This window comes from Melospiza georgiana, chromosome 1 (genome assembly GCF_028018845.1).
Source record: "Melospiza georgiana isolate bMelGeo1 chromosome 1, bMelGeo1.pri, whole genome shotgun sequence".
NCBI classification, from domain to species: domain Eukaryota; kingdom Metazoa; phylum Chordata; class Aves; order Passeriformes; family Passerellidae; genus Melospiza; species Melospiza georgiana.
The window spans coordinates 72,546,374-72,778,781 of NC_080430.1; the positions used below are offsets into that span (position 1 = coordinate 72,546,374).

At 42.2% G+C, this 232,408-nt stretch overlaps 7 protein-coding genes across 10 annotated transcripts; 3 read left to right on the forward strand and 4 right to left on the reverse strand.

Annotated features, from left to right (window-relative positions):
- Window positions 1–4,658: 4,658 nt before the first annotated feature.
- LOC131087705 (ovalbumin-like) lies at window positions 4,659–10,215 on the reverse strand. Its single transcript, XM_058031826.1, has 7 exons — window positions 10,048–10,215; window positions 9,447–9,494; window positions 8,044–8,172; window positions 7,139–7,256; window positions 6,237–6,379; window positions 5,799–5,954; window positions 4,659–5,063 (listed from the first exon to the last, which is right to left on the reverse strand). Exons 1-7 carry the CDS (start codon window positions 10,213–10,215, stop codon window positions 4,659–4,661), a joined length of 1,167 nt encoding a protein of 388 aa, XP_057887809.1.
- A 5,830-nt stretch (window positions 10,216–16,045) lies between these two features.
- Window positions 16,046–19,747, reverse strand: LOC131086976 (leukocyte elastase inhibitor A-like). The gene is made up of 7 exons (XM_058030704.1): window positions 19,580–19,747; window positions 19,025–19,087; window positions 18,295–18,483; window positions 17,968–18,085; window positions 17,506–17,648; window positions 16,600–16,767; window positions 16,046–16,450 (listed from the first exon to the last, which is right to left on the reverse strand). Exons 1-7 carry the CDS (start codon window positions 19,745–19,747, stop codon window positions 16,046–16,048), a joined length of 1,254 nt encoding a protein of 417 aa, XP_057886687.1.
- A 12,365-nt stretch (window positions 19,748–32,112) lies between these two features.
- Window positions 32,113–41,191, reverse strand: LOC131085110 (serpin B12-like). Its single transcript, XM_058027362.1, has 8 exons — window positions 41,145–41,191; window positions 36,893–37,073; window positions 35,389–35,502; window positions 34,912–35,043; window positions 33,930–34,047; window positions 33,247–33,389; window positions 32,870–33,040; window positions 32,113–32,746 (listed from the first exon to the last, which is right to left on the reverse strand). The coding sequence occupies exons 1-8, from the start codon at window positions 41,189–41,191 to the stop codon at window positions 32,342–32,344; spliced, it is 1,311 nt and encodes a 436-aa protein (XP_057883345.1). The 3' UTR covers window positions 32,113–32,341.
- Window positions 41,192–46,060: 4,869 nt separating this feature from the next.
- SERPINB5 (serpin family B member 5) lies at window positions 46,061–72,069 on the reverse strand. Of its 2 annotated transcripts, none has more exons than XM_058029480.1 (7): window positions 72,051–72,069; window positions 55,487–55,661; window positions 52,813–52,950; window positions 51,703–51,820; window positions 50,293–50,435; window positions 48,772–48,939; window positions 46,061–47,557 (listed from the first exon to the last, which is right to left on the reverse strand). In XM_058029480.1, exons 2-7 carry the CDS (start codon window positions 55,658–55,660, stop codon window positions 47,165–47,167), a joined length of 1,134 nt encoding a protein of 377 aa, XP_057885463.1. In that variant the 5' UTR covers window position 55,661; window positions 72,051–72,069; the 3' UTR covers window positions 46,061–47,164. The 2 variants fall into 2 exon arrangements, with proteins under 2 accessions (XP_057885463.1, XP_057884614.1); XM_058028631.1 differs by lacking the exon at window positions 72,051–72,069 and adding an exon at window positions 60,918–61,014.
- A 289-nt stretch (window positions 72,070–72,358) lies between these two features.
- Window positions 72,359–90,233, forward strand: VPS4B (vacuolar protein sorting 4 homolog B). 3 transcript variants are annotated; one of them, XM_058028584.1, is made up of 11 exons: window positions 72,359–72,470; window positions 75,197–75,308; window positions 76,685–76,835; window positions 78,102–78,169; window positions 79,781–79,900; window positions 80,123–80,279; window positions 81,498–81,646; window positions 81,822–81,903; window positions 83,883–84,102; window positions 86,753–86,890; window positions 88,679–90,233. In XM_058028584.1, exons 1-11 carry the CDS (start codon window positions 72,444–72,446, stop codon window positions 88,778–88,780), a joined length of 1,326 nt encoding a protein of 441 aa, XP_057884567.1. In that variant the 5' UTR covers window positions 72,359–72,443; the 3' UTR covers window positions 88,781–90,233. The 3 variants fall into 3 exon arrangements, with proteins under 3 accessions (XP_057884567.1, XP_057884557.1, XP_057884572.1); XM_058028589.1 differs by lacking the exon at window positions 72,359–72,470 and adding an exon at window positions 75,538–75,634 and having other exon boundaries at window positions 75,225–75,308; XM_058028574.1 differs by lacking the exon at window positions 72,359–72,470 and having other exon boundaries at window positions 74,002–75,308.
- A 12,335-nt stretch (window positions 90,234–102,568) lies between these two features.
- On the forward strand, window positions 102,569–125,691 carry KDSR (3-ketodihydrosphingosine reductase). Its single transcript, XM_058029890.1, has 10 exons — window positions 102,569–102,704; window positions 109,650–109,739; window positions 110,830–110,886; window positions 115,712–115,777; window positions 115,924–116,019; window positions 116,988–117,179; window positions 118,883–118,966; window positions 121,300–121,383; window positions 123,179–123,280; window positions 123,642–125,691. Exons 1-10 carry the CDS (start codon window positions 102,597–102,599, stop codon window positions 123,759–123,761), a joined length of 999 nt encoding a protein of 332 aa, XP_057885873.1. The 5' UTR covers window positions 102,569–102,596; the 3' UTR covers window positions 123,762–125,691.
- Window positions 125,692–134,811: 9,120 nt separating this feature from the next.
- Window positions 134,812–231,679, forward strand: BCL2 (BCL2 apoptosis regulator). Its single transcript, XM_058038330.1, has 2 exons — window positions 134,812–136,592; window positions 226,965–231,679. Exons 1-2 carry the CDS (start codon window positions 136,008–136,010, stop codon window positions 227,097–227,099), a joined length of 720 nt encoding a protein of 239 aa, XP_057894313.1. The 5' UTR covers window positions 134,812–136,007; the 3' UTR covers window positions 227,100–231,679.
- Window positions 231,680–232,408: the final 729 nt, after the last annotated feature.

The window sequence follows — 232,408 nt, forward strand, 5'->3', positions numbered from 1 at the left end:
GCACACACACAGGGCAGGAAAGATGGCAGCTGGCATTGGCACGACATTTGGCATTGGCTGTGCCACGTGGGAGCTTAGTTACCAGCATCCCTCCCCACAGAGAAGCCTGTTTGTGGCAGCCTGTGGCTAACACTGCCCATGTCACCATGCCTGCTACGTTACCTCCCATCTCTCACAGTCTGCCCAGCATGTCCTTTATCTCGGCACATACTCCCAGGAAAAATAGCATTTTCCTTTTGCACAAAATATGATAAACTAATGTTTTGGTTTGTTTCAACACAGACATCCTTCCACAAACCTTCCTCTCCTCTGAGTAGCAGCCTACTGAGATTCTTGGCAATACAACTGACGTGCCTCCTGCAGGAAAAGACTCTGCAGAAAAGGAGAAATGTCATTACACAAGGGTCCATGCCATCATATTGGCTTTGCAAAAAAGAACTGGGAGGCCTGGCAGGCACTGAGCTGACACTGTGGGACAGCAATGTGTCTTTGTGGCAAGTAAAGTCAACAGCACAAGGGAATGCCTTAGAAAAAGCACTGCCAGCAGGTAAAGGGAGGCTTTCCTGCCCCTCTACTCAGCACTGGTGGGACCACAGATGGAATGCACTGTCTGGCTCTGGGCTTTCCATTCCAAAAGAGCTGGTTATGTCCTGGGGAACAGGACCAGAGAAGATGATTAATTGCTTAAAGTATCTGTCATGAGAGGAGAGGCTCGGAGACATGGGAGTTGTTTCCCTGGAGAGGAGAAAGTGCAGGGGGTTTTATCCATGTGCATAACCTTCTTGATGGGAGGGTAAAAAGAAGATGCAGCTAGACTTTCTCCTGTGAACAGACAAGAGAGAAAAGACACGACCTGAAATAGCAGAAATTACATTTAAACATAAGAAAATACATTTTCATTTGGATAGGGAGGTAAATCCAGGTTGCTCAAAGAGGCTGTGGAGTCTCCATCCTTGGAAATATTCAAAACCCAGAGGGACATGATCCCAAGTAACCTGCTGTAGCTGACCCTGATGGAAAGGTGGAGCTTGGAATAAAGAATCAGCAGAGCTCACTTCCAGTCTCAGCTGTTCTCTGCGTCCATATTATATCTAGAGGAAGATCTCAAGGGAGATGGAGAGAGCAGGATTATTGCACATTAATGTGCAAAGAAAGTGCAGCAGTGTGGATGAGGCGCTTGAAATGGGAGCATATCGCACATCCCACAGACAGGTATTGTTTACATGCTGCATGGAGAGAAATGTTGCCTCACAGTGGCAGATCCTTGGATGTCTCTTTGTGCTTTCTGGAGGAGTGCAATTTATACCACTAGATGCAGAAAGTTTCAGACTTTGTCTTGTTACCTGCTAAGCCTTATTTCTGGTACTGCACAGCAGTCTGTATGAGAAAAAGAGTCTCAGTTCTTCAGAAAACCTATTTGGAAGGCTGTGACAAAAATGCCAGTCCCAACAATGATGTTTTCAAGGTTTATTTATTTTTGCCTTTTTTCATTAGAAGTTTTGGAAGCATTTTAATATTGTTAAAAGCAAATATTAAAGCAAGTTACAGGTTTAGTACAGTATTTCTGAATTTGCACTTTTTACTGCCTCTTGTCTTTTCTTTTTGGAAAGGAGAAGCTTTGTATTTGTGTCTGAGTCAGGGCCTCTTTGCTTTTCTCCCATTCCTTCATCTTGACCATTATTGCTGTTCAGGAAACAACATTGGTCACTGAGGCATATCTTTGTACTTTGTGCACTTTCCAGTTTAATTACCATAGGAAGGAAAGTTTTCAAATGTAACCCACTTGAAGTCTTCCTATTGTTTAAGTGTACAGGCTTTTAAATTTAACAGACTGGATCAAGTGCTTCTGGCTACAAGAGATGCAGAAAGTGATTAAACTGCTTATGGCAAGCCTTGAGATGTTGAAATTTTGCATATCTTGGAACAGTTTAGACCACTGCTTTAATTTCTTAAGAAAAAGAATTAAATTTACTTGGTTAAATAGCTGTCTTTACCACTGGAGAAAACTTGATTCTAGATCACAAACATCCTGATGATATTCAAATAACATGGATGTCAGACAGGTATCACCACCTTCTTTCCTCTCCACATCTGCTTTTATCATGCCACACTGTATGTTAATGTGGAAATAGAACAGTAGAATCATAGAATGTCCTGAGTTGGAAGGATCAGCATCATGAAGTTCAACTTCTGGCCCTGCATACAGCAGCCCCAAGAATCACAGCATGTACCAAAAATCATTGTCCAAACACTTCTTGAATTTTATCAGGCTGGTGCTATGACCACTTTCCTGGGGAGCTTGTTCCAGTGCCCAAACACCCTCTGGGTGAAAAGTCTTTTCCTAGTATCTAAGCTAAGCCTACCCTGACACAGATTCCTGATATTCCCTCAGGACCTGTTATGAGTCACCAGAGAGGGGATAAGTTCCTGGTCCTCTTCTTCCCCACCTGAGGAAGCTGCAGACTGCAATGAGATCTCTCCCTCAATCTCTTCTTCTCCAGGCTGAACAAACCAAGATCCCAGCTGGTCCTTCTATTTCTTTCCCTCAAGGCCCTTTACAATCCTCATGGCCCTCCTTTGGATGCTCCCCAATAATTTATTCTCTTTTTCATACTGCGGTTCCCAGAACTGCCCCCAGCACTGGAGGTGAGGCTGCCCCAGCTCAGAGCAGAGCAGGACAATCCCCTCCCTTGCCTGCCTGGCCATGCTGTGCCTGATTCCCCCCAGGACAAGTTTGGCTCTCCTGGCTGCCAGGGCACTGCTGGCTCTTGTTCAGCTTGCCACTGACCAGGAGCCCCAGGAATCCCATAGACCAGGATCCCACAGGTCCCTTTCCTTGGGGCTTCTCTCCAGAAACCTTTTGCCCAGTCTATATGTACATTCAGGGTTTCCCTGTCCCTTGTTATTGGAATAGCTGATATTAACGACAGAATACCTCCTCTCAAAACTCTCAGGGGGAAAATGCCTAAGAGTTGTTCATCTACTTATTCTTTCTTTTGCTCTTTGAGTTATATGATTTTTCAGATGATTTCATCATCTCAAATGGCCAAGTTCCCAGAACAGTTTTTCCTTGAAATATTTATCCCACTAGTAGTGCATCTTTAACACCCATTGGAATTATATCAAAGAATACATAAGAACAAGTTAATACTTCACTGGGCTATTTCTTGATAATCAGTATTACAGAGAGGAATCAAACTATAGATGTGTGCATTCATTTATTTCACAAATGGGTAGGAAACTTCATATCTAAATAACTTTATTAATTCTATCAACTGGAGGATTTTGTACTACATCCCATTTTGCTCACAACAGTTACCAACGTAATAATATTTTAAGGGTTAGCCACCCAGAAAATTAAGAAAATTCAGATAATTTCATGACCAAGATTTGTGACTTTCTTTTATTGTGTTAAGAAAGAAAGCAATCATGTGCATCAAAATCAGTAATATATGATTAGAATGAAAACAGGTCATAATGTTGTGTCAATGGAACCATACTTGGAGATGCTAGTGGACACATCAGAAAAAAAGACAGAGAAAATTAGGATTCTCATGTATTTCTTGAAAACAAGAGATGTAGTCTTGAATTACCATAGGAACAAAGAAGCCCAGCTACATTCATGGAATAATAATGTTCATGAGTTTTGAACAACTGAGAACTCTCCAGGAGCAAATTGAAGTTTATTTGCTAAGCAAGACCAACAGAGACAGGAGTTACTTTAAAAGCTGTGTTTTTTCACAAAACTCCCATGGAGAAATCAGATTCTTTAACATCGCTTTCAGGATTCTTCACAAAAATCAAAATGTTCTCAAATTTGAAGTGACTTCCAATGTTTTAAACAAGAATTCAGATAACTCTTTTGCTTGGCAGTTGAGTCCTGGATCATGCAGATATCCATGCTTCAGGCTTTGAAGCTATACTCTGTGACAAGACATAACTGCATCTAGACAAAATTAGATCTCCTTGAACATTCTGAAGTGGAAGGGAAACTCTCCATAACTTTGGAAAGCCTCTGGAAGAAATTCAGTATTACATGAGGTACTCATGGTGAGAAGATAGTTCTGGTCATAGTGGATATGTGCACCATTTCCCAACAGATAAGTAAAAAAAAAAAAAAATAAAATTACATAGGCACAAATTAATACCCTGCATTGCAAAATCTTGTCCACAAACATTTTCTGCAGACTGGGGATTTCAAAGCCAGTGTTTTGGGAACTGCATGGGTTTGTTAGGAGGATAGAACCAGGGAATGGGATGAGCATTGTTAGGAGGATAGAACCAGGGAATGGGATGAGCATAGCCCACGGCTTTCTATGTAATGGAATACCAAAGACTTGGAGCCCTGTCTGCAATTCTTTCCTCAAGAGAAATCATATGGCCACTTCCTGGTCTTTGAGGGGCTCTATTCTCTGAGGACTTATCTTTGCTTAGCTCAATCCACACTGAAACCAGTCTGAGAAGGGAAAGGAGCTAACACACTGCTGTTTCCTCACCTGCAGGCGTGTCTTTCTATGGAAGCTTCAGGAAAGGGCACAACTTAGAGTAGCCTTTCCACTTGCAGAAAATATTGAAGAGATAAGATTATACTACAATACTAGAGTAAAGAGGGTCTGTTTCTTAGGGGTAGGCAAGCATTATTTCCAGCCCTTTTCTTTTTAGGGATAACAATATCTACCAAAGAAGAGGATCAGGTTGCTTGGATTGTGTTTGATCAAGAAAAGGAATGGGTGGTCAGCCCTAAACTCTTCAAACTCAGAGGAATATAGAATGTCTTCTGTGTCATCTGCTGAGCCAGTGCCCTCCTCAGTGCCCTCTTCATTGACTTCCATGTATGACTTGTGGACAGCCTCAGACACCCTCAGGCTCTCTGCTGCAGAGATGCCAGAGAGGTTGGCAGCCGGGCTGAACAGGTCAGTCATACCCAAGGATGTCAGGACAGATGTGAGGTTATATTTCTCCTCAATCTTCATGCGTGGGAGGTACACTTTTACCCTCTTCTTTTCCATCACCTCAGAACTGGTCCACTCGGTAAGTTTTTCAAAGCTGATTTTGTTCTCAAGCTGCAAAGAGAGGCAGGGAATGAAACATGTGAGATGCAAATCCAACTTCTTCCTACCATTCATTTCTGTCAAGGCTATCATAAAAGTAAAACCCCAACCAGAATGATTCCTGAAGCTCATCCTATTGGCATCCTTCTGCTATTTTATTAATTGCCTCTCCAGTACTGCCTGTGTCACTCTCCTTTTATTCAGATTTTTACCAGCTTAATGCATCCTCCTTTGTCCAAGTAATCTTGTGTCTCATGAGGCACAACCCAACAGTTTCACAGCCTTGCAAATTAGTCAGCTTGTGAAAGACTGCAAAAAACAGGACTGTGAAACTTTACCTACGGTTGGTAGCACCTAACAAATGCAAACTCTTCCACATCTGTAATAATTCTATTTCATAATTTAAAAATATTACTGAAATATTAATAATTGTTCATATATTTTAGACTGCATTGATTTTTCTCCTTTCTTGAATACAAATGGGTAACTTTATAGCACTGCCTATATATACATCCTCTTCTGGAGGGCTGCAGCAGCACTACACTGCTTTACCTTCATTTTATAAAACCGAGCCCAGGACTCTCCTAAGAGGCTCTGCCTCAGCACCTGGGCAGATTTTGTGCTCCCCTCCCAGCCCAGCACAGCCATGGGGTGGGTAGCTGGGATGTCAATGAGCAGCAGAAGGTCTGACAGCAGCCAAGCCCCACTGATGCCACAGCCCTTCTGCTCACCCTGCCAGGGCCATACCTGTGCCAGGCCAGAGATGTCATCAGGCAGCAGCACCAACAGGCTCAGCTCTCCACTGGTGTATGGAAGCTCCAGGACCTTGATTTTATCTTCAGCCACTCTTCCCACTCTGAAGGTGCTGTTCTGATACATCATTTGCACGGGTCTGCTCTCTTGCTGCAAAAACAAAAATGTGAGATGATGCAATGTGGGAGCAAACTTTTTCTTTGGTCAGACAAATGTACAAGGCCTTTGAAAAGACAAGACTCAATCTTCAACCATGCTGCCTTTGGAAAAGATTTGTGTCTCCATTTTTGTCTCATCTGCTGGTTTGTTCTGTCAGACACAGCTGTCATAAATCTGACAGTGAGGCCCCAGGTAAATCACCCAGCCAATGACAACAGAACTGTTAATACAACAAATACACATCTGGCCAGAAAGTGTGTCTGTGCCCCCCACCTCTGTCACATTGAAGGGCACTTCCTCAGTGTGTTCTTCTTGAAACGGGGTCTTCCATTTCCCTTTGAAGTAAATGGCATTCACAAGGACCAGCACAGTCTGAGGATTAACAGAGCGTGGTTCAAGGAAATCCCGGATCTGTCCTTTAAGAAAAAAGTAGGGCACAGACTAGTAAGTTTCATAGCAATAGTTTTAGAAGTCAATCAATATACTGCTCTTTCACTTGACTTCTCCAAAACTCTGCACATTGAATTAAGTTTCATGAGGATGATTTAATAATACACTGAAAGACTGGCAACTGGCCAGACATTTCTGCAAGAAGACGGGTAGGTTCAAGAGTGTTATAGATTCCCAGGAACATTTCTAACCAGTGCCTAGGAAAAATAAATATTTATATAGAAAAGCAGGAAAGGGAGAGGGAAGAACCAACACAGATTTTCTCAGTATGTTTTTCTCACAATTCACTCTAAGTTTTTCCTCCCACCTCAACACAATAAATGCACACAAGCTTCTGAATCATTTATTTCCCATCTTCAGTTTAGTATGCATTACTTTCTCCCCTGGAAGCCCACTTACCTATCCAGCATATCCTTGTAAATATATGCCAATAGTCTAGAGAAGCTGGCAGTAACCTTGCATGAGTTAATCTCTCCAGATACATAAAGAGTGCATATAAAATGTGCTTATTAAGTGTGCATATCATGGCATCTCTGCCTTTGCCAGATGTGTTTAAAACACACTGTCACTGCCACACAGGTGCAATGGAGTAATCCCTTTCTACAGAAAATATCCACTAATGGGGACAGGAAGAGGAAATATCTCCTCTAATGTTTAGTCCTTTCAGAAATTGCTAAAATGCAGTTGTCAGAGAGAAGTATATTTCATAGTCTTGTCAGACTTACCATTTGTCTGATTTTTCACCCAGGAATTAATGCGCTGTCTGGATTGATTTGATGCTGTTTTGAAGTTGACCGTTTCTAGACCAGATCTGTACAGCTTCTTCACACATTTTAAGTAAATCTGTAAAGACACCAATTAACTGTAGCCAGTGAACTAGTAATTTTTTAGAAACAATATAAGAGTGAAATTAAATTTGGGTAATAAGATTTTTAGAATTATGTCATGGTTAAGGTGTTCTCATTGCTTGCTTCCTGAAAGAATTTGCTAAAACTGGACCAGAAAAAATATTTTGTGACAATGACAATTTTACGACAACTTCAGATCTGACATCTTTACTATGTAACCAGTTAAGAGCATATATATTAAAAATATTTAAGAATTTCTGGAAGAAAGACTCATCCAAACCCCCAGTTTTGGGTTCATTATAGAGGGTTTTGTCATCTTTATGTTCACTTCCTTTTTTCAAAGCATTTTCCTTATTTTTAAAAATAAGAAGTCCCTTTTATTTAGAATATTTGTATCTTTTGCTTTGGAAATATGAAAGAAAGATTTTGACACTTTCAAAATTTGGTTTTGAGGTGAGTTTTCAAGTGAAGAAATATTCGAAAGTCAAATTATTTTCTGAGAAAAACTCCAATAACCAGTTAAAATAAAACACTTTGGGGGAGCAAGTGGGGAGTGAGGAGTTACATTATCAATCATTTTGTTTATTACTCCATTCATTTTTTTTAGTAGGGCCGTATTTTTGCCTCAAATTGCTTTCTATTTAGATTGTTGCCAGGGCCATGGCAAAGGGAAAAGCCATGTAAATCTACACCAGTAGGGACTGTTGGATTAGATGGTCACCTACTCTGGCCAGTCCTCCCGGATTACAGAATTTTACAGGGTTTAGCAAGAGATCACTTACCGGTAGGATCTGACTTGTCTTTTCAGCATAGAGTCTGTTGGCAATGTGCAGTGAATAATTGGCTTCTGGTGCAGTGATATCAGAGAGAATTTCTTTAAACAGTAGGTGGATATTCGCAGACTTGCCACACTAAGTTGTTGATAAGAAGACAGAGAAGTACAGCTGTTAGGTTATTTTATGAGAAAGAGGATTATTTATAAGGTACAAATAATGTGGGAAAACACACAGTGTTTGAACATTTGCAAATGAACATGTAGTAGAGTCTAAGAGTTCCATGGGAGGGATTCTTAGTATAAGCAGCTAATGATATATAATTAATTCACAGCCTATTATGCCACTCATTCTAGAGGTTAATTATTGAAGTTGGTGACTTTTTGTAGGTACAAAACCTCTAAATCCCAGGCACTCCTTGCATTTTCATGGCATATTTTGCAGAAGCTGCAGATGGAAGAAGAGAGCTAGATGGCAAGGGAGTGAGGAAGTGTTTTGTTATACAGTGAAAAAATGAATCACCTGTCTCTAGTTCCAGGAATGGTGACACAGGCTAAAAGCATGTAAGAAAACTGCACAATGATAAACAGTAGATGGGACTGTATTTTTTGAGAATACTTGTGTTGAACAGCTCCTTTCTAAATGCTTACTGAGTCCCTAAATGCCCTAGCTTTGGACACTGCCTTTGGTTAAAACAAAAAAAGGTCTTATCCTTTTAAGTCCCACCTTGTGTTTCGGATCCCAAGTAAATGGGGACACACCAGGCTCCATGGCTTTTGTTATCTTTATAGAGGCAGCGGATTAACATGGACAGAAGCATACAGGTAGCAAGGTACTGGGACCCCTCATGGTTCTCTTGGGGTAGCAGTGGGAATTGGAGGCTGGAAAAGTCCCTGTAGCTTTTAAGAGTGTGTTTACTTTCCATCCTTTGGGGATTCTGGGCTCATTTCTGCTGTCCCGCTTTGGAGTCTCAGTTGCAATCTGCCTACTGCACTCAGGCTTCAGGTACTGAGACCTTTCCTAGGGCTGTAACCCAGCAGCACTTGCAGGTGTGAAGCTCATTTACACCAAAGTGTATCCTGGTGCCCAAAGCACCCTATCCTGTCCTGTCACTTGCAGTATGTGCAGCCTGTCTTCTTTTTCTAGTGGTGTTTTGGAGGTTGTTTTTGTTCATTTTGGGTGGGTTTTGTTTGTTTGTTTTTGTTGGTGGTTGTTTGCTTGGCGTTTGTTTTGTTGCTGTTGTTCTTTGGGCTTTGGTGGTTTGTTGTATTTTTTTTTAACTTACATCTCTTAAATTAAGAGAATTAGCAAAGGTTTGGCAAGGTGTTGAAACTACTGAAATCACAATCAGAACAGTCTATTCTCAGGAAAAGGATGTGAAAGAGAAATCAATGTACCTTAGGCTTCTGTACCTTGGTCTGGATATTTCCAAGTCCTGCAATTTTGTCAAAGTGAAGAACCTGCAATTGCAAGTAGAAATTAGGTATGTGAAGTCCACTGTCAGTCACTGATATTTGTGCTAAGTAGGTTTTCACTAAGCAAGTCTGATTAGCACAAAGATGAACTGAGAAATTTCATGTGAGCTTTAAACCAGGCCCCACCGTGAAAATTTGTGATTGTGATCCTCATCTTAGATCCCTTATTTTCCAGTTAACAGCATTGTCCATAAATCAGCTACAGCGTTACAGCATTGTATTTATAACTATGACTCTTGTTTTCCAAATGTTTCATCTTTTGTATGTTTCAAGTTGTCCTTTCCACCTGGAAGGAATCAGGTCTCTGAGATAGTATAAGCTGAAGCAAGAGACCTGCCTTAACCATCCTCCAAAACTGCTCTTTCTTAATGAAAACCAAAAGTTGTTCTTGCCCTTCATTGGGGAAATGCAATAATTGAAAAGCTCCAGAGTTTGGAAAGCCATTTTTTTGCTAGGCAGGTTTGGAAGGTCTAAATGGATTCTCTGCTGCCTCTTTGAATGGGATCAAAGAGAGTTTGTACCCATTTATGTACCTTACCTTCTCCATCTGATACTCAGTGTTATTTCTTGCTCCCAGATAGACCATGGCCAAGGTTGCAATCATGCTCAAGGGGCAATAAAAGATGTTGTCGTTGGGGTGGTAAAGTTTCACCTCTTTGAATACATCAAAACAAAATTCTGCATTTGCTGCACTGATGGAGCCCATTGTGAAATCAGCGTTTCCTAAAGCAAACAGAAATATCACTTTATGGTCACAACATGTTGTGCTTGTTTTAAGGAGTATTGCCAATAGCCCAGATACTGCCACTTCATTGCTTGTTTTGTGATGCTAAACCAGTAAATGATGTGAAGCCTACAAATTCTGTGATCATTACAAATATTGTAACTCCTGATCCATTCACATATGAACACGTGTTTGCTTTCTTTCAACAAAATCCTATTAGCAGGATAGTACCTTGTACTTGCCTTTTAGGAAATAGAAAGTTTCATCCACCCTTATATATGATAAATATAACATTGAATGAGTTTCTCTTTGGCCATCCAGAGGGCTCTGAATGGTGTTTGAGGCAATACAAACATAATATTTCATTTCTTCTATGGCTGCTCTCCATCTTTAAATCAAGTGTAGTCACACATTACACTTTCTGTGTACTTCTCACCGTTGCTTACTACAACCACCCACAAATTTGGAGATTGCTTTTCTGCAGTTTATAGCAATAATACAAGCTGTAAGACAGCTGCTTGGATGCTGGCAAATAAATTTAGGGTTTTCCTGTGGTTCTGTTTCAGACATTTAATTGCTGCTGATGCTTTTTAGCACAATCATGCATATATATATGTATCTACACATATATAAATATATATATAAAATATATGGGTTTTGTCAGGGAGTGAGATTGAGAAAAGAGAAATACCTTCATTCCGAATTATGAGAATTATAAACGGGTAGTTTTAATGTGACAATATGTTTTAAATGAAAAAGAACTTTTTCTATTCAATGCTGTGGTGCACAGGCCACATATTTTACACACAGAAAAGTATTTGACAGTCAAACAGTATAAGATATAATGAGAAGGCAAGGGAAATTACTGTATATGCTGTCTTTTTACATACCTGTCTTGTACTTAACCTTAAGGTTCTTAAACATGTTATAATTTTTTTTCCATCTTAAGGAATACAAATTAGAAATTACATTTTCTTGGAGAAATACTTACCCCACGAACTTCAAAGAGGCATGTAATAATCCAGCTTGCCAGCTGCAGCTAAACAGCTCCCTGAGCTCTTGGTGATATATAGAGCAAGATTTTGAGACACTCCCACTGTTGCCTTCAAGGAGTCATCTTCAAACACTGCCTTTTGTCACGATTCATTGCACCTTGAAACATTGAGCAGGCCTAGGTTAAGCTGGTATTCTATCTGCAGCAAGTCAGCTTTATTTATTACCTAAAAGCTGATTTAAAACTGAATTATTTAAGCTTTTGGTGTAACCTTCTCTTCTCCTCAGGGGTGAGGCACTCTCAGTGTCAAAAGCACTCTAAAACAGCACTCCCACCAGTCATGAAGGGAAAGGTGGATGCTGGGCTAACTGCTGAAGGTCTGGTAGACATGCAATAGCTCACTACAACATCTGTGCAGTGGTGCAGAGGGAAGTTCCTCCAGAACAGTGGCCATCTGACCTTGCCAAAGTAATGTAACCCCAAGTAAAGCAGCTGCAGGATGGTCATTCTATTGAGAAGGGTTTGAAATAGGTTGGGTTTTTTTCCATGTTAGAACAAACTCAAAACTTTTTGTTTAGTTTTCAAGACTGAAAGGTTTTTGTTCTGAGAAAATGCAGAAATATATTCCTGGAGTGCAAAAATTGGTGTGGTGTATGACTTGTACTTGTTAAAAGCACAGCCACATCTATTTCTCTGCCTAGGTGAGCCTACAGTATTTTACCTGAGGCCACACTATGAGGGTCTACAGCATAGGCGTGCAGGAAGAGAGGAGAAAGGGTTTGAGAAGAAAACAAATTTTGCTAAAACTTCATTTTGATGAAAACATTTAGAGCAACAATGATGAGATGACTTAAGAGCCTGAAGATGGGCATGGAAGAGGAAAAGATTTGAGGAATGGTCAGAAATTACATATTTCCTGGGTTGTAAGCCTGACCCCAGAGTGTTCAGGTATTCAGAAATTTATTTAAACCAGCCAGTCATATTTAAAGAATGACTAAGAGTCAGCTTTTAATTTTCATTCTGTGCAGGTCATGGCAGCAAGGCCCATGGTGCTTGCACAGGCCATTCCCATAGATCTTCCATACCTTGTAACTATGGCAGGTGAATAAACTACAGAATCTGTCAGCAGGAACATTCATGGTCTGTTAGACAACCATAATGCACAATATAAAATATAATTCAATTGTAACAAGCTATTACTCTTTATTAAATAATAGACTTGATGAGCAGTAAAGAAACAAATTTGGCATCTGCAAGGGCCATAGGGTTGGATAATAGGAATCCAAATTTGTATGTTTTAAGTCACAGGGCATACAACAGTAAGTGCACCCTCTGTAAAAAGGAAAGGGAGCTGCTCTCCCCTTAACAGTGTTCTTTGCCTTGCTGCAATGCAGGGATGTATGTGCAGAGCCTGATAATTTGAGTGGTTTTCATTTTCCCCATTCAGTATGAGGATATTATAGCAGCAACGAGGATGGGAAAATCTGAATAGAAGAAGGAGCTTTCCTCTGATGCTGGCATAAACAAGGAGACAAAGGAGCTGGGAAAGCAGCTCTTTCCAACATTTCTACGTTCTTATTTTCACATGCAATTTCTTCTGGTTGCTCAGGAACTACTGAGCAGTGTTTGAGAGTAATGTTTGCTTGTGCTTTCAAATGGCCTGTCTGTCTGTATGACACATACTGGTGCACTGTGCCTGAGTGCCTTTCTGACTGAGACCATAAGGAACCAGTACTTCCTACTACAAAACCTCCTACCAGTTATATTTTGAGGAAAATAAACATTAGTCTTCTTCACGGTGGCAGGGAAGGAGTCGGGAAGGTGAGGGAGAAGGTGGAATGTGACTCAAAGCTGCCCTCTTTGGCTTTTTCAGTGACAATCCAAAAATCTTCCTTTGCCCTTCTTACCCATCTATTGCAAAGCTTTTGAAGGTACAATAAAAAATTATGTTATACATAGGTACTAAGAAACAGTTTAAAGGAAAGCACAGTTTCAGAGAAAACTGAGGAGAACTGCAACCATCAGAGAGAATAAAGTTCAGTGGAAATGTGAATATGTGAGGAGTTAGTAATCAGACTGTGGGAAGCCACAGATCTTTCTATTGTGGGACAAATGTGTGTTATGTTTCCATGGATCCTCATGGAAATACTATTTGACATCTTTTGCTTTGCTTTTTGCCAGTCTACACTTTTGCAGGCTGTCATGTGTGCTGGTGTGGTTCAACACTTGGCATGGAGCATGTCCTCCCTGGGGAGGAGGCAGTGGAATGCCCTTCAGGGCTATGTCTGCTCCAGGCACCATTTGGAGTTTCCTGCTTTTCTCTGCTCTGTGAGCTCTATTGCTTGGCATCAAACTTTTACAAACTACAGTTTCCCACAGGAGAAGCATTTGCTGCCAGAGTGGAGGGTTTACCTTCTATTTTAAGTAAACATCCATGATTTTGTGGGAGCACTGCCCACCACAGTAGGAGCTGCTGCCCCTACACTAGCAGCAGGAGACTACTTTCCAGCTTCTGGTGTTTTTCACCACATTTTTTTTCCATGACTTGTAGATTAAAATGGCAATAAGGAAAAAAAATTGCATAAGGAGAAGAGAAGGGATTTTTAAAGTATAATTTATACTGTATTTTGTTGCAGGCTCTGAATTATCTAGATATCCCTGAAGCAAGTTTTTGGGGTTTCTTTATTATTACAATATGAAGTTACTTCTGCCATAGTAAACTAAGTGACATCCTTGTTTCGAGCCGCACCTTCTCCTTTGGTCACACACAAAATTCCTGTTGTAAGACTTGTGCTCTTTGGGATAATATGTTAAAGCACTTGCCTTTATTGCTTTAATGCTTTTTCTTTTACATTTTATCTCAAAATATATAGACCTGATTGTGCAAGCTAATGCATTTTAATACTGTTCATTTCCCTTTTTTTTCTTTTAACCTAAGTAATTTTAATTTGAGACAAACCAGATATACACAGAATTCCAATGGCAGTTGTTGAAAAACACGTATAGCTGTTTTTTGAATACTTTGTTTATCAAAGAGCTAACAGCCTGTGTTTTGTGTTCTCTTACCAGCTAATTGGTATGAAAACTGCGTCTCTACAGGTAATTTTATTATGTCAGGCTGTATTTCACACTGCAATTGCAGCCATATGAGGTATCTCCACACTATAATGGGTCTGCTTTATTCAGCAGTTCAATTTGTGTTGAGTACTGTAATTTACTGTCATTTTTCCTGCATATCTCAGCATTTGGAAGAGCCCTTTGAATCATCAGTTCTACAATGGTACCAGTATGCTCCCAGTGTTTACCTTCTTCCCGTCAGTGAGTAACGGGGGAAGGAGAAGTGAGTCATCAAAGGCTGGAATATTTTTCCCATAAAAGCAAATATTCTTCATGTATCTGTGGATTTTGGACATTACTTTCTGCCAGACTGGGCAGGCTGCTCCCTTCTTGTGACCCTGTGCTATTCCTTCCCACCACCAACTCCACAACATCCAGGAGGTGGTTTAGGGAACTAGATCATAAGCAAGAAAATTAGCTTTACCAGAAATTTTCCTCTTGGTTTGCTTCCCAGAGAACTGCTCACCCACAAGTCAGGCGACTAATAGTGGTCATGTAAAAGAGGGAGAAGGTTCAGAGTTTATGTACCCTAATGTTGAATTGTCCAGTGCCTAAACTCAGCATGGGGAATATTTGAAAGTGGGAGGTAGACTTCAGTGTCATTTACATTATTTACATTTTTGGAAAGGATTACCATTATTTTTACTTACTATATTAGACTATTCCTCTGTTTACTTAATACTGCAGACTACAACATTTACTATTGCATTTGCAGTGGGTTTATAATGATAAATAGTAGTAATAATAATAAATAATAAACACAGACTACCCATTTAAAAACCATCACTACAGGTTTTAATTTTTTTTATGTTAATGATTAACAAAATAGCTGGAACAAGAAACTCATGCTACCTGAGGCCCAAACAGAGCTGGCTCTTAAAAGTGAGAATGGCTGATCACTACTCAAAGTTTAATGTGGGAATTAAGTGTCTCATTCCCAGCCATCACAGAGCAGGCCTTGTCAGAAAATTGTTCCATTATTCTGAAAGGCTGGTTTTGTTATGTGGGAGCTTATGAGGAAGTTGGAAAACTTGGTCACATATACAGGGTTTTTCACCAAAAAATTAGTCTGCCCTTCTTGAAAGCAAGCAAAATTACACCAGAAAATCCTCTGTCTTCTCTGCTCTCTGAAAATAAACCCTGAGAGCTCCAATTTGAAACACTGCCCCCAGTCAGTATTTAATAGGAGGCCTCAGGGGAACATCGTGACGCTCCCCTATAAAGTGGTGTTTTCCTTGAGACCTTAGGCAGGTAAGGCTAAAAGAGACCAAGTACCTGAGGTTATGCTTTTAATGCAGATCTCTATCCTCCTGTCTACTTCATCTGAGAGAAGGCATCACTTATCTTCAGGGCACTAAACTCATGGGTTTGTTGGATCCCTACTGCATTAGGAAAAGCTCAAAGTAAAATTTTCTTTGCAAATATCTCTAGAGGACTACAGATTTTTGGAAAATACCTCATAGTGTATTTTAAGGTAGATGTCATTTTCATGGGGCCTCCTAAAAGTAAAATATGCCTAAGATTCATGGGGTTTAGGGTTTTATCTTTAATTTGAATCTTCTCAGATAGTCTTTTTATTTACAGCAAACCAGACTTTAGGATAAAGTCTAGAAAAATGTCTTTGTTTTGTCTTTTATCCTTATTGCTTGCCAGTTGGGATATAAGTGGGAAGAATGATCTAATTTCCAATATAAACTCCACTTAAGGAGAGGAATATCTTCCAAAGAAGAGAATGGTGTTGGTTTGGTTGTGTCTGATGAAGAAGAGGAATGGACGGTCAGCTCTGAACTCACAAGTTTCTGGACAGCATAGAGGCATTGCAAGGAGCCCCATGGAACAACCTGCCTCAGTGCCCTCTTCATTGACTTCCACAATTGTCTTCTGGATGGCCTTGGACACAACCAAGCCACCTTTCATAGAGATTCCCGACAAATCAGCTTTTCCCCAGTCAAAAACATTCATTACTCCCATCTCCTGGAGAGTGTTGTTGAGAACATAACTTTCCTCCATCTTGAACTGGGGCAGGTACACCTTCACTCTCAGCGGTTGCATCGTAGACGAGCTGGTCCATTCTGCCAGTTTTTCGTAGGTGAGGGCACATTCAAGCTGTAAGGTGGTATTGGGAGTAATGAGTGGCACCATAATCAATGCAAGGAAAGGAAATTCAGTTTTTCCCACTTGTCTTCTGACCATACTGGAGCAATGCTAAAGCATTGCTCTCTATATATGCCACTAGAGAGAAAATGAAGTGTTACCTGTTCTAGGCCAGTAAAGTCCTCACAGTCATCTTCAGGAAGAAGAATGAACATGCTCAGTTCATTATTGAAGTACTGGAGCTCTAGGACTTTTGTTTTCAGTTCCTCTACAATGGCCATGTTAAAATATCCTTCTTGAAACATCATCTGCACTTTCCTTCTCTCGTTCTGGAACGCGTGAAACATATTAAACGGAAAATACAGAAATTATCACCCTGGGTTTAATTGGTTTCAGCCCTGAGCTTAGAGTTCAGCTCAAAAGCATTATTTAAACTGGTCATGGGTTTTATATACTTGTAGCATTGATATGTTCCTCTCAACTGTAGTCCCAATGAAGTTATCCATTTTAGAAGCATAAAAACTACATTTCCCTTTCTAATAGTGCCAAATTACTTTACTGACAACTTCCTCAATACATCTATCTTTTTTCTGCTGTGTCAGATGAGGAAACTGATACATCTTATGCAACCATAAATTAAATTCGTCATGAATAATGTATACATTCCCCTGAGATAATTTGTCTTTAATACTTTTTTCCCTGAAAGCACACACTGTTCTGTTCATAAATAGTAGCAGAGAAGCAGAATCGTCTCTTTCAATCTCAAGAGCAGACTATTTTTGAAATAGCACCCTTAGTTGCAAAATCCCCAAAAAGTTAGTGCATGAGCTCAGTGGAATTGGTCCAACAAGGATCTCAGCTGCACAAGAACTTCTGATGTGAATTGGTTCAAACATTTTCATATTTGGTTAGGAAAACAGAGAGAAATACAGTCTTCTGTTGTTCTCACTTAAGACCACTGTTTTGTCTTGGGATAAAAGAGAGGAGAAAAGCCCCCATCTGTTACTATAGGAGACAGACATCTGACCTCCATCCCCCAGCTGCTTCAGTTCCTGCCCACACTGTACCTTGTTCAGGTGGAAATATGCTTCCTTAGTGTCTTCTTTCTTAAATTCTACTGCCCACTTTCCTTTAAAATATATAGCATTGACCAGGACAAGTACAGTAGAGGGATCAATAAAACCAGTAGCAAATAGGTCTTTGATTTTACCTTTAAAAATAATGAATTAAGATTAATTATTACTTTGTTCCGGCAATCAGCTGACTTTGACTATTTATAGTTATTTCTTTTAAATTGACAAGTGGTATAATGCTGTCAGACAAATGACAAGTATTTATGTACAGCTTTGGAACCAAAGAAGTCAAGGCATTTTTGTTCTCCTTACTACATTTATTTTCTGTTGAAAAGAAAAAATTAAAGTGCAGGTGTTTAATATAGAAAAATCTTGTTATCTTTGGAAAAAAATTAGAGAGTAATATTCGTAAGTGGTTCAATTGCAAACCAAAAAACCTGTCAATTTTTTCTTTACCTTTTGTTTCATTTTCAACCCAGAAGTTAATTTTGTCTCTGACTTCTTCTTCAGTGTATTTAAAATTTACTGGTTCCAGTTCTGCTCGATAGAATTTCTTTGTGGAATCCAAGTATTGCTGGAAAGTATAAATTGCAGAAGTTTTTTGCGATGTGATCATTTTTATAAGATAGATAATTTCATGGCTTCAGGATAGTTCCATGTAGTAGATCAGCAAGATAGAAATTGGTAAAAAAGGCATTTGTCCCTTTGTGCTTCATGATGGAAAACATTCTGCTGAGCTCCTCACTCCTAGGAGCTGTTACAAGGGAGACCACAGTTCCTTACCTGAAAGAATGGATAAGTAATTTCTCCAAAGAGCCTGTTGGCAATGGTGAGACAGCAGCCTGGTCCAGGTTCACTGACTTCAGCCAACAGAGCCTGGAACTGGGAATGGACTCCTTCATCTTCTTCACACTTCAAACAGGAAAACAGATGTTTCGTGGTAGGCTTGAGCTTTCCTATGCAAAGTTGGACCTGAGGGTGAATTGCAGCCTCTCTCCATGAGAAACCCTACTCCACCCAGCTGACTCAGGCACTGGAATAAATGCACCAGGACACCACCTCCTACTCCCCCTGTGCCACACGTACAGAATGACAAAACAGGTCCCCTTCTGGCTCCTCACCTCCAAACCACACTGTATCCTACAGTGATGTCCCTGTGCACACTAAGTAAAAGGCTGCTGGCTTAGAGACTGGGAGAAGCAAGCTCCAAGATGCCTTTGGCGTGCTCTCTAGACAAACCTTTGCAGGTGGCAATTGAATCACTTATCCCATTTTAGATTGGCCCTGCTGTTTTGGTTAGAAACCCATAATGAGAAGGCTCAGCTGTTGAAATGTGTGATCTCACAAGGCCCCTTAAATAACTAATAAAGGAAGAGTAATAAGCAGATCAGCAAATCTAGATGGAGAGGCTGATCAGCCCTGCTGTGCTTTCTGATTAAGTGGTTGTCTTCAAGGAAAAGGGCTGACAAACTGGCTCCTGTTGGTTCAGCTCAGAGCTGCAATTGTGTCTTACCTGCTCAGAAGGGTATCTGTTTTCCTGTCTCGTACTGCTCAAAACTTCTCTGAAATGAAAGACCTGCAATGTAAATGTTGGGTGAATGCAGATGAGTGAAGATACTTCAAAGCTAAAGCAGTGTTGCAAGCCTATCCCAAAACACAGCCAGACTCAGGCCCTGTGGAAAGGCCTCTTTGCTCTTTACCATAAAACCCTTGCAAGTGAACAAATAGTTCTACGAGACGGTGAGTGCATGAAATCTTTGAAATCTTTCTATGTGAGCAAGGAGGCTTTGGGTGTCCAGAGAAGGCAAGAAACCACATTAAAGGTAGGGAACTCTTCTGAGCTCTGAGAGTGCAGGGATACCTCCAAAATGCTTTCTTTAGCACTGATGTATTCATTGAAGAGTCAATTCAGTAATAATGTGTAGTCTGAAGAAATTTGGTATTAGGAACTGCATAATGTATTTTTTAAAGGGCTTTCTGTGTGCATCAGCCCTTTGGATGTTTAGGAACTGTATCAGATGGTACAATCAGCCTCTGCCAGCATTCCCTTTTCAGAACAAAGCCCTACCTTCTCAATCTGCTCAAGTGTGCTGCCCCTGGCTCCGAGGACAACCATTCCAAAGGCAGCTGACAGACTTAGTGGGGAGAAAAAGATGTTTTCATTTCTTTTTCTTTTGTTCAGCTCTCTGAAAAAGTCAAGACAGAACTTGGCATTGGCTGCACTGAGAGAGCACATTGTGGCACTGTGATCACCTGAAACAAGGGTAAAAACAACTTAGGTTTCTCATCTTTACACCTGCTGTGTTTAGAAGCCCTGGTAAGGTTTTTGCAATAGCTTGGCTCAATTATTCAGTACTTTGTGGAAATTCCCTGTTCATTGCATTTGGGATTTCACAGTGAATCTGAAAACCAGCACCCTGAATAGCAGAAGAAACGCATTTACAGAAACAGTATTCTGAGCTGAGCTACTTCTCCAGCTCAAGAAATAGCTATGGCTTTGCCACTTAGCCCTAACTTTGTCCTAACCAAACTTCCAGCTCAGTTTATATCCTGATCTTTGTGCCTTCAGTCCTCTAGGCATACCACTTATAAATTACACCCTTGATCATATCTGACTCTTTGTTTCTCTCTAAAAACTTTATGTGTATTACTCAGCTGTGCCTCACATACATGTCCTTCTGGTTGCTTAACAAATGTTTGACAGAAAATGGAACTACAGACAGGCTCACTTAGTAAGATTTTGAGCAGAAACACATTGTGCATTAGTAGAAAATTCCAGACGTTTTTTTTATTCAAACCTTAAACTCTTTTCCTGTGGCTTGAACTCTTTTTCCCAGATACCCCTCAGTTACAATCACAGTCATTACAAGCAGATCATCTTGAACGTTCTGCAAAACTCTTCATATCTTAGAGCTAGAACAGAGTTTCTTTCTCATTAAAGACTAAAAGGTTGAAGATGTAGTGCCTGCATCCAGTGAAGTGTTGTAGAAACATCTGATCATAAGTTCAGTATTTTAGAAGTTCCACTGTTCTAAGTCACATTTGATATTGATATTGATATTTCCCCTATTACTCAAGAAGAATTAAATTATCCATATAAACATTTGAAAGATAGAGCACTATAGAAAGGCTATGCACCTATAAGGATCATGCAGAACAAGTGGCAAATTATTTTAATCTTCTTTAGAAGCACACTTGGAAAGCAGAAGTTTAGAAGTACCATTGTACAAGTTAAGCACAGATTCATTACACAGCTCATACATTTTAATGTAATCCAAAACATTGTCACTTCCTCAAAATATATCACATGCCATATATATGTGCTAAGGAGGCATGTATATTACTAATGCACATCTTGATCCTTAGATCCTAGTTTTGTCATTTAGAATTAAAGATCATGGAGATATTTACCTTCTCCTCCGTACTGATGGTGTCAACCGGACACTCGAGCTTCTTGACGGAGCTTCTGGAGCAATGGGATATAAAACCATTGCCACTCCCAGTGGCAGCATAAATTTCACTCGTGATGAATCACATTCCTGTCTGTTGCAACCAGTTCGTATAATTAGGGGATCTGTTGTGGAATCTCGAACTTTTCTATATCCCTAGGAGTTCAGAAAGAAGTCATAGTTTTAAGTGCATACTAAGATGTAAAAAAAAAAAAAATCTAAGTAGCAATAAAAAAAGAAAGCAAACTCCTAAAAACAAAGGCAATTTCAGAGTGGTTTTTCACCTGAAAAGAAAAAATTCTAAGAATTTTGTCATGTTTTGATGTCAGAAGTGGCACCAATGAATGCAACACAGGTTTTGTAGCAGAAACAATTATACTGCTATAACCAGCCCACTGATTTAGTCCTGGTCTAAACTGTATCTTAAGTTTAGCCCAGAACTTCCCAATAGTCCTCATTTTTGTCAGTGTCTCTGAGGAGACACTGACATTATATTGCTTCAGCAAGGCGTAGGCAGCAGAGACAGAGCAACCTGCTAATAAGAAGTAGTATATTTCTGGTGTTATTTTCCTGAGAAATTGTCTTTCTTCACATTCAGGTTGATTTGGTGTGTGGGTGGGCAAGTATTCGTATGAGTACTAACAACATTGTTTTGTAACAAGTACTTAGTTATCACTACTAAGATGTATTTACACATCAATCCAACCAGATACTGGGCTTCTCTGGTATTTAGGAAACTTTGAAGGCAGTTTCCTATCAATTATAAAGTACTCATGGGGTTTAATTCCTTTTCAGTTTGAATTTTCCCATAGCTATTTCTTGGGAGGAAATAGAAATTAAAAACACACTGTTCATTCAAGCCCTGAGAACAAGAGAGTCAGACCTGCACAGATTTTGCCTGAAGCAATGAAAGCCATGCAGTCTGGTTTAACTCGCTTAACACTGGGACAAGAAAATTTCCCAAAGAAGCATCTGGCTTGCTTTCCTGGTTTCTGGCTGCTCTCCACAGAGTCACCTAAAAACCCACCTGCTGAGCCTGTTCCCCAGTGCTGAGCCCTGTTTGACCATCCAGGAGCCCTCCAGCAGTTACATCTGCCCCAGCCAAGCAGGGATCAAGGCCACTTCACAGCTGCATCCCCCACACCCACAGTCACACCAGATTTCCTTACCACCACAGAGCCTCTGACATCTCAGTCCTTGAAATAATTTAATCATGGTGCAATAACAAAATATCAAGCTCGAGCTGGTTCCTCAAAGGAGGGACCCCAAAGAAAGGAGACCTTGGATAGAAGGACACCTTTTATACCCTCACAAGCTAAAGTGTGGGAAAGTCCAAGGTCCTTGGCTCCTGCTGCATCTCTGAGTGTCCAGTTCCCTGGCCAGGCCACAGTTCCCAGGGCCCTTTGTCTGCACTGGGTGGGCATTTCACAGCCCCTTGCCTGGGCTCCCACCCAGAGCCCAGCCTGCAGCTGCATCCTGAGCTACCTGCTCTGAATGGATTCCCCAACACTCACCACTGCCACCGACAGGGAACTGCAGAGCAGAACTGGGCAGATGGTGTTTCTCTGCTTGTGGTGATGGGCTGTTCTCTGCAGTCTTATTTTGGGCACTAGTCACAGTTGGAGGAAAAATGTTGTGGAATATGAGGGGATAAGCATACAGGTAGGAGCTACAAGCTGTAACCATTCTAAGTTTGTGTAGCATCCAGGTGTCTCCCAGAACAGAAAAGAGATGGTTTTTGAACAGCAAGACACAGCCAAGTATTTGTCTTTCAGGAACACTGGGACAAATTAATACAGTGAATGGAAAATTGCAATCCTGAAGCACAATAATTCATGGCCTTTAGGCACAGGGATATGTGCTAAAAGCTACAAATACCCTTAAAATACATTCTTCTGTGTAGGAATCTGTTAAATAAAAGCTCAAGTTATCTAATATGCTCACAGAGCGATACACTACTCTCTTAGCTCCTGCTTAGTTTTCTTATACTTTTAATTCTCTTAGGTGAACAGGTTTCTCCAGGTTTCTTCAACGTTGTTTGTTGTTTCTCTGGTTTTGTAGGTGGTTCTGTTCTTAATTCATTTTGAATTAAACTGAAGGTTAACTATGCCTCCGTTTTTCCATTTGGTGGATATTTATTTCACACAAATAATTTTTTTGTTAGTGGACAAATTTCAGACAATGGAGTTAGAGAGTCCTTCATTCCCAGAAAGGAACACTCTCTGCTGTTGTTCTAGTCTCCTGCTTTGCTATTTTGTTTTCTTCTAGGTTAGTTTAGTGAAGTTTAGAATGTGGCTTAGGCAGAGATATTTTTTAATGGGAATGTCTGAGAATTCCAGGAACTTTTGTTCAAGCAGTTTGAAGGATTTCCTGAATTGTAGGTTTTGAGGAGAATCACTATGCAAATGCTTTCTGGGAAAGGCAAAGCTGTAGCTCATCCTGCTGTTGAACAGAGGGCTGGACTAGGACTTGCACTGCATTTTCCAGATCTGTGGCTCCCTTCTTGCTCTTTGAATAATGCAGAGGTTCATTGCAGGCCAGAGAAAAGCTATGAGGATTGAAGATGGTCACAGTAGTCTCAGAATCACAAGACTCTCTTTATTCCTTTCCATTAAAAACCTTGCTAAAAGGAAAGGATAAATAGCAGGAGGACTTTTTCTAAAGGTTATGGAGAAGTAATTGCTGAGATGCATCATGTGGAAAGGAAGATGAAGATGTAAAAGCACTGCAAGTACAAAGGCACTGACAGAATTTGTTTCAGATAGTTAAACTACTCTGTCAAGAATGCAAATTTCTGCCCTTTTAGCTAGTGGTCCGATGTTTGTCATAGTAAAGTTGCTTTAAGGCACAGAGGAATGGATTGCAGACTGACCTGCTTTCTACACCTAAAATTCCATACATTTACATAAGACTGCAAATAGCACTGCATCCTTAGGGATAAGTTTTTCCCAGCACCATTTATCTGTTTGCAGTTATTTTGGCTGAGACATTTTACTTCACTTTCCAGCCAGATTTTTTTAATATTTGTGATGGCCCTGGAGCCAGAACCAAGGGAATGAAGACTTCTCTGCATGATTTTTAAACCACAAAGGTGATTACATGGATGAGATAAGCATAGGAAGGCCAAAGCAAGGAACAAAGAACCAGCTTGTGATGTCAATCAGCAGAACACAACATCACAGCAAGAAGCAATGACTCACTCTGTAAGCAGAACAGACCACCAGCATATTCCTTGTGATTATTCTTTGATTCAAGAGAATGCAAGAAGCTTGGATGTCTCCAGTTCTCCCTTGGCTTTTTCCTCACTGTTTGCAGCCATATGCTTCCCTTGCTGTCAGTGTCGTAGCAGGGATGCAGATTCTTGTCGAGGAACCAGAGGATGATCTCAAGTTTGACAGCAAAGGCTTTTCTTGCCCCTTTCATCTTACAAAATGCACCTTCTGCTACCACCCTGCTCAGGTGGTAATTACAGAGTTCCTGATTTGTCTGAGGTTGCCTGTGAGTACGTGGAGTTGCTGAATAGCAAGAACAAAACAAGGACTCCTTTGATTATCACTGGCCAAGAGGGCCCCCCTCCCTGTTTGTCAGACATCTGCTACAACAAATAACAAGTATTATACAATATATCAGAGCAATTAGAGTGATAAAGTATCTGTGGTGATCCACTGAAACTTTAGCATGGCTGAAAACATATCTCTTGAAGCTGAGGAAGTTGGAGATGCTTCAGATGTTGCTGATGGTCTCAGCTCATTTGGGAACCACCCCATGAGCAGATTCTGATATTCATTTCTGTGATTGTCAGGTTGTATGAGTCAAGAACTATTGAAAACCAAGTGTCAGCTTATAAATATCATTGCTGTCTGCTGACTCTCCATTACTGAATTTACTGGCAACAAGGTGCAAGAATTGATGAGTGTGAACTTTGCAGAGACCTGAGTCACCTCATGCTGGTCATTCAACTTGCCAGGGAAAAGCTGACGCCAGCACTGTCATTTTTCCAAGTGAACCTCTCTGTGCACCAAAAGCTTTTCCACAATTGCAATAAACCCCCTTTACTCCCCTGGGAAACTTAGACGTGACACAAAATAGTCTTCATCTTTGTTTCACTTATCAGCATCCAAATATAGCTCTAGCAATACAGCCAGTTCTGCCTCTTGCACCTTCTCTGCTCACGCCCTTTCTCACTTGTTCACAAGCTTTGACTAACAGGAAATTACATTTGTAGGCAGGGATGTGTGCATCTATCTCCTTAACAGACTTCCATAGTGGAAGGTGCTATGACTACACTGATAAATATTTCTGCATTATGTTTTATAATGCTGATTCAGGCTTTATGAGTGATCTCATTTATAGTATTTCTGGATATAATTTCTTTGTGGCAATTTAAGTCATTTTATCAGCCATGTTTATTTACTTGAATAGCAAGTGCAGCATTTTTTAAAGCTGTGTGATACAGAATGTCTATAAGTATTCCTCTCTTTCCTCTGCCTCAGTACATACTTTCTCTTGTCATTCATCATTGTGGGATGCAGTAGAAAGTAAGACATTTCCTTTGCATTTTCAAAAAGAGGTTGTTTTTCTATATTGCTTAGACAGTGAAAAAGACAACAGATATTTTCATGCAATGGAGCTGTTGTTGTTAACTTTGGTTAAAAATGACAGGACTATGACTGGAAGGATCTTTGAGATTCCTGGTGCATCTGCTGCCCTAAGGTGGGATGAAAGATCTAGATTACAGTTGATAGGTGTTTGTTGAACCTGTTTTTGAAGGTTCTGGACAAAGTGTTTTCAAATCTCTGTTGCATTTCTGTTCTTCCTTATTCCTGCAGTTTTAACTCAACTTTGTCCTAAGTTGTCCTGACTCTAAATTAAAGCAGTTGCATTCAGTTATATTTAAACTTGAATATGTGCTACTGGCTAAGTTGTTCAAATACTTATTAGTCAATTTATCCTTTGTACAAGATGTAGTATTTGGGAGTGTCTCCCTGGTCATAAAATGTAATTATTGCAGTTGTACTCATAACCAGGAACTTAACATTACACTAATCACACTACCCAAAACCTGTGGGTATTGTTAGCTACAGAACTACTTTACCAAATTATGGACTTGGAAACCTGAAACATCCTTCAGGGCTGCTCAGCCCTGTAGCACATTGCATAATTTTCACCATTCTGAGGAGAAAGGTATTGCTTTTGGCCATCAGTCAGGATGTTAAAAATAATTGTTCTTCCTCATTCCTGTGACAATCCTTGTGGTGTGATTTCCATAGCTAGTCAAATTATGCTGTGGCTAGGTAGTCCCATATATTATTTGCATAAATGTTAGTGCAGAAATTCTTGCCAGTCCTTACAGCTCATGAAGTCAGATGTATCATAGGTCTGGAAACTGAGCTTGCTTGCCAGCATTGTGCACATACTTTTTTTTAGTAACTGAGTTTTGAAAACAAAATGAGATCTGAAAATACCCTTCCTAAGCTGCCAAGCACTGTGAAGAACAGGCAGATGAATAATTTGAAAACACAGAGTCAAATTTTCAGTCAATGTGAAGTGACTCAGCTCCAATTGAGGTGTGAAAAGAGAATTTGTTTCCATGGAAAAATGTTCCTCTTCAGGCCACAGAATAATACAGATGTATAAATGCTATGTTTTCCACATGCTGCCATGGAATTCATACAATATATTATTTCTTCATTCTGCAATTCAAATTCCTACCTGCCCGGGGTAACCAAGGACTACTAAACTGTCCTGAAAATAAGTTCTCTATATCTCTTCACATTTCTGCTTTCCCTCAGTTCCACTGATTTTTACCATTGATAAAGTTTTTGCTCTTATATTATCCTGGATAAAATTTGACAGCCCTTTTCTCTTCTGGCCTGCCTGTAACCCAGACCCATCACCTTTTGATTCCCAGATACTTGTATCTGGCTGTTTGTAAACATTTGTGTATAATCTAATGGGGAACCTGTGACCAGCATCACTTACCAACATCTTTCCTAAGGCAAGGCGCTTTTACTGCACAGATATTTAAGAAAACTTGACTTAAATGCATTACGCTTCCAAGAACCACTACTTCATGCAGAACATGTAAAGTAGTCCCTGCTATTGTGTTCTTGAGTAACCACTGGATGCAAACAAGAATGTCTTGACAGAACACGATGTTCAATAGCTTTGGTGTTTGGCCTGGGACACCTGAGTGAAATTCACACACAGAAGAGCCTCACATTGTTCTAAATGAAGGCAGGTATCTAACTACAGCATGCTGATGAAGGGACATTAAGGGTGGGTGAGGAATCATGGCACAACACTTCCCTTGCAACTGTGTGTGCCAGAGGAACAGAGATCCCATGGTACAGAAGCACACACAGCCAGTGTTGCTGCTGGGGGAAAGTGCCATTTGGCCCTTTCCCTAAATCTCTTTTTTTTTTGTACAAAGTAAACATTACTAGTAAGCCATGGGAGGTAAACAGGATCTGGAACACCATCAAATGCCTGTGAGGTGACTTCAAAGCTCTGACCCTGCCAGCAAGCTTTCTCATTTGAGATTTGGGAAAGCTTCCCACATCTTCATGCACAGAGCTGAAGTTTACTGTATATTTAAGATGCGGTTAATTTTTTCCTCCTGTATTTGTAAACCAGAAACAGGATGTACCCATAAATATATTCTCCCTTTGTCTGCTTTTGTGCTATGTGGAGAAACAAAACTTTGTATTCATTTCTAAACTGAGACTTCAAGATGGCCCTTTTTTCTTCCTGCTCAGCTAGAGAACTGGAACTGAATTCTGTTCTCAGACATGAGTGTAAATCTATCCTAACTCCACCACTGATGTTTTAATAGCTTATAAACACATTTTGTATAATTGCAAAAAAAATGTGTAGGCAGAATTAGTCCAGAGTTAGACTAGAATTGCTTTTGCAGTACAGTTCAGCAGTGGCCAAAATACATCAACACTGTTTTAGCCAGAAATCCCAAAAGACCACCACATAGGCTGCTATGAGCACAGTCAGCTCCATCCCAGTCACAATTAGTGCACCCCAGAGCAGACATGAGACAATTGCATTAATATATTCTGAAATTATTATGGTACTTTAGTGGGGCTTTCATCCATTATGGACTTCTGGATGGAGAAATACTTTCCCTTCAGCATCTGTATTGTCTGTAAGATTGTTTCCCACTCATCAGGCAGAGGGTCATAGAACTGCCAGGGTGAGAAATTATAGACAGAACAATTTTCCTCCAAGGCCAAACACCTCATGGTCTCCAGGGACCACGGTTTTTCAGGCCCATGTCAAACATCAGAGCACTGGAGAAGAATTTTCTTAGAAAGTTTCATAGCGATACCAAATAAACCCTACCTTTTGCATTCATTGTTATTTTCAGAATGACAGGTCAGAGAAATGAAGGTGAAAGACATTCAAGTTTGTGGTGGTAAATTACACCTATTGTGCCTGTAGTTCAGGGATGAAATGCAACAGGCAAGAGACAAGACATGGCAGATGTTCAAAAGCATTGAGTGCCTAAGGTAACCTTCAAATCAAGGTTCAAAAAGCCATACCAATTAAATACTTTGAATATTTTTATTGCTGCCACACTTTACTGCTTCCAAAGGGAGGGCCTGGGAAAAGTATCTGAGGAAAAGAGTGTGGGACAAATCTTTATATATATCTCCATGCACAACATCTGTATGGAGACTCGCTCACGACATGAACATGACCTGTGGGTTTCACTGCCTTCATGGCAGCCAAGAGCCTCCCCTCATAGTGGTGTTTAGGCACTGGAGATGGGATTACTGGAGGCACGTGGCAGGAAAGCGGGGGATTCATCACTGAGCTGTCTCTAGCTAGGGACCTGGTGGTTGGGGACAGAGGCCTGTGACACCTCCTGGTATGTGGCTCCAGCATCAGCCTTGTCGTGTGGCTGAGGGGGGAAGGGATCATGCTGGACCTCTGATTTACACAGCACATCATCCAACTCTTTAGACAACCCCACTACAATGGGAGTTTTCATGGCTAAGAGTGAAATAAGAATTAAATAAGTTCCATTGAGTGTGTTCACTGGTTTGAGAAGAGCTCTAAACAGGAAAGGCCCATTATAATTTTTCCAGTTGTCTTGCTGAAGCAATGTGGTGTTTTTTCTTGGGTTCAAAAATATAGATACTAGGAAATATCAGTGGAACTTGATAGCAACATGATATTTATGCCTCACTCCTTTCTACCACAGTATTGTGCTCTCTTTGTGCAGAAAGAAGCAGAACCTGCTCTACCCTTAGGGGGAACAACATAGGCCAAAGTAGAGAACATTCTTGCTTGGATTGTGTAAGATCAACATGAGGAACAGATGAAATACAGCTGAACATATAAGGAATTATGGAGGCAAAGCATTCTTTTGGTCACCCCTGTAGCAGCAGCTGCCTCAGTTCCTTCTTCATTTACTTCCACAAAGAAAACTCTTCCCCTATTTGCTCCAGCTAGCTCCACAGGCACTTTAATCTCCACCATTCCATTTTTTTCTAAAGGCTGTACTTTGTGTAAACACAGTCATGCAGTCAATATCCTGGGTTTTTTGCAAGAACTGCTACATGGTTTAGAAGCACTGACCAAGCTTCAGACACTGTGGTTCACTAAAGTACATCATACTGGATGTGGATTTTTCTCACAACACCACAGGAAGTTAGACACTGGTATGGGAGCATAGCTGAGGTTCTCAGTTCTGGATGTTTGCTGCTGTACTCCAGCTATGGGTCTGATTTCCTGTACCCTAGGCCTAGCCCACATGTTTCAGCAGAGCAGTGTGGGGAGCTTGTGGCATCAATGGTTATGGCTTGAAATGTATGTTGGCCTTCTGAGGCTTTTTTTGAGCTCCACAGTCATTGTGAGTCTGCATCTCTGAAAGGTTTGCACCAAGCAAACCAACAAGAAAATAAGGCAGCGGGGTGGAATTGTTCCTCTCTGGGGTACAAGAGATACACCAAAGGCCCCTAGGCATGACTTCCAGGATCCTTCATATTCATCACCACTCATGAGCAAGGAAATGGCTCCATGCTGCCAAGTCACTCATCCTTCAACGCTGGAGGCTGCTCTGCATCACAAGCAGCAGTCAATTTTTCCACAGTGTTTCCTTCTGGTGTCTGTGGGCTGAACAATGCCTCTATTTTAGGCCAGCAGGCACTGTGCTCAGCACTGCTCTGGGCAGTGGCTGCAGGCTGTAACTTGGCCTGTGCTAAAAGCTACCTGCCTTGTGAGGCATTGCACAAGAAAACAAAGCATCCATCAGGATTGGTGAGAGAGGTCCTTTGGGGCTGTTTTTCCGGCGTGTTTAAAACTGTCAGTAAGTGCATGGAAAAGCTGGACTCTGTTTCCAAACTGCAGCACTCAAGTGAGGGAGGATTGCAAAATAATCTTGGAGATGTGTAGGTGGCAGTGCTCTTACGCAAAAGCTGTGACTTGCCATCCCATAACTAAGAATATCTAATTTCATGCCTGAGGATTCAGATGAAAAAGCTGCACAGCAGCACTCTCTGAAGAGCTGAGAGGAAGCTCACAACTGACCTACTTCATTCACTATGTTCTTTTCTAGGCAGATATTAAGAAAGTGAAGAAAAATTCATGCCATCAGAAAAATATAGACAAAAATTCTTCCATTGCATTCTAGTTAGGATAGACACCCACATACAGATATTTTTTTTCCTCTGTTACTGCACTAAAACAGGAATGGCACCAGACCCTGGAAACCAGAACTCATCTATAATGCAGTTATTGAACTGAAAAATTACCAGTCCTGGAATTCTCTTCTTGTGCCTTTAAGCTGCACTCCTTCATGTAAGGACTTCAAAACGAAGGTGGGCAGTTTTGCCCTGCAGCCTATGCTAAAGCCTAGTGCCTGAGAGCACTTGGTGCATTCTCTTGAGAGCTGCAGGCCTGAATTCCAGCAAGGATATGGGATACAGGCCCTTCACCTCCTGAGCCGCATGAATTTCTCCACTACAGAAGTTAAGTACTTATTTTGAATTTAAAAATCAGAAAAAAAATAAAAAAAGAGTCATTGTAATGGTGTTTTTCAGGAGCCCTATTTGAACAGCTTTCTCAAGATCTGCTTTGAATCCGTTCACTAGATGTCCTCCAAGAATTTACACCTCATCTTACCTTGCTCCTGAATTTCAACATGGGCAAAGTATCTAATTGCTCACATCAAGATAGATCAGAGCACGCAAAGGAAAATGCTAACTGCTAGAAAATTTACAGAAGGAGAAAAAAAAAAGCCTACAAATTTTGGTTGAGGGAATCTTTCAGATGGCTTTTTGGATGTACATCTTTAAAGCCAGCCTATATTCTATTTAGGAGAGACATATCATTTTGTAGTGTGTCTTCTTCTTTCTGAAGCCATATATAATTCTGTGCATTAAACATGTTCTTCACTGATTCTCCATTATATATAAATTTCAAAAGCACATTACAAATGTTAATTTCCCTCTGAGGAAGACATCACTTATGTTAAACCAGGAAGTTATCAGTGATGTCTCCCTATCAGCTGGAAAGAAGTTTAATTTTTTTCCCACAAGCATTCCCAGATAATGTTTAACTGTAATTTCCATTATTTATATTGCACTTTAAAAAACCTTTCCTCATTCTTCAAAGCATGGAGAGAGCTCTGACTCTCAGATTTGCATCTCAGAACTTCTAAATTCACCAGTCAACAACATGGGAAAAGGAAAATAGATTTCTTGGAAATTCATTGCTACAGTGTTCCACATTGGTAACTTCAGTGGGATGTTTTGGACCATTTTCTTCCTGTTCTTTGTAACCTTAGGATAAATAGTTTGATTCATCCCCATATAAAAGACAGCCTTCTATACTATGAATTAATTAACCATCTTTAGAAATACATGGGTTTGTATCCTGTTCCCGCAGACACAACGCATACAAAATTCTCAATTTGACAATAGAGACTTAGGAGAGTCCAGACAAGTGGTGGAGTCTCCATCTTTGGAGATATCCAAAAGGAATCTGGACTTGCTCTTGGGCAGACCAGCTGTAGATGGCCCTGCTCATGCAGGGGAGGTGGACCAGAGGACCTCCAGGGGTCCCTTCCCACCTCAACGCTATTGTCACCCTGAGCCCATGTGCACATCAAGGAAACAAAGTGTTATCCATATCCAGCAAGCTTAAGGTTAAATTTACTCATATTCTGGATTCAGATCAATATTTACAATTCAAGGAGCCTAGTGGCAGACCATTTGATTCATAGGTTCTAAACAAAACTGGCTGCAGTGATTATTTTGAAGTACAAGCAAGCTATCAAAGGATTAAGAAAGCATTTGGGAGAAAAATACAATTTCTGCTTTTCATCCAGGTACATCTCACAGTGTTAGAAAACAGCCCTGATTTTAAGGTGAGCAGAGTTTGCCAAAGAAAGTGATAGTATTGGTAGGATTGTGTCTAATAAAGAATAGGAAAGGGTGATTAGCCATGAACACCTCTGTGAGAGGCAGAGACCTCCTGGCAATGGAAGCTCCTGTGCCAGCCGCCGCCACCGTGCCTTCCTCATTGACTTCCACATAGGCCTTGTGGACAACGTTTGACAGCACCAGAGACTTTGCAAATGTCATTGCAGAAAGGTCAACTTTTGATTCAGTGAAAATGTCAGTCATCCCCATCTCCTGTAGAACCTGGTTGAGGTTAAAGGTGCCTTCCAGCTTGAATCGGGGCAGGTAAACCTCAACTGTTGTCTCAAACATGGTCTCTGAGGAGGCCCACATCATTAAATTTTCATAGGTGATTGTGCTTTCAATCTATAAGATGGGGAGGAAAAGGAGATTAAAATAGGTGAGAAGCTTTGAAAAATCAAGATCTTTACCCAGTGTTAATTCAGACAACTGACATCCAACCCTAGTTTGTGACATGTACTGCCTTACCTGCTCCAGCCCACTGACAGATCCGTCAGCCACATCCCCTGGCAGCAGGATGATCATGCTCAGTGACTGCTGAGCATAAGGGAGTTCAAGGATCTGAGCACCCACCTCCTCAATGTAGCCCAGTTTAAATTTGCCTTTCTGATACATCATCTGCACGGGTTTCTTTCTATTCTATTAAAAAGAAAATTACACAGTCAGTTAGGCAGTTAGGCTGTTGCTCTTACCAACATCTCAACACAACAGGGGAGGCAAGTTAAGTTCCCAACACTCCCACAGCTTACACACAGGGCACCTCAGCCCTGGACATTGTTATGCTTGCTGCAATGCTCACACTATCTAAGGTGAGTAATGTTAAGATTTACAGAATGCAGGGGTACCTGATTCAGTTTAAAATCCCTCTGAACTGTTTTTTCTTCCTCAAACTTGTGTTCCCAGGATGCTTTAAAGTAGATTACATTCACAAGCACCAGCAATGCATGTCCATCAATCACACCAGGTGCAAAGAGTTCCTTGATTTTACCTAAAGGGAATTTTGACACACAGAGGTATTTGTTAGCTGTGGTTAAGACTCTGGACTGAGACTCTGTGGTTCACAGACTCTATTGGTCTGTGAACTCAGTTTTGGAAAAACTTAGAAACACAGTTCTTGATTTATTCAAAGAACAAAAACAATGTAGGTAAACAAATGGTAGATTCCTCTGCCCTGTAGCCAGCCAGGGAGGATGGGGGTCACCAGATCTTCCCCTGGTGTTCTGAATCTGCATTTATGGCTGTTTGCAGAAGCAGTTTGTCTAGTCAAGACTTGTAGTTATTACTGCAATTATCAGGCCAGGCATAAGGGTGGAATAAAAAATATTTGACAGCAAGCATATCTTTAACTCATAAATAATTTAGCCAGTAACTTACTCTAATATTTCAAGAGAAGATGGGAAGACAAACTGCATAAGAGTGAACACACAGAAATGTGAACAGGTCTTTGCGCTTCCTACCCTGGAATATCATTTGTTGAACCCATGTAGCAAGGCAGGGATAGAATGGCTATAGTTTTGCTTTGCTTTACCTTGTGTCTCACTTTCAACCCAAGCATTAATTTTTCTTCTGGCAGCTTCAACAGCACCATGAAAGTCCACTGTTTGCAGCACTGCTCCATACAGTTCCTTGCTACACATTAGAAATTGCTGTAAAGCAAAACAAAGATTATGAATTGGTCAAATCTATCAAGCACTTACTGCCTTTTGAAAGAAATCAATCTCTTGATAGTATTTTAGAAATGGTGAGGGACCTGTTGAATCTATAAGGCAAAATTTCATTTTGGAAATGTTAAGTATCTGAAGTTTATTCAGAAGATCTTTGAAAAAGAGACTCTAATGCATAGGTCAACAATGTAAATAAGTAAAAAGAGAACCAGAAGAATGAGTCTTGTCATGGAGAACTGCATAACTGAGGTTGGGATAAAAAAATTAAAGAAACAGAAAAAAATCAAGATGAGTTGTTCGGTGCTTAGGTATCGAAATAATTGACAGAAAAGCAAAGATGTGACGAACAAGTTAGCCATACCAAGTAGTCTCAAGACCACTCAGCCTTTCAGTAGGAAAGGAGCAAGAAGCTCAGCAGAGCAGTCTTGTGCATGAATCTGTACAACCTTCTTGGAGATAAACCCTCCCCAAGCTTACTGCTGCCTCAGCTGTCCCACTTGCAAGACCTGGAGTAGGCAGTTTACAGACAGATTGAATAGGCTGGTTTTGGCTGTAGGTTCTCCTCTGGCCGAGTGCACACATCTGAAAAATGTGCCAAAATTTATCAGATTCCTGCTTTATTTTTGCTCTATAGCCTTTGATATCCACAGGGTGGTTTGTTTCTGTTTGGGTATTTTTACTTTTTGTGTTCTTTTAATAAAAGTATGGAAAGTTGACAGCCTCAAGAGCTATAGCTCCATGTAGCACATCATGTGCTCCAAAACACACACAAGAGGGGGGAACAGTGAGGCTCACAGTTCCAGGGAAGCTTGAGGTCATGGCCACAGCAATTAGCAGGTGACTTACCTGACGGAGCTCAAATCCTTGTTGCATAAAGAGATTGTTGGCCAAGGTTAAAATGTACTTTTCACCAAGATTTTGTAGTTGCAAAAGCAGCTCCTGGAACACTTTATGGTTAAGGTCTCCCTCCTTGTTACACTGGGAGTAACACAAACACAACAATTAAAATGATTCCTCCGTACAGCTTTGGTTGCTAATTTGCATCTTAATTAGATAACACTATAAGGCTAATTCCTGCTGTACTGAATTTAAATCCAGCTAGTCCAAGCTTTGTAGCCTGATCCTCCCACAGATGAGATCACTGAAGGCTTTGGTATTGACTTACTGGCCCCTAATAAAATAAAACCTTGTATCAGTCACTTCCTAGAGGATTAGGCAGACTCTGAGCATGGGATCTTGACTCCCTCCAGTGGCAAACCCTAGAGTTTTACCTGCACTAACCTACCACCCAGTGAAGGCGGGGCTCCCCCACCCACGACACACCTCTGAGGAGGAAGACTGACTCTCCAGGCTTCCTTCTGGCTCCATTTCTGGGGCTGCACTCTCGTGATCAGATCCAAGACTCATTCTTCCTGCAGCTTTCCTGACATGGAGCACCTGGAGGTGAAGATGTCAAGTTACGTCAGTTGTAACTGGGATAAAACCAAATTCCTTGTTTAAATGCTCTGCTGTCCCCTATTGGATAAGTGGTGTAGATTCACAAGAGATGTTTTAGCAGCTTCACTCATCAGCTGAAATGACAGACTTGAACTTGTTCACACGTTCATGTTCAGACTCACTTTTCTATATTAACAAACCAAGAAGAACTTGCACTTAATCCCTCAAAATGTTTCCCTTCACTACCTCAAAATGTTTCTATTTGATTTGTGTTTTCATTGCTATATTTGATTTGTGTTTTCATTGCTACAGTTATTTTAAATTTCAAACAAAAAGTTGCCCCAAGTAAGGAAACTTAATTTTCTTTAAAAACACCAAAACTGGCTTCTTGCATTGTTCTTAACATTAGCATCAGCTTAAGAAATAGATCAAAACCACAGTGCTCTTAATGGAAACCAGTCCTTGTTTCTACTGTGCAAATACATCACTGAAAAATTTTCAGCAGTTTTTCTATTATAATAATGTTGCATCATACATAGACTTACTCTTATTTTTTTAGAGGATATTGATATTGAGCAATTCCCATTGCTTTCCTAAAATAAGCAGGAGTTCCTGTCTAAAGTAGTGATGTGGCAGGGCTATGGTAGCCAGGGGGCTGTAGGGGTGGTCTCTGTGCAAAGAGAGCAGACTCAGAGTGTCTGGGTGGGCACCTGGCAGCCACAGCAAAGGTGAACCCACCACACCCTCATGAGAAGTTCTGCGTTAGGATTTTTGGTCTTCTACCACTCATGGTAGAGAAGAAGAAAGAGAGAATAAAAACAGAAAACAAAAGATTGTAGAAATCAGAACTAGCACGGCAGGAAGTAAAGGCACAGTGACTGGAGGGGTGGTCTGCTTCACCTCCTCCTTGCCCACCTCGGTCTCTGTGGAATGAGACATTTTGACTCTTGAATATCCTAAGGGACAATTGAGCTAATGCTTTCAGCCACCCAGGTGCCATCCCTTCCTTCAGGTGTCTGCAGCTCCCCCCACTGCCCACCCAGACTCCCACTCTCAGGAATTTTGTAGCAACCACAAGAGGAATCGCCTGTCCATAATTCTGAAATAAAGCCTGACATTCTGCCACAGGCTTGGGGAGAGCCAGAGCACCCCACTGTGCTGTATCATCTCCCCTCAGCCAGCCCTTGCAGGGGATAGGGTGAGACTCACGCCAGCAGAGGGCAGGGATCACGGTGTTCCAAGCACAGCTGCGAAGGCAGCACCTGTGCCTGCCCTGGTGCAGGTTTCCTGTGAGGCACTCACACGTGTGCTGTGCTGGGACGCCCAGCATTTCCTTTGAGGGAACAGGGAGCGGTGTGGCAGCACCTCACCGTGGTTCATCCATACTCACTTTCTCTATCTGAGCAGCAGTGTTGTTTTTTGCACCAAGATGGATCAGGGCCAGGGCAACAGAGATGCTCATAGGAGAGAAGACAATATTTGTATCCTCTGCATTTCTGTTGAGCTTTTTGTAGAGATTGAGGCAAAACTCAGTGATGGGTCTAGACATGGAATCCATCATGAAGTGGCTGCTGAGTGGGAGCACAAAGGAAAAAATTTAGTGCAGCTGGCCTAGCTAGACCACTCTGTGAAGCATCTGTCTGCCCTGAGATTGTCCCATAGCTGGTTGTTGAACATAATAGACATTTTCTAAATCCTGAAAGTTTTAATCAGCCTTGCACAGATGAGTCTATGATGCGCAGCAGGAGCAAAGGCACAGAGGGTCTGCAAAAGGGACCCGTGCTCACAACATATGTACATTCCTCAGAAAGGACCCTTATTTCAATTTATGGTATTGAAATTAGACAGGTATGGATTAGAATTTTCCTTCTCCACACTGACTTGATGCATACACCTGCATCAACTCTTTCCTCTTAACAACATACATTAATGATAGAGACCTGGTGACAGAAACTAAGCCTGCATATAACCATCTGTGGTAACCAGAGCTGTAGCAAGGGGGTTCCAAACAACAGGTTTCTAAAAATAAAATCACTATTAATTAAATGCCTTCATACATGAAAAAAGCTCATTAACAGCTATGGAGACAACTACATATGGAAACACTAACAGTTTGAAATACACTTTTAACTTCTAATAAGTTTTCCAGGGGTCACAGATTGAGGCAGGATCCACAATTTAAAATTCCAAACAAAGTAATAGCCCAGAAGAGAAGTCTGTAAGTTCCTGCTTGGTGATGTGACAAGATATGTGTCACTCTCTACTTTTGTACTAGAAACATTTCAGTCTGATACCTCTCCCACAAACCATTTACGTTCAATCCAGTCTGCTAAGAAAAAGTTGGGACCAAGTTCAGCTTGGTCCTTGCAAGGAGGAAGCCATCTAAAAAACAGGCAATTAGAAAATCCTCTGCTGAATCTTAGGAGAATTGTGAAGGTGTTGTGTAGATATCAGTGGGATCACATAAAATTTTCTGGAACCATTATACAAAAAAAAAAAAAAAAAAAAAAAAAAGCCAAACCAAAACAAAAAAAAAAAACAACAAAAACCAAAACAAAAACAAACCCACAAACAACAAGAAACCAAAAACCACATCACTTTCAGTATCAAACAAGCATTTTGGACAAATAGCACTGGTCTGAGTGCCAGAGAGATTATTTATTTAGGGGAAAATACAGAGCCATAGTATGGAGACAAGTCCTTCATGTCTCCCGTGGCACAGATCTGGCTGTCTCTACCTTTCAGCCTGCACTGGGACCAGCATGGGTCAGGTCCAGAGAAAGCTGCCAGAGTTCCACTCTTTTGGAAAAAGGAGTGAGTGCCTACCTAAGTGGTTCTCCCCAGTGCCCACAGATGGCCACAGCACAGCAGGCACTCTTCCTCAGCCCTGTCTGCCCTGAAGCTGCAGCCTGCAAGGTGACGTTAAATGAGGAGCTCCAGTCTGTGTCACCAGAGGTTAAAGGTGGTGCAAAGCTGAACTTCAGGATCTTTTATCAGCAGGACACTTGTACAGCCTGCCCTGGGCTGTTGGTGCTCCTTTGAGACTTGTCTTGAGCCCTCTGGGGAAGGGGTTGCCTCCAGCCAAAACTCTCCTGTCAGCCTCCCACTGAGGCCCCAGTTCTTCTACCACAGCCACAGCTCCCTCCCTTCACAGAGAGTCTGACCTTCACAGAGTTCCCTTTATGCAAAGAGCTGCTCAAAATGCCTTGCACTGTTCTCAAGATGCTGCATGCATATAAAACACTATCTCCAGCTCAGCCATGAGCCAGGCATGACTTTGCATGGAAAGCTGGGACTCAGGTGCCAGAAGTTACCAGGGCATTGGGAGTTGATATGGCTCAGCCAAGGTACAACATTTGTCTGTGAAACCATCTTCACCTGCAGCAAGTGCCAGACAATGGGAATGAATTCAGCCCACAGGAAAACAGACTGAGCCTAAAACAAACTGGTGCAGAGGCTTGGGAGAGATGAGAAACTAAAGTTTCTGAATGTATAAAGGTAAAACATTTGGCAAATGCAGACATTTCTTTCCATTTGACTAACAAAAGCTTCAATCAATGCTTCATCCTGTTTCTGAGTGATGCTCTGTGGAAAGAACCTGTGATGCTGCAAGAAAACTTCATAGATGTTTCATACTGAGACTTTTGTTTTGCTCTGGAGTCCAGAAGTGGACCTAATGCAAATGGACAAAACAGATGAGAAATACCAAAGGGTTCTTTGCACAGACAAACTAAGGATGAGTTTTATCTCATTTATTCTGAACACAGCTGGTTTAGCTCTTCTGTTAGTATATTTTTATGTAATATGATTTTAATTTTCCTTTTGATAAGGCAGTAATCTTACAAGAAGACAGTACACTAAACAATTTCTCTTTTTTTCCACTTTCATAGCCTACTATCCACAACCTTCTGAAAACAAAACAGTGCATCTTCAGTACTGAAGTTTGCAGTGCTATACTTCCACATCTCTTGAAAGATCTGAAATGGAGTTGTGAAATCAGGCACAGTGAATGTGGGGCATGAGGCACTTTGTAGGTGTGTCCCACCTTCAGACCAAGTCAAGGAGAAAAAAAAAAAGAGTTAATAATCTTACTCAGTAGGAAAAAGGCAGCTCCACCCCACCCTGCAGGGAAAGGCTGAGTGCCAAGAATGGAGGGAGAGCCCAGGATATGGGAACAGGTTTTAAAGTGAGTGTCTGGCACACTGATGTGGCCACTCCTTCAGCAAAAGCAGCAGGCTGTCACCAGGGAGACATCCAGGTGCAAACACTACAGCCAACTCCATGGCTTGTGAGTGGGAACTACTTAGAGAGCTGCCCTAGAAATCCAGAGGAAGGGAGGGCAGGCATAGGCTAGTGAAGGAACTCTCTTACTGCACAATGAAACAATTTAGTGAACTTTCCTAAGCTAAAATGGGGTGGGAATAAGTGTATGAATGATTCCACACCACAAAGCCTTCTGTGTAATCTGTGCAATAATTCAATCAGACTTTTGGAGCTACTGCAAGGACCACAGCGTTTGGAGAACATCTACATGGTGGACAGCAAATGGTAATGTCACTTTTAAATAATCTTGGAGTGGTAAGGAGGGGTGATACAGGATCAAAAGGAGTGTTCCAGGAAGTTCCTAGATGCTGATCCACACTAGCCAAAGCACCTGTGCTGAGCACTATTAGTAGTGCAGAGCCCCTGATGACAGGAGATCCTTTGCATGATGGTTCAGCAGCTTTTAACACGGTCTGGCAAATGGAATTACTGACACTGCAATATGTGAGCAAGAAGCTACCCAGGAAAATAGCTTCCTTCAGAAGGAACCACTGCCTACCACAGACCTACCTTGAAAAATTACAAACTTCCTCCATGGCTGTGTGAAATGATGAACTCCTTTTCTATAACTATTCATGATCTGTTCTCTCTTTATAGATTGTTTTTGGCTAAAGTTAGATGAAATCAAAATAAAAACTATCAAATAATAAAGAAGCCTGTGCTTCTTGAAAGCTGTCATAATTAATGGCAGTATTAGATTATATTATTCAGTCAAGAGGAGGAGGCAGTAAATAGGGTGGAGAAGGTAAGAGACCTGTAGCCTTGCTTCTGTATTTCATACAAGTTAAGTAAGAAGGAACCTGTTTTGCCTGATGCTACATGATAATTCCCATTGCATGTTTGACTTATTCAATCTGTGTCCCATAAAGGTGTCTTAAAATACATTCATTTCTCATACACAGAGGGAAATAGAATTGGCAGAAATTTTCTATCCCAGAAAAAGACAATGTGACAGATAGTGCTGTCCCCTCACATGAAAATTGGTGGTAGTGACTTTTTTATTTTTCATGACCAAACAAAATAATATACAAAAATAAGTTTCTAAGAGTTTCTGTGCTGATTTGGAATAAAATGGACAAAGAGCACATAAGAAAATTTAAATGTCCTATAACACAGCAATTCTGATCATCCCTAAATGGCACAGCACACACTTTAAATTAAAAACCAATACATTTCAGTACAAAGCAGTTTTTCAAGTGAAATGGTGCCAAGTTCATTTTCCAAACAACCTAGCCTCTCAGTATGCTACTTTTATGCCAGAAAGCTTTTTCCTGACTGCTTTGATTAGTTTGCATCAGCCCCTCTGGTATCTTCTACACCTCTTTCTAGGCCAGTTATTTCTGCATAAACAGGCACGAATGTGCATTGGCCTGTTACAGGCTGTAAGGTGGCAAGTCATTTGCTGTGCCTGTGTGCAGGCTTCTCTGCAAGCTTTTAAACAGCATTGCCAAACCCCGGAGCTCATATTTTAATAGCAAAGACTTGCACCCCCACTAGCAAAACAAAATCTGAATGCCACTCCACCCTTTCTCTTTTATAGCGTCATTGTTTAAGAACATAAACAACTTCCCTGGTAGTGGGGATCAGTGTAAAGGGGAAATGCCTTAGAATCCAGCCAAAGGATTGCCTTGCCCTCTCTCTCTTCCAGAGAACATTTCAAGGCTTTTTCTTGTGCCATGGAAATGTGAGTAAAGAAGGAAAATTAACCTGCATTTCTCATGCAGTGAGTCAGGTTGCCTAGGTCACCAGCACCATCGCTTTATATGAAGCCTGTTTTTACCAGAGTGAGTAGAGGTGCTCTGAAAGTTCCTGAACTTCAACCCTTCTGGAGAGATAGGCAGAAAAGCATCTACTTTCTCATACAGCCCACTGAGCCCATCAGTTTTGTGGCAATTAGACTTTACTAGGTGGACAGAGAGGTTTTGGGGAAATTTCAGATTCAGAAGCTTGTGAAATTTAGGCAAGAAGCTTTAGATGTGTCCCTAAAATCCTCATTCATGTCCCACTGAAGACCAGCTCCCTTTGTGTGAGCTCTTGAGCCACCTGAATTTTAGCAGTGTGTTTTGCTGTCTGCAGCTTGTAAAGGTATCTCTCTTTCTGCCCAATACGTAAGAATTATGTTTACTTTACTAGCCTGTAGAGTACTTTGGATCAGGGAAAAAAAAATAAAAAGAAAACAAAAATCACAGTTATTTTGGAAAAAAAAAAAAAAGAAGAAAACAATAAAACAACATAGAATTTTTACCTTCTTGCCTGAAGAGGTTAAATGAAGAAGACAACAGCTGAGTTCTGGAGCACGTTCCTGTGAATAATGTATTAAAAAAAATCTCCCACTCTCTTGTGGGAAAGTTCAGCCTCTACCAATAATTGCTGATAGCAGCATCTTGCTGCTTAATGCAAATGCCATTACCATGAAGTTTCCCCACATAAGAATGGGAAACCTGTATCTAGCAATATGCTATTAAAATTTCTCTCAAGCTGCCCAACAAGTCTGGCAGGCAATATCTGCTGGCAGCATCTCCTGATCACAATGCCAAGCCACTCTCAGCTGGAAAGCTGGTCATTAACCCTAAGAAGACCCATGACTGCACTGCTGTGCTTAGTCCCTTTCAAATTTTGATGGGGTCTGGCCTGGACAAAGGTGTGTGCAGGGTTCATGCCAAGATTGTTTGGAGCTGAGCTTGCTTGCAGAGATAGAGCAAATGAATGGGAAATGCATGAGCTTTATGTTGCCTACAGCCATCTCTCCCTCTCAGGTAAGGAGCTGTCTTTATGTGCGTGGAAGGAGCTTAATTAGAGAAGGCAAGAAATATTTCCTTGAACTGTAACAGGAATCCCCAGCCAGGGGGTATTCTTTTAAATCTTAAATCACTGGAGTCAAGAATAAAAGAAGGCCAGGAGTGGTTGATCACTGAGGTTAAGTCTTCAGCATGAAGTGAGAAGGAAGAAAAGAGATGGGAAGCACAGAGCTGCAGTAGCACATTGTTTGATCTCTGATCATTACCAGTGAACTCAGCTGCAACACTGGGTTATGGCAGCTGGACTCAGAGATCAGAGCTAAACTAGGGTTGTATGTGGCTTTGAAACACCAAAAATTTTATGTCTTTTCTCTCTCACCTCTTCTTTCTTCCTACAAAGCATAAAACTGGCTTTGGATTCATAGCATATTTATAGGATCAAACATAGTGAGCAGGAAAGAGGAAGAAGACCCTCAGCACCATCTTGCCTACACACATTTCCCTTCCAGTGCAGAAGATGGATCATCCTCTTCTTTAGGCACAGCACATCCAGCTTTGCTGTTCCCCACTCCTCTGCCAAGGTCTCAGCCCTTCTGGCCAAGCTCCAGTGCTCCAGTACTCATCTGAAAACAGGAACCCATAAGCAATGGAAGATATGAGGATAAAATTACCATTCTCGTTACCTCAGTTCTTTTCCTTCCTTTTTTGTTTCCATTTGCCATTCACTTCCTTGTTTCTGTTTTTTGTTTTCTTCCTGCATGTTTCTGTAGAGCTCCTTAGTCTTCTTTCTCAGTTCTTTCTTTATTTTAAAAATTTATTTATTTATGAACATTGCCTTACCATGTACCTTCCGATGCTTTTCTAGTCCATGCATCTTTCCAGTGACAACCTAAGTATTTTGAGTATCTTGCAAGATTTTCCTTCTTCCAATTTCTGTTTTCTCCCTTCCTTCTATATTGACATCATTCCTCCACTGATTTATTTTGCTTGCCCTCTTATATATTCCCTCAGAGCTTCCCTGGCATCTGCTCAACAGCTTTGCCTCAGGAAATGTCAATGTAGGTGCAAATGTCAATGTAGGTGCAAATTCTCTCTTTTTTAAACCCTTAGGACAGCATATTCACCAAAATGTACTGCTTTTCCAGTGGGGCCAATTGGCCCTAAGTTGCATTTGTCAAGGTTCAGAACTTCCCCACAAACCACTTTTGCTACCACAAGACATTGGGATGTGTCCCTTCTCTACCAAATGCTGGGAGTAAGGAGCAGGCAGTGCCTGTGCAGGTGGGCAAGGGATGAGGTGAGCGGGCACACAGCCCTGCAGTTTGCATTAAATTCATCTTCGTGTTGCTGCCAAAGCCAGCCACAGCTTGCTGGTTTTGGGCACCATCCATCACTGGATAGCAATGCCGTGCTGCAAGGTGAGGTGGAGCACCCTGTCACTCTGAGCAAGCCCTCAGCTACGCTCACTCCCTCCATTGTGACCAACACCTCCCAGCACGTCACAGCTCCTGCACACAAACTCCCACACATGCTTTCCCACGTCCTCCCAGGCAAGGTCTTGCCCAAGACCCAGAGGACAGCATGGGTAGAATGAAAATAGTAGACTGTAACATGGTTTCTCACAGCAGCGGGAACTTCAGGGATACTTCTCCCTCTCATGCTGCAAGGTGGAAAAGCTTCACATTGGGACTGGCAGCGAGAAGAGGCAGAAGTGAAAAATGAACCTGAGGTTTTCATGAGCAAGCCACCCTCTTCATAAATAACCAAGAAGTGAGTTTGCTTTGTGTGGGCCAAGACAGCTTTGTATCTCCAACATCTGCTTGCCTTGCACAGGCTGGGATACCTTGGAATTAGTCAGCAAATGGAGAAAGATGGGCCCCACCCTGAAGCAGTGTTCCTCTCTGCTTTCATGGGATAACCCTTCCTGGCCAAGCTATCACAAGGAGAAGAATGGTGTCATAAATTTGTGGGGATACGCCAAATCCTCGGATCAGCATTTAAACAGACTACAGCTTCCATTAAATTAAGACTTGCTCCTGAACTGGAATGTTTTCAGAACCTAAAAAAAAAAAATGAGAAAGCAATGTCTGAGTTTTTCTCCTTTAGGAAATCTCATCCAGGAAGGAAAAGAGGGTTGGGACAATCTGCCAGAGGTTTTCATCAGTCTAGCAGAGCAGCAGAGCTGTAGCAGCAAGTGTGAAATGGCCTGCTGGGCAACTGGAACCCCCTGACAAAGAGTCAGTGCCCAAGCACAAAGTGTACAGTCCCTCTCCGCTATGCATGGACTGCCTGTGCAGCTGCTTAGTCACCAACCCCATGCAAAATGTCCTGATCCACCTCCTACAGGAGAACCAGTAGAAGCCAAAGTGACAATAGCCCTGGATACACCTAATCCCAGCCTCCAGAGCAGATCAGACAATGCTGGGGTGTATCAATCATTACCAGTCTTTCAGGTATCACTGAAATTGAGCCAGTAAAGATTTTGCAGCTAAGTCCTTCTCGGACAGGATGGGCTCACATAAATTGTATTTTTTATTTTTCTGACCACTATCCTTGTGTCTAAACATCTGATGCATATCAACAAAGACCCCCAGAGATCCACAGGGTCTCACCTCCCATTGTTTTTGATCCAAGTTAGTCTCCTCAGTACCCTCAAAGATATGGGCCAAAGACCCCAGTTAACCCTCTGGCACTAAAATGTCTTAGAAACCATTAAAGGTCCTCTGAGAAAACTACTGAATTATTGTGACTAAAGGCTTCTCATGTGTGGATGCCATGGGACAGAGAGAGAGAAACGGCAAGCATTTCTCAAAGCGGCTTGTGAGAAATTTTAGGGAGCTGGAAAGATGTGATAACTTGTTGACTATAAACAATATACAGACAGTGTTTTTCTACTTTATTTTTCTGTTCCTCTCAGAGACAGCGTGTGAGAAAGATGCTTCTGTTAGTTAGCCAATAGAATATAATCGATTGTACCGCTCTATAAAAACCGTGTGGTTCTTTAGAATGAAGCCTTCTTGGCCTTTGCTACGACCCTGCCTCTCGCTGTTCCTGCCCCAACCCCGGCACACGAGTGACACTCATGGGTTGTTAAGTTCAAGAATCAAAACAGATCTCCTGTCTCTAAATTCACAATAAACAGTGCTCTGATGTTGAAAGTATGCATATTAGGAGTTGTTGTGTGTTCTCATTTAGAGATCTCTTTCCAGTTTCCTTCAGACCTGAGGCACCAAGAGGATTTCTCAACTAGAATCCTTCCTTCTTTTGAGGATACATAATTGAATTCTGCATGTATCCTTACCACCTAGTAACATAGTCCTGACTGGGAACTATCATCATGTGTATCAGAAGGGCAATCCAGACATTCACTTAGTTGCTTTTTTTGTTATTTTGATTTTGTGGCCTAAGTGAATCTGCTTATTTCCATTCCTGTAATTTATTGGAAGTCAGGCATGAACACTGATATTGTCAATGAGCACACAGACTGACACTAGAGGTATTGTACATTTGACACAGGTTTTATAGTGCTTTATTCTGAACAGTATTTAGGCAAACAAGTACTGAACATATGCAGCAGGCAGTCTTTGGATAGAAATGAAATCTGATTACCATAATCTCTTGTGGAATTTTAAGACTAGTAATTACAATGTTAATTTCAGTCAAGTTGAAGTCCTTATTTCTTTCTCATGCCTTAGACATTGAATAACTGTAAGGAATTTCCTTAATGCTGAATCCAGAGCTAGAAGTGGCAGCTAATCTGTGCATGAGAAGTGTGGCACTTCCAGTATTAATCCAAGTGTGTTCTATCCTTGATTTGCATAATGTTCTTTTCCTGAGGATATATACAACAAGATTCCTCTTGTCCCAACTTCCATGTCTGAAGGGAATGAATCAAAAAAGGCCACACAGCAGAGTTCAACCTCCCCAGTCTGGGAGCTTCATGCTGAAGAGTCTTCTAGGGACACATACTGTCTCCATGGCTTTTGCCTCTGGTGTCCATAGGCCTCAGTGTGGCTGCTGTTTCACAGATGCAAATCCCGATGCCAGCCTGAACTGTTGTAGCTATGCTGCAGAACTTGTCCACTTCTTCAGTGGGTGCTGGCAGGGTCTGGTAAGGCACCCTGGACCACCAGAGTGTGGCCAGGTAGAGAGGGAGATCATACCACACGTCCATATTTCCCCTTTTAGGTATTAGGAATCCAGAGAGTGTGAGTCACAAGCGAGAGAGGTTTCACCAGGGAGTAGGAATGCAGCTCTTCCTCCTAGAGCCCCTTCCAGCTCCTGAGCTATCTTAAATCAGGCTCTCACTTCATTTGGGGAAAGAAGTGTCACAGAGGAACAAAATGTTCTTGTTGCTGAAGCTGGGATACTTCTCAATAAAATATGGTGTGTTCTTCACAGTGGAAATTATTCCGCTAAAGGGGAGGAAACAAAAGGAGAGAAACTACTTCTGCTGCATATATAGAGTACATTGTATTATTCAGCCAATATATGAACCTCTTAGATTTCCTCTCAAAGGTGATAGTCAGGAAGAAAAGCTTTACAGGAGTGTGCACCACCACAAATATAATTGTGCTTTTTTTGTAATGAACACACCCCGCTTAAGGAGAACAGAATCGGCCTGAAAGAATCACGTTGCGAGTTTTGTTGTGTCTAAACAAAAAGATAAATGGATGGTCAGCTTTAAATTCATCTTTGTGCTGCAGAATCCGATATCCAGGTACCTCTCGGGAGTCACCACCTTGTTCATTGACTTCCAAGGAGACTTTATGGATGACCTTTGACACAACCACACCTTTTGTCTCACACATCTCAGAGAAATCTGATGCGCTTTCATTGAAGATATTTGTCATTCCCAGGCTTTCCAGAAGGGGCTTCAGGTCATAGTCACCTTCCACATTAAACTTTGGAAGAAATACATTCACTTTGGTGTTGGCCATCATGCTGGGATTCGTCCACTGTAATAATGTCTCAGGGGTCAGTGCATTTTCCAGCTGAAAACATGAATGAACAAAGGAAATTAGTGAGCAGTCTGAGGAAAGTGAAAGAAGAAAAAAAAAAGACCATTCCTGAACTTCTCACTCCTATCAAACCTCCAAAAAATAAAGTCCAAAGACAATTTTTGTTTTCGAATTCACAACCATAGCATACTCCCAGTTATATTGATTCAAGTATGATTTAATCCATAGGACAGGCCTCTGGAGCAATTCTTCTGCATGTGCATGCTCTGGCAAGCTTTTGATAAGCAATCACCTCAGCAGCCATATGAAGGAACCTGAGGAAGACAGTCCCTACCCAGGTTACACCTGGCCAACTGGCAGAGATCCAAAAGTCTTTATTCCTGACTCTAAGGAGTACTGAAATTGCTGGTATTTGGGATACAAAATCCAAACCCAGAGCCTGATCTCAATCAAACATGCAGCTGTTCAAGCAAATTTTTTTTAAACTGGAAAGGGAGGAGGCAGAATGTGGGCCCACAACAAATTGGTATCACGAAAGGCCTCACTTGCATTTTATGATAGGTGTGTTCTGTAATTTACTCCAACATATAAAAGCATCTTACAGCTGCAAAGACAGATGCTTCCTGCCTTTAAAATTTGTGGCCAGTTGCAGCAAATTACAAAGGAGACTTAAGTGATCATCAGTCTTTTAATCCTTAAATAACTTTACTATTAATTAATATTATTAATTACTTAGTCCTTAATAAACTTTGAATAGGGGTGAAAATGTGTCGTAAAATTTTCATAGAGAAATGACATAAGAAATTGTTGATCTTTAAGAAATGCCGTATTAATTTTCATATTTATGTGCAATTGGTAATTAAAAATGGCTCATTTGCAGGCAATGAGCTGCTCAAAATTAAAACTTGGAGAAGTATAAGACCTTAGTAAAATAAATCATGTACACATGAAAAACAATAAAGATACCAGAAAAAAAGGCACCTTCTGCACTTAACACTGTTTTCTGTGCATTCCCTATCTCGAGCAAAACCTCACATACAACCTCCCACTGGACACAGTGAAAATGATGATGCCACAAATATGAGAGGAGGAACAGAGAAGCAGAATGAGATGGTAAATTCACAGGAAAGTTACTTTGTGTTTCCTCATGCATTGCTTCTAAATAACAAAAACCTTCCATAAACCTATGGCATTATATGGGCTGTTTCCAAGGGAAGTATCACAGCAATTCTATTTTTTTCTCTCACCTTCTCCAAGCCAGTGGTCTCATCCTCAATCTCTTTGGGCAGGAGAATGAGCATGCTTATATGTTTGTTAAGGCATGGGAGCTCAAGGATGGCAACATTTAAATCTTTTACATAGCCCAGGCAAAAAGTAGCTTCCAGATTCATCATCTGCACTGGCTTAGTTTCAGTCTGCAAAACACAGAGGAAACAATCTGTCATTAGTTTTAATTCAGAGATAAGACAGTGACAGAGAAAAGTTTGTAAGCTTGCATGGAAGGGATACATTGAGTTACCACCAGAGAATTTGTTGGCTTTCACAGGTAATGAAAGCAGCAGCCAGAGTTGGCTTTTTACAGTAGGCAGCTTTCCAAAGAAAAGTGGAACAGAATTCTACTTAATACAATAGCAATATATGGGGGATGTGCCTTAAAAGAGAAATTTATCTAATATTGGTAGCCCTTCATGCCTTTTCACTGAGTAAAACCAACTACACTCTACAGGGTGTTGCAATGCTAGCAAGTGTCAAGCACTGAGCACTGCTCAGTAGTGAAGCTGTTCATTCCAATAATTGATATTTTGGTTCAGGAGTAGAAACAGCATCTGAAGAAATTTCAGGCTTACCTAAATCTCTAAGTCTTTGCTTTTGAATGAAATCAAACAGAACAAAACAAAACACTTTATTTTCTAGGGAAGACTTTAAAACAGTTCCGTCCACATGAAAGTGTTCAAATTCAAATTCAGCAGAAAAATGTTACTTTAGGGAAAAAAATCTTGAGATGTTTCACTTAAAAATTTTAGTGTTGATTGTGTGATTGAAAAAACTTTTTACCTGGAACTATTGGCTGATGAGGTAATTTTTTAATATTTTCAGAGAACCTGAAAGTCCAACTTTGCTTATGCATCTCTATGTGTGTGTCAGTGTATATTTGGAATAAAATCTCTTTATCTCACAAACATTGTGCAGTTTTATATCTTGTAAGTGTTCTGACTACAATATTCATCACTGGTCACAGAGTCCTGAATGCACCAGCCACAGGTGCTGCTCCCACATGGACCTCATGGCCCAGCAGGACTGACATGCAGGGAGCTGCAGCCCTGAGCCTGACTGGAAAGAGGGAGAATGATGGGATGACATCTCTGAAGAGGAAAACACAGGGCCAGGCACCTAAGGGACGTAATCAAAGAGGTGACACAACTGTACACATTTCACCAGCTCAAGAAATGCAATGTGCTTCACCTCTGCTGGATTTTGGATGCAGCCTCTGGTATCTGCAACCTTCCAATCTCTTGGAAAAAGCTACCCGTGAGAATTTGCATCTCCTTGCAGGCAACAGCTGCTTCTGACCACTTGTACTCAGCTCATGTTGTCTTAACATACTCCCAGGACAATCTGGGACCCTTGAAACACTGGGTAAGATTAGATAGAGTCTAAGAATGCCATAACAATACATATTTCTCATTTCCTCTTATTGGGACTTCCTTAGCATTTTCGTGAGAGAAAACAGTACTTTTTTTTCCTTTTTTTTTTTTCCCAGAACTTACCTTGTTGACTTTAAAAGGACATTCTTTGATCTCTGCCTCTGGGAACTTCTTCATCCAGTTTGTGACAAAGTAAGCAGCATTAACTAAAAGGATCTGAGTCTGGTCACTTACATTATCCTCATTCAAAACATTCTCCATTTTTCCTGTGAACAGATTTAAGATGATTGTTAATACAATACATTAGCAATATATCAATTGCTTTAAGTGAATATGGTAACATTTCACTGAACTAAGCACATTTGTGTCCTGCATCTCACAGATAAAAGATTTTCTTTCTAATGGAAAATTACAAAAAGGAGCACTTACTTAAAATTGCAGCTTAATTTTTGATGTGGGGCTTGGGTTCAAGGCAGATCTAAATGACATGCTTTGTTGGTTTATATTAGATGTAATAAAAACTACATCTCCTGCTTTTGTTCAGTACTTTATAGAAGGTGCTGAGTTTTCAGAGAAATTCAACAGGTATAAGTGGAAAAAACACTTTCTCATTTGGAGAGCAAGACTTGAAGGGTAGCTTCAAATTAGCAGCTACTCTTTTCTAGACTGATACACAAGAATAAAATAACCAGGATAACAAAAAAAAATGCTGCTTTGATTACAGTTAATATCCAAATACCACTACAAAGTTCAAAAGAGGATGTAAATTCCATGACCCATTCTCTCTGTTTTAGACTGGTTCAAGCACTGCCATAAATGACCCTGAATTCAGAGCACTGGGAAGGCAAGTCCTGTGTTGGAGCTGCCCAGGCAAGGCCAGGTGCTCCCCCGTGGGCACCTGTGCCAGCCTGGGAAGGAGCAGACTCGTGCGTGGTGTTTCCATATTCACAGATAAGATGGTGGCAGAGGAAAGTTTGTAAGCTTGCATGGAAGTGATGCATTGAGCTACCACCAGAGAATTTGTTGGCTTTCCATATTTGCACCACACGAGGGCAACAGGTGGCAACCAACCCCAGGGCCACCTCTGCCAGGGCTTCCACAAGGTGGCAAATGAGACACCCACACCTGCTTGTGGCACCCTTGCTGGCAAAAGCAGCTGAGACAGTAATTAACAGCCTGAAACTCAGAGTCCAACGAGTACTTCCCATTACAATGAAGGTTTTAAAGGAATTAGAGGGTTGGATGTTTTGGTTTTTCATGTTATGATGCTCCACAGCCAGGACCAGTCATTCTCCCAGCCCATCCTGCTGCAGTCAAATGTGAGCAGCTTTCCCCAAGGCTAATTCAAGGTCAATCTCACACTTCCACCTTCAGAAGCGCTGCAGAAATGAAGTCAGTGCTGCTAATCCTCATGAATCCAAATAGTAGGCCTAGTCTTCTTTCACTATGTATTTACTCCTAAAGAGGTGTCACAAGGATAAAGATCTTTCTCCAAAGAGGCAAACAGCATTCCCAAGGTTAAGCTGTACCCACCATCAGTCAGCTCTGAAAGGGATTTGTTGATCTTTTCTCGGGTTTCCTCAGTTTTTTCTTTGAACTCCACTAATTCCAGTTCAGAAGGAAAAGGTCTCTTTGTGGAGTTGACAAAGTCCTGAAAGACACAAGTAACCAGTTACCTTAGTTAAGTTCCATTGGGTAGTTGAGGAGTTCATTTTTGTTTGAGGAAAGGTATTAAATAACTGCAAGAGACAACAAGGACAGACAGTGATGCATCCAGTGCATCCCTCCCAAAGTTTTCAGCCCAGTGGTGCTACATCAGCAGTACAGTAACTTTGATATTGCAGCAGTGACCATGTTGCCAGTTTACAGCATAGAACAACCCTCAGTCCAGGCCTGAGCAAGACTGAGACAGAGGCCACAGTCTGCTCCCATCACATCTGTCCTCACCAGGGAAGACACTCATTGCCCTGGGTCCTGGCTTGCTGCAGCACAGGCTGAACTGCAGGTGATCTGATCACAGCATCACTGCAGCTTGTTGAGTTTTCTGAAACACCTCTCTCAGGCTGATGTTGTCCTTGCTTGGCACTCTACTCAGAGACAATTTTGGGGAGGCGGAAACCCAACACACAGAGTATCTTGTCAGTTTTTTGCAAAGTTCATAAGTTAAAAGGCCAAACACCACCTTCTTCACTTGGGTTGCTTCAATAGTCAGGCTTCTGCCTTCTCAAAGCTTCACTGAAGCTTTTGCAATAATCACTTGGGTGTGTGCACTGGACATACACTTGCACCACCATTTTTTTTTTTGTACTCATTTTCACTCATACTTGCAATGCAAAGACTTTGATGTGGCATAGAAGTTATGTTGCATTCAAAACCAAACTTGCTACTGACCTAGAGCATGGTAATGAAAGAATTAAAAGTGTTGTAAGAGTTGCACAGCTTGGGGTCAAGCAGCAGACTCATCTATCCTCCCACAAACCTTTATGGCAGCAGGCAACATTATGCTGTTTATCATTTGAGTCCAGTCAACCAACAACCAAAAGTACAAGAATTAATTTTAAATAACATTGCAGTCTGACACCATAATCCATCCACATGATGGCCAAGTAATTCATAACACCAGGGTTTTCCTGCAGTACTTACCGTGGTAGGATTGAGAGACTTGTCTACAAAGAGCCGTTTAACCATTTTCAGTGCAAAGAAAGAGCTGAGTTTGGAAACATCTGAAGTTATTGTTTGAAACCCAAAAGAAACATCTTTGACATCTTGTAAATGGAGCACCTGTTAAGTTAAAATGATAAAACACTAAGCATCTTTTATTATTATTATTATTATTATTATTATTGTCTAAACATTCCTAACAGCTAAGCAAAAAATGTTATTTTGTGACCAGAGCTGTTGCTTTTTGTATTTAAGCTAATGACAGAGCCTCTCACTTTTGTTACTCAAAAATAATTTCTGTATTTGACATGCTCACATAAATCTAAAAACCTGATCCTACCAGAACTTTCACCAAATGCATTTCTTTCCTATGAGCAATCCAAAGAAACCAATAGAGCTGTTCATGCTGCTGATATAACTTATTGAACTAAAACTCCATAGTATGGAGTCATAATGCTTTTGTCAAACTTACATTCCCACCCAAAATCCTGAAGCTTTTAGGACAGAGCTTGTGAGAGGGTGCCAGATAATCTCCTTTCCAGAACTGGGCTATACCTTTAAAAATGCTTGACAGATCATCAAGTTTTCTGACTGCTGTGACTAATACGTGACATCACATGACATTTCAGCAAAAACTGATCAGATAAAGATAACTGTGTTTGGTTTTGTAGGCAGAGTCCAAGCATGGGCAGGGCTGCTGACCCACATATGGCTACCTCCCAACTCCTGGGAATGACAAGTCCAGTTCTACGAAATACTGGGATAATGATGCCTTTGTTTGAAAATAACCCTATAAATATGAATTCAACTTTTGATGCCTACTTATTACAGGCTCTTTGATGGTGGCTGTTTCATTAAAAGAATCCTGTCCACCCTCCTCCCTGCCTCAAATTGCCTTATGAAGCACAGCAGGCACTTGTGACCTTCTTTTCCTTTTGTACATCACTACTGCTCTTTCTCCCAGAACACATCACATCTTCACAGACAGAATTGCTGCTCTGCCATAATCACCCTTCCATAACCTCCCCTCTCCTTGGTCAGTTGGAGCAGAAGGAAATAAACTCCCATTACAGCAGCAGCACAGCTGTCATAGCCAACTCCATCTCCTTAGAAACAACTTTCTCAACTTATTTCCTTTTCCTCCAACAGTTTTATCTCTTTGCATGTTAGGTGCAGGAAGCTTCTGTGCCTGGGAACTAGGTTGGAGGAGAAAGCTACTGCAGCTTCTCTACCTGAAAGAATTTTTGGCACAAGTTTGTTAACCAATGTTCCAGAGTACAGCTGCCAATCTGGCTCCTTTTGTACCTAGTATTTAAAACCCAAGCACAAACTCAGGGGAAAGCAGAAGCTACAGGAGACATGGAAAATAGGAGATATTACACTTAAAAGCATACCAAGCTCTCCTTAGCATCTGTAGTCAGCACTTTTTAAATACCACTAGAGAAATATGAAACACAAGTGCGCTTGTGTAACAGAGCTCCACTTGAGGAGGCGCAGGTTAACTTGTTATTATGGAATGCTTCAAAGCAAATTGCAGACACAAGTGAAAGCAAAATAAGGGCAGGGTAATATTTTTAACTTTCCCACCAGAAAGACAACACTTGAATTTTGAAATGGTAAGGGAGCTTCAGGGTACCATTTAAATTTAATTTTTTTTTTTTTTTTAATACTGTTTGGAAAAATGTGCAGAGCTTACAGGATCCATCCCCAAAAGTCTGCAATGCCAGGTTGGATAGGGTCTGGAGCAATCTGCTCTAGTGGAAGATGTTCCTGCCTGGAGCATGGAGATTTAAGATCCCTTCCCACAGAAATCATTCCATGATTCTATGACTTTCATGGACATATTGCTGTGCAGCTCTGTGAACAGCACAAGACTCCTGTAATCTGTGGCATAAGTAGGAGCACAGAAGACTGTGCTCAGGGGTACTTTCAGTGAATGAGAAACTACATGGAGGAATTTCCAAAGGAGGGAAAATACATTCAAATATACAGAGAGTCTTTCAGAGCCAGGTGATAATCAGCATACAAATGTAAAATTAATTTGCATTTCATGAACATTTAGGTAACTGCAGAAACTGTGGGGACCCTCACTGGGATTAAAAGGATCCAGCTCAATCTCTGCTTACACAGAGGCAGCAGACAAGGCTGGAGGGCTCACTCCCTGCACCACATAAACTGATTGAATCATGACTGCCATGCTGGATCACGATGCTGGAAACCCCTTGAACACCATGAGCTTGAAAGGAGAAACATGGACTAAATTGTGCCCCTTCTACTCTATCCATCTGCTCTTTACAGTATTGTGGGAGAAAGGGGAAAAGTCAGTGACAGGGCTGCTACAAATACTTGCTGCTGACAGCAGTGGCAAAATCATTTTCAATTATATAAAGCTTAAGCGTTTTTGAATAATGAAAAAACAGGTATCTAGAAAATGTAGTGATCTGGATAGAGATCCATGCAGTGATCTAATACAGAGTTTCACCTTTTTGTTGTGCAGGGCCATGGAGTGTGGAACTATTCAAGAAATTCAGATGGATTATTTGAAGTCTTTCTTACAAGGCAACCAGACATCCAGGAGAACATTAACAGGAGTTAATAAGAGCCCTACAACAGCCATATAACTTTGCAGCCACAGAACAGGCTGCTGACAGCTTACCTGTTTCATCTGCTCTGCAGTATCACCTTTTGTAGCTTTGTATGCCAGAGCCAGAGACGTTGAGGTGCATAGTGGGGAAAAAATAACGTTGGCTGTTTTGTCCTTCTCACATAGCTTTTTGAACATATCAACTGCAAAGGCAGTGTTTGCTAGTTGCAGAGCATCCATTGTCATCCTGAAATGGAAAAGAGAAAGGAGAGATGACTCACTTAGTCTGTAATTCCAGTTCCTGCTGTGGTGGGGCTGGGTCAGAGCACTGAAAGAGGCTGGCACCAGGATCTGGACTGGGCATCTTGGACTTTCAGGATGGAAGAGGAGAGGAGAGGAGAGGAGAGGAGAGGAGAGGAGAGGAGAGGAGAGGAGAGGAGAGGAGAGGAGAGGAGAGGAGAGGAGAGGAGAGGAGAGGAGAGGAGAGGAGAGGAGAGGAGAGGAGAGGAGAGGAGAGGAGAGGAGAGGAGAGGAGAGGAGAGGAGAGGAGAGGAGAGGAGAGGAGAGGAGAGGAGAGGAGAGGAGAGGAGAGGAGAGGAGAGGAGAGGAGAGGAGAGGAGAGGAGAGGAGAGGAGAGGTTCAGTAATAGCCATCATCTTCAAGTGACAGCAGGCAATGCCACGTGTTATGAAGAGCCAGTATTATCAGAAGCACTTGAGAAAATCTGACCCACACACACTGAGTCAAACTGGATCACATATGAATTTAATTTGTTTTTAATTGATACTCTTAAAAAGTGCCGACTCAGAAGGTAATTCACCTATGCTCTGGGATCTCCTGGCTCTCAGACAGGTCTTTAATGGTCTCATAACTTCTCCATCTTGCTTCATGGCTAATTGTCCATTAAACCTTTAGCTTTGGTACACGTCCCTCCTCTTGGGGTTGATTATCCCCGGCCTTGCCAGAAGTCTCCAGAAAACTGTCTAGTCCTGTATGTTGAGATTATTTTAGAAACTTAAAGGAGGCCTTCTAAAAAATTCTGCCGTGTGCCCACCCATCACTGGCACCATTTTAACTCACAGATTTTCCTAACCACTCTCAGTAACTGCAGTTACTACAGGGGTGTTACATGACCTCTGCAGTCAGGAAAGGCAAGGCACAATTGCTACTGTCCATGCTCTGGGAAAGCTAGAGACTATTCCCATCTTCCAGGCTGCTTTCACATACCCAAAGTTGCACTTTCATATGAGCACATTTGTGTAGATTCAAGCCAAGAAGGGTGAGCCCCAGAATTTCAGTCAATAGCACAAGTCTGGCTTTAGACCAGCAGTCACACAGAAGATGACCCCTTTGGTATAGTGAATTTGGCAGTACCATGCCCCTAGTACCATGTATCCCTAAAAAAAAGGAAACTGTTAAAACTAGTGCTAAATGGCTCCATCAAAGCTATTGACAGGGACAGAAAGGAAATGGAAATTTTTGCATGTGTTATGCTGCCCAAATGAAGCTGAACATCTGACACCATTGTACAGAGACACTTCAGAGCAGCTGTGGTACTTGACAGTAGTAATGACTTCCAAATGAATTACAGTAGTTATAAATTTTATAACTATTTTTTGTGGGAGTAACAGAATGGGCACGTAATTTGCCTGCGACACAATAGAGAAAGAACTTTGATTTACTCGTAAGACCTGTTTGACTACAGAAGCCTTTTACAAAATAAATGTCTTTATTTTTATTTTAATTAACTTATACATGTTCTTGGATCTGTTAGGTAGGGCAATTGTTTTACTTGACAACTAGTTTGTTTTGGGCTAAAACATGCAGCATAAAAGGTTAGTGAAATGCACTGCATTTAATCAAGTTTAATAAAAGATACAGTGGCATTAAACCAAGGCTTTTTAAGTCCAAGTTTGAAAAGCTCACCTAACCAGCCCTGCACTCCTGCAAAATGTTCTGACTGTTGGTATTAGCAACAAACTGTTTGCTAACAAATCCACTCCCACTGGGGGCAACAAAAAAAAAAATCAAACAAGAAAAAGAATCTGTCTTGAAGATAGCACTGGAGAAACTTATCCCCACATGAAAATCCAGAGGAGTTTGCAACATCCTGAGGTTTTGTCAGACTCAGAATTCAGAATGGGTCTGGCTGGACTTGTCTCCCTTCCAGTGCTCTGGCAGCTGCTTGGTAAAGAGGAATTTTCCATGGGAGATTCCATTTCACAGCATCAGCAGGCATCGGGCTGATGTCACAACGGGGCTCAGGAAACATCTCAGAGATCTTATGGGTGTAGGAGAGGACCCAGTGCCAGCCCAGCACCGCAACCACCCGCCTCGCTTACGCAGACACCATTTCTCAGCCATGAGAGCAACCAATTAGCAGAAAAGTCGAGCTTGCCAGCAACCATGGGCTCAGCACACACCTTAAGGGAGGAGAGCTTTAGGCAGGACAGTGGCCAAAGACAGAACAAGTCTGAAGGACTGAGAATGCTGATCAGGGAGTAACTTGGAAAAACGGGGCAAAGAAGCAAACATAAAATCATTCCTTTAAATGCCTCCTTGCAATTGCTCATCACAAATGTGCTATTTTGTGCCCATGCATGTCTCAAATAAATTCCGCTGCATAGGCTACCTGCCTTATCTTTGCCATTACCTCAGCCATTCTCACAGGAACAGACAATACACTGCTATACTCTGTCTGATTCTCAGTCTCTCTCTCTCTCTGCCCCACCCCACTCCACCCCCCAAAATTGAAGATTTGGGGCAAGTACTAACTTCACAGGTATTTCTAACTGGAAAATTACCTAGGGAACCAAGAATGTGTCATTCAGTAAATATCAACCACCCTCAAAAAGACAAATAATACAAAAAAACTCATGAGTCATGCACTACACCCAAAAAACATTTAATTTGGAGTTTAATTTAATTTTAATGGAGTATATTATTTAGTATTAGCTGGCATGATATTATTCTATTCAGGCCTCTGGATATTCCTTACAGGGTAAAAATCAATATGAAATCATACCTAATTAAAGGTATCCCTTGTTCCTTTCTGGCTTAATGTTGACTTTGAGATGTAGATGCACTACTTGTGTTTCACTTTCTTGGGTTGCAAGACATCCAGAGTAAGAAAATAAAATAGGAAATTTTACATAATTGAATTAATTTATTCTTCCTTACGCCAGTTAAAAGCTGTACCATGGCTCAAAAACTCCTCTGGCCTCATGAGTAACTCTTATATTAATTCATTGGATGATTTTTTATAAAGTTTCGATGTTTCTTTTCAGTGAGAAAAACAGGAACCTTTTTGTGAACCTTTTATGTACCTTTGTTCATCCAGTAACTGCTGATTCTCTCAAAGCTTCTTTGGAGGAGAGTGAAATTGTTTGGTAGTGGCAAAGCTCTCTATTCTAATTTCTTCTTTTCAATGCTACCATTGAAATAAGGACCATTCAGGGCATTTTGTTGGGGAAAAAAGCTCAGTTGCACCCTTGACCTTGAATTATTGGCTGGGCAGCAAAGAATAATCTCTATTCCACCATCTTTTTCAACTGGTCAGTCTGTTTTTTATTCTCCATTTATTAATAAATATTATATTATGTTATATGTATTATATTATGTTTAAGACCTTACAACATTCATATTACTGAAAAGAATTTACAGTATTAAAATTAAAAAATCTTAAATCTCTTTAAAGCCTTGAGCACCCCAAGCCTTGCAAGTCCAGTAAAGCCAGTTCCAGCCAGGTGAGAAGGGCTGAGGCTCCCGGTGAGAGGAAAGCCCATTAGCTGCCCATTAGCAGTCTCAGAAATCAGACATGAGAAATCAGCTCCTGAGCCAGTAATCACAGGGAACCCTCAAACAGGGAGGAGTCAAAAAACTGAAAATGAAATTTTAAAAAGGCCTGCTGCAAGGATTCTCATTGGGTGCCTCCTTTCCCAGGAAAGCAAACTATCAGCATTTCCAGAAAGGCCTGCAGCACTGGGGCATCTTCTAAGCACTTGGAGCTTGCGATCCACCCAACTTCATTTAAAACTGCAACTCTCACAGTGTGAAAGAAACATTTTCAGATACAGGAGGGAGCTGAAAGAGTACAGAACCAGTTCAGAAAAACCCAACTTAAACTTGTTTATTGGTATAAGACACCATTTTTGCTTAGTCACTCTTGGATTCAACAACAACTACAAAACACCCTCTCCCCAAAAAACAAACCAAACCAACAGGGAGGCTTTTTTGACTATCTGCTTACTATGGGAAAATCTAAATACAACTTCCATTCAAAAATATAATCACAAGAATAGCAACATCTGTGTGCAAATGTCTGACAAGTCAAGTTAGTTGTATGGCAGGAATAATCCAATAAAGCAGAACCAAGTATTTATTTTATTCTTCTCTTGGTTAAGCAGTCTTTCCAGGAGAAGACATCTGTGGCAGATAAAGCAGAGACATTGCTGGCTATCCAATCCTGGGGGATATATTTGGTTTATATGTCAGGAGCTGTGAGTGCCAGTGCTGCAGTCTCTCCAGTCCAAACAAAATTCCAAGAGAATGAATTATATAAAATAACCCACATGCAAATTTCACAAGTGAGGCATTAATATTGAAACTAGATCAAGAGTTTAACATTACCCTACTTAAGCTCTTACTCAGCATATACTATACAAAGGAAATAAAAGATTTATCCGAGCCTTTCCTTCTTCTACATAAATGACAACTCTCCACCTGGCAAATTACCTGGATAAAAACCAAGGACAAAATTTTGTCTGAACAGACATTGAGGAGTGCAAGACACCAGACTGATGTGGGACCAGAGCATCTCATACGGTTGAGGAAAAAGCACTGTCAGCAACAGAGCGCGGAAAGTCACTCCAGGAAAGAAAGAGAAACAAGCCACTGCAACATGCTTTGTTGTACTTCAATAGCCAATGAACTGTTCAAACTAAATGGTCACACTGAAAATAAATGTGTAATTACTAGGCCTAAGCTCCTGTCCTTCACTTTAAACAAGTGTGGATTAGTCACTTGGTTAATAACTCGGAGCAAACAGAGCAGAGCGTACACACCTCTTCAGAAAATGAGAGGAATATTCCTTTCTAGCAGGGGCTTACAAACCAACCTAAATCATACTTTGGCATATGAAGGATTTTCATGGCATCATACACAACCTGCTTTTTCTAATATGGGAATAGCCATTTGTAATAAACCACCATATTTTAATAATTCCTAATGCCCTTGCTGTCTCACTTGCCGGATCTTATTCATTCTTCCAATGAATCTTTCCAAAAAGAAAGAAACCTAGCATAGCAATTGCAGCAGTTTTGAAATGAAACCAAAACAGTGTTGTTTGGGAAAGCAAAAAAGCTTCTTTGATTCCACATGTACATTTTTGGCACAAATTTCCTTATCCCACTCCCTCCATGCAATTATGCTTCACAGCCAAGATTTGTTAACTATTAGCTCAGCATAAATTAAAGTATCAGAGAAAGAAAAAAGCTGTACTTACTTTGCAAGGCTATAATCCTGGTAAACGAATCAATGAAGTGAGCACAGCACGAAGAACCAGCTACCTGTGCAGAAACCTTGCTGAGCAGAAGACTCTGTTACTTGCCTACTCGTGGACGCCACTCCCACTTTCCCAGCCTCAATTTGTGCACACACACACACTCCCTCTCACTCTCGCTTTTTTTTCTCCCTCTCTTAATCATTCTTCATGGCAACTCCTACATTGGAGGAGCAAAATGATTCACACCAGAGTTGTCTTTGCCTGCCCAGCCACTGAAGACAACAACAAGCTCTGGCAGGAAAGAGCAGCCCTGTGTGTTGCCTTCAGCAAGCGCAGTACATAAGGCAGCAGACAAGAACGAATGAAGGAGTGAATGCAGGAGTTGATGAGCAACTTAAAGATCTTCTCAGCAAAACCAGCACTCCAAGAAACTCCAATTGGGATTACTGCTATTTGCAGAAAAATTGTAATCGTGAAAAAGAGACCCAGAAGAAAACCAAAACACGTAGAAGTGTGTGGCTGGGCACTTTGCATCTGTATATGCGTTAAGGCAGTATCTTAACTCTGCCCACGAGGCATATGTGTGTGTTTGGCTGCCTAAAAAGCTCAAGGTCAAACTGGAGTTAATGCTCAAAGGAAAACATCTTCTTGCTGCAAAGCAAAGCTCCCTCCCATAAGCAGCCAGGTCCTCTGCAAGGGAGCAGCCTTCCCTGCTGCCAGCTGTGCCCAGAGGTGGCAGGGAACAGAAAATCCCACCCCTTCACTTCCAGATTGGGCACCACTGGGTTCATGTAAATACAGCCCACCTTAGTACCAATGAACATGACAGGGTGGGAAAAGAAAGGGACAGGGAGAGGTGCCAGTGCAGCCCACCAGGTCTATTTTCTATCATTTGAAAGACATATGCTGCCCTTACCAAGCCCTGCCCCTGCTCCACACAATTCCCTGGCTGGGCAGCTGGGCTCTCCACAGTGGAAAGCGGAGACATCAGACTGATGTGCCAGTACCCCTGGCAGGCCACGACTGCCCCTCAGTCCCTGTGAGGACATGGCCCCACACCACAGGCACAGCTCGAGTTCACACCTCAGTAACCCCAGGTGCCCCTGCATATTTTTAGACTACAAAAAGCACAAGCAAGATAATTGAATCTGCTTTCAGGTTTGAAGTGCTGGTGTGCCCAGCTGCCCAAATGAAAGGGGTAGGACACCAAAGGATGCATTTTCACCAGCATGGTACTCCCTTGGTGACAGTGGGAATTGGGGAGATGGTATCTCCTTCTGGAATGATATGTTTCTGTGTTGCTTTGAGCATAAATCAGACCGCACCACAGCATCCTGATTGGGTCCTACCCATGTTTCCTTCCAAGAGGCTTCTAAGCTCTTATTACCCAAATGAATTTTTTTTTTTTTTTTTTTTTTTTTTTTTTTTTTTTTTGCTGTGATGCAGATGGAGTTCACCTTCCGTCACTGCCAGACAGCAAATTTAAAATTCATGTCCTTTTCCATAACTGAATTCATAACAAAGACAGGGTGTGGATATGTTTAGGCAATTAAAATAAGATACAGGCCAGCTGGCTAAACTGTGCCATCTGGAACATCATTGTTGTGTATCTAATTAAGCTTTCTGTAAGGGAAATGTTTATGAAAATACACAATAATTTTGGCTGCCAGACTCTTCTCAGATGTCTGCAGGTAATCTAAAGCCAAGTGTTGCCATCTCTGCAGAAGCAAACCTTTTTTAAGACCCAGGTCTAACAATTACAGTCACTGTGAAGTTGCTCGGGAGCTTCTGGATAAGCTGTGGGGAGGTGGACAACAGGCAGACTGCCTTCACAGAGACAGCCCAACTCACCAGATCCATTTCCGTCTTACTGACAGGCAAGAAATACAGATATAGGTATGTGCCTCAAAGGGCTGGTCAGTGGAAAAGGGAAAGGGCTCTGCATTGCCAAGATGGAGGTGTGTAAACATCACGGGGTACACCTCACTGGGAAACTGCTCTGCCATGGCTGAGATCTGGCACCATGTAGCAGTACAGAATCCTTCAGTCTGACCTAGTTAGTGCTGAGAAATTAATTAATTCTGATCATGGTGCCATGAAACTAGTAATTACTGCTGCAATTGTTATGCTTCAAGTGAAGAAGTACACTGGCTTTGGTAACTGAGTGACTCATGAGGCAGTTTTGCTTCCCCCAAGAATGGACAGTTTGGGCTCACTTGCTCTTGAAAGCAGTGTTAAAATTACTATAGTGACTTCCTGCTAGCTACTTATTCAGATTTATGGGAATTTATGGTTGTTACTTACAGACCAACAAGGAAGATGTGTGAAAGTAGAAAATACTTACTTGAAGAGTAAGAAGATGCTGAATCTCAGGTAGTCGAAGTTTGCAAAGCACAAGAAGCAAAGCTTTGTGTGTCCACGAACACTCTTCCTCAGTCTGACTGAATAACAACTACTTGTATCAGCATCCCCACGTCCTTCATTTACCTTTTGCTAAATCAGTTGTGTTCAGTTTAATCTCAAAATATTTTCAACTCACACCTATTATGACCTATTTTTCTACCACCAAAATAAAAAAAAAATAGAACCAATAACAGGATTTCTCCTTATGAAAAAATAAAAATTATTTTTAAGTCCCCTGTGAATTGGACATCTCCTATCAAAAAATAGGTAAAAAGAATAAGGTAGAAACAATGGGGATGTGACATGGAACACTTTGAATCTTAGTGTGAAGCCTTTAACACAGCCAAGTTACAGTGTACTGGCAGAGTAATAAATGAGCTACTGTCCTCACTCTTCCAGGTCTCAAGGAAAAACCCAAAGATGTTGCTGGATGCTAGGATCCAGCAGTTACATTTGTGTGCCTGCATCTCTGAACTGACACACTCCATTGCAGAAGGGATGCGACCCACCGGGTGACTCTCCTGTTACTCAGCCTGCTCTCAGTCCTCTCTCTCCTGGCTCTCCCTGCCACTCCCTCCTAGGAACACTGTTCCTACATGCTGCTGGAAAGGAAAAAACACCAGCTGCCTTCTCCCCACTCTTGCTGCAGGGAGGGAATACTCTTGCTGCTCAATACAGCATGAAGAACTATTTCAATTGTTTCAGAGGTTCAAAGCATCCACTGTAGTCCTTATTTTTCCTTCCCCCTAATCACTAACTGTTAGTGCATGTCTGATTGCAATTAATGCCCACATACTTAGAAGACCACATGGGGAATCATCTACAAGTGGGACTGAATAATGAATAGACTAAAACTGGTGCACTCTTTCTATGCCTTCAGTCATGAAAGATCTTCTAATCGAGTTACAGCTTTCCCTATAAGCTTTGGATCTTGCAAGGAAACCAGTGGTAGGAGGTTATTTGTACACTTTTGTTTTGATTTAGCGGCCTACAGCTTTAATACAATTAGAAATATTCAAAGGGTAAGAAAGACTGCAGTGTCTGTAAACAAGTATACACAGCAGAGCTTTTCATATTTTTCACATAGCATGGGTCTATATTACTATTTAATAACATGAATAAGCCATAGCCAAAGTACTTTTCATTTCATAAGTAATGTGAGTAAAATATCACACCGACCACAAGTTAATTTGAAATTAAAATAACACAACAATAACAAAGCATAACACCATGCTTCCACTGAGAGAGACATAAACTGAACAGCAACAAACAGCCTATTTTTTTTCCCTCCCAAGGCATCTTCACCAATATGTGTAAAGGATGGTGTCACATAGCAACACAACAAACCAACACGTATGGCAGCAGAATAGTTTTCTTCAGACATCTCTGATGATGTAGAAGTATTACTCAGCAGTGGTTACTTCTAATAGTAACCACTTCTAATAGTAACAGACAGGAAATTAATACTTCTAATAGTAACAGACAGGAAATTAATTTCTCATACTTCAATGCTTTCACTTTTGTGTTGCATTTTTGTTTTTTCTTTTTTTTGGTGAGGCTCTTCTGAACTCTTCTGAGCAGGTTTCATTGGAAAAAATGTTTCATCAGGAAAAAAATTAAATAGGCAACCAAACAGCTGACAGATTTCAGTGAGAACAAGGCCTTTAATTTGCTCAGTAGGAAATTAATGATTCTGTGTGCTGAGATAAGGTTGTTGAAGATTTGACTACTTTCCCTAAAGGTGTTGCTCCCAGCACTTAGCACCAGGCATTATGCTTAGTGTAAATCAACTTAATAAAAACACAGATTTGACTGACTACTTGGAATAGCCTCGCAATATAACTAGGAACTTGAAACACAAGGGGAAATTAATATATGTAAACCAGTTTAAAAACTCTGACACATTACTCTGGAACTGTAGAAAGATCAACTTCCATGAAACAAAAGCAGAGAGACAATGTTTTGGATTAATAACTTCTCACCAAAACACCTATGTTCCATTCCTTACATGAAAAAACCCAACTTTGAACCCATCCCTGCATGCACTGCTGGTTCAGGGTGCCATCTCATGGGGACAAACATAATAGTCTTCTTTCTTTGTCACCAGTGCCCATTGTTACTGCATCAGCTTCCTTCACCAGGCTGAATCTATGATTCAAATCACCTGCCCTATTTCTGTCCCAGAAAAAATGGAAACACACTCACATTCGTTATGTTTTCTCAGTATTTTTGTCTATTTAGTGATATTTTCAAATGTTTGAAGTGTTTAGTTGAAATCACTTAACCACAAGAGTGCTGCTATTAGGAATGCTTTCCTTACATATCCACAATTTTTTGTGCTTGATTATAGATTTGTGGAAGACCTCACTAGTGAATTATTGGCAGCATAATAATCTATTAGTAAGTTCCAAATGGAGCATATGAGCAATTTTAGAATTATCTGCCTTCAAATAGCAAAATAAAACTTGTATGTGGATAAGATTGTTCTTGTCAATGTGGAAACTCTAGAGAGCGAGGAGATCACACTGACATAAGGTAAATTACCTGAAGTATCTTTCCCAAAGGAAATAAAGGGACCAAGCAACTCCCTCCCTCACACACCAAACCAGCTTTAACTCAAGATTCAGCAGATTCTGGAAGGAATTACATGACCTTCATTGCTCACCGTAGCAGACCTGGACTGACACACAGCTTCTCTTCCAGCTCTGTTTTTTTTGTACAACTCCTTTAGGTGCCTCCTTATCAGTATAGAGGAAGGGGGAATGAGACTTAGGGAATTTTCCCCCCTGTTTTTATTATCCATTGTCATCTGTAGATGAGTCACTTCTGTAATCCAAGTAGTTAACTCTGGGTGAATAATCTTGATGAAGACACATATTTTCCCAGACTTGCTTAGTGCAGGTTCACTGTCTGAATTTATGCACAATAAAGGAAAATAAAAGCTTAGAATAAATATTTGCTGAATATTTCACTGGAAATGGGTGTGACTTCACAGGCTGAATTTACTCCTCTTGTGTGTTTTCAGGGTAGCACAAAGGTCTTTGTTTTTTCCTGCATGCAGCTGAGACAAGGGGAGAACATGTTAATTCTTGCTTCTCCAGGTGAAAGGCAACCAAAACACCGTGCGGATTCTTATGCACAACTTGGAGAAACACACCCTGCACGCTGTCTGTGCGATCAGTAAATTACAGAAGCTATAACTGCAAACCCATCTTGGCTCCTGGTTTTAAAATTTACAAATAATAGTCCAAGAGTCCAGCTAATGCAAAAGGCAAACCTAGTGCCCATGAAAGTGAGGCAGCTATTCCCATAGTCAGTTGATTCAGCTCCTATGACCATTGACCCAGGACTGCAAGACTTGCACCACAAAACATGCAGAAAATAATATTTTATTAGCCCATGATAGGGAAAGTATAAAAATGCTGTAAATTGTGAGACTCAGTTATATATTTTACAAAAGAAAGTTCTAGGACTTGATTATAGAGTTCTTCCTTCTTACTTTTCCACTTACATTTACCCAGGGAATAGGAAGTCCACTGAAAAGTAATTTTCCTCAGTCCTTCTAAGATCTAATGGTCCCATTAAGCTCTATGGAAAAACTTCAGAGGATACTGCATGTATATTACAAGCTAATAAACTTACTAGCACAATAACATTAACATTTATATAAGAAGAGTAGGGCATTAAATGTAATAACACAAAAATGTAATGAGGAAAGATGTAATTACTTGCGGTAATGCAAATGCAAATACTTCCCTATTTGTCTGAGGCCAGCATTCAAAGTCCACTGCAAATGTGGCTTCTGACTTCAGTGGGTTTTGGGTAAAAACAGGACTTCCTAGAGACAATTGTATTGAAAGGTGTGGAAGCACTGTACATGTGGAAGCACTATAGACAGGTTATGGTAGAATAATAGCCTGGTTTCAAGAGCTTCCTGCTTAAAATGAAAATTATTCTGCTAAGAGTGGCTTGGATCAAGAGAAAGTTAAATGACCTCTCTATCCAGTTTTTTTGCTCCTTTCCATATCTAATTAAAAGGCTTAGGGATTAATAAACAGGGACCCAGTAGGGAAATCCTAGCCCAGGAATCTAGTGCAGACTACACTGCAGTAGCTCACAGCTAGTCTAGTCCCAGACCCCCTCTCTTTCCCTTCATCACCTTAATCATTCAGGCCACAAGCCATTCAGTTATGTTGGAAACACTGCTCTCTACAGTCACACAGGCAAAAGCCACTTTGAAAAGCCATTCAGCATGAAAATTAAGTCTGGAAGCATCAGAGGCAGCCCATCAGTCTTAAAACTTACTCATGCAGATGAATCTCTGTTTTGCAACAGCCAGGTTCAGTTATTCTGCTGTATATTGGAATGGCAAAAGTTATTCCCCTGTCATCTGTTAGAGGAGTCTGGTAATACTTTAGAAAGGTCCTACTGGAGCAGAACTGCTTTTATACTTCTCCCCGCCTAACAAAATTCAGATTTCTGGTACTCTGGCAACAGTAAACACTACAGACTTTCTATTGCATAGGAGACTCAGGGAAAGAAAATCTGGGTCAACTCACAGATTTGTGTCTTTTTTAAGACAGTGAGACACATGCTGTGACAACCAGCTGGCTCAAACCCTTTCATAACACAGTTGTAGAACCTGATCTACCAATTTTATGAGACCCATGATTTCTCTTTGGGTTACAGCTTATATTTTTGAAAAATCTGGCAGTGATGAAAACAAACCCCCAGCTGATGAGAGCATCTAGAATATCCTAAGGAGTTGTTCCAATGATTCTACAGGTCATCAAAATTTTAAATGAAGGCAGTATGAAGCAATCTAAAGTGCACAGTCCAAACCTGAACATTTCTAAACTCAAAGAAACATTGGCTGGGGAGCACTTTTTAAACTTTTAACAATAAAATCTCTGAGGTGAATAGGGCTATATAAGGCTGTTAAGTCCTGTGACTATGAAAACGTTTCAAAAAGAAATGCTGCTGCACCAAACTCAACAATGCATAGCACAAAATCCCTGAACTCATATATGTGTAAAAGAGCTGGCAAATTCCAGCTGGCAAAATTGTGTATTTTAAATGAAAATGAGTCAACCAATACAGCCCTGAGGCCACATCTGCTCAACTGTACAAAAAGCCATCATCGAAGAGATTTTATTCCATTCAATCTCAACAAGTTATCAAAACCTAACAAATGGAATGCTATGCAGAAAAGACCTAGGTGAAATGCTTGCCCTTGGTCCCTATATAGAATGCCCATGAGAGTCCCTATTTGCTGAGTTCAAGATAAGAAAAACCTCAGAAATCTCCAGACTTATGCTCATAGAGGGCAATATTGCCCTTGAAGATAACATATGCAAAGTTAAGAAAAATACTGTTTCAGATTTCATTTTTATTCATGACAATTTCTGCTGGTACTCATGTAACAGTAGGGAAAAAAGTCCTGAAATTCACTATGCTAAATGTCATTCATAAAACATAGTAGGAGCAGTGCAGTGTATATTTCACAACTTAAGGAAATGAGCAACATTTCTATTTCTAGAAATAGAAATGCTCTGTCAAAAGATTAAATGAACAGCTTCAAAATATGCCCTGAGTTATACCTGCAATCATTGTCATAGACTATTTTATATGGTGTACTGTATTAATCTCAATAAGAACTACAGGAATATACATCCTAAGTCATTCCATTGCCTGGAATAAACTAACTTAGAAAACAACATTTTGTATATATGCACACCTGATTTGAAATCAGTGTGCCTTCAAGCATTTACATATTTTGAATTTCCAAGTTTAAAAACTGAACCAGGAGTGAAAATTACCATAACTAAGAAATATGAAGAGTTTAGCTCAAAAGTGACAAATTTAAGTTTTCTTTTCCAGGTAGGCACAACCACACCCGTTATTGTACTATGGCAGGAAATGTCACCATCCACCTCAGACTAGGTAGAGTTGGAGGACCATGAAATCCTCAAAACCCAATGCTTCAAGTCTTGCCCCAAAGCTCATTCTTTTCTTTAATGCCATAAATGTAACATGGCTTTTTTTGGTGTCAGTCCTTCTGATCGTGGATACAGCTTTATTTCTTTTCCTCCTAGGCTCCATAGCTGCACAACACCTTCTCTGCACCCAGAGCACCGAGTGCTTCAGGAATAAGAGCTCTTAGGACACAGCTCTCCTCCTCAAGGCTGCTGTGGTTTCAGTGCTGTGAGAGGGGTTATGTATGGCAGCCATCCACCTGGGAATACCACAGCAGCAGGACTCCCACAGGCCAGGCACTATGGAACAGGTAGGAAGGCTCACAAAGACAGCTGGTGGCTTGAAGTGCTCCTGCTTTTCAGCCCAGCGTGGTTCAAAGAAGGGACCCAGCTGCACCACGAGCGCATTGCAGGTCCTGTCCCAAGTGCACGAGCTCACCATGTGTACACCAAACTGGACCGAGGTGCCGCAATGGAATTGGGACAACCTGGATTTTACTTGCTAGTGTTGCTACTGACAGCCTTTGTTACCCAGGTCAGATTGATCTGACCAGACTCAGCATCATTTCATCTAGAAGAATTTCTAGATGAAATGATGCTGGAAGATTTCATCATTCAGCTAGAGAAATACAGGAAAACGAGGCTATATTTTCCTGCCTTCTCTGCCTTGTCTGTCTGCACTGTAAAGTCTCTAAGGCAGTGACTGCCCTCACCTGCATGGCTCTCACATCATTTAGCTGATGCCAATCTCCCTCTGAAGGTAACATTAGTCATCTCCAGCCACCCCTCAGCTGCCACAGCCGAGGAGAATCATAGACACGACACCTGGCTGTGCTGCAGGTACGACTTGTTTTAGTGATGTATCCATCTGCTCTTGGCCCAAGGTGTCCAGGCAACAAGCAGTGTGGGCCCCTTCCCTCCAAACCAAGGCATGGCAGCAGGAAGCATTCTCCACAACAGCTGACTCAGCCTTAGGAAACACAGATCATCAGTGCCTGTGCCATGTAATGCCACAGCAATGTGAGCAATAATGCCCCAGGCAGTTATGGGATGGCCTTAGCTGAGGCCAGTAGGTACCCATATTAACACCTTTAATATGTTTTATTTTCATTACATTTGGTTGTACACAATCATTCTTAGAACATGGTAACACAGGAACTTCAGCACTGGGAAGTATTAGATAAAATGTGGCTCTACTTGTCCCTCAAATGGAAGTAATGCCCCTAACATGACACTTCATTAGCTTCTCAAGAAATAATCTTGATGTCATTACTCAGCATTCATCTAGTCTTTCCTCAGGCAAAAAAGTCAAATTATAGCAGGAATATTGTATGAGTAAGACTTAAGTAAGGAGTGCAAGATTTAGCCTGTTATCTGTAAATGACAGAGGTGCCTTTTCTGATTTACTTTCTTTAATCACATTTGCAGAAACCAGTAATTTTTTCCAGTTTCTTCTGGAAGCCAGTTCAGTGTGACTGGAGAGGCATACTTACACTCTTGTGAGGTATGTATTGTTTTAGAACTTGGTCTAAGACCTAAATATAACATTAAAGAATTAAAAATCATAGGTACAGATGACACAGAATTACTAGTAACAGGAATGAATCTGAGAATAGTCTTCACTAAGTTTCACTAAGCAGAATGAGAAGGTAAAGCCAAAAAGGAAATTATGCCCCAAGGAAGTAGCCTGTTTTAAATAAAAAGGAGGTTAAAAGTACCCCAAAGGCTTCATGATGCCATAATCAACCATGAATGAGTGAAAGGCATGGTTTTGCCTCATCCTTTGAAGATGGAATAAGAAAGAAATGAAAATACAATATTTAACCCAGTTTTCTTGAGCCCCTCCCACCACTGATGCTATGCTTGAATCCTGATGACCACACTGCTCTAAGGTTCTTTTAGAAATTATCATCTCTACTTTAACTTTGGCCAATTTCAGTTGTCTTTAGTAGTAAATTCTCTTTACCCTCTCATTTCTCAAAGCCTGATTGCATGACTTCGTCTTTCCTACACCACGTCTTTACACATTTGCAGTCGATCCAAGGCTAACACCTGTTATTGACCGTGTGTAAAAATCAACCAAAGCATCCCCAACTCGTGAGGACACTTACCAAAATAAACTGCCAACCAGGTGACTTAAAGAAGAGATTCACCACGACCTTCCCTGGTACAGGGGGAACCGTGGATGTGCCTTTTCCCTTGTGCACAGACTACACAGATTACTGTATCAAAAAGTTCAGAGGACTTGTATTACAAAATAAAATCAAAACAGTTACACTGGAATTATTAAGTCAAAGCTTCACTGTGGTAACTTGGAGGTACTTGGAAGAATGGGGTTTATTATAATTTAAAAGATCTATTTTTTGCCCTAAAGGAATTAATGAACCAGAGAGGAAGATATGGCACTTATTTAGCAGATGTCCTTATATCCACACAGCAAGTTGGCTTTCAGAACTGGTTTGTAATTGCTGGTGTGTTGAGTCACTTCCTCCTCCCCACTCCGTAAGCATCGCCGTCACCTGACCTTCGTCACTAACCCACGCGTGAGTGACACCCGCCCATGACTCTGTCGTGATTGATTAAACAGGACTGGACCTGTTTAAATCGGAGAAAAGAGGACTGGGAGGGGATCTTATTTAATGCATAGCACTATCCCCAAGGCAGGTGCCAAGAGGACGGTGCCAGACAGCTTTTGGTGGTGCCCAGCCCCAGGACTGAGAGCAGTGGCCATAAACTGAAGCATAAGTAGCCCCACCTGAACGTGGAGGGCGGCAGAGCACTGGCAGCGGCTGCCCAGGGAGGCCGTGGGCTGCCCTGCGGAGAGATTCCAAACCCCGCCTAGGTGCGTTCCTGTGTCACCCGCTCCAGGTGGGATCGGTCTGGATGCTCCCCAGAGTCCCCCCCGAGCCCCAACACCCCGCGGGCGAGCGCGGCCCGGGGCGCACCCGCGGCCGGGGCGGGCCGGGCGCTCGGGGCGTGCCCGGAAGCGGAGGCGGAAGCGGCGCTCGGCGCTCGGCGCGGAAGCGGCAGCGGAGGCCGCGGTTCGGGTTCCGCGGGCGGCGGGGCAGGGGCGCTGCGCCACCGGCGGCCGGGCCCGCTCCCCGCGTCACTCTCCTGCCGCTGCCTCCCCTCCCCTCGGCGCTTCGCCATGGCGGCCAACACCGGCAACCTGCAGGTACAGCCACGCCGGCCCTACCCTGCCCTGCCCGGCGCGGGGCGGACCCGGCAAGCGGCGGCGGGCGGGGGGCGGCGCCAGGAAGGAGCGGGGCCGGCAGCGTCCCGGGCCGGGGGTGTCCTGGGCCGGGGCTGCGGGCAGAGCGGGGGCACAGCGAGCGCGAACGCCCCTGCTCAGCGGGCCGGGGGCACCGCAGCGAGGGGAACTCGGCTTGGGCCCGGGGTGTCAGAGCCCGCGGGTCAGCCCTCATCGCCCCGGGCCTGAGACCCTGCGGAGGCGCCCGGGAAGGGGGGCCCGGGGGCACCAACCCTGCGGGACGCGGGCGGCGGGGCCTAGCGCCCGGCCGGGAAGCGCTGCTGCCGCTTCTGCTCCGGACGCGTGGTTTGGCTTGTGTTGCCGCAAGGCTCCTGCTGGCTGTGGGAAGCCTTTGCCTGCTCTGCTGTTCCGCTTGTGTTAACCCTTGGCTCCGGCGGTGTCATCGGTGCTGCGGCTGGCCGGCAAAACAAACCCCGAAGTGAAATAAGTGCGGTCCAAACAGCCCTTCTTTCTCTTTCTCTCCGGCTGGTTGAACCGTGATCATTTTTGTATGCAGTGTTTACACTGGCAGTGTGTTGTTTGCATTGACAAAGCTAGAGGAGACGTTATAGGGTTTATAATAACCAGGAGAAGAATGACACCTCTTTAAGATGACATTCTTTGCTTGGGTGATGTTCATCAAACTATAAACCCATGGCCTGATAAAGCAGTTTGTGCCTCAGAGCTGGCCATCTATGCCCTAGTTCATACAAGTTTCTAATAATGTTTTCTGCTTGGTAACAGTGGTGTTCTTCACAGTAACAGGCTAAGATGCAGCTGATGTAATGAAGTGTTAGAGCTGAGAATCTAATAGCCAGGTAATAGTCTTCGGCTGTTTACAAAAAGAGAGTATAGCAAAACCAGGCAATACGTGATGCAGACTTTTGCCCATTTCAGAAGAGCAGGTCTGTGACATGCCCTTTTTTCTCACAGTTCTGTTTTAGCAGGTGATCTTTGCTATTTATTCTTTGGAATTAATGTCACGTGTATCACTGTCTTTGTTGTACTGGGTGCAGGGGGTTGCCCTGGATATTGGGCAATAATACAGTTACTATGTCATGTGATAATTAAAGTCACTGACGGGACTTCAGAACTTTGATATGAAAATAACTGTTTGTGGGGTTAACTTTTGCTCTGTTGCTAGATTTGAATGGTGCACAGAGGTGCATAAGGGAGTCACCATAAAATGGGCAGCAGGAGGCAGCTGTCCATTCATACCTGGGAAACTGCTCCTGAGCTCCCAACCTCTCCAAAAAGGAAAGACTTTGGTTCTGTTCCAAAGAAACAGATGCTCACAGTGCTCCAGCACTTGCCACAACAGAGCCACGGTCTGTTTGATTGCTTCATTGTTTTTACATACCTTTGATTTCAGATAGATCTGTTGAGATGATCTTTGCTTCCAAGACAGCAACACAAAGCAGTAGAATGCTATATTTTGCAGTTTCTTTCATGGCTGTTGTTTACTAGCTTTTTTCTGCCTGAAACACATCAGAGTGTAGGTAGTGGCAAGAGTATCTGTACTGGAGTGTCTAATGGAAACTCCTTGCTGCAGTTCAAACTCTCAGCCTTGCTCCCTGACATTACATAATCATCCTGAGCATACTCACAATGCTTAGGAAAGGGAACCACATGGGAAAAAATAGGTGAGGGACTATAGAATATTTAGGTGGTGTTGATTAATTCTGGCTGAGTGCTTATTTTTAACATTCAACTTACCAGTGGTCAAAATGACAGTTTTAATTGTCTGGAAGTGGTATGGGCATTCCAAGAAGGAAAGTGTAATGAAAAGTAATAAGCACTAACAAGCAAGCAATGGAATAGAGGTGGTACAATAAATCCATAGAGCAGTGTGTGCAATACAGTGGCTTAGATCTCAGTCAGATTTATTTGAAACTAGCTGAACAAATAAAGTAAAAATCCATTCTTAACTTCTCATAGAACTCTTTGGTCCTTAAGATTTGGGTATGTTCTCTATCTGTTTGGGTTTGGTTTTTTTCTCCTCTTCCACTGGATGGATAATTGAAATTTCTCACTAGGATATTGAGAATCTAAATCCTCCTAGAGAAGCTAAGCAACTGGTCTTTGAAGATGTCTTCCAGCATAATGTTTGAAGAGTGATAGTGCTAGTTTCAGTGATTGTAATCAAGTACTTCCTATATTGACTTTGCTGTTTACAGGGTTTACTGATGTCATTGGTCATAGAATCTTAGAATTGTTTAGGCTGGAAAAGTTTGAGTCCAGCCATTAACCCAGCACGGTCAAGTGCACCCCTAAAGCACACCTTAAACAGCATAACTGTATCATAGTTCAAAGTTTATATGTCTGTGATAAAAAAAAACCCAAGCCTTATAATGGATTTCCAAATCTTTCCATAAGAAATGTAAGAGATTGGTAGGGCCGACTACATAGACAAAATAGTAGTCCCAGCTTAGTACACAGAAACTTGTCCTTCTCACTTGCACTTTTCTGTGTGCTAGTAAATTTCAGCAGTTTGTAAATCCTGCTGTTCATGGAAGGATGGAAGTACAACTTTGAGGAGACAAATGTGAAGGAGCTGAAAAACTGTCCCTCAAAGAACAGTAAGAGCTTAAATGGTCTCTGATCACGGAAAATGCTCTTGTACAGCAGTTAATTATTTGTTTGTGTTACAGAAAGCAATAGACCTTGCTAGCAAGGCAGCACAAGAAGATAAAGCAGGAAACTATGAGGAAGCCTTCCGCTTGTACCAACACGCCGTGCAGTATTTTCTCCATGTTGTTAAATGTAAGTGTGATGTGTTGGATGATTCAGTAGAGTTTAGTCGTCAGATTGCACAAGAGCAATCTCTTATGTTGACATCAGTATTTAAATTTTTGCTCTCATCAACAGTTGATACTTGCTAGTTGTAGTTTGACTGAGGTCAGATATTTTGCAGCTTTTACCTTTATTGTGTTGTGTGCTTGCTCCATTCTTGTAAGAAATTAGATTATTTTTTACTTGTGTTTTGTTTTAGGTTTTTTTAAGACAGGAGGCAGGTGTTTGCTGTCTCTCCTCTGGACTTTTGTAGCAGTGTTTCAAGCTGGCCACTGCACGAGGAAATATGACAATAAGTACAGGGATCCCTGTATTTCTGTTGTGCTGAAAACCATGTTACACATGAAGTCTGCTGTATCTGCAGAGTGCTTTTTGCACCTTTAATTCATGCTGCTTGCCCTTCTAAAGCCTCTCTGCTGACATTTTTTGCTCCTTAATGTCATAGTCTTGCTGTTTATCTTGGCCGAGAAAATGTATGAGATGGACTTGTATGTAACAATTTTTCTTTAGTTTCCATGTTCTCATTACTTTATGCCTTTTCACACTTCTGTGTTCCTTTTGTGCCACATTCAGTGTTTGTATGCAAGGAATTGACTTTCTTAATGTGGGTACAGCCCTAATCTAAGTGGGCTAAGGTTGCTTGCCTGACAAAAGCACACTTACAAATCTTCATGATTTGAAAAAAATAGTTTTCTTTATAGTCCTTTATTATTAGGATAATCTATGTTTATAACTTCCTGTCCATTTAAATATTACAGACTTTCTCAGGATATCACTTTCTATGCTTTTAACAATATTGATGGACTTTTGGAAACTTAGCTCAAAAACCCGACATGTTAAATTTTGATCGTTGGTTTGAAATGCTGTAATAGTGATTATGAGAACAGTGTGGCTGTTGAAACACACTTAGTTCTTTCAGATGTTTTATGTAATGTTTCTTTATCTTTTAAAATTAGCAGGCTATAGAAGAATCAAGTATGGTTCTAAATAAAAATTGCCTAGCACAAGCAGCTTCTTGATTAGCTATTTTAGAAAAGCAGTTATTAAGGCAATGTCTAGCAGCTTGAAAGGCTGACAGAAAAGCTTCCAGTGCTAATGTCCTTAATCCTTTAGAGTCAAATTTTAAGCCAAGGCAATGTTCAGGTGAATATCTGATATGACATCCTTCTGCTCAGTTCTTTCCAAGGTATAGTGGAAAAATAAGTAGTTGAGATGTTTGGTTATGTCATGAGCCCTGAGGGAGGTACATTCATAAGAGATAAAGAAGACAGATCTTTAGTCTTGTTTTTTGATTGATGCACATGTGTTTGCTGTTAACAAAGAATTGTTTATCTTCAAACTCTCAGATGAAGCACAGGGTGATAAAGCAAAACAAAGCATTAGAGCAAAATGTACTGAATACTTGGATCGAGCAGAAAAGCTGAAAGAATATCTGAAAAAGAGAGGAAAAACTGCACCAAAACCAGTTAAAGAGTCTGGTCCTGCTGAAGGAAAAGGGTATGTTTTTGGAGAAGGTAAAGCAAAATACTTCCTGAACTCAACTTATTCTAAACTTCTACTCTTCAAAGATCATTTTAACTTGTTTCTGAAATGCTTCAGATGACTACTAATGCTGAAGTACAGTGGGCTAATAAAAATAACTTGAGTTACAATCACAAGCATTTCTGTGCTTGTTTACTAAAATATGAACATTTGCATAGGAAATTCACTGAAGAATAAAATCTCCTTCAGACTAACAGCTGAATGCAATGATTATTTGATTTAATGGCAGGGAGCTTGATGACCTTTTAAGGCTTTTTGCATTTAAATACTTAGTAACTAGAAAATAATTTCAGACTGGTGATTACTGGGGTTACTGAGTTTGATCTGTCTCATACTTGAGAAGAGATGAAAAGCCCTGTGTAGGGTAAAGTTCTGTAAGGTGGACTGAATCCTTCCAATGTGTTGCTGCTGCCTGGTCTCTCCACTGCTTCCCTTCTCTTAGATTTGTTTCTCACTTTGCATATCAGAGAGTTGAACAAGCAGAGCCTCCCAAACAAGCCCAGCCTCTTTTGCCTTTGCTACTCCCTTTATGGGGGTAGGAGAGAGGAAGAATTCAGGATTATACCTTCTGGTGGGACTGCCCTTTCTAGGAGTCCTGAACAGCTAAAGTTGCTCAGTTGTCTCTTACAACTTCACCTGATTTTCAGTCTTTTTAAATGTCTGCTCATTTCATCAGCCTTATTTTTTGAGGTGTACCATCTTTGGCTTAATTTATATTAGAAGGAAATGGTAATACTGCAAAGGCTACATGTATTTTCATGACCTCCACTCCAATTGTTCCCTCTCTAGTCTCTTTTCCTTTAATTTCCAGTCTCCTTTGCTCTGATGAGAGTTTCATAGTACTAGATGGAATTGGCCAGGTCCTGTTGCATGTCCAGATAGAGGAGAAGTGCCAATGTCTACAAACAAACCATTCCAGCACCTCTGTGTTGCTATATATAAGGGATTTGTTTCTAAAAGCTGGCTCAGAACGCACAGAAGTGTCTTAGGAGGGCTCAGACCCATAAGAGGAAGTTGAAATGGCAAAGGAGGGTGAATGGGAAAGAAATTAGAGAAAAGTCTCCTGCTTTTTTACAGTCATGTAAACCTCTAGAGGTCTGAAAGCATCTCCATGTTTCTTTAGTTCCTCAGCCTGATGGGTTTTCTGCTTTTTGCATTCTGATTTTTATCCTAAGACAGAAGTCTCTCTTACTGTATTTCAACATTTTGTTTCCAAATCAGGAATGACAGTGATGGGGAAGGGGAATCAGAGGACCCAGAAAAAAAGAAGCTACAGAATCAACTTCAAGGTAATTTGGAGCATCCTTTTCTTTAAATAGGGATTACTTCAGTTAAGCAAGTTCCTGTATTTTTGCCATCTAAATTGTATGGATTAACTTAATGTCTGTTAATAGCTCAGCTAGTACGTAATCTTGATGTGCAAAAGCACAGTCTTTATGGAAGTAAAAGGATTTGTGTGCCATGAACTTATACAGTGACTACATTGAAATGTATCTCCTGCACCCTGTACTTCATGTTAAAATTGTATCACCTATCAAGATAGGAAGTTGCAAAATCCCGACTAGCTGGTGGCTAAACTGATTTAGTGGTTTTTTTACTCTGAAGTGCACTAGCCTGTTGCCTAGAGGCTAAGGAAATGATGATACAAATACATAGTGTAAGCAGAACTGTTTTCACAAAAAGACTGGAATTCATGTTTAGGAGTAAGAAACATGGATTCTTGCCCATTTATAATAATATGCAGTGATGATGCTGTCCCAGTTCAGTAGCATAGTTTGCGTTTTTGAGCTCAAAAACAGAACATAGTCAGTGAAGCAATGTATAGCAGCTACCAGCACTTTGGTGTGCAGTAAAAAAGAGGCTTTTTGATATTTATTTCCCTTTAATAATGAAGAACTGTTCAGAACTTCCCTACCAGAAGGTGCTTATGGATCTGAAGAAACCTCATTGTTTTCTTGTTTTTGACTGTAACAAAGATGAAATGCCTTTACTAGATCTTTTGCCTGTGTAATTTCAGGAGCTGTTGTATCACCATTGGAAACTGTGCTGTGCTTTTTCTACTTCTCTGCACATTATTTAATCCTATGCACAGTTATAAGAGACAGTTTCTTGTTTTTTTAAAAGTGACAGAAAATTGATGAGCATTGAACTCCTATCCTGTCTCTCACTATACAGACTTCGTTTCTTCCCACATGAATCTGACTTCAGATAGTAGAAGTAGTGGCTACGATTACAAGATCTAATATTATAGGTTAATAACCTATTACTACCTGAGTTCCAAGTTTGCCCTTCTAGAAGTAGTTGAGACAAAATTTTTAGCATGCCAGACTAACCAGTCTGAAGAGAAAGCTGAATTACAGCTCAGTTAGATGAACTCACTGACTGAGGAAGATGAGACTTGGTGCAAAACTTTAAATGTGCCTTGACTAAGAAAATACTTCTACAGCTAAGCAGGATCCATATAACCTTTCTGATGCTTTTAGCCCTAGCTCTCAAACCTCTTTTCCATTAGATGATCCATTTGTTTGCTGCATGTCTGGAGATAGCAGCAAGTTACTTCATCTGCTGGAGAATCTTAAAAAATCCTGAGCTAGTGCAGCCACATTGTTTAAAATGGATTTTCAAAGTTTTTAGGGAGTGCAGTGGTGATTCAGTTATGAGTTGGTGCCAGGACTTCTACTAACTCACAAATGTTCTGGTTATCCATGGTTTATTTTGATAAAAAAGTGTGTCAAATTTCTGTAAAAATAACATTCATTTGAGTAATGTAATTCTGTCATATTAGAAATGCCTTGTTTTTATTCATATAGACATGGGCATAGATTTCTTTTTTCACCAATTGGAATTTATTGTAATTGTGAAAAGATACATATGTCTCTAACTTAGACTGTCTTTTACAGGAGCAATTGTTATGGAGCGACCAAATGTCAAATGGAGTGATGTTGCTGGCCTCGAAGGTGCCAAAGAGGCACTTAAAGAAGCAGTCATCCTTCCCATTAAATTTCCACACCTGTTTACAGGTCAGGATTACAGCATTTGTTTACTATTGGCCAGTCAGGCCTCGCACTAGGGCCTGTGAAGTGTGTTGTGCCAATGTATCATAGACCCAAGCTGATCTCTAACAAAGAGATTTTGATCCATCTGACAGAAGTTTCATGGGTAGATGCAGAAAACCTCTGAGCAGCCTAGAGGAGGATAATCAGAAAGTAGCATTTTGAAAACTGCTGGTTTCTCTCTTGCAGGCAAGAGAACGCCCTGGAGAGGGATTCTTCTATTTGGACCACCAGGAACAGGAAAGTCTTACTTAGCAAAAGCTGTAGCAACAGAAGCAAACAACTCTACCTTCTTCTCAGTATCTTCATCTGACCTTGTCTCAAAATGGTTAGGTGAAAGTGAAAAGTAAGTTGGAGTTTCCAGAGGTCCAGGAAAATGTTGTTGAGAGGAAATTATTATAGAGATACGGTGCCGTAGAGAATTTAAGAAAATGGTGTTGTCTTTTTAAAAACCACCTATAGGTGTTTCTATGCTTCGTGCTGCAGTGCCATGTAAAGATACCATTACATGCTGCATTTTGAGAAACTCTTTTCAGTGCTCAGAAAAATTTTGGGAGCACCACAGAGCTCATGCTAACTCTTCATTTGTTACTGTGTGATGTATGAAGAAGACCAGGAAGGCAAAGGACCATGAGTAACATGGCTGCAGTCTAGAAGTCCAGGAATTTGTCTGTATAGTCTTCCAAAAGAGATTTCTTGAATTAATAAAAAGCTCTGGGTTTACAGGGAAAGGATTTTCATATAATGATAAGCATACTTGTCATAGCCATGATTTAATGGTTTGAGGTGTGGGGCAACTGAGCAACACTGTTTAAAGCTGATAGAATGAGAAAGAAAGGCCATTAGATAAAGTGTTTGAAGTGAGTTATTTTTTTCCTCAGAAAGCTGGAAACCTTAAGCTGCTTTTCTTCTGTTGCAGAAGGAATACAGAACTGGAGACTAGCTTGGCATTAGATATTATGCTTGACTTCATTTGAGACTATTGCCTGAGATTTAGTGCTGTATTATGAAGAATTTCCCAGCATGTTCCTATTTATTTTTCTTTTTCAAACTAGTAAAGTGTGTTCATGAGAGATGGCTAGGAATATATGGGGTTTGTTATAGGTTGTTTTGTTTATTTGATTTGAAACCAATATTGCATGTCATACAAAAATGATTTAGTAAGTAAAGTTGTAGAAAGTAAAGATACATGTTATTTCTTACAAAATCTCTAGTTATTTTCAGTTAGAAATGTTTAGAGAAAGCTTTTTTCTTTTGAATCTTTCTAAATTGGTGCTTTTGTATAGTCCAGGCTGTCATGTAGAAGTGTAAACTGAAAAAGGGCTTTATTTTGCAAAATCATGCCTGGAGCACTCTAATTTATTTTCTTTTTGTTATGCTAGGCTCTCTCATTCAGTGTAATTCTGAGTCATGGAGCTGGAAGAATGTTGTTTCTTTGAGTAGCTGTGTGTTAATGCTTTTTTCCCCTTGCTTTCCCTAAAGGAAATGACTATATCATGTTCTGAAGTTATGTGTTTCTGCTGTTGTAATTATTAATATAGCTGAAGCTGTTTCCTTCTTTAAGATTAGTGAAAAACTTGTTCCAGCTTGCCAGAGAAAACAAACCTTCTATCATCTTCATTGATGAGATAGATTCCCTCTGTGGGTCAAGAAGTGAAAATGAAAGCGAGGCTGCTAGACGGATAAAAACAGAATTTCTAGTCCAGATGCAAGGTAAGTTTATTTGGTCTTCAAAATCAGACAGAGAGATTAAGACATGTATTTTTAAGTGTAACTTTCATTAGAATACTAAAAATGTCTGCAGTTCCACCCCATTAAATTTTGATGGCTTTTTAAAGCAATCTCTGTTTATCATCTAAACTGTGAAATTATTTCTGCCTTGATACAGGGGTTGGTGTTGACAATGAAGGAATCTTGGTGTTAGGAGCAACAAACATACCCTGGGTTTTGGATTCTGCTATCAGGAGAAGGTATGATGGCACTTTTTTCATGGTGTGCGATTCACAACTGGTGTGAGCTTTTAGCCAGAGAGTGCTTAAGGTGTTCATGCAGCTCATGTTTGCAGACATGGTTAATGTTCTGCAACTCAATTCCATGAAGTAGACTTAGCTACACTGATAGTCACTTGCCCCTTTAGAGAAAGGTAGGTTGATCAGTCCTGTAGTTTATCTGATTTCTTGGTTAGATGATTATGCTTGAAGAAACAGGAGTTTCTTGCTTGCTTTTTGGTTTTCTGGGGGGCTTAGGGGACAAGGTAGAAAGTACACATCTCAGAAGGGCAAGAGAGGGTGGGACTTTCCTTTTCAGCTATTAACAAACTGGTGAATAGCTTGCGTTTTTTATGCAAGTGTAACCTTATGGAGAAATGCCGTATTTTTCTACTAGTCAGGCATAACTTGTGATTTGTAACTGCTGTTTGGCAGATAAAGGACTTTTGCAGATACAGGACTGCCTGTACCTGATTATTTGGATCTCTCTCTGAGCTGCAGAGCAAGCAGAGGACAGATACAATTATGTGACAAATAGGATTATGGTGTGATGAGGACACAGCTTGGATAATGGCCATTTTTCTTGACTAAAGAATCACTGATCTTTTTTTTTAGTGACTGACACACACTTTTATTTATATACCGAATTCAAGCTGGCCATACTTCAGTTTGATTTGGGGTTGGACCAGGTCACCTCCAGATGTCACTTCTCATCTGCATGACTCTAGTGTTGTATGAGCCAGATTTAAAAATGAAGGTATTGTTGAGAATTTCAAGTCATTCTTGAAATTCCAGCTTTGGTTGGGATCCACAGTAAAAGACATACATGGACCTGATAGAGTGTGTTCAGAAGGGGCCATGAAAATGATCTGGACACCTTTTTCTGAAGGCAGGTTACAAGAGTGGGGCTGTTCAGCCTGGAGAAGAGAAGGATACAGAGACCTTATTGTGACCTTTCAGTATATAAAGGGAACTTAGTAGAAGGGTGGAGAGATGTTTCTTGGTTTTTTTCCCAGGCGTGTAATGTCAGGACAAGGGGTAGTTGTTCAAACTGAACGAGGATGGGCTTAGATTGGGCATAAGGAGGAAGTTTTTTATGATGACGGTGGTGAGACACTGGCATGTGTTGCCCAAGAGAAGCTCTGGATCATGGGAAGTGTTCAAGGCCAGGTGGGATGGGGTTTTGAGTAAGCTGGTTTAGGGGAAGGTCTCCCTGCCTGTGGCAGGGGGGTTGAAACTAGACAATCTTCAAGGTCTCCCTCAACCCAAACCATTTTCTCATTCTCAGCAACATGAAAGAGAAATTCCGTAGCTCTAGCCCACAAGACTTAAAGGAACTTGTACAACAATGGCTATAATAAAATTAATTTTTCATGGATTTGAGCCACTTTGTCATGTATATCAGGTTATTGTGTTCAGCAGGATTTGGAGTTGCTCTTTGTTGGTAAGAGGTAATCTCCACTCTGAGAACAGATGCTGCTTCAAAGAAGGAAATGCTGTTACCAATATTTTCTTGAGAATTACTTCAGATTTACTTCCATCTACGGTGTTTTCTTAATTTAGTTGGAGACTGTAGAAAGTTGTTGCATAAACTTATCAGGCAGTTCTTTCTTTGAGTGTGAAATCTGTTCAAATAGACTTTAACACTTAAAACTGAGGGGAAGAAGTCTTTTTCTTTTAGCACTCAAACTCTGCTAGAAAAATGTCGGTCTGGAGAGAAGGATTTTGTAATGGAAAGGAAGCAGTTTTTATATTCTGGATATTAGCTTATGCTAACTAAAGTACTATTTATGAGAACAGGTTGCTGAATATTTGCATCAGATTTTTTTTTAAAGGTCTGTTGTACTGAAACTGCTTTTTAATATTGCTAGAAGCAAGCTCATTTGCATGAGCTCTTTCCATTGTGCACCTGCATGAGTTGGCATCTTGGGAACGCTTTGGTTTTGTCTTTTTTACACCAGGTTTGAGAAGCGTATTTATATTCCTTTACCTGAAGACCACGCCAGGGCTGCAATGTTCAAACTTCACCTTGGGTCAACTCCAAATGACCTAAAAGACTCAGATTATCGAGAGCTTGGGAAGAGAACTGATGGCTATTCTGGTGCAGATATAAGCATCATTGTCCGTGATGCACTGATGCAGCCTGTTAGAAAAGTGCAATCAGCGACTCACTTTAAAAAAGTAAGTAGGAATCAACATTTTTCAAGTTATTTCATCTATGAGAGCAGTCTTAGTTTGAAAATTCCTTACAAATAAACTGAATTTGGTTTTAGGTAATACTGCATGGTTATGAATGTCTCTTTTATTGACTGGGGAGAAGAACTGTGCTTCCTTTCCATGTACCCTCCTAGTCCTGCCATAAGTCTGGTGGAGCTCATTTCTGAATATTCATGCTCTGACTCTTAATGTCTCTAGAGAGTGTTAAAAGCATTCAGTTTGCCATTTAAATGGCAATGTTACAGAAGTGCTTTTTTTCTATTTCAAGTTAAGTGGTTCTTAACATGCTGGGAAAAAAAAAAAGTATCCCTCATCCATTTGAGAACAGATGGATTGTACTTAAGCACATTCTGTTTACTTGGCGTATTTTTCAAACTGAAAAATTAAGGTTTTTGTAGAGTTCTGGTAGAAACATTGAATCAATTACAGTAGTAAAGATGCAACACAACTGAGCAAGGTCTGTGTTTCATTTACACTGCTGTAATGTGAAAACCAGTTTACTTTTACATAGGTACACACCAAAGAGCCTATTCAAACTATATTGTTTGGCTTATCTTCCAGTTACCTCTATATACTATGTATTGACTTAAGTAACATTTCTTCACAATATTTGAATCTCAGAAACTTCATCTGTACAAGAACCAATTGGCATTCTTTACCACCAGTCTAAATCCATTACATCTGGGAATGTCTTTCCCCTGGGGAATTTGCACAGATGGGCCTTGTTCAGTCAAATTTATTGCTCCCTGAGAACTATTAAACTCTTAAATGGAGAAAAAGGAGTGATAGTATGAATGGTTATAAACAGAGGTTAAAATATATACAATGTATATCAGTTGAATAAAATTTTATTTTGCTGTATACCATATTTTAAAGTAGACCCAGACTAAAGGTACTTTTTGTTAATATTTTTAGTGCAAAGTTTGATTTTGACAGAAATTCATGGTTGTTGGGTGAAGGTGGGTCAGGATATTCTGCAGAGGTGCTAATTGCTGTAAAAGGAAGCTTTAATTCGTTGCTTCTTCAAAGAGCAGGTGTGGTAGGAAAAACTCGAGATCCTAAGGTGTCAAGTACCATGTATGTTGTGTTGGCAGCAGTTCTTTGTCATCTCAGTTACAATTACAGTTTTTTTACCAGTAACTCAACCTGACTTAAAAGGGTTAAGGCCTCTGAACGGAACAGCTACACTCACTTTGAAGATAGGCTCCTTTTTTTCCATGTGGTTTTATCCAATGAACTCATTCAGCTTAAGATTCAAAGTGAAAGACACACTTAAATCCAGTATGGTCCAGAATATGAGAGGGCACGAAATTTGACTTCTGCTGACAACTCACAGTAACAATGTGATGTAAGCGGTATTTGTTGATAAATAAACAGTGACTTTGATATATCAAGGATTTTCTAGATGCTTCCTTCCCTTAAGCAGTCATGTCTGAAGTATTTATCTGTTGTTAACTTTACATGACAATGGCATTTCTGGCTAAAGGGCTGTAAGCTTTTAGTGTTTAGTTCAAATTTGGAACAATCTGAGGCATGTTTGAGCTTGCCATGGAGCAATGAAATAACCTCAGTTGTCACAGTTTGTGGAACGACTTCAAAAGCGCTTCTTGCATCTTAACTATTTTTGTTTAAGAAAATAAAAAAAAGGAAGGAAAAACCCCACAACTGCAACACTTTGAACACTCTGACATGAGCCAAGTTGATTCCACTTATATTGTTAATGCTTTAATTGGATGTGATTTTGTGTTTTTCTGAGCAAAATCTTAGCGTTATTTGTGTTGTAACAGACAGAGCTTTCCTCAGTTGTCAGTGATTAACTGTAAACCTTTCCTTGGCATGTGTGATAATGCAGGTTTGCCAGAGTGCATTTTGAATATTACAATCTGCTGCCCTGCTTCTTGCTCTAAATTCAGCTTGGAGCAGCAGATGCAGTTCTGTCCATAGTCAGTTAGCGTGTTTTCCTTGAACCTCTGTGTATGCTCCGAGTTCCCGTGGCTGTGTGGTGCTGCAGGTAACAGCCAGGGAAGGCAAAATCCTTGGTACCGGACAGTGTGCTGCACAAAGGGAACAGATGCACGGCGCAGCTTTTCTGTGCTCTGTCCGTCTGTCCGTCCGGGGGCGGGCGGGAAGGCAGCTGCTTTGTTCTCCCGCTAGGTGGCGCTGTTTCCTACGCAGCGCTGCCCAGGTGGTGCCGGGGAAAGGTGCTGGGAGCTTGGGAAGGCGGGATGTCAGAGGGAAGAGCACTGGGAAGCTTTTAGAGAGCTGTTAACCAGCGATGAATGAGCTCCTCAAGTGACCAGGGAGCAGGAAGGGTGGTCTTCACCAAGCAGATTTCCTGGCACGTCAGTTTTCCGCAGAAATCCTCAGACTTAAGAGGATGTGGCTTCTGGGATTTGACCTGATGTGAATTTAAGTATCTGGCTACAGCTGCATGTTTTCAAGGTGAATAATACCAGTACACTTGCACAGTTTCTCTTCCACAGAACATGTGTTCCCAATGGGTAGGGCATCTGCATAAAATCAAGGAATGGTTTTTGCTTGGGATGCTGTTCAGCTTCTGGTTTCTGTCTTCAAAACAGTAACTCCCATAAACTGAGTGTTTTCTTATTTTTAGGTAAAAGGACCATCAGTGTCTAATCCAAATATGATGGTAGATTTATACACCCCTTGCTCTCCAGGTGATCCTGAAGCCTCAGAAATGACATGGATGGAGGTCCCAAGTGATAAATTACTGGAGCCTAGAGTTACCATGGTAGGTATTGCTTGTAGCATTTCTTTCTTATCTTGCAGAACTCTGAAAAGACTTTAAGATAAAGAGTCTTTTTCAGGACAATGGGATGAGACATTTGTTTTCAGAAATGCTGGGCATACCAGATAACATTTTGAATTCTCAACATAAATCACTACAGTATGGCATGCTATAAAAAAGACAGCTGTCTATCCCTGATAAGCATTTCTTATTCTTGTCTGCTGGCATGCAGCTGCCATCCTTTCATCCATAGACAGTATCTGCCTCTTGCACTGTTCTTTCACTTGGCTTTTATTTATTCAAAACCTTTAGGGTTCCTGCACCATGATACACTTTCTTCTCATCATTGTGGCATTAATACTGGGAAATGGAAAATTACATTCACTGTAAATTGGGAAGTGATGTTCTATAGGAAAATATTGCACATGAAATAAATACAAGTATAAAACCAAAATGTAAGAAGATTTTGGATATAAAGGTAGTTTAGGTTTAAATTTATTACAGGTAATAAAGCAGTTTTTTTTGCTGTTTTCTTTGTGCATATGCAAATACTTGCTTTGGCCTAGGGAATAAAATATGTAAGACAGTTTTCAGTTTTAGATCACTACTTTAAAAAAAATAATTGCTGGACACTCATTCTGTATTTTCACCCAAGAGCAGCAGAAGAAAATTTTGTATTTAAGTACAAAGTTTGTGGGAAGCACTTAATAACAAATTTGTGTTGCTGTAGTTTCCTGTGTGCAAACAGTCTTGTAAGGAATGAAAGAAATCAATGCATTTCATGGGGAATCACAGGCAATGCTTTGAAAATAGAACCATCACTGTATTTCAGAAAATAATTTCCTGTGTGAATTTGCATACTGAGGAAGCAGAAGAGGATTTATGCAGGTGCAGGCCTGCCCTAAAATTTCTCTCTGCATGATCTATAATTGGATTTTTAATCAGTCCTTCCTGGAATTAAAGACAGCAGTTCCTTGTGTGCTCCTAATGGTACCTGGGCTCTGATGCACTACAGGCAGATGTTTCAGTGTCCAAAATCCATTCTTGTCCTTAAAATATAAGGCTTTAATTCTTTTTGAGCAGAGTGCCTATGGTCTGATGAGACAAATATCATGTGTGGAAAACCATTATACTAATTTTTTTATTTTACCCATCATTTATAGCAATATGAGGTGTTGGGCATCTACTTTTTTCAGTTGCCCTTGTTTGGGAATTTATTTGTTTTCTTTACCCTTCTTTATTCATAATGTATTTTAACTGCTGCTCAAGACCTATGAAATTTTTTTCTAAACTCCATTTCCTAGCATCTAAATATTTATCTAGGAAATTTACTGAGTTGAAGAGTCAGAAATTACCAGTCAGGAGCAGTAAAACTTTGCTAGAGATGAATCACAAATTGCTGTTCTACATTGCTGGACTGTGAAGAGTACATGGGAACATCTCAGTATTTTCCACTTAATCTGCTGTAATTAATAATGGTTTGAAAATAGCAACTAACCAAAAAAAAAATTCAGCTCTTTCAAAAAAAGAGATGAATAAAACTTGAATGGATGAGTGGCTTAAACCTAAACCTTAGGTTGTGATTTTGTTACTGGAAAACTTATTGACTGTTGTCTGTATTCAAAGGGTTAAAAAGGCTGCCTCTGTGCAGAAGTGTTCAGGCTTACTTAAAGTTTTGTGTTAATGGGAACCTTTTAATGGATTTTTAAATGCATATTTGTCCTGGCAAAAAAATTGCTAGCAGTGGTACTATACTTGTTTCTGAAAACATGTTTGTTTTATTTCTGACAGGCCGATATGCTCAGGTCGCTTGCTAGCACAAAACCAACAGTTAATGAACAGGACTTGGAGAAGTTAAGGAAGTTTACAGAAGACTTTGGTCAGGAAGGCTAAACCAAAGATATGTGTGAAGCATTAGAACCTTTTTTTTTTTTTTTTTTAAGTATTCTTGTGTCTTTATTGATGGCACTTCAAATAAATGCCAATAAAATCACCCCTTTCTTACTTTGCAGAAGGAATAGAAGATACCTTTGCAAAGACCCTTAAGCTTTTGTATTGTATTGTTTTCCTCAGATGTCTATTAAATGTCTTCTATTGAAAAATAATACAAAAATGCAATTTTAGGGTGAGACAGCAAAGTGATGTGGTAATGTCTAATAAATACTAGAAAGCTTTAAATGACTAGTTCCATATTAGGTAGTATATTAGACCTGGATACCAGTGAATTTTAGTTTTTGACCTTACCTCCCAGTAAGGTCAAAAACCTTTTTAAGGAGTGGGAGAGAACATATTTGTCAGGTGTTTTCAGTCAATCAGCATATGTATTAATTGCTCTCATTTCATTTAGGAAAATGGCAACAAAATTTTCTAATCAAGCATACTGCGAGTGTGGGTTTGCTGTTAAAGTAAGAAAGAAAACACTGTGAGGATAAGACTACATGGGCCAGTACTTTGATTAAATATTGGTGGACCTGTTATTTGGTGTTTTTTTTCTGCTATGCTATGTTAAAATTTTGCCTTCAACAGCAGGCTTTTGTTTTTAACTCTTTACTAGCTGGTACACACTGTCACTATGCAATTTAACAAAAGTTTGTTAAATGCAAGTAACTCGGAAGGTGTTTTGCTGGCTCTTCTTGGGGGGTTGTTTGGATTTACTTTATTTGGTTTTTTTGGTTTTTAAAATCTGGATTCTCTTCCTGGTGAAGTTTTGACTGAAGTTAGAAAAAAGCTTTAGAAATGTCCTCTGAGATCCCACGTGTTGAGGCTGGCAAGGTATATGTAGTCTTTGGAGAATGTCTGGGAGGTATTTGGGAAATAGCATACTTCACATGCAAGGAGATTAGAACAGATGTTTTAGCCACAGCCTTTTCAGTGATAAATTAACCCAGAGCCCCACTGGTAACTGTAGCATATAGGTTACATCAATTTAGTGCTTGAACTGGGAGAGAAGGCTGGCAGTTTAGTACAGAAGTAGCACTTCCATTGCTCTTTTTCTGCAGAACTGCAAATGGAGATGTGCCTGAATGTAACTTAAAACACTACAGCATCAGCATTGAGTTTGTGCCTTGTAAGTTTGCACTGGCTGTAGATATGAAACATCATTAGAATATCTAGAATACTCTATCTTCCATTATCATTGTCCAACTCTATCCTGCAAATGTTTTGTTTAACTTGTATTAAAAGAAATTTGCACATTTTAGGTGTGTATGTTTTATGTACATATGCACAAATATGATCATCTTTTGATGGGGTTTGGTTTCTTCTATGTACATATTTTGTCTACTTTATAAATCATAGGATGGGTGACATTTTCTGTACTTTAATGAAGTAAAATGTTGTAGTACAACATCAGCTATGTTGAGTATTATTTCAATGTTATGTTCAAGTTTTTACTGCTTTATTGTCTCCTTAGACTTTTGTTTCTGTGTTTAATAGCCAAACAAAATAGTTAAATATTCTTTGATCTGCAAGGTGCTGAGCTTTTTTTTACTAACATGATGAAGCGTTTTTTCCAAAATCCTTCAGTTACACAGCTTTACCTTTGTGTTACATCAGAATGTGTAAATGTGAATCAGTGGGCTGCAAATCTTTCTGACAGCTTTTGGGGGGATGGCAGGAGTGGGAGTGGGTGAGGGCAGGAATTCCAGCATAGGTACAGCAACTATGGTTAGTAAACTTAATCCTTATTGCAACAGGATCTTGTTTGTAGTTTTCCCTTGTGAACACTTCAGAAGTGAGCCACACACTAGCGTGGCTGTCCTTCAGAGGTTTGAAGCCACTGTCTGAAGTATTTATCTCTTGACCTTTTGAAAAATGAGAGTCCTTACTGCAACCCTGCAATCTTAAAATTCTCAGGAATATTTTGGTTTTTGGTTTATGTTTTCCTTTTTGTGGTAAGCTGATTTGTCTTATGGGCTTCCATATGCTTAACTGTATAATCTCGTATCTTTAATGCAAAAGAAAAGTATACTGTATGTTTTAAATTTACATCTTGCTGCTTGCTCAGATGACATCTGTAACAGAACCTTTACTATTTGATGTTGAAAGTTGTTTTTAGAAATATATTCCAAATAAACTTTGCTGCTTAGAATTGCAGCTACAAGGGCAACTTTTTGGTTTGCTGTCTTTGTGAAATTATGATAAATTAATATATATCTGTCACTGAGATTCTTAGCTAAGTTATCCATAGCTGATGATAGCCTAATGAGGGAGCATGCAAAATCACTTTTTAGTTTGCAGTGTTAATTGAAAATAGTCTAAATCAAAGAATTCATGAAAGACTGTATTTGCTTTGAATAATCAAAACCTCTTTAAATACTGGACAAATTAGTTGTACATTTTTAACGTGGTCTGATCTTTGGCTGGTTAGCTTACAAATTGTTTTCGTACCTTCTGGTGTTACTGCTTACTCTGACTGCAATATGAAAAAATGTGATTTTCCTTCCTGTGTGTAAAATAATTTTTCAGTTAAATCACTTCTGTAGGTGCTTATGTCCTTCACAGATGGTTTCTTCACAGTGACATTAAGTTTTGGATATCCTACCATTTGTGGTCTGTCTCTTGATGTACATACTTACAGGGTTAGAATAGCTCAGTAAATCAACTTATATTTTTTCCTGTATTCCCTGAGTGACGTCAAGTTCCAGAGTAGTTTGATTTACGTGTTGCCTTTTTGTTCTTGTCTAGCATAACAAAAGCATACAAGTCTTTTCAGTCTTCCATAAATCTCTTCAGTTTTTCATTTGGTTTGTCTTTCAAGTCTACTGGTCTTTGAATATACTCATATGCTTTTGTTTTAACTAGTGGAGCAGAACAAGTGTAGCTGAGAGAGATACTCTGGAATTGGCTTTTTTCGTGTTCCTGCCTGTCAGAATTTGCTCTTTTTGTCAACTGAAGCAAAGAGGCTGCTGAATATTCTCTGGTCAGATGTTTTGATCTACTTAAGGGTTTTAATAAGAATATTCCACATTTTTTTGTTGGCCTTCAGAGGATTATCTTGACAGGAAGCTATTTAATAGTTCTGAATATGTTGAAATATGCAGGAACATCTTCATTTTGCTGTTTACTCTTTCCTTCCTCCAGAATGACAAGCTGGTTTCAAGATTGGCTTCCATACATGTTTTTGGTCTTAACCAGATTCACCCTAGTAATCATGGTTGACTTAAAGCCATTCCTGTAACTTACGTAAACTATTGCAAGAACTCAGTGGACTGTTTGTTTCACACTGTGCTGCTATTCCAGCAGATAATTAATTCTTATCAAAACATCGTTTCTTTTATTCTTGAGCAGTCAGCTTTTGTTGTAGCTCATGTGGCATAGCTTCAGTGCTTACCCCTTCAATTTTTCTTTAGGTTTTTATTAACGTACTAATCTAGGGATTTTATTCCACAGATCCCCTGTTGTCATAATTAGCTGCATAAAAACTCTTTTAATTGGTCGTTCATCCTCTGTCCTGGCATTTGTAGTGACAGCCCAGGTATTAGATAAGATTGTCCTGTTTTTATCTTTTGGTCCCTGTGACCTAATTAGAATTCTTCCTCTCCCTCCCTACTTCTACATGCACACACACCCTTCTGATGGGAGCTTTTCTATTAGGCCGCTGGTTTGTGACATTTTCTGTTTACTCGCCTTTGCGGCCTTCCTACCTGAGAGGCTCCAACTTGAATAAACACTCAAGGATACTTCTTTCCTTTGTCATATCCCGAGTTCAGGGACACTGGATTTCCATCCTCCATGCCACCTGTGCATGGTACCTGCCACATGTACAATCTGCCAGTCTTTTGCAGAAATAATTGACATTTTTGGACTCATTCAGCTGAACTTCTCAACCATTACTCATGGAAACACAATAGAATGTCCTATCTGCATCATAGCAGGAGCAAGGTTCCCTTCTAAAAAGGCTTTGGTTGTGTTTTGAGACATCTCCAGGAAATAAGTCACTGACACGTGACACAGGCCTGGTGTTGATAATGCAGCCAGAGTTTTCTTTCCTGCTTGGTGACCTATTATCAGGCACTGTAACATGAATTGGCAGGACTTGCTTTTGCTTGCCCTCGCTCCTCCTCTGCTGCCTCAACTCATTTAAATCCAAGCTATTCAAGGCAGGGACTTTGCTTTCAAACATGCTCAGTGTCACATGCATTCTGTCAACTATAAACAGTAATTTCCTCTGACTCACCCTGTTGTTGGCCTGATGGCCATCCACAGGTAATTTGTTACAAAAATCTCAGCTGGAGTAGTTGCCCTCTGCTACTTCTCCGTCCATGTCTCAGCAGTAGCAAGTTGCTGGGCGAGGGGCTGGGAAAGTGGCTATAAATATCACCAAAGTGGCTATAAATATCACCAAAGTGGCTATAATATCACCATCTCCTTCAGGAAATGCAGCAGCAAGTGGGGACTGTTATTTGCAGCTGTGCCTTAGGCTCTGCCAGAGCCAGGTGAATTGTTTGCCCAGTAGAAAGTTAGGAAAATGTGAAAACCATATGAATGCAAATTATCACTTCTTCCTCTTCTCCTTGAAGGCTAGAGCATGGGCTCTAGCAGGAAGGCTCTGACCTAGCAAGACTTTTGCTTTATGCAAGATTTTAGAAAATCTGGAAATTACTGTTTTCAAATGTCCTATTTAAGTTGCCAGTTGAAACGCTCATGCTCGTGAGTGACTTGAGCATGAGCTCACTTGAAGTATTAATGATGTTTTAATTAATTAATCACAGCTATTAGTTGCTCCATAGGCAACTGAATAGCAAAGAAATTATTACTGTTTTAATCTTTGTATCTGCTCTTGTTTTGCTGTGGACTGGTATGTTTGTGTCCTGCCTTGCCCTATCACTATAATTTTAAAATGTTTTCTTTTTTGTTGTTGTTTTTCTTACCTGCCCAGAAAGCTCATGCCCACGATGCACGTGTCCCCTTTCAGTGTGGGAGCAAGCAGGGCACAGTGCCTGCCTGACAGCAAAGCTGGTTTAGCTGCAGCACAGCCCAGGTTCCCACAGCAGCCACAGGACCTGCCAACAGAGCAGGTCCTTTCTGTCCCCCCTGTGTCTTCACTGCCCCTTCACAGCTTCAAGGCAGAAGGAGTGGCCCTATAAAGACACTGCCATGGCCCAAACTCATACAGAGGGCACACCTGTACGTGGGAACACTGGTGACAAACACCTCACAAACACGCAGGGTCCTGTGTGAGCACCCACCCAGTGCACACCAGGGAGGGGCTGCAAAGTTACCTCCATCCTGCACCTGGAGTGCTGTGAGGTTCCTGCCCATTCCAGGTTTAGGTGGGCTCAGTCCAGCAGGGAACAAATGTGCTGGAGCATTTATGGGGTTTCTGTGGGGCAGTGGGACATGGTGTTGATGTTCAGCCTGAGCAGCCTGTGGCTCCACATGGGATAAATCAATCCATAGAAACACGTGTAGGGTTTGTGCTTCAGACCCCCTGGAGCTGGCACAGGCTGGAAGTTGACTGGTGAACAAGGGCAGCGATGCTGACACTCAGGGCTCCTATGGGGTTTTGTCCTAGTTGTCAGCTGTGTAAAATGGTTTCCACAAGCTTTGAGGCTATTTGGCTTATTCTCTTGGGCCTTTTTTTGTGTAAAGTGTGCTCGCTTCACTGCAGTACAGACTGGAAATGCATGATGCTTCTTATAAGAAGAAAAAGGTTTTGATGAGAATTTTCCTTTGATGTGAATGTTAATTGGCAATTTTTGCCTGCCTCTCCTGTTGCTTTTGACTAATTTTCTGGGGTTTTTTCTTTTTTTTTAAATTTCGGTTTCTTTCTTTTTTTGTTTGCCTTACCCTCTGTCCTTCACACCATTTTTTTTCCTTTCTCAAAAAGAAGATAAAGCACTGATTTCTTTTTAAATCCTATTTCAAAGCTCTTTATGTCCCAATATTTTTCCAGTGTTTATAGCAAAGCAAGTTTACATCCAACAAAGCAGAAGCTGACAGAGTGTCTCTGATTTCTGTTTTTCCCTTCAAAGCGACAGGCCCATCTGTACACGCTGTCCTTTCCCGGGCTGACAGCAGGACGGCAATGGGCTGTGCTGCTGTTAGAGGATGGAGACAGACTTGGAGCAGCACAAGCAACTCTGATGTACTTGGTAGCAGTGCAAGGGGGACGAATGGTTGAATTGCTTGTGTTCAGCAACCTGTTTTGTGCCTGTTTCTTGGGTTAGAGGGGGAAAACAGAGCTATGTACAAGACATCTAAATTTCTATTGCGTAGCAGCAGCTTCTCTGCAGTGTGTGCCAAAGATAAATTAGCAGGGACTGATGGCAAGGGCAGAGGTTGTGTAATTTCATTCAAGAAATAAACACCAGCCTCTTGCCAGTGCCTCTTGCCAGTCAATATCCTGTGTGTTACCTGGAACTGGAAACAGACTTAATTCATGTTAAAAGATTGAGCAAACAAAGTTGTCTGAATGACTTTGACAGAGAACCTGGCATGAACCTGGAGGAGGTAATTTCAGTTCCTCTGGTATTTTTAAGAGTGCAGCTATAAAGCAAAGAGCAATGGGAGCCTACAATGCTGTCCCACGCAGCAACGTGGGGTAGGGCAAGCAGCTCTAGAAACAAGAGATGTCAGTGAGAGGCACAAATAAGACCTGGGGAGCAATGTTGTGGTTTGCAAGCATAGCAGCTACCTAAGATCACCTACAAAAGGTAAGTTCTTGAGACAACCAGAGACCTACCAGGCCTACAAATCATTAATTTGGCCTTTTGTAACAAGATCAAGTCACACCAACATGAGCATAATAGACATGGCTTAACTAGAGTGGTATAACTGGTAGCTTAGTTTTGAAGCAGAGAAGACTCACAAATGTGTAGGACCTGTCAATCTTTAAACACTACGTCGAGATGTTTCCAAAAGCACAATACAAAGCAGAAAATTATTCCTATTTTTGAAAAACACACTAGCAGCTTGGGCGGAGCAACTTAATCACCAGGTTACTGAGTAGACATAGGCCAGAAGTTGCTGCAAGTTTAACTACAAAAATGTTCCCTATCTGGCTAAAAAGTGTTAGCATTCATGAAAATACATATCCAGGAAGGTAATGATGACAGTAATAGGTAAAGACTGTGTCTGAGGGAATGCAAAACATGATACAGACATTGAGCAAGCAATGCAGTAGCTTCAATGGTAATTCCTATGCCTTTTCTGGCTGTTTTTTTCTTTTAAACCAGAAAAGGCTCCATCCTTTAGCTATCCACCTACAGTTTCTACCTGAAAACCTGGAAAACTATAGTGGCCAAGGAACTAATTTCCCCATAGATGAACTTCTGTATTAAAGCTCTCCCTGTCACAGTATCATAATAGGAGCTTAGAAATCATTAAAGCAGCTTGTGGATTTTCTAGATAGCTGGGGCCAAGGGAAGGTGAAGCCATGGCAATCCTCACATTACTCTTATCTGCCTTTATTAAACAAAGGGGAAGGGGGGCTCTCAAGACTGTGAGCCTCTTCTTTTTCTCTCATTATCCAGTTTTCAGCAGGAGGTGTGTGTCACCCCACAGTAAGCACAGCACTGGCATCTCCTCCTCTTCCACCCCCCTGCAGCACAGATTCCCATGCAATGCATATTTTTGATCCTTGGTTTGTGCACTCAGCCATTCAGCTCTTCCTTAGGACACTGGGGAAAGGGGGCAGCTGCCACCAGCTGGAGAACTGTGAGGCGGGATAGGAGTTGCAACTGATTTTGCTGGCAAAGGAGGAAAGGCTGGATGGCAGTGCTGACAAGTGGAAGGCTGCAGGGGGAAGGTGTGGAAAGCCAGAGCAACTCCAGAAAAGGCTGACACGTGTCACATCTTGAAATACTGCTGGTTGTAAGAATGGCTCTACATTTGATTTTATGATGAAGACCTTCAAAACACAAGCTTCCTCCAATAAGACTATGGCATGTCTGCATATTAGAAAAAGGACTGCCTTTCATTAGGAATAAAAGAACCCCCTTACCCAGCACTCAGGGTATAATAAGTAGTGAAGAAAATCATACTACACCTGAAAGGAAGGTGATTTTGGTAGAACTGCATTTTCAAACTCCCCAGTGTATCACTTCTAATCCTATGGTGCATTTTCCTGTACATGTTCAATGATTGTGGCCCAGCAGAGTGTTCCCAGAGGATAAGTGCAATAAGGTGGGAGGGGCAGTGAGGCACTGGGGGTATTGTTACGGTGTCAGGTGAACAAACAGTTGGTGTCTCTGGAGCCTTATCTAGTCAGACAACTGCTGTTATCTGTAATATCAGCTGTGCTATCTTGTAACATGAACTTGCATTGTAATCATTTGCTTAAATATAATTTTTGAGGTGAAAAGACCAGTTGAGAGAGGGTGCTCATGTCAAGAGACAAGGTGGATGTCTCTGTGCAAAAGGCCTGCATTCACTTCTTGCACATACTAAGTATGTTTTAGCTCTGAACCTTTCAGTGCAGGGACCAGCTACAGCCTCTTCCCTCCTGTGCCTGCTCACTTTCAGCAGTACTTTTCCATGCCACCTGAGGAGAAGGTAGGCTGCTCAGCCTTCTCTTCCAACCCACAATCCACAGCATCCCTAGGAATATTTAGCAAGCTAAAGGAGTCTCATGTCCAAGTGTGAACAGCAAATTGTTCCCATGTGAGGTCTGGTATAAGTAGGTGTACCAAACAAAAAGAAAAACATACTAAATGAAGTTCAAGATCATCTTGGTCCCAAGTTTAATTTATGTCTTTTCAAATTACTTGCCTTTACTGATGGGTTGTCACTAATTCTATTTCAATAGATCTAGTGCTCAGCATGCAAATATCAGTACAGTTACTTCTTCAGCATAAAGTAAAAATTATAACATATAATGGTTCATCATATAGAAGTAGTTAATTCAAAATATTGTTTTCCTTTTCTTTTCTTTCTAACACCTATGCCAAAGATGTTAGGTAGTTAAATAAGTTTTGAAGTACAGTCTGAAGGCAAAGTTCTGACTCAAACAGTGCTTTGAGCACTTTTGTTTCCAGAGCACTCCTCCCAAAGCAGCTGCAGCAGCCCTGGGGAAGCAGGCTGGTGCCTGGGCTATATCTGTGCATGTCACCTGCTACTGCAGCACATGATCCGGCACCGACACCTCCTCTGCTCCCAGCAGGCAGCCCCTCTTCGCCCTGAGCCCGGGCTGCCTACAGGCACCCCCTGTGGGTGTGCACACGGCCTGGGGAGCGGTTCTGCAGCAGCCCCTGGGCCACCAGCCCTGCCCGTGCTCACTGGTGGCTGTGAGAGCACTGGGACAAACAAGCGCCTCCTGTGAGATACACAGAGAGCAGCAGCACAGGAAATTTCCTTCCAGAGAGACTTATAGGATTAGGCTGACATTTTTCCAGCAGAGAGGGCACCTGGAGCGCGTGCTGTGGCCTGAGCACTGCTTTGGGAGCTGTGTGGCCCTGCAAGACAAAGACAATTCCGTGATCTCTGCCAGCACGACCACCAGCACACGAGTTGTTGTACAGCTACAGCGGGGCCGGGTTTTTGTCTGGAAAAGCGCAGCCAGGCAGACAATTGGGGGTGATACACATTTCAGACATCCTGCATTTGTCACCCCCATATACTGGCCATCATTTCACTCCTCCTTCCCAAGCATCCTCTATAGATAATGGACAGAGTGTATGGGATAATGGACAGGGACAGTATGTTAGATCCTTTTCCGATGGAATAAGCAGCTCTTGAGTTCCTATTAACTATTCTTCTTCAAGCGATAAGGGATCATGAAAGCTGGTTGACAGGAACCACCTATTTGCACTGCCATTATTCTAAAATCTTGAGTTTCCCAGGAATCCCAGAATTCATGGCTCTTATGTCATGTAACCATTAATGCTAATTTCCTAAGAGGGCTGTTCGATGCCACATCTATGCTTGTTACAAGAAAAACAAAAAAAAAAGTCGGGGGAGACTAGAAAAGAAAGCAAGTTATTTTGGAAAGAGAAAAAAAAAGTTATTTTGCTTGGCCATGGAAATTACTCTTTCACTGCTATTTCTTTTTCTAAATGCAGTAGGAGAGTTTGGATGGAAATCTCACCAAGGCATCTCCAGCTTTTTCACAGTGTAGCCTATGGGATCCTAATCTTCCCCTGCCCTTCCCAGTAGGCAGAAAACAAAACCAGAAAATTCAGTAGATGAATAGTCAGGCAAAAGCGATTCCAGAGGCTGGAGGCTGCAGCCATGCTACTGCTCTTCCAAAACTTCATCCCTTCTCCTGAAGGCCTCTGGAAGCATAACATGTGTCTTTTACATTTTGATGTGTTTTGGGAGCAGGTATCTTTTAAGAGCAAAAGGATATTTCTAATATCAGCCATTTATCCTGCAGTATTATCAATTCAAAAACTTGTTTCCACATTTAAATGATACCTTTGATTCTACAGTTGCCACACTTTGGTTCCTATTGAATATCTCGTCCCACAAAATTGTCACTGCAAAACTCTGTTGAAAGACTTAAATTAAAAAAAATCTGAGGAAGCAGAAAACCACAGCTGCAACAGCTCTTATACTTTGCTTTCATCTACTTGTATTGTATTCTCTGTCCTTCTCTAAACACATAGCTGTTGTATTGAAGCTTCTTCTGCAGATTAATTAGTAAAGTAATGAGTATGTTTTATCCATTCCTCCTCCCTCCCCATCCTCAGGGTATATACAGACATTGGCCGGCTCACTCTTGAAAATTATACACTTTGTGCTGTTATTTATGAAGGTCAGATTAATTAAGTATTGCTTTATGTATAACTGCAGTTTGGAGTGGTGTTATGATGTTTATGTTAGCATTCAATTTCCAGCTCCACAGTCATTGAGAAAACAGTTCTATGGTAAACAATTCCCTTGTGCCAGGAATGCATTTCCTCCGTGAATGAGGTCATGTGAGATGGATACAAACCAGAGGGGAGGGCAGACTTCAGTTTCCATTGGCATTATTTAAAATAATCAAAAAGTTTGCTGGGGAATTCATTGGTAACTTGTATGGAGTTCATAAGGTCTTCCCCTTTGAATGCCTTTCTCTCACAGAAGTCAACACCACTTTACAATGCAGAGGGCAAAACAAGAGCAAACATTATCACAGCTGCACTGTCACTCCCAAGGTTGCTAAAATGGCCTCTTAGCCAGAAGGAAAAAGCAGTATGTTATTTTCCAAGAAATCTACTACAAGAGAAAATCCCCATTAATAAGCTGTGAACATTTAACTGTGACTGACCAGGGCAATATCACAAATTCAAGCATTCTAAAGGTTCCCCTACCAATGTTTAACCTTCATTTTACTGCGAGCTTAGTGCAGATGATTTTTGCACTCATGTCCTCACCTCACCTTGATCTCGAGAGTTATATGGTGAAATACAGATTTACTTCTGTCTGCTTTGCTCTATCTCTATACTGCTGACATTTGAGCTTTGAAAGCCTCCATGTCTCTTGTGGGGGTGGTCTAGAAACAGTCTATAGTTATTATCTGACTAATCTCCTCTTTTGTGTCAATTTGATGTTGTTGGAAAGACAGCACATAGGGACTGACCCATATGTAAAAGAGGAAATGAACATATTTGGTTGCTGCTTTTTCCTGTCCACATCCTATTTTGACTCCTGCTAACAACATAATTGACATGCTTTTCTTAGATGGCTCACTAATCAGCTGCCATGGATGTCACCCGAGCAGCTAGCATTTTTTTTTATTATTCACAGTATCTTCCTCTCGTTTCCTTTTGCCTCCACCTCTGAAGCACTGGATCCAAAATGCCACCAAAGACATATTCCAGATCAATCCCATTTCAAGACTAATCCTTGGTTTTCTCATCCTTTTAGTGCATCAAATTCAGGTCCTTTGTTCTCACCCTAAAAACTGCATAATCCCTGCCCACAACTCTGTTTCCATTTCCACCTACTCACTCCTTCTAATCTCCTCCTCTTCAATATTACTTTCAACGCCCTTCTGCACACCCTCTTGCCTAGGGGATTTTAGGCTTTCCTTTATTTTGGTTTAGGGTTTTTTTGGGGGGGGAGGGGGAACTATTTTGTACAAGCTAATAACTGCATATTAACTACTAGGAAAAAGTAATCTGAGTTTTTAAGTTACAAATAATTATAACTTAAATGAAAATATCGTAAATAAATATCAAAACGTCTAAGTCAAACATACGGAATTATTTTATTCAGACTGCTCTGGGTTTTTTGTTTGTTTGTTTGAATATTTGTTCCAATATTCTGCCTCAAAGCTGAAAACTGTGCTTTCATCTTCTTTTAATGTGAATAACATGAAAAACCTGTAGATTCACTCAGCAGGGAACACCATGCTGAAAAAAATTTTGGATTTAGAAGAAGAGAGCAGCATGAGCTTCAAGTGCAGCCAGCAGAAGAACCCAGGGGAGCTCAACCACTGTGCAAACCAAGTCCCACAGAACCTGCATCTGTTTTTACTGGAGCGATGATGTAAAAGAGGCTTTAAAACACACTGTGATACAGTCAGTCAATCATCTTGCATAAAGGGTTTATGTTTTCTACCTCTCTGACACACGATATTTCCCGTAGAAGGGAGAGCTCTCTGCCCTCATCCCATTCCGAGTGCACGTTGCGGGAACGTTCCGACACAACTCCACAATTTTCATCATGTCAATTGGTAACCTCAGGCAATGCATTAACAAGTTGGTGTACGAAACAGGTGCTTCATTCTCTGTATGAGAAGTCTGTGTAAAGACCTCGGAGCAACCTCCCAGTATCCGAAGGGAACCCGCAGGAAAGACAGAGAGGGATTCTTCACAAGAGCTGTAGTGACAGGACAAAGGGGAATGGGTACAAATTGAAAGAGGGGAAATTTAGGTTGGGTATAAAGAACTGCGTTACTGCCGGGGTGCTGAGGCACCGGAACAGGTTGCCCAGAGCAGCTGTGGATGGCCCATGACCGGCAGCATTCAGGCTGGACGGGGCTTTGAGCGGCCCGTTCTAGCGGAAGGTGTTCCTGCCCACGGCAGGAGGCTCTGTCGAGGTGATCTTCAGGGTCCCTTGGAACCCAAACCATTCTACGATTCTATGGTTAACCAACGTCAGGGGCTTTTTCCCCTTTCCTTCCCCAGGCCGGCAGTTCCCTCCTCACGGACAGGGCACTCGGGGCGAGCTCCGAGCCCACGCCTCCGCGGCGAGCCGGCGCGTACCGCCCATCTCGGGGCGGGCGAGCCCACGGGCCGGGCCCGCCCGGGCCCGCCCTCACGCTGCCCTGCCGCTGGTACCGCCGCCAAGGCCGGGCTCTCCTGATCGGGGCCGCTCCTCGGTGCCCCCGGGAGAGGCCGCTACGGGCAGGGACCGAGGGGGGCGGCCGCGCAGCGCCGCAAATGTCCCGTAGGGAGCGCTCCGCCGCGCCGGGAGCGGCTCCCGCTTCCCGCCGCCCTTTGGCTCCGTCCCTGACCCCGGCAGCGCCGCGGGCCCCAATCCTCGGGCCCGGCCCCGCCGCGCCGCCAACCCGCGCGCGCCCGCCCCCCGCCCGCCGGCCAATGGCGGCGCGGGCCCGCGCCCCGCCCCGGCAGCCAATGGGGCGGCGGAGCGGCCCGGCCCGGCCCCTCCTCCCGCGGCCGCCTCCTCCGCTCCGCGCTCGCTCCCGCCGCGGCAGCGCCGTCCCCGCCGGTCCCGCCGCGGCACGGGCAGCGGACGGGCGGCCCCGAGACCCCCGCGCCGCAGCTCGGCCCCCCGCCCGCCCGCCCGCTGCCCCTCCTCCGCCGGCGCAGCCCAAGCCATGCTGCTCCTGGCCGCCGCCTTCATCGTGGCCTTCGTCCTCCTCCTCTACATGGTGTCGCCGCTTATCAGCCCCAAGTCGCTGAAGCTGCCCGGCGCGCACGTCGTGGTGAGTGCGGCGCCCCTCGGGAAGGGCACGGGCGGGGGTCCGCGGTCGCCGTCCCGCTCCGCCGCGGGAGGAGGCAGCGGGCGGGCGCTGCCGCTCGGCCTGGGCGCCGGGGGAGGCGGCGGGATGGCTCCCGAGCCGCCCGCCCTGCGCCGGGAAAGGGAAGGAACGAGGGAAGGAAGCCGCTGTCTCCGAGCTGGGGGCGCAGGATGGGTCAATGCCCCGCTGGCAGCCGGGGCTCTGGGCACGGGAATCCCGCGGCGGGAGCGGGGAAGGCGCTCGGCGGGGAAGGGAGGTTTGGGGACGCCCGGAGCGGGGCTGGCGGCCGGGCAGCGCCAGCCTTGGGTGCCCGCGGCTCCGAGAGGAAGCGTGGAAAGCTGGCGGTGGCACCCCGAGCTACCAAAACACCGGGAGCCACAAGTCCCGGGTGATAAGGAAATGACCTGTCCCGATGGCTCTGACAACCGCTGCGTGTCCCGGTTGGCTTAAGGCGATGGTCTGAGTCACCATCTTCCAATCTCAGCGCTGGCTTTTTGAGACATTCCCTTTGTATTCTCCAAAGCCACCGGTTACCTCGAGTTTTCTTTTCTTTTAGCATCTCCCAGGGTAATGACGTGGTGTGTGTACACACGCATAAACCAAAGGCCAAATCTATGATCTCCTTGGTCTAAAAAACCAAGTCAGGTATGAGGAAATGGAAAAACCAATACAAAGGAAGTGGTCATATGACACTTGGGCGCCCTTTCATCTTTAAGCACATTGATATGGATGTCTTTGAGCAATATTTTGACAAGATGGTAGGAAGAAGTCTTTGGAAGAGCATACTGTTGAAAGAGTCCATAAGTAGTACATCGCTGGAAGTTATATGAATATGTGGCTTGGGAAGAGGGGGACGGAAGAAAGGGGAATACTACCCGTTTGCTTTTGGAGGCATCGCAAAATAGTGAATTTGGGCACATGACAGCGAATGAGTTAAGCGGTTCAAAAGATTCAGGGTCCTTGAATCAGCTTTCTTAGTTTATCTCCAAATCTCCAGGGTATGTTTTGTGCAGAGAAGCTGCAGTTTACCGTTTGTTTAAATTTACAGTAAGTGAGTAGTTTTGTTTTGGTTTTTTTCACTATTATCTTTTGGAGTTCCTCTTTGGAGGATGGAGCTGTCCCCACAATGATTAAGATGTTTCCAAGTTGCAACAGTGCTCCGCAGTTGCTTTTTGCAGTAGGTGTTAACTTGGGTGCTGTAACTGGCTTTACAGCATCATTCTGTGCGAGGTGTGTTCAAGGTTGCATTAAGGTTCTTGGGTTATGGCTCTTTCCCTGTAGGAGTAATGATTATTAAGGCAAAGGTGAAGGAGACTTACACACTTTTGTGACTTTTGTGAAGAAATAGAATAGCAAACAAAAAGTGAAATGGATTTTGCTTGGTTGGTTTTGTTTATTTTTATATGCAATGATTACATGGAGTTTTGTTGGTTCTGTGTAGTGATTAAACTCTTTAAAAGCTACTGTGATGGCTCTTGCAATTAGAAGAGTTCATTAAAACAAATTCACATTAAAAATGATGAGACTGTTCTTGTTGGAGAAGCCTTCCTGTAACCATTGCTGCTAATTAGCAGTTAATGCTCAATTTGGTACTAGTAGAAGTCGGAAAAACAGTATTCCTGCAAGTCCTGTAAAATTAGTTAAACTGGAAAACTAACTATATGAATGTATTGATGATGAAAAATCTTACAAAAAGGCTGTAAGATATATCCAGCTTGATGATACAAATACAAATCTGCAGGCAAACAGTTTTATTGATGTCAGCACTTGTAGACCTGCTTGCTTTATTTTGACTTCAGTTATGCTCCTAAAGTGCTTATGCAAACTAATGAAATATGGAACAGCTGGATTGAAGGTCACTAGTTCTTAGATGTGTAGATGCTGTTAATAATGCTGCACACCTGTACTTGTGGATTTCAGATTCCCTAATGTCACGTGTAAGGAAAAGTATGGGATGATGGTAATGTAAATCAGAAATACTATTCAAGAAGACTTCCCATGTTGTGTGTGTAAAGTGAATTCTTTAATCGCATGGTGGGAGTGAGCAGTCTCTGCTACTGAAATGACTGAGAGACTTCATGAAAATATTTAAGGACCATAACATTATGTAAGGGTTTCTTTGAAGTCTTCTCACTGAAAAAGATCAAAATCTGTTTAAGTATCAGGCCTCAGTTAAACGCACTGTTGAAATAAATAAAAGAATGACCTGCAAATTGTGTATATAGCTGGCTGAGCCCTTTCAACAGGGTGAGTGATTGTCATTGCACACTATAATTTTTCAAAATATGCTTGAATAAATTGCTTTACTGAAGCAGAAAAAGACAGTCTTCCCTAGAAACATTTCTTTCTACGGATCTGTTCAAAGTGTAATGAAATCTGTTGCATTTCTGAAGGAAGGTCATTAGGCAATTTCAGAGGCTATTACATACCAGTTATTGAATTTTCAACTTAAGTCAGCATTCTTTTCACTTTTAATACTTCAGAAAAATTATTTCGCTTTACTCCTAGCAGTTATGGTTAGGAGATGTCTGAGTTATGGCTGAATAACTTACTCTGGCTGCCATTTGGGATAGGAATTTGAAGCAGAAAACTTGAGCTTTTTTCCTTTGTCCTCTCCCACAGTCATTTGCGCGTTTGCGTGACAGAAGCCCTTGCTGTGTTAGGCAAGATGTGGTTTCTGGAAAAATCATAGAATTATAAGAGCCCTTTTTTCTTAGAAAAGGGGTGCTATTCAGAGTGAGTCTAGAGAACTCCAAATTACTCATCGTCTAATCTTGTGGGTTCCTCACCCCCTGTCCCCCCGCCACCCCCATCCTTATCTGCTATGTATTTTCTTTACCCCGGCTAGCACCACTAAATGATAAGGGCTTTCTCTGCTCTTAAATTGGCTCAGGCATTAGGTTTAACTTATTTTAAATAAAATGCTTCTTAGATGCTTAATACTTTTTAACTTCTTGCGTGACTAGGGAAGCATTCTCAAAGAAAGGGCGTAAAAGTTATTTTTGTGCTGTAGAGATGCGGCTTCATGTGCTGAACTTCTTTGTGCTTTGGGATTCAGAAGGCAGTTTAATACATTTCTTATCTTGCCATTGGTTTTATGTCTCCTTTGGTCTCAGGCTAAAAACTAGTACATGTCACGGATTCTGCGAGAATAAGCTAGTATTTTGGTAGCTGGCTGTAACAGTAGACAGGAGTATGAAAATAGGCTAAGGCAGTCACCACTGCTGCATTTGCATTGAGCTCACTCAGACCACATTTAATTGCCCTTTGTCAGGGGTGTTACACCTGCTCTCTACACATGTTCTCTCTTCAGTTTCTCTACAAAAGTTCTTGAGTGATGTTTAAAAACTCCGTGCTGAAATATGAACGCTGATCTTCTCCCCTTGTTTCAGCCTTAATCTTTCTAAAACCAAGTTAAATTCTGAGAAGAACCCAGACCCCTGAGTTTGCATTCAGTGTTATGAATGCAGTTATCCAAGTTTGGAATAGCAATGGCAGGACCTGCTTGGGACTGTCTCCCATTCAGTTTGACAAGGACCCTTTTCAATGTAGGTGCAGTTCAGGATGATGGTGCCAAACTCTCCTGCAGGTGGGTCGTCTCTAGTCCAGTAATTTCCCCACTTCTGTGCAGAACCCAGCCTGGTGACTGTGGTCAGCTGTCAGGAAGGCCCATCTTGGTGTCTGTCGTTCCTGTGCTGGGAGTGATAAGATCTGTGGTTTGGACACATCCGAGTGCTTCGGCAAGAGGCCATTTCGAGCCTAGTCAGACCTGCTAACCACTTAGAGCGGCTCAAAGGCACGTTCCACTTCAGTAGAACCTTCTGTCAGAGCACTGTCTCAAAGCATGAAGCCAGCTTGCATCCAGTTCTCAGTGAAAGTTACTAAGTTCTATTGGAGATGCCATATCAAGTCTTGATCATTCCTGATGACAGTTCAGTTAATTTGGATTTGGACTGTCTCATCAAATGAAATGAATTTCCAGTATCTCAAATTTGAAGATCTAATAAATCAATTCTCTGTACCTCACACCACTGTTTCCACTTATAAGGAGAAATAAATCCTGTGACACTTAAAAATTGAACTCTGTCATCAGGGATCATAGCTCAACAAGTTGTAGCCAAGTACTTTTTGGCATACACAGTTTGGTACCTCTTCTCTTTAAGCATGGAAACAGCTCAGTAACACTGCTCAAGTGTTGCATTCTGAGTATCTGAATTAATGCTAAGGTTTAATTGTGCCTTCTTGTCAAAATACTAATCTGTGATTTGAGTTGCAGTGGCCAGATTTTTATTTTTGGTCACTCCTCTGAGGCTGGGTTACAGTAAAATATAAAAATGGGATCGGTGGCAATTCAAATGTCCAGAATTAATGAAATGCAGTAACAGTGTAGAACCATTAGCCACAAGGGTAAGTAATTGTAATAATGTGTCTTTAGCAGAGTAGGTGTGTGCTCTTCTGTTAGTTCTGAGCATGTTAGGAGCTTACATACCTAACAGACCTCATAGATTTGCTTAGGTTAACTTCATTATAGCACAAAGCAAACTTTTCACTGGTGTTGGAGATTTTATTTTTTGCTACTACAGTAGCACTCATGGTGAATGCTCCTTTAAAGATGTATTAGTAACAACCTCCCACGTGCTTGTAGCAGCCTCCCACCTAAATGCTAAAGTTCCCAGCTAATTGATATTGCACTTTATCATCAACCAATCTGATATGAGCTCTGTTCTTGGGTGTGACTGTAAGTAAAAACTTCCTTTTTCTGTTCCTTGCATGACTTCAGACATTATCTTTCTGAAGTGAACGTTAGCGCTGTTTGACAAGCTGGAGGCTTGGTGCCAGTACCTTCACCTGCAGAGAATTCCTCAAGCACTGGTGTAGTTGACCCATTTCTGATAGCCACCAGTTTGTGCTGGTAGTAGTCAGCTGTCTCGCCAAAAATTGGAATTGGAGCAGTCTTCCATGCCCATTGATAAGTGCTGGTGTACCTGCTGCTGATCTGTGGAAGCATCTCACGTACTGTGGATCTGAGGTCTGCCTGAATGTATCAAACTATTTTAACCTTTTCAGCTATGTATTGAAATATTGCAATCTATTTTAAGAATTTCAGTGTATTTGTTGCTTCTGTCCCTAATGAATCATTAAATTAATTCTGTGGTTCTGCTGAAGTGACAAATCAATAATTGACACTTGCACTCTTACGGACTTATTTACTCTGAAAGCTGTCGTTGTTGTTTCGTAATACTGCAGACAGGGTTTTGTATTTCTTGGAGTTACCCACAAAGGTTTGGGTACTGAGAAGCTGATCTTGCAGAGTCAGTCAGAAGTTAATGTGAAGCAGTTCTCTCTAGTAACAGAGGAAGCCTAAAGTGCCGAAATTAGGCTTTGTGAGTGCTATGCCCATTCTTGGCCCATTTTCGGCTCAAGATGAGCCAGTCAGAAACTGTGGATTGTGTCGAAAATCTTTGCTGGGATTATTTTATTTGCACTAAGCTGTTTTTGAAGGCTAGTGGTAAAATACTCAAATGAAAGAAGAGTTTAGTGACTCATGGGAATGTACTTCTGACTTTACTGCCTCCAGGAGTGGAAAGAATTTTGAGCATAATGCATTTCTGAAAACAAAACTGAGACATTACCTAATGAGAAGACAACACAAGGCTTTTGATAGGATGTGTAGTTAGAGATTGGGATCATTGCTGGTACACTAATTAGCTCAATGCCTCCATTTTTTTTAAATTGAGGAGGTAGTCTTTCACTGGAGTCTTTGGAAAGGTTTTGATGAAGAGCAAAAGATGATGATTTCCAAAGAAATCTGAATTTCATCTTCTTCCAATTCTTCCGAGCTCATTTCATCAATGTGTTTTTCTTTAAAATAACTGCTTCTAGGTATTTTGTTACAATATTTTCTCAGCATGAGTTTTAATATGCTGTTTAAGGAAAATTCTAATAACTTGAGTATATAAGGAAGATACCAGTGTCCTAGAACCAGCAGCATATGCAGACTGAGACTGATCCAGGTCACCTAAAGATCAGGCAGACATTTTTATTTTAGTCAAAAAGAGAGGTCAGGATTGTCATCTACATCTTGTTTCACAGGCAGTTCATAAAGAGGTTTATTGAGGGTAGTGAGAGAGGTGGTAAGGTGACTTTCAGCTGTATGTTGGTATGATTTGTCAGGGTACACTCCTGCAGCATATGATGCAGGACTGTAGCCATCAACCTGTGTTTGTCTAATATTAATGAAATATTAACTTCCTGTTTGCATATAAGACTATCCAGATGGTACAGCTTGGAGGAGAAGAAAAAGTTATCAAAATTTAGGTGTTGGCATCCCCAGTAAACTGAAATAGCAGGATGGAATGGGGACAGTTCAAGTTTCTGACTGGGGGACTGAAAAATACACTACAAGGGGCAAATTGTTGAATTAATGGAATTTTTCCCTTAATAAGAAAGAAAGTGGTTTTTGTTTATGTTTGCATGATGACATCTTCAGAAAACAATCTGCAATAGCTGATTTTACAAGTAATTTCTACTGTGGCCAGGTCTGAGGGGGCAGTGTGTAATGGCAGTGTCAGGCATTCATAGCGATTTCAGACTTCTAACAAGATGCTTTTAGAGGTAGCCTATGGAACATGTGGGGGTGGTCTAAGTGTGCCTGACAACAGAAATGAACAAAAACTGAGGTAAAACTGGTTTTAAGGTGGAAACAAAGGCTCATTGATCTGTTCAGATCTTATGTTTCATTCATACTCCATAAGTAAGCTAACTTTAGTGTGTCTCCTGTATTTCTGTCTCATTGGGTGATATTTTAACCTCAGTTTGTTTTTGGAATTTTCATGTGATTTGACTCATACATATGTGAGAAGAGATGAGAATAGTGGACTAACACTGATATTTTCAAACAACTTTTAGGTAACTGGAGGCTCCAGTGGAATTGGAAAATGCATTGCTATTGAATGCTATAAGCAAGGTGCTTTCATAACACTGATTGCAAGGGATGAGGTAAGTGCATGTGTAATTTTACTGGCTAAACTGTTCACAAAATCTGTATAGGTGGGGAATAATTTTGGAATAGATGATTATTCATACTACTTTAGTGTGTATTTTAAGGGGACCCTAAGCATTCCAAATTAATGCATTTGAATAGCAGAGGTGGCTGCCTTTTTAAGAAGCATAGCCCAACATGTAATTTGTGATTAGCTTGATTTAAAACTTCACCAGTACTGTTGCTTTTGTTATTGGATTTGTTATATCATTGTCTAGATTTGTGCCAGAGCACAAAATCAGGAAAGCCCCTATACTGGTTAAAACTGTGGAATTTCCCTACAGTAAGTGACATGTGGGAGTTTAATCGTCTCTAAAATTCACAGAATGTACTGGTGTCTAATCAGCATATCATCATATTTTTTACTAGTGAAAACCTCTTCATCAGCTTTGGAAGGAAAAGCATTGCTTTGTTGGTTTTTTTTGTTGTTGTTTTTTAAATCAGAGGTATTCAGAATTTAATTGGAAATACTCTGTTTTCATAACAGGCTGTTGTTTTATTTGTTGCAAAAAACCTAATTATTCTGGAAATAAAAACATTTATTTTTTGGGGGGCCCTCAATTCCAGCTGATTTGATAATTTACTTACACTTGAGAACTTACTTTACATAACCTTGAATGTAGTCAGAGTTAAGAGAATTTTTCTTGAAAGGATTATTACACTTTGAAATTACCAGATTTTTGGGATTTGATTATTTCATGCCAGTAATTATTCTGCAGGAAGGTTTATGTAATATCACATAAAATTAAAATCGGGCCAAAATAAAGGAGAAGAATCAATACCTACAGTTTCAGGTGCTCTCTGTAGCATGAAACAAAAGCGTTAAATCTATGGAAGTCGTTACTGGCTTTAGAACACAAAGTGAAAAACAGAGTATTGAGTTCTTGATAAATGTCATGTTTTCAGGTCTTTTTGGTCTTCAAAATGATAGTAAAATGTTCTCAACTATTTGAGGATAACTTTGGGGGGCTTTAGGGCTTAAGCCATATTGAAGTACTGAAGGCTGCTCTCAGAACTATGTTTCAGTAGTCTCTGTGTCCATTTCAGAACAAGCTGTTGCAGACGAAGAAGGAAATAGAAAAGTACTCTGTTAATGACAAGCAGGTAAGGTTACTGCCAAGAGGGGCTGTTGTGTGTTTTGTTCAAGACAGTGACTACAACACAGTTCACTGGTCCTGTATTTAAAACAAAGCTGTTTGACAAAACTGAGTGAGGACTCAGTCTTTGGATTCAGGAATACCAGTCTCTTTACATGAGATGTTTTGAGCTTTTGCTATATTTGATGTCGCCTAGTTAGTGCATTAGCCTGCTTTTCTTAGAAAAAGATGTCTTCATCTGTAGGTGTAGGATGCTTTTTTGGAGAGCTGCACTTTACTGTCACTTGATAAGCATTTTATTCTTTCAAATGAACTGGAAGAACCAATATTTTTTTTCCTCAAATGCCATGTTTTTTACATGGTTCATAAATTCAGCATGTGTCTTGGGAAAGAAGTTTAGTTGCTTGTTCCCAGGTTTATTTCACTAGGTCATACTTTTGTTCCTTTTCCTGACTGATTCCTATACCAGTTACACGAGTTAAATTTGTGAAGTTCAGAGACTTCTAAACATAGAAGCTGCTTTGCTGCATAGATAATGCACTTGTGCACGAGGGCAATAGTTTAGAGCTTGCGGAAGTACTAACTTGGAATTGCTAAGCTATCTGTGTTCCAAACATGCAAACTTGAGGTGAAATAGTAAAATAATTTTTTCTTACTACTAATAATGAAGGGGAGAGGGGAAATAGTACTGAAACTGTTAACATCTTTGATTTCTTGTGTTCCAGAACTTTGTTATCATAAAAGTAACTTAGTAACTAAGTTCCTTTCGTGATCACAAATAAATGCAGTTCAGTTGTCCATAATTTTTATGGGCCCTCAGTCCCAGCTGATATGATAATTTACTTATACTTGAGAACTTACTTTAAAGAATTGAATTGATAAACTAGATATTCTGTTGAAAAGAAACAATGAAAAAAGCTGCACATTTGCTGGCACAAGTATTAGTATAGTAGCTGAAAATCATACAAAATTTTTTAATACCTTCATTTATAAGATAAGATAGATGCTTCCTTATATTTTTATCAAATGGCTCAAGCTGGTTTGGTTTTTTTTTCTGTGCATGCTGCCTTACTCAGAGCAACTTTGTTTGAAAATCTAAGCTATTTGAGGTGAGGAGAAGCTGCATTTTGCCCATTAAAAAAAATCCTGATAACCATTTTCTTTTAGCTACTCTAGCAGTTTCCCAAGCTTAGCATTACAGATAATCCCTTGTCAAACACTGCGTCAGGATGTTCTTGTTAAAATCTGTCCTAGCTTGATAGATGCTGACTTCTAAAAAGACTATTATTTGGTGAATGTACCTAGGACTTTCAGTGAAAATCTCCAAAAGCACCTTCAAGGCTGAGCAAGCTCCAGTGTGGAGTGACTAGGGCTTTTTTTGCAGAAGCAGTTTCAGGCTTGCAGCCAGGTTAAGCATTTGGCAGCAGAGGTGGTGGGCAGGCTGGCTCCTCTGTAGCTCTGGGTTCTGGATGTGGTCTCAGGGAAGCCTGACTGATCTGAATGGAAAGAACAGAACTGGAGAAGGCAGGGAGTCTGGGGCAGAGCTGGCACTGGAGCAACAGATCAAAAGCTCTAAAGTGACAGTAGATGAACAGAGGAGCTGTACAAAAGGATTACTGAAAGGCTGTAGAGAAAGGTGATGCCTGGTGTAAGTAACGTACACTGACTGTAACCTTTAGTAGATCACAGAATCGTGGAATGGTTTGGGCTGGAAGGCACCCTAAAGATTGTCTAGTTCCAGTTCTCCTGCTCTTGGCAGGGACACTTTCCACCAGACCAAATTGCTCAGAGCCCTATCCAACCTGGTCTTGAACACTTCCAGGGATGAGGAATCACAGCTTCTCTAGGCAACCTGTGCCAGTGCCTCCCAGTAAAGAATTCCTACCTAGTATCTAATCTAAACCTACTGTCTTTCAGTTTAAAGCCATTTCCCCTTGTCCTCTCATTACATGCCCCTCTTCTGCTTTCCTGTAGGCCCCCTTTAGATACTGAAAGGCAGCTGTAAGGTTTGCCTGAAGCCTTTTCCATGCTGCACCACCCCTCTCTCAGCCTGTCTTCATAAGAGGGGTGCTCCAGCCCTCTGGTCATTTCTGTGGCCTCCAACAGGTCCATGTGCTTCCTGGGGCCTCAGAGCTGGATGCAGGGTTCCAGGTGGGGTCTCACCAGAGCAGAGGGGCAGAATCCCCTCCCTGGCCCTGCTGCCCACGCTGCTTTGGATACAGCCCAGGACACGTTTGGCTTTCTGGGCTGTGAGTGCCCATGGCTGGGTCGTGTCCAGCCCCTCATCCACCAGCACCCCCAAGTTCCTCTCCCCAGGGCTGCTCTCAGTTCCTCTCCCAGCCTGCATCAATGGAGGGGGAGGATTGCCCCAGTCCAGATGCAATACCTGTACCTGGTCTTGTTGAACTTTATGAAATTCCCAAGAGCCCACTTCTCAAGCTTGTCCAGGTTCCTCTGGATGGCATCCTGTCCTTTGTGTGTGTCAGTTGCACCACCAAGCTTGGAGTCACCTGCAAGCTTCCTGCAGATCTCATTGTCTGTGTCCTTGAAACACTGAGTGGTCCCATGTCAAGAGGCAGGGATCCTCAGAAAAGATTACTATTTTTTGAGCATGTACTGTCACTGTTCTGCTCTTGGAGACATACTTGAAACCAAGCTGCATTGACAACCAGAGTCTGGCCAGTATGTACCTTTAATGTGTCACGTTTGCCTGTGATTTAGAGTGCTGATGGTGCAGGCTCCCTGGATATAGGTGTGTACTGCAGCAAAATCCTTACCCTTAGAGTTTTTTTCCAGTATTTTTAAAATCCTTTTTCTAATTAATAATATTTTCTGTTACTTTACTGGGGATTGAGTTGATCTTCTATTGGGAAAGGCATTATTAATGATCCAACATCATGCAATATTTAGAACAAAATGTGATGAGCAGGGCTGGGCATAAGACTGCTTCTGGTGTCCTAGATGTGGATCTATGGTCCATATTTTGGAGTAAAAGTAATTAGTATATGGCAGCAGAAAGAATGTATAATAATAGAAGCCAAGAGGTGAATTGTAAAACATGATAGTAGTCAGTAAAAGCTGTGTTCCCAAGTTCCCAAGTGTGTTGTTTACAGTGTAACTAATCTATGCAATCTGTAAAATAAACAAATTGCTCCAATTTTTGTAGAGAACTATGATTTACTTCATCCCCTCATTGATCTTGGCAAAGACATCCAAATGATAATTCAGTGTTGCTTGCGTTCAGCTGCTGTTTTGTTCTTAAACTTATGAAAAGGATAAATGTTTCCAAAATGCAATAAATGCCTTAAGGGGATTCCTGCCAATAACTTGTGCCACAAGTTTACTCTGCTGTCCAACTACACACGGTGCTGGGAGGCAGGAATAGCCAACCTGCTGTACAGGAATGGCAGGCAGATGCTGTTTATGCAGCTAAGAAGTGTCACAGTCTGACCAGGGGCAGGACTGACGAATGACTGGCTGCCAAAGCAGTTAGTTACACTGTGGTGAGCCTTTTTGTGTGTGTGTGTGTTTGCCCACATGCTCCATGATAATTGGTCATGAGCATACTTTTTACAAACTACTGATGACTTTGTTTTATTTTATCTCCGACCTTTAAATTAATTTGACCAAAGTAACAGGATAGAAGCTGGAACAAGAATACAGGAGTCCCTCCTATTATTGCAATAGGAGATGGCTTTTCAGTTCAAGATGAGGAATTGCCCCAGAGCTCTGTTGATGGCTTAGCAGAGAGAGTAGAGCTTATTTGTCAGTACATGGTGTTTGCAGCAGTCACAGTTTGGAAGTGGTAACCCAAGAGAAGCAGTGTTTTCTTTGGCCAGAAGTTCATTTGAAGGTGTTTGAAAACCTAGGTTCTGAGACCATCTTGCTGAAAGTAGTCAGTAACTTTCAAGGAAAACAGGGCCTAACTTTTAGCTGCAAAAAACCCATATCACTATCACTTCTTTTCCTTCATCCTGCCTGCCCACCCCTCCCTTCTGCTTTTTTCTTCCCTGGTTATTTTAATTTTTCTATATCTTTCAAACTAAACCCCTTAATGTCTGATTTTCAGACAAGATGTAAATATGTACACATGCCTTCACTTTTTTAGATATTTATGACACTGTGCAATGAGTCAGTTTCTCCTAGAATTTTTATTTTCATTTTGTCCTTGAGATGTCCCAATTAAATATTATGCAACTAGGTTTACTACTATTCAAAAAAAAAAGTCATGAAATAAGGAAGTAGTGTGCATTGCAAGTACTAAAATTAGAGGGTTTTTAACACTTGCTTCCTAACTTTTGGAAAAGATTTTTTTTGCACTGCTGGTGCTACCATTTCAGGGTAACGCTGCAACAATGCTTTGCTATGTGGTGGAAAAAACCACTTTTTTCTATAAAGATGAGCCTAAGCCATACAGATGGTTTGTGTTATGTTTAGCTGATGAAAGTTAAACATATTGCTGGGGAATTTTGATTGTCTTAGTTAAAATAGCTTTTACTAAACTTCATGTAAATAACTCTGTCAGTAGTGTTTCTTAGTACAGTAAATTAGAAATTGTACTTTGCACATGAGTCACTGCTTTGAAGATCGTGAAGTGCTTATTTGTTCTTAATGTAATCTTTATTATACTAGAACCTGTGTGTGAGGGGGAGGAGCTTGGAGGTAGCAGAAACTGCTTTCTCCAGTGTGTAAGAAGTGCAGAATATCTTGTCAAAAAGACTTTTTTTGTGGAAAAGATATGGCATTGGGCTTGTTTCATTTTGAAAGGCTCTAAGTCAACAATTACTAGACTTAGTGTGTTGTGAAAATGTGCTTTCACTTTTCTTTTCTAGGTTGTACTCTGTATTTCTGTTGATGTGTCTAAAGACTATGAACAAGTGGAAAATGTTCTAAAACAGGTGAGAAAATAACTGATTCACCTGCGTGTCTTGAGAAGCTTATCTCTGTGTGTTGTATTTCTGTTGGAAATAGTCTCTTATTTGTACGGTGATATAGGAAGGTTTTTCCTCATGAAGAATATCTTAACCTCTGTCCTCTCTTCCAGGCTCAGGAGAAGTTGGGGCCAGTTGACATGCTCGTAAACTGTGCAGGAACATCAGTTACAGGCAAATTTGAGGATATTGAAGTGAATTCTTTTGAAGTGAGTTAGCATACTTTATTTTATCATAAGATGATTTCTTATTTAACCATTCTAACAATTAGATTGTATTCCTGTGTCTGCAGACTTGACCAGTGCTGTACTTGACTTGTGCTAGCTGTCAGAATCTCTTCAGATTTGCAAAGGTTGCCTCTAACTTCTCTCCTAATGATTTCATATAGTTTCATTTTTTTCTCTTGAAGATTTTTCAAAAATATTTTTAACCTGTTTAAGAAAAATGCAGCTGTTATTAGTGTTCAGTTCTGAGATGCACATATTGTTTCAGCTTGAGAAGCTGCTGCTCTGATGAAAAGACAAAAAAGCCACCCTAAAACACCTGTATTTTGGCTACTTTTTGCCCACAGCCCTCAGGCCTCCATTCATCTACAGACAATGCTGAATCATCTGAAAATTCTAAATGGGCATAATTTTATAAAAAATTTGAATAATCCATTTTATTGCTTGTATAGGCTATCAGTTGTGTTTTATGTCTTGTAGAGAATGAAATTAAAGACTTCCCTCTATCCTGGCAAAGAATAAAATCTCTGAAACATGTAGTTACATAGCATTTTTCCTGTTTCCTGTTTTAGAAAGCTCTTTAAACTTTCAGTATGTTTTCATGCATCATGCCTAAATGGATTGCTTTCTGGAGGCTGTTCAGGTTAGATTTTCCCTGAAATATTATTCTTTCTCCTTCAAGGCCATATGGTCCACAGTATTATCAGTATCCTGGATGCTATTAAGACTTACAGGATTTCTTTTGGCTTGGAGTGAGACTTTTAGCTATAAAACAGTTTATGAAGCTGTAGAATAGAAAACAGTTGTTTTTTTTTTTTGCCAGAACAGATCTGGTGAACTTGATTGTTAAAGCAGACTGAAGTAGGGTGTTTTCCATAAATAAGACCAAACAGCTGGCTAAAGAATTCTGGCTCTGAGGCTCAAATGCTCCAATATTGGTGTTGTTTGTACAGAGATTAATGGCAGTGAATTACCTGGGCAGTGTTTACCCAAGCCGAGCAGTAATCGCTACCATGAAGGAGCGCAGAATGGGAAGGATTGTCTTTGTGTCGTCTCAGGCTGGCCAGCTAGGCCTGTTTGGATACACAGCTTATTCTCCCACCAAGTTTGCTCTTCGAGGGTTGGCTGAAGCCCTGCAAATGGAGGTATGTGTGCAATGGTTTTAAATAATTTTGGTTATAAACAATTTTGTTGTAACTGTCCTGTTTAGCACAGGACATTTTCATTCAAACGGACTGGGGGGGTTTGTATTGTGCAGCGTTGCTAATATCTGTGTGTTATTTGCCCTCATTTGGCAGCAGTACAGCCTTACTGCTCTGCATGGGTTGTAGAAACTAACCTGATTTCAGTTGCATAAGAGGGAATAGATTGAATCTGTTCCTAAAACTGTGTATGACCACATGTGCAGACATTTTTTTCATCTTTTATTTTAATTAAAAGGACTAGATTTTTAAGACTCTTGATTAAAAGCCTTCTTCATGGTTCTAAGTGCAAAATGGTATTGAAGATATCACATGGATGCATGAGATTGCCAGTTTGTTTGAGTGTCCATGGTAAGTGGTATATGAAACTGTAAAACTCCTAAGCTAGAATTTGAGGATTGTCCACCAAAACAAAAATTGGGTTTGCGGTTACTGGCTCTTCAGTATTTTCATATATATGAGCTTTTTATCCTGCAGTGATCTAAGCTTATGTTTAAAGACCAAAACCAAACATTATTTTCATTGTTCAGTGGAACAAGGTGGGTAAATACATTGTAATAAGAGAGATAAAACTGATTTGAAAATTAATTTTGTCATTTTCCTGTCAGGAATGTGTATTTGAGTAATTATGTGTTTATGTATGAAATGCCTTTGTTTGGTTCCAGACCCTTACATAGTCCCTGTCATATGCCTTGATCAGGATAAGAATGTGGGGTAAAACTGCCTCTAATCACTTCTGGTCTGCCAGATAGAACAGTGTGAATGCAGGGTCTCTCTTCAGACTGGTGGCAGATACTTTTCTGGAGACTGAATTTTTCAAGACTAAAAATAGAGTGTTTATGGGCGTGTGGTGTGGTATTTCAGGAAGTGTGTTCAATATAGAATGTTTCATAATAGAAATAAAAATGCTCGGTGCTTTACAACATTTTGCTTTATCGTAGCCCTCTGAATATTTTCATTAATTTTTTATTTTAGTTGTATTGTGGTACAGATTTGCATTGTAGCAGTTTGAATAGGATTGCACTAAGTAATGTAATTCTGTGACACATACATACAAATACATAAATAAATGCAATCCTTGATCTAAGACCTTCCATTTTCCCTCACATTTTTCAATTATTTTTTGTCTCCTTAGACTTTGACCTCTTGCAAGTTTATACCGTGGGTTGGAAAGCCTTGAGACTTGAGTATACCTCTTAAAGATAACAAATTTGAATTTTACTTTTTTGTTGTTTTTTTTCCTCAGTGAAAGCCTTTTTGGCCTTGTGTTTATAAATGCTGGGTACTGGTGTTTGACAGTGGTTTAGTCTTCTTTTAGAAATTGAAATTGGTAAAATTATAGACCTAAACTACTTTAATATTCTTCCTAGGTGTCTTAAAACCACCAAGATTCATCAAATAATTTGCAAAGTTTTTTAGGGAATTTTATTAGAAAAAGCACCACAATCACCTTTTTAAAATCTTTGCTGTTTTGCTTCTCAGTTGACAAAGCTGCAGGTCTTGAAATTGCTGAGTACTTAACCCTGGAAGCAATCTGAATTGTTGCTTGCTGAACTTATTAATTGCAAGAGAAATTGATGAAATTATAAGGGACATGTAAAAGCTGTCAGAATTAAGGTAACACTTAATGCTTCTGTAAAACACAGGTAAAACCATACAATGTCTACGTAACGGTGGCCTATCCTCCAGATACTGATACTCCTGGCTTTGCAGAAGAAAGTAAAACAAAGGTAAATTGTCCTTCAGTTTTTGAAATCAGTGTTTTTAAATCATAATAAGATTTTAAGTACTCTTAAACACTTCAATTTTACCAGTATATAACTATGCAGAGTTATATAGGTTGCAGGATAATTTTGTATAGTTTCTTGTTCTGAGGCTTTAATACTTGCCTTTAAGATCTGAAACATTGCAGAGTATTCCTGCATGCAATCAGAATATTGCTGTGGGGTGGTAAATGCTAAAATCACTGTTTGTTTTGATATTAAAGCTTAATTAACCAAAAATAAAATTGCTGTTTTGCATCTTCGATAATGTGTGGCTGTTGTGATAGATGTGACAGATGGGAGCAATCCTCAGTTCCTTCAGTGGAGCCTGCAACCAGATCAAATTGTATGAATGCATGTAATGACCCAGTTCAGCAATGGCTGTTCTCTAGTATTGCAGTAGAAAGGAAATTCTCTGGCACTGTGTTCATAGTGGAAATGACAGTATCGCTTTTCAGAAGGATGTGTCAGCAGCAGGAGGCCTTTTTCATTTGGATTACCTTAGAAGTGAAAGTTTTGACCTTTAGTCTCTTCTTGTCATTTGCCATGTCCGTACATGTGAAGTATAATTCCAAAAATCACATTCAGGCCCCCTGTTCAGACTACAGCATCAGGTAACCAGGAAAAAAATCTCTTTATTTTTTATTTGCATACTGTGAACTAGAAATCTGCTATCTAAGGCTATCATCTTTTCAACATGCAGCATCACGTACAATTGGAAATTGAGTTTGAATTCCATTTTGTCTTTCACTCTTTGAATAGGAATCAGCAGGGATTGTATAACACAATTCTTACTTCATCATTTCTTGATACAGATATTCTGTATTAAATGTGCACTCCCACACATCCGCATAAAGTGCCAGAATTAGACATCTGCAGATACTTGTATAGCTTGCATATTCTCTAGGATTTTTAGCCTATTTCAGGGCACCAGCAGGCACCAGGAGAATGTACTGTTCATCTAAGATTTCTCTTTGAAAGAGATTGAGAGAGATTTATCTTATTTGTCAAAAAAGTCTGTTTTGTCTTTTAGGAGAGAATTATGCTTTGTTTTAGCCTACATGACCTCTTTGGATGACTTGCTCTTAGCATGATAGTGTACCTTAAATCTCTGCAATATTGCATTGTTCTGAAATTTCAGATACTCATTTATTGTTGCATTTATTTAATACTACTGAAATAATATTAATATTTAATACTAATTAGGTCATATCTCTGTATCTCCTTATTTTTCTCTGTAATTATTGAATGTAGTGAAAGAAAATGTCAGGAGCTAGGATTCTGCTTTCCTGTGTTTATTCAGTGAGCTTTTTTTTTTTTTGAGGTAGCTGCCTCACAAATGACAGCCATGCCTTGGCCAGCTGAGTAGCCAGATCAAGCATTTAATGGCTGATTTCTGCTTGCCTTCTTCCCAACATGTCATTAACTTTAGCTGTCACTCCTGAACAGCTGCTATTTTTTCCCCAGATCTAGAGTATTTGAATTACTGTTGATATCCCTGTAGCTCATTCAGATTCGTTTGATACTGGCCAATCAGCTCAAAAGTAAATAAGGGGCTGTGAAATGGAGATCTGATGACATGAGCCATATCACTGTAGGAATGCATGTAAAAAGTTTTTGTATGTGATTTGTGCTGGCAAGGGCACTGATGTGCCCCGGCCACCCTTAAAATACACATAGTAAAAAAAATAAAATTCAGTGAGCTTGGTTGATGAAATCAAAACTCATTATTCTACAAATATTGGGAAATAGGCCCTTTTCTATGAAATTTAATTACTGTGGTACTTTGAATTGATGATAAGAAAGCTGTAGTTGCTCAACTTTTCCCTAGAAGTGCTTTTAAAAAAAATAATAATCCCAGAATTAAACTAATCCAAATATTACAGTAGGCCTGAAAAAAAAAGCAAGCTGTTTTATAGGATCTTAAAATACTTCAGGCCCACCTTATGCTTAATTTCTGGCAAAAAACGTTAATGAACAAGTGTAAGTATTGAGGAAAACTAGTTAAAGCGTTTTGATAGCTTCTACTAAAAATAAAATACTTGGGGGAAAAAAACCTCATTTTCATGGTAGTAATAAAGTATATACAAAAAAGTACTACTCAAGGAAAAGTTGTCATTTCCCTTTGTAAAATTGGACTATTATTTATGAACATGCTTATACCTGTGTTTAAATGGGTGTTTTAGGTGACACTTGCTAGCAGCAATGTCATCTGTGACAGAAGACTCAAAATTTGACCTTCATGTTTTTCTCTCCTGTGTGTGCTAAGTCAAACTTAAACTGGTGTTTTTCTATTAAAGCCCTTAGAGACGAAGCTGATTTCTGAAACCTCATCTGTTTGCCAAGCAGAGCAAGTTGCCAGAGTTATAGTGAAAGATGCCATAGTAAGTAAATTGTGTTTTTTGAGCATGTTCTGTGGTGAGGAAACTGGGACTGAGACTGTAAGATAATGGCTAAGCTAAATGCAAAAGCAATTAACACAAAACAGTTCTCTTAGGGTAGTTTGAACAAGAGCTGTTTTCTTTATTCCTTCTTTTGCCACTGTGCCTACAAACGATTTTATAGTCTCTCAGAAGTAAAAGGTTTCTGAAGTTGTACACAGACAGATTAAAATGATGCATCACTATGATGCAATGTCTCAAAGATGGATTATGACTGACTTGAAAGCACTAAACTATTGACTTTTTATATATCAAATACCATTTGTCTAACCTCAAAAGCTTGTTGCACTCTTATTTTTCTTGAAGATGAGCTCATATAAAAGTAATTTTACAATAAAGGAAGGCAGTTGACCTTTTTTGGTTTTTAATATCTGAAGTATGTGATTTGAGTGATTAAAATACATGAAATGCTGTTCTTAGTGTATTGCCTTTCTGAGGATTTTTTTTTTTCCATGTTTTGTGCTAGGGAATGGCTGCATGCTTAATAAAGCATCTCAGAATAGAAGCAAACATGAAATTTCATGATCATAAAGCACACCCATTGAATCCTAAAATCTGCAATTACTTTGCAGTTCCAAATACTCTTGATCTTCAACATGGTTTACATCTACAGCAGGTGTTCAGTTGTGAGGTTTTTACAGTGTTTTCACAGATACAGCACATAAACAAAATTATGTCTGATTTTGTTTTTAAAGCAAGTACTACCTCAACAGAGTATTCTTCTCTGGTGATTGAGGAAAATTAATCTCCTCTCTCATCTTAAGCATCTGATATATTTATACCATACTTTCTACACTTTGGATCATATATTAGTTCAGACATGGTCTTTATGCACTCTGGCCATCAGCAGAGAGACTGAAATAGAAGCAAGAAGGTGTTTGTGTACTCTCAGGTGTGTGTTGGGAAATAATGAGATCTAATAACCTCTACTACTTTGCATAGATTTACCCCTAACCCTGAATCAGGAACTCCACCTTTTCCTTTCACTTCCACATTCCACAGACTTAGTCCCACAATGTTTCAGAAAGTCTGTCTGGCATAAAGTCAAATGAAAACAAATGAGAGAAGCCTGGGAGTGAGAGCTGTAGAACTGCAATTTTACTGTAAAGTAATTAAAGTTGTTTGGTTGTGTTTGGGGTTTGTTCCTGGTATCTTTCCCCCCCTTTTCTCTCCTCTGAATTGCTTAGCAAGCTGCGTCTTGCAGTTAAAAATCCTTGATGTAGGTGAAAGAGAACCTGCTACCAAGTGTTTGAAATACACCCCCTTGCAAATCTCATGTGATAAGCAAGCTAATTTTAACAAAAGGCAAGCTGTATTTGTCATACAATTACAGTAGTGGTTGGTGATCTGATAGAGTTAGGGTATCATTTGGTTTCTGAAATATGCTTATACCTGTGAAGACTGTCATGTATTTTCCATAGAAGTAAGCATGCCTCAAGAAGAAATTTACAGCCTTTATATCTTGTAAAAATCTGCAGTAATTTATCACACTCTCTCTGAAGAGGAGTTAGCTTCCTTTCCATTTTTAAATTAATGCCTTTTGGAATGTTGCTGTATAGCCCAAAATATTTTGGAGTATTTTGCTTCTTAATTGTGGCAATATTTTTTTACAATAAAATATTTGATGTTAGTGATATCAGTTATCTGTGTCCATCAAGAGTAGCTGTTGAAATAAGACACATCATGATTGGCCACAACTGGGAAAATTACTTTTTGTTTTCTTAATCCTTCCATCCAGCAAGGGAACTTCAACAGCTCAGTTGGATCAGATGGTTACATGCTGTCAATATTGACAAGTGGGATGTCACCAGTCACTTCTATTACTGAAGGTCTTCAGCAGGTAGGATTTGGGAAGTACCTGTTGTCATAATTTCTCATCGTTCAAAATAATTTCAGAATGTAGAACATGATGCAGAAATGGATTATCTTTCCATCAAATAGCTGTTAATACTGTGGCAATTGGGTTTGGGAAACTGCAGTAGTATTTCCAAGCTAAAGCATCAAGTTGGTGACTGAGTTGAGAGTATACACTGCTGCTCAGTCCTGAACTGTTACATAGTTAGCTTTTTTTGGTAAGTTTGTTTTCTGAGATTATATAACATGCCTGCATAGAACTTGGTTTAAAAAAAAAATTATGATTCAATAATGAGGTGCAATCTGGGATCCAAAATGAATTGAAAGCTGTTTCTCTCTGTTTCCAGGTTGTTTGCATGGGCATTTTTCGCATCATTGGCCTATTTTACCTAGGAAGTTTTGACAGCATAGTTCGTCGCTGCATGATGCAAAGGGAAAAATCTGAAAGTGCAGATAAAACTGAGTAATCTTTACTGTGAGTGGAAAGAAGAATGTCAAGCAGTCCTGGACAGCTTGCTGCTTAAGTGGGACTCAGTTTTGCTCCTGAAGGATATAGGCTGGAAGTACTTGCATGTGTGACAGAGGAGTCCCCTCAAAAGCTATGAAAGAAAAAACAAAAGTACAAATCCAGAAAATGCCAAACTATGCAAAAGTGTGAATGAGGATTAGGTATCTTTTTTTTTTTTTGGTGATTTGAGTTGGAAAGAATTTGGAGAGCTCGTAAGTGATCTGCAGAGTAGAATTTGAGAATGGACAATGTGCGGTAATTCTGGACAAATACTTAAGTTTTCTCACTTTGGTGCTTATGGATGAAATAAGTACCATGACAGACTGGGCTGAAGTAGATTGAGGTCCCCTGAACAAGCTGGTACCTTTTGCTAACGTTTTGGGACTGCTTTTGATTTAGAATGTTAACTTTTCCTTTGGCCAATCTACAGATCCTTCTGTCAATGACAGCTTTCCTTATTCTGTCCAACATACAAGTAGAAACCTGAAGATCACAAATACATTTGTATGATCCAAGCTTTCTCAGTGTGGGAGTAATTAAAAAGTATGGTTTAATATGTGCATACTTTCTAAAGGGAGATGAAGAACCCGTTCCCACAGAGAAATGCTAGGAAATGTGGTCGGGTCTGTAGCTCTTCTGGCCTTTGAAGTTTGTTGTGAACAACAACAAAAAAAAAATCAAACCAGTATCAAGTGTGTCAGTTATAACTCAGCATTTTAAGCCATTGAAACAATGTAGAATTTTTACAGAGACCTAATCTGCCAGTTTTTGCTCTGGAAAGGGAAGTGGCTTAACGCTACTGTTATGCACATTAATTTCAAAGCTGCAAAGGATGAGCCAAACCAGTGGTTGATGATGGAATCAATTGTAATTAAAATGCCGGGCTCTTCCAGTAGCAGGAATGTAGCTTTTCAGGGCAGAGGGGTCAGCAGGGGGGAGAGGTGTGTGTCAGAATGGCCTTCCACACTGCATTTTATCACTGCACGGAAAAGCTTTCACATGAGAAATTACATAAAATACTCTCCTTATATGACCCACTTCTAATTTGTCTCATTTACATTATCTGAAACAAGGCTGCTCAATAACTGCTTCAGAATATACAGAACCCAGTGGTTGTTTCTAATAAATCTCGTTTAACACTGAAAAAGCTTGATGCATAACAATGATGTTTTAAGGGTGCACTATGTATACAGTTTATTTAATGGACCACTATAGTATAAGTGCCTTGTGAACTGCTTTTTTTTTCAAAAGCTGCATATTTTGTATTTGTTAGCACTGCTGTGTTTTCAATGCCATATTTCCATTTTCATTCAGTACTCTGAATCTAAAATTATGTGTAAAACCGGGCACTTTCACTTCTATGACAGTAATGTTTAACAACCAAAATAGGCAAAATTGATTGCTTCTATTAAGAGATTCTCTATATCTGTTTAAGAAGATGTATTCAATTAAACTGAGATAAAAATTAATAAGTGGTTAACTGGAAAACCTTAGAATGTAATTTATTGAGGCTGTTTTTTTTCCCTCTCTGAATTAGGTTGATCACTTTTCAAATTTCCTTCACATAGACTAAACTTGCTTTAATACCTGGTTATAAACATTTTTTTGGAGAGTATCACACTGGTGCTCTCATTTTAAGTGGTGAAAATTCATTAGATTGCAAATGTTGAGGCGCTGTTGAATTCTTCACCAATTCTGTGTTTTAGGTCCTGCCTCCTGATTTTGTTTAGATATGTGAAGGTGTGCATGCCTATAATATAATACTAATTTTGAGAGTATAGTGTATTCCTGCATTTTTAAACAGCTTGGCTTCAGTGCAAAGAAATCCAGTGTGCATTTGTATTTCCTGTGCTGCTTAATGTGAGTGACATAAAGGAGCATTTATCATACATTCATTGTCAACATTGCTGTGTTTCTTAAAGCAGCATAACAATGCTATTCACAGAATCATGGAATGGTCTGGGTTGGAAGAGACCTTAAAGATCATCTCATTCCAACCCCCCCTGCCATCAGCAGGGACACCTTCTACTAAACCAGATTGCTCAAAGCTCCATCCAGCCTGGCCTTGGAACACTTCTTCAGACCCTATGATCTGTGTTATTCTGGTTTTGATGCAGATCAAATATTCTTTTGACCACCTGGAAAAGATACCAAAAAGGGTGAATGGGTTGTGTTGTAGTTTGAAAGAAATGCTTATGCATGTGACTTGATACCAGCACAAGCTTGAAAGTCAGGACTTAAAACCAGTAAGCCTTTGGATACTTGAACTTTTGGATCTTCGACTTGGAATGTTAAAGGGTTTGTATTTAAGAAACATGACCCAGAAGGTCAGAGCACACACAACACTATGGCAGCTGGGCCTCTAAAGCTTTCAGGTTGGACATCTTGGGTTGCCACTCACCTCCCAGTCCTGGCTGATAGAATTCAGTGCAAGTATCTGGATGAGTAAGGCTACCAGGTGAAAGTTATGGCCCTGATCTCCAGACACCTCAGTTTTGCAGACCTGATTTTGCATAGTGTAAGTGGTTGTCATGACAGTGAAACTGTAGGTTGAACCCTCAGCAGCTGTGGAGGTTGGAACAAGGTATGTTTTTTAAAGCAAGAAGAATAATCTTTTTCATTGTTCCAGTTTCTGCAGTTGCAAGTTAGTGATGTTAATTTTAGCTGATAAACTTCTCCACTGTTTACTGTCAAAACAAGGTAAATTGTCAACTACAGCAACCTTTGGTATAAATTTTGTTTTCTTATGCACATTCTCTATCTACCAATGTACTCATTTTAAGGTCCAATATAAAGTGAAGGAGATGCCTTGTAATCTTGTGGAAAAATGTTTAGCAGTTGAAAAACTTGCCAGTTTAAATGTTACAAAACCTCTGCATCGAAATGTTTTAGCAGTGTATTAGACCTGTGAAAATCTTCACATAGGCTTTACTTTCTACTTACTGTCTAATTGTCAATAATTTAATCACTTGTGCCATATCATTTGCTGTCTTGTCTCTTGTTTTCTTGGTCACCCTTTAAGATTCAATTTAGGCTTCGATAGTCTTTTCCATTCCATGTAGTTTCTAATGACTGTTTGCTTTATATACAGATTTATTATAATTTTCCTTCTAGTTTACTTCACCAAGGTGTTCACGTGCAATTTAAATAGATTTAATATTTTAATAAGGAAAAATATATAGGTGAATAAAGTTTATTTGCTGTGAAAAACTCTAGGCACTTTTAAATGGTAAAGATATATAGCGTTATTTGTAAAAAGAAACTTTGTGCTTATTGCGACATCATTTTTTGTGCCAGAACTGTAAACTAGTTTTCATATTTTATATTTCTCAAAATAAATGGAGAATCGACAAAGCTTGTAACTTTTAACTTCTTTGAGAGGATAAAGAGTAATGGATAAATTTGTTTGCAGGGCTTTGGTGTGGTGGGGTTTTACTTTTACTTTTTTTTAAACTTTTTTTTAGTTTGGGTTTTTCTTTTTTTGAACCTGAGATTAGCTCACCAGGAGTCTCTTAATTTTTAGGACAGCAGAGGAGGCAACATGTTCTTCCATTTTAGCAGCTTAGGGCAGAGGTAAAAAAGGATGTAAAAAATTTGAGCATTGTCAGCAGACCCAGTGTCCTCAAACTATAATGAAAGTGAAATTGAGTTGACAAAACCTGCCTTTGTTGCTGGAGGTACTGCCAGTATGTAACCAGTGCTTGTGCTCTCTGGAAGTGCTTTTGAGAGTCCTGAGGAGCCAAGCGATGCTCATTCTTCCTAGTGGAAAACAATAGAAGTAATGGTTAGGACAGATGTCTTTCTGTACCAGCACTGAGCACGCAGCTGTGTAGAAAATCACTGGATTATACTGGAGTTCTGTGGTAGGAACCACAGGCTTGAGTGTGTAGCTTGCCCCCAGCATAATAGTGAGGAAAAATAGTGCCAAGATACTTATTCTCAAATTCAAAATCGCAAATGCTCAATCTTTTAAAGAGACATTTGTATTAAATTATCAGAGAGACAGAATCAAAGATGGATTGAAGAAAGCATATGCTGTCTAAAATGCATTCCTGGTGTTAATCTTTTAATTCCCCAACATTCTAAGGTTTTAAATGTGAGAAGGCCATTTTGCAACTGGAGCTCCTGTTTTTTTCCACTTCAGTACAAGTAGCAGGCCAAACTAGATTTCTCCTCAATCTTTTTCATAATTTAGCCTTGGAAGTGAAATAAGATTGTCTTGTAGTTCCATTTAATTGGGTTTTTTCCTGCCCAGCCAGTACCGGGCACGCTGTAGAGTAGGTGTGTGCATGATTGTCTGTCAAAAGCTGGTAGTAAAAACCTCATGAAGTAATTTCCTTTCCTCTGTCATTGGAGGGAGACTTCAAAAGGTGTCTGTCTTGCCATGCCTCTCATCCTCTCTTTCACTACTTTCAACCTAAGTTGCTCTAAATTGGTGGGAAAGGTGGTGATGGTCTCGGTGGAAGGAAATAGTGCTGGTAAGATTTTGGATGAAACTCGAACTGACGGAAGTAAAAAGTGAAATTTTTTTTTTAAACCAGAAAGATGCGTATCTAATTTTTGGAGGGGGGGTGGGGCAGAATCTAATTTGATGTGGGAGATTTGTTTCATAGACTTGATTAGGAAGGCTTGCTGTTTGGGGAAACCTTGATGAATATAATATTAAGTCTCCTCTGTGGTAGAATACCACCAATCCAGTCTGAAATTTTCTTTATTTAAGTTGAAAACAAGTTTGTTTTCAGCTTGGAGGGGAATCCCCATGTTAATTTTAAACCTTTTCAGTTCTAACTCTGAAGTTGATTCTGTAGTTGTGCTGCTAGAGCAACGTAAATAAACATAAGGGGCAAGAGCAAAACATGCATAATTAACACAATCATGCTACCAAGCACCAAGAATCAACTCCCTTGACCAAAAAAGGTGTTAAATCTATATCTATATCTGTAATCTATTTACAGACAGCAACTATAAATAATGTATACAAAATTAAGTCTAAAATTAAATTTTTAGTGACGTGGGCTACTTGCAGCTGAAGGGAACAGCCTTTCCAAAGCTAACAGGTGCTTCAAAGTTGTTAAAATTAAGTGTGTTGGTCTTTATTTCAAAGCATTTACTCAAAAATGTTTTCCCCCCTTTTTACTTAAAGAAATTTTAACAGGTGTAATAAAAGTTTATGAATCAGAGATGGATGTTCCTGTTTGTCTAGAAGACTGTTTCAATTGCTTATTCCTTCGTGCAGAACCCGCCTGCTTTGCTCCTCTGCAGTTTCATCTGGGAAGCTGGTGTCCAATCCTTTTGCACAGAGCACAAAGACAGGGCATGGGCGGCACTGCCTCAGTCACAAGCACAGGTTGGTGTCTTGCGAAAGGTGACGAGACAGCTCAGCTCTTGTGAAGGCAAGACCCTATTGCCACATAGAGAAGTGCAAGAGTACTGCCACAAGAGATGTCAAAGAAAGAGATATCCAGGGCTGTTTGCCTCCTTCCAGTCCGAACCGTGGGGCCTATGGATCCTGACAAGAAGTGAAGATGGTTGAGGGATGAGTACAGTAAAAGGCATCTGAAAGCCAGGAGCTGTTTGCTATGTTGGACCCTAAGGATATTATCCAAGTATCTCATCCAACTGCCTTTCCTGATGAGCGCAATTAAACCCCATGAAATAAACCATAATTGCAGGTTGGGCGTGCTTTAAGTGTTTTACAGTAGCATTATCTGCTCTGTAAGCGCTTCCAGCCAAAAAGGATCCACTCCACACCTGCAGCATTTGCAACACCAGCAGGATGAAAGGCAATCTCCCATTTCAGGAATGCACTCTGAAGAAGTGAGGAAGTTTGTTCGGGTTAGCCTGCCACCATCCTGGTTAAGAATGAGGAAAATATGCATCCAGGCTTCATGGGTAGTACCTTTTCCTATGCTTTTTTTCATGCAGAGAACTGATTTTTAAAGCATTTTATACATCAGCTGCTTCCTAGGCAGCAATGCTGGGTCACACATTGAGCAAACCAGCTGAGAGAGTCTAAGCAATAAATGGTAGCACTTGATAGCAGAGAGTTATGTGCATCCATGCAAGTCTCTACAAGAATATGGCTTTCAAGACATTTCATCCAGCTTGGCAGAGATACCATAGATCCGTGGGTACTGTGGTCTCACGGACAGAAACAAACATGAAAGGTCATGTGGTTGGTGGTTAGTTTTACTCAGGGTGAGTTAGAAAGCTCTTGCAGGGACAAAGGCATGCAGAGTAAATGAATGCTGGCATGAGAGGGAGCAGCACTGAATGCCTGGAACTGAGGGAAGCAGGGCCATAGTGGGTGGCACAGACAGACAAATACCTCACTGGACACGGCACCAAAAAGCATTTACAGAGCCATTGGCTGTGCGAGGAGCGGCTTGGTGATTTGCATATGTGCAAATTCCCCACCTGTGGGCATGATCTTAGTGGACTCTTTCAGTAAAGCCAGTATTTAAGCTGTGCTACAACACCATAAGGCAATGGACCTCTTCTGATGTCATAGGTGTATTTACCTATATTTCTCTAAATGCTTCTTTCAGATCACTCAAATTTAGTTGTTGGGCTTTTTGGTTGGTGGTGATGGTGGTTTTGATTTTTTTTTCCAGAATAGAAAACCCATGCAGATTTTCAGAATAAAATGTGGCAATGTCGTTGCTCACTGTGAGTGCAGACACACATCCTGCTTGTTTTGTGCCTGCTCAGGCAGGGCTTTAAACAATCATTTGCTTCTCTCTTATCTTCCCTGCACATGAGCCAAGAAAATGAAAGGGTGGCAGGTCACCAGGAACCAGGATTGCTGCTGAAAGCCTGTTGATGTTAACACAAAGGTACAGGGAAAAGGTGTCTGCTTTCAGGTTGTTGGGAAGTTTGGAGTTGCCAGACATAATAAACTTTTCTACATCATTTGTTAATAATGATGTAGCAGGGGGCATCTGGGAGGCCACTGAAGAAAGAGCAAGCTTTCCAGGATCCTGTCTGGTCAGTTGCCCAAGCATGGATAAGAAAGCCATCTCAAGAAAATACTGCCCCTCATGCTACCAGACCTGACTGATGGCTGAATGGCAATGCTTTCACCTCCCTTTAGTGTCAAAAGAGCTTTCTGCAGGTGAGCTGCTGCTTGTATTCCTAATCAAGTTCCAATTCTTCGTGCAGCTAATTCTTCTAAGTCTGATTAACTTTGGTGGGCTGGCTCACATAAAGGTAAATGTGTGTGGAAGGACTTGCAGGATCAGATCTTGAGCAGTCAGCATCTTACTCTGCTACCTAAAGGCCCCATGACTTTATGCACTGATTGCATATTCCTTAATAAATCCTGAGCTTCTCTTGCCATTTCTTCCATCTGCCTCCAAAACCATATTGCCTTTGTTTTGGATGTCTTCTTAACTGTTGTTTTATCCTGCTGAGCTCAGACAAACAAGCAAGGTGAAAAGCAGTGCTGTGATGCAAACTCGTGACACTGTAATAGATGTTTATCACCCATTCAGGTAGCATAATTGCTTTTAAGATGCCGCTCCCTTCAATTAGAGCCATACAGGTCAGATGCAATGCTTTTGACGCTTAATGTTAAGAACAAGGCTTCAAGTGTGCATAATTTTGTTTTGCTTTTTTACAGAGTCCCAATTTGTCGTTCTTCAAGGCACAGTTTTTGTTTCCCGTGACTCAATGCTAATACCCTTGCTTTATGCAAACACTTCCTGGGATCTTTCCCTTGTGTTTTTTATATTTTTTGGTACAGTCTCAGCTGTGTTTGGTGTTAGCAAGCTTTCTGGTGAACCATAACCACTATTTTCCTATTAAACTTTTTTTAAAAGCTGGGAGCTATCATTCCCATAACAAAGTGCTGAATGTGGAGCTGATGAGGAAAAAGCATCATCACTAAATCCCTTTCAGACAGGGTATCTCATAAAACTTTGCTGTACCTGTTTCCATCAGGAATCAGTTATAAATTATGAAAGTCTTATTTTACTGACTGTGTCCTCAGTACACTCTGTTCATTTAGCTGCCCTCACTTGTATTTCAACATGCAAAATACCTTTACATACCATAAAATCAGTGATATTTTCAATTCCTCCTTACAAAATCCCATTGATTTTATATGAACTTTTTGTATCCGTCCCACACTGATTTACTCTTTGGGTTTTAAAACTGATCATGCTAGGACTTCATTGTGGACCTAGAGAGGGTTTCTATGTTACTCAAGATCTCTGTCTGATGCATTTTCAGCTGCAGGACCAATTGCATTAGATTCAATCACCAGCACAGTGACAGACTGAATGAGCATCCAGGTTGGTTTTGGCAGTTCTGATTTCCTGTATCACTTGTTCTATTTAAACCATGGAAGTGGCTACATGGAAATGTCAGGTTACTTTCAGTTTTGAGGGACCTGTTGTTCTTTGTTCTCTTGCGGTGAAAGAATATGAAGGTGATGATGTTACTTGGTTGACAGATCCCTTGTCTGCATTTCTGCCATCAGAAGCCATCCCTCAGCTCATTGCAAGCACTTCACTATGCATGGAGATGAGATGAGCTTGTGGTCTATCATTAAACCATGCTGTGAGTTACACACTCACCCTGGTCAGGTACAGCCCTTAGTCCACGATTTCACAGAGCATCATCAGTCTTATCTGAACTCATTTCTTTCGCTGTCCTGCAATCTCTGTCCCTCTTAAACCCCCAAGAACTCAAACACCCACAGCCAGCCCCGTTTCACACAGGACGGATGAGAGGGCACCGCCTCGCCCCCGCAGTTTCCCGGGCGGGTATGTGGCGAGCGAGCTCCGAGCTCCCTCAGGGCCTGAGCGGGGTCCCGGGGCTGTCGAGGCCGAGCTCCGAGCTCCCTCAGGGAAGGACGGAGCGGGGTCCCGGGGCTATCGGGGCCGAGCTCCGAGCTCCCTCAGGGAAGGACGGAGCGGGGTCCCGGGGCTGTCGAGGCCGAGCTCCGAGCTCCCTCAGGGAAGGACGGAGCGGGGTCCCGGGGCTGTCGAGGCCGAGCTCCGAGCTCCCTCAGGACGGAGCGGGGTCCCGGGGCTGTCGGGGCCAAGCCCGAGGCGAGCGGCGGCCGCTGGGTGGCAACAGCCGCCCGCCGGAGAGGAGAGAGAGCAGGGAGAGGAAGAGGAGACAGGAAGAGAGGGAGAGAGGGGAGGATGCTGGCACTAAGTATGGTGCCGAGTGTCTCCCCGTGCCCCCCTAAAAACAGACGCCAGAAGGGTCAAACACCCTGAAGGCCTCCTCAGGCACCTGAAAAGGCGCTGTTTCGTACATGGCAGCAACCAATTCCTCGGTGCGGCCTCGAAACAAAACCCTGGATCACCCAGGGCGCAGGTGAGCTCCGTTTAGGGGAATCCTTCTCGTTTGGACGCGGAGAGTTCCCCTTCCTCTGCTGGAGGGACAGCTGCTCACCCTTGCCACACCAGTGCCATTTCCTCAGAGGAGCAGCCACCCTGTGAACCACGTGTGACCGCTCCGTGCCTGAAGGAACCATCTCTAAAAGACTGGGAGGGCAGGGTGCGTTCATTCCCAGTGCCCCCTGTCCAGGAGAACTCTTGGTCACAGCTTTGTTTATGCATTTTATTCCTTTTAGTTTCGGGGTAGTTTACAGATGAGATTATCACCCTAATCATCCTTATATCGACAAAAACTGGAAGAATTTAACAAACATCTCTTTTCCTCTCCTGTATTGAGCAGAGAAAGGCGCCGGGAATGTCCTTCTCCCGTTCGGCTTGGCATTTCCCCGGTATTCCCCCATTTCAGGGGGGGCAATCCCAGCATTACACATCCCTGGCCCCCAGTGTCGCGGCTCGGGATGGCAAGGGGGCTGAGCCATCGCTATTTCCCAGCTCTGTGGGTTTAATCTGCTTTAAAGGTTAACTCTGCTTCTTTGGTCAACTCCAGATTGACCTCATCTTCAAGCAGCTCCTCAATGCCGCTCTTCAATGTAAAAAATTTCTTCAGGCCGAGGCACAGGGACAAACCTGAGCTCCGTTTCTACAAAAAGTCCTAAAACCGAACTCCCTGCCTGTCCCTGAACACGGGCCGGAGGGCGGCCTGTGCGGAGCAGGTGTGCGGGACCCCGCACGGCCCCATGGAGGGGGGCACCCGCACGGCCGGGCCGGCGGCATCGGCAGCGCACCGCTCCGCGGCCGCGCACAGCCTCGGACCAAAATGCACGGAGCCCCGCACGCCTGCAGCGGGCCACTTTGCTTTTTAAAAAGGTGCATTCGGGCTTCTTCTTATTTTTTTTTTTTTTTTTTAATATATCTCCCTCCCCGTTTCAATTATTAAAAAAAAAAAAAAAAAAAAAAAGAATCCGCGCGGGGCGGCGGCGGCGCTGAGTGGGACGCGCTCCGCCGCGGAGAGCCGGCAGCCCCGGGCCCGCCGCCGCTTGCTCTGCACGGGCGGCGGCGGCGGCGGGGCCGGCAGCAGCACCTCCCACGGCCCCGGAGCCCGCCGCCCCTCCGCGCCCGCCGCTCCGCCGCGCTCCGCGCCTCCTCCGCCGCCCCGCCGCCGGCCCCAGGCCCGCGCCGCGATGGAGGGCGGGCCCGGACCGCGGGGGGCTGCTCTCCTCCCCCCGCCGCCGCCTATTTTTTTTTCTCTTCTTTTTTTTTCTTTTAAGCACCCCCCCTCCCCATTTCCCCCTTTTCTTGAATGAAGCGTGAGGCGGAGCTCTAGGAAACCACCGCGCCCGGCTACGCCGCGCGGGGCCGGAGCCACCCCTCGGGCTCCGCTCCTCCCCGCCTCTCCCCGCCCCCGCCGCTCCGCTCCGCTCCCCCCGCCGCTGCCGCCGCCGCCGCCGCCGCCGCCGCCGCCGGGAGAGCTCCCCGCCCGCGCCCGCCGCCGCTCGGAGCCGCCGCCGCCGTCCGGAGCCGCCGCCGGCAGCAGCAGCGCGGAGCGCCCGGAGGAGCCGCCCCCGGCCGGCGGGGTGCGCGGGGCTGCGCGGGCGGGCGGGCGGGCGGGCAGCGGCGCCGCGGCCGCGGTCCCCATCGGCACCAGTCACACCGCACACACGCCCCGTCCGCGCCCCTCTTCGGCAGCGCCGGGGGCTCTTCCTCCGCCGATACAAAGCTGTTCGGGAAATGGCAGCAGTCAAAAGCAATTTTCCTTCTTTATTTTCGTTTTTTAATTATTTTTTGCGCTCTTTCCTGTGAGAAAGAATTAATTTCCTAAATACATACAATTTTTTTTTTAAATTTTTAAATTTTTTGGGTGTGTGCGTGCGTGTGTGTGGAAGCACCGGGTTCCTGCGATCGGTGTCTGAATGAAACTACGTAAATGCATATGTCTGTACGTTGCACTGGAGGGAAAAACAGAGCACTTCTGCGAGAGCTTGGATTCAAATGTGGTTCATCTGGTCTCCAGGATTTTCCGTCTCTTTGGGGTTGTTCGCCTTCCCGGTCTGCGAGGCGGGATTTTCTGAGCTTTGACACATCTTTGGAGATGTCTGTTAAACAGGAGTCTGGGAAAAAACATTTGAAATCGTAGAATTTTTTTTTTTTTTTGCCCCTTTCCCATCCCCTTGTTGACTTGAAGCATCAAAGCAACCAGAACTTCACGCATCTGAAGACTTGTGATGTTTGGATTTTATTGTTGCTATTTTTCTTTTAGAGGAAACTTGACAGAGGAACATATTTATAGTCCAAGTAAGTACTTTACAGAGGAAATTTAGTTTGTGTAACAAAAAAACACAAAACCTAATGTTGAGGTTTCTAGCATAAAGTGCATTGGATTAACGTCCATCCAAGGCTGCTTTAGCAAATTGTGTTGAATTGCAGTTTTTACAGTGTGCGTTCGTCCGCTCCTTCGTGTCCGTGGTAGTCCAGCACCTAGGGGAAAATGCACCTGATTTTGAGTTGGTATAATATTTTTTAAGATGTATTTCAACACCGAGGAGGAAATGGTCCTAAAGTAAATTTATAATGAGTAATAAATGTGCACCTGGAAGTAAAGTATTTACAGCATTCTAATACCTATTTATGCCGTGCATCTCAAACCAAGGAGGAAACACTGAGAAGACAAAAGTACCTCCGAGACCCCGAGAGCTCCCCCACACCAGCATGAATGAAACCGTGTCCAATACAATAACTGGATTATAATTTTTGGTGTTATTAATTTTATTATTATTGGCTGCTTTACTTTTTTGGGTTCATCCTGCTCCTCTTCTTCCTCTCTCCCTTCCTCTTGCTGCTTCCTCGTGGGAATTATGGCTCATCCGGGGAGAAGAGGCTACGATAACCGGGAGATAGTGCTGAAGTACATCCATTATAAACTCTCTCAGAGGGGATACGACTGGCCTGCCAGCGAGGACAGGGCATCCCTGCCTCCAGGTCTCTCTGCTCCTGCTGCTGCTGCTGCGGTTGCTGCTGCTGGGACTTCCTCTGATCACACTGGGCCGGTGTCTCCGCACCCCGAGCCCCCCGGCTCGGCTGCTGCTAGCCACGCGCCCCCGGCCGAGGGGCTGCGCCCCGCACCCCAGGTCGTGCACCTCGTCCTGCGCCAGGCGGGGGACGAGTTCTCCCGACGCTACCAGAGGGACTTTGCCCAGATGTCCGGCCAGCTGCACCTGACGCCCCTCACGGCCAGGAGCCGCTTCGTGGCAGTGGTGGAGGAGCTCTTCCGAGATGGGGTTAACTGGGGCAGGATTGTGGCCTTCTTCGAGTTTGGCGGTGTGATGTGCGTGGAGAGCGTCAACCGGGAGATGTCTCACCTCGTGGACAGCATCGCCGCCTGGATGACCGAGTACCTGAACCGGCAGCTGCACAACTGGATCCAGGACAACGGAGGCTGGGTAAGTGCCCCGACTGCTCGGTTCCTTTCCCGTGGCTGGTGGGACCCCAGGCTGGGCAGTGCCCGGCATCGCACTCGTGACAGCAAAAGGTTTGCCCAGGGGGTGTCTGCAGTGAGATGTGCCAAAGCAGATCAGGCCTTTTGCCAGTTGTCAGGTTTCACCTCCATGCAGGGTAGGGTGGAGTGGTTTGAGGTGAGGAGAACTACTACAGCTTGTGAGCAAAAGGGGTGAGCAAAAGGGGTGAGCAAGGCTCTGTCTTCATCAGCGCTCTCCACTTTCCTGTGGTCTCCAGTTCTCCTGTACACCCTCACCTGCTGGCTGAACGGAGGCAGGTTCCTAGCCAAGGCAGGTTCCTAGCCAAGGCAGGGTCGTGCAGTGGGGTGGGAGGGGGCAGCACAGATGCCCATCCAGCTGCCAGGCAGAAGAGGCACACACACACATTTTGGCATGTCCCAGGCAGTGTCGGGACAGCCGGGGCCACCTGTGTGTGTGTGCCTGCAGTGTCCCTACCTGTGAGGGGTGATGTACCAGACTGGTGTGCAGCAAACATGGGATCCTGGTGTTGCCAGCAAGCAGGTGGCCATCAGTGACAGTGTCTGCATCTGAGGTTGTCACTGGAGTGGGGTTTTATGGGATGAAATAAGTCTAGAGTGAAAAACCTTTGTCTTGAGATGAAACAAAGGTGCTGGGAGACGTGTCTGTGGGATTGTTCTGGAAAATGAGTATTTGTTGTGATCTGATGAGTGGCTGTGTTTCTAGGGTAGAGATCACCTCTGTCTGGGGCAGGCTTCAGCATCAACTAGAAAGAGAAGCCTTCCACTGTGGAAAATGGAGAGCTTTTTCACTTGTAGTCAGTTAAAAGCTTTTCCTTTTCCTCTCTCCCTCTCTTTCCAGAATAAGTAACTGCCTTGAATTAGAAGAGTATTTGTTTCCTTTTTTCCTTTATTAGTTGGTGTACTGGAACAAAATGTGGTCCCAGCTGCTCTCCCACAAACCAAACCTGTTGTTGTATGTGTAGAGCTTATGATATTACTGTTTTGGAGGGAGAAATGGCTAAAGTTATACTGAAGAAGAAACCTGTGTTGAGAGCTGGCATAACTCACCTAGAAATGGAGGTCTGCTAGGTAGGACACTGGCAATTTCAGGTTTGGTCTCCTGTGAAATATAGAAAGCTGACTCAATTACACAGCACACCTTTAAGAGGTGTGTGTAGAAAAATGTAAATTACATGTATGTTTCCCAGTTAACATGTTTTTCAAGCTTGGTGTTTCTTAGCACCGGGTCTCTTGGTAAATCAGTGTTAGGCTAAATAATGTGCTGCCTGCATTGACCATCTCTGTTAAAAAATGAAGGTGTTGCCTTCCCTGCTGCTGAACCTGCCTGACTAAAGGGGATTCGTGTCCAGGGATGCAGAGGACATCTCCTGCTGCTGTAACAGAGGGAGCAAGGCTTTGGGGCCCTTTTCTCAGCAGGAATCCACACTGCGCACCTCCCAGAGGAGTGCTGCTGATCCCTGCCTACAAGTCACACTGGAGGCAGGATTATTCTCCTGCTCTCCTCTGCTTCCATCAAGAAGAAAAAAAAATCAAGATTCATGGGGCCAGAAGGGGGAGCAAAAAATGTGTGTGTGTGTGTCTGTGTGTCTGTGTATTATATACAAATAGGCACACATACACAGACACACACTTATGTATATACACACATACATACAGCATGGCTCCAGCACTTGGTTGTTGGGACCACACTTGGGAGAGGCAGGTCTATCCCCCCCTCCCCTAGTTCATGGATCACTACAGAGGGTTTGTTAGTGCTGTGGGGGTCTTTTTTCACAAAACAGGTAACTGGAGGGAAAAAAAAACCTGAATGGTTCAGGGTTTTGGAGAGCTTGGCTTGTTCAGAGACGAGCAGCTAAAGGGTTAGGGATTTTGGAATTGCACTTCTGGGCTGGGATGCCTGACTTGTGCGTAAGTCCCTCCTCAGGCTGGAAGCCCGTCTGCGGAGCTGGGGCCCTCGGTTCGCTCCAGAGCCAGTGAAGTCATTCTGTTGACTCCAGTGAGCTTTGGATCAAATCGTGAGCATGCTGGAGATGTATTGTCCTGTGGGTGTATTGTGTAAAGAGAAACATGAATAATGAATAAAACCGAGAATGTGAAAAGACAGGTGTGACCAGGCGTGATTGGCCAGAGGAGGCGAGTGCTGGAGCTGTTGCTCGATAGTTAGAAGTACAAGAAACTTGGACTGTAAGTAATCACTGCCTTTAAAAAGAAAGGATTCTTCTTATCAGTAGCCATTTAATTGTTTATTGAGGTTTCCTGTCAACAAAAGCTCCAGAATTTGGATGCACGTGAGGCTGTTTACTGTCTCTTGTTATTTGTAATGTACACATGGAAGATGTGCAAAATACTACCTGAAGGTGGCTTTTGCTTGTCTCTCTGATATATGGCTGGTTCCTTTGAGCCCTAGCATTATTAAACGCAGGCAAAACCTTATAGCTGGTTACAAAGAACAAAAGACTAACCTGAAGTTGCAAACACAGCTTTTGGGATCCTCTCTTCAGGCAGAAGAAATCAAGGAGGGCGTGGGGCAGTGGATTTTCCTTTTCTTTTTCTTTTCTTTTTCTAGATTTCAGGATCTGTCAGTGTGAAAGGATGCTTTAATACATGTGCTCGGTCTTCAACTTGCTTCTTGCACCATACCCCATGTATGAACCTTATTCATAAATGGCTCTTCCAGAGTGACTTTGTATGTGGTCATGCTTGGTAGGACTTCAGGACAGCCTCTTGCAAGATCTCCCTGTCATGCAGGGTGCTACGACAGGCAGAAGCCCTGGCTGCTGTAGCCTTCTCCTCCTTTATATTTTGGCTCCCTGGTAGTTTGTGGAGTGGTAAGTTTATTAGAGGCTGCACAGTTCCAGAGAAGAGAGTGTCACAGTTAGTCATGAGAGCGTGTTTTACACAGCAGGTAATTTGGGCAACATGAGCCTTGTGTCTCATGAATGGGCCTGTGTCTTACACTCAGGTCTGAAATTTGGTTGAGGTGTTTTTCTTATTTGTCTGTTTGGTCTGAATCCATTCTATAAGTTGGCAGTGTGTTTTCAGGATGTGAATTCTTTATATTACAAGAGAAACAAAGAAGGAAAGCATATCGAAGGGCAGGGTGGGAGGGGGATATAGCTGGTGGAGTATAAATTTTAGGCACTAGACATTGCTGATAATGGTGTCTGGGGCTGTTAATGCCCTTACAATACATGGCCTCATGGGTTTGTTCAAAACTTAGAAAAAGCAACAGATGGGGACGGCACGTAATCTGCATTATTAGCTTGTGGTTCTGGTGGCAAATAAATGCTGCTTTCAAAGATTTTCACTTTGGCCAGGATACCGCAATATTGTACTTTGGCCTGATAACATTTTAATTGTATTAAAAAAGAAAAAAAGAGGAGAACTAGCTCATCTCTGCAATTTTGTGGTACTTGGTATAATATATGCTTTCTGATTAAAAACTTAATGGCTTCATTTTAATTTCCAGAGCTACAGAAGGACTGGCTTGGCAGTGGCCTGTCGCACTTGGCAACTTTTTTTGATGTTGACGTGGGGAACACTGAAGGGATGCAGTTGGTGTGGGAGAAACAACTGCGTTTGTCTTGCAGTGATGGGTTCCCTCTTTGGGCACACAACCTAACAGACGTGGGAGCCATGCTTGGCTCTGGGCACTTCTAGTCCAGCATATGGCTTTCTCCCCAAGCTGTTCAAGAAAAAAACAAGAGCATGAGCACTACAGAAGGAGACACAGGCACCATCATATTTACATAGACATGTACATTTTGATATAAAGTATGAGAAGAAGCCCAGGTGAGAGAACCAGAGAGAAGATTCAGCCAAGAACACTTAATTTTAAATTACTGTATTTACATTTGAACCAGGAATGCAATGGCCATGTACTTTCATGTGATTCTGTTCCTTTATTGTGGTTCTTTATATTCTGCTCGAGAGTTAAGGCCACATACAGGGAAGGATTTAGATGTCTGAAGAGGACCTTAGATGGAACATAAGCACTTGCATCCTCCAAGTGCCTGCCCAGCCAGCGTGGTGATGGAAGTCCCTGGCTTCTCACTGTTCCTCACCCGAGCTAGTCAGGAGCTGGTTCTGCCTTGAGAGAAGGGAAGGACTTCGGGGCTGTGTGGGACACCATTCCCAAGAATCTCCATGTCCCAAAGCTGGCAGACACCCTTTGGCCCAGCTGCTGTCCCTTAGGTGCCATCCTCACCAGCAAAAGCATCTGAGGAGAAGTCCCCACTTTTCCTGGCAGCTCCTTGGTTTAGGCCTTTCCTGAGCTTTAGCAATGAGACTTTCTTTCTCCAGCCTGGCTGTGGGGCATCACATCTCCAACATCTCTGGAGGTTTACCTTCCAGGTGGCTGCTGATTTTGCTGCGGCGTCTTCCCCTCTGGCAACAGGTCTCCTTCTAATTCTGCAGGGGTGAGATTTCATTTGGTGGAGGAGGAAGAACTAGGGTGTCTAATTCCTGCAGTCTGATGTGTTTTCTCAGGTGGCTGTCCACAGCCAAATGAATAAATGCTTCTTAGATGAGCAACAAGCCCCCAACTTTCTCTTCTCCTGAGCTGACTGTCCTAATCTCTGATGATTTATTACTCTTTTTACTCTTTTATTTTGTGCCTATTAAATAATTAAATTTCTTTGCTTGGTGGCACACCTTGGAAAGGAAGCTGGGAGGATCTCTGTGCCCTGCAGTGGTCCATGGCTGTGTCATGAAGGTGAGGGATGGCAGAGGCATCAGCCTCCAGGACAGAGCTAGAGGTCATGGATCAGTGTGGCACAGGGCCCTTCCAATGCCCTCATGCATGGGGCACTGGCCACAATCCCCTCCCTTCTGGCCTCTGGATTTGGGCTGCTCTGCCAGGCACCCTCTGCACAGCACGCTGCTGCTTGGGCAAGTCCCAAGCAAAAGCCTCTTGCTCTTTCAGCACAGGACTTCACCTGGCTTGCAGAGGGATGCCAGGTGCTTTGCCAAGGAGAGCATGGAGCAGAGGAGCTTTGGCTTTCTTCAGCGGCGACGCGCGGCCTTGTAACAACCGAGTCCCCAGTGGGGCTAACCCCAAGTCACTGTTTGACTGGTAAAGGAAACTATCTGAAATCCACTCACTTAGATAAGTGAATTGGCAGTTTCAAGTGTTGCACCTTCTAGGTCCTTTGCCAGTTTTTGTGGCTTTGTGGGTTTATAATCAAATTCTCAAAATATTATCAAAATATTTTTCTTTTTGCTGTTGCTGAAGAGAAAGAAATTTGTTCTGCGGAGGATCTGTGCTGAAGCAAGGAGAAGAGCTAGGGCAGAAAGAGAAAACGATTGTGGTTCTCTAGTCCTTTTCATTTATAATGGCTTTCTCTGTAACTTGCAAAAACAGTGGGCTGCATATTTTCTCAGAAGTCTGTTTTTTTTCTAAAAAAACAAAGAAAATGTATTGACTGTGACCTTTAAAATTTCAGAACCAGGGGTCTCACTTCTGGAGATGATGTCATTTGCCTTGATCTTGCAAATAACTATAAAGTTCAAACAGCAATACTATTAAAAAGTTTTACTTTACTTTCAATATCAAGAAATAAGTTTATTCGGTGTCTGCACTAACACAGGCATCTCCCAAGCTGCTGTGTTCGCTCTGCTGGACAGTAAGGAGCTTAGTTTTTTGAGTATGTAGCTTGAAATTCAGAGTCGGTAATCCATGGAGAAAATCCAGTTGAATTTTTCTGCCGAGGCACAAGCGCTCCTCTGATGGCAAAGCACAGCTCTAGCGGGAGAATCACAAGACCTATGCAGTGATGTGTGAAATTGCATGTGGAGCAGAAGCATTTTCCCAGCGGCCAGATCCCAGGGCCCGGGCTTCCTGAGGCAGTGTGGGAGCTTTGTACTGCGTGGCCAGCAAACATGGAGCCCTGGTGCTCAATACAGGTGTCCTTGATGAGAGAGAGAGGGTCATCTCTCAGCAGGTTGGGCCTGGCATGGTGGAGAGGTGGATGCAGAAACGGGAGTGGCGCTCATGTGTCGCTCTGAAACCTCTGCTGTGGTTTTGGTCTCGTGTGGTGGTTTGTGCCTGGTGCACAGAAAGCCAGCCAGGCTCTGCCATCACCACCAAGGAGTGCTGGGCTGGGGCTTGGGCCAAGGCTGGCTGAAGTGGTGGCTCTCTGCTTGCTGGTGCAGGATGCCAGCAGTTGTGCTGTGTCCTTGTCTCCCACCTTGCTCTGCAGCCCCCTCGCTGAACCAGCCCAAAGCCTTTTATCACCATGGTCCTGCCCAAAGCCTTTTATCACCACGGTCCTGCCCCAGGGCTCTGGCAAGGCAGCGGCCACTGGCTTCTGACCTGAGGTCTGGGTAGCCCCAAACTGGGTCAGCAGCCTGGGCAGTCATGGAGCTAAACAACAGTGTAAAAGATCTGACTGAATGATGACTATCCTGTTAGCAAAGAGGGTTTTTGCTTCTTGCCTGATTAATTTCCATCCCTTTTGGTGATCAGGGTTATGGTGAGACGTTCTGGTTCTCTGCTTTTTTTACTTTCTGCTTCAAGGTGGAGCAGCAGTCCTCAGCTTCCTGGCTGCCCCTTCCATCCCTGCTGCTGGCCCTGGGCACTGGGTGCTGGGCAGGGTGCTGGGCGCTGCCTCCCGGCCCTCGGGAACTATGTGTGCCAGCTCTGGCCTTGCCCTGCCCACCTCCATCCTTGTTTTATTTTCCTTCACACCCTTGGGAGGGTGGAGCCCAGCCCTGTTTGGTTTGTTGGTTTTTTAAAAATAATTTATTTATGAGCACCTCGTGGCTACCCTCCTGCTGATTTAGTAATAATAATAACAACATTTGTTACTCAGTGGCAGCAAAATACTGATTATTTCTAAGGGCAGTACCGACCTGTTTTATTTTCCATTTCATATATAATAATAGGATGGATGAAGGTGTGCTATGCTATAAATCTTCTCTTCCCCAGCAGGATAACATCCAGGCCTTGGCAAACATGAATGCTGATGACAGATTTGAGGGATTTTTATTTTACTCTGGCTTTCAGTCTCATTAACAATCTGATGGCTTTTTTTTTGCCTTTATTTTTTTCCTTTTGGCTCCCAAAAGACTATGAAACCAGATAACTTTTCCAAATGCATCTGAAAGTCTGGAATTTATTTTCTGTTATTTTATCTTAATGTTAGCTTGCTGTCATAATTATTGTATATTGATAGACTTTGCAAAATTCCCCCTTGCTGGAAAGTTCCTTGCCAGTTTCTGGATTTTACAGTTAATGAGTAAGAAAACAAATCTGATGTTAGAAAGTGTTGCCATTGACTTCAATAGGAACAGGAAGAGGCACTTAATTGGACAATTGTAGTTGTGTTTACTTTGTATATACGGCAAGAAAAATAAGATCAAATGAAAAAGCCACAGGTTTTCAGCTAATAGAGAGAACCAGCCTTTTCTGCAACACATGATTAACCTTTGGAAGTTGTTTTCATGGGAAAGCTGTGAGTGAAAGTACTGAGTTGCATCCAGGAAAGGTTTAGATATGTATTTATAAGAGTAAGGAAAACATCTGTACTGCTGTTTGAGTGAAATTGCTTGAAAGGGCAGTCATACAGCTTGGGGTAAATGTAACATCAGCTGCTGAAATCAGATCACCAGGTGCTGAGTGTAGAGCTTTCTCCAGGTAATGCTATTTCAAAATTATCAACTCCATTACTTCTCCCCCACAGCACCTGGTGTTGGTTGGTGACTGGGGATGCTGGGATGGATGTGCTGCTGGCTCATCCATCCAGGGAAAACTTACTCCTGCATGTGTTTTGTTAAGGTAATTTCAAATGCACTTGATGTGTTTCTGCACCTACATCTTAGAATTTATGTGTGTGTGCTGAAACTGGGGTTCTGTTGTGCATTGCCATTTCTCATTTAAAGTTGCAAGCCAGTCCTCCTTGTATTTGTCATCGAAGTACTGCAAAAAGAACCAGGTGCTGGATTTGACTGTGGTTTGACTCGATGATCTTAGAGGTCTTTTCCAACCTAAATGATTCTGTGATTCTATGATTTTGAAAGAAATGGTCTGCATCCTTCAGTGCATACATAATTTTATTGCTATTTTATTTAGGAAACATGAAAAGAATGATTCTGCTTTGTTGATTGAAAAGGCAGCTCAGTGGGTTTCAGGACAATTTTGTGAGTAATTTAAGAATGTGGGCCAGGTACAATAAAAAAGGAAAGGCCTCATTTTACCCCGCATAGTGACTGAAAGAGGCCATCACACAGTTTGAGAAAGTAACTAAGAGTCAAAACTTAACTTCCTCTTCTTGCTCTAGTACTGAGTACACGATAGGAAATGAGGCAAATCACTAATATCTCTCTTTTTCAGTTAACCCATATATGAAGTAGGTATTCTTGCTATACAGCACACAAGGTATGGGAAATTTGTTGTTGCCCATCATGCTATCATGAACTGAGCTGATGATCTATAATTTAAAAAAAAAAAGAGTGATACAAGGTACAATTTTGAGCAAAATGTCCAGTTTAGTAATTTGGAGTTTAGAATAAAGCTCAAATCTGTAGCATTACATTTTGTCATTGCTGGAGCTTGCTAGCCTGGGAAAGAGCAAAGTGAGTCAGATTGTATCTTGGGTGAGATTTGAGTGGAGAGGAGATAAAAGAAGGAAAAAAAAGTTAAATGGAAATTAGGCTTAAACTTTTTCAGTTCCCCTGTTTGGATGTTTGGCAATCCTTGTGATGGAAGCAGATTAAAAAGATGGGTTTCAGGTGTTGATTTCTAGTTTTTATGTAGGGGAAGGGTGAGCAGTGAGAAATGGCAAGTGATAGTATTTGTATTTTCCTTTAAGTATCAGCACAGTTCATTTGGTGTTTCAAGAAGGAATTTGTCTTTCCTTTTCTATTCTCACTGTATGAAAAAGCTGTCACTCCTGTCTGTGGCACTTCAGGAGTAGCATAGGTATATCATATGCACCTGTAGGAGGTATCTTTATACACTTGTATTCTTGTGTTTCCATTCACAAGATTCATTAAATGTTCAGATGCAAGCAGGAAAAGCAATTTAAAATAATTTTTTTTAAAGTGAGTAGTAATCAAACCTTTTGGCATAATCATGAGCTTGAAGTTACTCTTAAATATCTTGCTGAACTGAGGCTTAGGAGACAAAATTTTTGTTATGTGCCTTGGAGAGACTTGCATGAATCACTAGAAAGATGAAATAAGACCACAGACAGCAGGCCAGTGAAATCTATGGGACAGTCCTGTAGCCTGTTTTCATGATGGAGTAACTATTTCAGGCTTTTCTCTAACAGAATGAGCTCCTTTCTTAAGAATATTCTTCACATGTTCAGACTTGTTATAAGATGTAGTAGAGGATCCTATTTCTAATATCTTATTTTTATTAGAGAAAAAATGTTAGAAATAAATCAAAGATAAATACTCTAGCAAATGAGTTGGCATTTCCATTAGCAGAATAAGGTGGTCAGTGCTGTGGATAGATAAACCCTGTTGAGGTTTCATTCTCAAGAATGAACTCACAGCTTAAGTAAAAAAAGAGACGCTAAAAAAACTGTAGTAATGACTCCCTGGTTCATAACTGAAGCAAATTCTACATTGTGCTCCAAGTGTCTGCAAATCTTTTGCTCAAGTCAGACATATCCAAAGCCCCTCTCCTGAAGTGATCTGGCACATCACATTAAATCACACTCTCCAAATATCTAATCCTCTGTCTGCTGCTGGATGTGCAAGGTCCCAGATATAACTGAGAAGGATTCCGAATGCCTGTGTTATTTCCAGATTCCAGCTAGACCTGTTCCTTTCTCTGTTTTCCAGATCTGCAGTAATTAGCAGCACTGCTGTGGAGCTTGGCTGAGGGAAAGGCTTTGCTCCTCACGGGGCCGGAGTGCCGCAGCAGGGCGCCCTGACAAGGGAGAAAATAAACCAATCTCTTGAAATGTCAGGTGGCAATCAAGGCTGAAAGTAAATGAGCCGGCCTGGAGTCTGTTCAGGCTTCTGCAGTAGCTCATGGCTGTCTGAAAAAAATACCCTGCAGTAGAAAATCCATGTATTTGGCTCTGGATTGAATGTGTGGAATCCTTGCCTGTTTGGAGTCGATAGCAATTTTTGTTCAGTATGGGTGCTAGAACGGGTGGTGTCTAGCCTCACACAGCAGTGAGCATGTGGGCAGACCCAGAAAGGGATCAGTGAGGTCTTGTGCAGAGCCCTGGCTACAGTGGATGGTTGGGCTCAGCAGTGCAGTGGTGGAAAACTGGAGCAAGGCTGCCTCTGCCTTTTCCTTGAGAGTGCTCTTCAGCCTCCCCAGGCATCCTCACTGTGAGGGGAGCCCAGGATGCCACACACATCCTTCTGACTGTGCCTGTGCAGAACAGGGGTGCCCCCAGGACCACAACTCTAGAAATTGGTCCTGCTCAGCTTGGCCAGTGAAGCTGTTCCTCAGCCCCAGGGGCAAGCTGGAGAGCCTCCCTGGTGCTCTAGGAGCATGAGAAGGAGCCTTTCCACTCTGTTCTCAGTCTGGGTGGCACAGGTTGTGGGGAAACCTGTACCTTTTTTCATACCTATTGAAGTGGATTCTTTCACAAGGGAATAGTATATTTATTTTACACGCAACTGGTTTTTTCCTGTTTTGTTTAAAAAACCAATTCTTTTCCCCAACACAGTGAGAAGGATGCTTGTGACATGGTAGTACATCCTGCAGGCTGGGACTTCCGTGGGAGTTCAGTGGGCTGAAGGAAGAGGCAGCACTGGCACACTGTTAGACTATGCAAACTGGCCTAGGGTTTGTTTTAGAAAACTTGCTTGCTTTTTTTTCCCCCCTGTCTCTCTACTCCCTTCTCTTCCCCCCTGCAGACACAATACATCATTCTTGCAAACGCAACTGTTTAACTTTAATAACTGGCCTAGAGCAAAAACTGACAGTGGGAGAGGAGCTGTTTGGTTTGCAGTTGCTGACAGCTGGAATAAACTACCTGTTCTTTTGGAAGGGATGGACAGGCAGCTTGTTTGGTTTTCAGGAGACTTTGATCCCTAAAGAAACTCCTCTTAACAAAAGGAAATAATGACTGGAACTGTGGCAGCTCAGTGTTCCTGACTGCTCTTTATTTGTAAGGCTCCAAGTTCCATGGGGAAGCACTGTGTGCAGATGTCCCTTGGCTCTGTACTTCAGACCTTTCTGCTGAGAGCACCTCCTCCTCCTGAAAAATCACTGTCACCAGTGCCTTGGGAGGGACCCAGAGTCCCGCTAAAATCAGTTTCCTATGATCAAGGTCCCCATCAGGCTGGTTTGACAGGAGCTCTTCAGAGGAGTTAAATGGCTTGGGTTCTCAAAACCCTGCCTTGAAGCAATGAAGGCTGAATGATTAAGTTAGAGATTAAATAATTTTGCAATGAATGGTTTTACCTCTGGCTCCTTAAGAAAGTCAGCCTTCTTACTTTGCCAGGTCTCAGAAGAAAATGGCAGCAGTCCCGTTTCCTTATTTCCTCTTCTCTTCCCTCAGGGCCTGCCACCCTTTTTATTTTTATTTTTTTTCCTCCCAGGGCCATTAGACAACATGCAAATTATAGTTAATAGGGCCAGAACAATACTGCATTCCCAGTGGGATCGTTAGGGTCTAAGCCACCGTGTGCCAGCCCTCAGTGTGACACTAATTTTGGCCGTGTCTGCCCCAGGGTTTGGAGGTCAAGCGGAAGGGGGCTGTTGAGCACAAACCTAAGCAGGACCTGTCCCTGCAGTGGGCTCTGGCCAGCCTGTGCCTTCTTCTGACCCCCAGTAAGGCTGGTGTGCCACAAGGCTCCTTCCTCCCGCTCTCCTGCAGCCTCACTGAGGGATCCTCAGAAGGGACAAGTCCTCCCCTGCACAGGGACCCTGCACCCCTGAGCTTTGGTGCAGTCTCCAGAGGACAGGGACAGGTTGGGGGAGCTGAGGAGAGGATGCTCTACCCCCACATTTCCTTCCTCTGCCAGGCCCTTCCTCCCAGGAATCCTGAGAGTTCTCCTCTGGAGGAACAACTTGGCAATTAATCTTTCAGCATTGGCTTTGGAAACTACATGGACTGTGTACCACAGCTCAGAGGGAAAGGAAGGGCAGCTGCCTTCAGGCCTTAGCCTTGAGCTGGGCTCTGTCTCTTGCCTTTGCTTTAAAGTCATGGGATTTTGCCATTGGAACTGTTTGCAGGGGGATTAGGCCATTTGCAAGGCTCCTTTTGTAACACATTTTACAGGGAAGTGGTTGTAACTGTATTTGAAAGTGAATGTAGGGGACAAATGAAAAGTATGTCTGACATCACTGACTGAAGTAAAAGGAGGGGGACTTGGATGTCTGTCACGACTGGGATTGCAAGTTCCTTTTCTCCTGCAAGACTTGCTGAAGGATGGTTGTGCCTGCTGCAGGGCAGAGGCTGAAATCCCCAGCTCCATTGCACTTTGGCAAATGGCAAGACCTTGACACCATGTCTTCACCCTAGGTTTTGGTGGATGAACAAAATAAAAAAGGAATGCATTAGATTTTATAAAATACTTCCAAGTAGTAGTTTGACTGGGGTTTTTTTCCCCCCTTCTCTCTCTTTTTGACTTTGGCAAGGATTCTGTGTGCTCCCCACTGCTGGGAATTCAGGTGTGCTTACCTTTAAAAGGTAGCAATAGACTCTCTGAAGTCTCTGACTTCCAGGGAAGCAGAATGAGAGGGCTCAAGCAGAAAGTGAAACTCTTTAAAAACACAAATGCGACAGAGCAGCTTTCTTTCATTTTCCCAACTAAGCATAATGCAAAAAAGTAAACAGTTGGCACAAATTACTAATACAGGTTTGCCAGGGGGCTGATCAAAAACACACTGAATTCAGCTGTATGTTTTGCATGAAGTTCAACAGTTTTTTTGCATCAGGCTCATTGCAAGGTAGAGAGGGATATTTTTTGAAAGAAAAATGCCATTTGAAAAAAATGTGGAAAATTCTCCTGCTCTACCTCCTACATGTTTCTATTGTCAAACAGTCACTGATCTTATTTTAGACTTGACCTTCGTGTTCTTTCCACAGCACACAGGCTGAATGGCATGTTATTCAAGTTCTGAGACAATATTATGATATATCTGCTTTTATATTTAGCTGTAACTTTTATTCTCCTTATAAACAAACCCACCTAATGCAACCACCACCTATCCAGGGAAAGTATTTCCATTCCCCTCGGCTTAATTTGGACAAATTTGGCATGAAAACATTCAATAGTTCCATAATAACCTTTGCAACAGGATGCCTGCTGTGCTGACATGCAGGTCTAGAGTGACTTGTACCATGTGCCAGGAAATTGCATTCTTAAGAAAAATCTAGACATAAATTCTGAACAATCAACACTTAAATTTTGAGAAGTCTGGCAGCAAGCTGTTATCTGCCTCATGGGTTTTCACTTTAATGACTTTTTACTTTCTGAGCACTGCCTCTCTGTCCTTTATGCAGACTGTATGCCCCCGGCCTGAGTAAGCTGAGCTTTGGGGAGTGGGAGAGGGAGCAATTCCCTCCTGTCGCTGTTGTGCATTCCAGCACTGCACCTTGACATGGCAGGATGGCTTTTCTTACCAAAAGAAAGCAGAGCTTAGCTGGAAGTTACATAAATGGGCATTTAGCTCTCAGTGAGCATTCACACAGCTGCTGGGCTGCAGTGCAGTTCAGCCTTGACTTCCCACCTGGCAAGCTGGAAAGAGGATGGAGAATGGGAAGAGATGGAAGTACCATCAGATCCATCTATCCTAAATCAGCTAGGGGCATCCTTACCCTGTAGACAGGACAGTTTTTTCAAGTATGACGGGACTGAAGACGGGAAGAAAAGGTTCTCCTGCCTTGAGGTCTCTGAACACTTCATTCTTTTTTCCCATCTCGCTGAAAGTGGAGCAAGCAAAGTGGAGCATCATCGTATAAATGCCTCTCTTCCAGAACTTCTGCCCTGCTGCCAGCTTGGACAAAGGCTCCATGATTCTCAAACACTCCCCAAATCTCCATCATTCCTACTTAAGGGAGCAGCAGCATGGCTGGAAGACCTTTATGTGCCTCTCTGCCAAGACCTCCTAGGTGTGCTTTGCATGTTTCATCAGCAAGAAAGGAGTGGTTGTGAACAGAAGCAACTGGATCTCTGAGCTTTGCTGTTAGGAGATTGCAAGAAAAATTGTCAAGACACACAGAGCTCCTTAGGAAATAAAAAACCTGCTGGTTTTTGTGATGATTTCAGTAAAGCCAAGGGCCAATTTAATCAGCAAAACATTAAATGGGGTTCTAGGAGGAGGCAGGATTGGGGAGGGGCATTCCATGGATATGAACTTGAAGCAAAATGAAGGTCTGTGAAACCATGTGAACTGAACCCCATCGGGGAAGACTTACTAAAACTTGAGCCAGGAAAAATTATAGAGTTCTATAAATAGCTAAATTGAAAATTGAATGCATTTGTGTGTGTGGATGCACACATCTATCTATGAGGTCATGTGTGTAACATGCAATTCAGTAGTACTTCGTGTGTCGAGGTTTTTTTAAGTAGTGGAAAATGTTTTAATGATTTTTTCTTTTTTTAATTTTTTCCTAGAGACAGTACATTATGTTCTGTCCTTAGGGCCAAAAATACAAAGTGCCTATTTTCATGAGGAATCCTACAGAAGGAGGAAGGGAAAGTATTATGCAGTGAAGCAAGAGTATAGTAGCCATTCCACAGTGATTACACATCCAAGCAAAGCTTGCACTAGAAAACTCAAAAATATATTAGAAGCGGAAAACAAGATGTGTGAAGTGTTTCCTATTCCCTCCCCACACTTAATGACAACCAAGCAAGCAGGGAGGTGGTCAGAGTTTAAATTTAACCCCTTGTATTTGTTAATGCTGTATTTCAGTGGCAGGCAGCAAGCATGTTATGTACACACTAGATTGAGGACTTCCTCTGCTTATTAATTTTGCTCCCTCAGAACTTTCGGTTATTTTCAGTATGTTAAAATAGTCCAGACACAAACCAGAAGTGACTGAAAGCACTAAATAATGCAGCAGACTTTGAAGAACTAAAGTAGTTTAAATGAATCCCAGCCCGAGCAGCTCCTTAATTAAAGTACAAAACTGGTTTTAGTTTTACACTAATAATTTGTGATTCCAAGTCTGACCCCCTCCCCCCACCCTTTACCTTTTAATACCTTTCATTCATCCTGTGATGGTCAAATTATGAATGAAATCAGTCTTCTGGAAAAAAAACAACACTTTTCCATACAGAATTTGAATTAATTAAAGAATCTGTGAAGTTTGATTCAATTTGATATAAGAGCAAGACACAGTCTGGAGTGGTAATGCCCTCATACCATGAGGGAATCAGCTTTGTATTTGAGTCGCCTTTGCCGGCAACTTGTTTAATCGTTTATGATAACATCAGTAGCTTGGTAAATGATGTAATGGGAGTTAAATCAGGATGACCAACATAAACATCTGTCAGTGCATGTGAACATTTGATGTATGACCCCAGGGCCCAGTGCAGCAGTCAGTATCTTGGCAGGCAGTCCTTGGACATCCGCGTCAGCCACGGTTTCAGGCTCGCACGCGGAGAGGATCCGTGTCCCGTGCTCCGTGCCGTGGCAGGGAATGTGACCTGGCTGCCCAGTGTCGGGTGTAGGGCCTGGCAGCAGGTCCCCTCCTCGCTGTGGGCACAGCTCACCCCGGTGCTGGGGCTCAGGGCGAGGCATCGGTATCACGGCGCTGCTCCCAGTGAGCCTCAGCTGGCACTTGGGGCTGGGCACACTCGTGCTGCTCCTCTGGGAGCAGCAGAGTTTTACAGAGGTAACCAAGGTTACTCTGAGTAGACATGTAGCTTGAGATTCGCAGTCCAATTTGCACCCAAAAAAACATCAGCCTTGGGGTTTTGTGAACATAGTTTCAGAGGAATTTCCCAGACTTGGATTATGCTGGTGTTATTTTCATTCAAAATCATCCTGTCATCATGTTCTTGCATAGATTTGTAATTTTCTGAAAGCAAGCTGGCTGGTATGTTCATGCTGCTCATAAATCTTTTTTTAAAACTCTTTTCTTTTTAATGGAAGTCATGTGAGAAGCTAAAAGTATCTGATACAGACGAACATGTAAGGTACTGGATGCATATGCCCTCTGCAGAAATGGACAGAAAGGATATGAAAATAAAATGTGTTACAGAGGAAGCGCAGAGCTAAGGGAACTCTGCCTATTGTATTTTAGATTGAATTGTTCTTGGAAGGCAAAGTCTTTGTAGCAAAGGTAATAGAGGTGAGAAATGCCAAATGAAGAGTACAGGGGGGTGGATGGTTGTGGCTCCTTGGCCATCAATGAGGAGCCTCAGTGTAGGCAGACATGAAACCGTGGTTGGTCCCATGTGCCCACCCACTCTGAGAGCAGCTTTGCTTTAAGGTGGGGAGATAGGGGAAAACTCTTCCCATTTATGCTATGTCCTTGCTGTTATAAGAGTGGTTGCTTTCACACAAAAATTAGTCATATTTAGATATTTTACTCCATTTTAGTCCCTTCAAGGTACTGCACTCTTATGATTGACTTCAAAAAGAGTCTTTTATCAGTCAAGAGTAAGTACATGGAGTTGCAGAACATAGACTTCCTATTGCCACAAGTTTTCAAAAGAGAGCTGGCAGCACCTCTTGGTTTTTATTATGGATATAATATATGGAATCTGTTTGCAAAGAGAAGGAATAAGTTGTATATTCTGTTATAGTGGTTTTTTTAGATAAAATGGAAGCCATTCAGGAATGCAACTTAAGCTCCATTAGTTAAAAGTAAATCTATAGAAATAAACATAATTGCAAGCTAAAATATTTTATCTCTTTAGAGAGGCACTGCCCACTTTAAAAATTATCATAATTAGCTGGATCATAATGTTAAAATTAAAAGTGCCAGAACAGCACACAGTTATTCTAAATGAGAAGGAAGACTGGAAAAAGAAACCACCCCTCCTTGCCAGCAGTTGTGCACACATGCACCACATATGCCCAATTTGGTTTTTACAAAGTATGCTGTCAAGTGAATACTGTCATGTTCCCTGTTTAATCAGTTTCCTCTTTTATTTGTGCGCTGTTGTATATAAAAGGAAATCTGCTTGTAAAGTCAGGCTGTTTAATAATTCATTCAAAAATTATTAGAGTTCAAGGGGAAAGTTGTTCCTTTAAATGACTGAACCAAACAGGAAAAAAACATGGATAACAGAGGTTGAAATTTACTTCTCCTAGAATTATGTATGGTATATTTAAACTCCATGTTCAGATCTAAAAACTTGGCTTAAAGTAGAATGTCAGCAGTTATCATCTTTATTTGAGTCCTCCTTTATTCCCCTTGTGGATAAACTTTGTTTGTTCTAGTTCTTCAAAGGTGCTTTCTTAGGCAGTAAGATAAGAAAGATGATTCTTTTCTTTTGGTCTTTACATGTTTTGTGTCTTCCCGAAACAGGCTGAAAAATCCCAGTTGGAATTATTTTTGCCAGCGGTAGTTTTCATCCTCTCTTCAGACTGTGCTCTACCGAGCGCCGCAGTAACCACTGCTGGGAAGTGTCCCCTCTAGGAGCTGGGTGCTGGGCAGGGTGCAGCAGGGGTGTCGGGGTGCTGGGCAGGAGTTGGTGCCTGGGGTGGAAAGGGCACAGCCCTGACCGTGACTGCGCCCATGCCCTGGGAAAGTGCTTGCAGTGGGTTTTTTATTCAGTGTTTTCCCTCCTTTCTCTTGTGCAACAAAACAACTACCAAGGGCCTGGATTCAACAATGTGTTTAGACCAGAAACTTCCCTTTGAAATCCCTGTCAGCACTTTCCCAACATTAGCTAAAGCAATGAAACAGCAATGAAACAGCAGAGCATGGGGACACTGAAGCGGAGATGAGAGCCTGTACAATGCACAGGCTTTCCGGTCTCCAGAACTGTCCACGTGGCCCCAGAAAGCCTCTTTCTATTAATGGGAATATTTCCTTTAACTGCTTTGCTTTCTAGAAGCAGCCTAACCAGCTGTGACCCGCACTTGCAGTATTTGCTGGGGGCTGTTTTCCTGAGTGCTGCTCAGAGCTTGCATGGTGAGACACAAACCTTTCCAACCAGGAGAGGCACAGCTGGGGTGGTCTGCAATTCCTCCATGCAAGTCCAGTCTGTTTGCATGTGATTAGCATGGGCACCCTCCTTGGGGATGCTGCTGTGCCTTGTACTTGGACTCTTGTCTTGCTGAAGCCACTCTAGAATGAGTCAAGCGGTGGCATCCAAGTCACTCCAGTGTGATCATGCCACTTAGATGTGACAGAAGGCCAAAAGGTGATAAAGGTGTGAAGGGAAGAGAGATAGCACTTGTCAAATAGCACTCTGGTCAGCAGAGCCAAGGATATTTATAGGTCAGTGTCACACGTATGGTCAGGAACTCCTTGATCATGGGAATACATCATGTCATTTCTTGAGCCAGAACAGCCTTTATCCAGGCCCCTGGTATCACATAGGATGGTTCAAGTCTAAGCTTTAGATGTCTCAGCCTGGGAAGGAGTTTGGTAAGTTCCAGCAGTGTCATTGGGATATATCCACCTTGTTGTTAGTGCCAGAGGGACCCTGGACCTAGTGGGGTCCATGGTTGTCTTGGAGGAATGGGCAAGTGGGCGCCAGCTGTGGCCTGCAGGCAGATAACCCGTTTGATGCCAGGCACGGTACCAGCAGATGGTGCTGAAGAATGGATAGCACCCTTCCCAGGTTCTGCAAGGACCCGTTAAGACTTCTTGTCTTGTGGCATTTTGGGAGCTCCTTGCACACTGGCCTTTGTGTGGAGGCGGTATTGTCAGCTGGGCTCAGCCTGGGCCCTGAGCTCTGAGCCTAACTGGTTTTTGAGTATATCACAACCTTGGTTTCTCCTGCTGCATCAAAGATGTCGCATGTTTCAAAACTGTGCATGTTGCCACTATGACACTATGACACTTCTCTACCATGCACGCCCTGAAAGTGCTTACTCACTGGCGGTAAACAGTGTTATTTAGCAGCTTGTCCTAACACCCAACAGCTGCTTGTTTTCATCGAAAGGCCAGTGGTTATTGTTCTCCTGCTATTGCCTCTGCACTCTTATGCACTTGTGCTCTTGTCTCAGAAGACCTGCAGTCCTTGTGGGCATCATCCCAGTCCTAGCAGGCTCTCACTTGACCTTGGTACAATTTGAGTCAGATTCGAAGCCATCTTTTTTCACCCCGGGTGGTGTCCTACTTGCTACAGATCAGAAATGCTGGAGTTCATAACTGAGTAGGTCATTGCTATAATGTTTTCCATTTGAAGTAGGAAACTGTCTGAATCGGGGGGGATAAAGTAGAATATGAGATTGTTTCATGAAAAATAGATTCTATATTTTACAAGTTTAATTATGACTGATTTTCCAGTTTTAGCTTTATATGCTTTTAATGTTGAGTCTAAATTAGGCCACAGGAAAAGGATGGTCTGTCTTCAAAGAAACATTTAAGCTGATTGTGTTCTTCAGATTCACGGAAAACAGCTGTGGGTGTAGCAGTAACTCTCAAGCTCTCTTCCATGCTAGCACACAAGATGCGGATGCAGGCTGGATACTTCTGGTGTGTGGGAGTTTGGGGGAGAGCCTCAATAAAACTGGTTGGCCAAATTACCACCAGAGCTGTAGAGCTTGTAGAGCTTTTTAAGCCTTTTTAGAGTACAGGAGCCAAGGGAAGTGGACAAGAGGAAAGGCATCCCACATCCTCCTCATGCAACTGTGAAGCTTCTGATTTTTATGGGCAGAGACCACATTGCATAGATGGATGAATACATTCTTTTTTTTTTTTTTTGCTGCCTGCCCATTAAAAAAAGTTTCTTTACATAAATATCATTTCTTTGATTGAAATGCAACCCTGTATATATATATATAAACACACCACCACAGATGGAAGGTGATACCATAGGGAGATCTCCTTTGGGAAACATGTGGTGGTCCTGCCAGCAGAGACTCTGATCTTAAAGGTTTTGTAGTGACTGTTCCAATTTCTTAACAGCCTTTTATGCAGCTCATCCAGGAGTGTTAGTTAACCTGCATTGTTCATATTTGTAGTGATCTGTGCACAGGTGACTAACATATCTCACTAGAGTATAGCTTGACATTTTTGATGACATAGATATCCCATCATTTCTCTACTCATGTTATTCAGAAATAGGTATGGAAGAGCAGTTGCTCCAGAACAAGTCCATGAACCAGTAGTTTTTTTCTTTTGGAAAGAGGCCACATTGCTCCTCAACAGAGTTTCGGGTATTGCAGCTCTGGTATTGGCTGAAGAGGAACAGAGCACTCCTATTGCTGAGCAAAAAGTGGCAACTTGTGGAAGTTTTTTTAATTCATAAATAGCTGCTCTTCAGCAATCCCATATGAAGCTGAACTCTGCTGCAGGGCTTGGTTTGGGCCTGCTGAAAACCTGTTGTCACAGTTTATGTTACATAGTGGTCATCTGAATGGTGACTTCAGAAGCATTTAGCTTGGCAGGCAGACTGAACAAGCTCTGTTTAAATAACCACACAGGTGCAGAAGGCTAGTTGATGTTTGGAATTGTCAGCAAATGACACTGAATTTTCAGCAAAATCATAATATGTTTCCTAGTGCTTCAAAGTACACATTCAGAGATCAGGATGCTTTGAGAATATTGAAAATGCATGGGTAACAGTGCTCATTTGTGAGGTGCCTTAGTTTTGTTTGGGCAGGCAGCTATTTGCTGCTTTGCCAGTGGTAACAGAAGGAATAGCTGGGCCTTGCAAAAACATATGTTTCTCTTCTTTTGAGAAGCTCCAGCTCTTTCAGCAAATATAAAAAAAATAGAAAACATCTTAATTGTTTTGGTGTTATGGGTTTCATCAGCACCTGGAAGAGGAATGCGGTTCATAATTTAAAACCTTTCCAGTCTCCCTTCCAGCACAGGATGGTTGGTGTTTCTGAGAGGCTCTCTTCATGTGAATGTCTGGAGGGGTTTTGCAGCCCTTTTGCTTGTTTTAAAGCTGAAAAATACAAGAAGTCATTTTGAGTGCTATTCATTCTACCTAATTTTCATAACATCTTGCCTCTGGGCAGGCTGCAGTGCCTTTGCATGGAGGACTGGGGCTATGGGAGAGTAACTGCTGAGCCACCCCTAAGCTCAGCCTCCCCAAAGCTGCTTGCCCTGGCCCCGAGCTGCAGCAATGATCAGGCCTTGTGGGCTGCAGTTCCGCCCCAAAAGCCAAGAGTTTTTATGTGACTTTTTCTGCAGCAAATTATGGTATTTCAGGACTTTGAATTACTCTTTGTCTCTTTGGACTTGCAAGTTACTGAGACGTAGGAAGCTTTCTTGTTTATTGTTCCCTCTCTCTCTTTTTCACATGACTTTTTCTTGAAGACCCAAGCACTTCTTCGGCAAAGTGTTAGATTCAACATTCTTTTTAAATTAAATGTGCTGAGGTGACCTAATCAGATGGTAGCTGGTTGACCACAGGAATGGGAACTACGATACTGTGTAATCTAGTTTAACGTTAATTCACTCTCTGACCTTAGGCAAACAGCTTAGTTGCTGCAAAATGGGAATGATAATTCCTTTTAAATGTTGACAGAAAGTTGAGTAAATAAGCATGTTCTACTCTCTGTGGGTCAGGCAGTCTTATTCTCGGGGGACTTCAGAGCTTCCATTATTTCAAATGACTTTGGAGTAAAGGGATGTAGCACAGGCATCTGGATCTCTGAGGACTTACTGTGTTTTTCAATACTGATCTCCATGCCTCAGCTTTCTGGTTTGTGTGTGTGGTTCTGTTTCAGGATGGAGGGAGGGATTTGTGGTGGTTGGGCTGGGTGATCCTGGGGCTGTTTTTCAACCTGTGATTCCATAACTCCTGGCCTTGTGTCCACCAGCAGTGTCATTCACTATGTAACACCTTGTGGCACATAAACACAAGAGGGACGTCTTACTTCCCTTTCTGCTGGGAATGTGGCACCCAGTTCTGTGCCATTTTTAGTTTTGAAGTAGTGCATCTTTATACTAAATAATGACATAAATAAGCTCAGCTCCATAGGGTTAAGAGCAGCAGTGACTTCATTTGCCACCAGTGAGTTTGCCTGAAATGTCCCCTGAAGCCTAAAGCAGACTACTCGCTGTTTAACACCCTAGTGATAAAACACCTCAGGACGGCAGAACAACCTTTACAGTTTTTTGTTTCTCAACTGCGTTTCTTAAACTTTGAAGTGCCATTTATTTTGATACCTGGTATTTTTCAGGCCACGCTTTTGTTTGGTGGGAATAGCATTAATGTGTACTAAAGGCAGAAAAGCCTGCGGAAATGGTTAGGAGTTATTCCCAGAATGTAAATAATTTCCTAAATTTTGAGCTCTACAAGTCTGATGTGTTTTAAATGGCCTTTTAGAGAGCAAAATGAAACTCAGTGTGGCATTTAACCAACAGTTTACAGAGGTGCTAGTTATTCCACTTGGCTATATTTAGGAGTCCAGGAAACAACAATGACAAAAAAATAGTGAAACACTGTTGCAAAAAAATTAAAGGAACAGTTTCAGCTATAAAACTGATGTCTGCAGCAAAAAACACAGCTGCTAAATGTTACCAAATCATAATAATTGTGACAGAGTTACATCCCGATCTTTCTTTAAGACATCCTCACCCATGTGAAGGCCTCTTGATTTAAACAGCGCTCAGCAGCAGCAGGGAGGTTTGTTTTAGAGGATCCTGGTAAAATTGGACTGCTCATGTAAATCAAGGCTTATTTTTGCATTCCAAAGGGTGAAAAAGTCACATGAGGGGAGTGAGATGCAAGACGTGTGAAGAAACCTTTATAGAGCGACTCCACGCTGGGGAAGTCTCAGCTGGAAGCTGTGCCCTGCTTCGAACAAAAAAGCAGCTGACCACTGTGAGAGGGAGTCTTGGGGACTCCCCCATGGCTTGGGGAGCATCATCTGCAAGGAAAGTCAGAGCAAACCTGCTTTTTTGCTCTGTGAGAAAGTGCAGAAGGCTAAAGAATGGAAGGATAAGTCCTCAAATGAGTGAGAAGCAGACAGAGAGCAAAAGGGACAGGAACAAAGTGACAAAAAACACATAGGTGAGGGATCACTGCTAGCTTAATGAAACCCAGCTTAGTAAAGATGGAACAGTGCAATTGATGTGTTTTAAGTGGGTATAATTAGTCCTTTTCCAGAAAATAAAGTAGGTGAAGTACTTAAGCTGATATTTTGCACTCTGCCTTATGAAATGATGTAACTTTTAACAATCTTTGAAATACTGATTGTGAATGAGTCAGTGTTTCTCAAGGGCTTTGGTCAGCTGTTCCCATTTACTGGTCTGGAATCTCACTTTTATCATCCAGTCTCTCTGAGTTTCCCCTCATGTGTTCAAAACCGGGTTAATGTCAGTATACTGAGATACTGTTAGAGTATGAATGAGGTTGGAAATGCACCGTGATAGATGCTGCTTAAATATATGGGGAGACAAAGTTACCTGTGTCTGCAGGTCTGTAGGTGAATTGTTTTCCTGCTACAGTACGATTCATTAGGGCTGTGATTTCTGGTCATAGCATTTCTACAACCCTAGTATAAATGCAGATGTATCATCAAAAGGGGTTTTTTTGTGCTGCAAGAAAGAGAGCGTATTGATGCAAGCTTCGTTCCTTAATCTGCACTGCTCCCCAGTTCCACTCACCACCTGAGCTCACCTGTGCAATGCAGCTGCCTGTTAACCTGGTCGGCTCTTGCTCCTGCTGCCCCAGCCTCAGCACAGCTTTGTGAACCCAAGAGGCTTTGCAGTCTAGAGGGCACCTGCTTGAAACAGAGCATCAGCGGGCTGGCAGGACACAGACACTGTGTTAGGGAGCGGAGGGAATTCCTCTCACCGGGCTGGTCTGCAGCCATGCCAGAGGGAGAGCCTGGGAACGACTGTGTTAAAGAGGGGATGGACATTTAGCTGTCCTCTTTCTCCTCTGTGACTTTCACCTGTGTTCAGTGGTGATTACTCGAGGGGCAGAGCACTCCCTTTGCTCTGCTCTTGGGCAGGTAGCAAGTAATTCCACAAGCAAGCAACCTCTTCTGCCTGCCCTCCCTCCCACCCTCGGCCCCTTGCCACGATCAGGTCAGCAGCAGTGGTCAGAGGCACCCTTAATGAGGTCCCTAGCTGCTCACTGGGCTGATTTGGGTTGTAGTTTTTAATAATGCGAGGTTATTTTGTTAGCGGCTTTACTTTCCAAGTCTTTTCCCCCTTCCAGCACCCCTAGGTACAGCTCTACTGGATCAGTTACCATCTGCTCCAGTGTTTGCATTTAGCCTGCAGGGCCTGTGATCTCAGAAATATTTCCTGTAAATGGGATCTCTCATGCCAGGCCTGTCACACAATAGATATATAATTGGATAAAACCTAAACTGAAAACAACAAACAAAAAGAAGAAAACTACATGTTGTGCCATACACAGCACGTGAGCCGCTCCAAAATGGGATACGCTCCTTGTTTATGTCTGAAGCTGCTCTTGTATGCCTTTTTTATTCCCCTTTGCTGTTGAACAAAATCAAATTAATGTAATAATTACATTCCATAGTGCATTTTTTCTCTACTTACTCTGGAGCAGCTTGCGGGGTGCATGCAGAACAGCAGCAGTGCCACAGCAAATGCAGTTACTGGGTTTTGAGTCTTGGCCCTAGTGCTGGATACCAGGTAGAGTCCACATTGAAGTCACAAATCCTTCTCCTCCATGGTTTGGCTGCGTGCAGCATTTCTGGTTGGCTGGGAGGCAGGATGATGTTCCTGGGAGCAGGACTGGCCTCTGAGGGAAACAGTGGGCAAACCACAGGCAGCCGACCCCTGGTCACTGAGAGCAAGGGGGACGATGGCACCACTGATCCTTGCAAGGAGGAAGAAATGCAAAATGACTTTCAATTCTTTAATCCCATTTTGAAGACCACCTGAGCAGGGGTACAGGTTTTTATGAGATTCATGCTGCCCTCTGGGACAGTTTGCCTTTTGCCTTTTGGATTTGCCAACCTTTCTGCAAGAAAGCGGAGATGTTGAAAAACATCTGATGCAATGTATCCACACCTAAACTAAAAAACCCCCGTAAACTGATTTTATAAATCAGAAATTGTTCACTGTGGTTTCCCCCTTGCTCATACTGTGAATTTTCTTCATCATTGCTGCAAGAACAAACTGTGTGAGTCGTATTTGTGCTGTTATTCTGGTAGTAATGAGCTTACAAATACTTTTCCTGTTTTGTTGGAGGGACTGGAAATGCTCCATTCTAGTCATAGCTTGCAAAAGCTGCTCAGAAGTGCACTGCAGAACATCAAAAAAAGAATTGAATTCAGCTTCAGTCAAGACCAGTAATTGGTTTTCATACAAAAAAAAAGAAAAAAATCCTGAACCAAAAGCTGTTCATCTGTCTCTGGAAGATAAAAAAAAAAAAAAAGCCCAGAGTTTGGATTTGATTGCCCTCCCCCTAAAGTAATAACAGTAATCCTAATAAATGGGCAGATTTATAAATTTTCACCAACAGACAGTGCCATGATGTTATACTAACTTTGGTTTATTTATGATAAATTCAGTCTAAAGCACCAGAAATATAAACCTTGAATCCTTTATAATTCCAGCATAAAAGGATTACATTTTATCAATATAGCTTATCTTCTAGCATTCTGCCTTTTTTATGAACCCACAAAACATGCATTTTGATGCATTTTGTCTTCTTTTCTGCTTTTTTTTTTTTAATCATAGCCAGCAATTTCTAAATCAAGAATACAGTCCTAGTGCTAGTGCCATTTTTGGTGATAGGCTGTTTTATTGATTTCCACAATGCTGGCATTTCATCAATAACAGTAGAATACAGGTCCGTAAATTCACCCTTCCCAAAATAAAGTGGCCTGATTTTTCATAGCAGCTTCCATTTGCCTTTGAGTTGAACTGTAGGTTTAGTGGTTCAGGAAGAAAATCAGGTTTGATGAGCCCTAAAGAAACAAATAAACCAAGCCAGAAGCAATCAAAAGTACATGGGAGTTCATAAAAAGTGAGCCTTGGTTTCTTTGTCTAAAAGATTAACACTTCCTCAGGAGGGCTGTAATAGGATTGAGCCTTCCCCGTGGTACTTCAAAGACGTGTGCTCCTGAAGACTTTTACTGAGTAACTTAGAGTATTGTTGGAAGCTTTGCCTCTGCTTTCCTTCTGGTTTCTTTCAATACTTTGTGGAAGATGTGAACTGAGGATCATGTTACTCCTCCTTGTTTTCATCCCCCAAACATTTCCCCTCTTCTGTATGCAAATTTTGTGTTCTTAAAGAAAAAAAAATTAAGTTGTGTAACAGTTGGAGATTTTAAAATGTAAATATCCGTCTCTTTCATGTTATTACTTCAATACTTTCACATGTCATACTTTTGTATTTAATGTATAGTGAAATCCTTTCTTTTAATTCAAAGAGACCCAGAGCTTGTATTTTTGTTACATTCACAGCACTGTTCTTTCTCCAGGAGAACACGCTGAAAGCTTTGATTTCCCAGGCACCTTGTACAGAGTACTGAGTTCAGCTCTTGGTGTTCATCGGCGCTTGTAATGTGCTATCTCCTTTTTCCCAAATTTGAGCTCTTTTCCCCACCCTGGTTCAGATGGTTAGGCTGCTTTCCATGGCGGTGGACACCTTGAATTCCATCAGACTGGAGGCAGAGAGAGCCGCTCCCTCGGTGGAAGTTAACTGCTGGCCTGGAGATGGCCACTGCTCTGTGCTTAGAGAAAGAAGGGAGCTGTGTGAGGTGGGAGGAGCTGGTCTTGTGCATGGGAAGGGATGCTCTGCTGCTTTGCCTCCATAGCTAATAGGTCCTACCTTGGGCTGGGCTGCTTTGAAAAGTGAAGTTGTGGTGACCCAGCAACTTCCCTAGCTCCAGGGCTAAGTGGTGCCCAGCTGGGCTCTCTGGTTCTCACTGTGGGTCCTACAGAGGCACGAAGAGCCCATGTCCTGCTTAAATGCTTGCGATTGCTGTTTCTGGATCAGACCATGAGTTGATGTGCCTGAAGTAAGGCAGGGACCAGAGAATCAGGCCCAGGTATGTGCAGTCTTTGGCCAGTTGGCTGAGTCACAGGATAAAACTTCCTCTTGATGCCTCTAGAAGACATCAAGAAAAGGACCAGAGAGTCCCCAAGCATCATGATAGTTTAGTTCTTTTTCTTTCTATGACAAGTTTTGCTCTTGTACTGATTGAAATGAATGGGATTAGACAAGGGAACCCCATTTATGATTTAATTTCTCACTTCGAATGTGCTGTCAGCCTCAGTAATTCTATTGCCAGGATTTCTCATAAAGCATCTTGGTATGCTAGTTAATACATTTAAATCTACTTTAAAAGCCTCTCTCTCTCAAGAGCAAATGGAACCCTTCTTAGCATTCCTGATCAGCTTGCTTATGGGGGAGAAAACAGTTGTCCTTGCTGTACTGGCTGGCAAAGGGAGTTGCATTCTTACTCCATGTACTTTACTAATTTGTAATCTTTCATTCTAACTAGCTTGTTTCCATGTTCTAGAGATTCAGTTGTTTTAGTATCAGCCTTGACTAATAATGCGGTGCAGCAGCTCAATTTCGATGACCACAAATAAGCAAGCAAAAGTTGTAGACTAATTCTGGTAGTCAGACATACCCAAACAGAAGTTTCCTGCCCATATTCATGTAAGCCCCAGTGAAGCAGTCCCCTCTGCCCAGCCTCTGGGGCTACTTGTCACCTAAGCCATTACCAGGAAACATTAAACAAGCCGTGGAAAGTCCCCTTTGCTGGCACTTCTCACATTACTAAGCAGCACACAGGGGCTCCAGCTACGGAATGAACAATCCCAAAGTTTCCCAGTGTAGCTTCAGGATGGTGGGAGACTTGTCACTGGGAGGGAATTGAGGGCTTTTTGGAGCAACTGGGTGGGTGGAACACACTTCTTGTCCTCACCCAAGGGGGAAGGGGTGGTGGGTACCTGGGGTGGCCCAGCGCTGCACTGGTGACACTGTCCAGGTGTGACCCAGCGTGCAGCTGTGGCCCGTGTGGTGGAGAGGGAATGGATGGTGTGTCAGTGACTTCTTTTATGTCAGGAATGGGCTCCTGGTTTATTGCAGTCCTGTAAATTCTGCCTTTGCTTGCTATAAATTAACCGCCGTATTAAGTGCAAAGTCCAGAAATAAAAGGACATAAATAGTTGCATTTGAAAGCTGTGTCGTCGTCTGTAGATGTTTAAGTGGGGATTTTATCCGTTAGATTAGAAATACCACTTATCTCATCCTTCTGGATATTTTCACTACCCTTCTAACTTGGAGATAAATATCCCTTAATGGTTTTTTTATGTGTTTTATTTCTTTTTCCATGATGATCAGATCAGTTCTGACTGAAAATGAAGCCAATTATCAAGAACAATAAATAAAAAAGTGCGTGTTGCTCCTTCTGCACTGAAAGAAAGAACAGTAAGTTGAGACAAAACAAATTTGGTTGCCAAGTCCAAGTACCAAAGGCAGCAAGGAGAACTCAGGCCCCATCCTAATTAAAGAGATCTAAACACAATGAAAACATATTGTACTGATGTCATATGTTAAAATATTTATAATTGCACAAAAAGGAATTGCAGTCTATTGAAAACATTTACAGAGCTCGCCATTTCTGCAAGCTAAAGAGAAGAAGGACTAAAAGGGACTGGTTTTGCTCAGCTGTGAAAGTTTTACTCTTCAGGTTTTTCCTATGAGGTCCAACATTACCTTGCCACTTCCTCTTATCAGTCACTAAGATAAGCGAAGTGCACTGCTGACATTGTATCTGAAGGCAGGAGATGGTATCTGTCAGGAATTGCCGTTTCCCCTGGGCATTGCATTGCAATTGGCTCCTCTGGAACAATTTCAGCTGCTGAGGAGCTGCTTGTAGTGCAGGGGCCCTTCATATTGATCCAGAATGCTGGGTTGGGTCTGGGAGAGCCAGGGGCTCCCAAAAGGAGAGGATGTGCTGGAGGAGAGCAAGGCAGGCACCCTCCTCAGATGCATTCATCAGGTTCAAGATTTGGCAAAAAAAAGATGTACCTTTGCCTGCTTGCCACAGGGAAGTAGTGGAGCAAAGCTGATGTGTAGGAAGTCACCGCTGCCTTTCAGCAAAACCAGAGAGGCAACAGGAAAAGCCACAGCCAGATGTGTAGAGATCTTGAAAACGCTGGGAAGCCGGGCTGAGCCAGCTTTCTGTAGTGGTGTGTGGCAGGGGGGGTGGGCAGAGGCCTCTTGCAGTGCTCTGGAAGTCTGCTGCCCGAATGGGAATCCACCTGAGTGCATTGTGCGAGCGAGATTCCCTGTATATGTTCCCACAGAAGCCTATTGCAGATGTGCTCACTTAAATACTTTCTGTAGTATAAAAATAGGCTTTTGGCTGCACACCATGTACTCATTGGAGAAGGAACTTTTCAACTGTGGCTTAATTTAATATCTTCCTTGTTTGTGTTTATGTTCCTTGATATTGATTTCCATGTTTTTCTTCCTCAAATACTGGCGAGATCCTTTTAAGAGTAAATAATGCAAACATCTTTCTAAGTTTCTCTAGAGCTTTATGGCAACACATGGACATATTGAGGCTTCTTACTAACATATCAGAGAGGAGCATTTATTAGTTAATGGTTTTACTAGGAATTCATGTTGCACCAGAAATGTGATTGGAACTTGAAATATTTAAAGAGTCATTTTAGGGAAATAAGAGTATCTTTGTTTAGCTAGTTAATGTCTACCTATGGTATTTAATATGAAATGAAAAACCAGCTTGTCAGTCATACAAAGGAGGAAAAATGTCGCTACCTCTCTGGAATTATTAATGAGCCAAGAAATGCTATTGCATTTCTGTATGACTTTGCTGCAGTTGGAAAAATTGACACTTTTTGTCAGAGAGAGATTGATAGCTCTGCAGGGGTTCAGGAAAGAACAAAAGCAGGTTAGTGGGGGAGTGCTAAAAAGGACATGTATGAGGAAAGATGCCTGTTGTTTTTCTAAGTGACTGTGGCTCATGGGGAGGGGATGCAGACAACCCTACACTTGACCAGGGCTACCTACCCACTAAGGGCAGCTTGAAGGTTGAGTCAATTCCAGACCAAAATCTGTGTCTCTGGGTGATTGTTGGGCTGTCCCCAAGGTAACACACTTGCTGGGGAGTGGAGGCAGTAGCTGGAGCATGGTGCCACACAAAGGTGGCTGCGTGGCTTTCCAGTGCTGTGGAGGCAGTTCAACCATGGGTGGCTGGAGCCACTGACTCTTGGTTAGCACAACTCACATAATGAGGTCTGACAGTCGGAGCACAGCAGGGGCAGAAATTACATTGAAAAAGCCAAAATTTAGCTTAAGTACCTTGCTACATTAAGGGCTTTGAGGGTTTAGTGTTGCCTCCTCAGGGAAGTGAAAGGTGGCAAGCAGTTTGCAAATTATGAATGTAGATTGCTCTTTTAAAGCCAGACCAAGAAGTGATGACCCCAAAAAGGGATGGATGATGGCTTAAGCCTCTGAAGGACACTCTCTCTTCCCCACACAGCAGTGGCTCTGTGTGTGTGGCACAGACCTGGCCGTGTTACCCCAGTCTGAATAGCACCTGACCCTTTCTTGGTCAGAAGATTTGGGGATTACTCGATGGCTTTTGTCCTTTTCTCTCGAAACAGCGCCCAGCCAAAGCCATGTGATGGCTTGTTTCTCAGAACTTCCTGATCCAGGTTTGCTGTCCGTGCTCCTGGCAGGATGGTGCTGGTGCCTGCTCTCCAGGAGTCCAGCCCAGGGCCCCAGCACGGCTCTTGGCTGGAGAAACGTGGCTGCTTGCCCTGCCCATTGAAGCAGACCTTAGCCTGCCCTTCTGCTGCAGAAGTCCCGGGCTCTGCTCTCTATTTACTCCTACAACAACTCAATTAGTTTGATGGAAATGAGATGTCAAAATGCCCCAGGCTTTAGCGACTTACCCAATGTCACTCAGAAAGCTTTGGCAGGGCGGCTGCCTCCTGAAATCTACGTGCCCTCCAGCAATGGGCCATTTCTCCTCCTCACCTTCAGAGACAGCTAAGGCAGAGTGGAAGTCTGAGGCATTCAAAGGACAATTACAAAAAAATCGCTTGTTTATTTAACTTTCTAACAATTTAATCAACATCCTATTATTCTAAGGAAGTTTAGATATGGCTCTATTTTTTTTTCCTCTTCCTTAATTCAGCTTGACATATGCACTCCTGGGGTCAGTCCTTTTACACAAAGCTTCAGCCTGGGCAAGATAAATCTAGACTAACAGAGAATAAACATATTGATATGATTTGTTTAATAGTGTATGGACATATTCCTACAATTAAGGCTTGCTATAAATGTAATTTGACTATAGGGCAAAAACCCCCCTCACTTACCTTCAAATACTGCATGTGAGACCTGCCTAGCTGACGGATTACAGAGCAGGTTTTAAAGTGGACATGAAAAGAATGCCAAATTCAGCTTTCCTGGCAATAATTGCCATGGAAAGAAGCTGGATTAGAGCAGCTGGAATAAAAAGTCAAGCACTAAAAGAAAAATGCTAATTACCAGTTTCTCTAATCATGTAAAATGAATGTTTTATGACATTTTAATATGATGCTTTTAGCCTTTCCTACTTTGTCAGTGCCAGCATCCTCCGAGCAGCTCATGGATGCTATAATTATGTGCTCTCAGCGATCAGCTGCATTGTGCCTTACCTGGCTGATTCAAGCTGAGCTGGAGACATCGTATTCTGACTCAGTACTGTACCAACCACCACTCACTGGGAGGCAGAAATGAGGACACCAAAGCAGAACCTCCTAGCAGGTACTATAACCTTTTGGAAGGGGATTTTTTATGGAAATCAAGCCTTGGGATCCATAGATAAGCTTTGCATCTGAGGTGTTTCAACTTGATCAGGTATCTGAAAGCAGGCTCTTGATATAGCTTATTATAGGCTAGTCATAATGTCTGGATATAAATTTTGGCTTCCACAAAGTTTAGGAGCAATAGGATCCCAGCTTTAAGGCCAATCCTCCCCCTTCAGTAAGATGAAAACTCTTCCAATGCTTCTAAAATGAAATTTGCCTGCCATCAGCCCCTATCTGGTTTTGAGAGAGTTGATTATAGATTTATGTTTGAAAAGGGTGCACTCATCCACCCTTTCCTTTTCTTAAGGCTTAAAGTTTTCCAAAGGCCAGCGTTAATTCTCTATTGATGCCTAATTTAGGTGGTGAGATTGGCTTATTTACAGGCTGACTTGGGTGCACTACTGTTGAAATTAAATCTGCACTTTAATTTCCCTCTTAATCTGTTTCTTCATCAGACATAATCATTATTTCTTGATAATACTCTGTAGGAGGAGAAGGCTGCTGTTTCTATTTTAGCATTGCTCCTCGGAGGTGCAGGATTTGGACTTAACGCATCTCTGTGAATTGCCAATTCCCTGTATTTATTCAGGTATATGATTTTTAATAGTGTGGGAAAGTAAGGGGAAAATACTCTGATTTTAAGTGGATGGTGCAGACTGTATACAACTGTTTTCCACCCTACCCCCATCAGGACACGAAACAGCTGGTATGTCTCTCCAGAGACTAATGTGCTGTCTCTAGCTCCATTTTGCCTTCATAAGCCTCAGGCATTACTCTATAAGTGCACTCCAGGAATTAAATTAATTTACAAGCTGAGGAATACGCTGTTTCTCCTTACTTACAGGTCTCAGATAGGACTGCTACTGTATGGTTGGGAGGGTAATGTGCACATTGCTGTTGAGACTAAGTAGCATCTTCCCAGGGCGGTCCTCACGCTGGGCAGTCACCAAGGCAGTCCTGCAGCCTGCACCCCATCTGCCCATGTCATTTCTGCTCCCAGTAATGTTAGCTGACTAGCGAGGTTATCAGGAGATAGTTCAGATAAGCTGTGCCTCCCTTGGTCTTAGCCTTTATCCCTGCCACGCACAAGTTTCTTGATATGTGAGTTTGGTTCTTCAAAATCATATCCATCCATACTTAACACCAAGTAATTCTGAACTGTCCCCCTGGAAGATGATTACTTCTGGGACCTACTTTGTGTTTTTCTGGACAAAAAATGCAGTCAGTGTCTGTCTTTGAACTAGTTCAAGTTCCAGCCCTAAATATGCACTTGCTGGCCATAACCATCTATTGAAAGCAATCAATGTGTTTTTGTTCATGTCAGTAATAGCCTTGTCATTTGTAATTGCTGCAGTGGAGCAGTGGTTTATCCCCCGTTGCCCAAGCCCCCATTGCCAGGGTGTGTGTTTAGGTGTGCTGCTGCAGGGCTTCGTTCCTGCTGTCCCTGGCATCCTTGTCTGCCTTCCTGCACAGGTCCATCAACATATACATTTAATGCCCACCCTCATTAGCCTTGAAATAAACCAGGACTTTCCTCCTGCCTTCAGCTGGGATGGGATTCGACTTTGCAGTGAGACCAAGATAAAATCTGGTCTTCAAAGCTCTCCTGAGGGTCTACACAATAGAGCAATTGGAAAGTAGGGAAATATCTTGCTTCATACTGTATTATTCTATTAAAATAAGATTTTTTGACACAATTGGGCCCTCATGTTTCTAAGTGCTGGGTACCTTTAATCTGGCTGGCATCCCCTCTTGGCGGGCTCGGCTGTCCTCCGATTGCTTTCCATCACGCAGCCAGCCCAGCAACTTGTGAAATCAATTGAGTGTTGTGCATCCAAAGTTTATTTTTCTGTTTCCATTTTTGTTGCTAGGGAGATTTGCTATACCTTGCCTCACACCCCTCCCAGTGTAGCACCAGTCACAGAGGTGCTGTGGGTTATAAAGCAAAGCTGCACACCTCCACAGAGAGCCGGGGCACCGGCCCTGCTGCATGCTGCTGTTGGAAACCCAGCGGTCAAGGCAGCAGCATTCGAATTAGAAAAGCAATTTTTAAACTGCTGCAGAGCATAATTCATGTCATGGTGCAGGAATGCTGAAGGCTTTTTGATCTTTGTCATCATGGACCTAAAGGTGAAGGGCTGTTTTTCGGGGGGGTAGTTTCTTAAATCCCCTGAGAAAAGGTAACTATAACAATAAGGGAGCAGATGTGTGGGAGTAAATGCAGCTGTAACTCAATCCAGACGCTCTTCTGTATGTAGGGACATGAAGGGAATGTTCCAATAAAATTCACGTAATAAAAATCTGAGCCCCCTTTTTTTTTTTTTTCTTGCTTAAACTTGGATTCACATGTGTAGAATTCCTGTGGACTTTGATGTGGATTGACATTAGCACCATACAAAACCGGGCTGGGAGAAAGATTTTTAACAGGCATGGGGTACTGGAAGGTAAATGATCTATGGAGACCTGCAAATTTTAATAGAAAAACACTTTCCCAATTAAAAAGAGTTTAGCAAACCAGATATTTAAGTGATGCAATCACCCTAGTAGGATGAACTAGCTGGTCTAGTAAAGAGTTTCTCAAACTTTCTGAAAGTAGGACTGCCTTTTGTCTCACCTGTTTTTGTGCCACCCTGAAAGGCGTGCAGAAGCAGTTCAGCTCCTGGGGGAAAGGAGAGCAGAGGGAGGGGGAGCTGTAGTCGGTGGCTGGAGGTGCCTCCCCCAGCCCAGGGTGAAGAGCTGCTGCCAGCGACTACAGGAGGTGAGCGGTGCTCTGCCCAAGGTTAAGGCTCCCTGTTTGTGCCTGCTCCCTGCTCGCTGTGCTCTGCTCTCTAACTCCAAGTTTAAACTCAACTAAATGAAGTTTCTTATGGTTGCTGCTGCCCTCTGACACTTGCTACCCCCTCATCTTTCTTTGAGTTGCCCGGGTTCACGATCAGCAGTGTGAGCAGCTCTCTTTCTTCTAAGAGAAAGGAGCGGGCAGAGTGGCAGGGCAAGCCATCCACTCCTCCTTGTTTTCCTGTAGTTCAGATCGCTCTGTGCTGAATTAATTTTTTACCAGACAACTTACATTGCACAGTAGTGTATTTTGTTCTTGCCCCGTGTATGCTTCCGAACGCAGGCAGTACCAGACATTTCAGCGCGGCCAAAAGCGCCTTCCATCTGCCTCACAGCAGCTGAAATCCTCTTTGTATACAAAAACAATTTCATTGAATGCACACAGACCACGTTTGCGCTGGGGATGTAGCAGGAACACTGTGGCGTTGTCCCGGCGGGACATCTGTAGTGCCTCGCTCCTTCCTTCACGTGATGCCGTTCCCCGTGCCCTGCACCCATCTCCCTCCCTGGCTGGGGAGGGCAGCAACCTCGCACCCCAAAACTTCTCTGGCTGCTTCTGATGGCCTGCCCGGCCACTGCTCACCACGTGTGGGCTTGTGAGGGTGCCAGCGGTCACAGATTGTCTGCCGGGCACAGCACCAGTGGAGCAGACAGCACTGGGAGCGTTTGCTGAGATGCTGGGTACCCATATAAGGCTCTTCTATGAGTCTGACTCTGACACAAGACTATTTAGTTAGTCCAAACTCCATCAAGAATCAGTTTGCATAACAATTTATCAGAGAAGTGTTTGTTGATTGCTACATGAAAAAATGGTCAGCTCTCTGAAGCACTGGCTTTTTGTAGATTTTCTGAGGGAGGCATACATATTTCTACTTCATATAGCTGTTGCTTGGTTGAACATCATCATCATCATCATCATCATCATCATCATTATTATTATTATTATTATTATTATTATTATTATTAGCGGGAGGGGGAGGATGTTCAGTTTAAAGGAATAACTTGGGGCTTACTCAGGTCTTGTCTTACAGCTGTCTTTAGTGGGTGATGTCAGGAACTGAGAGAAATATGGTTGTTACTGACTTGTTTGCAATTGTTTGGCCTTCTAACCATTTAAATATTTAGTTGTTATGCTACTTGCAGAGGAAAATTCCAGTTCTTGTCCAAAGCTACTTTGGAATTATATGTACATAGATTATCTCCCTGCTGTCTTAACTGTAAATATGTTGCTATATGTATCTCACTGTAGCTGGAAAAACTTTGCTGAGACTTTTTCATGTAGCAGACTAGAAGTTATTCTTTCTTATTACTTTGGAAGATATAGCCTGGAACTGTTGATGTGCCATAATGCTTCTCTGCTTCTGTTTCGCTGTATCAAGTACGGTTGGTGCCCCTCACTACTCTGTGATGGGAGCTGCCTCTCTCCAGGGGAACAGGACACAGCAAAGGCTGTTTTGCATAGAACTGCTTCATTCAAAACTGTCCTGCTGGCACATCCCCCTTGAGCACCCATAGGTGATGCAATGCTAAGCATCTTTTGGCCCTTTTCTTTGGCATGGGTTGCTGCAGCTGAGGATGCTCTAAAACTCAGCGTTTGAGGATGCTCCAAATGTGCTGCTGCTCTCTCTGCTCTATGCACCAGGCTAGGAAACCCAGGTCTTTCTGTGGTGTGTTTTGATCACAGACCTTCCTGCCTTTAGGAAATTAGGATTTGTACATTTTGCTGTGTGCGGCCTGTTTCTGCCATTGAGAATTTACTCCGCGTGGTTGGTGAAATGCCGAGGCTGTGCTGGGCAGACAGTGCCAGCTCCTACCCGGCAGGGGCTGGCACATGCCCACGGCCAGGCTCGGTTTCCCCTGTGCCCGGCACACAAAGGCTGCGATTCAGCCGCCTCCCGAGGCGCAGACGCGGCTTTTATGTACCTAAGGAGGCCCAGGAACCCAGAAGGATTCAAATCCCACAGTTCAATGTCTAGCTGGCAAGGGGTGAAGTTGTTTTACATGCACTTTGCACAGATGGAAATGAGTATGGAATCGGTAGGAGGGTGCTAAAGGGGAAGCAGTAGACACAGTATGTTAGCCTCTCTTCTTTTATCTTGCCAGCCTTAGTGTGCTTAGAGCTTTACACTGGATGAAAATGAAGAGGAGATATTAGGGCCTGCTTTTTCACGCCTTGGATTGAGTTTCAAATCCTCTCCACTTATGGCTCCTTCTAAGTTCTGGGTCATTTGCCAGATACCTCAGGGAAATGTGGTGACCCCATCTCTGTCTGCATCCTGGGATGGGGACATCACTGCCCTCCTGTTGAACTGGGTGCTGGCAGCAAACCTGTGCTTCCCACTCTCCCTGTGGATACGGGCAGGCAGAGGGATGCAGTCCATTATCTCAGGAGCCTTCAGGAAGCAGCTGCCCACCTCAGTGTCCCACCAGCGGGGACAATGCCACTGGGTCAGAGGGAGGGTGGACTGCCCCACAGGTGTATCCCAGGAGCATCCTGTGCCACCAAGGTGGACTCGTGGGCTGTCACCACTGCAGCCTGGGCAGTGCAAAAAGAAAAAAAAAAGACTGTGTTCAGAGATAATCTGTAGATGTTCTTCTGCCTTCCTTGGACTGTACTGAAAAAGGAAATGTTTTTTCTTAAAGAATGAAACAAAAGGAGAAGATTGAGCTATTGAAATCTAATCTGTGCAGAATTTATTTAATATTAACCATATAATTCATTATGGTTTTATAACATTAATGACTAATGAAGGGTGACAGGAAAGCATCACGATTGCATCAGGATTTCCTTGCTAACGTGCCTTGCTGTACCTGAGACACAAAGAAACTGAATGCTGAGTGGGGAGAGAGGGGTGGAAGAAAAGGAAAAGGGGGAGAAAGTAGAAAGTGAAGATAAAGCATGAGACAAATACACTGAGAAAGAGACAAGATTAGTTCCATGGTCTGTACCAACAAAACTTTAGCAATGTTTCCTCAACTCAGTGTTTTAGCAATATAAAGCCAGACAGTTTAGTTTTTCGGTTTAGTGTTTGTAGCCACAAGAATGTGTATTATTTCCTTCTTACCCACAGTGTACTCAGAATCATCCATCCAATACAGAAGTTAATCCCAAATAATCTTGTCGCCCAGAATAGGAAAGTGCCTTCAGTTTTATCACCCTTTATTCACTTTTTACTTACCTACATACTTCAGTAAAACTTGTGTTACAATGTTTTGGGGTTTATCACCCTCTCTTTGCCACGTTTTTAGAGAAGTGTCTTCCTTAGCACTACATTAGCACCTACTGGCAGTTTTTCTGTCATGGCATAGTTCACAAACCTGGCATTGGAACAGACGTGCTTAGAAGGAGTAAATTCATTGTAAGGTAAAATGTAATATAATCTCTTTTCTAGATTTCAGAACTTAAGCAGAGGAAGATTCAAGGGCCTCTATATTTTTTGTCAGCTGTTTATATAGAGAAGATATTATAAGGTTAGGAGTTGGTGGAAAGATGCATAGCTATATTCAGGTTCACCCATGGCTACTGGCCCTGCCCGTACACCTGGCGAGGGAGTTGTTCAGTTATTATTATCAGCAATGCAGTAATTTGAAGCTGTTATCAATAAAGTTGTCCATACAACTCAACAGGAGCAGTTCCCAGAGCTTTGATCTTTTTTTGACTGTACGTGTCACATCAGGTCACATCCAGAAGCTTTGCTTTGCAACTGAACAATGTAAGACCTGACTGCTTAAAGCAAGGAAACTGCACTTTGGGGCAAAGGGAAGAAGTCCATCTGTTACCTCTGCACATCCACTAAGTCAATTTTTGCTCAGAGGTTTTAAAATATGTTTTTTAGAGAAACAGATTTAACAACCCTCCTCTGTTGCTCCTGCCTATGAAATCAAAGAATGAACGGTGCAGTTGTGCAAGTGCACTAATTACTTGCAACTTCACAGGCAGGAGGTCATCATTTCCAGTTGCCAACCTTAAAACCCTGAAGTTTTCTATGGCAAAGCAGTAACATATGGTGCAGAATGCCCAGGCTTTTAGTTTTAGTCACTGTGGTTTTCATCATGTAGGCTTTAAAACATTTGAATAAAAATCCCCAAGCTGTGCAGAACCTCCCTAAAACCTGTTGGTAGCAGTTTGGCATAAAACAAGGAGAATTTTTTACCCTGGGGATTGCCCATAAGAGTGAAATCAGTCATGAAATAGAAACTCAACAGTTTGAATTTGAGGCAGCCTATCTGTTGGCTTGCCTGAGGCACTTGTCGCTGTGGGAGCAAAACTGCTTTTTATCTGTCTCTAGGTCTGCTCAGATAGGCCTCTTGGGTTTCAGAGGCCTTTTGGGCTGCCACGTATGTTGGCAGCATTGCCAAGCCTTCCTTACAAGGGCTGAGTCTCATCCTGACCCATGTCCTTAGTACTTTTGCCTCTGGGGCTGGCTGCTGAGAAGTTTCTCGGTTGTGGAGGAGTCTTCTGAAAACTCAGCACCAGTGCAGCCCAAAAAAGTCAAAACCAGAGACTCCACAAACCCCCTGGAATTACATTTTTTCCAAAACCCAACATGATATTTTTAAGTTGATGGCTTGGGTTTGGTCACATGGGAATCACTGGGGAGTCTCCCCGAGAGGGGAAACTCTGTCATCTCTGCAAATAATTCCTGCAGCTAGGTCTGTACTGAGCTCCACCATCTTCTTTGGAATTGGACATTAAAAGTAAAGTGAACAACAGAGACAGAAGCAGCAGAGATTTGTGTCCAGCTGTAACATCAAAGTGGGCTTGGCCTAGGAGCTGTATGTTGTTTCAGGCAAGATTGGGTCTTAAAACAGCACACATTTGAGAAGGAACCCATCTGGCATACGACTGGCTAGAAAACACAAATGTAACTTCAGCCCCTCCTAAGACATATGTACAAAGCTGGAACTACAGAAAAAGGTGTGCTGGCTGCAAAGTTTGTTTATGTGTTTGCATTGTCTGCCTCTCCTTCTCAGTGGAAAGACTTGATTTCAATTGTGTGGTGTGCCTGAGAAAGTAGTAGTTTCTTCTTGAAGCATTTTCTGTTAAAACATAGTGGCTCTTTTGTTTGTTTTCTGTCAGGAGAAACTGTTGAGATTATGAAAATTAAGCATTCAGTATTTTTGTAATTCCTGTCAAAGAATACTAGATAAAACTCTCCTGTTACTAGCCTTTGAGAGATGCATTTTAGAGTTTATCAAGTATTTAGTGGAGATGATGATGCTTTTCTGCATAGGATGGAATTGAGTATCTAAAAGTTAGACATCCAACAGACAGACACTTTCAAAAGGTGATTCATCTGGTCCTAAGATTGGTGGTGAGAAATGAGATGAATCATCCAGGGAGCAAATCTACATGAACACTTTGTTTCGACTTGCAGTTTTAAGGCAGCTCAAGCTAGGTAAAATACATCCCACCCTCCTTTTCCTGACTTCTCTGAGAGGCTTCACGGTCCAAGCAGAGACCTGACTGCACGGGCACAGCCAGGCTCACGCTTTGTCACTGGCAGAGCTGTGTTTGTCTCTGCCTGCAAAATGAGCCCAATTCTGTTTCCATAACCAGCAGATGACGTATGAGTGACAGAATCCACAAGCACTCAAAAAAATATCTTTGGATCCTGGGGCTAAATAGATAATATAAAAAGCTAAGGAGGATTACCATGACCTGGAAGACTACCCATTTATCTAATGGCAACAAAAATTATAATGATGGCAATTTTCATCTCTTTCTCCATTGTGGGAGAAAAGGGCTGTAAGATTTTCCTATTTCTCATTCCACTGCTATATTTAAGAATAATTAAAGCCAATCTGGCTAAGGGTGGTATAATGCATATATTCAGAAGCAGGCTTTCAGTTTAATTTTTCCAGCTGGTGGGCCTGTTAGCCCATTTATTTGACTGTTCTTCACACGTTGACTGAAATAGGTAATTGCTCTGTTCCCCCTGAGATTTCACGTCCATTTTTTTCAGGAATGAAAGATATTAGGCTGTGTGTATTTTAAATTCAAATACACTGTAGGATAGATTTATGTCCTTAAACGCTATGCAGATCTAGCTATAATTCATTTCATATAGAACTGGAAAATGGATTAAAACAAGAGTGCTAGACAAGAAAATCCAGAGTCTTATCTGATGAGGCTGGAGTCCTTTAATCCTCAGTCCTTGAAGTGACAGCAGTATCTCCCTTCATTTTATGTTAATTTCACATTTTTATCTTAATGGGAATGCAGGGTTGATTTGTTTGTTTGTTCTTATATTTTTCAGTGTTTCTTTAATGGATTGCTGTGGGATTGTGGATAAGATACTGAAGGGGTGTAAATCACTGCTGAACATGGTGGGGTTATTTCAGTGAGAGCAGCATTGGCCTTGCAGGGTGGGTTGTGCAGACCCTCACCTCGACACGAACAGGCACCAAATACTTTAATAGTCAAAGGCTGTGGACTGGTTGTATTCAGAGTTGGACCTGTGCCAGTGAAAGGTTGCTAAAGGAAAGAAGCAGCAAGAGTTTTAAGGTCCAATAGTTCATAAATCACCAGGGATAGAAACACATGCTGGATCCCACAGGAACGCTGGGATTATATTGTTGTACCACTATCCAAACAATGTTCTAGCTCCATACTATCTGAGGATACTAACCTTATATAAATAAAAGTCTTTATTCATGTATATATAGATAATACTTGTCATCTTAATTCAAATTTCAGCATGCTTTTGCTGTCAATTGTGTCAGGAACTATCAGACATAGCAACCCCCTTCTTCACACAGTTCAGAAACTCAGAATTTGGAATCTGCAAAGCAGGGGTTGCTAGTCCAAGGAAATTTTAGCTACTGGTCTGATAAAATAATTTTGGATTTAAACAGCAGGGAGGAGATAGAGGGAGAGGATTCAAGGTACTATTTAGGATCAAACGAAACCAAAGTACCTGATTTTCTCAGGTAAAATTCCTGCTTGCAGGATGTGTTAGGTTCCCTGAAATGAAACTGAAGGAAGGGAATGATGTGGTAAGAATTTCTGAATTGATATGCAGATGGTTTCCTAGGTTTGTTTGGTTTTCACCAGCTGTTCTTGGATTACTAGTGTTGTATTTTTCATTTCCTAACAAGAGAGAATGGCATTTTCAGGTAAGAGGAAATCTTAATGGCCAAGGATTGAACAGTGTATAATATATACATGTGTGTATTTCCCCTAAGGCAAGTTTAATGTCTTCTCCATTTTTGACAAGCTGCAAACTCCATAACTTCTCTTTGGTTTATTCTAGTGGAGTGTAGTTTTCTGGGTAATAAAATAGGGTTGCACTTACATTAAGTCCTTTGTTCAAGATTATTTATCTTGAACTCTGGAAATGGTTGAGCTAAACCCAAGTCTTAGCATTGCTTTTAAATGTGTGGGTGTTGCTCAGAAGCCTATTTCTTATTATTACTACTTAGGTAGTCTGCTCTGCTATTAGTAAAAATAGAATCCAGAGGAATGGTATGTCATTGTATATTACAGTTGTCTTTCACACATACCTTGAAATTGTTTAATATTTTGTAGCTTTTTGAGGAACTGGGTTAAAGTTTTCTTACCTATTTGCAGCTGCAAAAACCCCAGTTTGGCTTCTTGCTGTTTGGGAAAACATTCCAATATGTCACCATCTGGGAAAAGCATGAAATGCTGGCTGAGGCCTGGAACCCATTGATTTCATAGATATCTTGTCCTCCAAATATTTTTCCCATAAACATGAAGTTGCATCACACTTTCTGTTTTTTCCTTCTCCATCCCCCTCCCCTCCCATCCAAACACTTGCAATGGGGCAATGGAAAGAAAAACTTAATTAAACTCCCTTCTCCCACAGACACTTTGTTTGGGTTACAGAGCTTGATTGGAGCATTTTCTTATCTTTTAAGGCCACTGTTGTCATTGATAATGAGCAGATAAAATAGATATGAGAAATTATGAACTACATATTTTCCAGTGCACTTAATAGTAGAGGTTGTCTTAATCCCATACCCTTCTGGGGCAAGACTTTAGAACTTAATACCAGGAGAAATCATAATCCACAATTTAATATGGCTATTATCTGGTTTTAACTGTCTGTGAAGAAGATTAAATTCCAGATGGTAGAAGTTATAATCCAAGCCTGTTATGATCACCAAAATGAACCAAATAACCAAATGCAAAATGGTCTCACCAGAATTATTTGTTCAGGAGCTTATCTTCTGTAGCCACCATAAGATATGCAAAATATCAGGAGTATATGGGAAAGGATTCGGCCAATGGTGCCCCCCACCAAGCAAAGAGGCAGCTGCTGTTAAGCAGCATTCTGGATAAGATGAAAGCATGATCATCACTGCAGACCAGCTTTTCAATTCCCTTTCTACTGTCTATGAGCCATACTTTCCCTCATCATGTACATCAGCCTTTGGAGAGGAGGAGGGAAGGAATGGTGAGAGCAGTACGGGAGGGGATGTGAAATAAAAGCAATGAAAAAGTGCCCTGCAGTGATGTTTGCCTGGTCACACTTAAAGAACTTGTTACTGAACAGTCAGGTTCTGCTGGAGGCTCCCAAGAAAACACTAGAAGCAGGGGAGAACTCAGTTTCCAGCCCTGGTGAGGTATGGGGCTCATCTGGCTGCATCACCCTGGGATAAAAGTGGGGATGGCAGAAATGCCATCCATGCCCATCGGTACCTGTGGTTTCCATCCCAAAGGCCTTGCAGTAGGACAGAGATCTGGCAGATGTGCTTTTAAGTTGTGCTAGGATTTACAGGTTAACGAAAGCTGCCATCTAATCAGTGGTTCTTGCACTGCTTCCCTAGAAAACTGGTCTGTGACATCCCTCTGAAATCGCATAGGTCAGTTGTGAAAAGTAGGTAAGAGGAGCAGTTTACATTTAAATGGGCACTACCAGCAGAATTCATGCTGAATTATTCATTTGGAAATGGTGTATGAAATGAGTAACACAACACACTTCTTTGGGGTCATTGAGGGAAAGATTTCTTAAAACACAGCTCAGAAGCTACATTTCAGAGAGATGTCAGAAACCACGAAGGATGCTCACGTATGTGTCAAATACATGATAATACCTCCCATTAACAGTGGCTTCCCTGCACAGAAAAAAGCATAGCATGTCTTCATGTAGATAAGCAGACCTATTTCCATTTTTATTGAGGAAGAAATTGAGTTCCACGGAGGCAAAACGTCTTATCCGCAATTGCCCTTAATGGGAACTGGACAGGGCACAAAAGCACGTTCCCCACTTCCCAGCTTATCTCCTGAGTGCCCCAGTTTCTCCAGTCATTCCAAAACATTGCCTCCCAGTCAGCTGCAGAGATTTCCCAGTAAACAAAGTTACTTCATGTAGTCACATGCAGGATCCCTAAAGGATTTATTTTTTTAAAGGCTATGATTTATAATAGCCCCTTTTCAAGGACTAGCTGTGCTTAGGTGAGGTTAAATCAACGATTATTCCGAAGTCCTGTTTTCAGTGCAGGCTCTCCGGATGGTTGCTGATTTTGTTCCATTTAAAGCATTTTGTGGCATGAACTCACTTTGTTTCTGCCCACATCACTGCATTCCTGGGATGTTTTTCACAGGCCTTAGCAAGATCATCTGACAGCAACTAGTGAGGTCAATGAACTTTATACACAATTAAACACTTGAAGCTAGGAGAATTAATTGTTATTTTTTTCCCCTGCAAAGTTAGGGAAGGATACACGGTACGTTATAGTCTGTAACAGAGTCGATGTTATGTGTGGTAATCAAGCTAGTTTCACATGATTTAATGCTGAACAGAGTCAGAAAATGATTGCATCCTTTACATGGGCCTCACAGAGCAGTCACCACCCACACTGTTTATTCAGACTCGGAGCTCTGCCATTCACTGTTTAAGCCAGAGGAGGAAAAAAATCCCTTCGTGAATGCTCTTGAAGCCATGTATTCTCAGTGCAAAGTGGAGCTGGGGGGAGGAATCCAAATAAGGTCCTCCCAATTGCCACAGTTGTACAGAGGTGAGATTTTCTTCGATCCTCCAGTGCCACAGTAAAGGAAGGATTATTTGGAGCTGGTGATATGGGGGCGAATCAAGCTAAGAGTTTGTTGATGCCACTAAAATTTCCAGAGACAGCTGGGTAGCTTTTCTTCTCCCAGCTTTCCCATCTGTTACTACCTGAACAAAGAGGTAAAGTTACCTCTTCTGCTCTGTGCAAAATTGGTAGGGTTTGCTGAAAAATCATGTGGTGGTGTGGATTTTGTTCAGCTTATTTCTTTCGAGAGTGAAAAATTTTTCTGCTGTCTTATGCCTTAATGTTTTTGGTAAGAGAAGCGTTTGGAAAACATTTTGCTCCTTCATGCCTATCCATCTGTTACAAAGGAAACTCTAACCAGAAAAGGTTGTGAGTGAGCATGCAAGACATCTATGACAGCCTAGTAAAGTTTTATATGTATCCAGTGATAGTGTTTTTACTCCTTCTATAGCTAAACTTATCAAGAAGGCGTTTGCTACTCTTCCATTGATATTTTCCCTTTTACAGCTCTTCACATTTCTTCTGCGTAATCCCATTCCTTTAAAAAAGGGATTCCTCACTTCCCCAGGCACTTATATTTTAAAGTTTCTACGTATCTAAGCAACTCTTTTAAATTTATATCTGCAAGTTTCTGAGGTTATAGAAATACCAAGAGCATATCATCAGTTGGTTTAGAGACATAAACTAGAGCACCACCAACACCAACACCCCCATTAATTTTATGCAGCATTTAAGCTTTCATGTTAAGTGCTGGCTAATCTGAGTGGCAAGCATGAACTGTTTGGTTCCTCATCTGAAACTGGTTCTGTGGCTTGCTCTATCCAACTCATAATTTCGGGTCCATGAGCAGAAGATTTGGTTAATCCTCTCCTCATCTTTTAGCTGCTCATCTGTCAGGTGGTTTTTTATTCCACTCTGATTTTTTATGAATAAAAGAAACAAGTATTCCCTTGTTTAGTAAACCCCTTCTTATGATAATAATTGTGTAATATATAGTGATGTAGCATTAGACTGGTATCCTCATGTTTTCTTGATGCCTTGCAATTTTTCAAGACCCACTCAGTTTGTGTATTCCTTTGGCTGGAATAATTTTATTCCAAGCTCAGGTATCTCATCCATTTTTCCATTTAAGAACTGATCATGAGATGTGCAATAGCTGTGTCCACATGCTTTTGTTCTTCTTGCCAAACTCTTGCTTCATAAATTAGAGCTTAGCCACGGTAAACCCTGGGATCTGGAGTGTCCTCCAGGTTGCCGTCTGAAAATACCTAGGGCATTTTTCCAGTCCACCAATATCTTATAAGATGGATTTGTTCATTGTAGTTAAATATTATGGGTGAAATTCTTCTTGGAGGAGCAGAAACAGAGCACTCACTGACTTCAGGTGGTGCGGCTTGGGGAATAAAACTTGTCCAAAGTGTCTCCCATTGGGAGCTTATGGAGCACTGTGAGCTTACAGAGAGCACAGTGACTATTTTAGTCATTGTTTTCCTTGTTACTCAAAGCACTTACTTAAGGCAGTGCCTGGAGGGAAAGAAAGATAATTATCCCCAAACAGAAACCCCTTCAGATACAGGAAGGGTTATTGAAGCAGTATTTATATTTCCAGCATAAGGCTGCTTTCCCACTTGCCTTTGAGATGTGACAGAAATGTTCCTCTCCTCCCGCCAGTGAATACGTTGTTAATACAGAATTCATTGGTACCAGAATTATACTTCTGTTTCCACACTGGGTCAGTTGAGTGCTTTTAACCCATGTTTGCCTGATTCCTCAGCAGCCTGAAAATTGTAGTGTGTAATGTTTTGGCTTGGTCAGCCTAGGTCAAACAAGCAATTGCACCTTCATTCCAGCCTTATGTGCTTTGATAACAGGTGCCCCCCAAATCAGATTTCTTGAGAAGGGAAAATTATTATTTGCTTTGTGAAGTGAGTGAACTTGATGTAGGAGTCTCTGTGGGATTGAATATCTTTATAGATACAAAATAATCATGTTTGATATGGAAAAGTGAGTCACCCAATGGTTTTAGTTTTTTCCTAGTCATTGCTGGAGTCTTTCCACTTTCTTCCCAGAGCTGTCAGCATTGTGGGGTCAGAGAGGAGCATATGAAATCTTTGCCCAACTGAAGCCAATGAGGGTAGTAATTAGTAACTATGCAGTTCAGTGGTGCCCAGAGCCTATTTAGATCATGGCACAAACTACTGAATAGCTCCTCAGGGCTGTTGCTTGAGCCAGCTCTGCCCTGGGCCATGGGCAAGCATTGCCAGGCTGAGCTTGCACATCCTGCTTTTACACAGCCCCTGTCCTGCCTATAACTGTGTTTTGGTTTCTGTCCTCTGTGATCATAGCTCTGTTAACTCTCTTGAGGGCTCAGGGAGCTGGGAAACTGATTTTTCTGTTACTCACTGCTTATCACAGGCCTTGCCTCACTGGTATTTGCATACCCTGCACAACTCTGTACCACTAAGATGTAGGCAGTTGTCATTTTACAGCTAATACTGCCCAAAATTGCAAATAAATTCAAGGAAAATATCAGCAATTGCTCTGAGGCTTTGGTACAGCCAGTGGCCACCTTACTCTGCAAAGAGTATCTTACTTATTACTTTTGAAGTATTGAGACTGTTTTCAATTCTGCTGGATTTATTGCTGAATCCTGGCACTCACCTAACAATGGAGGCCAGAAGCTGTCTAGCTGTGGTCATCTGAAGCCTCTTCTGACAGACAAGGTTTATTTGACTTCCCTTTGTCAGCTGCAGAGCAGAGTCCTTGCAAGGTGGGATTGAGTGTGGGGCTTGCTCATGGTAACACACAGCCCCCTGACTCTTGAGAAGTGCTGCCCCTAAGTGCTTCACTGAAGCTGCTCTTTGCCTTCAGATATGGGATAGCAGGATTAAACCTAGACTGAATAGAAGTCTTTCCAGTCATCTAGAAAGCTCTGTGTTGCTCTTAAAGTGTTAGAGTGTGCTAACAGAGCCTCAGCTGAGTCTCTCTGCCTTCTGATTCCCTCCTTCAAGCAGATGCCTTCAAGAAGGCTGTACTGGGACAAGACTTGTGTGCCCTTTGCCTCCTCCCCTGGTTTCTTTAGAAAGGGTCAGACACATGTAAACCTGGAGAAATGCAGGATGTGCCCCACAAGTCTCTCTTGAGGAGGGTCTGTGTTTCTGGAATGCAGATTTGGATTGCATCGTGCAGGTGCAGCACTGTTAACTCATATTTCTTCTTGTCTATCTGAAATTGTGAAAAAATTCCCTCAGAAGTAATGTTGCTGGCAGTTTATCACATAGAATAATAGAATCATTGAATGTTAATGGGTTAGAATGAACCTTAAAAATCATCTAGTCCCAACCTTGCTGCCATGGGCAGGGACACCCACCCCCACCAGACCAGGTTGCTCAAGACCTTGTCCAGCCTGGATTTTAACACTGCCAGGGTTAGGGAATCCACAGCCTCCTGGGCAACCTGTTCCAGTGTCTCACCACCCTCACAGCCAAGCATTTCTTCCTGATATTTAACCTAAATTTCCCCTCCTTCAATTTGTGCCCATTACTCCTTGTCCTAGCACTACAGTTCCTGATGAAGGGTCCCTCTCCAGCTTCCCTGTAGTTCCTCTTCATGTACTGGAAGTTTGCTATAAGATCTCCATGCAACCTTCTCTTCTCCAGGCTGAGCAGCCCCAACTCAGACTGTCTTGATAGGGGAGGGGCTCCAGGCCTCTTACCAGCTTTGTGTCCCTCCCAAAGTTCCATGTCCTTTTGTGCTGGGGACCCCAGAGCTGGGTGCAGCCCTCCAGGTGGGGTCTCACCAGAGCAGAGCGGAGCAGAGGGGGAGAATCCCCTCCTTTGACCTGCTGGCCCCGCTCCTTTGGATGCAGCCCAGGGTTCCATGGGCTGTCTGGGCTGGGAGCACACGCTGCTGGCTCACGTTGAGTTTTTCACCAGCCATCGCCCCCAGCTCCTTCTCCTCAGGGCTGCTCCCAATCACCTCCCTGCCCAACCTGTGGGTGTTCCTGGGATCGCCCTGACCCTGTGCAGGGCCCTGCACTTGGCTTTGTTGAACCTCAGGAGGTTTGCACAGTCCCAGCTCTCCGGCCTGTGCAGTCCCTCTGGATGCCATCCCTTCCCTCCAGCCCGGGGGCCGCCCCACACAGCTCGGTGTCGGTGTCGGTGTCGGTGCCGGTGCCGGTGTCGGTGTCGGTGTCGGTGTCGGTGTCGGAGTCGGTGCCAGTGTCGGTGTCGGTGTCGGTGTCGGTGTCAGTGCCGGTGTCGGTGCCGGTGTCAGTGTCGGTGTCGGTGTCGGTGTCGGAGTCGGTGCCGGTGTCGGTGTCGGTGCCGGTGTCGGTGCCGGTGTCGGTGTCGGTGTCGGTGTCGGTGTCGGTGTCGGTGTCGGTGTCGGTGTCTCACTGAACTTGCTGAGGGTCCCCTCGGTCCCACTGTCCCTGTCACCAACAGGATCCTGAACAGGATCAGCCCCAGGACCGACCCCTGAGGGACACCACTGGTCTCCCTGTGGACAAGGAGCCAATGACCACAACTCTTTGTGTGCAGCCATCCAGCCATTCTTTATCCCCACGTGGTCGATCCACCAAATCCATGCCTCCAACTTGGAGACAAGGATACCATGCAGGACAGTGTCACACACTTTTCATAAGTCCAGATAGACAACTTCAGTTCCTCTGTCTCATCCACCAACACTGTAGCCCCATAACAGGAGATCACCAAATTTGTCAGGCATGATTTCCCTTTGTAAAGCCACGTTGGCTGTTACCAGCCACCTCTTTATTTTCCGTGTGCCTCAGTCTAGTTTCCAGGAGAATCTGCTCTATGATCAGTCATAGGAAAACATCTCCATGGTCTGTTTTGCTGTCCCGTTCCATGAGCCTTGCCTTTCTCTCCCTCAGGACAGAAGCTGCTTCGCCAAATACTTTTTTACAGCTGCACAGCTATGGATACCAGCTTTGGATACCAACACTCTGTAAGGGTTATTCATGCTTCTCCACTGGAAAAATGAAGTGAGCCTGAAGTGTCCCTGCCAACCTGGCAGTGCTGGTGGTAGCACTGGTTGTGCCTGGGACATATAATGAAGCCCAGACAAGCAGTAGCTTGTGGAGTTCACTAGTCCCACAGGTCCCTGCCAAGGGTTAAGTGTGGGCATTTTTAAAGTGTTTTCTGAATCAGGATGCTTGCTTGTTTTGGAGACTGATTTATTTCCTCCTGTACGTGTTTGGGATCAGAGCACTTGTTTCCTCTGACTCCTGATGCCTCTGTGGTCTCTATGGACTGCAGCTCCGTGAGGAAGGGACTCTTAGTTTGCTGAGAAGCTGGCACAGTAAGGCTTCTTGGCATCACCATAGCCCAGAAGATCAATAATAATAAATAGTGAAGACATTTCAGATGCCTTAAATCAAACAGTCATATGGAAAAAGAGTTTGTGTTCCCCATGTCTATAATGTGTATGCCTTATAGGTGGGTCAGGAGATTGTGTTAGGAGTCCAAATGCCAGATGTGCATCTCAAAATCCTTACTTTTGGATGGCAGAAGCTGGGGAGTGGAGGTGGAGGTGGGATTTCAGCCCCTTAATTCTATATAAATATAGCTCTGTGGTTTAATGTGCACAGCAGTAGCTCTGTGGTTTATCATTTACTGAGAACTATGCTTTTCTAAGAAAATGCTCTCTTCCTGGTGCATATCTAAGCCAAGGCCTCCGCTGTCATTTCGTAAACTGTAAGGATTGCTCTTTAAAATAGCAATGTTTGGTAGCAATAAGGCCAAACAATTGCCCGATTCACGCTGCAGGTGAGTTTAACAGAAATCATATTGACTAAAGCTAGTCTGAGCAAGACAGCAGTGTTGCATTTGAGTATTTGCCAAGAAAAACCTGTAAGTTCCTAAAACTGGCTGCAAGGACAAGGGATTAGGCTGTCCTTCCAAGTCTGTAAATAAGGTCCTCAGACACTTTTTCCACTTGGGAACATGAACACAGACTGTTTATGTTTTTTAAAGAAAAAATTGAAAAATCCCATGATTTTGTAGATAGCAAAAAGCCAGCTTTGCATTTGCTCAGCTACCAGCATGTGGGCAGTTTGGAGTTGTCTCCTAATCAGGAATGTATTGTGATACTGGTGTTCCTTACAGCGAAAGGTCACTGCATTTTTAATTTCCATTCACTGTTTGTATTTTTCTAATAAATCACACCCTCTGATAAACCAAATGACTGGAACCACGGAGCAAATGAAACTTTGAAACAAACCCTTTCCTGCTGCACATGTATGAATCCTGAATTTCCAAAAAAAGGTGCCTTTTCAGTGACATAATCAGCTGTTGGGAGGCGGGTGCACTCTCTATAGCTGTGTGACTTTGAGCTGCCAGAGTATTTTGTGGTGCTTGTTTGTAAGCACGGATATTTAGTTTCAGAATTAGTACAAGACCTGAGTAGTTGACAGCCCAAGCTGTTATGACTACACCACAGTGCAGAAATATATTGAAGTGCGAGTTCCAAAAAGTACAACTTGATATTTATGATGCTGATAAAAAGCATCGTCTAGTCTATCTGTTCAGGAAAGACCAAAACCACTGCTTTGTTATGCAATGCAGCTCCCATGAAATGCTTCCATATAATGGATTATTGGCAGAGGGTCCTTTATTCTCTTTTCTTTCCTCCGTCCCTACCTTAAAAAGAAAAGCAATCTGACATTTATAGCTTAGGGCTTGCTTGTTTTCAAGTAATGGATGTTGAACTGGTGGAAAACTGGAGCAAGGCAGGATTGAATCAGACTCAGAACTTGGTTTTGTCTCTGCTGGGTCGGGCAGTGGGTGCAGGAGGGAATGCATCCAGGCTGGAGCTGCCTGGCTCTGAGCTGCTTGGCTTCACCTCTCCCCGGCATTCCCCTGCTGCTTAAGAAAATATTTCCATTTGTTCTCTCCAGGTACTTTATGGCAGTGCGACGTGGCCAGGGAACGCAGTCTTCCCTCTGAGAGAGAGAGGCAGGACCAATGTCCTTCATTTCAGTCGCTCGCTGCTTCTGCTGTTGAGCAGGCAGTCTCAGTTCTGGCATCTCTGAACTTTTAAATACTTGCCTTTGCAAGTTTAGGCTTCATTTGGTTGGAGAGGGTTTTTTTGGATGTCCTGTTGCTGTAAGTTACGGATAATTTTTTCCCTTAATGAAAAGAAGAGGAAAAGAGAAGACATACGCTTTGTTTTGCAGATTCAGCTGAGACACAAAGGGTGTGTTGTTCCGACCTTCCCAGCGTGCTGGTAAATTTTTTATATTGGCAAAAAGGGTCTGGACCTCAGAAGTCCTGAACACTTCTGGTTTCCCATACGAGAGCTGGGGCCTGCAGTGTGAGCCAGAACAAAGTCTGGGAGCTGAGGTTGGCAGAGTGAGCATGTGCCGGCAGTCTGCGGGACAGAGAATTTTTTGGGGTGGCAGGGGAGCTTCCCAGCATCGCTTGCTCTGTCCCCTGAGCATTGCTGCCCACTAGGCAATTGGATAGATCTCTATAGGTGTTACTTGCAAGGCTCTGCAAGTGCCATTTGCAGGCATCTGACTTTCCCTGCTGTGCTCTGTGGGTCCCTAGCAAGCCACCTGCCTCACCTCAGGTACTGCAGCACTAGGCATGGTGCTGCGAGCCTGGCTCTAAAGCTGTCAGGAAGATGCCTGGCTCTGATTTAGTGTCCCAGACCCCATGCATATGTCACGAGTGAGTTTGGTGCAGCAGAGAGCTGCCTTCATGAGTTGGTGGGAAACCTGCCTTGCAGCCAGAAATCCTGGTAACTTTGGGGGGTCCCAGGAGGTCTGTAAGGATCCGAGCAGCTGAGCACAGCTGTGCTCAGGGTAGTGGGGGTTGAGCTCCTCTGCAGCACTGACCCTCAGCTAATAAGGCCTAAGACAAGAGGGTTGGACAAAGGTAGCCCAAATGTTATGTTCATTTTCTCCTTGCAGTTTTTTTTTCTGGCAACTGAAATGATTCCCTGAAGCATTTAAAACAGAGCAATTGTGAGTGCACGGATGCATCACTGGAGTTCAGAGGCAGCCTCCTACATCTGATGGGCAAAAGATTGTAACTGCGATTCACTTACTGGAGGAAAGGGCCCCATCCTCACTCATGGGGTTTATTTCCTTGATCAGAGGCATCTGGTTATACTGCTGCTTTGCACTTTGCCTGTTGTTCGAAGTTTCAGAGGGAAGAAAACCTCTCCACAGAAGATGCACAGCAGAGCTCACTGGAGTTTAACCTGTGTGTCAGTCAGGTATTGCAAGAGAAGAGCAGAAGATATACTTTAGTTCCTCTGGTGGGGTGTTTTCATATACTTTGTGCTCATTCAGAGGAACAGCTTTTACCGTGAAATGTTTCACTTACATCCTTCCTCTCTTCCTGTGCGGTACACCCCTGCAAACTCAGGATTATGACTTTGGCTGCAGCAGCAGGAATGCTGCAGGCTTGCTCTGGGACTTGTCCTGTCTCCTGCTTTCTGTAGGAGAGCCCAATTTTTGCCTCCTGTGGGAAATACTGGGCTATTGGAGCTAGCAGGGCATGGGGTGCCGCTGCCTGCTTCCCTCTGTTTCCCCGGGGCCAGTATGAATCCTGGTCCCTACCCACTGCCCCAGGAGGGATGACACGGTTCCTTCTGGTCCCCTCCTGTCCCATCTCAGCGGTGGGCTGAGCACGAACCCAAACAGAGGCATCTCCATCAAGGCACGGGGACCGCCGAGAGCCGTGCCTGGTACGGGCTGGGGCGAGGTAACCATAGATGGCTCTGATTCATTTGGCTTCCTGTCTCTCTCTAAGAAAAGGATGTAAATAGCCCAAAGCAGGGGATTCCAGTGAAAAGAGCAGGCGGGTGCCGTGCGGTGCTCGCTGTGCCGGCTGCGGCCCGGGCCTCACGGAAAGCCGGTAGTGGTGAAAGCCGGCCTTCTCAGAAGTGGGGGAGGCGCGGGCCCTGCCGCGCCGCATCGCCCCGGCGCATCGCACAGGCTTCCTGCACACCCGGCAGGAGATCGTGGAGGGAAGGAAGAACCTCTGCACAGCCCGTGGCCTTGCCCCCGACTGCAGGAGAGCTGCGTCCTCGCCGCTGCACCCTGAGCGGGGGCGGTGCTGCTGGTGGTACCCTGGCAGCCAGGCAGGCATCCCTGTGTTTTGGCCAGCCCTCAGCACGGGGGAGGTCCCAAAGGATTGATGGCTGGAACCGCGGTGACATTTTTTCATGGGAACTTCATGTCTTGGGGCCACTGGCAGGGTAACGTGGGCAAGGTTTGTGTCCATACTTGGTGCTTATACCCGTGCCCATGAGTGTTGAACGACTGCCTCCTTACAGAAGCACAGACTGTCATCACCAGTGGTTTCTGTGCTGCTAATGCAATAGCAAATTGCAAAGATCCTATAGAGAGAAGCTCAAATACCAGCATTCTGCTGCCATAGGAAGGCTGGTATCACTCTGGTCTTGGGGGAATTGTCTGGCTGGTGTCCTGGGTCCAGCTGTGCTCGAGGCACTTGGCAGTGAGGCAGTGAGCTCTGTATCCCCAGCTCACGTCACACATCGCCCTCACAGTCATCAGCTGGCTAAAGACACACCACCAGTAGTGCCTTCACCCATCTGGCTCCATGGCCCTTCTTCCCATTGCTGTTTTGTTGCACTCAGAAGGAGAATTCTGAGGAGGCAGTCCAAGACAAGATGGCACAAAGGGGTTTCAGTCTTGTAGCACCAGCAAATGTGTGCCTTTAGCTGATGTAACACTGTCAAGGGACTTAAGGTGTATCAGGCACCCACTGGCAGCCAACAGACAGGGGTGTTCACCTGCCTGGCTTACCTGTGATGGTAATCTCTGTATAAATCCAACACCCCAGTACTGTTTGGATGAGGAAGCAGGGAGGATGGATCATAACATGGTTCTGGAATTGCCTGTTTGGTGTCCAGCTCCATACTACTGTGTCAGGGAAAGTGTCACCTCTTTAATCAATTGTCTTTAAGGCTGTTACATCTGTGTTCCTCTTCTATGAAGACAGGCTGAGACAGCTGGGGTTGTTCCATCTAGAACTGAGAAGGCTCTGGGGAGACCTTACAGCAGCCTTCCACTACCTAAAAGGACCTGCAAGAAAACTGGAGAGAGACTTTTTACAAGCACATGCAGGGATAGGACAAAGGTGATCGATAGATATGAGGAAGAAATTCTTTACTGTTAGGGTGGTGAGGCAGTGGTTCCATCCCCAGAATTGTTCAGTGCCAGGCTGGATGCAGCTTTGAACAATCTGGTATAGTGGAAGGTGTTCTTACTCATGGCAGGGGTTGTAACTGGGTGATCTTTAAGGTCTCTTCCAGCCCAAACCATTCCATGCTTCTGTGGTTCCATATGTAAAAGATGCAAAATTATTAGAGCTGAGGGCAGAACTGAGCCCCAAGGCAGTAATCTGGTGCAAAGTTTGAGATCTTTTTTGGAGTGCATCTTTCTGAGACAAGGTTGCAGTGACAAAGCTTCTGTCACTTTTGGAACCTGAGTATGGTTCATATGGGACAGGGTTGTTAATAGAGCTCTTCTTATTTAGAAGTAGCTTCATATATAAGTGGAACTCAAAGAACTCATTTCTCTTCTATTTTCTGTACCTTAAGCCTAAAAATTTTGTTTGTCATTGGTGAAGTTGCAGGCAGGAGAGGGTGAGAAGCTCAGTGCCTTTTAGAGGGAACAGTAACCTAACATGAAATACATTCAAGACACAAAGAAAAAGCAGGTGTGGGTAAGGATGAACTGGCTACATCTTCTAAATGAGTGCTGTGGGGATGCTTCAAGGTTACAGATAAACCTGTTCACCCAGAATGAACAGATTGATTAATCTGTTGCATTAATTGATTGATTAGTCAATTGATTGATCAATTGATTGATGCAACCCTCCCCAAAATTTAACACATATTGGTTATTTAGGAATACATTTGCTAGTAGCAGACAAAGTTAATAAAGGTGATCTCTTTTCCTCACCATCTTCTCTTCCCTGCCAACACAGTCCTTTCCCTTTCAGACTGCTCAAAATGGATTCTGCTGCCTTCCTGTGAGAAATTCAAGCTCCACCTGTGTTTAATTAGATATTGGATAACCTGGGTTGTTGTATTACGAACAACTAGGCCAAAAGTCTAGAAAAACAAATCAGTCCTAGGTCAAAGAGCAACAGTTCCAATTTTAAGCCAAGTGAAGTGATAAAAAAAAGGTGTAGAGGTATAAAACCTGAAAAATGTAGGAGATTAAAAAAAAAAAAAAAAACCTATATTAAGTAAACTCTGTTGCTTGTCTCTAATGGCTTGTAACATATTTGTTTGAAGTAACAAACATATAAATGTTACATGAAGTAACAAACATATAAAATTGTCCTTCTCAAAGACATATGAAAATAAATAATTTTTGCAAGAGGTTCTTTTACATTCCCTTTTTGCTGTTCTACAGGACATTTTAGATACACAAGGTAAATCCTACTTGCAGAAACAAAGGATAAAGAAATTATTTTCCTTTAAATGCTCTGGCTTGTTTTTGAACAAAGGAAAGAAAGCACAGTGTGCACACCTGTAAAGGGACTGCTCCAGGGATTATGCAGCATTTCTGTGGGCTGAGGTACCACACAAGAAGTGTGGGGATCTGCAGTTTGCTGCTACCTCAGTGATGGAAAGTGGGACAGGTAGCGTTTGTAGGCAGCAGTGGTATCTTTATAAGATTCCTGCCCCAGTGGATGGTGGTGGGGAACAGATGCACGTTTGGGCAGCCATTCTTTGTTGCCATTCGTGCTGGATCTCGCAGTGAGGGCATCTGCTGCTCCATCATAGGGATTGTTCCTCCCTCTGTCTCAACAAATTAGCTGTGAGATGTGAAAGCACTACAGCAGGTGGGGCTTGCTGCATTTTCTCCTCAGGATATTCAAACCCACAGTGCTGAGTTTGAAATGAAATGAAAGAGTGGGCTGCAATCCCTGTGGGCTGGGAGAGGAATGATCTCCAGTCCTTCCATATCTCTGCAGAGTGGGGTGAGCCCAGACCCCCTGGATTAGATCAGAGAGTAGTAGTTTTGGAAAGAAGAGGAAAGCACAGGCCTCTGGGTTATATTTTTTCCTTTGAAGGAAAGTAAGTGCTTCCAAATGTAAGTGTCTGAACTCCCTGAGGACAGAGGCATTGCTCTGCAATCCTGAGTTAACCCCACACTTTGGCCTTGGGGTGAGGGCATGGTTTGTCTCCCACATTTTCTCTGGTTTAGCTCATCGCTTAGCCAGCTGATTTCCACTAAGTCTTTTCCTAAATGTTTAAAATTCCCTCTGCTCCAAGCAGAGAAACCCCAGCCCCACACACGGCTTTGGTCAGATGCTTGCTGGCTTGAGGCTGTCACGAATAAGGTTCTCCCAAGGCAAGGTGGGTAGGCATGTGTAGTGCCAGGGGCTGATTAGAAAGCCTGTGGATTTGGCACCCCATGCTTAGATATGTGAAGATGTCCTCAGCTGAAAGAAATCCTTCTCAGGATCTCCATGCCACAGCATTTTGTTTTACTAGCTGCAGGCCCAGTGCAACCCATGCCTTATCTACAGCTGATGAGCCCTGAAGTTCATTGCAAAACCTTCCAGCCTTCATACTCTAAAATACATGACTCTTTCCCTCTGCCCACCCTAAGATTGCAGCAGCCTAGCCCTTCCTCCTGTAACACCCACCAGGCTCTCCCTCCTTGCAGTGCTGTCACTATTTACAGTCTATGGCTGAACTCTCTTGCCTTTGATTTTTTCCCTTTGGAAAGGGGCTCAGGTCTGATGATGACGCTCTGGTGGCCATAAACATCCTCATCTGCTGACCCAAGAGCTCTCCTGCCACACGTACGCTGCTTCTTAACAACTTGTGGTCTCCTTTCACTGCAAAGGCTCAGTGAGTCAGCAAAGTTCCTTGGAGTGCTCATGTGCCTTCACAAAGAGCTTTGTAAATACTGGACTTTGTTTTTGCAAAACAGTCAAGTAAAAGTTATCTGTTTATGATGTGATACCTGCAGTTGTATCTAAATACTTTGCAGCTTGCATTTGTTAGGGCTGGCACAGTTCCTCAGCTGCCAGACCCCAGTGCAGCTTTGCATGCCTTGCTGCCTTGAGATGAAGAGCAGGTCTTAACATTGCCACCTGCAACCTGGCTGGGAAATGAGCTTGCTAGAGAGTAGTTAAACTTGCTTCTGATCTCTGGGAAAGAGTGAGAGTCTCCTTACATCTGCAGAGGTTAGGGACATGGTGGCTATTAACTCACCCGGCCTACTTGCCTGTGTGTCGTGTGTAAGTTTCACCCACTTGTTCATTTGCTAAGCCTGAAAGATTTTATATTGCAGTGTTTGAAGCCAAAAAGGGAGGGAAAAATGAAGCATCCCCAGATGGGCCCAGAATTAGACTCCAGATGATCAATACAGGTGATGGATCATTGTGATAGGCTTGTCTCCTGTGATGCGCAGGTTCCATGCTACCTATGGGCCTGGAAATACAGGAATAGGTCAGGACAGACAAACACAACATTGTGCTGTGCTGTGTTACCCCAGCAGTCTCATGCATGGCTCCCAAATGTGGTGCTTTCCCCATGGGTAAGCCTTTCATGCACCTTTCAGAGGCTTGGGACCATGGAAAAAGGCATTCGTCTTTTCACACTAGGCTCCTGTGATGATTTCTAAATCCCTTACTAACTGGATATGTCTTTTTGCTTTTCCTCCGTGTTTTATACTTGTGTTAACACTGCTTCTGCATGTTCATGTATAAATGCCTTTCTATCTGGACTAGTATTTTTAAGCATTTTTTGGCATGAATTTGCCTGTGGAATTGTGGCTGTCTTTATATAAACCCATCTTTTTGTCAATTATTTATGTTGTTAATTTTTGTTGCCCCTCAGTTACACTAATACGTCAAGTTTGGGGATGCTGACGCATTTAAATTTATTTCATACATTTTTGGGGTTGATGTTTGATTCTACTTGATCCTAATATGGTCATCATTATGCCCAGCCACCTGCTAATTCTTCAGTCTGTAAACTTTTTTTACTTTTTGTCTATCTGAATGAGGTCAGTACTCAGCTCAAGTGTGCTGGGTGCATGACCGTCTAAGGTATTTTTTGAATGACCACACCACATGAGATCTCCAGCAAATATCTCTGAGGCTGAAGTCACCAATGATGGTAATTCCTCTCTCTACACATTACAAACAGATGGTTGAGGAGATGTTCCATTCACTGGTAAAATTTGTTCTGTAGCAGATGCCTGCCAGCTGCCATTCCCTGCCCTGCTGCATGATTTTATAGAGCTAACGAGATTAAGAAACTGTTGAAATTGATTTTTGCTTCTAAATACAGCAGATCTGATTCTGAAAATGCAGGGAGGGCTCTGTCTCAGGTGGTGCAAGCTGGCGCAACTCCAGTGAAAAGCCAGTGGAGCTGAACCACTCCGCATCAGCCACGGTGCTGCCTTGAAGGGCAGCTCTCTTAAACGAAAGCGTCAGCATTAAGAAACCGACTACAGAAAAAAGTTTCCCAAGTAGAACAAGAGCACAAAAGTGGGACAAAGGTAGAGTTTGGGGCAGTTGAAAAAACTAGCCTTTGCTCATACCAGCAGTTCAAGACTGCTGATACATCTTGAAAAATGCCTTTCACTGGAAACTCCAGTACATCAGATAGCTCATTGTTCAGCCTCGGTTGTTTTTCAGCCTTCGAACTTGCTTGCTCATGAATCAATGCTTCCCACCTGTAGCCACTGGGGCTGAAGCCATGAAACCTCCCAGGCTGAAATCCTTCTGCTGATAAAAATCTAGATTGAACTCAGCATGAAGCTGTGGAAAAATGCAGATGTGTATTTTGAGAGTCCATGGTCAGGCTTTGAACAATCAGATGAGTATTAGAAGGAAAAAAAATGCAGTAGTTTAAAAATAACAGATCTACTGCGTGGCAGCCATAAAAGGAGATTTTAAGGAAAGGAACAGAAAATCATGCCAGATGAACACATTAGGAATAGCAGTTAATATGGCATGTACTAATGACAACATATATATCTCCTTTCTGTCCAAAATAGATGTGAGAGCCTTGCAGCCAGAGCACACTGTTTAAACTCCATTAGTACAGCATTCACCACATCTTCCTACCACTGCAGGCTTTTGCTGAACCCCACTACTGTTGCTTCTCCCTCTAGACAAAATTTAAACTTGGGTCAAAGCTGTAAACAGTTCTTAATTGAGCGATCCAACTTAAAGCATTACAGGCTGCTTGAAAGCCCCTGTGACCCGACAGATTTGAATACTGAAAAACATGACATCAGAATGACCTTTCCTTCCGCACTGTTCTCACAGCTCCTTTCTTCTCAGTAGATACTTGAATCTCTGCTATCTTCCTAGTCTTCATGCCTGATACGCTGTTTGCTCCATCCGTCCATCCATCCATTCATCCCTCCATCCATCCATCCATCCATCCATCCATCCATCCATCCATCCATCCATCCATCCATCCATCCATCCATCCCACTAGGACCTCTAGTTGCCAGGTCACTTATTCCCTCTCCTCTCTTTTGTAAAGGGATGATAAGACAGCCCCGGGTCTCGGCAGCATCCCCCAGCTATCCAGACACCACCACGGGCCTCCCAAACACCCTCATTCCCAGAGAACAGAGCTCTGAGGTCTGCTGTGGTTTGAGATAACTGACAAAAGAGTTTGGACCTGCCATTACCACCCCGCAAACCCAGCCCATCTTAAATCACGGCCTGCTGCCTACATCAAAAGTCCTTTGTGAAGAGCACAGTTGCTCCTCTGTAACTGTTCTTCATGGAGCAGGTCATCGGCTGCTTATGAGCTTTCCTTCTGTTTCTAATTTTTTTTCTCAAAAAGCCCCACAGTATGAAGTCATGTTAGAAATAAATAGTCTCATCCTCCTCCCCTAATAATAGAAAGACGAGCCTTGTTGGGCTACATGTGATTTTCTGTGTCAGCTCCTCACCTGGGAGTTCGAGTGGGTTTCCTACAAGTTACAGCAATTTCATTCAGCAAAATCTGAAATTAAACACTTTATTTTATGTGAATCCACAGGATGATCTTTGAATCGCTGAGCTTTTCTCAAGGTGACTTTGAAAGCCATCTTCCTTGCCCCAGCAATGAGATCTCTCTCTGTGCGCGGCACACAGCTGTGATAATCCCTGGAGAGTTTTGTCCAAGCCAAGAAATTAAGAGCCCTGTCTAATGGGGTCACCGGCTGCTAATGAAGTTGCACGTTCATAAACTACAGCTACAGCTCTCAAGGGAAGCTCCCCGTCATCCCTGCTTCGGGAGATGCAGTTTGTCTGTGTCACAGGAGCTCGAAGGACCTGTGAGAGCTGCTGGAGGCAATCTGCTGTGTGGGCTTTATTTTTAACCCCACCTCCCCAACCCCTAAGCAGGTTCTTCTTTCATTCCCAAATTGAACGGAACAGAGTTTTAATTTCGGTGCCTGTGTCAATTTGTCAGCTGTAGTCAAATGAGAAAAGAGTTATTCAGGCTTTTTCCTCCTGTGGAGGATCAAACAACAAATCTGTATAAGGAATTCCTGATGGAGAAGCCTAAAAGGAAGATTATGAATTTTCAAAGTCGTGGCCTTGTAAACCAAGCGTCTCTGCAGACATCATGGAACAAGAGCTCATTAGGAGTAATCATCTAAAACATGACTGAAATGTCTGTAGCTTTTCTGACTTACACCAGATGAAGATCTGATCCATTCACCTAGTTTTAAGTCCAGACACATGTTCTTGTGGTGGAGACATAATTTCCTCTGCATGCTGTAGCCATTGCTCGGCACTGTGACAAGCAAATGTTTATTGGGCTTTGCAGGCCTCAGCAAGAGCTTATAGCACATTTCTTTATGGCATTTGTTTTGCTATACATGATGTATATTTTGGTGGGTTTGCCTGAGCTTTATTTGATGCTCAAGATCAATCATTTCTGAAACACAAGTGTGACATTTTGGGAAAAACAACTTCCACTCACTCAGTACTAATCTGTCATGTTGACTTTATTTCCGGCACAGCATACCAAGAGCAAACAGCTTCCTACTACTCCGTGCTTTTCAGCTAAATGCCTTTTCCAAAAGGTTAGGCAAATGCTTGTGTCATGGAAAAAACAGAATCCAGCTACGCAGGAAATAAAGAGGTGCAGTGGATCAGGCTTAATTGAGCACTTAACAGGCTCAGACTAGCCTGAGCTTACATTAACTGAACCACTGAACCCATCCAAGCTGAACAGATGCAGAGCGTTGGGCTGTACAGTTAAGATTCACTTCAGCAGGGGTTTCTTTATCTGCAGGTAGCAGCACATAACCACCTGGGCAGACCCCTGGAAATGACTCCCAGCATGGGCAGGGGAGAAGGCAATTTTGCACCTGCACAAGGCAAGCTGTTCTCAGGGTCTCTGTGTACAATATGCCCCTCCGCCTCTCTCGAGGTGCAGTTAAAGTTGTTCCTCGTGCTTTTGTTTGGTTTATTTTTTCCTCATATCTTTGTCCTGTGAAAGAGGTGTTGGGGGATGTTCTCAGGATTGCAGGTGGCTTGGAGGCAGGGGGGATGACTTTGTCCTTTCTAAAAGACCTTCTCTTACAGGCCTCTGATGTCTCACTAGTGTGATACTACTTCTTCCTTTCTAAGGAGCCAGTGTCTCAGTCAGTGTGGGAATTGCCCCACAAATCCCCACCTGACTGGAAACAGTGCTTCTCAAGCTGAAAATAGCGCTTCTCAAGCTGAGTTAGTTTTTGCTAACTAGATTCTGTCACAGCTGTTGGTCATTCTGCAGGACTTTCTGCTAGACTTTATTTTTGAGCTGGGGAAAAAACCCCGGCCCTGTGCACACTGTTAGCTCAGACAGGTTATAATGTGCCTGTCCTAGGTGATCGAAATGACAGTTGGTATCATTACTATGCCTGCAGATAATTTAGGATTCATTAAAGTGAATGTTCAGGGGGAAAAGTGCGTGATTGCAGTTCAGCATCAGGGTATTACGGCATCCCTGGCTCTAGCAGGCTCATGAGGAACATTGTAGCTCAGCATTTTCTGGATTGTAGGGATCTATCTGTTGGCTTAGGTTTTGCAAAAATGTAAGTGGTATTTACAATTGCACTTGGCAACGAGCTGCTTTTTTCTGATACAAATCCAAATACTAGGGTTATAATTACTGTGAATGTTGCATCCTGCAATCTGGAAGCATAAGCAACATGCATTGGTCTGGTCTTCACAAAGAAATTGTTGAGGGCTGCAGTGGCCATCACTGAGGAATCTTCCCATGGCCCTGAATTATGCAGCAAGCCCACATCTATGTAATCTCCTCTCCATACTGTTTCATTTTCCCTGCAATAACTGTATTAGACACATTGCAGATTGACTCTGCAGGCTCATGCTGGTCCAGATGTAAGATGTGGGATTCATCATCTTCTAGGGACTAATTTAAAATACTTAAAACAAAATGGAAGACCTTCAATAGGAAAAAGATGAGCTTGAAAATAGACGCTCCTTTATAGAGCAGTGTTGCCAGTCATGTTGTACTCCTTGTAGTGATCAAGGGAGAGAGCACACCTTGATTCTTGGGAGTAGCAGCATAAGGATTCCACAAGTTTGGGGTTTTTTTTTTGGAAGGCCTGATCTTGAGTGATCTGTGTAGATGCATACCAGATCAAGCCAGAGCAAAGCCACATAGGCAGCCAACACCTAGAGACCTAAAAAATATTACATTAATGCTCATGGTGACTGAGAGGGGTTGCCTAAATTTGGGGCTGGCGTGGGTAAGATGACAACTAAGGTATGAATCACTTTGTGGGCCTGCTGTATGCTGCTGGCATTGAAGGGCTCCTTGCTGCCAGCTGTCAAGAGGTAAATCTGCACAAGGGATGGACAATGGACACCTCACAGGCCAAAACAGCACTTGAAATCTACTGGAATTAGTGGACGAAAACTGAAGCTAAAACCACAGCTGAAATGTTGGGCCAGGCTATAAATAAAGTACCTGAGTGAGCTGAAGAGAAATTGTTTTTAAAGGAACAGAGCAGAGGGAGAGACCCGTGTACACGCCTTGCACTTCAGTGTTGGGATGCAGCTTGGTTGAGGTTTTTTTCTGGTGGGTAATACAGTGTGTGCTTACAAAAAATACATTTGAACAAACATGGATGCTACAATGTTCATGGGATGGGGTTTTCTTCCCATAAGCAATTTCCTATATTTTTCTGTAAGATTTGATGAACAAAGGTCTGTGTAACTGGTGCATTTCCCATGCCAAACACCTTGTATTACAAACATGTAGTCACAGAAAGGTAAGAGATTCTTACACAAGACACAGGTGAGCTCACAGTCTATTTTATCTATAAGGAAAAAAGTCCCCAGAAAACTAAATAGGTCTCAAAATACTCCTCTCTAGATTTTGGTTTTGCACTGTATTATGAATCTGACACGGCAGAAAATTTTTCAGCTAAAGATAGAATGGTTTTTATACAGACAGACTTACTCTTTCTGTCCTGTGTGTCCCTACATGTGTCTTTATATATATATGCCATTTAGAGATGAAAAAGATGAACTGTACCCTCTTTGCTGAACTATACCCTAGTTAGCAAAGACCAACTCTCAGCTTGAAAAACATTATTTTCAGCTTGAGAACTTAGCTTTGTAATAAACTCAAACTAAACTAAACTCAGAGGAAGGCTGGCTGTGTGCTCAGCCTCTGCAGGTAGAGTCTCATTTCCAGCTTATTCTATAAACAGACTCTTTTCTTCTATTATTTAAAACTGCTCAGCTGCTTCTCTGCAAGAAAACAGCAAAGGCAATTGAGCACAGCCTTGGTCACGTAAGTGGCTCTTGTCTCAAAAGCTAGTTCGTATTCAGTGCTGTCCTAGTTTTTCTTTTCTCAATCCCATAAAGGTCCTTTTCAGAGTAGAAGAAATTCCAATTAATGAGCAGTGGAATCAGTGTGTGAGCAAAAGAAAAGTACAGTATTTAGCATACCGCTCTAAAATTATGGATAAATATTTACATACCTTTTAATGTCCCTTCACATTCTCTTAAACTGTTGGGTTTTTCTCTAATCTTCATTTGACCATTTCAAGCATGACTAACATATTTTGAATTATTTTTACACCTCCAGCATCTGCTCTGTAAAAACAGTGAACGCGAAGGTGCAGGTGGCTGAGCTGAGTTCAAAAGATTCATTTGCTGAGGAGAACTAGGACTTTCCAACTGTATTTCTGTGCTTGAGTTTCTTAATAAGGCCTCCGTGTTATCCTGAACATAGGCTAACTCCATGGTTACAGTGGTGTCGATTAACCGTAGTGTCAAAGAATGACTCAGCCTGAAGCAGCCAATACTGAGATTTTTATTTTCCTCTCCTCTTTATCCAAGCATGGAAAAGGAGGCAGGTTGCTGCGTGTTCTTGTTACACGTTATCTAAATATATCGATCACTTCCTCCGGACTCTTATCTGCTTGCTCGGCAGTGGCTGTGGTTCATTCACGCTGGGATTTGCAGGGGAGCTGAATGGATACAGCCACGTGAGAGGGACCGGTGGGCTGGTTCAAGCCGGGTGACACTGTGCCTGGCTTCTCTTTTGTTTCTTCTGGCTGCTTGTTTGACATCCGCCAGCCTCTCTGTTCATTAAGGCGGCGTGATGAATGGAAGGCAGCGAGTGTAATTGGGGCAGTTAGGGCCACCTGGTTCATAAATATAACAAACATCCACTAGTGCATCTCTTTCAGCACCGCATGCACCAGTGGAGTGCAAACTGACTGATAGTGAATGGAAATCATAAACTGATGGGAAGATTCTAGCAGTTCCCAGAGTCAGGCTGGCTCCTCTTGCCCCAGCCTTTTTTACAGCCCTTAAAAATAACATTTTCGAAGGTGCGGCTCCCCAGTAACAGAGGCTACATTCATGTAGCATTATTGTTTGTGGAGTTTTTACACTGGGATAACTTCATTAGAGTAGATGCTGCACTGCCCCAAGGGTGGGTATATCAAACCATACAGAATTGAGCTCGTGGTTGGCGCAGTGGTTTTTGTGCCATTTGTGCAACATGTGTGTGGCACAGGTAATTTGCTGGCGAAGGCAGGAGAAGAGTTTTGTGCACCCCTGGTAGTCTTTGTGCAGAGAGGGGAGGAAGTTCAGCCCACAAGAGACTCAATACCAGCTGATTTAAACACCAACTTCGCACTTCTCCTGAGCTGAGCTCTCCAGACCTGACTTGGACAGGGCTACAGTGGGCAGAGATGTGGAGCCATCTCGAGTTGGAAGCATGGACATCCTGCTGGTGCCCAGGACTGGATAACAGTGACTCATAGATGTGACCTTGGACTCAGCAGTGATCAGTGAAAGCAGTGCTCACAGTGTATGGGAACAACCCTGTAATGGCCACTGAGGGTAATATCTTTAGCAGACTTTGCATCATGAAGCAGTTAATGAATTCTTTTGTAGTGAAAGGCTGGATTCAATAAAAAGTTTCTGGGGCAAGTTACCATAGCCTGCCATACTACAGTGCGTCAGGCAGACCCTTGGTTTTTTTCCCTTTTCATTTATTTTTTCTTCCCCTTTTAATTTTAAATTGAGTGCAGCTGACTGCCTCCAATGCTGTTAACAATGGCACTTCTTTCCCTGGGACAATGTAACATTTAAAACAGATAAAAGCTCATGTGGGGCTAATAAAAGTTTGCCCCCATCCTCATTCCTGTAGGGCAAGTTTCCTCATCGTTAACATTTTAAGTAGCAGCTCTATGAATATGAGTGTAATTGACTTTTACACGCTATTACTCATCAGCGGGTAACTCCGAACAGGCGTCACTGGAGGGATGTGCAGAGTCTCAAAGAAACTTTGTGGCCCAGCAGCAGGGGAGCAATGCTGTGTGAGATGAATCCTCAGCTGGGACTGGGAAGTCAGTGAGTAACTGTGGGGACCAGAGTGCTGGGCATGGCAGCCCAGCACCCCAGTCCGGCAGAAGGGGAGGACACACAGAGGTGACCCTCAGCAGCCTCTGTGCTCCTTCTGGTGGTTAATGGAGAGAAGGGAGCAAGTCACTGGGTTCCCATTCCAGATTTTCCATCAGAATTGCTTGTGCAGGTTGGGTTAGGGGTCCAAATGAAACCCTGTGAGCACTGGTCTTTTGTCGATAACAGGGACAAGGAAAGGCATATGACTTGCATACCTTCTTGGATGGAATGCTAACAAATTCATCATTGTTAGTATTCAAATTATTGAATACTAACAAAAATCCTTATTAGCAACATTATGATTTTGAAGGCACTGTAAAAGTGTTAGGTTTTATAAATGCATTTTAAGGTGACTTCTTTCCTGATGAGTTTGTGCATGTTATATATGTGCTTTTACACAATCAGCCTGAATTCTCCTTCAGTCAGCAAACTAACTAGTTTTAAAGTAGTCTGTGGGTTCTGACTGTCCTCCCTGCAGAACTCAATCCAGAACATCCATGACTTTTCTTTCCTGGATCTTCCTTTGCCTGTGGTGATCTTTGGATTAAGCTCCTTGGTGCTTTGTGTATCCATGCATCTTTGTGAGTGGGTTTTGGTTTTTTTTAAAATGGTTTTAAAGCCTCAATCAGTGCTATGATGGGAAGGTCCCTCTGTTCTTTTCCTCGACCTCCTCCTAGTCTCCTTCTTGCTGGACAGTTCTTGGTTCCCCCCTCAGTTGCTGTTGGCTGTAGCTACCAAACCTGCCCAGCTATGAGGCTGAGCCCCTGCCCTGCCCTTCCCACAAAAAACACAGGACCAAAGAGTTGGTGCATGATGCACTGTTTATATTTACAAATTTAGAAATATGATTGCTCCCCACCGATGTTTACCAATTATATATTCCTGCCAAAGCAGGAATGAGTCATTTTTATATTGCTCATAGAAAATTTTAAAAGGCCTAAACACCCACAAAATTTGCTTACTCTTCAGGTGTAGCCCCCGGAAGGGTGAGGACAGCTTCCGCCGTATTCTGGTTGGAAACATCGCTGACATGACTATTGGGAAGTTGTACATTGATGGTTGATGTGCAGGAGAATATGGAAAAGGCCATGAGGGCAGATGCTGAGGACAATTTTGAAAAAAAAAGCTGGGTTGCAAAAAGTGTGCTTGTTTTCAGTAGGGCCTTTCCATGACTTGTCCCCTGATGACTCTGTGTGGTGTTTGTAGAATTAAGCCAGTCTTTATCCACAAAGATAGGAAGTTAGATCTTTTGATGCACTAGTGGCTGTCAGCAAACTGATACAGATGGTCGTTTTGTTCAGAGCAACGTGCACAAAAGTATCCCAGAGGTGCAGCTCAAAATACCCACATTGCTCTTGTGTGTCACTCCCTCTCTTTCCATTAATGCAAAATGACTCACAGGCTTGAAAAGGCAAGCATTGATCAAAAGACCGAAGAGTGATTTACTGGTGCAGGATGGGACAAGATGTTGTTTTAGCCCAACAAACAGTAACTGCATTTAGAGGTATTGCCAAGGGAGTCCGAGGCGGTGCTTGCTTACTAAATTGGGTAAAATGCAGGGATTTCACCAAATGCAAATGACAATGAACAATACGTATGACTCAATATATCCGCTATGCTTTCAATGTGCAGAGGGTGGTATAGCTGACCTTTAAAAGTGATGCTTTTCAAACCACATTGTTATGATTATTAAAGTGCTCATTTTAGAGTACAATATTTGGACTCACTCCTATTAATTTTCTTTGTGTATCATTTGAAGGCTGTTTTCCCCTCTGTTTATAAGAAAAGCACTTCCAGGCAACCCCAAGAGTGTCATACATTTATTTCTATGTCTAATCAGGGAGTGCAACTTGCCATCAGTTCTCCAAGGCTTGACACACACCTCTGGAGTACTTCAAGTCACGTATGGAATTAGCTAAAATAAGTTTGATGGTAATTTTGTGAGACCTTCCTGTGTGCCAGAAATAGTCTTCAAGAACAATGTAGGGCAAGAAATATTCCTGCTCTTTAGCCTCAGCTTCCTCCTATCCAAAAGCTGTCAGTGGCATCTTTGGCTGTGCAGAGCAGATCCCAGAATGGCTGCAGAGTGAATCCCATTTTGCAGTACTGTAAGGAAAAGAAAAAAATCTGGCATCAGATTTGTAAATTGAAGTGTAGAAAAGGCTAAAAAAAAATAAAACAATTGCAGCTCATAGTGAGCCCAAGGCCAACAAGCGGACTGGAACAAGGTCCCCGCAAATCTGAGAGAGGCAGTTTTGCTGGGATGCATTTCCTCTCCGTCCTCCATCAGCCAAGCCAAAAACTTAACAGGAAAAAAATAAAAAGGAAGCCGTACAGAGCAATTTGGCTGCACAACTGGCTGCACTTATCACAGATAAATAGCCTGGGCCCAGCTTCTCCATGGTGTGGGGACTCAGCGTGGTGCTCAGGGGCTGGGCGAGACACTGCCACCGTGACCGGCGATGGCCACCACCCTGCTTCCCAGTGCTCATCCCTGAGCAGCCACCCCTCCAGCCTGAGGGTCTGGCACAGGCTGGGCCCACCACTGTTAGAGCACAGCTTTCCTGGAGCATGAGCTGTGATGCTCAGACACCCCCTCAGGTGAAGAGTTGAGTACTAAAAAATAGCAGAATTTTGTATCGGGTTGAGAATGCCTTATTTTGATCATGGAGGTCAGACACAGACATGGGAATTCCCCCAAGCTGGTTTATTTGCAGATTTGTACAGACAGTTTCTTTTTTTTTTTTTCTTTTTTTTTTCTTTTTTTTTTTTTTTGGTAACAAATCAGCCTGTTTTTTGTAATAATCTCATCTTGAAACTTGAGAGGAAGGGAATGTATGGGTGAGCAGCTAATATCAGTGAGTTCTGGAAACTCCCTTTTTATGGTCTCTCTCATTTAGCAGCTGTTATGGTACTTTCATTGCATTAAAAACTTACTTTACAAGACTGACGATAAATTAACTTCATCTCTTCCAGTAAAACTAGCTTCAGATCACAATAAGTTTGAGAAAATAACTACTAAATAATATTAATATACAGACAATAGGGCTTTGATCTAATATATAGTGAAAAAATAAAGCATCGAAGGTGTTACAATTGGGGAAGGCAAAGCTATTTTCCTTTTTCTTTACTGATATTCCCCTGGTTCAAATACTATTTTAAGAGTGTATATGTAGGATCTACTGACTCATAGATGCAAACAGTGGTTTAAAATTAATTTGAGAATATCTCTTTATATGAAGCAATATATTTACTGATTTAAATCATACCCATCTGGACATGTTTATCAAAATCAATCCTGGTCTACTATAAGCCATTTGCTGCCATTGCCACCCACTGGCCAGGGACAAACAACCATCCTGTTACTGACCCAGATCAACAAATATCCTGATTAAACAGACACATCTTGCTACACATCCAACTGCTTCCTATTCAGCATCTTGCCTTTAACACAAAATCTGACCAGCTTTGTACAAAATGTATTTACTGTTTTTATCTTTAAAACATAAATCATAGTCTGGGAAGGAGGGGGAAAGGGGAGCCTGTTTTGCAGAACATGAACTCTGATCTATAGTTTTGTCCTTCTGTCATCTCGTTAACTGTAGTATCTAAAACTGAAGGATGTCATCCTTTTATGTTTCTGTAAGATGAGATACAGTTTTGGTAATGCACAGTAAAATAATGAAACCGAATTACAGACTGTAGGGAGCCATTTTTTTCACATAAGGGTCAGCATATATGGTAATACTTTGGATTAAGTATGAAATTACTACTGGACTGTAATAACTAACCTTGTTAATCTTTTCTCATTTTCTTAAGAATAGATCAAAAAGAAATATTTCAGCAATCACAGCTTAATGTTTGAATCCTTCTCTGCTTTAATCAGAGTCCTTTATATACTGTGATTGTGTGTGTTATTTTGTCCTAATATTACTAACAATTTTATTAATCATGTCTGTTGTTGTTTGGTTTACCACTTTCCTTCACAAATCATTTTAGGCCCCAATATTTAGGCCTTTTCTGAAAAACTGATACAAAAATTAGTATTCTTAGAGGAGCTGCCCTACCCTTAGGTACCCATGAATAAAAGCTAAACCAGGCCCTTGGACTTCTCTTGCCTGTGCCTTTCGGTACCATACCAGGTTCATACCAGCAATGCTGGGACAGCCTTCTCTACAAACAAAAGGCAAAGAAAGGCGATAATGTTTTGTTCTCTGCATCATTAGTAAGGGGGAAGGAGGAGAAGAACTTAGCAGAACAACTGCATCTTTTGTTTATAAGTTCTTCGGAACAATTCTGCCAGGCAGCGCGTTTTCCCTCTGTTTCATTTGTCTTTGTTATTTTCCTATCTAATTAAAATTCTGCAGTGCCGTCATGAAATTGTTGTCCGTTTGAGGTCACAAACAGCTTCTGTCCTAATGAAATATGAATTGCATTAGTTAATTGAATTGTGCACTTATTGTGTGTTGTGAATGGACTGAGCACACTTATATTCTTAACATATACTGAGCGTTTTATCAGTTTAGGCAGTGTGTGGACATAGAAAATGCTGCTATCATTCTTTGTATCACAATAGGGAGATTTAATTGGCAATAGATGGGACTAAGAAGTGTTTGTGAAGGACAAGAACTCTAAGATCTCATCCAGGCATCTGGTAGCTGGGATGAGATCGGCTCTTCAGTGGTCTGGGGTCAGGACACAGTCCCGAGCGGAAAACTCGAATAAACCCTTATTATGCACGGTGTCTCTGTGATGTCTGTCAAGATAGGAAGAACCAAGGGGGAGTAACGAAACATCTGTGGCCTCCTGCAGCAGGAGGCTTTCTGGGTTAAATGAACCTTGTAATTGAAACCCTCAGCGCACAGTCCAGACCGTTCTCTTCCAGGGTCTGCCCGGTCTCTGTGCAGATACTGCCCCCACACCCCTGGTAACACAAGCTGAGCTCTGGGGTCCTTTTCACAGCTGGGAGGTTCTTTCTTTGAACGGTGGGAAGGTTCACTTTAGGATGTTGAGGATCTGATCAAAGTGAAATGAAAGCATGGGAACTCTTTCTGTTGACCTCGGGGCTGTGGATGAAGCAGGTGCTTACAGGAAGTGCAGGCTCTGGCACTGAGCCTTTACAACGTGTAAGATGGATGTTTTGCATTGGCAACCACTCAGTGGTGGACTCTACTAATGAACCAGAGTATTTTAGAGGATGGTTGTTAGGTGGGAAAACAGTAACAGAATACTGGATTTAATTTCCTTGCATGAGTCTTGATTTTTCACTTAGTTCTTCAGACTGTTCAGCACTGTACATACACACACATGTATTGTTGTGCTTATATATACACATATGTATAATATGCATATGTATATACATATATGTATATCTCCAGTATTTAGGCATTAGATTTATTTACAGGCAAAAATATCTTTGCATTCTGCATAATACTTCTGTAAGGTAGCAAATCTGAATATAGTACCTTCCAGATATCCTTGAGCTTGACAGGAATGGAGAGATACCTTTTGTTCTGTCAAATAGTGCCTCCCTTAGCTCGAAAGGGTACTTCATTCAACAGTAGACTGAAAGGAAAGATAAGCAGTGTTCAAGTTGAAGGGTTGTTGAGAAATTTCTTCTTCTTATTGTCATTTTCTGCTCAAAAACTGAGGAGATATGCACACGGAAGTTTCTTTTGCTATAGCAAACTCATGTGGGAATATAAAACCACTTAAGATAAACACAGCTAGAAATTGACTTGCCACAATACACAATTCCCAAAGGGAAATACCATGACCCTTTTTACAAGAGAAACAGGAGTGTCGAGTGTCTCTGCTTGATCTCAGCAGGCATGGACACCCCATTTGTGGGGACTTCCCAGCTCTGCCCACATGCAGAGGCACTTGTCATTTCCCACTGTGGGTGATCCTCCACAGCTGCAATAGCAATCACCTTCCAGGAACACTTCTCCAAGGGCCCCAGACAAGCGCTTTGTTACCACCACCCACAGACGATGCACTGAGACACGAGGACTAAATGAGGGATTCTGGTTCGGGTAGGTAGGCAAGGACTTTCCCCTGTATGCTTGATAGATGGGAAGAGAGGTTTCATGGGAGGGCAGTGTGGGAATAGCCACACCGGGTTATTCAGAAGGGCTGCTTCTCTGAATCACCTGGAAGAGTTTCTTTCTCAATCACTGTAATTACTGAACCTAAGGAGACCTGCCTCTGGGTGTAGTTGTTGCATTACAGAAGTGCTTCAAGCAGATGAGTTTCCTGCACTCCCCAACTGTTTCAAGAGAGTCATACCTGCTTAAACTTCTGACTGAGGAGTTTCCCACTTGGTGCCAATATCACTTGGTCCTTTCCTCTCTCTCTCTCTCTTTCTCTCTGAATTTATTGCATAGGTCACAGTACTGAGAGCTGTAGCTGAGCAACTGATGAATATCCCTGCCCGCATGAAAGGGTTCAGGAGGTGATTAAGAAGGGGTGGGTGTCTGTAATGGTTTGGTGAAGTCCTGACAGATTCACAGGCAGTGGGCAAATGACTGAGAGCGAAAGTGGTGGGATGGGGCGTGAAGGGTGATTGGCAGTGGTTGCTTAGTGGTCTGAAAAGGGGTGAGTGAAAGTACTTGGGGGAGGGCTGGTGGTGGGAACGACACTACTGTGTTACCCCATGGCACACTACAGATGTACAAGCTGTATTTTCCTCCGTGAAGCAGTTTTGAAAGACTTGATGTCATTAAAAATGGTCACATACTTCTGTCTAAATTATATAATGTAGTGCTGCATAATTAAGCAGGGGAGGAAATGAAAGAGATTCAAGGAAGGCTGAAAAATAAAAATAAACTGAGGAGTCCTCTAGGGAGAGTAGAGAAGAAGCAAAGACTGATAAACTCCTGCAGACTGATGTGATTTTGCTGTCTTCTGTAGCACCACCATGTGAAGGGAGACAGTCTGTGTCCCTGCTCCTGTGGGTGACCTTCCATGAGGACACCTGTGCTCAGCCTGCCCCTCTGCCCCTGGCTCCAGCCACAGCATCCAGTTGCCCATCTATGGCACGGTGCATCCTTTTCTGCCCCAGCACCATCAGCCACACTTCTGTGGCCTCTTCCAGCATTCACTCCAGCCTCAAACAGAGCAGGAATGCAGGGGTGGTCCTCAGAGCAGCCGGGAAGAGCGTCCTCCCCTGCTGTGATTAATTCAGTTAAAAACCCATGACTGACCCGTCACAGTGCCTGTGGCTGGACAAAGGAGTGAAGGCAGCCCTACATAAACAGTAGCATTTTATACCCTGGCACATGGTTAAATTCTGTATTGTTACCAGGTTTTTTTGCTTTATTTTCAGCTAAGTAAGGACAGAATTATCTTTTTTTTTTCTTTTTTTTTTTTTTTAATACAGCCCCTTCCATTTATGATGCAGTCATTATATATTGAATTATTATTCCTTCTATTTGGATAAAGCACGTGAACAAAATCTAAATTTTGTTCTGTTTGCTTTTTAGTTTTCATTAAATAGTTTATGAAAATGTTCCTTCTAAGATTAAAGAATTTGCCCATTCTAAAACTTGGATTTGAACTTCTTTTCTCAATCCTTCATTATGTCTTTCATTTAACTTACAGCATTTTTTAAATATTAAATTATGCCATTCGTTTTGCAGATAAAAAAATATTATGGCATTTTTTTCTTAAGTTAAAGGTACTATGTTGCTTGTATAGAATTTTTTCAAATTTCTATACAATTCTTACTTTAGGAATCCATGGATTTTGTCTCAATCAAAGTCTTTTTGTTTGATGAACGTGAAAAAAGCTAGAAGGATGTCTTTATAAACACAAAAGGACACAAAAATTCCCTGCTCAGCTAATACATAATTATTTTAAATTGTCCATCTTTATTGGAATCATGATCAATCTAGCACAGACTGTGTCTGTGCCTGTACTGGGCACCACCTGCTTCAAATGAAGGCAAAAAAATGCCCCAAGAGGTGGATTTAGGATAATGTCATCTCCCACCCTTCCCACTGTCTTGTATAGTCCTTTTGAAGATCTCACACTAATCCCAAAAATCAGAGATTTATTTAATCCTTCAAACAAAAGCCTTTCATTATAATTATTATAATAATAACAACTATTATTACTATTATTGCTATTGCCACCATTATTATTACTACTACTATCCCTATTATTTTGGACTGTTAATGGCTTTTGTTTACTATAGAAATATTTACTTATTCTTTGAAGATCACTAAACTCTCATCTCAGCATTCTGTAGCAATTATCTAATTTAAATACTTTATATAATAAGATGGTCTAATTGAGGATGGCATGCAAAAGTATGCTGTCTTACCAGCTTTGAATTTCCTGTCCTTCCTTATGTTATTGAAATCCCTCTATTTCTTGCTTGCATGATGAGGACCGGGAGTGCTGAATCTCCATCTGCACATTCTCTCTCCCTGTTACTCATTGACTCCTTGTTCAGTTAGATGGCTACATTCCCAAATGGCTTGTTCCAGTGCTCTCCCTATGAAAAAGTTTTCTGTGTTCTTATAGTCTTATTCCTCTACTCTGATCCCTGTCAAATAAAGAGTGCAGAAAATTCAAACACCATCTTCAGAATAGATTTCTTAAATCCCAACAGCTTTAATAAATTATTATCAGTGCAATGATCATTAATGCATATTATTAAGGTTTTAGAAATAGGATCAGGAATTTAACTGATTTCCTCCATCCCCATCTAGACTGTAGCTTTGTAGTGCATTTCTCTGCCCAAAACTTCCAGTGCTTGTCATGTGCCTAACTTCAGGCCACCAAGGCAGGAGGTGCCCACTGCAAAGCTCAGTCTACTCAGGTGTCTTCTCCTGTGTTTAGGAATCTAACTTGAAAGCATATTTTTTGAATATTTAGGTGAGTGGGATACATTCCAGTGACAAGGAGAAGGAACTCTCATGGGCTATACAGTACTGACAGCTGTTTGCCCAGCCAAAAGCCAAACATTTTATTACTGCAAGCAAGTAGATAAAAAGACTGTAACTCTTATTTTGGCTATGGAGCTGGTTAAAATATCTTACCTTAAGAACCCTTGATTTGACATAGCTTCTGCTTCTTTACTTTCAAATCTTCTGAAGTCCCACAAATGTCTGTGACAAATTGAGGAAGCTCAGAAGCTGAAAGGTCATTTGGAAGGGGAAGGGTGGCTCTCAGGCACGAGCTGGCCAAGGCTTTGTTCAGGAAGCCAGTCCCCCTATGGCTGCAGAGTGGAGGGTCAGATCATCCTTCTCTGGCAGACAGCGTGACTCTTTGCAACTAAAGCTGGCTTTTGCCACTGCTCAGAATGAGACTGGTGAGGCAAACGCCCCCAGTTGTCCTCAGGAACACGGTCGTGACGAACATAAGCTCAGCAAGCTTCTTAATTTCGGCCAAAACAATGGATATCATGAGGCAGTGGATGAACTTTTCTTACCAGTAAGTAAGAGAAATCGTCTGGGAAGTAACATCATTTGGCTAGACAGAAAACTCTGGTCCAAGAAGGGCAAATGGCTTTGACTCAGCTGTTCCCAGTTTCATATGCAAGTCTGATGAAGCAGTGAGATCTGTGCCAGTTCTTAGTGTGGCCAAACAGGCTGTGCAAGATGTTCTGGTTTGTTAGATAGAGAGTACAGTAACAGAGTGAAGGAGAGCCTAGAAAATGGAGAGGACCAGAACAGAAGTAGATCCTGCAAATAAGCCAGAAGTTATGAGCGTCTGGGGAACATATTAGTCAGATATGTCTATTAAAGACATCTGTATATATGGCAGCGTCTTGTGAATTCAGAGAACGTGATGCCAATTACGACCATTGGAGAGTCGTAATTTTGGTAAATGTATAAAAGGGAATTCAGGAAAACTGGGAAGGTATCAGAAGAAGGAGTTGAATAGCGTAACTATTTAGACAAATGTAACAAGCTTAAAAGCAAAAGAACAATCAGAGTATTTTGCCATGGAGAATGATTTTAATAGCCATGGGTGGTAGGGAAATGTAGTGGAAAAACATAATTACCTACCTACAAACTGTTCAGGAAAGAAAGACTGGGCCATGGAGGCAGAGGAAATACTCCTGTATAGAAGGATAACACGAACATTATTTAGCTGAACTGTAAGTGGGAAGGGCTGTGCAACTGAATCTCTGAAGACAAATAAATAAATGCTAAAGTAGAAATTCCAAAGCATTTTTACAACTTTTGAAAAGTAAAGACATTAGCAGGTCTTTGTTGCTAATATCCAGCTTAAGAAAAGGAAACAGAATGAGCATTGTTGAACTCAAAAGAATTGTTAACAGATTTGTGGTAATGGGGACTTGTGCTACTCCCCTAAGCCTGGCCAAATAAATCAGGAGGCACACAAATTAGAAGAGCAATTTTCTTAACACTTGACACAACACTATCTTGAAAAAGTGAGAGACAGAAGGAAGAAACTACTCTTAACCTGGGTATTAATCATAAACTGATTGTAGCTAACTCAGTGAGTACTAACACTTGGGTGTACCTGAAACCTAATTCGGTCTGGCAGTTCAGGGACTGAACTTTCACCTCTTTGAGGTGATGCTCTTTTTGTTTTCTTTAACCTCTGTGACATAAAGATGTATTTTAACATGTAAAAATTCAGCAAAGAGCACCTTCATCTTCCTGCTCCTAAATCTACCCTTAAAAATTGACCAGAGGGGAAGTAATAAACACAGCTTTATGAGATGCTCCTCCTCCCAGGAGTGTGAAAGCCTTCAGAGAACTTCTCACATGGCTCAGCTCCTACCAGCTGCTTGATAGATCATACAGGTGTGCCATGCCTTCCTCACAGGAGGTTTTTGCATGCAGCTCTCCAGCCATACAGTGCCCAGGTATCCCTGCTTTCTGAGCATGGTTTTGTGTTGGCTTCACAGCAAACCTGGCATACTGGTGTTGGACTAAGCCTTATTTTAAGCATTCCTACCCAACCCCTGGTTGCTTCTAGAGGAACACCACCTCATCTTGGGTTTCTTTGAGTCACAAGCTGGGTTTTGAGCTATCATTGAGTACTAGTCAGGGCCAGTCTCACTGCAGGCTACGCTGTGTCACAGCACAACCTTGAAGAGTCCCTTTGGCACAGTGCCTGCGGTGACTTGGCTATTGCATCCACCTAGGCTGCGCTCAGCATTGTAGCAGCCAGCTGCAGTTAAAACCTGCTGGGACCCTGGCTCAAGCACGATTAGCTGGCACAATGACAATCATGTATTTGTCTCCACTAACTTGGGCTCCATAGACAGGAATAAGCAATATACCATCAAGGAGAGGCATAAGTTGGGTACGGACAAATGCTTTGTGGAAACTCTGCGAGGCAGCACCGAATGCCTGAATTTGAATAGTGAAAAGAGAAGTGATGAAGGAAGTAAGGTTAAACAGCCAGAGGAAGAAGGAATCACACAAGAAATGGCGGAAGAAACATGCACCATAAGGAAAGCGACTACATGCACAAAGCAAATGAAAAGCCCTCAAATGTGTGAAAGGAATGCAAATTCAGAGGTGCAATTTTGGAGTGAACACAGATGGCAAAATTAGACTGAGACCAACATACAAGGTCAGGTCGGTGTGAGAAGAGAATCACTGACCCTTTCATGGTTCTTACATGTGTAGAAGGGCCATTTGGATAGGACAAAAAGAATGCAAAGCAGCAGTGTATTTTTTTCCAATCAAAAGCCATCTATAACCTGTTCTTGAAAATGTCGTTTTTCTTCAAGCATAGTACATGACAGTACATTATGTCATTAGTACATGACAGTATCACTGGTGACAGTGAGAAGACTGGCCTGTAATGAATCAATAGATTTGTTTCATCTTTAACTAATTCAAACCTTTAATCTTCTTGCTTGTACAAATTCTTCTTCCTACAGGTCAAAGTATTAAATAGGCTCAAGAAGTAAATAAGGAAATAAATACCAGAAATGCCATGGGGAACATTGAAATTAAAGTTTTCTAATAGTCAAATCAACTTAATGCTGTGATTACCAGCTCAGTTCAGCTTCTTTCCCTCACCCCCATCCCCCCAACTCTATGGCCAAAGCTGTGGGAGTAAATAGCCTAAAAAAGGAAGGTGCTTTGTTTTTCTTTTGGTTTCTTGATGCTTGTGTTTTTATAGATGGAGGTTGAGGGTCTTTGTATTTTAACTGCTCTCACTATGGACATACAGGAACTTTTACAACACAGGTACGAAAAATAGCCCAAAACATTGATCTGCATGTTCTTCCCTATGTTTCATGCCTGGTTTGCACTCTACTGTGTGCCCCTGTTGCTGATGTATCTGACTTTTTTAGGGATATAAGTTACACTGGTGTGAACCCTTCTGCAGACAAAATCTTGCTGATACAATTGTGTCCCACCAGCACAACATATTTCAGTTAATGAGTCAGAATACACTTTGATATCAGTGTAAATTGTTCCTCCTGGGGGGAGGATTGCTTCTTTGCTGTTAAAAGTATAGATAAGTTCTGAACTTTTCTCTTCCCTTACTTGTTCTTAAATCAATCAAACCCATATCTATTATTTCTCATCCAGAAAAAATACACTTTTTTTCCATCACCTTTTTGACTGCTGGTCCCTGTCTGTGTTCTTGCTTCGATCCTATGGTCATCAGAAAAGGGTATATCTAAAATCTTCTTGAAAGCAGAAGTTTTGTTTCAAGTGATGGTAACCGCAGGATCAAACACTTCCAGTCTTAAAAGAAAAAGAAACAAAACTGACTCAAAGGTTTGAAGCTAACAAATGTTTTGTAGCTGGCTGAGACACTAGTATTTAATATTGAGGAAGCAATGGCTTTCTGGTCTCCAATGGAGCATCTCCTAACCAGACAGACAGGCACACAACAAAATGAAGTCTTAATGCTGAGAACTTCTTGAGAGCACTACAATAACATTCTGGCAGGCTGGGCTCCCTTGGCTCATGCACTCACTGCAATTTGAATGTCTCTTTCAGTTTAGCATGATGCTTGGCAAATTTCCCAACCTTACATTATCTGGGAAAGGAAGACAGGAGAAGCTGGTACGTTCAGCAAATCTTTGAAGAAGCTTCTTTGCAGTTTGCTTGTAGCAAAAGTGTGGGCTGAAAAAGAGTGTAGAAGTGTCAGGACTGTAGCTTTAGCTAGCTTGAAAAGGGTTTATCTGACTTGCATCCAGGCATCAAGATGCTCAGATACCACAGCAATGTGTGTGGTATAAGAACCTAGATAGAAGATGATTAGATAGCAAATCAGACAGAATTTTACATGTGATTTCCTGGGTTTGTCTAAACTTATAGCAGCAACAGTTAATTATAGGGGAGGCTATGAAGGCAGCTTCTGGGTGGGTTTATGACACTTATACATTGGATTCTAGCCATAAAGAGCCAGCTGAGAGTTACCACTGTGGCAGGAAGCCCCTGTTGATGTGAAACTGATGGAAACCATCTTTGGGCCTTCCCACTTCAGGCTAGGAGCAGGAGATACTGGTGATGGAAGATCTAGGGGGAGAAGAAGCCTTTTGGCAGCAATGGCAGAACTCCAAGGAAAAGAGCATCGAGATGTACAAGGGACATCACCCTTAGAGGGACAGAAGCGGGAGGTGGTTGCACACAGGAGTTACTTGTGGTCATCCTCTAGATGATTGCTGCACCTCCTTCCAGATCTAGTGCCTCTCCTTCCACCACACATGAATTGCTCATGTAATCACTTCCTCTGGCTCTTAAGCAAGGGCAGCTCTTTAATTGCAGATTAATGTGTTAATGAAATTCTTGAGGCTACGTTGAAGTGACTGGGCAGGAGAGGCGAGACTTTCAGCAGCAGCTGCTGGCACAGGAGTCACAGCTCACGCTGCTCTACGGGGAAGGCAATGCCCTAAGCAGGAGCAGGATCCGTCATTTTTAATCCGGCAGTGCCTCGGGGCACATCTACAGGGCAGCGCTGCACAGGGATTCTGGAGCTGCCTCTGAGCAGTGGTTGTGCTAGTTTCACAGCAGGAATATTCAGTCTGCCTGGAGTGCTATTCTAATGTACCCTCAGTGTTTGCACCCCTATCCCTGACCCTGAGATAGCTCGATGAGTGCAAGGTGAGCTCCCTCTTTCCCCTCGGTAGAACTGTGCTCTGCTGTGTGCTCCCACCTGCTCTTAGAAGTATTAAAAAAATAAATTATTACATTTATGAAGGACTTTATATCAAATTTAATCTGTGGTTTCTGATCTGTGGGGTCTTATTTATTTTAGAAATTGGGAAAGCTTTCAAGGCCGATTTCATAGGTGATGCTTTTTTGTTTCCTTGGCTGACAGTCTTGATTTTGTTTAATATTCTTTCCTTTGAGTATCTGAAATTTTGCATGAAATTTCTACTGACTTGCAAACGCCAACACATGGAGTAATTACCAATCTTTCCTGCCTAAGTTAACAGCATTCTCCTTCCTTGTGCTCTTAGTTCAAGGTCACAATGATAGAATTTAATCCTTCATGAATTTTCATCTGACTTGCTGTCCACAAAAATTGTTGATTAAAAGATCAAATTTCCATTGGCATTCTCCCTTTCAAAGGATGTCAACAGGAAATATAAATGTGCAGCCCTTTGTGAATGATCTGCAAGGACATGCAGGCTTATGAAAAAAAAAAGCAGCAGTTAGCTAAATCCTTTAGTTTCTGTTTTGAATGACTGGCCATAGGAATGCAGGCTAAGCTGTATTTCAGCTGTTCCCAAGGATGTGTATGTGTAACTTGTTGATAGTGGTTGGTACATCAGGCTCCAGTGACAGCTACGTGACCACTCCGATGATCACTGTCCTGTAGCAGAACCAGCCCCTGCCTCCCCTCAAGAACACCAGGCATGAAAGAAAACAAAGAGGGATCTGTTTATTCAGAGGACTGGCACTTGTACCTCCTGCTTTTTACTGAGAAAAGAGAGATCCTAGGTCATTTCAGCTCTCACTCTATTCTCCCAGCAGCCATTAGGTTGTAAGGAACTGCATGACTTCCTCCAGCATTTGATGTGAATTTCTGATACCTGGGAGAGCTGAGACTGTTGCCATACAAGGCCTGTGGGGACTCTGATTGATAGGAGCAAAACTCAACACCCAGAACACCGGCTTACTTCATTGGGAGCTACCCATTACCAACAAAAAGAGAGGAAAGCCCACCACAGTCTTAAAGCTTCAGCATTATGTTTTTAAAATCTTACCAGTGTCCAAGGTATATGTCTTTCACAGTAAAAATTACTTGGAGTGTGCTGTGAATGCACAGACACAGATCAGTGCTGAACATCTGGTTAAAATAAATTACAGTCTTATTTTGCAAATAAAAATTCCTAGGGTCTACATGACAAAGTCTGGCCAGCACAACTATCTCATGGGGAAAAAATCACATCCCTAGCCTACAAAGATAGCTATTTTGGCATGATTCCCTTCCCCACTGTGTAGACTTACGTAGACTTAGACCAGAGAGGAGTCCTTCTGCCAGTGTAACTCACGTTGTTTGGGAGGTACTTCCACCATGCTGGCAGACTGCTGCAGCTGGTATAAGCCATGTTTCCATCAAGGAATATGGCCAGAACAGTGACACCAGCAAAGCCCCTGGAGTACTTAAAGAATAGCATTTTTTCTCCTGCTACCGGTGTCCAATATTTTTCAGTTTTAGAGCTTTTTGCTAAAAGGAAATATGCAGAATTTGTGCCCTTTCTTATATCATCAAGACATTATTTCTTGTTACAAAAGAATTAAAGTATAGATATGGATAGGAGGCATGTGGCCTTCCAACATCCTGGAGGTACTTTGAATAGGAGAAGATCCCAGTTCTCCTGCAGGATGCCTGTTGTATGTTTTGGTGTTGGTTTTGGAGGTCGAGAGGCTTGCCTTTTATCAGGTCTTCATATTTTGGTTTTGTTGGGTGGCATTTAAATAAATCTATTGGTCATAGTTAATGAATTACAACTGTGTATGCAAATGAATTTGAGCTGTTTTGAATAGCAAAACAAAGTCCTTTACTCTGTGACTTGGCTTGTATTCTTACACTCTTACTGGTCCTTTTTTTTCAAGTGGTCCTTGTTAGCTCTTACCTGATAACATTTACCAAAGGACTTTCTGGATGAACCCAAAAATGGAAGATTTACCAGCCCACTTTAACCTATGGGCCCCCCCATCTATAAGGCAAGCAACACATAAAGCTTTCTTGGCTTAAAATTTCAGCTTTTTTGACAACAGTTTTCACCTGTCCCCCTTAGTTCATTTTGTTCCAATTTCTAATTGCCTCAGTCTAGGCAGACTCTGCTCATTCCTTTCCCTGTTCCTTCACCCTTAGTTTCTCTACCAGAGAAACATTTTTGTGCAAGCGGTGAAAAGGACAGAAAGGACGAAAAGTGGGATGGGGGAAGGCACCCATTTAAAAACAATCTCTTCTGAGCAGAGACCTTCCCCTTATTTTAATTTCCCATTATCACTTAGCTGTGAATTGATGAGCACATGGAGCGAGACACCAAGAGGCCTCATTCTCACATGCACCACATTGGAAGGGGAGGATTTTCAGTGTTCCATCAGACTGCCAGGACCTGTCTGCCTCCCACAGCTCCTGGTGGGAGGCCTGACTTAGGAAATGGCAAAAGACAGAAATGACCAAAAAAATGCTGCCTCTTCTCCACCTCAAATAAGGCTTTTTCAGGTGAGCAGAAATGGTCTGAGCCGCTAATGAGGTGTAGGCTGCCAAAGAAAACACATGGGCAAATTCGTATTTTCCAGGTGGCTGGTGGTAGAAATGTAACTGTCCATTGAAGTCTGCAGCATGGCCTTTTTTTGCACTTACTCATTAAATTACGGATTTATCGTGAGGTTACTTTAGCGTAATGTTAGCTGTGTTGTCTCACAGGCCCTGTAAATCAGTTGCTTGTCACAGGATTTATGAAAAAAACAAGTGCCTGCCTCAAGTCACACGAGGATTGGGTGGCACTTCTGCATGGCCTCTTGCTGCTGGAGCACCATGGAGCACCGTGGAACAGCCAGGCCACCACTCCAGCTCTGTGCTACTCTTGCTCAATGCTGAGCATGAGTTTGTCAAGCCGAAGGAGTTTGGATCAGAACTGAGTGTTGAAACAACAAACATGAGATGGAGCATATCCCTGAGGGATGTTAAAACAGGCAGCAGAAAAATGCATGACTGGTCCCTCGTGGTGCAGTCAATGGGACAACCTGCTCAGACCAGTTGGATTTCACCCGTCTGGTTCACACGTGCACTCAGCCTTTTCTGGCCAAGGCCACCCTGAGCCAGGTCCCTCCCCAGGCTGACAGCTTTGCCACCTTGCCGTCCTCTCTCTGCCTCTGCTCATAGCTGTGCCTTGAGCCCGGCACCGCTGGATGTGCTGGTTAAATGAAAGCCTTGGTGGCCTGAAGGACAGACACTGTGCCACAGCCCCTTGAGCACTTGTACAGCAGCTACTTTCATTTCCCATTTCCCAGGCAGTTATGTGATTTAACTCTTCTGTGCTCAAGAGCAGCCCAGGCAGCTGGAGCAGGCAGGGAATGTATTGGGGGATGTGTTCACATTTCCCTCTGCTGTCAGTGCAGCACCCACAGTAGACAAATCTTCAGAGCTGCACTTTTAAATTAGCTGGGCTATTTGCAGGATAAGGGCACTCATATCGAAAGCCAGTTACAAACAAGACAGAGAATTTAAGTAAGATTTAGGGAAAAACAGGCCTGCATTGACATTCAAGTCCATTTTGTCATTATTTTTTTTGAAGCCATTCTTGAAGATTTGACAAGGGTCTTAATGCATCCAGCCTCTTTTCAGAGGATGCAGGTATAAGAGCGACGTTACAGCATGAGATAAGTCTCCCCAGCAGCTCTGTGACACTTGCTCTCTCCTTCAGAGGGATTCACCAATCCACAAATGGATGTCACTAAATTTACTGTTGCATGGGAATGTAAACTCTTTAGAATGAGTTTGATAATTTGGGGAAGAATATGGCCCACTAATGACTCGGTTTTAGTGCAACTGAGATTCATGTGTGGGGACACATTTGTTTTCTCAGTAGAACAATCTCTAGCACTCTAAGTAAGATACCTTCATAAAATCAAATAAAGCAGCAAATTATTTGAGCAGGACTATCAACCTACAAAAGATCTCAAAATTGTGAAGTATCAAATAGAGCAGCTTTGACTGTGTTGTTTGAACGCAGTATTTTGTCCAGAAGGCCTTTTTGCCTTCTTTTTCTCATAATTGCTAATAGTGGTCCCTCAGAGGTGGCACCCATCAAATACCACCAGCTAGCTGCTGCACTGACATTACAGCTGTTTTCCTAATGCCAGAAATACCTCATTTTATAGTGTGGGCCTTTCCAGGAATAAGAGAACGAGGCAGCCTCCATTAGGTCTGGGCTTTTGCATATTGCAGAACCACGTCTAAATGAATTAAATAGAGATGCCAAGACTAAATTACTGAAACAGTTCTCATGCTGACTTGGTTTGACAAGAATGTGGCCTAGTCTGAACACCAGATGGATTTCCATCCAAGCTGAATGATCAACACCTTACAAATCCTGTGTTTAAAGATGTGGCCTGACTATTTCTCAAAGCCTGGATTTACCCTTCATGCCACAGGTGTCTGGAGGAAACCTACCTGCCAGCAGGGTCACTCTTTAGGAGCACAGACAGGAGGACTAGTCATCACCATTACTGTAACTAGTCACATTTATATATTTCTAAGCCTATGCATCACTTTTCATGAGCAAACCTAACCACAGTCAGTCCTTGCTCCTTAGATGTCTCCATTTGACCGACATGTTTAGTCAGTCATGCATTATTTCCACTAATGCCAGCTCACAGAGCCGTACAGTGAGAGCCCCAAAATCACAGGCTCACTGGTGCAGGAATTTATACAAATAGATAGTAAGGACAAGGAACAAAGTTAGGCAAGACTACTGTGATGAAAACTAGTTTTGTTCAAAGTCAGAAACCTCAGACGACACTGGAGAAACAAAATAAAAAATTGTGTGCAGCCAGCATCTAATACATCAGCTGCAGACCTAAGACTGTGTCAGGTCTTGCAGAAACAGAGAATTCAAAACAGAATCATAGAATCATAGTAGGTTGGACAAAACCTCTAACATCATCAAGTCCAACCATTCATCTAGCACTGCTCTGTTCACCGCTGAACCATGTCTCCAAAATAGACCCAATTCCTACCACGAGAAAAGGTGAAAGAAGAAAAACCCAGATGGAAATCGGTTCAGGGGTTCACATGCCAAAGCCACTCCCCAGGCAGGTTTTTTTTCCATGATCAGCAGGGTTTGTGTGGTGACACCTTCTTTTCCTTCCCATTATAATTTGTTAATGTGCACCTGGCAGGACTACCAGCATTTCGGCACTCCCAGGTGTAAAAGGATATCGGCCTCTCTAAAGATACGGGCCTTGTGAAACACCACACCTCAGCACAGTGCAGCACAGCCAGGGGCTGAGCTGCCCTTATTTGTACTCACTACTTAGGCTTGCATGAAAGACTCATAAACTCTTTGGGAAAAGAACAGTCACACATTTGTCTACTTTTTGTGTTCCAAGAACTTTTCTTGTTAGCTGCAAGATGACATTTTAATGAGGTTTCACGGCATAGAAAACATGGGACGATTTAACCAGCTCTGTCCACCCCCTCCCTCCCTCCTCAAACTCTTTCTGAAATGAGTTACCATGCGGGAACAAAAGCTTTTATGAGAATTTATGTCATTTGTGTGGAGGCAGGGGTGAGGTAAAAGTCATACAGCTGCCAAACCTTGGCATCAGAGTGTGTGCTATTCCCTCTCCTGCCCCGTAGTGGATGGCAAACTGGCCTTGTTCAGACCTGTGCAAGTTTCTTCAAGATCTGGGGGCTAGTGAGTGTTTGTTTGTTTGTATGTTTGTTTTGGAGTCAGAGAGAGGGCAGTGTAAAATAGCTGCGAGGCAATTCCCGTACAGTAAAATGGAAGTCTCTCTGGCTCTTCATTCAATACAATGTGGCTCAAGAGGATATCCTGCCAAACCAATGATAACGAGGGAAATAAAGTCACTTCCTCACCAGCTGTTTGATTCAGGTAGAAAAAGGAAGCGTTTACTTCCTCATGTTCGCTCTCCCTGCTGCCCCCTCGGGCAGAAATGCCAGGCAGAAATGCAGAAATTGCCTTCTCCCTCCACATTTTTGGTGAGGAGCTGTCAGATCCATAATGCTGCTCTGGACTGAGCCTGTGGTCAGCACGTCCTCCTCTGTGGCCGAGGAGCTGAGCCTTGCCTCTCGGGCTGGGGTGCAAGCTGAGCTGCGGAAGGACCGAGGCTGAACAAAATTGGCTCATTCCACAAGCAAAGAATGCCCGTGTAATTAATGACATTTGTTTCTTGGATTAGAGCTGCCGAATTTGGGCCAGCAGAAGAGTGGGATAGTGTGATCTCTTTTGTTTGGAGACTGCCCTGACTCAATGCACTATTACACCTCCTAATCCTCCCAGAGTGACGAACTTCACTTCTGTCCTGGGCTCCCTGCAAATCCCTGGAACTCTGGCCAGGAACATGCTCTGTCCTCCCTACATATAGTCCAATAGGCAAGAAGGCAGTGAGGGGTGCCCTTGGGGCAATCCTCATGGCTTCCAATCAAACGTGAAGCAGGCATCTCAGGGGCTTTGGTGCCTAAGAGGAGCTCAGGCAGAGCATCTTCCCCTTCTCCACCACCACCTTTCTTGCTTCACAGAAACAGTCAACACAAATTTGCACAGTAAACCAGCAACAGACTGATTTGACTTAATAAAAGCTTCTTAAGAAATGGCTTTTTAAAAAGTTACAGAACTGAATGAAGAGTTCTTTTCCATATAATTTTTAACAGCCCTGATATAATTTTACATCCAGGATATAAGTTCCCATTAAATTTTGATGGTCTTAAAAGCAAGGTCTGCAATGATTTTCTTTCCAATTGTGTAAGACTTCCAGAAAGGTTGACCAAGCCAGAACTTGCCTCGGTCTATTTGCCAAGGGGACCCTTGCTTTCATTATAAAGAGTGCTTTTCAAAGGACATCAAGTGTTTCAAACAATTTTCTTAATCTTATTTATTTTAGCTGAGATTCTTTTATTTTAAACAGAGCAGTTTAGGTGACAAAAATCCAGTGACAAATACATGGGTTTACAGAAGACAAAACCTTATGAAAGGTTAAAATTCTGTTTAGGGTTCTCTTTGTGCTAAAATAGTTTTCAGCAACGGGTCATACTTCCCTCCTCCCACCCCCCTTGTTTTAGTACATAAAATGGACATGTGTTTATTTAAAACAGGTTTGAAACTTAAACAAATAGTGACAGGCTGTTCAAACAAGCTTCGGAAATAGGCCTAATCAGAATGTTTGAGAAGGGGAGGGGGAACGATCATAAAGAGCTACTTGTAATATATAGTGCAGACACCATTAGGTTGGGTTCATGTTATTGTTGTAATAATCTCAGACAAGAAAGTACTGCATGCTGCACATTTTTTGTTAACATTCCTCTTTTGAGCCATAGGTTATGCCATATTTTTGTCTGGTGTCCAAGTTTTACTGTTCTCCTCCGTCCATCTCCATACCCAGTACCAGAAAGCTCTATGGAATATTTGGAAATGGTCTCACAGAAAAACTGGGAGGAATGTTCCTGAACTGGGATAGAAGGGAAACACAAAATGCACTCATTTTGATATTGATACTGTATGTGCATACACTGTCATGAATATACAGAAGTGAGACCTTCCCCACAGAAATAAACCATGAAAACCTTAACATTTAAATGTTTTCACATGACTTGTGTTTCCATGAGTTTTTTTTTTCATTTCCTCTCTTTTTGACCCATAATAATATCACCAAGTGTTGAACTTTACCCTTGTTGTATTTTTATAAGGCCGATCTTTAACTCCCTATACAGAGAAGGCTCCCGTGGAAGTCACTGAGTCTGGACTGGTGACAACAGGATTTAGCCCAGTCTGTAACATTTTAGGATATTGTGTTACTTCATAGCCTTAAGGAGAAATAAAAGCAGCTTTCCAAAGAGCTGCACAGCAAACTGAGTGTGCTTTTTCAGCTCTGCAACAGCACAGCAGAATATTAAGGCCAGAGTTTGCAAATGTCTATGTCAAAAAACAGGCAGCTAAGCAAAAGTTGCCAGTTTCTCTCTGAAATGAAGAGTTTGCATTAAAACATTCTATCCTCCCTACAAAAGGTTAAGCTGTTTTCACTTGAGAATATACCTTTGGAAACCCAAGTTGGAAAATTATTGCCTAGAGGAACAAGCATTGAGAAATAGCAAGAGGCAGGTGTGTTTTCACGTCACTCGCTTGGCCAGAGCCTGTGGCTGTTCTGCTATCAAGCCTTACCTACTTACATCCACTGTGAACTACAACACGCACCAATATTACTTAATGCAATAACACATTTTGGAAGCAAATATCTATTATTTATTTGAATCTCACTCAGCGTCTAGTGAATAGAAGTCAGAATATTAAAAATCCTTACACGCCCTCTCCTGGTAAAACCACAGACGTGCCTCTTCTGACGATAGCTGGAGATGCCTGATGAAGGAAGCTAATTTTACTACAGAATTTGATTGTCATTAACTCAGTTGGAAGGTTTACATTAATAATGGACACCTTTCTCTGCTCAGTTTCTGCTGTAAACCATAACAATATATGCATTATTAGAAGACAGATATGCATTATTAGAAGACAGGTCAACTCCTAGCATAATAACATTGCAAAACAGTTAAAGACACTATAACTTTAATAGATAATGTGATCTTCTACCAAAAATGGGAAGTCTGGGGTATTAAAAGTAGCGATAGAAACTGTCACGTTAGATAGCTGTTTCATGGGCTTATTGCAATAGCTTGGGAGCAGACCTTAATTGGCAGCACAGTAAAAGAGTTGCCATAAATGATGTTATCAGTTTTGTCACATTTTTAAAGTCATTCAGCTTAGCTATTTACTGCTTTCGTGCCGTACAGTATGATTTATCTGTCTCTGAGAAATGCCCTCAAGCGTCATGCTCCTTAGGAATTGCAGCCTGAAAGAAAGGCATTACGTGCAGAGTATCACCAATCCAGTCATTTGCCCAGTCAAATCCCACTGTATTTATGAGTCACAAAAACTTTATCTTTGCTTCTTGAACAGCATTTCCATTTGGTGCCTACGTGCATGACCAGATTTTCCTGGAGCACTGGACCACGGCATCACCCTCTTTGGTGACAGTTGTGAAAGATTATCATAGGTATAACACAACCCTAACACCTTCAGTTCATTCATATGCAAGAAACATCTGTGGCTACTACACAAAGTTTTCTGAGCCCATCCCCAGGGAACCAAATACTGCCTTATTTTCAATGAATCTGACCTGCAATATAGATGCTCCTTACCCAGTGGAAATGAAAGATTTGGAGAATGAAGGTTCATCTACTTCATTTGTGTGTGTTTGTATAGACAACATTTAGGACCCAAAATAGTGGTAACTTATATTTTAAAATGCTCATTCTGTCTTTTCTATTAGACTGGGCATGCCTAAAGCAGAAGTCGCAACCATAAGTAATTTCAGTAATATTTATAAAGAAATAGGCAGGAGAACTTTTTTTAAACCCACAAAAGAGAAATCACTCCTCCCAAATCACTATTTTAATAGGTTTGTGTGGTCTTCTTGTGCCAGTGGGATTGTTGGGTCACCCCTGAGGGTGAAGAAGTTGCCTCCCTTTCCCCATTCCCCTTGTCTCCCCCCAAAAAAGTAACTGCAATTCTGATATTCCCTTTCTCACTATTTCTCCTTCTAGGATGCCTTTGTGGAGTTGTATGGCAACGGCATGAGGCCTTTGTTCGATTTCTCCTGGATCTCTCTGAAGACTATCCTGAGTCTGGTTCTGGTGGGAGCTTGCATCACTCTTGGCGCTTATCTCGGACATAAGTAGAGTCACCCAGTTTATTGTGGATTACAAAAGTCTTTCAAAACAACAAAATAATATTTTTTTTTTCTGTAGCACAATGATATTTTATGAGCAAAGCAACTTCCCAGCGAAAGATTAAATCAGCTATTACTGCCAAAGGAAATATCATTTATTTTTACATTGCCGGAAAATTATTTATTAAAAGATATTTACATTTTAACCTGCTATTTTCAGAACCTCAGCAAGTTGTATCTGTCATCACATCATGTTGTTATTCTTAACTTTAATGAGCCCCAGAGTATTTTACGTTCTTTTTTTTTTTAATTAATGCCGCTGGCTGGATTATTTTATCTCTGAAGAGCGAATATACTGACAAAGACCTACCTGCTTACACTTACAAGGGCAGTTACTTGAGCTGCTAAAAACTGCCAAATTGTGTTGAATTTCCTAGCATTTTCTGGGAGGGATCTGAGAGACAAGGTCAGCATGAACAAAGTTCTCACCCTGTCCTGCTGGCAAGAACTGATGTAGTAAACAATTCAACATGGTACATATGTGGAGTCAAGACAGAAACTTCTTCAAGGACACTCTGCTATCCCTACAGGAGAACAGTTGGAAATATGGTTGCCTATGCCTTTTAAACATGTGTTTTCAAGTTACCAGCTGTGCCATCACATCATAATCACAATACCCACATAACACGTCAACTTTTTTTTTTTAATAGAAGTGTGAAGTTAAATCTTTGGGGCTTGCAGGAAATTGCTGTTCCAATGATTTTCTCAGCAGCAAAATGTTTTTTGTGGCTACTGACACAGAAACATCAGGAGACCTTAAGTGCCTGCTTCAACAGAGCAGAGCTGGAGTCTGAAGACCTGACCTGTGTCCCACTTTAGTGGGCTCATATCTGCAACTAATCCTGCTTACTTACAGAGTTCCTCCAGGGGTTTGAAACCAATTAGATGTGGTCTCTAAATCCCTGAAAGTTGAAAAAGATCTTAATTTTATTTGGCAAAAAGCAGACCTCAGCTAAGTTACAGATTAGCTCTGACTATCCTTGTTTATCAAACTGGACACCAAAATCTAGTTCGTATTCATAACAGGAAAGGAAAGTGAGATTTATCATCCTGCCCCTCGCCCTCAAAATATTTTCATGCGAATAGTCTCCTAAGACTTTCTACAGAAGAAAAGCTGATGAAGAAATTCAAAATCCTCTCTCTGGACAGAGACTCTTTGACACCTCTCTTGTGCAGGTGCCTACTGTCATCTCAAGTGAAAATAGGGTGAAGGAAAAGGGGGAGGGGGAGGCGTGAAGTCATCTGCTCCTGTTACAAAACGCAAGGCATGTGAAATTAACACAGAGTACATAACACAGTTTTATAAACAGACCTGTGTTCAAAGCACGGCTTTCCCTGAGCTCGACGGGGGCCAGGAGTCCCCTGGAAACCGAAGACTCTGAAGCATCGAGTCCCAGGGGCTGCTCTGAGGCATGGAAATGTCCAGCTTCAAATGTTTTAAATCCTGCGCTTCTATTTTTTCTATGAAACTTTTGAAATGTGGGATTTGTGGGTAAATGGATGTCCAGATATAAAAGGAAAGTTTGCAAAGCTCTGGATATAATGTACCGTAAAATACATAAGTGCTCAAAGGGTGAAAAACACACAGTGAATAAACTGTAGCTCCAACCTCAAGATTTCAGCTGAATAACTTTGTGGCATTATATGCAAAATATCTCCAGTAACTCGGGAATGTAATATGTTCAATGTTAAGGCTGTAGTTGATATTGTGTCTTCAAAGCTGCTTTTATGTTTGGTTGGTTTTTTTTTAAGAGTTGTACATCTCAGCATTTTTACTGCTATTTAGTTGTGGCACCTACACTTTGTATGAGCAAAGATGGGGCAAGCTTACATTTCAGATTTGAAATTACTTTTTTATAGGAACGTAGAAAGGAGATATTTCTAAGAGAACAAAAATGTGAACTATGCTTGATTAAAGGAAAAGGAAAAATCCCATCATCAGACTATTAGTACCTGCAGTGCTTTCAGAGTGCTTCTCTAAAAAGTGGGCATGGTCATGTAGGGGTTTTATGAAAAATATTTCAAATCAGAGGAACTGAGGAGTATTGTGGATTGAGTGTGGGCTTTGTTTTTTATCTCAGCTTACAAACTGAATTTGTTTGCAGCCAATTGCACAACTGGAATTGGCTGCTATTAAGCTTATGTTTCATTTCACAATCTAGTCTTCGTTTCGATTTGTGCCCATATGCCCATTAAAGTTTATGAACTATTAGACCTCAAATTGTTTCAACATTGTTTGTTTTATTAAAGGTTTACATTGTCAAAAGTAGTAAAAAATATCAATTCCAGTGCTGCTATAATACCAGGATAATTTGAATGGGGTTTTGGTTTTTAATACCTTCCAATGGCTAAAGTTTTTTTAAGCTGCTTTAGAAATAATATGAAGACGACACATGATACACAATTAAATGAATACTGAGGATTTTGTGTTCTGTTGTGTCTACTCACTGGACTTCCCAGTGTATTTCTTAGTACCAGGCAAAGAGAAGAGTCATGATGACTGTTGATGATTTTATTTTATTAAAGAGCTGATGGAGTTTTCCCATCCTGACTGCAGAATAGTACAGTATTGTGGCTGCATTAGGTATAATGATAGTTGATAATACATTTATTAAGAAAACATTTAGAAACATTGAATGTATATAAAAGCTTGAACTTCTTAAATAAAATCCTCTCTTCTCACTCCTGTATTTCTTTTGCAATAATTCCTGTCTTTCCTACTCTTCATTACACTTCCATGTAAGATTTTTTTCCTCCACAAAATGCCTTAGAGACTTCCACGCTCAAAGACTATGCTTCAGTGAAAACCCATCCTCTGTCACTGTGTATGCACAGACATCTGACCACTCCCACCGTATCCAAATTGTGAAAGGGGGAAAAACAATTAAAAAGAGGGAGACTTCTGAAGTGTTTAGGTGTAGAGAACCAGAGATCAGAAAGAAGGAGGAGGTCAGAAGTGGAGGGAAATAGAGAGATCACTGAACCATCTCCCTGGTTAAAGATGAGTGCTACTTGGAATTTGTTTATCTTTCATCCTTTCCATTGAAAAAGGATGATATAAGGGCAGAGAAAAAGCTTGCAGAGACCCCACAATTATTTTTCTCTATAGAACTTTGTTAATACCTTTTAAAAACAGCAAATGCGTAGGCATCAAAGAGAAGTACTGGGTTTTGCTATATTCAGCTTAGGTGTCCTTAATTCTTTTTCACTCTATTTTTTAAGAAAATAATGAAGAAAAGTATTTTGCTTCTGAAAAAATAATCTGTAGGATCACCTGAGATCTGTCATAAATCAGTTACTTAGGAACAGATGAAAAAACTGTGCAAAAGTATTCTGAAATTAGAGGTGATACAGAGAACATTTCTCAATGGAACAAGCACTGGATCCACCAAAGGACTAATGGGACTGTTGAGGTAACAGGGAAATATATAGAGAGATGAGAAAGGGAGCTGGAAGATGTGGAGAATGACATTGGTATGTAAGAAAATCTTCAGTTTCACATGTTGCAGGAGTTCACTCAAGATGGTCTGAAAATAACTGTTAACTAAAAGCAGCTATGTGTGCACTACATGGCTATGATTACTAAAAATCTGCAATTACAAAATTACAATAAATTATTGTAAAATTATCTAGTCTTCAAAAGTTCATCGGTTTGCTGTTACGATTGGGGATTATATAGCCTGAGTAGTTTTGCACTAAGAAGGAGCAATTATGAAAAAAGAAGTCTGAAACCAGATGTGCAAAGGTAACATGAAGGTGATGCAGTTCAGAGAACACGGTCCCAGTCCCCCCAGTCCACACAGTCTCCCCAGCTGAGGCAGCAGGAGTCTGGACTGCATGCTTTGACCCTGGAGCATGACACTGCTCAGCTGTGCACCTGCACTTCACAAACCTATTGATTAAAGTATCGTGAAGTAGCATGTTTAAAGCCTTTCTTCTTTTTCCTTTCTCTATCTCTGAGCAAACTAGCAAAACGATTCATTTCTATTACAAGGTTATGGCTCAGTACTATATGAAAAATTATACATATTTTAATTTATGGGTATAAAAATTCTTTCTCATTGCAAAAGTCCAGCTTTGTTTTTCATTCCTATCTCTTTTTCCAACAAGGCTAAATGCAAGGTAGACAAAAGAGAGCTAATTTAATCTGTATTTGGTTTAAATTACACTTCTATACTAAGTTAATGCAGCTTCATCACACAAAGAAATTATCTTCAAAAAGTAATACAGCATTAAGAGTTCCACACAAAAACTATATATTTTTATAATTTAAATAGCAATTTTTTTCCTTTTCTTCTGAATATTTGAATTTTTATTATCACCAGCATAAATGTACATAAGCAGATATTGTTTATCCAGTACCTTTGGATGATGTATGTATGGTAATGTAGTTTGTCAGTTTATCATCATTTAATATGATTATGTTGTTCTTTGTCTTTAAAATGTTATAAGAACATGCTGCCATTAAACTTTCCATGTCTGTCTAGTTTATATTGTGAAAAAATAATAAAAGCACACTGTGAGATTCTTGTTTTGCATTTGCATTTTTTAGAATTTGTCAATAGAAAGCCACTCAAACATTTTGGGTGTAATCCCATAAATGACACATTCCTTCCTGATGGTTCTGTTCACCTGTTCTGCTCAGCAGTGGCCAGTACTTGCTTGCCTTGCTCACAAAGATGCAGTGTCCCAGGTTTGAGCAGCTGCTGCTGTGTGAAATGCAGCCCCCAGGTGCAGTCTGTGCTTGGGACCCAAGGACAGTGTCACCCTTTCTGCCCTCCCATTCATTTGATGCCTTGCAGAAAATGCAGCATGGCTCTTCTGTTGATTTGCTAAAACTGGTTTTCATTCTTGCAACCACAAGCTGGAAAGGCACATAGCAAGTTTCAACAGGAGCAACAGAAATATTTTTGTTACTGCTGAAGGTTTCCTACAGTTATGACCAAAAAGTGTTTCCAAAAAGTGTTTAGGTATTTTGCTTCTTACAGGCTCCTGTTAAGTGGCCCTTGATTCACAGGGGTTGCCTCTTACCTTCTGTGGCTTTAACTCAGGTAGAACATAGCTAAATGTGTTCAGGTAATGAGTATTTAACTGCTTTAAGAATTTACCCAGCTTCTTGAGTGGGTTTTGCAGCCCCAAATGTGTGCACTGTGACGTCATGGATGAACTTTTTATGAGTGCCTGAAGTTCATAATTTAATGCTTTTCAAGCACAACTCAGGCACTTGTGCAAAACATCTATCCTCTGTCTGCATCCATG

Excerpts from the sequence above, each read along its gene's own strand:
- LOC131087705 (XM_058031826.1), bottom strand. The coding sequence starts at position 10,215 with ATGGGCTCCATCAGTGCAGCAAATGCAGAATTTTGTTTTGATGTATTC. Across the intron at positions 8,173-9,446 it reads TTGGAAATATCCAGACCAAG|TGTGGCAAGTCTGCGAATAT; the intron begins GTACAGAAGCCT and ends TCAACAACTTAG. Across the intron at positions 5,064-5,798 it reads ACATCTCTGGCCTGGCACAG|CTTGAGAACAAAATCAGCTT; the intron begins GTATGGCCCTGG and ends CTCTCTTTGCAG.
- LOC131086976 (XM_058030704.1), bottom strand. The coding sequence starts at position 19,747 with ATGTGCTCTCTCAGTGCAGCCAATGCCAAGTTCTGTCTTGACTTTTTC. Across the intron at positions 18,484-19,024 it reads ACAGATACCCTTCTGAGCAG|GTCCAACTTTGCATAGGAAA; the intron begins GTAAGACACAAT and ends ATTCACCCTCAG. Across the intron at positions 17,649-17,967 it reads GGTTGAAAATGAAACAAAAG|GTAAAATCAAAGACCTATTT; the intron begins GTAAAGAAAAAA and ends TTATTTTTAAAG.
- LOC131085110 (XM_058027362.1), bottom strand. The coding sequence starts at position 41,191 with ATGCACATTCGTGCCTGTTTATGCAGAAATAACTGGCCTAGAAAGAG. Across the intron at positions 35,503-36,892 it reads CTGCTGCTCAGATAGAGAAA|GTGCTCCATGTCAGGAAAGC; the intron begins GTGAGTATGGAT and ends CTTCACCTCCAG. Across the intron at positions 34,048-34,911 it reads AAGGATTTGAGCTCCGTCAG|CAATTTCTAATGTGTAGCAA; the intron begins GTAAGTCACCTG and ends TTTGCTTTACAG.
- SERPINB5 (XM_058029480.1), bottom strand. The coding sequence starts at position 55,660 with ATGACAATGGATGCTCTGCAACTAGCAAACACTGCCTTTGCAGTTGAT. Across the intron at positions 52,951-55,486 it reads CTGCAGAGCAGATGAAACAG|GTGCTCCATTTACAAGATGT; the intron begins GTAAGCTGTCAG and ends TTAACTTAACAG. Across the intron at positions 48,940-50,292 it reads GTCCTTTTAAAGTCAACAAG|ACTGAAACTAAGCCAGTGCA; the intron begins GTAAGTTCTGGG and ends TGTGTTTTGCAG.
- VPS4B (XM_058028574.1), top strand. The coding sequence starts at position 75,137 with ATGGTCTCTGATCACGGAAAATGCTCTTGTACAGCAGTTAATTATTTG. Across the intron at positions 79,901-80,122 it reads ATTTCCACACCTGTTTACAG|GCAAGAGAACGCCCTGGAGA; the intron begins GTCAGGATTACA and ends TCTCTCTTGCAG. Across the intron at positions 81,647-81,821 it reads ATTTCTAGTCCAGATGCAAG|GGGTTGGTGTTGACAATGAA; the intron begins GTAAGTTTATTT and ends GCCTTGATACAG.
- KDSR (XM_058029890.1), top strand. The coding sequence starts at position 102,597 with ATGCTGCTCCTGGCCGCCGCCTTCATCGTGGCCTTCGTCCTCCTCCTC. Across the intron at positions 102,705-109,649 it reads TGCCCGGCGCGCACGTCGTG|GTAACTGGAGGCTCCAGTGG; the intron begins GTGAGTGCGGCG and ends AACAACTTTTAG. Across the intron at positions 117,180-118,882 it reads CTGAAGCCCTGCAAATGGAG|GTAAAACCATACAATGTCTA; the intron begins GTATGTGTGCAA and ends TGTAAAACACAG.
- BCL2 (XM_058038330.1), top strand. The coding sequence starts at position 136,008 with ATGGCTCATCCGGGGAGAAGAGGCTACGATAACCGGGAGATAGTGCTG. Across the intron at positions 136,593-226,964 it reads TCCAGGACAACGGAGGCTGG|GATGCCTTTGTGGAGTTGTA; the intron begins GTAAGTGCCCCG and ends TTCTCCTTCTAG.